General features: G+C 41.9%; 4 protein-coding genes, 1 long non-coding RNA gene and 1 pseudogene across 12 annotated transcripts; 4 read left to right on the forward strand and 2 right to left on the reverse strand.

Moving 5' to 3' along the window:
- Positions 1–22,319: 22,319 nt before the first annotated feature.
- On the forward strand, positions 22,320–30,807 carry LOC123846304 (cytochrome c oxidase assembly protein COX20, mitochondrial). 2 transcript variants are annotated; one of them, XM_045877586.2, is made up of 4 exons: positions 22,320–22,448; positions 29,605–29,719; positions 29,842–29,905; positions 30,545–30,807. In XM_045877586.2, exons 1-4 carry the CDS (start codon positions 22,407–22,409, stop codon positions 30,681–30,683), a joined length of 360 nt encoding a protein of 119 aa, XP_045733542.1. In that variant the 5' UTR covers positions 22,320–22,406; the 3' UTR covers positions 30,684–30,807. The 2 variants fall into 2 exon arrangements, with proteins under 2 accessions (XP_045733542.1, XP_045733543.1); XM_045877587.3 differs by lacking the exon at positions 30,545–30,807 and having other exon boundaries at positions 29,846–29,886.
- An 8,620-nt stretch (positions 30,808–39,427) lies between these two features.
- HNRNPU (heterogeneous nuclear ribonucleoprotein U) lies at positions 39,428–49,854 on the reverse strand. 4 transcript variants are annotated; one of them, XM_045877584.3, is made up of 14 exons: positions 48,920–49,853; positions 47,938–48,049; positions 47,780–47,853; positions 45,607–45,746; positions 44,940–45,039; positions 44,415–44,527; positions 43,612–43,875; positions 43,183–43,302; positions 42,638–42,766; positions 42,381–42,549; positions 41,858–42,112; positions 41,368–41,552; positions 40,962–41,033; positions 39,428–40,543 (listed from the first exon to the last, which is right to left on the reverse strand). In XM_045877584.3, exons 1-14 carry the CDS (start codon positions 49,608–49,610, stop codon positions 40,490–40,492), a joined length of 2,478 nt encoding a protein of 825 aa, XP_045733540.1. In that variant the 5' UTR covers positions 49,611–49,853; the 3' UTR covers positions 39,428–40,489. The 4 variants fall into 4 exon arrangements, with proteins under 4 accessions (XP_045733540.1, XP_045733541.1, XP_064450498.1 ...); XM_045877585.3 differs by having other exon boundaries at positions 48,977–49,852; XM_064594428.1 differs by lacking the exons at positions 39,428–40,543; positions 40,962–41,033 and adding an exon at positions 41,081–41,225.
- Positions 49,855–126,180: 76,326 nt separating this feature from the next.
- On the forward strand, positions 126,181–242,646 carry EFCAB2 (EF-hand calcium binding domain 2). 4 transcript variants are annotated; one of them, XM_045877590.3, is made up of 7 exons: positions 126,181–126,863; positions 183,781–183,860; positions 219,355–219,427; positions 236,696–236,775; positions 237,374–237,416; positions 237,524–237,590; positions 240,619–242,643. In XM_045877590.3, the coding sequence occupies exons 2-7, from the start codon at positions 183,838–183,840 to the stop codon at positions 240,732–240,734; spliced, it is 402 nt and encodes a 133-aa protein (XP_045733546.1). In that variant the 5' UTR covers positions 126,181–126,863; positions 183,781–183,837; the 3' UTR covers positions 240,735–242,643. The 4 variants fall into 4 exon arrangements, with proteins under 4 accessions (XP_045733546.1, XP_045733545.1, XP_064450501.1 ...); XM_045877589.3 differs by having other exon boundaries at positions 183,781–183,865; positions 240,619–242,635; XM_045877592.3 differs by lacking the exon at positions 126,181–126,863 and adding an exon at positions 177,380–177,535 and having other exon boundaries at positions 240,619–242,644.
- LOC135364745 (uncharacterized) lies at positions 126,898–136,575 on the forward strand. Its single transcript, XR_010412374.1, has 2 exons — positions 126,898–127,651; positions 130,708–136,575. It is a non-coding gene; the product is annotated as an uncharacterized LOC135364745 (long non-coding RNA).
- On the reverse strand, positions 199,821–199,985 carry LOC123847153 (U4 spliceosomal RNA; annotated as a pseudogene).
- On the forward strand, positions 222,655–230,837 carry LOC123846305 (large ribosomal subunit protein uL22-like). The gene has a single exon (XM_054508100.2). It carries the CDS (start codon positions 222,712–222,714, stop codon positions 223,213–223,215), a length of 504 nt encoding a protein of 167 aa, XP_054364075.2. The 5' UTR covers positions 222,655–222,711; the 3' UTR covers positions 223,216–230,837.
- Positions 242,647–245,927: the final 3,281 nt, after the last annotated feature.

The following is a 245,927-nucleotide window of genomic DNA, read 5'->3' on the forward strand; positions in this document are numbered from 1 at the left end:
TTTCATTTGGAAAGTTAGATCCACCATGTAAATACAGTGTAGATACTGAAAATACTGTAGCTGTCTCCTCCCTTAGAGTAAGTTTTAATTTCTTTAATAAATCATTATAATAAACCCTCATGAGCCATTATAACAAAACATTAGAACCTACCATATGGGGCAGGAAAGGTGAATGGTTTTCAGCGCCGTATTGAATAAGAGATGAAAGGACAATGGTGGCGGGGTCAGAAACTTTTTTTTTTTTAAGATTTTATTTATTTATTTGAGACAGAGAGAGACAGAGGGAGCATGAGCACGGGGAGGGGAGGAGCAGAGGGAGAGGGAGAAGCAGACTCCCCACTAAGCAGGGACCTGATGTGGGGCTCAATCCCAGGATAGTGGGATCATGACCTAAGTCAAAGGCAGACGCTTAACCCACTGAGCCACCCAGGCACCCCTGGATCAGAAACTCTTGAGGGAATACTCAGATGCTCCATCAAACATGTCACCCGGCTCTGGAAGGACAGTGAATAACACAGCAGCCTTTGAGGGCCAATGAGGAATGAGAGATGGTCTTTGAAGGGCCAAGGCTTTAGAGCAAAGATGGGGCCAGTGGGACCGCTAATCCAAGAACCGTCCTTCCTGTTGCACAGTGTGGGAAGGATAGCTGTTCGTTGAATTCTATTGCTCTGAGCTCAGGCTAGGTTTGACGGGCCTGCATCTGAGGTGAGAAAGAGTGGCTCCCTTGTAGTAGCCACTTATCTTTTCTCAAGCAGGGTGAATATAGCTTCTTTCTCTCAATAAATCGTGGGCCTCAGGTGCTTTGTATCGCTAAGGAAATAGAAAGCTTAGGAATTGTTCATAGGCCAAGAAAAAAAGATGCTTTGGATTTTACAGTTTTTCTACAAGGCTGCAATAGATAATACAACAGTGAATCTTGGCCTTTAAGAACCTAATTGTTACCCTGTCATTTTGCCATACGTCTCCAGCCATAGGTGTGATATAGGGTACATGGGCGTGTATGTGTATACACTTGTTAGAATGCATTAGAAAACTCATTCTGGTTAGTTTTTTATTTTTAAGATTTATTTACTCATTTGAGAAAGAGAGAGCACGTGCGGAAGGGGCAGAGGGAGAGGGAGAGAGAATCTCAAGCAGACTCTGCATTGAGCTTGGAGCCTGACATGGGGCTTGATCCCCCCACCCTGAGATCAGGACCTGAGCCAAAACCAAGAGTTGGCCGCTTAGCCGACTGCACCACCCAAGCGCCCTCATTCTGGTGAGTTTTTGAGATTTGACAGCTTAGTTCAACAGAGACACATCCTTCCCGCCGTGAGGACACTACCTTGAGGGTGGAGAGGTGGGATGCTGACTGATAGAGGGGAAAGGAAAGAGGAGGGGACGGGCTGCAAGACCATGTTTGGAGGATCACTGCTGAAGAATCCTTGCTCCGCGAACACCAAGGCTTGTCCCTACTCCCTGGTGCCGTTTAGGGACGCCATGCCTCAACCCAGAGCCAAAATCCAGCCTCTCTCACTTGAGGACATTCCCAGGAGCCTCAGGCATACACTGTGTTCTGGGCTTGCCCCTGCTTTGGGTACCCACGATGTCCCAACCCCTCAGCTTCCTCCTGGCCTTCCCGGCTCACGCCCCGGATGCCCCCTCCTGCACCCAGAATGCCTCCTCGGGAGCCCCTCCTTTGATGCACTTGCCGTGGTTAAGAAACGCAGAGAACCGAGTTAGAGTCCCAGCTGAGCCACTTCTATGTGACCCTGGGCAAATCATCTAACCTCTCCAAGGCTCGGTTTTCCTTTTCCATTAAATAAGGAAGGTAAGGACAATAATATTGATGTCACATTGATTTGTTTTTAGAAAGCAAACATTCTCCTGGAACCAACACCCAAATCAAGAAATAGAGCGGCCGACGCCCAGCACTGCCATCTCCTCCCATTCACCGACCTGGCGCCTGACCTGTAGACCATAGATTTATTTTGTCTGCTTTTGAACTTTACACAGACGGTCACCTACAGTGTATACGCTTCTATGTCTGGCTTTTTCCGCTCAACCTTCTATTTCTGAGATTCACCCACGTTGTATTCTTTCCTTCTCATTCTACTGCCGATGAGCACTTGGACTGGTTCCAGTTTGGGCCATTACCAAGAAAGCTGCTAGAACATGCCAGATGTAGTCTTAAGCCGTAGAAAATAAATACACTAACGTTCTCCTGAAGTGAGACAGAACAAATTCTAGACTGAAGTATCACACACGTTAATGGGGTTATTACTGACCAGGTAACATGGCAGAATAGAAAAAAAATACAGGGTTTTAGACAAGACACACTCGTGATTAAATTCTGGACTTTTCACTTCCTAACAGTGTGACTTTGGACAGTTGCTCGGCCTCTCTGAGAATCAGTTTCTTCATCTGAAAAGTAGTAATAAAAATATCTCCATCAGGGCGCCTGGGTGGCTCAGTTGGTTAAGCGTCTGCCTTCAGCTCAGGTCATGATCTCAGGGTCCTGGGATTGGCCCCCGCCTTGGGCTTCCTGCTCAGTGGGGAGTCTGCTTCTCCCTCTCCCTGCTGCTCCCCCTGCTTGTGCTTTCTCACTCTCTCTGATAAATAAATAAATAAAATCTTTAAAAAAAAAATACAGGATCCAACTTGATGAGGCCAAAAATGGGACAATTTGAATGCCAAAAAGACTAATGATTCAGTGGATTACAAACAACAAAATTATAAAAATCCAAGCATTCGTGACAGTGATCATCCTCCCCCCACCCGACTCCCACCACCACCAGAAAAAGCCTGCATTGCTTGCCTTTGAGGTTATTAAAGTACCAACACACTTTCCTGAAAGTTGGTAAATGAAGGAAGAGTCAAGCACTTATCCTGCCTTCCTATTCAGCTTGTATTTCAAGGTAACCAAACAGTTGATGAAAGGAAGGTCTTCTTTGAGAAGAAGTCCAGTTAATAAATCCAGAAGCAATGATAGCCACTAATTAAATAATGGGTCGAGGCCACAATCATCAGTAGTTACTAAAACCATCAGCTGAAGGGAACTTTAATTTTTTTTTTAAAGATTTTTATTTATTTGACAGAGAGAGACACAGCTAGAGAGGGAACACAAGCAGGGGGGGTGGGAGAGGGAGAAGCAGGCTTCCCATGGAGCAGGGAGCCCAATGCGGGGCTCGATCCCAGGACCCTGGGATCATGACCTGAGCCGAAGGCAGACGCTTAATGACTGAGCCACCCAGGCTGCCCTTATAGGTACATTTTAGACCTGAAATTTCTTGCTGACTTTTTTTTTTTTAAGATTTTTTTTATTTGACAGAGAGAGACACGGCGAGAGAGGGAACACAAGCAGAGGGAGAGGGAGGAGCAGGCTTCCTGCGGAGCAGAGAGCCCAATGCAGGGCTTGATCCCAGGACTCTGGGATTGTGACCCGAGCCAAAGGCAGAGGCTTAACGACTGAGCCACCTAGGTGCCCAATTTTTTTTTTTTTAAGAGAGAGCTGCGGGGAGAGGCAGAGGGAGAGAGAGACTCTTGAGCAGGCTCCACACGCAGTGCAGAGCCCAGTGCAGGGCTCCATCCCATGATGGTCAGTCTAACTCTTAATGGGACTTTAAATATTCAGGTGATAGATACAGAAATCAAAAAAGCTATGGGACATATTAATTTCATCCAAGAGAGAGGCAGAATGGGTCCACAGAGTAAGCTTAACAATTAAATTTTCTTTTAATTATTAAAATTACTAAATTAAATTTACTAAAAGTATTATTAAATATTATACTTACCTACTAAATCCAGCTTTTTCTTTTCTAAGAAAGAAAGAATCTTTCTTTTGAGAGAGAGAGCTTGCACGTGTGAGTGGTGGGGGGGTGGGGAGGGGCAGAGAGAGAGGGAGAGAGAGAATCTTAAGCAGGCTCCACACCCAGTGCAGAGCCCACCTCGGGGCTTGATCTTATGACCCTGAGATCATGACCTGAACCGAAATCAAGAGTTGGAAGCTTAACTGACTGGGCCACCCAGGTGCCCCCTAAATCCAGCTTTTTCAGTAAACCACAGAAAATACTTGCAAAACCTTGGCAATAACTAGAGAGCTGGGGATCCACACTGGCTGAGACTAGAGAGCCAGGAGCCAGGAGGTGAGGGACTCCTGAACCTTGTCAAGGATTTTGGTCTTTATCTTAAAAACAATAAGAATCACTGAAAGGCTGTAGATGGTGGATTACAAAGTAGGATTTTAAATGTCATGGCTGCACATGGGGTGGGGTGGGGCTGGGGCTAGCGTGGAAGCCGGAAAACCAGTTAGGAAACTACAGGAATCTGGGAATCCAGCCAGAATATGATAGTAACTCTGCTGGCCATCAGGAAGGTGGGGGAAGAAGCAAGTAGATATTAGATTTCTGGGATGATGGGCTACAGGGTATGGGTGGGAGGAAATGAGGGGGAGAGGGAAAAGAGGGTTCCTGGGTTTCTGGACTGAGCACCTGCATGGGTGTGGTGCCTCTTAATGAGGGAGATCACCACAGAGAGGAGGGAAAGATGATGAGCCTAGTTCCAAAAGCCGTGATGCTGAAGTCCAAGGGAGAGATCGGGGGGAGTTGTCAAGCAGGGAGCTGGAGACAGCCTGAAACTCAGAGGAAAGGAGGGTCTGCCCTGGGGAGCACATGCTGAGTGCAGCCTGGTGAGTGCCCAGCTTGCTGGGCAGTGTGTGACGTGGCATCAGCACCAGGGAGAAGCCCCAAGGAAAGCAAGGGGATGAGGCTGGGGGGAAGGCCAACAAAGAAAACCTCAAAGTGGAGGCCAGAGAGCAACCAAGAAGAGTAAGAAAGAGTAGTGCCATCAAGGTTTAGGGAGGACAAAACACCCAGCAATTGCACTACTGGGTATTTACCCCAAAGATACAAATGTAGGGATCCGAAGGGGTACGTGCACCCCGATGTTCATAGCAGCAATGTCCACAATAGCCAAACTGTGGAAAGAGCCAAGATGTCCATTGACAGATGAATGGATAAAGAAGATGTGGTATATATATATATACAATGGAGTATTATGCAGCCATCAAAAGGAATGAGATCTTGCCATTTGCAACGACGTGGATGGAACTAAGAGGGTATTATGTTAAGTGAAATAAGTCAGTCAGAGAAAGACAAATATCGTATGATTTCATTCATATGTGGAATTTAAGAAACAAAACAGATGAACACAAACTGCTGAATGGATAAAGAGATGTGGTATATATAGACAATGGAGTATTATGCAGCCATCAAAAGGAATGAGATCTTGCCATTTGCAACAACGTGGATGGAACTAAGAGAGTATTATGTTAAGTGAAATAAGTCAGTCAGAGAAAGACAAATATCGTACGATTTCATTCATATGTGGAATTTAAGAAACAAAACAGATGAACACAGAGGAAAGGAAAAAAAAGAGAGGAAAGCAAACCATAAGACCCTTAACTATAGAGAACAAATTGAGGTTGATGGAGGGAGGTGGGTGGGGGATGGGCTAGATGGGCGATGGGGATTAAGGAGGGCACTTGTGACAAGCTCTGGGTGTTATATGAGAGTGATGAATCACTAAATTCTACTCCTGAAACCAATATTACACTATATGTTAATGGACTAGAATTTAAATAAAAATTTGAAGAAAAAAAAAGTTAGGGAGGACACTCAATGGATTTTAATAGCAGCATCTGGGGACAGATGGCAGCTACACCCAAGGCGAGCACAGCACAATGTACAGACTTGCCGAATCACTATGTTGTACACCTGAAATTAATGTAATTGTGTGTCAACTATACCTCAGTAAAAAAAAAAAAAGTTTACGGAGCAATAAACCACAATGTTAGATGTCGTTAAATGGTCAAGGTGAAGACGTGAAAATGGTCTTTGAGAGTTCTTATATTCTTGAAATATATACTGAATATTTGGGGACAGATGATACACTATCTGGTATTTCCTTCAACATAATCCTGGGATGGGGTGGGAGGCAGTGGGGACCTGAGCATGAGCTGCTAATTGTGGGAGCTGGGTGCTGAGCACATGGAGATTCACTGCACTGTTCTCTCTACTTGGGCATGTGTTTGAAACTTCCCATCACAAAGTTTTTATTTTCCTATAATAAAAAGGAGCCTCTGAGGCACCTGGGTGTCACAATCAGTTAAGCATCCAGCTCTTGGTTTCAGCTCAGGTCATGATCTCAGAGTCATGAGATTGAGCCCCACATCAAGTGTGTTTGAGAGTCTCTCTCCCTCTGCCCCCTCCTGCTCGTGCTCTCTCTCTCAAATAAATAAATAAATAAATCTGTAAAATAAATAAATAAATACATCTTTAATTAATTTAATTAAAAAGAGCTTCTGGATTTATCATCATGGAGATCATGAATAAGCTCTGCATAAATAGTTTCCATGAGGGCAGAAGCCAGAGCTTGATGTGGGGCTCAATCTCCCCATCCAGCTGAAAGCCAGACTGAGTGGACGAAGCAGTAACTGAAGTTTCGGCCATAAAGCTGCTCAGTGTGAACAACAGACAACTTGAAGGAATCTTGTTGCCTGGCAGAGGAGACCAGGAGTAGGCAAGAGAAGGATGTGGGGCTGCAAGAGGATTTTTCTTTTCCAGAGGAGGTAGATTGGAGCTTGCTTAGATCCTGATAGGGCTGAGCCAGTGGATAAGGAGAAGTTGGATGAGGAAGGAGCCTGAGAAGGTAGGGGATGGAATGAAGCTTCCCGACAAAAAAACAGGGCTTAGATGAAGAGAGAACAGCTCTCCCCCGGTACAGAGGAAAAGGAGAGGTGGGTGAGGGTGCAGGAGGTGTGTGGCCCCCTTCAGCTGGCCAGGGAGGGCACCCACAGGGGGGACGAGTGAGGTGAAGGGGTCCAAGGCTTCACCACAGGGAAGAATGTTTGAAGAGGAGAGAACTTCCTAGGAGAACGTCGTAGAGTCGTGTGGATGGTCCAAAAGACACTGGGTAGCATGAAAATTTCTATGGGGTTTCTTAGCAGCACCAGGCTCCTGGTTCTGAGCTCACAAAGGAAGGATGCTCAGATTTGCCCAGTTGTTGGAGGTTGGCCAAGGACATGAGTAGAAGAATGATTGAACACCAGAGTTGGTTTTTTTTTTTTTAAAGATTTTATTTATTTATTTGAGAGAGAGAGAATGAGAGACAGAGAGCATGAGAGGGAGGAGGGTCAGAGGGAGAAGCAGACTCCCTGCCGAGCAGGGAGCCCGATGCAGGACTCGATCCCGGGACTCCAGGATCATGACCTGAGCCGAAGGCAGTCGCTTAACCAACTGAGCCACCCAGGTGCCCTGAACACCAGAGTTTTTATCTATTGTTGCAGAACAAATTACCCCCAAACTCAGCAGCTTCAAACCCCAAATATTTACCATCTCACATGGCCTGTGAGGGGCAGGAATCCAGGAGGGGCTCTGGCTGCAGGTCCCTCTCGAGGGTTATAGTCATCTTCAGGATTATATACATAAGTGTATGCCACCCAGCCCCTAGCATTGTTTGAGATGGCAGGTGGTGAGGGCCACCAAGGTGGGGGCTGTGGTGAAGGCTCACAGACCCAGCTCTGCTCTCTCTAGCTGTGTGATCCTGAGCCAGTCACTTGACCTCTCTGGGCTTCAATCTCCTCCCCCGTAAAATGAAGTATTAATGCCTCCCTCACGGGGCTGTGAAGGTTCAGTGAAAAGGCCTTGGAACACCTAAGTATTGTGAGCTAGCTGATATTGGCTATTTATTGTCTTTCTTCTTTCAGATTAGAAAACAGAGCCAGAAAAGGTCAGAGATTTGCTTAAGATCACACAGCCAGTAGGCTTCTGAGTTTTGACTCATCCCCAGAATTTCTGACTCCAAATTGAGTGCTTTGTCCACCGAACTACAACTATCTCCTATTTTAACAATGAGAAGGTATGGCTGCTCTCAGAAAAGGTCAGAAATAAGGTTAATAAAATTAGACCATGCAGTCAGAAACTGACAGCAAGAACACTGTTTTTACGGGCACCTGGGTGGCTCAGTGGGTTAAGTGTCTGATTCTTGATTCTGGCTCAGGTCATGATTTCAGGGTCATGAGATAGAGCCCCAAGTCCAGCTCCCCCACTGGGCCTGGAGCTTGCTTAGGATTCTCCCTCTGTTTCTCCCACCACCCACCCCTTCCCCAGCTCTCTCTAAAAAAAAAAAGAAAAAGAAAAAGAAAAAAGAATTCCCTGTGTTAAAAACAAAACAAAACAACACTGTTTCTACGTTCTCACAGTGTCCCCATTCTAGACAGATCAGTCACTAAAGCACAGAGATTTGACTAAGGTTTACCAGCAACAAAGTACTGTAAATACTTTTAAGTTACAGCTAAGTAATTCTCTTTGGGGTTGGGGTTTATTTGTTCCTTCGTTTTTAACACCACTCCCTCTTACCAGCCTCTGTGCCCAGATGCAACTCTACAGTGTGTTACAAAAATACAGTCGATTCTCATTATTCACCATAGTTATGTTCAGGAAAGTCACGGCCCAGAGTTGGCGAATTCCTAGGGGAAATACGGCTTTAGGTTCCTGTGAGCCTCTGGCGGTGACATTTTTGTCAACCAAGCAATACATAACCGTATTTTATGGGTGTTTCTGTTTAAAGACACCTTACTTAATGCACATCGTTGATTCATTAACATTGAACTCATGGGCAACAGTCCCGTAACTCACGCCTGAGCAAAGCGTATCTAACACGTTTTCCCTCCGCAAGGCACCTCCGGGCCTTCTTGCTCTCGGGGATGCCGGACCGCACCGCGCACTGCACTCGGGGGCCACTTTAAACAGCATAATCACTCACGGGAAGCAGAGCAATGCAAAAAAGCGTGGCATTCGAGAGACCACGAAAGGGTCGCTTACAGTATCCGAGCTAATGGAAGAAAGCAGAGCGCCACCTTGTTCCACCTTGGTTGGGAGCGTGCACGTTGGGCAACTCAGAATTTTCACCACTCTGGGTGTCTGTGAATAACACAGGACCTTATTTGAGGATTACAAATAAAAGTTAGCGAGGAGATGAATTCACAAATACGAAATCTGCGAAGAACTGTAGGAAGGACTGTACATACTTGGAACAGAGAGGCAGGTAGAAGAGGCCATGAGCCTTTAGATGGGTTCTCCTGGTAAGGAGGTGAGTGGACAAGTATCCAAGTCAATATCCTGGCTGCGCAGGGAAAAGTCTGGATTCAGTTTCCTCCCGGCACTAACATTCAGTGATGCATTTAATAACCCTCACATGATCATACAATAGACAGCTTTATGTAGGGGCGTCTGGGTGGTTCAGTCTAGTTAAGCATCAGACTCTTGATTTTGGCTTAGGTCATGGTTTCAGGGTTGTGCGATCGAGCCCCACATCAGCCTCCATGCTCAGTGGGGAGTCTGCTTGAGATTCTCTCTCTCTCCCTCTGCCCCGCCCCCTGCTCTTTCTGTCTCTCTTTAAAAAAAAATAGACAACTTTATGTAGAATGTAAGGCTACATGGATTGTGGAACCAACTTTGCGACTCTAGGCAAACAGCTCACCTCTCTGAACATCAGATTTCTTCTGTACAAAATGATGACATTTGTCTCGTAGAGTTGCTGGGGGGAAAAGATCACATGGAATAATAGATGAAATCATAATATATACGAAGTACCTAGAGCATGGTGAGCACTAAAATGTTAATTGTTTCCTGCGAATGTATAAATCCTGCTTATTAATACAAACTTGTTCAACTGTATGCTGGGAAAAGGGGCTATTTAATAACTTCATAAGGTCCAAGAACAATCAATGACCAATATGTTTTATCAAGTATCTATTGGTTTCTAAACTGGTGATAAAATATGTCAAGATTGTTCCTGAGTTTTGCCAATTAGTAGATTAAATGTGGCCAGCTCAGCCCAGCAGGTAATCAAAAATCCCTGGCTTACTCATTCACTGATTCATTCATCTGTTTATTCCACAAAGACTTATGGACTACCTACTACGTGCCAGGCGCCATCCCAAGCCCTGGAGATAAAGCACAGAATGAAATAGTTAAGTCCTGGACACCTGGGTGGCTCAGTCAGTTAAACAGCTGCCTTCATCATGATCCCAGAGTCCTGGGATCAAATCCCACATCAGGCTCCCTGCTCACCGGGGAGCCTGCTTCTCCCTCTCCCTCTGCCTTCCGCTCCCCCCTGCTTGTGCTCTCTATATCACTTTGTCAAATAAATAAATAAAATCTTAGAAAAAAAGAAATAGTTAAGTCCCTGCTCTCCAAGAGCTTATAGTCAAGCCTAAGCAGAGGCAGATGATAAACTGAGATCTAATGCAATGTCTGTGACAATCAGGGCTAGGAAGAACAATAAAGTAGCTCAAGGGAGGGAGATCAATGTTAGGAGGAGTGCCCCCTTTGTGGGATGGTCAGAGGAGGCCTCTTTCAGGAGGTGTATTTGAGTAGAGACCTGGATGGTGGGAAGGAAAGACCCAAGAGAAAATCCAGGCAGGGAAAGGGCACTCCGGGCTTGAAATAAGAATGAGTCTGTGCATTGGATAAACAATATGGAGGCCATCTGTGCATTGGATAAACAATATGGATAAACAATATGAGTGTGGGGTCAAGAGGGGAGAGCAGTACATGAGGTCAGAGCGGTAGGAGAGGCCAGCTCATGGAAGCCGAGGAGGTCATGCTAAGGACTGTGGACTTCATTCTAGATACTATGATGAGCCAGCTGATGATGGTTGGGAGTACATAAATGACTTTTCTGATTTGTCTTGAAAGAATAACCCTGGCCATCATGAGGGAAAGACCATCTGAGGGTCAAGAGTGGAAGCAGAAAGGCCAGCCAGGAGGTTGCCAGTAATCTACACAGGAGTTGGTGGTGCCTGAAGGAGGGTGGTCAGCTCTTGTGTAATAGGTGGGTGCTGGATTAACCATGCTCAGGAAAGGCAGGGTGCAGGAATTTTTTATTAACAGCTCTGTATCCGAGTTTGACCGTAACTGGCCATAAACAAATCTGGGTGGGGAGCCAAAATTCTCAAAACCACCCTCTTTCCTCTTTCAGATCTCTTTTCCCAATTTAAAGGAGCTCTTCTACTTCTCCGCCATGCCCTTACCCCACAAGACCTTTGAGAAGTATAGCATATATTCGAGATTTCCTTCATGAATGTTTTTAAGTTGGGTAAACTTACATTGGATGAATTTAAATTGCTTTTTAAATGTAATTATGAAATATTTAAAGCCATTCAAAGGTATAAAATACAACATTTACCTTATCACCCAGCTTAGGGAGTAAACTATAAAATAGAATAGAATCTTCTTGTTTGCCTGTCCTCAGTGACATACCCCTTACTCCCCACAAGTGGAAATACTTGCCTGAATTTGGTATTATCATTTCTAGGTGTATCTTTATGTTTTTACTACATATATATGCAACCCTACATATATGGTATTATTTTGCATAATTTTAAGTTTTATATAAATGCTTTCCATATTTTTGTGCGATTTGCATTTTGTTTAAAATTGTTTGTATAAATTATTCACATTGACCTTAATCTAGTTGGTTTTCACTGATGTATATGTTTTTGATGACTTCACCACAATTAATTTAACCATTCTCCCATTCAAGAACATTTAGATTGTTTTTGGTATTTGTGCTTTAACAGACATACTGCTATGAATATTCTCACTTTCATATGTGAGAATTCTCACTTTCATATGCGAGTCAAAGTTGACTCTACAGTCTTAGATTGTACTCAGAGTGTACTCAAAGTGAGGTCCCAAGACCAGCCACATTAGCATTGGCTGAGAGCTTTCTAGAAATGCAGAATCTCGAGTCCCACAATAGACCTACTGAATTAAATCTTCATTTTAATACGATACTTCCAGGAGATTTATGGGCACAAAACAAATATAAGAAAAATTGGGCTAGCAGAAGCAGTACTTCTCAAATTATTTATGATGAATCAGTTCTATTTTGGTTTTTACATTTTCAACCTGTTACACATGGATGTTTTGTATCAAAGAAGACTTTGCCTCATTCAATTATGTACTAACTATGCATGTATGGAGCAATCTGAAAGGCTGGAATAGAAAAAGTAATCGAGTTCAAGACCACCAAACTAAAACTGAACTACTTGGGAGCTCTGATCCACAAAAACCACGGATTATTGAAGACCCTGCCATGGGAACGACTCCGACTCTGAGACTGTGCATCTGGCAGTGTATTAGATGCTGCTGTCCCCACTCATGGCTGGAGACCAGCACTGGTTTGACGACCCCACAGTGAGGCTCAGCATTTCTCAGGCCCAAGGTGAATGTGAAATCACATTCCATAGCTCAAGGCCACAGGTTGTTTCTCCTGTTGACTTACTGTTTCTTACCTTAAAAAGATAGTTGTAGATAGAAATCAATTGCCGTGTTGGGCAGAAAAATAAATAAAAATCTTTGATGCAGACAGTTTCTGGAGTACATTATTAAGTATTCTCCGACCAGTTGAACCTCCCACTTTGCCCCAGTTACAAAAATAGTGGACCAAACAAAATAGTAGACCAGCACAATAGAACATAATGAAGTAAGTAAAAGCTTGTCAAGGCTCAGGTCAACCTCTGAGCTCATTGACACAATCTATGCTACCTCTTCAGGAAGTTTATGTAGATAATTTGATGAAGAACAAATGCCTTCTATTTACCTATATTACTTCTCATCTTTTTACATTAGGGCCTTTTATTGAATAAGAATAGATATGTGAATAGCCCCATCCCCGGGAGCTCACAATCTAGATTAGAAGTGTTTTAATTCATATACCCGTAACCCGTAGTACACACTTGTCTATTAAAAGGACAGAAAAGAGAGAAAGACTTAGTGGATTGATCATTAGCACCTTTAATACTTCTTAAATTTCGTATGCTTATTTTATTTCATAAGGAAATCGGCTTATTTGTTCCCACATGAACCACCGTACCTCTGAAATTTTAATATATCCAGAAAGAAGGACACCGCATGCTGGCTTATTTTACAATTAGTTTGAGGAATGGGTCTGTTTTCATATGCACACATACACCAAATGTAAATGCATGTTGGCTTAGGTGGGAAAAAAATCACTCTAAAGGTCGAAAAAGGAATTATATTATGTTGAAGTGCTTGAATATTAATATGTCAGTAAGTTAATAAGTATTCTTTCATCAGTGTTTAATAAATTTATAGGAAAATATGGGCAACTTCTGTGCCCTTTGAGATAACTAATCTCAAATGCATATAAATACACTTCAGAAAAGAGTGTTTCCAAATAAACTGGGGAGTTATAAGACTGAAATTTTTAAAAATGGGGTGGGGGTTACTTGGGGGAGATGATAATGCTGGGAGGCGCAGAGGCCTGGGAGAGCTGACGTTCCTTGTACACACTGATAAGAATGGGTGCAGGAGCCTGTTTTAGCCTCACTTCAAAGATGTGAAAGCTAAGGCTATCCAAGATTCAGTTTTACCATGCAGCGAGGCAAATAATGGTTTGCGATGTAACGCTTACATTCTGTGATCAGCTACATAGATGGAATAACGTGTGTGTACAAAGCATTAGGTAAGGATCTTGAATAAAATCCCATCGATGTTTTTCCTATGCTTAAAAAATATTCATCTCAAGTGGCTTTAAGAAGCAATGTAATTCCCACTAAAAGAACAAGAGTTCTTTGAAGAAACGGTTGATGACAGGTCTGGTTGATTACAGGTCTGGGGCAGGGAATGTACACAGAAGTGTACTGAGCGTAAAAAGAATGACTATAATTAATTGTAACACATTAGATACATACATGCATAAAGTCATATCAATAGAGATCTGTTAAAGGGGAGGACCAAAGCCAGCTAATAAACAGAGATGGACTGACAAAATAAGAAAACCACCATTTGACAACCTCCAATGTAATCATCAGTTCAAGGCAGGATCATCAAAAAAAAAAGCCAAAACCATTAGGTGAACAGATTTTGGGGATATTTGCATGGATTTTTAATTGCAAAAAGGGAAGTGAATCTTTACAATGTCACTGTCTTAACCGAGGGGCCAAAATTAGCATAACTAATAGTGGGACCATCTGACATAGGAGCCTCCTGAGGTGATGCAATTTGAAATACAAAATATCATCTAGAAATATTCTTATCAAAAATGTTTAACTTGAGGGGCGCCTGGGTGGCTCAGTTGTTGAGCGTCTGCCTTCAGCTCAGGTCGTGATCCCAGGGTCCTCGGATGGAGTCCTGCATCGGGCTCCCTGCTGGGCGGGAAGCCTGCTTCTCCCTCTCCCACTTCCCCTGCTTGTGTTCCCCTCTCGCTATGTATCTCTCTGTCAAATAAATAAATAAAATTGTTTAACTTGAATTTTATCAGGCTACTAGACCGTGCATGTCAATAGGAATATAATGTGAGCCACGTCTGTAATATTAAATTTTATACTAGCCACATGAAGTAAAAAACAAACCAAAAACCCACAGGTGAAATTTATTTAATATACTTAATTTAGCCCCAATATAAAAAATATTAGTATTTCAACATGTAATCAATATAAAAAATTAATATTTTACTTTTTTTTTTGTAGTGAGTCTTCAAAATCCAGTGCATGTTTTACACTTAAAGCACATTTCAATTCAGATGCTAAATTTTCATTGTAAATATTTGATCTGTATTGAGATTTCATAAAATTTACCACTGAAAAAGTAGATTTGCATACCTAAGTTTTTCTAAACACACTTAAAATTTTTCCAATAAGGAAATTGAGCATGAATTTTAAATTTTAATTCAAATTATTTCCAGTGAAATTAAATTAAAATTTAGCCTCTCAGTTGCATTGGCCACACATATTTCAAGTGTACAACAACCACCTGAAGCTGGTGGCCACCATACTGGATGGCGCAACCCTAGGCTTCACTTCCAGTTTATAGAAAATAAAGGGGATAGTAAACCCACAAGTTAAATGATACGAAGAGATAACCCAGAATGTGGGACATTCTGCAAAACAATTCTCTTATTAGAGTTTCCAAAAATTCAATGTCATAAGAAAAAATAAGATGGGGAGATTGTCCTAGACAAAGACTAAAGATACATAACAATCAAATGCAGTACTGGATGCTTGTTTGAAAACAAAAACAAAAGCATTGGAAATCAAGAAAACAATTGGGAAAAACTTCTCTAAACAACTGGGGAACTTTGAATACGTGCTACATTCTTTTTTTTTTTAAGTTTTTTTTTTTTTTTTTAATTTGACAGACATGACAGAGAGAGAGCACAAGCACAAGCGGGGCAGTGGCAAGCAGAAAGAGAAGCGGGCAGAAGGAGGCTCCCTGCAGAGAACCCAATGCGGGACTCGATCCCAGGACCCTGGGATCATGACCTGAGCCAAAGGCAGACGCTTAACCGACTGAGCCACCCAGGTGTCCCTATGTACTACATTCTACATGAATTAGGAATTATTGCTTATTTTCCCTGGGTGTGAAAATGGCATTATGATTATGTAGGAGATTATCTGTAGGAAAGATAATGATTCTAGTGGGAGAATAATTCTAGAAATGCAACTTTATCTAAACATCAAAGTTGACAGGAGAAAAAATATTTGGGGGCATGATGATCCCCAAATGTTTTATCTTCTAGGCAACCTTTTTCCAGGAAGCCATTAGAGGATAGAGTCCTCCAAAATGAGTAAGCCAACAAAGAGGAAGATGAGGAATTGAGGAGGCAGGTGATCACAGACAAGAGGTGATGAGAGTCTCCAGGATGATGGCTGGGCATCAGTCTGAGAAAGGAACCATTCTGAACTGGATCACGAAGAGGAAAGCTCCAGGAGAGATGTCTTCAAAACAAAACAAAACAAAACAAAACAAAAAAACCCTGACAGGCAGATTATACAATGTGTTTGACTACATGGTAGGAATTTTATCACTCTGTAGGATAATTCTGAGAGAAAAGTTAGTGATGGGTGCATTCAATGGTGTATTGGTAAACCATCTCTCTGAAGAGAAAGAAAGAAAAAAGCCATGATTTGTAGCATTTGTTGATTTTCATGGCATAAATACTTCCATTATAGCTTATTTTAAGCTACCAACACAAAGTCACTGAACAGAGTTGACAAGAGATGCCCACCATCAGCTCTCAAGAGCCATTACGAAAAAGAAATGAGCATATAATATTCATTTGTCCCAAGGACCAAATGAGTATTATATGCTTAAATTCAGGTCATTTCTTATGCAGAAAAGAGCCAGTAAGACCTAGCTCCAACAAAATTAAGCAAATAAACAAATTAAGCAATTATTAACTCCAAAAAAATAAAAATAAAAATTTTCACAAGAAATGGAATCCTAGTACTCTACACGGCTCAGCCGTAGCAATGCCTACACTGAATGCTGGTTTAACACTGTTAAAATGTGATGCACCCATGTTGAGAGGATGCGGGGAAAGGGGTGGAAAAGAGAGCCAAATTGTCATTTTTTTTTTTTTAAGATTTTATTTATTTATTTATTCATTAGAGACAGAGAGAGAGGCAGAGGGAGAAGCAGGCTCCCAAGGAGCAGGAAGCCCGATGCGGGACTCGATCCCAGGACCCTGAGATCATGACCTGAGCCGAAGGCAGACGCTTAACCATCTGAGCCACCCAGTCGCCCCCCAAATTGTCATTATTAATAGACAATGCCTAAAATTGAAAAATCAACGAATAAGAGAATGAGCATTTTATTTAAAAATATGAAAGTAAACTACCAGAATAAAGGGCCGAAAGAGATCCAAGTCGCCGTCTGTGGGGGGCAGAACTCCAAAGTAAAGTGAGGCAACTGCACTTCTGAGTCCATTCAGCTTAAACACGCTCGCGTGCACACATGCACACACGCATACACACATGCACACACGCATACACAAATAGGAAAGACGAGGAGGAAAATTCCGACTTCTGGTTATAGAGGTCTGACAACACAACTTTTTTTTTTTTAAGGTTTTATTTATTTATTCATGAGAGTCAGAGAGAGAGAGAGAGAGAGAGAGAGAGGCAGAGGCAGAGGGAGAAGCAGGCTCCCCGCTGAGCAGGGAGCCTGATGTGGGACTCGATCCCAGGACCCTGGGATCGTGACCTGAGCCGAAGGCAGACGCTTAACCATCTGAGCCACCCAGGCGCCCTGACAACACAACTTTTTACCACTCCTTTTTCCAAAACCTATTGAAATGAAAAAAGGAATATAAAAATAAACCAATACCTCTGCTGGAGAGATAGAATGCACTAGCAGCGAACCAGGACCATAGCAATTTCCTGATAATACAGAGGAGCTGGGATCAGATTATTAAACCCAGTACACTAGATTTAAAAACAACCCCACACAAGCCTAAGAGAGAACCTCAAAAGGTGAGTTTGGCCAGCACAGCCCTGCCAAACTCCTAAAATGATATTCCCAATTTCCTCCCACCAGCAGATGACTATCGCTCTCTAGGATGGGATTACTGATACTGGACACTCTCTCCCAGCTGAGAAAATGAAAGCACAGACTCTGGGCAGTGAGCCAGAGGATTTATAGCCACCACGAGGGAAGAACAGGTAGAGAAGAGTTTTTCCGGTTCCACTCCACCCACGATGCTAAAGTACCACCCCATTCAGGGCACTATCCACTGCCAAACAAACAGGGAGTCTTACAACAGACTGCCTGTTGACAGAGCAAAGCACCGTGGTGGGAAGAAGGCTGAACAGGTCCAGTATCATGGTTCCTTGTATCATGATTCCTTGCCATCACTGTTATCCTGAAGAGTCACTTTCCTCTTTACTTCTTGCTTCTGAAACCCCCAGAACTGTCCTGGATGCTGTCCTTTTCAAGACCTGGCTCTTCAACTTTTTATCATTTCAGTGAGTTTCTCCACATCTTCCCAGTACATTTCTTGTTTAAGCTAATTAGAGTCTGTTGCTGGCAATGAAAAAACCCTTACCATACAAAAAGATGGTTGAATGATAATAAGCTTAATTTTACACTATTAATAATTTCTATATGCATATATTTATACTATATCCATTATACTATTATAATTAATGACCTTAACTTAATACTAATATAGAGAACACACTGTTTTCAAATACCTATGGGACATGTACAAAACGATCTCTTAGGTAACACACACATACACAAATCAATAAATTACAAAAAGTAGAAATACATGTGCCACAGTGTAAAACCAAAAAACAAAATTCCAAAACCATATCCACACTTAGTTACTTGGAAAGAAAAGCTGAAACTATTAAAATTTTAAGAAAAAAGGGTAATAGGAACATTGCCTGTCAAAATCTAGGACATAACATGGGATAAAATGATTCTCAGAGGAAATTTTATAACCTTAAATACATTCATTTGAAACCAAGAAAGATGGAGAATAAGTGAACTAAGGAGCTAATTCAAAAAGCTAGAAAAAAGATAACAAAATAATTTTTTTAAAAGATTTTATTTATTTGTCAGAGAGAACACAAGCAGGGGGAAAAGCAGACTCCCCACTGAGCAGGGAGCCCAATGTGGGACTCAATTCCAGGACCCCGGGATCATGACCTGAGCCAAAGGCAGATGCTTAACCGACTGGGCCACCCAGGCGTCCCACAAAATAAAATTTTTAAAGAACAAGATACGAGGTAAATAGAAAAAATGTAAAATAAAAAATAAAATGGATAAAATAAATAATCTTGGTCAATAATGCCAAAAGTTGGTCTTTTAAGAAGTAAGACATAAATGATTAAAATTACTAATGAGGGGCGCCTGGGTGGCTCAGTCTTTAAGCGGCTGCCTTCTGCTCAGGTTATGATCCCGGGGTCCTGGGATTGAGCCCCATATCGGGCTCCCTGCTCTGCAGGAAGCCTGCTTCTCCCCCTCCCACTCCCCCTGCTTGTATTCCCTCTCTCACTGTGTCTCTCTGTCAAATAAATAAAATCTTTAAAAAAAGTAAATAAATAAAATTATTAATGAGAAAGGGAGCATATGAAGATAATTTCAAAATTATCAGAGCATTTTTAATTATGGGAGTCAAGATGATGCAGGAGAGCTAGTTTCTTGTCTCACGGAGTCGAAGAATGAATCTCGCAGACAATGGAGAGTGAGTAAAGCAATAGAAGTTTATTAAGTGAAGATACAGAAAAAGCTCTCAAGAGTGAGAGGGGTCCCCACAGGGTTGCCAACGAGGGCCTTTAGGATTGGTCTTTTATAGAAAGCTAACCAGGGAACTTAAATCCTTTTAACAATCTCTATTGATAACACCTTCAATGGTTTACTTCCTTTTTAGGGTCTGGTTATTCTTTGTTGGTCACAGGTGATTATCATAAAGACACCTACCCCACACACCTAGGCCAGGGTGGTCCGCCCTAGGGTAGGGTGGTCAGATTTGTCCCCATATCTCTGGTTTCCCCACACCTCCACGTTTTGGGATTTCTGTGAGCCTGATCACATAGCCCCCTATCTATCTCTCCCTACCTAGCCTGCCTGTCCCTTACTCAGAGGTTTACAAGCAAGACACAAAATGAAAAGTCATAAAAAAAAGTTGACAGATTAGACTCCATTTTTTAAAAAGTTAAAAAGAAAGTCTCTATAAACAAAATTAACAAATGAAATAGAAATAACTGTTATGAGTTAAAAGCCTAAACTGTAAAGAGCTGCTATAAACTAATAAGGAAATCACATACACAATCAATATCTTTAATGCACAAAACTGATACACAAATTCTTGGAAAAAGAATGACCAATCAACATTTGTAAGAACGTCACCCATACTAGTAATCAGTGAAGTTTAAAGCAGTTAAGATTGCACTTTTCACCCATCAGATCAGCAGAAATTTTATTTTTAAAGATTTTATTTATTTGACAGAGAAAGACACAGCAAGAGAGGGAACACAAGCAAGGAGTGGGAGAGGGAGAAGCAGGCCTCCCTTGGAGCAGGGAGCCTGATGTGGGGCTCGATCCCAGGACCCTGGGATCATGACCCGAGCAGAAGGCAGCTGCTTAACCACTGAGCCACCCAGGCACCCTCCGCAGAAATTTTAAAACATAACAAGCAGTGTTAAAAAGGTTAAAAGAGGAAACAGGCACTCTCATACCCTCTCACTGGGAATGTAAATTGGTAGTATTTTGGAGGACCATTTAGCAGTAGGTATTCAATTTTTTTTTTTTTTAAGATTTTATTTATTTATTTGACAGAGAGAGAGATAGCGAGAGCAGGAACACAAGCAGGGGGGGTGGAAGAGAAGCAGGCTTCCCGCCAAGCAGGGAGCCCGATGTGGGACTCGATCCCAGGACCCTGGGATCATGACCTGAGCCGAAGGCAGAGGCTTAATGACTGAGCCACCCAGACGCCCAGTATTCAATTTTTTAATGTGATCCCTTGGATCAGGCCACTTCCAGAAATCCATCCTACAGAAATATTCGAACATGTGCACAGAGATAGAAGCCTAAAGATGCTTCTAAAGATTTGGGGGAGGGGGGGGACGGGATTAGTGGAAAAAAAAAAAAAAACACGGAAATTTTCCGTATGTCAGTCAGAAGGAAGATGAGGTTTGATGAAGGCCTGATGATCGGCCTTTAAAATGAGTAAGAAAATCTACAGGTACTTGCATGAAAATATTGCCAACGGTGTTAAATGGTAAAAAGTACTGAATGCAAATCACATAGTGCATAATTAGACATGTGTATCATAGACAGACATATACGTACGCATGAAGAGGGGCAGATATGGCATGGAGAGACTTCCGCTTTTTAATCCTAAATACCAACATTGTTTCAGTGAAGAAAAAAGGAGAAAAAAGAACAGTCTGGAAAAAGACACATCAAAACTGGTGAGTGTACCTTAGGGGACAAGGGAGGGATCAGAGTGGAAAACATGTTTTACTTTCCATTCTCTGTAAACTGTGAAAAACAAACATGCAAGTATTACGCGATTTTGTGAAAATAAAACTTTTAATAGAAATAACATAAAAATACTTTCAATGACAATGAGTTTACAATTTTTACAAACACAGGTTTACAATCTTCAAAGGCACAATAAGAAACAAAACAGGATGATTTATGTGTGTCACCTGGTACTTTTCCAGTTCTCCTTCCTTTACAACGTGATTAGGAACTACTGCACAAGAACTCCTCCCTCCTTTATGGAATATCACCTTCCAGACCCAGAGCTCAAAGCACCGTAGCGCGGGAGTGCCGGGGAGAACGCCCCCTCCCCCGAGCGGGATCGCAGGGGTGGGTGCCTCTTCCTCCGGGCCCTAGGACGTGCAACAGCAGTCTGTGCGAACCGTCCGAGCTCCCCCGAGCAACTCACTCGGCAAACCCGATCGTCAGCCACGCTCGAGCCCTCCACCGTGCACCGCACCCGGACGGCAGAAAGGTGCCAGGTGAAGGCGAGGTCGCGAGCCGGAACCAGGCGACCGGGACTGCCACATGGCCGCCGCGCACGCCGCGTAGACGCAAGCCGAGGCGCGCACCGGGAAGGGCACAAAGGCTGGCCGTGCGACATAAGGTGCAGAGGACGGGAGGCGAGCGGCCACGGCGGGGCACTCACCAGAGGGTGGACAAAAGGCACGGGCAAGGGCCCCCGCCCGGCCTCTTCCGCCCCGGACCCCCTGTCCGCACCCTCCCTCCCACCCCGCTCGGGCCCGCACGCCCTGACGCACGTCCGCCCACGAGCGCTCCCTCCATTTTGTCCCCAGTCTCCTTCGGGCGAGCGGGGCGGCGCTATTTTTAAAACCGCTAAGTCATGGACCGAAAAGGGGAGGCGGCGAGGCGGGCGCGGGACCACGAAGTGCACGGGGCTGGCGCTCGGGGTTACTCGGCTGCCGGCGCCAGGTGGAGCTGCAGGAGGCACCCAGGGCTCGTCCTGGGGCCGGAAGGACAAAGGACACACAGGGGCCGCGGGCCGCGAGGGAGCGCAGGCCAACTTCCGGGGCGGTGGGCCAGGGCTCGCGGCGGGCTGAGCCGCCGACCCGGCCGCCGGGCCCGCGCGCAGGACAAAGCGGCGGCGGCGCGCCCGCTCCCCCCGCCACGGCCGCGGTCGCGGCCCCGCCCCGTGCGCGCGCCCGGGCGTTCAGGCACGCGGGCGCGAGCCCGCGGTCGACGGTTAGAAATGGCGGTTGGGGCGGAAGGAGGGGGCTGGGGCGGGAAACGGCGCAGGCTCGAGGCGCCAGGGCGCTGTCCCGCCCCCGCCCCGTCGAGGGTCCTGGTGCGGGGTGTTTCACGAGCCGTCTTCCTCTTTCTGCCCCGGTCCCCCGAGCTGCGGAGAGCCCGTTGTGGAGAAGGCGGCAAAGCCGTTAGTTTGAACAAAGGAGATGGCCCCGCAGTCCAGGCTACGGCCCAGCCCGGCCACTGCGGAGACGCAGACACGTTCCCTAAAATGGCGGCCGGCGCACGGGGGCGGGGCTGGCGGGGCTTCCGCTCGCCGCGCGGACGGGGCGGGGCCGCAGGCACCCATCAGAGCCCATGGCCGCTGCGCCGGAGCCCGGCGAGCCCGCCAAGGGGAAGGTAACGGGGCGGCGGGGCGCTCGGGCCGGGGGCGGGCGGCGGGCTGCAGACCTCGGGCCGAGGCCGCGTCCCTGGCTTCTCCGGCGTCGCGGGCTCCAGGCAGTTCCCGTCCCCCAGACCCGACACGCTTTAGGTCCCTCGCCGGGACTAGGGGGAGGAGGGGACTGAGCCCCGGGCAGGAGAGCTGTGCGCTGAAGGGCTGGTGCCGGTGAAGCGTGGTCTCCGAGCTCCCCGAGGACAGGCTGATGCGGTATCCTTGTCAGCACTTAACACCCGAGGGACGCAGAAGTGCTGCCGAGCGGTGAAAACGTGGTTCGGTTCGGGGAGTGCATATCCAGAGCGGGAGGAGCGGATGTAAAGGCCGAGGTTTTTCCCTTTCGTGTGCGCTAACCTGTAAACCGCACCATTTCACCTCTGCGTAAGATCCAGTCGTCACAGCCCGTTGCTCCCGGATAAAACCCGAATTCCTTGGCCTGGACGATAAAGCCTTTCACCTAGCCCCTGTCAGCCTGTGTCCGGCTCTTCTACTCTGTAGAGGCTCTGGAGACGGTGGGCAACGAAGGGAGGGCGGTTTCTCCTAGGGGCCCCCTGACTCCCCAGAGTAGACTGTTCCCTCTCCTCCCCGGCGCCTTCTACAGCTGCATCATTCCAGCAAGTTCCCGATTTCTGTCTTCTGCCCCTTGGGCTCCTTAAGGGAACCCAATTTATAACCTCAGTGCTGAACAAGTAACAGATGTTCAGAAAATAGAAGAAAACAGTTTTCAGTAGTAACCTTATAGAGATATTAACATTGATTGGATCAGTGATGAACATCCAACTATTTACTCAAGACCCACTGTGTGCCGGAATGCTCCTAATACACAGTTTTAGGATATGCTCTGTTCAGCTTGGAAATTTTCCTACTCATTCAGAGTTACTGCTTCTCAGAGGACTTTTCCACTTAAATTTGGCCAAGATCAAATGGTTAATATGAACAAATACTGGATAAGTTATCTCCAGATTTAATATCAAAACACATTGTGTCAGTTCCGACACTTACTGGTGCCTTTTGTTTTTAATGACTCATATACTACTTGGAATATGCTTAATGTAACCAAGTGTACCCTTATCTTAAAATTGTCTATTTCAAGAGGCACCATAACTATATAAACACGGGGAGGTTAAACGGGGCTTTTATCTCTCTTGTATCTGATTGTCAACTTTGATAGGAGATAACTGCCGTCATTTAAGGGTCAGAAGTATGGTTTAGCCGTTGGAAATTTTTTAAAAATCGAATGAAATAATAATATTGACTTATTTGGTCCATCATGAGTAAAACAAAATACTGTAGTTGGTGAAATGGATAGGTACAAGCCCTAAAACTGAGCGCTACCAGATTGGCGAGGTTAAAAAACAAAACAAAAAAAGCTTGTAAACATACTGCTCATGAAATACTAGTATTTATCAAACCTCACCAAGGGATTATAAAATTTATATAACATAAGCTATCACTGAATTAGTAGCCCAGGGTAATGTCAGAAAAGGAAGCCTGCAGTTTTTAAAGAATTTTTCAGTGATCATTCCGGTGCAAACCAGGGATTATTAGCATCAGCAAACCTAAGGTAAAAATGGAAGTTATCAAGCTGATAGAACTAACCCTTAAAAACTCTTTGCTCCCATTCTTTGCTCTCCAGGAAACTTTAAAATATGAAATTTGGTACATGCCTACCAGGAAAGTGCTGTAGGTAAATTTTACATTTATTAATAAATCCATTCAAAAAAGTAGAGTATCTAATGAGTATGAGGCACTAAACTAGGAGCTAAAGATACAGCCTTGATCAAAACAGGCAAAATATTCCTTGTGGAACTCACATTCTACTGCAGGAATCAAACAGGGAATGAGAATTTCATTTACTGAGCCAACCAGGCAGAGATCCTGGAGAAAGGCAGGATGTGCTAGGTAGTAACCATCAACCAACTTGCCAGAGGAGAAACCACTGTTCCTAGACTAGAGGACAAGAGAAAAAAAATACGAAACGAGGGTGGGTGCCAGGTTGTGCAGGGCCTTCCCAACAGCTGTAAGGCATGGAGGGTTTTCAAAGGACAATGATCTAGTTATCTGAGTGGGATCAAGAGCTTTTAAGATCTATGAGAGATGATGGTAGCCTGGAAGTAGTAGCAGCGGAAGTGAGAAGTGTTTTAGTTCAAGATGTATTTGGTTTAGGTGTATCCCAGACTTGCTGATGCACTGGACATGGGTTTGATGAAGAAAGCAAGGATGACTCCTAAGTTTTTGGTCTGCAAATTGGTTGAGTAGTGATGCCTGAAAAATAATTCTAATCAAGGCGCTTTTTTGACGTACAAAAGGTGTCGCTAGACTGATGAATTAGGAGACAAAAGCTTGGGAGAGGTTAGGTGTGATTTGCAAATTTGGGAGGCATCATCATGTAAATGGCATTTAATTGAAAGCCTACATTTCTGAGTGGGCAAGGGTAACTCTTCAACCTGAGAGGTCATCAGAGGAGGGAACAGCTGCAAAACTGCCAGGAATGGCCAGTGAGGTGGAAAACCAGGAAGCCTCGTCCTCTTTGAAGCCAAGAAAATGTTTCAAAAACATGATTATCTGTGCCATGTGTGCTAATGGAAAGTATGGTGGATTTTACACTGTCTCGACCAAGCTGCTGCAGTGGTGTAGGGATGAATGCTCTTTGAAGGGACTTCAACGAAGGAGAGGCTTGTAACACGTAGGTTAACTTTAGTTTTGCAGTTTAAGGGAGCAGAGAAGTGGGATAGTGGCTTAGGAGGTTTGTGGAGGGAAGGAGTGTTAAGCGAGTAGTTTTGTTTTTATTTATACTGGAGAGGAAAAATAATAGTGCAAATGAGGAAAGGAGTAACTAGAAACAAACTCCTCCAGGGGAATCAACTGCAGTTAGGACTAGGTTTAAATAGAAGAGCTGGGGGCGCCTGGGTGGCTCAGTCAGTCAGCATCTGCCTTCAGCTCAGATCATGAACCCAGGATTCTGGGATCGAGCCCCGTGTCGGGCTCCCTGCTGCTCCTCCCTCTGCCCACCGCGTGCTCGCTCGGTCAAATAAAATTTTAAAAAAATAAATAGGAAGAGGGCCAAGGGCACCTGGGTGGCTCAGTCGTGTAAGCGTCTGCCTTCAGCTTAGGTCATGATCTCGGGGTCCTGGGATCAAGCCCCGCACTGGGCTCCCCGCTTAGAGGAGTCTTCTCTCCCCCGCCTCCACTCATGCTCTCTCTCAAAATCTTAAAAAAAAGGGGGGGGCGCCAGTTGGCCCTGTGCACCAAGAGCAAAGACTATGAACACTAATGCAGAGACGTTTGGCAGTGGGAAATGGGGTGGCTCTAAATCAGTCTATTTTCTTAAATTATTAAACTGGTATTCCAGCTTAGAAATCTTTTGAGCATCTTAATCAGGGTGAGCTGGGACAGCTGCCTTTCTAAATCTAAGCTTAAAAATTTCATGGGTTGCCTGGCTGACTCAGTTGGCAGAGCGTGGGACTCTTGATCTTGGGGTTGTGAGTTTGAGCCCCATGTTGGGTGTAGTTTACATTTTTAAAAAATCTTAATTTTTAGTTAACAAGTCTAAAATTTCCTTAGTTTAAGCCTTAAGCTTGTTAACGGCAGAAGTTAAACATATAAGGTTGCAGATTACGTAGGGAATAAAAATGTGAAATGCTTGAACGTCATAAATGGAAGTACTTAAAAGGGATTTATGGCTTGAACTCTTAATTTCTGAGTCTTACAATTCAGTGTACTTTCTAATATTATATGTGCTTAAGACTGGTTCTTCGTTAGTTTTCCTGTACTTGCTTTTAAGTAATCTGTAAACTCCCAACTTTACCAGGAGGCTGAGAATTCTCTACTAGTGAAGGGAAGAGTATGCTCTTAGTCGGTGCATTCCTACTGGTTTTTTTTTTTTAAGATTTTGAGACAGAGACAGCATAAGAGGGTCAGGGGGAGAAGCAGGCTCCCCGCTGAGCAGAACCCGATGTGGGATTTGATCCCAGGACCCTGGGACCATGATCTGAGCCGAAGGCAGTTGCTTAACCAACTGAGCTACCCAGGCGCCTCCCACCCCCAGTCTTGATACGAATTGCAGATACACGGTCATGTACTTAGTCCTGCCCCCCCAACCCCAAATGTGTGACCTTTGGAAAATGTCTCCCCCGAGCCCTGGTTTTCTCATTTATGAACAAACCAAAGGGTTAAGTGACAGTGGAAAGAACAGGTTTTGGGGGTTCCGGCTAACCTGCACTTGCTCAGAGGTGTTCTCACATGAGAGGCTGAGAGTGGAGAACAAGGGATGTAATGGGTCTGGCACGAACAGCCTCCCCCTCCCCCCCCCGCCCCGCCACCTCTAAATCAGGAAATTGTTTAATTAGACCAGTGTTGGTTACTCAAGTTCAGCACTGCTGACACAAGACCAGTTTTGTTGGATGCGGTGCTGATAAATGTAATGGAGAATGTTTGGCAGCAGCATCCTTGCCTGTATCCACATGTTGGGTTTTAAAAGGTTCCGTTTTAAAAAGCGTATGTAACTTCTGTTAAGGCATTTTTTTCCTTAAAAAGCGATTTTTTTTTTTTTTTAAAGATTTTAGCGCGCACAGGGTTAAGGGGCAGAGGGAGGGAGGATCTCAAGCGGACTGCCTTCTCGGCCACAGAGCCGGACTTGGGGCTCCAGCACAGGACCCTGAGATCATGACAGAAGAGTCAGACGCTTAACCTACTATGCCCCCCCAGACACCCCACAATAAGCTGATTATTTTTTAACACCTTTAAAAAACTAAATTTAAAGATTCTGACTGGGGGGGAGGGACAGGCAGACTCCATGCTGAGCACATAGCTGGAGATCCTGAGATCACGACCTGAGCCAAAAAATAGAGGCTTAGCAGACTGAGCCACCCAGGCACCCCAAACATTTTAAGATTTTATTTGACAGAGACACAGCGAGAAAGGGAACACAAGCAGGGGGAGTGGGAAAGGGAGAAGCAGGCTTCCCACTGAGCAGGGCTCGATCCAGGACCCTGGGATCATGACCTGAGCCGAAGGCAGACACTCAACTAAGCCACCCAGGCGCCCCGAAACATTTTTCTGAACAGTATCTAAAACCTGTTTCCTCAATCTGATAGGTTCGTGGGGGGGGGGGGGGGAAGCCCTCAAATTTTCTAAATGTAGATCCCCATGGCCCGTCCCAGACCCGAGTCAGAATCTGAGGGGGTAGATTTGAAAACCTCCAAACTGAGAAAGATGGTCTCCTAGCTGACTTGAGCAGCACTGTTTCATTATTTGGCAAGTATATTTTCTACTTTGTAAAGAACTGAGGTTAATAGCATTTTGTCCAAGTGCCCCACAAATGTCTGCAGATTCGGGGATATCCTGGAGTCACACTAGGACTCCGTTATGGAAGGGAATCCACACAAAAAAGCCATGGTGTGAGGTGTGCGGTGGCCAGCCCAGTAGTTCCTTATTCTACTTAATGACCCCCTGCCCAATGACCCCCTGCCCAAATGTGAAAGCCATCAGGACTGCCTACCCTGCGGTGGAACTGCCTATCCTGCCGGTGGAAGGTGTTGCTCTCACTTGCTTTTAGACCTCAAATGGGCACTAGTCATCACCTCCAGCCTTCCCCTAGGAAAGTAGGCTGCTCTGAAGGTGGGTGCATTAGCCCTGGACTGGAATGTGGAGTCCAGCTGTCCACTGAGTGGCTCACAACCCTCCCGCCTGCCAGGACTATGTTCAGCTTGGCTTTTGAGCTGATTGTTTCTTGCCTAGAAGCATAATTAAATCCCCCTGTTACTAAGATTTGTGAAGAGCTTTTATAGCTATGTCCACCAAGTAATGTTAGGGATGGGGGGGGCGGGGAGGGGAACAAGGAAGAGACAAAAGTTAAAAAAAAAAGGGGGGAGGGATAGAATAATCAAGAGAATACAATCTTTGCTTTATTATGGACCAAATCACACTTTGTCTTTTCCGGCAGCAGTTTGAGCCAAAAATTACTAACACAAATACAATCAGGAACACCCTTCTTAAAACCCATCACCGGGCTAACCAGTCCCCCCTCCCATCTCCCCTTTTACTTTCTAAGTGTCCCCTCATCCTATACAATCCTCCCGTTTCAGCAAGGTTGCCTTCATGCTATATTACTATTCATTGAAACCTTTAAATGGACAAGTTGGCTTCCTTTTTTAAAAAAGCTACATTACTGAAAACTTGCATTTAATCAAGTTTTAAGAAAGTCTAAGTTTTCTAAGTCCTTTATTAATAGGAATGCCAGTGAAACAAGTGTGACTATAAAAAAATGTGTCCTGTCCTCCCAGACCCCTAAAACAGAGTTCCATTTGACATTCACATTAAAACATGTGAAGCTTAAGCTGGCAGTACCTTTTTTTAAATCAGGAAAATCAAGTCCATGAATCCCACGAAGACTGCAGTGAAAGAATGTAAGCATCATTCGTTTTAGCACTTGAAGGAACTTAAATTACCACCTAGCCCAATGCCTTTTCATTACAGATGGAGGGCTATGGAGATTAAAAAAATACATATCCTACAAGTGATCCCAGTTAGTGGCAGAGCAGACACAAAAACCCAACTCTGGATTTCCAGCTTTTCCCGTCACACCTACCCTACCCCCCCTAGGTGTAGCTGCCATGTATCAACAAAGAATCAAATCAAGTGCAATTTCTTATCACCGTTAAGGAAACAGACCAGAGAGATTGCACACATTTTTAATACCAATAAAATCTGAAGTCAAACTATACTATTACAAGCAAACATGGTTAGTATAGTTCTTTTCCCCTTCTATGCTTCCCAAATTGGAAGAACTGTGGTGCTTAATTTCAGTGATAGCCAGATTTCCAAGATCATTTCAATACAGATGTTTAAAGGGCTCATAAAATGGCATATGCTGTTACTCCCAGACCAATTAGTAAATTGCAGTATTAACACCATAATTTAATTGGTTTAGGTTTAAACTGCCCTGCTGTTATGGGGTTTTCTGGTCAGAGTCTCAAGGTTTCCCATTTAGATACAGATTGTAGGCCAAAGCCAGATGACCAAAGATGGTAAACAGATTTATGGCTACCACCTAGCATATACTCTTTGCCACACCACCCTGAAATTAAATATTTCCTTATTCTTTTCATTTTATCCTAGCCCTTTAAACTCCTAGGAATTTTAGATGTTGAAAACATTCCCTGTGCACGGGATTCGATATTGTATGGTTCATTAGGATCTGTTGTGGCTGGCCTTGGACATTTTTTGCTAACTAGTGAGTATCTGTTTTTCTCTATGTATGATGAACATTTTCTAAATGGACTGTATGATGAACATTTTCTAAATGGACTAATATGTAATGTAGAATTTAATTACAGTGGTTATGCTTTTTGACAGGTAGGATTAGAAGATCATGTGACGTTGGAGTAGGAGGATTTATCCTGGTGACTTTAGGATGCTGGTACGTGTACTAATTCAAGAAGTTCCAGGATCATGATAGATTGATGTATTTCAAACACATGCTCTTTTCACGCAATCGCTCTCCCACCGCCTGCCCCCCCACCAACAGTGAGGAAGAAACCTCTTTTAAGTATGTCTGTGTAGACACATTGTATACCATTTGTCAAATGAGCAGATGAATGCATGGAATTTCATCAATACCAAGTTATGACTTCTACTTTATTTAGGAAGGCCTCAACCCTGATGCTCTTTCTTGCTCGTTGACATCACATCTGAAAAGGCTTTTAAGAATGTGTTCACAACTAACAAAACACATGCATGAATCTCCTGTGTTTTCTTGAGCAAAATAAAGCCAGAGCCAGGAGTACACAGTGTATATATGGTTCCACTGGATGAGGTTCTACAAGTAAAACTAAGCTAGAGGTGATTCAAAGCCTCATTTTATGTAAAACCTACCAAATAATTAGGTATTTCTGATACCAAACCACCCCAAAATAGCACTCCAAATTAGAATGGTTGTATTTTCAAAAAATCTTGGGGTAGTCATCTATAAGCATCTTAAATTTTGTTACTACAAATTTCAAACTGGCTTCTAGAGGAAATTTGTATTAAAAATCACTCATTTGTGTTTTTTTATAAGGTTCCATTGTAGGTATAATTATGCGAAGCTAAGAATCCAGGAAAGAACTGCCAGAGATGGAATTAAAAATAAGATTTTGTATGAAAGTACCCACCTTGACCCTGAAAGAAAACAAAGCCCCAGCAAGAACAGCAGCTGAGCGGAATCAAGCTTGAGGATACAACTCTGTGGAGTCAGTGTGAATAAAATGGAGGGCAACTCTATTAAACCTCGTATGTACCATTAGACTTTCAATCAAGTAAATAAAAGATGTGTTGGTTGTAGTTTTGTTTTCTTTTTAAACACTTGTATGAATGTCCACAAGCTTATTCTGGCCCTTGACCTACTGCCAGCAAAGCATCTGGTGCCTTGTCAGACTCAGTGCTTCTGAGAAGAGAGTGTAAATAATGGCATTTCAAGAAACAATCTCTCAGCTGGATTTTCAAACTCACCTTAAAAACAAAAATCACAATTGTATTACTGCACCCTGTTAAAAATGAGGCAATACTTCCTGATTTCTAAAGTCAGTGCTATTTTAAGACATAACACTAATAGATTTTTTGACTTTGCAAATTGCTGTTTTTAAAAATGTCCTCACCACTTGACCCTATTCTTCCATTTCTTACAACAGGTAGGTGATCTACCCGAAAGTAAACCTTGTTTTTAAATGCTCTGAATTTCTTTGGATGTATGCAGTGTTTTAATTTTTTTTAATGGAATTTAAATAGACACATGGTATATATAAGTATTTTCAGAACTTGTTTGATGCAAAACCACCACAGGATCACACAAATACTACATTAATAATGTAAGTCTGTCATTTATAACTCAATCCGCTGCCGTTAAAAGAGGCAAACAAGGCACCCAACCAAACCTATAGCATTTATTCATTCAGGAAAAACACTCTCCCCTTTCCAAAGCAATGAATTTTTTTTTGTTTTAATGTCAACATTACTTCCTAAGAAAAAAATATACCACAAAACACAAGCTAGAGGTGTTCCTGGTTTTGAAATGATAATGAAAAAAGACCACCAGACAGGATTCCGGCATTATTAATGCTCCTATTACTTATCATGGTCAGCCAGAGAAGGTGAAGCTATCCTCAAGTTTTATTGTGTTCTCTTACGACTTTTCAAGGGGTAAGTGGGGAGTGCATGCTCAGTCCCGTTTTCCCTCCCAGGCCCGCCTTTCCTGTAGTTGTCCTTACGAGGGGCACGGCGCATGGGCTGTCGCTGTCAAGCACATGCCCCGAGACGTTTCTATGGATCCTCATCATCTAGTAGCCACCAAAGGTAGGACTTGGACAGTAATCAGGAAAGGTTGTTAGAAAAGAAAAGGCAGTTTCCAAGACCATTCCATCTGTATACTCTACTGACACAGTCAGAGTTGAGTCCAGTCTATGTTACTCAAATTGACCAGTACTTGTATTTTAAGAGGCAACGCCGTATCTGTAAGAGTACGGGGGAATCTGAGGAGTACTCCTCAAACCTGATCTTTAACAAGCTGTTTGTGCAGGCCACTTAGGTTCTCAGCTTCAGTTTACAAATGGATGCAAAGTATAAAATTGGGCAATTGGATTAAGTTAACTGAATTCCCGCCTAGCTCTCCCACACTGTGATTACATCTTACCCTGAGTAAGAGAAACCTCTCTCTCGGCTGGCAAAAATTTCCAAGGCCTTCACCAATAACAAGGTTAGTTCATTTTCACAGCAGAATGACTGCATAAATTGGAGACCTGGATAAAAACAAAGTGGTGACATACTTACTTGGATAAGTTTTAAAATATCATTTAGTAAGTTTATGTGGTTATTAATACCTATTTTCTTCCCCAACTATTAAGAGGTTACAAAATGCGCTAACAGATTACTGGGCTATGGAACACACTCCAGGTCCCTAGGCCAGTGTTGCTGGACACCTCCCAGAAAGCCCCCGAACAGATCTTCATACCTCCACTCGTAGCCTCCAACCTAATCTATTTCCACTCCGCCACCCAACTCCAAGCTCAAACTGTGTGAACTCTGTGCCCATCCCCTCTGCCATGCACCCCCAGCCTCTGCTCAAACTCTCCCATTCCACTTAACAGTGCCTTCCTCCTGCTGCTTCTCCCAGTCCCTTCTCCTGCTCACTAGCCTCTGGGAAGGAGGATCACTTTCTCATTTAGGTTCTCGTGCTACTAGCTGGCATCTTCACTGGTCGCGGACTTGTGCTCCAAGTGGAGCCTAAGTTTCTCATCAAGAACTCTCCGTTTTAAAGCTTTACATTCCCAGCCAAGTGTCTGGCATGAAACCGTCCATGCATGTTTGCTGAACTGTATTACTAAATGTTCACTAGCAAGGAGACAGAGTCCAGGTTCCCCTCATCCAAACATGCTTTCCACATCACAGACCGCAAGAGTAACCTACCTTCTGTGCCCACTTGGGAGCCTCCAGTTGCACTGCTTCTTTCATTGTTCCATTAATTCCAAAACTTCACACTAGGTGATATAGCAGTAGATACCAGCTAAATAGCTGATTAAAATAGAATTGTGGTCATTAGTAGTTTTAAAACTTGTTGTGGCTTTATCGATTATACTTTGTTAAATCTTTCTAGTGCTCTATGCATTTCCCCCTTCCCTCACCCCTCCCTTTTTTCCTTGACTACTTGGCTTTTCCATCACAGTAAAAGGACCTCAGGGAATTTAAAATTAACTAAAGCTTTTCTTTGGACTTGTGATTTATAATGACCGAGTTTGGCAACAAAAAATTTTAACTATTCCTAATACCATCATTTGATTCGCAAGCATCTTTTTAGTCTACGTACCTCTACTCCATCGCTGGTTTCCCTTTGCTTCGATTATATAATGCGAGGAGGTCTATATAATAAATTCAGGATTCCTGTTTATGCACTTTTCAGCAAAGAGCTAGGGATCAAATAGGGTTTGAATCCTTCTATTCCTAGATAAAAATCTGTAGTGGATGGGGGTCAAGGCACCCCTTTAAAATTCATGTTAATATATATATATATATATATGTACTTTACTTGGGTAAACAAAATCTTAAGTAGAAAAGTTAAAGCCATTGCTAGAATTCTGATTTTTAATGGTCCTCTAGAATATTTTTTGGAATCATCTTAAAAGGGTCCATTGGTCATTCAATTAGGACAACATACCAATATCCTCTACCACCCAAATACTGGCATCTTACACAGCTTATTTTATGCAATAAGCTCCATCTTTTTCTCTTAAAATAGTAAGCTTTAGGGACAAAAACTTACTACAAAGGTCTTAAAAAAAGTGTTACATTTTGAAGCTTGTAACATGAGCACTACAGATTGTGTTGCAAGTAGTTTTCAACAACTACATTTGCCTTTCTCTTCAGTTTTCTAGAATGCAGATGATTTCCCCAAGTATTTCTACCTTGACAAAACTACCAGAGACATTATAAGCAGGTAAGAATATGGAAAGGTTTTCTACTGTTCCCCCTTTTTAGAAGTTTAGATCAAGTTAACAAAATCTGTTAAACCACCTTAGATGGCCTGTCCTTAGGAAATCAAAGTAATCTGCAAACACTGGTTTCTTAATGGATCAGTTTCCCTAGAAATGTTTCTTCCCTTTAGACTGTGAGGACAAATCACAGGAAATGAAACCTATGCTTTGCCATCTGAATTCAAAGTTTACTTTTGAAACGATGTTCTTCTAGTTTTAACATTTTTTTTTCCCTCAAATGAACAAAATAGTTATGATTTTTACCTTTTGGTCTGAAACCGAGCGGTCTGCTCTTTCAGAAGCCACTGGATTTTTAGCTGACACAGAACTGTATTCAAATCCTGACAGCTACATTTCAAATCAGTATAGCACCCAGGTCCTCTCATTTCACCAAGATACATTATTCTGGAGTATGTGGTGGGAAGAATAGATTACCTCTAAGCTTCTTACCAAGTCTTTAAATGACTTCAGGGCAATGAGAAATTACATGCTCTGGAGGCACAATCAGAGGTCACACTGAGCCCTTCCTTCTGTCTTTACAATTTAAATTTACTTCCTATAGTTGATTTTTTGGTAATGGAGTCCTGTCTCCTCATTCTCCAAAAGGCTCTCAATCTAGTTTCCAAGTGTTTATAAGCTAGTAAGAAGTATTTGTGCATTTCGCATAGACACAGAAGGCTGGGAAAAACAAGGACATAGGTATCTAAGATTCATTTTTCTGCATTAAAGTATTTAAAGTATTTAAGCTCTGCAAGTGGGAAGTATTAAAATGAGGGTCTCACAAAAAGTTAAAACAAGGAATTTGAACCATTAGAACCTTACAAGGATTCGGCTCCATTTGCATAGTCTTAAACCTAGGCATAGAGGACCGCCAACTGCTTAACATTACACCAACTATTTCACATTTCAGGTATGCAAAGGAAAGTTAGAAAACCTTTTTTCCTGTTTATACAATCTACCCAATCTGGGTTACCACTTATTTCCTTTTCCCATCCTTTTAAAATAAGGGAGTTCTAATTAAGGTGATCCTGGAAGCCCAATATAACAAGTGTTAAATGTACAAGCAGCAATTAATTTGGAATACCTATTGGAATCACTGGAACACATTTAGTTGGGCCCTTTTACTCTTCCACACAGCACATTCACATGGACAGACTAAGGAAAAGGAGATGAAATTTAAATCAGCATTTTTTTTTTTGCTTTATTACTTTAAAAATATATATATTAAGTTGGAACCTTTTACTGTACTTGACCACCATGCTCCCACTCCCTTAACTACAGACAACAGAAAGGATACCTTCTATTAATAGCTACCTGTTACTTGCCATTCAATAAACCCCAACCATTCTTCAGAAGTATGGATTTTACCTCACCTTCTCTCTGCATGCCCTAATTCTTCAAAGCTTTTACGTCACAGGTTAGCGGACTATACTGGTCATCTCATTGTTCTTGGCTTTTGTTTCTTAATTTTTTCGCGGATGCGAATTTGTAGATCTGCTTCTCAAGTGCTTGACAAGTACAGAATATTTTACTGTACAAAACTGACTTTACTTCCTCTAAGATCACGAACTGTTACAGAAATGGCAGGAAAGCACATGCCATCAGCCACAGCTCCGTGTTTATTACACAGGTTGGCTCTCTAGCCTCTAATCCCTGCAAAACCGCCAGCAGCGCAGGCCAAGCTACACCACAGGTGCGCAACGCATTCGGTTACGGCGCAGCAAATAGTCCACTTCTCCGTGAAGACATTGCTCTATTTACCTAGACGGTATTATCTCAACACCTTTGACTATAGAATATTGTTTCTCATACCCAAAGATCCAGCTTTGTCTAAAAGGAAAACCCCTGTTCCTTGTCAAGATGCAAGTATATGTTGAATCCTGGCATGAGAAGGGAGAAAACAATTGTAATATTCCCAGGCAATAACTAAGTAAATACAAATTTAAGCACATAGTTAAGGTCCTTGTCTCAATAACTTACCTAACCAGTGATTACTGATGTGCTGGCCTAGCAGTTTATCCATTTGTTCCCTTACAAATACTGATCTACAATCACAACTAAAATTCCCCAGTTATCTACATCATGCCAAAAACCTGTCCTTCTTCAGCTTTCCACATGGACAGCACATCCCCAACGTAACCTCATGAGATACACAGGTGTCACATTTTAAAAGTAATTCTAGGTTAACATTATGAATGGTAATATTTTACAATCTACTAAGCCTTACAGACTAAATTAAGTTCCTTAGGCAACCTAATTAAATATATTCAATCACCTATATTTTTAGTCAACTGGTTAGGATGGGACAGTACATCCTTACTACCCACCTATCTAAAGCACTCTTATTTTGGGGGGCTCCAGCTGTCCACGTGTTGAAATCACCAAAGTGTGACCACCAAATAAAATAGCATGTTTTTAGCAAAACATAGTAAAAATATACTATTAAGGTAGGTTATTTCAACTATTCAACTTCACATATACAAAAACTTTGGAATGTTAGGATATTGGGGATCCTGGGTTTTTTTTGTCCTACCCCACACTCTCAAGAGATACATACTGTATCCATCAGCACACTTTTAGGTCACTTCCAAAATAATTCTGAAGGGTTTATTTTAAATATCAAGGTTAGTAAATTAGTAGAGAAGCAGCTGGACAACAGTAGGGCTAAAAAGAAGATTCAAATCTAAAAATTATCCCAACAAAAGGTTCCACATCAAAAGGGCACTGTAGTTTTAAATAAGTTTAGGCAATTAATGATTTGAAGAGACTGGTCTCCATTGACTAATAAATCCAAATTGCTATTTAGGGAGAGCCAATGCAGGTAACCCTAACTTAATATCCTTTAAAGCTTGTGCGTAACTACTGCAACCTATTGCCAAGGCCGGAACACTACGTATCCTTGCTTTTACCATTACTAAAAACATTTAAACTGAAACCAAGTTTCTCTCAGAGCCCCAGAAACATGAACAACAAAGTTTAGACTCAAACCATTTAAAAAAATTTAGGAGAAAATGGCTTTACAAAAAATACCGTATTCATCTTTCCACAATATTTCATGGAATATTCTGGGGGGTGGGAGCGGAGAATCATTCTCTGCTACAAGTTCCACCCACTTTTTAAAACACATTTTATAGTTACATGTAAAGAGGGAATTATGGAAACTGTTTTTAAGATGCACATGTATGTTTAATATCAGAAACTAAGACTTGGGCTATAAAACATAGATTTACACCTTCCTCAGTAGCAGCTTATTCTGGTTTCAGCTTTTTAAAAGTATCAGATAGACTCCCATAGACCTATCATCAGGTCTCTATGTGACAAGTCTGTACCACTGCTTTAAAAAGCTATGAAATACTTCATTTTTATTTGTGCAATGGGACTTAAATTATCCTAGGATAAAAAGCCAATTATATTAACCTATAGAAAAACAAGTCATTCAACTCGAACTGATGCAAACATTAAATACAGAACATAATCTGTCCATGAATGTAAACTCTCCAGAAGGTGAAAAACATACTTTCCTGGAAAAATTTTAAGTACTTTTGCAAAGAAAACGGTCTTTTAAGAAGCTTCAACACCTCATTAGTGCTCAGGACCTCTAGTTTCATTGTCCTTACCGTTGGACAGGATCTACCCTAGGCAAATGTGAGCTTGTTTTGTGCATTTAATATGGCTTCGTCATTTCAATGTCAGACTGACTTAACTCATGCTTCATTCTAAGATTTCATCTTACTGTGACAGACCTGGGTATCAGGGCCAGAGGTTAGTCCTGGCCTCCTCGGTCCAAGCCAGAGCCCTCTGTCAAAGGCCAGAGAGGAGTGACAAGATGTAACCTACCAGCAACAAAGAAAATGTTCTATGGGACAGCATGGGTTACTTCATTTCTATCTTGGAAGTGTTTTGCCTTCTTTCCTGGTTAACCTATTCATGCTGTTTTCACCGGACTGCAGCTGACCAATCTGACCCAACACCTGACTCAGGATGGTCGGTTCGACTCCCTGAAAAACTTTCTGGGGCAAGCACCACTCAAAGCAACCGCAGTCTCACAGGCGTAGCTGAGACATGCTCAGAACCACGTCTTTAGTTTATCTGGTGTCTGCTTACCACAGAAAGAGGCAGGCGAGAGGAGGGGCAAAGACTAAACCAAGTTTCTCATTGACAGATCTTACTCTGCCAAATGGCATTCCTTATTTTTCTCCCTTTCGCTTGCTTGCTATTTGCTACACTCCCTTCTTCTGAATTTCTTAAAACACTAAAATTATTTCTTTCCATACATATTAATTCTATCTGTAGACTGCTTCTGGAATTTTTAATGTTTTCCTGGACAGTATCTCCATCTATTCCCCTTTCTTCCCCAAATTTTCTGGGCTACACAAGGCATGACAATCTACCAAAGTGTTATTTGGCCATTACTCTCTCCCACTGCGATTATTAGAATATGAATTCCATTAAGTAAGCAATTTTAAACTAGTAGATAGATCCAAAATTCTTCAAAGATACCTAAAACACTGATTAGCAACAAAGGCTGAACTTTTCCCCCGGGTCAGTCTATGCAATCCTCGTAATTATAATGTACAACGAGAAATAGTTCACACCAGCAGCTGCTACCAGTTAGCTAACTGCTAAAACCCAAAGCCCTCGAGACACTGCCTTGTACCGTTAAGTGTTCTTACGGTAATTACAGGATTAGCCTTTGTTTCAAAAATTTATCAACTAAACCTACACCACCATCTAAAACTCAACTCCAGCTCAGCTTGTAGCAGAATTCCTAGGAGTATGAAGAAGTTAAAGATCGGATTTAAAATGGCTACAACAAAAATCTAAGCAAACAGAAATATAAACAAACCTAAACTTACCAGAAGCAACCTAAAACACCAACAAAACACTAGACTGAAGTCGAGTTTTAGTTCTACAGTTTGACTCCTGATTCCTCACTTCACATCAGTGAGGGTCCTTTAAGATTAAGTGTTCTGTGCAAACCCAATAGAATTACAATTAGGGGATCTAATGTTGTCACATAGCTACGGTTAAGTTAGCAGTGTTGTGTAGTAGTGAAATCAATGACTGGCTCGCATGATGGCTTCTAAAAGCATCTCTTCCCAGAGTTTCATGTATTAGATAGGTGCGTATAAGATATTCGGTTGAGGACAGCCATTAGCATTTGGTAAAGATGGTAAACGGAGTGTTAACTTCTCCCAGCCAGTACACCATTTCCCCTCATTAAAATGTTAAGTCATCTGGGGGGGAGGGGAAGGAAGAATTCAACTTTACTTCATAATTCATAAGTCAATTGTCAGTATACATTTAAGTTTTTAAAACCTAAATGTTCCAAGTACAGAGTAAAGAATAAGCTGTCCAGAAAGCACACACTTAAATTTTCTCCTCTTGGGAGTTTTATAAAGGGATTTTGAACCTTGATGGCGAGAATCCCAAAACAAGAGTAAAATGAATTCTTTTTATTGCAAACAAACGTCTAAATTAATTTCTCCACCCACTTTCTTTAGAAAGAAAAAGAAATCAGCAGGCTAAGGAGATACCCATTCAAGAACTGACATGATTAAAAATTAAGATATAAATGGGTGACTCACAATGTCATTAGCTTACAAAGATGGTGGAGTAAACTACTACAAGCACACTAGTTATACAGTATTTTGTGGGAGAAGGGCATACAGACATAGCTAACTTCATATAGATCCCATTAGACAACTGGATTTACAACAAGTTTTTTTAATAAGAAATGGGCAAAGCCAGCTTTCTTTTCAGAATCAAAATGCAGAACAAATGGAAAAAGTATGGTATTGAACCTTCACAAGTTTGAGCCTCCACAAATAATGCAACCAAGTTTTACATTTTTAACAGCCCTTCTACATACACTCCATCTTCTCTATCTTGGTTCCAAGTTTTATCTTCATTCCCAATTATGCCAATTCCATTGTTATTTAAAAAAAGAAAAAGCCTTCCCAGTTATTGTCGGAAACTACTCTTGAAGCCTTCCCCCTCCACTACTCAGCAAACTACAGAGAGGATGGAGTGTACTATGAGCAGTACAGAGTCTTATGCAATTCATGAGGACTACTTAGTCCTTACATGAATCTGGTTGCTAACATTTCTATTATATTGTGACAATGACTCCCGACTGTTATCTCTGTGAGAAATGGGGGGAGTAAATTCTTAATAAAAGACACCAGGTACAAAGCAACATTTTACTTTTGTTGTGATAAAAAAAAAAAGTCACATTTTACAGATAAAATGTAGAACCCTGAAATACTGACACATTCTCTTATCGTGCACAATGCTGAGGTTCTCTTACGATTCACTTTAAAACTGCAATTAAAAATGTACAAAAAAGAAAAGAAAAAAAATCAACCCACAAAGCTTCTAAAAAAGGAACCCGCAGGCACTTCCTCTTGTGGAATGTTTAAAAAGTTAGCCTACTAAAGAAAACAGTCGACTTCTTGTGAAGGTTTTGGAGAAATATGTATCAGTTCGTTTTATTTGGGTATTCAATAATATCCTTGGTGATAATGCTGACTCCATGGCTTCTGACCCCAGAATTGCTGTAAGAGAAAATTTTTTTTTTAAAGAAAAAACATCAATAAGCCACTCAAACTGCTTTTAGGAAATGACAATCTAATTCAGAGTAATTGCTGGAAACAAATTTATACCTGTCATACCTCTGATTTCTACCAAACCAGATTTAGTTAGTATTAATCCCATTATTATCAATAAAACACATTACAAAAAGAAAACACATCATGACTTGGTTAGTTTATACAATTAAGGCTAGCAATAAAAAGAACGTCTGTATTAAAAAATATTTTATTATATAACATTAAATTACAGCAAACTCCACCTATATTCACACCTTGCCCTGTAACACTTATCAACACTCCAATCCCTGGACAAGTTTTTCAAGACTGCTTCCTAGGAACTTCAAATACAATTAGTGTCCATAACACATAAGAAGTTACTTACACCCTGCTGCCACTGGTTGTAGCCCTGAGATTGATTTTTGTAGCCGCGATTGTTTCCTCGTCCTCTGAAGTTCTGGGGAGGGGGGTGAGAGAAAAAGCCATCTTTGAGAACTCAGCATGGCTTGTCAGAAGGTTTGTATGTGGGGGGCAGCAGCACAGAAATGGGTCAGTTGCTAGAAATTATGAAGCTCGGGGCACCCTCTGGTTTGTTCTCAGGCGTACGATTCATTCATCTAAGGCATCCCCTGACTCAATGCTATTTCACCTGAAAATCAAAGTTCAGCGGGCCTCATCCTCTCTTCCATCACCGCGCAGCTTCCGATTCTTACTGAGGCTGGGGGCGTGCCCCTGCCACCCCCCAAACTGAGTCCCGCAGTCAGCAGGCCTGGAGGGAATTCAATTCTCACCTGGTTGTAGTTCCCTCTGTTGGGCATCCCACCTCTGCTGTAGTTGCCTCTGTTGGAGTAGCCGCCTCGGCTGGGGAACACAGGGCCGCGAGGGTACGGGTAGCCAATGCCACCGCTGCCCCCACCACCGCCACCTCTCTGGGGCATGTTGCCCCTCCGGTTATAGCCGCCGCGGTTCCCAGGAGCTACAAAGAGAGCGTTAGTTTAACAGCGTGTTTACGGGACCACAAGTTCCTCCGGACCAGTCCTGTATCGGAGGAGAAAAATTACTTTCGAAGACAAGCACAATGTTTAATTTAACCACTCACATAACCTACATGTGTTTATCAAGTCACAACATTTTCAACCAGTTCCTAGGGCAGCAGGATCAACCCGAGTTCAATGTCCTAGGTCAAATTCCACTAAACCACACGCAGACCCCAAACGACGAGACTCTCATCACTCGTTTCCACCCCGGAGCAAACAATGCCCACACTCCAAGCCAACTTGCCTCCTCCTCGGAAGTTGCCACCGCGCATGTTGAAGCCGCCACGGCCTCTGTGGCCACCGCCTCTGTTGAACTGATTCTTGCCACTCTTATTTTTATTGCTCTTCTTCGAGCCAGTGTTCTGTTTCTTTTCTGGCGGAAGCGCCTTTTTGCTTTCTTCCTTATATTGCTCCAAAAGTTTTTGGGCTTCCTCCTTCTGCAGTTCAACGTAGGTTATTTCATCAAAGCACTCAGCTACCTCGGGCAGCGTGAAGTTTCCTACAAGGAATAAGGTCAGATTAGCTTAAAAGCCCAAGACTCCACAACCCTGAAGCCTAAACTCAAGTGGCTGTCATTCTTTCAAACCACACTATGCTGTCTACTCCTGGTTTACTAACATGTTTTCCTAGAAACAGAAATAAACACATTCATTTATGTAGAGCGAACCTGACTCTGTCGAACAGTATCACTGGCAGATGACGTTCATTCAAGTTCACAGACATAAATCACCTAAGATTTAACACAGTAATAGAATTAAATTCCATGCCTTTCATTTTGAGGACTGCATGTTCTGGTAGGTCTTTTCCCTCGACTTCTGCTTTCTTCTGTGTTCTTTGCTTGTAGTCTTCATCTTTCGGGCAAACTACAACAGCTTTTCGTTGGAAGCCTGCAAACAGGCACATTTTTCTCCTCTGTGCAGCAGCAGACACGTTTGTCTTAAAAACAAAGTTTATAAACCCAAATATTAGCTCAACACCAAACACAACAATCCATTCCTTTTTCAACCTCAAAGCTCCAGCTTACCTGATCCAGAATGAAATTTCGCTTCTTGCGGGCAGCAATCTCAATAAACTTTCCAAGACACTGGGGAGCTCTCTGCAACAGCGTGTTCAGTTTTCCAGTATCAGCCATCTGCTTCTTAAACCCTGCCACCTATTTTAAAAGTTAAAAAGTTCCTTTGAACTTGTAAGTGAAACCTATTTTTTCTACTATCAGCTTAGATCTATGTGGAAACCAGACATTTGCTAATTTAAACACTGCCTTTCCTCATTATCATTATGAAAAGGATCACTTTACCATGTAATAAGATCCTCTGCTGTTCACTTCTCTAGCTACTGAAAGTTGATAGTTCAAAAAATTTTATAGAAGAAATAAAACCTAGCCACTGGGAGGCACTTTACCTTACACATAAAAATAGTTTACCTTACGTCCTTCTACTTTAAGTACCCAATTTAACTTTGACAAACTCCTATCTCTAAAACACTAACAAAATGCGTAAAGACAACAGGCAAAAGAATACTTCTGGTCTTTTTAAAATGCTGAGATCACACCCTAAATCTTTTACTTACCATCATTTTATCCATTATGGTGTTTGTTCCAAGAATGTTGTATTTACCAGGATTCTCTGCTGCATGTTTAGTAACCCAGGTGGTTTTCCCAGCTCCTGGCAAACCAATCATCATAACAACCTACAACAGAAAGGAATGGTATTCCGCTATCACTAGAGCCATCCAAGACTTCCTTACACGTTTTTAAATGCACAAGAACCCAGTTTAGATTATATATATAAATTTCCATTGCCTTAAAAACAAAGGAATTTTTGGAAACTCAACACTCTAAAGAACACAGCTAACTAAAAGAAAACCACTGGCTGATAGCAATGGGCATGGGAGAATGAAACAGAGCAATCATCCAGATCTTCCAAATGTCATTATTGCCAAACAGAAGTAATCTTCAAATGCCTTTAAAAAAAAAAAAAAAAAAAAAAATCCACTTACCTCACAATCTTTCTTCTCTTCAGGCCCCTTTGGTCCTCTAACTCGATCCTCTAAGGGGACATTCTGGATAAAAGTATAATCTTCTGGTATCGGAAAATATGGCTTTTCCTTCTGACCAAAATTAAATTCAACCGCACAGTTGTGGCAGAGAACATGCGGAAAGAGTGGCCTTCCAGCAAGAATTTCCTTACTGATTTTGAAGGCAATGCCAAGATCTTGCCCATTCTTTGCATAGGAGAGTTCTACTTCATCACTTTCAAAGTTCTGTTGAATCAGAAAAAAATTAACCGTTTTAATCTGCGTCCTATAAACTTTTTCTAAAAAAAAAAAAAAAAAAACTACTTCTAAAAAAACCTTCAAAATTTAAATGAGAAACGAAGCATATCCTATAGAAAGCATATTTAGGTTAAATGTTAAGGAACTTTATTAACAGTTATAAAGAATGAAACACATGTATCTAGAAGCAGAAACAATGCTGCCTTAACAGACTAGATTTTCAGGTCAACTTCATGTTAAGTAGTTTTCAGTCAAAATGATTAATATTGAAGGCTAACACTGATATACCTTTAAAAAAATTCCTAGCTGGGGGCACCTGGGTAGCTCAGTCGGTTATGCGTCTGCCTTTGGCTCGGGTCACAATCCCAGTGTCCTGGGATCAAGTCCCACATCGGCCCCCTGCTCAGCAGGGAGCCTGCTTCTCCCTCTCCCTCTGCCCGCCTGTCTGCCTACTTGTGATCGTTCACTAAAAAAAATTCCTAGCTAATAATTTCTCACTTATATACATAGAAATTTAGCCGACTTACTGCAAAACATGTAATCACATCATTTTCATCAAATTTCTCTCCATAATCTTCAGTCTCACAGTTGCATGTTTTTATTCCTTTAAGAGAATACCCATAAGAAAATTCTTCTTCACCTAAGAAAATAATTAACTTTCATGAAATCGATTGTTTGAAACAGTCCAATGACCCACATATTTTAACATTCGAGATGGAGGGAATCAAGAGAAATGAGTATATAATCTAACATTCTTCCACTTACACTTTATCTAGATGAAATTTAATGAGCCAGGTGGGTTATGTAACTATTTAAGAAACTTCATTACCATGGGATAGTGACTTTTAACCCACTCATCAGAAAACAAGTAATCGTAAAGGAAAAAAACCTGAAAGTCAGCTGATACCTACTACAAGCTAGTATCATTCATGCCTAAAATACTAACAAAATGGATTAAAAACAGGCAGAAGGTTTAGAATGCCTTGGAGTGTAACTACTGAAATCAGACCCTAAACACGCATCAGCACATACTACTCAAATGGGAACTTTACCAAGCAACATTCCACTTGTGGTTAGTGACCAGCCAATCCGAACTTCATGTATGTCAATGTCTTTTGTATATAAATGCCTTACTGGGATCTTCTCTGTAACCTGAAAATCAAATCATAAATGATTACGAGGAACCTTTCATCTGGGTGGTGGGCTAATTCTTCTCTAGTTACTAATAGAAAGACACCCATTCTACCCCACCATCTTTCCCCTACATTTACAAGAACTTTAAAAATTGACAGAGAAGTTTGGAACTTGAAACTAAAAAGGTTCAAGTCAAGTCCTTGGTCGACTCACATTGAAAAGAACAGTTAATGTTTTAAAAATTACAGATTCTCGACTCAAATCCAATTAAAACATACATTTAACATGTTTTGCTCTGGAACAAAACTTGAAGCCTAACCAAATTATTTTTAAACCCTTCGTAGGCCTTTCAAGTGCCTAATAAAAAAAGGAGCACCCTAAATAAAAATAGGCTGACTCTACCAACACAAATTTGACGTTAGCAGATACGGTTGAACTGTTATAAAACAGGTTTTCCAAGCCCCTCTTCTAATCCACAGAAGCTTCAAAGATAAATTCCATTCACACCTTTGTCAGGCAAATGGAAACTCACAAAGGTTCTTAAAAAAATAAATAAAAAAAAAAAAATCACAAAACTGCATTTACCTTCATCTCAAAACAGACTTTGCCTTTTGACACACCATAAGATGCCCTTCCTCCAGCCCAAAGAAAAGCAAAACTCTCCATAGTGAGGGAAGAAGCACTGAGGCGGTCTCTTGATATTTTAAAATGTAGATCACAATTATCTGCAATTATATCAAACACCATATTATTTCTTTTGACATCCAATGTAAATACATCTGCTACATAGACAAAACCTGGTTATTACATTCTTGCATAGTTCTAAAACTGCATGGAACACACTGCTTCTACAGATCATGCTGCTGTTCTGATCTTCACTTTAAGCCCCACTCCCACCAAGTCACTCTCACCAAATTATGAACTGAAGTGTAAACTGCCTACAAAACCAAAAACACCAAGGTTTAATGTGTATTTTAAATATATAAAATAAGACAATGTGACAGGGATACATACCTGCTCTGCTCTTTACCTTGATTTAGAGGCAAGCAGTAGAGGATAGCAGGAAATCAAAGTGAAGCATGCCAGAACCAGGTAGAATTTACCAGTGCCACAAAAAAAAACTGAAGGGAGGCCATGACCACATACTTTAAAATACAGGAGTATGAGCTGTTGATCCTGCACTTTGTAATTTTACAGGGGCTCTAGATTCTAAATTCTTTCTCAAACTTGTGAGGAAGGCAGCCTCAACCTAGCAAAGTGCAAACCTGGTTGTCTAACACTGTTAATATTACAGTATTTTAAGTCCCTTTTCCCCAGGCTTGCCAGTTGGTCAGTAACAACGGGGGATTATCCACTCCCCGGATTACCCAAATCCAAAAGGTCTTTAACCTAGCTACCTTTGGGTCAGTGGCTCATTAGCATGCACCTTCTTGTTCTCACCTCAAATTAAAAAGCTGTTTTAAGTTTTTATTGATGAAAAATTAGATCTAGAGTTTGGAATTCTCCTTAAATGAGCTTTGATTTCAAAATTCCTATCACTGGTAGAATTTTCGATTCAACAACTGCGTTTGAACCCGATATAGATAGCAATACATGAGTTGACGTTCCTAGGTAATCAGCTAAAAGCCCATCTACTTTGAATAAGTGTTAACTTCTGGAATCATTACTTCACTACCTTGCCAATTCTGACTAAGTTTGTATTTCAGCAACCGAACTATTTAAAATAAAATTCTCAAGTTAACTATTTTTCCACGTGCAGTTTTTTTTTCTTTTAAATGACTCCTTTAGCTCAACTACCTGTAAAGGATATTTAATAAAAAATTAAGAGTTAACATTTACAGTCTCACAAACCTAGTTAAAAGTAATTTGTATCCAAAAACATAGGAATCTAAACTTTAACTCCCTAGATCTATGGGGCTGGTTCACACCTTACTACCTACATTTCAAGCAATTACTTCTACACTTTGTTCTATTTATCGAAGTGAAAAAATTGTGCATTCTGATCAAAAACTAAACCAACAAAATGTTTTTATACAAAACCACACATCTGACAGCCAAGGCCCATTTAGAGGTTTGCAATACTTCCTCATACTCAATTGCAACCCAACTGGGTAAAGTAGCAGTGTTTACAGCGCTGCCATTGATACCATTCGCTGCTGAAGAAAGCTAGTAGCCCAGTGATAGCCCACTGCTGCTGCCCCAGGTCTTTGGAAGAAATCAACTTATGTTAAAGCAGCAGCTACTGAACTGGAATTGAGAACAAAAGAGCAGTTATTGAAAAAGTAATATTACAATCTTTTAGAATAGGGAATAAACTTGTGTGCTAATGGGAAAAATCATTAATACATATTAACTAGCCCAAATAGCTCACTTAATTCTACCAAAAAAATGAAATTACTTTATTGTAGGAGCCTATAAGGACAGGTTACAGGTAATCTTACAAGTTTCCATTAGCTAACTAAACCCAAAATTGGCATTAATTTTACATTCCTACAAATGCGAACTTTCTAGTCATAAAAAATACCACCAAATTGCTGGAGCCTGTAAAATTATCAATACGACACAACTGATGCTGTACTAAATATTTAGCTACCAGAATCTGAATACAACCCATCATCTCCTTGCTTTAAAGAGAAACGGTTTACGTTGCTTTCTGCATTTAAGTTCAGCACACGGAGTTAAGTTCTCTAACGTTTTGGAACCAAAATCGCCACATTTAGTAACTGGGGGAGGAAAGGGAAGAAACAGCTTCACTTACAAGTATCAAGACAAACCACTGTGTCATCGAAGTGCTCATCTTCTTCTTCAACAGGTGGCTGAGGAGATTTGGCTCTGAAAGACAGAATTGTCTCCTGATTCAGCTTTTCCTACCCAGGAAAGAAGGGAGACGGGTAAAACTAGATCGGCATCCTCTACCTGCTATACTTGTTCTCTTCAATGTACTCAAAATATCCACGGCCATGATCTTCTCGAGGTCTTTTCACCCCTCTCTTTTTATCTCCGCCTTTCTGCTCTGTTTTGCCGTCTCCTATAACACACAACACCCCTAACATAAGGGGCCAAGCCGCGACACAACGGGGGGGGGGGGGGGGAGTCCCCCTCCTGTTTGTGGACGCAACAAGCCCGACTCTCCCGTTCTTTTTTGTAAGCGTTTTCAATCGACGAATCCAACGCGAATTCAAAGAACAATCAGCTTGGAACCGGCCTGGAGTTAGTGACGCACTCCAAAGACATTCCTAATTTTGCCAGCCTACTCGAAGGTTCGAGAAAGCTCCTGGAGACCAGCGCGGCCCAGGCCCCGAGCCCACGTGTATCCCGAAGAGAGTTCAGGAAGGGGGGAGGGGCCGGGCCAGCCCGCGCGCCCTCCCCGCCCCTCCCCCACCCGGGCCCGCGTTCCCCGCGGCCGCATTGTACTGATCTTCCGCCCCGCTCTCCCCGCCCGGCCCCTCCCGCCGGAAGTGACGTCACGCCGAGCCCCTGCGCTCCTTGCACAATACCGCGGCCCAGCGCCGCCAAAGCGCGCCCGCCCCGGGCCCTCGGGCCTCTCCCCTCCCCCCGAGACATGTGCCCGCACCGCGCGCACGCAGCGCGGCGGCGCCACCGCGAGCCGACGGGGCTCCCGCCCGCCACCCGCCCGCGACTCCTCCCCCTCCAGCGGCAGCTGCAGCTCCCCCCCGGCTCTCCAGCCACATAATGGAGGCGCCGCCGCCACCGTAGCACACGCCGAGCCCGAGGCCGCCCAGGCCTCAGAAGGCGGGCGGGATTCCCCGCGCCCCCTCCCCCCCGCGGCGGCCCCCGCCCGGGGCTCCCTCCCCCGGCGGGGCTCCGGCAGGCCTGGGGCACGGTCCCCACCCCGCGCGGGCCTCCCGCCGCGCGCAACGTACAACGCAGCACTCACCCGCCGCCGGAGCCCCGGGGCGACCGCCGCCTCCGCCGCCTTCCGCCTTCTTCTTACCTCCGGCCTGCTGCTGGCCCTGCCTCGCCCCGGGCGGCGCCACCGTCACCGCGAACAGCGAGGTGGGGCCGCTGCTCTTCCCCGCGGCCTCCTTGGCGGCCCCGCGCTGCTGTGGGGGCTGTTGCTGCGGCGTCGCCGGCGGTTGAGGCTGCTGCTCCCCGTGCCCGTTCTCGTCGCCCGCGCCTTCCTCCTCGTCACCGAGCTCATCCTCCCCTTCCTGGAAGCCCTGATCGTCGCCGTTCTCGTCTTCCGAGGCGGCCTCCTCCTCCTCCATCGGGCCCGCGTCGGCCGCCCCCGCGGCCCCGTTCTCCTCCCCTAGCTCCATCTGGTCGCCATCCAGGGCGGCGATCCCTTCCTCCTCCTCTTCCTCCTCTTCCTCTTCCTCGTCGCCGCCGGCCGCGGCCTCCTGCTCGAGGCCTGCTCCCGAGCGCCCGGCGGAATCCCCGCCCAGGTCTAGGCTGCCGTTCCCGGGCTCCATGGCGGGGCGGCCCCCGGCCTCCTCGTCGTCCAGTGCGGCCTGGAGTCGCTCCATGAGCTCGGCCTTGAGGCCCTTGTCGGAAAGGCGCCGCTTCTTGAGCTCCTCTTTCAGCTCCGAGACCTTCAGCTTTTTTACATTAACAGGCGAGGAACTCATGGTGAGGGCCCCGATTCACCGCTAGGCGCTGGCTCAAACTCGGCTCCGCTCACTCGGCCACTGGTGGCGGCTGCTGCGGCTGCTCCTCGGCCCGGGCGGCGGCTGCGGCTGCGGCTGCGGCTGGAGGTGGGTTCGTGCTGCAGAGCGGACCCGCCTGGTGTCGAACGGCGCCAATTCCTTTCACCGAGTTCGCGAGGGAGACGCGGAGACTCGCCTGGCGCGAGCGAGCACGCAACGTCCTCTCGCAGGGGCGGCGCCGCGCACGTAATATAGCCGCCCCGCCCCCTGCCCTGACGGGAGCGCTGCGCAGGAGGAAAGCCGGAGCGCGCCCGCGCCCCGCCCCGCCCATTACCGTACTTCCCTCCCCGCCCCCACGCCGAACCCGCCGAGAGCGCGGCATAGGCCGCGCAGTGCGCTTCCAATTGGGACCGAGCAAATGGAGGAGAAGGAAACCGCCTTTCAGTTAAACCGATCCACTGCAGCCTCTGTTGGTTTTCCTAGTTCTCTGGTGGCAGCAACTCGGCTTGCTCGTTGCCTCTCCAGCCCGGAGGCCGGATTCACCCAGAGGCGTGCAGGCCTCGATTTGGCATGATCCACTCGAGCCCTCCACCTTTTCTTCCATCTTAGATTTGCCTTCTTATCTCTCTCTCCAGCTATTTGTTTAAAACTCCTTGAAATCTTATTTCCGTGTTGATTTGTGCGGCACAAATTGGCAGTTACTGTACGCGGGGGGGTTTTTTCCGCTTCAAATATGGTTTAATTTTCCTAAGTCCTGCCTTGCGCACTGGGTTTTAAGTTCGGGAAGGGCGAGGGCAGAGCATCTCTTTTGTCTCTTCCCCGACCCCTGATGCAGGGCTGGCTTCGGGAGCGTGATCCTCTCTACTCCATGCTGCAAAGGCGTGCAGGGCCTCTGCTCTCATGCTGCTGAGAGCCAGAGAAGTTAAATTAAGCTTCAGAATGGCATTTCTGAGTTTACTATCCAGAGAGACAGACCTCTGCAAGATTAATGCCGTCCAACTTAGGACCTGGCCATCCAGTCATGTCGTCCCAGTAGCTAACAATGAGACCCAGCCAGATCATACACTCTGCTTCTGCTCCTAATCCCGTAGAAATACTCCTGAATAAATCATGCTGAAACTAATAAAAGCTCATGACAAAGGGCTGGGATTTTGTTTTTTTAAAAAAAGAGAGATGATCACTCTTGAAAAGAAATCTGTTATTTTGGCATATTTTAATAGAAGTTTAATTTTTCTCTTTACTAAATAAAAGGCGTGTTCTTGAGGTTTTGCACAGGGGTGCCAGAATTTAGATTTGTGATAGAGGGGAACATCTTAAACCCCAGAAAATCTGCACAGTGACTAGCCAGTGTTCCGGTATCTCTGACTAAGGAGGTCAGTTTTACCCACTGCTTGGTGCGTTATAGCTGGCCCAGTAACGCTGCCCCAATGTTAATTTGAAATTGGAACAATAGGAACACTGTCCCATAGGCTAGCATGATTTAACCAATTAATAAATTTCATTTTTTAAAGTTTCTCCTCCATAGCATTTTAAGAAGCATGTGTTTTACCATGCAGTCATTATAAGGATGAAATATTAACATTTGTGAAATGATTAGAGTTTAAATTAATGGACTCTGTACAGTACTGGTAATTCTCAGTTAAAGTTAGTGGAGGTAGAAGGCACCCAAAATAGGAACTTCCAAGTAGTGCTAAAAACTCATTTAGCCTTTGGTTATCATGTCCTTGGAGCTTATAAACTACTCACAAACCGGAGTTTTGAATTCTTTGGGAAGAATGGGAAGAGAGCTACAGGGGGCTTACATGTTCACAAACTGGATAATCAGTCCCTTCATGAACCAAATTTAAATGTAGTTAGTATAATGGCCCTTTAAGGTTTATAAGTGTCCTTAGATAGTTTCACATTTTTTAAATCTTAGTGATATTAAAAACATTTCCATTTAATTGGAAATAAACTGAAAGTTTATGTCTATCAATTTATGATAATTGTTCTTGGTATGTTAAGTCAGTTGTAACAAGCATGAAATATAAGAGTAGATGGACATGAACAGTTCCGTGGCTTTATCTCCAAGAGCTTCATAGACTTTTAGAGCTGGATAGAGCTGAGAGATCGTCTTCAGTCCGCCCATTTTACAGCCTAGGAGGCTGAGGGCCCCCTTCCCACCCCAGCACTCCTTCATTACACTGGGCCTTCTTAGACAACATTTGAAAGAAAAACAGCTTTTGCAAATGGTCAGAGCCCTCACGTTACTGTTTGTCCTTTTTACAAACAGGTGAAATCTGCAATTCAATATTTTACTACTTGCAAGTACAAATAGCTACTTACTTATTGTTTTACACTTCTAATGTCATGACTGTCCTGTTCTGCCGAGACCAATAAAAGTACAAATCACTTCCCCTAAATCACTGAGGGACTTAGAAGAATCTTGACATTCCCCCTTTTTGAAATCCTAGAGACTACTAAGAATACAGAGAGGAAGAGGGACAAATGAAGTCTCAATCGCAAGAAGTGATTAGTCGATGACGTTCGGGTCATAGATCGATGGCAAAGTTAGGATGCTCAGAATATACAGCTTACATTTTTAGGTTGATGCAAAGGCACATACCTATACACTGTAGTTTGTCACACAGTTCCCTCAGCAAATATTTTTGAGCACCTTCTCTAAAGCAGGCAGTGGTCTACTAGAAACACAACGGTGAACTGGGTAACTATGCCTTCACTCTCCCAGGGAGAGTTGGGCAATAAATAAAATCGAGGTGGTAACAAGTCCTACAGGGAGATGCAAATCAGGAGAACGGCATGTAATGCTGATGTGGGGGTGAGTTTTTCAGCTGTAAATGGGGGGGGGGTGTCAGGAAAGCCTAAGAAATAAGGTAACAGCAAGTATCTAGAAGAGGTGGAGGAAAAGAACAGCAAATACAGAAAACTGAGGGAAAGGATAGGAAGTGAGATAAGGGAGCCGAGAGAGTCAACGCCCAATTTATCCATTTATCTACTTCACAAATATTTATTGAACACCTGCTAGGTACCAGTACTCTATACCATGTGCAGGGAAAACAGACCTGACTGACACAGGCCCAGGCCTCTGGAAGCTTGCCGTTTGGAGATAACCCGGACACCAGCTCACTAGGGTGCACTCACGAGTACAGCTACATGGGGAGCAGCCATTCTGACCGTCCGCTGAGCCGCTGTCCGCAGGGTTCCCATGACCTAGGTCTGTATACACACTCGCCCACCCACCAACATTCACACATGCGAAAACAAAACCAAACCAAGCCTCACATATACACTTAAGAAGCCAGTTGTATGACATTTGCCAGTAAACAGTAATTAGCTAAGATTATCTTATATCATATTCATTATCCTATATACAGAGCTGCCTATCATTTGCAGGCTTCTGCCGGCTTATATTTAAGTCTTCCACTGAACGTTGTCAGGCGTTTAGAGGGGAAAAAATCAAACTTAAAGTGCCTCCAGCACTGTCCTAATTGCCTGGACGCTGTGTATATATACTCTTTCCTTCCTTCCCCTGCTTTGGCGTTGTTCCACCCAGGCACACTTTATATGGGTTGTTTCTTAAGTCTGCTGTGTTTCGGGACACCTGGGTGGGTCAGTCCATTAAGCATCTGCCTTCAGCTCAGGTCATGATCCTGAGGTTCTGGGATCATGATCCCGGGGTTCTGGGATAGAGCCCCATGTCAGGCTCCCTGCTCAGCAGGGAGTCTGCTTCTCCCTCTACCCTTCCCCCTGCTTGTGCTCCTGCTCGCTCACTCTCTCAAAAATAAATAAATAAATAAATCTTTAAAAAAATAATTAAAAAAAAGAGTCTGCTGTGTTTGTCCAGATTCATTTATTTGGGAGAGGACCTGCCAATGATGGAGTGGGTACCTGCTAGGCAGGTTCCATGCTCATGGATTGGAAGAACAAATATTGTGAAAATGTCTATGCTACCTAGAGCAATCTACACATTCAATGCAATCCCTATCAAAATACCATCAACTTTTTTCAAAGAAATGCAACGAATAATCGTAAAAGTTGTATGGAACCAGAAAAGACCTTGAATAGCCAGAGGAATGTTGAAAAAGAAAAGCAAAGCTGGTGGCCTCACAATTCTGGGCTTTAAGCTCTATTACAAAGCTGTCATCATCAAGACAGTATGGTACTGGCACAAAAAGAGACACATAGATCAATGGAACAGAATAGAGAGCCCAGAAATGGATCCTCAACTCTGTGGTCAACTAATCTTTGACAAAGCAGGAAAGAATGCCCAATGGAAAAAAAGACAGTCTCGTCAACAAATGCTGTTGGGAAAATTGGATAGCCACATGCGGAAGAATGAAACTGGACCATTTCCTTACACCAAACCACAGTATATAGAATAGTATATAGCAAAAATAGACTCAAAATGGATGAAAGAGCTAAATGTGAGACAGGAATCCATCAAAATCCTTGAGGAGAACACAGGCAGCAACCTCTCGACCTCAGCCACAGCAACTTCTTCCTAGACACATCGCCAAAGGCAAGGGAAGCAAGGGCAAAAATAAACTATTGGGACTTCATCAAGATAAAACCTTTTGCACAGCAAAGGAAACAGTACACAAAACCAAAAGACAACTGACAGAATGGGAGAAGATATTTGCAAATGACATATCAGACATATCAGGCTAGTGTCCAAAATCTATAAAGAACTTATCAAACTCAACACTCAAAGAACAAATAATCCAATCAAGAAATGGGCAGAAGACAAGAACAGACATTTCTGCAAAGACATCCAAATGACCAAAAGACACACGAAAAAGTGTTCAACATCACTTGGCATCAGGGAAATCCAAATCAAAACCTCAATGAGATACCACCTCACACCAGTCAGAATGGCTAAAATTAACAAGTCAGGAAACGACAGATGTTGGTGAGGATGAGGAGAAAGGGGAACCCTCCTACACTGTTGGTGCGAATGCAAGCTGGTGCAGCCACTCTGGAAAACAGTATGGAGGTTCCTCAAAAAGTTGAAAAGAGAGCTACCCTATGACCCAGCAATTGCACTACTGGGTATTTACCCCAAAGATACAAATGTAGTGATCTGAAGGGGTACGTGCACCCCAATGTTTAAGGCAGCAATGTCCACAATAGCCAAACTATGGAAAGAGCCTAGATGTCCATCAACAGAATGGATAAAGAAAATGTGGTATATATGTACAATGGAATATTATGCAGCCATCAAAAAAACCCCCGAAATCTTGCCATTTGTGACACGTGGATGGAACTAGAGGGTATTATGCTAAGCGAAATAAGTCAATCAGAGAAAGACAAATATCATATGATCTCACTGATATGAGGAATTTAAGAAACAAGACAGAGGATCATAGCGGAAGGGAGAAAAAAAACGAGACAAGACGAAACCAGAGAGGGAGACAAACCATAAGAGACTCTTAATCTCAGGAAACAAACTGAGGGTTGCTGGAGTGGTGGGGGATGGGAGGGATGGAGGGCTGGGTGATGGACACTGGGGAGGGTATGTGCTATGGTGAGCACTGTGAATTGTGTAAGACTATTGAATCACAGACCTGTACCTCTGAAACAAATAATACATTATATGTTAAAAAAAAAAAAAAGAAAAAAAAAGAAGATAGCAGTAGGGGAAGAATGAAGGGAGGGGAAATGGGAGGGGGAGACGAACCATGAGAGACTATGGATTCTGAGAAACAAACTGAGGGCTTTAGAGGGGATGGGGGTGAGAGGATGGATTAGCCTGGTGATGGGTATTAAGAAGGGCACATATCGCATGGAGCACTGGGTGTTATACGCAAACAATGAATCATGGAACCCTACATCAAAAACTAATGATGTAATGTATGGTGACTAACATAACATAATAAAATAGAATTAAAAAAAAAAAAGTGAGCCCTGTTACAGGACCACATGGGGTGAGGGACAGACAGAATGTATGCATGACGATCTGCAACTTCCCCGTCGTCTCCCCAAGTCATTGCCCAGCTGCACCATCTCTTAATTACTTCTCATATACTGTGTGCATAATCAGGATGTCATTATGTCATCCTCACAGTGATTCTGAGCTTGTGTGAGGCTAGGCCTTGCTTATTCTACTCTGTTTTAAGATTCAGTTCGGGTGTCGCCTCCTCCAAGAAGACCTTCCTGATTGCCCTCACCCCAGCCTCCCTTGCTCTTTACTGCACTATGTATGCCTCCTCCAAGCTTCCAGAACCTCCGATGCCATTCTTGCCTAATGGTTTTATAATGATCATTTTCTGTGTCTGGGTCTCCCACTGACTGACCTTCTCAAGGGGCCTCTGCCGTATGTCTACTTCATCTTCTGTTCTTAGTCCAGCCTGAGAGGTAAGCATTCAGGACAGGTGACATGGGAATAAGTGAGCCTTTGCAGATCCACATAGCTCAGCAAGTGGCTCTATCCCTTACCAGCCAGGTGACCTCAGGCAAGGTTTCTCCCTCTCTCAACTTCAGTCTCTTAACCTGTAAAATGATCAGGTCCTATTTTCCCCTTGGGGGTAAGAATCACATGTGTGAAAATGCTAAACTATAAAATGCTATACAAATGCATGGTATTTGTATAATGATTACTTATCAAACAGACTTTGGGGGAAAGTTTTTGTTCACCTATCTCAATCTGAAATTGAGTGGTAACATAGTGTTTATTGAAAGACTTTGCAATTTAGTTTGATAGCCCTGGGAGTAAGAAAGCTATGACTGTCTGGGTTGGTAAGCTCCGCCTCTTTTGATTGGGAGTCAAGACCAGGCAAGGTTGACCCTCCTTCTAGAGCCGCAAAGTCACATTTAAACAACCGGTCTGCAGGGATTCTTGACTCTTGAGTGCTTACCTGCGCACAGGGTCCACAACAACTCTTGCTAAAGAAAAAAGAGCAGCAGGTGCCTTAGTCACATTACTCCTACAGAATCATTATTATTATTGTGAATAATTCAAAAAATTAAAACTAATAAGGCACCAAAAAAAACCCAAAACAAAACAGTGCAGTGCTTTAAAATGTGAAGATAAAGTTACTGACTGCCTATCAAGTGGGACAGGTATGTTTTTGGGAATGCGGATGAACGTGCTGCACCATCCACTCTCACCTGGGATGGCTCAGTGATCCATGGTTGGGCGTAAGGAAGGAGAGCAGCACAACTGAGGGGAAAAAAGGGAGTTTTGCTGGCTGGTGCTTACATATCCGTGTCGTCCCCTCCAGAAACGGAGCTTCTGGAAACGGCCTTTAGTACAAGAATATTCAAGCCACCCTGCGATCCTCTAACAGATGAGCTTGAAGCACATTTCGCTCTGGAGTTGCGATTGCTAGTAGTGCCCAGGCACGCTAATTAAGCATTTTGGGAACAGAATCTTAATTTACGTTTGTCCAGGGAGAACTGAAGGAATTGACCTTCCTGGCCCCGGGGTGGGGGGTGGGGGGGAACAGGAATCAACAGATCAAAAGAGGACGGCCAGTTAGGATTTAGGCTCACACCTTGTATCTTTCTGAACGGTGCTCTGATTTCCTCCCGCTGTCGGAGAGAGGTCTGATGGGGGGCAAGCTGGGACACACTTCCAGTTTCTTCCTTCATCAGACCGTGAGTCGGGTCACATCACTTACTTAAAAGTGAATTCCCAGAACGGGAACTTCAAACAAAGATTTTACATTGTAAATAGTAGCGATTTTTCTACTAAGGGTGAATGGAAGTCAGCTGTACTTGCCATCAGCATGATAATAAAGAGCTTGTAGAAAAGTGAATCACTCATTAACAATTCGCCAGAGTGAGTGATCTTTTTACGGCCCTGCTTAAAGCTCTTGGTGGCTTCCCACTGCCCGGGGGGATAGAGCATGAGCCCCTGCCCCCACCGGCTCAGGTCCCCCCAGGGGTGGCTCCTGCCACCGCCCCAGTCTTTTCCCTGGTGTCTCTGAGCTTCCTCGGCCAGGGGGACCCTTCTGTTCCCAGGGCCTGCCTTGGTATCCTTCCGGGGCTGGAGATAACTCTCAGCCTGGCTAACCCCTGGGTCTCAACATAATTCTGATGCCCTGACCAAGTTCTGTCCTCCTGAGTGAGTTTACAGCCCCCCACAGCCCACACCTCCCTTTCTGAACACTTACTGTTGCTAATATAAACCTGCCTCAAAGGAGTGTTGTCAATGCAAATGCCTGCTGACGTTGGGAGCATCCACCAAATGTTAGCTTTCTACCCATTGGCACTGGCCTTGCTGTCTCCCTGCACCGTATCCTCCCTCGGGAGGCAGAACACAGCTGTCTCGTTGCTTCTGTAACCCAGACCTCCCACACAATGAGGACTGGGCTCAAGCTGAATCACAGGTGCTCAATAAACATGGGTGAAATGAAGGAATAGACCCAAATTTGTTGAATGGAGGATGCTGGGCGGGGGGGGGGGGGGGTACTGTTTAATGGATACAGGGTTTCTGTTTGGGATAATGAAACACTTCCGGAGATGGATGGGGGGATGGGTGTACAATGAAGTGGATGTACTAATGCCACTGAAATGCACATACAGATGGTTCAACTGTAAATTTTATGTTATGTATGTTTTACCATGATAAAAAATTGTGTTGAATGAATGCATAGTTGACTATTTTGAGCTTGGTCCTATTCAACTCTTATATTTTAATTCAATAAATATTCATAGAATGCCTACTATAGGTAACACAGAAAGGTGCACTCTCGGACTTACAGAATAGTCTATAAAATACACTCAAATTTCACACCCAATCACCCTTTTTATGTAAACACATTTAATCTAGACAGACAGGTCTTTTTTTTTTTTTTTTTTGAGATTTTATTTATTTATTTGACAGAGAGAGAGCAGCAGAGGGAGAGGGAGAAGCAGACCCCGATGAGCAGGGAGCCTGATGCGGGGCTCGATCCCAGGACCCCGGGATCACGACCCGAGCCAAAGGCAGACGCTTAACCGACTGAGCCACCCAGGTGCCCCCAGACAGGTCTTATTTATCTTTATATCCCAAGCTGCCAGCACATAATATGCGCTCAACTAATGTTTGCTAAATCGAAAGTAGGGCATTGACAATAATCTAGTGTTTAAGGAGGGCTTTCCCCATTACAAAATGCTCCACACAAAATCTCACATGGGGTCTCTTTCGCTCTTTCTTCTCCTTTCTCTTTCCTTCACGTTAATAGCCATCCCTGCCTGACTTTACAATTTCCTCAATTTTCATATCCTTGGCTGGCCAGCTATTTTTAGCTGTTCATCTCTTGCTCTCATTCCCACGTGTCTAAGCAAATTTTGCTATTTTATACCTTCCATGCCTTCGACAAAGTCCAAGTCCCGGAAAAGAGTTACACTTTTCTCTGAGGAGAAAGATGAGCAGGGATAAGGCGGGCTTAGCAGATGGGTTGTGCTACACTCCCTGGAATCCCCAGACACATCCCCCTCCTGTCCCCAAACCTTCTGGGCATCCTTGGGGGATGAGTAAGACCCATCACGTCTCAAAAAGCAACCACACACCGTTTGCCCACTGGCTGTCGTTTGAATGGTGGTCAGTTGCCTGGTAGTTTCTTTCACTTTCCACTGAATTAACTTCAGTCTTTTCATAATGTAAGGAAGTAGATAAGAAGATATGGTGTAATAAAATATTAGGCAGCATTGTAGAGAAGGGAACATCAAAGCATGAGCCCAGTTGGGGTGATAAAGAATATTCCGTTTGCAAGGCCTCTGTCAAACAGCCTGACCAGCAGGAGCTGACTTCTGCAGGGCTTGGCTTTCCAAGGTCAACACCACGGAACGAAGCCAAGAGGTGCAGAGATCGCATTTGACTTCCATGCGTCTGATGCCTTGGACACGCAGGTAGATTCCCATTCTAGCACCATCTTCCCGATAGGCGCAACATAGCGGAGTGCTCCCGAGCACAGCCTCAAGCCAGGCTGCAAGAGCAGAATCCATCCCCTGTACTTACTACCTTCTGTGAACTGAGGCAAGTTTCCTGACCTTTCTATGCCTCAGTTTTCTCATTTGTAAAATGAGAATAATGAGATACTCAAGGAGTTTTTGTGAGCATGAGATACACTAATATTAACTTGTAAAGCACTTAAAACAATGCCAGGCTTGTATTAAGTATTATATCAACGTTTGATACATAAATAAAATAAAAAATATAATTAATGCACATCTTAGCAGCCCCTGGTTTACAAAGCAGTTTCGTGTAGTTAGGATTACATCCCTTTTATGGATGGGAAAATAAGGTTTCCTAAGCGTTTTGCTAAGTGTTTTGAGACAAAGTTGATTAAAAAGAAAAATGAGCATTTAATATCTTTTATTTCTTATCCTTTCTCCAAGGAAAAGGATCAGCTCTCTTTTTTCCTATTTCCACAGCAAAGAGAATGGTGGTTAATCACTTAATTTTTATTTGATTACTATGATAATAAGTAGAATAGTTACCATTGAAATAAAATATAGTTTGTTTCTGTGTATATGTGATGTGTGGCATATTGCATGTGTCTATTCTAAGAATATTTACCTATTGATCTTTATTATTACTATTGGTCTATTTATCCTTATTGCTTGGGGGCCAATATTAATATTCATTTCATACATATTAGTCTTAATGGTGTATGTTACACTTATGCTCCAACACCTAGGTTGAAGTTCAGGCTATAGAGTTCAGCCTGTAGAGGGTAGCTCACTGTGGACTTCCTTCTCCCAATACACACCCATACCCAGAGTTACATGAGAAATTTGTTCTCTGCTCTACAGTCATTGGCCTTTTCTATTTTAAATAGGATGGTATGCATGGGCAAAGGTTCTCAGGGTAGCAGGATGAACCAGAGAAGCAAGACTGCCTTCCTCCCCAGGCCCTGCAGAGAGGTGTTAAGTATAGTCTTCGAAGCTGGGGGCTGGTATCAATGACACCACATATACTACATATAATACACACTATATTAGTATGTCTGGCATTAAATCCCAGCTCTACCATTTTCTACCTGTGTGACTTTAGGCAAGACACTCTGTCTCCGTCCATTTTCTCATTCACAATATAGAGATAACGGCAGTATCTGCCGTAAGTCCTGGGGAGTGGAAACATTACATAAGTTAATGAATGTTGAGAACAGCCACGGCTCATGGCAAACACTCGGTAAATGTTAGCTGTTAGCTTTATGCCCTGCTTTGCTCGACACTTTCACAGGCCTCTTGTCTAAGTCAATGGCTTTCAAACACTTTTGCCCATGACCTTTAATAAGAAATACATTTTAATTATGCAGCCATCAAAAGGAATGAGATCTTGCCATTTGCAATGACGTGGATGGAACTGGAGGGTATTATGTTGAGTGAAATAAGTCAAACAGAGAAAGACATGTATCATATGATCTCACTGATATGAGGAATTCTTAATTGTAGGAAACAAACTGAGGGTTGTTGGAGTGGGGGGTGGGGTGGGAGGGATGGGGTGACTGGGTGATAGACACTGGGGAGGGTATGTGCTCTGGTAAGCGCTGTGAATTGTGCAAGACTGTTGAATCTCAGATCTGTACCTCTGAAACAAATAATGCAATATATGTTAAGAAAAAAAAAAGAAGAAGAAGAAGGTAGCAGGAGGGGAAGAATGAAGCGGGGGAAATCGGAGGGGTAGACGAACCATGAGAGACAATGGACTCTGAAAAACAAACAGGGTTCTAGAGGGGAGGGGGGTGGGAGGATGGGTTAGCCTGGTGGTGGGTATTGAGGAGGGCACATTCTGCATGGAGCACTGGGTGTTATGCACAAACAATGAATCATGGAACACTTCATCTAAAACTAATGATGTAATGTATATGGATTAACATAAGAATAAAAAAATAAAAAAAAATAAGAAATACATTTTATATTACAATCCAGTACATTCACACTTAAAAAACGAAATGGAAATTTTGCAAAACATTAATACTCTTAGTACCTGCATTGCACTCCATTAATTTCTGTTCCCCTTTAAAGAAAAATACTGGTAGTTCCCTATTAAGTAGATGTCACAATCCACTAATGGGTCAGTTTGAAAAAGTCTTCTCTTTGATACCTGTGATAGGCAGAATAATGTCTCTCTAACATGTTCATGTCTGACTCCTAGACCCTGTGTATTGTTACCTTAGGCGGCAAAAGGAGCTTTGCAGATGTGATTGTTACAGACTTTGAGAGTATTCAACTTGATTGTCCAGGTGGGCTCAGTCTAATCATATGAGATTTTTAAAAAGATTTTTATTTTTTATTTAAGAGACAGAGAGAGAGTAGGGGGAGGGGCTGAGCAGGGAGCCCAACTCAAGGCTCGATCCCAGGACCCTGGGATCATGACCTGAGCCAAAGTCAGATGCTTAACCGACTGAGCCACCCAGGTGCCCCTCATGTGAGATCTTAAAAAGCAGAGAACCTTTCCTGGCTTCGGTCAGAGAGAGATGTGAGAATGAAGGGTCAGAGATGCAAAGCAAGAAGACTCGTCTGCCATTGCTGGTGGTGGCCGTGGTGGCCATGAGCCAAGCAAAGGGCTGCTGGCTTCCTCCAGAAGCTGGAAAAGGCAAAGAAACAGATTCTTCCTTAGAGCTTCCAGAAAGGAATGCAGTCTCCCATGAGACCCATGTCAGGCTTCTGACCTCCAGAACTGTAATAAATTTGTGCTGCTTAAGACACCAGGTGTGTGATAATCTGTTATAGCAGCAATAAGAAACTAACACACTACCTAAGTTGGAAAACTTGACTTCACCTTTGATGACTCCTTCTTCCTAGCCCCACACATTGCAATGAACCACCGATGCCTTCTGCTTCACCTTTGAGTGTCTCTGGAACAATCCATATGCTGGCGCAATTTTCATGGCCATTGCCCTCATTCTGGGCCCCTCGATCTCTCTTTGGGATGATGAAATCTCCTAGCTGCTTTCCCTACTTCTGCGTCCCCACCTGCCCCACACCCCCTCCTTCTGGCTTTCAGAGGCAACTTTTTCAACAACCAATGTGATTACCTTTCGGCACTTTTGATGCCTCGTCATGCCTGCAGGATAAAATCTGAGGTCTTTGGAAGATATTTAAAGTGCCTCAGATGACCTGGCTTCAAATCCCTGAGGATGTTTCCCTACTGCAATTTTCCCTATTCTGGCTCCTCAGAATATCGTATTTATAAAGGCATTTTACCATCTCACTTTATTATACTTAGTGGTTTAATTTTCTTTGTTGTTTTTGGTCTTAAAAAATTGCTTCTTGGGAACCAAAGAAGGCACAAAGAAGAATCCCTGCCTACCGATCTGCCCACAACTTTTGTATCCCAACCAAGACCTCTGAGTGTCTCATTTATGTTATGGCCCTCCAATCACAACATGTTTTATTATTTTTTTAAATTTTTTTAAAGATTTTATTTATTTATTTGCGAGAGAGAGAATGAGAGACAGAGAGTGTGAGAGGGAGGAGGGTCAGAGGGAGAAGCAGACTCCCTGCCGAGCAGGGAGCCCGATGCGGGACTCGATCCCGGGACTCCAGGATCATGACCTGAGCCAAAGGCAGTCGCTTAACCGACTGAGCCACCCAGGCGCCCCTATGTTTTATTTTTTAATTAGGGCATTGGTGGCATAGAGAATTCTCTTTTCATGCTTGGGAAAAGTAAACAAATTTGCCAGGCAGTATATTCTTCATTTGCATCTTGTATTACTTGGCTCGAGCTGCCGTGGCAAAATAGCACAGACTGAGTGACCTAAACAAAAGGAATTTATTTTCTCACAGTTCTGGAGGCTAAAAGTCCCAAATCAAGGTGCCTGAGGATTGGTTTCTTCTGAGGCCTCTCTCCTCGGCGTGCAGACAGCCACCTTCTTGCTATGTCCTCACGTGGTCTTTCTCTGCCCACACATCTTCCTGGGGTCTGTCTGTGTGTGCAAACTTTCTCTTCTTATGAGGACACCAGTCAAATTGAATGGGGCCCACACTAATGGAATTATTTTAACTTAATCACCTCTTTAAAGTCCCTATATCCAAATATAGTCATATTCTGAGTTACTGCGGGTTTGGATTTCTTTTTTTTTTAAAGATTTAGTTATTTATTAGAGAGAGAGAGCACGCATAAGCAGGGAGGAGGGGGAGAGGGAGAAGCAGACTCCCCGCTGAGCAGGGAGCCTGACGCTGGGCTTGATGCCAGGACCCCAAGATCATGACTTGATCCGAAGGCAGATGCCCAACCGACTGAGCCATCTAGGCGCCCTTCAGGGGTTTGGATTTCAACATGTATTTGGGAAGTGGGCTGGGACACAGTTCAGCCTGTAACAAAGAGTAAGGACATTACCTCTTGATACTCAACTTTGTGCACGTCCCGACTTCTAACAGATTCCTCTTTGGTGCTGCTCAAAGCCCCTGTTAGGGTCCTTCTGTTTGGGTGCTATAGTTCCATTCCCCAGCATTTTCCTATAGCCCTAATTGGGTCTCTAGAAGACTCATGTCTTTATGCCGGGGGGTGGAGGGCCTCATACACCTGCCCCATGTTCTTTGGTTGTAATTTTCACATGTCACAGCCGCCTCATCAGCAACTCAGCTCGCCCAGCCATGCCATAAGAACCCTGCTCTGTTTCCCTTCTTCCTGATGCTTTTAGCTGGAACTCTTTTGAAGACTATCCTAAGCCTTATATTTGCAATGGAGTTGCTGAGCTATAATGTTCCACTCCTGCTTGCTCCACCCCCCCCCGCCCCCCCGCCTCTATGCCCTGTTTTCTTTAAAAGCAGCTTTTGGTATTACTCTATTCTTTGCTGTATGCAGTCGCTTAAGTCCCACTCACCCCCGACAGAGCTTGAATCCAGATTTTCAGATACATTGTTTTTCCAATAGGAAATTCATAAAGTTCAGGGCACCTGGATGGCTCAGTCAGCTAAGCATTCAACTCTTGATTTTAGCTCAGGTCATGATCTCACCATGAGGTCAAGCCCCTGGTCGGGTTCTGTGCTGAGCATGGATTCTTAGGATTCTCCTTCTCCCTCTGCCCCTCCCCCCATTCCCTCTCTCTCTCAAATAAATAAATAAATAAATCTTTAAAAAGTCATAAAGATCATTTTCAACGAGACAAGCAGCACCGACTTCCTTTAAACATTTCAACTGTGTAATTTGGGGGCTCTTCCTCTTCTTCCTGCTTCAGATTACAGCTCTCTCTCTCATTTTTTTAATGTGACATTGTTGCTTCATAGACCAGGTTCAAACCTGACCACATGCTTAGCCACGCAGGAGTGACGCCCTGGTTCTTGGCTGTGGTCTGGGAGCAGCGGGGTAGCTCCTCGGGAATGAGTCAGGAGCCAAGTGATGCAACATGCCAGCAATCGCGGTGGATTTGGGGACTGATAGCTCACGCCTTGAGCAATCACAGGTCCAAGGTCAGTGTCCTCTCCTGGGAAATCTAGTGGTTTGTGCAGGTAGGTATTTAGAAAATGGACAAGGGTAGCATTATTCATCTACGTGGAGACTTATTTAAAAGGCTTCTGTTCTGTTTTGTGTTTTAGTCAGGCAATTGTGTGTGTGTGTTAAGTGGGTATTAAAGAGTCCCAGCCTGGGCACCTGGGTGACTCAGTTGGTTAAGTGACTGCCTTCGGCTCAGGTCATGATCCCAGGGTCCCGGGATCGAGTCCCACATCGGGCTCCCCCTGCTTTGCGGGGAGCCTGCTTCTCCCTCTGCCTCTGCCTGCCACTCCCCCTGCTTGTGCTCTCTCTCTCTGTCAAATAAATAAATAAAATCTTAAAAAAAAAAAAATAAAGAGTCCCAGCCTAAGGCAGTGTCACCCTGAGGGACAGTAAGAGAAACTCCGGTCCCAGGGTCTACTATCTGAAAAACCAAATTTGATTCTCAGGTGCCTGAAGCATCATGTTAGCATCCGTGTCTTCACTTTGATCTTGCTTAGCTGAGATCTGATTATTTGCATTCAGAGTTTGCATTAATATTCAGGCTAACGAACCAGCAAGGCTGAAAATGCTGAGGTTGGCTGGCCAGCCCACTTGTTAACTACTATAATTGAGGTAGGGTTGTGGTTATTAATATAAATGACAGTGACTCTCCTTGGTCATCTGGTCAGCAGGAAAAAGCATCGAACTAAGAGCGAAAGATGTTTCAAATCCCAGCCCCCTCTCGAGCATTATTCTCACCTCTCTGAGACATTTCCCTCACTTGCTAAAAAATGAGAGGAATATCCTTAACACTTAATTTGCATTTTTATAAAAATAACACACACTTTGTTAAATGGTCAAATAATACAAGGCTTATCATAAAAAACACCGATTCTTGCGAAGACAGCCACACTGATATCTCCCATTCCACGATGCTCTTCTTCCGAGACTTGACACCCCTCCCTGGAAATGGAGGGGTCTGTGTTTCCACCCCCCCAACCAGGGAGGACCTTCGTAACTCTTTGACTGACAGAGTAGTATGTATTGGTCAGGGTTCTCCAGAGAAACAGATCAGGAGGATATATATATAGAGAGAGAGAGAGACAGACAGACAGACAGACAGAGACATTGATTTATGATCAGGTATTGGCTCCTGCAATTATGGAGGCCGAGCAGCCCCACATCTGTCCTCCGCAAACTGGAGAAGGCCTGTGCAGTGTAGTTGTAGTCCAAAGACCCGAGAGCCAGGAGCTCCGAGGGCAGAAGAGAGATGTTTCAGCTCAAGCAGTCAGTCAGAGAGTGAGTCCATCCTTCCTCAGTCTTCTTGTCTTACTCAGGCCCTCAAAGAATTAGATGATGCCCACCCACATGGGGAAGGGCAATCCTCTTTACTCAGTCTACTGTCTCCAATGCTAATCTCTTCCAGAAAACCCCTAATGGACACGGGTACAAATACTGTTTAACCAGATAGCTGAACATTCCAAGATCTAGTCAAATTGACACAGAAAATTAACTATCATAGATGATATGAGATATCCTGTTCTCTTGGGACACTCACCTCTGGGACCTTGAGCAGCCATATGAGAAAAAGCTCAAATTAGCCTCCCTGGAGAGATCCCATAGAGAAGCCCTGAGCTAGGGCATCTCTCAGGCATGGCTAGGCCCCAGCTGCTCCGGCCCCACTCCATTTCCTGCATTCAAAACAACCCAGCAGAGCCCTTCCTGAAATCCTGAGCCCCAGAGTCGTTGAGAGCCAATGCATACTGTGGTTGTTACTGTTTAAAGCCACCAAGTTCTGGCCAATTTGTTACGTGCTGGTAGTAACCATAACGCTTTCCAACCCAGCTCATGGTTCAGTGTCATTCTGCCGAGAGCAGCCTCTTTCCTTTTCTTTTCTTTTCTTTTCTTTTCTTTTTTTGAGAAAGAGAGGGGTAGGGGAGGAGGAACAGAGGGAGAGGGAGAGAAATCCTCAAGCAGGCTCCAGACCCAGCACGGAGCCTGACTCAGGGTTCGATCCCACCACCCTGAGATCAAATCAAGAGTCGGATGCTTAACCAACTGAGCCACCCAGGCACCTCTCTCTTTCCTTTCTTCTACAGTTTCTTCTCACTATTCATAACTCCAGAAGAATTAATATGCTTATATGGGTATCCATCTCAGACATACTACAATTTGACTTTCTCTTCCATCTTCTATTATCCCTCCTTCCCATTTCTACTTCCTCAATCACCTAAACATAATTATATCAAAATCTTGGTTAAGCCAGTATTTATTTTTTGCCTTATCGTTACTATCGTGTAAGTACTGTTCACTGTTGAGCCAACTGACTCTTGACCACTACATTCCCTTTCTTATTTCTCACTTGCTCACTTGGTTGGCTTCTCCTATCATTACCACTCCTTCCTGCCACACTTCTCAGCTAGGTTGCAAAGCGCTCAGAGAGATCGTCTACGTGGTTAAATCCATCACGCAGTCTACCCATCCGTTTCCAATGCCCCTGGCCACCATCGTCTAGGAGCCTCTGGTCCCCTGTGTCTTGGTGGACTGGTGCGCTCTCTAAGTGCCGCTTCTGTCCAGAGGCTTCCTGTTGCCTCTCCCCTGTGGCAGGCCCCCTTTCTTCCTGACTCCTTCTTGGGTTACTGCCTCATTTTGGTGGAATGCAACCTCTAGAGGCTTCCTGAGGAGGAGGCGCAGGAAGGGGAAGTACTGAGAGCTTGTATGGCTAAAAATGTCTTCATTCTCTTCTGTCACATGATTAATACGTGGGTGAGGTAGAGGATTCTGGGTTGAAAATCTTTTCTCCTCAAAAGTTTGAAGGTATTGCTCTCTGGTCTTTCCAGTATGCAATGCTGTTCTTGAGAATTTCCCTGCCATTCTTTTTGAGACTTAATTTTGTTGTTATTCTAGGGATACGTTTGGCATTTTCTCTTGACCTCTGGTGTTTTGAAACAGTATGAAGATAGGGCTGAATGTAGATTTTGTTCTCCTTCATTTTTCTGGATGGGCCCTTTGAATCCAGAGGCCTGCTCTCCTATTCTGAGAAATCTATGACTTCTTTTCTCCTTTCTCTGTTTTATTTCTTAAATTCCTATTAGTTGGCTATTGGGTTACCTGAATTAATCCTTTCAGTTTTAAAATCTCTTCTTCCAAAAAATGAAAGTAAAAATAAAATAAAATCTTTTCCTCCTTATTGCCCATCTTTCTACATTATGGGAAATTTCCTCATTCTTAAAAATTTGCTCTCATTTTGTCTTTTCTCTCTGAGAATTCCAATTAATTTCTGAAAGTGTTTTTGGCCCCATTTCTGGCATTGCCTTTGCTTTCTCCAATTTGTTTTCATACTTGTTTATTTTAGGTGCTGCCTTTCATAGCGGAGTCTTCACTCCAACATCCAGCAGTCAAATTACACAGTGATGTGCTAAGAAGCTGAAAGGAAACATGGCTGACACTTGGTAATGCTGTTTCATGGCAGGGCAACCAGGCCACCTCTCTTGGCTGGCAATTCAGTGTTCTGGCTGAACAGTTTCTCCAAGGAGAGCCATTCCTCTGCCCGATGATGGACTGTACACCTGGGTGACAGGGTTGCCTACTCAGTGGGGAGTCTGCTTCTCCCTCTCCTTCTGCCCTCCCCCTCCCCTGCTCGTGCTCTCTTTCTTTCTCAATTAAATAAATAAATAAAATCTTTTTAAAAAATCGTTCTATTTATTCATTTTAAATTTTCATCATGTAAATGTATTCTTTAATCCCCATCTCTTATTCCCTTATTTCTCCATCTGCCCCCACCCCACCCCCATAACCAGCAGTGTGTTCTCTATAGTTAAGAGTTTGGTTTTGGTTTGTCTCTTTTTTTTCCTTTGCTTGTTTGTTTTGTTTCTTAAATTTCACATATGAGTGAGATTGTATGGTATTTGTCTTTCTCTGACTGACTTTATTTCACTTAGCATAGTACTCTCTAGCTCTATCCATATCATTGCAAATGACAAGATTTCATTCTTTTTTATGGCTGAGTAATATTCCACAATGTATATATACCACATTTTCTTTTTCCTTTTTTTTCCACATTTTTTTTATCCATTCATCTGCCAATAGACACTTGGGCTGTTTCCATAGCTTGGCTATTGTCGATGATGCTGCTGTAAACACAGGGTGCATGTATCCCTTTCAATTAGTGTTTTTGTATTTTGGGGGTAAATACCCAGTAGTGCAACTGCTGGGTCATAGGGTAGCTCTATTTTTAATTTTTGCAGAACATCCATACTGTTTTCCACAGTGGCTGCGCCAGTTTGCATTCCCACCAACAATGCATGAGGGTTCCTTTTTCTCCACATCCTCACTAACACTTGTTTCTTGTGTTGTTGATTTTAGCCATTCTGACCGCTGTGAGGTGGTATTTCATTGTGGTTGTGATTTGTATTTCCCTGATGTCTAGTGATGTTGAACATCTTTTCATGTGTCTGTTGGCCATCTGGATGTCTTCTTTGGAAAAATGTTTGTTCATGTCCATTTTTTTTAAAGATTTTATTTTTAAGCAATCTCTAGACCCAACATGGGGCTCGAACTCATAACCCCGAGATCAAGAGTCAAACAGTCTACCAACTGAGTCAGCCAGGTGCCCCATCTGATGTCCATTTTTTAACTGAATTGTTTTTTGGTTATTCAATTGTATCAGTTCTTTTTTTTTTTTTTTATAGAGAGAAAGTGAGCGTTGTGGGGGAGGGGCAGAGGGAGACAGAGAATCTTAAGCAGGCTCCACACTCAGCACAGCGCCCAACACAGGGCTCGATCTCATGATCCCTAAGATCATGACCTGAGCTAAGTCAGACGCTTAACCAACTGAACCACCCAGGCACCCCTGTATCAGTTCTTTATATATTTTGGATACTAACCCTTTATCAGATATGTCATTTGCAAATATCTTCTCCCATTCAATAGATTGCCTTTTATTTTTGTTGATTATTTCTTTCACTGTGCAGAAATTTTTTATTTTGAGGTAGTCCGAATAGTTTATTTTTGCTTTTATTTCCCTTGCCTCAGGAGACATATCTAGAAAAATGTTGCTACAGCCCATGTCAGAGACATTACTGACTGTGCTCTCTTCGAGGATTTTTATGGTTTCTGGTCTTTAGGTCTTTAATCCATTTTGAGTTTATTTTTGTGTATGGTGGAGGAGAGTGGTCCAGTTTTATTCTTCTGCATGTGGCTGTCCAGTTTTCCCAACACCATTTGTTGAAGAGACTGTCTTTTTCCCATTGTATATTCATCCTCCTTTGTCGAAGATTAATTGACCATATAATTGTGGGTTTATTTCTGGGTTTTCTGTTGCTTCTCCCTTTTCACGTGAGCCACCATGCCTCATCTGATTTCCCTATTCACAGAATGCATTATTACCTCCCATCCACTGTTACGTTCTCTTCTGCTCTCTCTGAGCCTATGGCTTTATTTCTCCGTCATTTAGTAGAGCTTCAGAGGCAGCCGAGCTGTTGTCTGCACCACATTCGGACAGCAATCTCCCCAACACTTTGTAAGATCGTTGTCGGTACCAAACAGAGCAATACGTGCCAAAGTGCCTTGCAAACAAACTCTCAGATGTCAAACAAATGGGATTTATTATCATGTGGTTCCTAAGACACCTTGATAGAGTTCTTCCTCTCACAGCTTTTGCCAAAATGAGCATTTTGGCAACGGCAGCCATCCATCCAGCCGTAGTCCTTAAAATCTTTGTTCGTTTTTTGTTTGTTTGTTTGTTTGTTTTCGTTAAGAAGATTTGCTACCTTTATTGGTATATTGTTTTCAGGTCATATAACCCAAAATATAATTTTAAAATAGTTAAGAATTCAGAGCGATTAAACTATCAATAGCTATAAAGTGACAAAAATGAAATTCTTAAACAAAGTTTAAGTGCATGAACTTGGAGTGTAATCAAATAACCGACAACCGCCAATTTAAGGGGCGCCTGGGGGGCTCAGTCAGTTAAGGGTCTGCCTTGGGTTCGGGTCATGATCCCCGGCTCCTGGGAACGGCCCCTGCAGCAGCTCTCAAATGAATACATAAAATCTTAAAACAATGCCCATTTAAAAGTTTAAAAAAGAACAACTTTAAGTATCTGAAGTGATCTTTGTAAATTGTTTAAGGTCTTACGATGAAAATAAAGAAAAGGCTGCCAACTGCACGTGCTACTCAAAACAAGTTGCAAGTAGCAATAGTAATTAGTAACCTGAAGGAAATGCATCCCGCTGGGAGCTCTGGCCAAAGTCCTGGAGACTCCGCTCAGGGCCTCTGCTGCTGGGGGCCCACCCAAGGCTGCCAGGTGGGAGGCTCCTCCCTGGAGCCCCCGGCCCCTGTGCACAGACCCCTCTCGGCACCTTCTCCCTCTCCTGAAGTTGCTCTTTTCTGTCTTGCTTTAGCTTCCAGGTGCAGACTGTTTCTCACTGATCCCCTACCCCCCCCCCCCCCCCCCCCCCCGGCACCCAGCGCAGGGCCTGAACTACAGCCTAAGCGTCTGATGGAGGGAAACACTGCAGACGGGCCACGTTCAAATATTACCTAGTCTTTGGGGGAAATACTTCCAAGGGAGGTGACCTGCTATTCCGCTGGAAATACTAAGAAAACAAAGACCCGAAATCTCCCTCGTCCCCTCCCAAGACAAAGAGGAAGTTGTGGATCTGACAGGTTGCTTCATCTTTTCACGCAACGGGAGAATCAGGATAGAGAAGCAAAATTCCGGTCCCGGCAACAGCAGACAGCCGAGACCCAAGTGCTGAGCACCAAGGGGGAGGCAGCGTGGACCCTGGCAGCCCTCGTGTACCACGGAACCACCTGCTCTGCAGGCCCCCGGGGAGAAAGACTGGGAGAGCATAGGCACACCCACCCACAAAGACCCGGGAGCTCCCCTGTCCTGTAGGCGGGGGCGGGGGTGTCAGGAGGAGGCCCAGGGAAGCTGACTTGGAACATGGACCCAACACCATGAAAAGGACTTGAATTTTCCGTATCATGGGAAGAGAATAAAACTCCATGCCTGTCGTTCTCAGAGGCCGCCGGGACGTGCTCAGACCTCACGAGGTGGGGCTGGCAAGCTTGCGGCTCGGTCGAGGCGCCGGGGGAGGGAGGCTCTTGTGGCCACACGGTTGAAAACGGGGCGTCCCTCAGCTGGGGACACCCTCAAGTGAGCACAGTGCGCTGCAGGGGAATGGAGATGATGGTATTGGAGGTGGTGAGAGCGTGACCCAGACAAGCAGGCAAGGGGCCCACAAACATGGCAGCAGGGGACAGGGTGAAGCCTGAGCCACCGAGACCATGGTCTTAACCAACTTGAACGCCCCTCGCCCCTCCGGGATCTTATTCATTAGTGTCCAAAATAGTCCCTTGAGATTGTTCCTTAAGAAGAGGGTTCTAGGGTCATAGAAGTTTGGGAAATGCAGCATACAATAAACACCCCACCCCCCCCCAGGGATTCACTATGAACATTAGCATCTGGAAGGCCCCAAGGGGTTCTTCATGAAAGGAAAAAAACAAAACAAAACAAACCCCAAAGATGCTTTACTCTCTTTAACCCAGTGTTTCCCAGACACTTTTCTTCAAGTAAGGCCTATCAAAGTCCTGCAGAAAGTGTTCCATCAGCCGCACCATGGGGACTGCCGTCCTACCCAGACCTTGACCCTGGAATCTTGCCTTTCATAAGGACACACCTTTCAGAACTTACAGTGAAAGATAGATTTAATTATAATATTAGCTGTGAATTTAAAAAACCTCCTTTTCTCTTGGGGCACCTGGGTCGTTCCATTGGTTAAGCATCTGACTTTGGACAAAAGATAAGGCCATGATCTCAGGGTCCTGGGATCGAGCCTTGCATCTGGCTCCGCGCTCTGCATGGAGGAGTCTGCTTGTCCTCCCTCTGCTCTTTCTCCCGCTCGTGCTCTCTCTCTCCCTCTCAAGTAAATAAATAAAATCTTAAAAAAAAAATCTTTTCTTAAATAACATGTCAGAGTAGAAAATTCACCAAGTTTCTTTTTTTTATACAGATTTTATTTATTTATTCATGAGAGACAGAGAGAGAGAGAGAGAGGCAGAGGGAGAAGCAGGCTCCCAAAGAGCAGGGAGCCCAATGTGGGACTCGATCCCAGGACGCTGGGATCATGACCTGAGCCGAAGGCAGATGCTTAACCATCTGAGCCACCCAGGTGCCCCTCACCAAGTCTCTTAAATATTGTTTTGTTTTTCCAATTAGCTTTTTAAAGATGAACTTTATTTTTTAAAATATTTTATTTATTTATTTATTTATTTATTTATTTATTTATTTATTTATTTGAGAGAGAATGCGCACACGGGAGTGGTGGGGAGGAGCAGACGGAGAGGGAGAGGGAGGGGACAGAATCCCCAAGCAGACTCCCCGCTGAGTGTGGACACTGACAAGATCCCAGGATCCGGGAGATCACGACCAGAGCCAAAATCAAGAGTTGAAAGCTTAACCTACTGAGCCACCCAGGCGCCCCAAAGATGAACTTTATTTTACAGAGCTGTTTTGGGTTCACAAACAACTCAGCAGCAAGTACAGGGAGTTCCTATGTGCCCCCTGCCTCTGCTCAGGGACAACCTCCCCCACCATCAGCATTCCCCACCGGGTGGTACATTTGTTACCACTGAAGAACCGACACTGACACATCATTATCACCCAAAGTCCACAGTGAACATTAGGGTTCACGTTTGGAGCTTGAATAAATGTATCATGACATGTATCCACTACCATAGTATCATGCAGAGTATTTTCACTGCCCTAAACGTCCTCTGTGCTCTGCCTATTCACTCCTCCCTGCGCCTAAGCCACGGCCACCACTGATCTTACTACTCTCAACGGTTTTGCCTTTTCCAGAATGTGATGTAGGTGGACTCCTTATCATACCTTATCGTATTTCTATGTAAAAGGATATTTTTAATTTTTAATTTCTTTTAATTGAAGTCAAGTTGACATGCAGTGTTACAGTAGTTTCAGGTGTACAACATAGTGATTTGACATTTACACACATTACCAAATGCTACCAGCATAAGGCTAGTGTCTGTTACCAGACAGTTAGTACACTATTATGGCTATACTCCCTGTGCTGTACTTTATATCCCCTTGACCTATTTATTTTATAGCTGGAAGTCTGTATGTCTTAACCCCCCTCACCTAGTTCACCCATCCCCGGGCCCCCTCCCTTCTAGCAAACACCTGTTTGCTCTCTGTATTTATAAGTCTGTTTCTGATTTGTTTTGTTTGTTCACTTGTGGGTTTTTTTTTTTTTTTGATTCCACAAACAAGTGAAATCATATGGTATTTGTCATTCTCTGACTTACTTCACTTAGCATAATGCCCTCTAGGTCTGTTAAAAGGATACTTTTAGAAGGGGAGGTGGAGAAAATGCGCCCTCTCCACGGCGGGCAGATCACTGGTTCCTACTTACAACAGTGTTCCCAACCTCAACTGACATTTGGACAAGACAAGGGGGCTCTCCTGTGTATTGTGGGATGTTTACTAGCATCTCTGGTCTTTACCCCCTGGATGCCAGTAGGACCCCTCTCCTTAAGTTGTAACAACCAAACACGACTCAGACCGTTGCCTAATGTCCCCTGATGGGAAAAAAAAAAGAAAAAATCACCCTGATTAAAAACCACTAGTCTAAAGGGAAACTCAAACTTCACCAGAAAATCTCAAAAGCATTTTCCATCTGGTCATTTACCCCTGGTAAGCGTTTGGTCACCTGAAATATTTGGTAGGATGAAGACAGACTAGGTACGAAGACCCGGGAGTTGCGGAAGAAACAGGCTAAGAACGTAGGCTTTTCATCTCACAAAACAAACTGCGTTGGCCTTTGGCTGGGACAGGACATTGGTCAGGTCACAAAGTCAAAGGAGAAAAGAAGAGGTTGTGTTCACCTGAAGTCTGTTAAAGAATGTCTGAACCTTCGTTTCGGGGTTATCTATCTACATGTCTTCTCTGGATCTGAAAAGCCATTTGGTTCCGTGCAAGTGTTCTTTTAAATGTTCCTGGAGGGGAAATACTTGCCCTCTTTGAGAATTAAAAGCTAATACTTGCCGTAACCATCTTAGACTGTAAAATCAATCTGATAAAAAAGGACCTATAGAAATTTAGAGTGAGATATGTCTGATTTAATAAACTGCTTGAGGGAGTGAGACCATGTAACAAAAGCTGGATGAACTTCCCAAAAGTACTTGGGGAAAAGAAAGCCCCTCACCATGTCACTCATCAAAAAGACACACCAAAATTTTTTTTTCTTTTCTTTTTTTTTTTTTAGTGTCATGGCCTTGTTCTTAAGATAAAGTCCCAAGTCCTTAATCATGGACATGGTCCACCAGCCCTGTATGACTTGACGCCTTCTGGTCTTGCCAGCCCCCTTCTACATCCCTCCTCACCCTACCCCCACTGTTCAGTCAGATTGGACTTCTCCCACCTCACAACTTTGCACATGCTGTTCCCACCACCTGGAACACACTTTCCTCCTCTCCTTATCCCTTTCCTATTGTCTTGAAAATGCCTGCAGCTTCTCAAGATTTCAGTTTAAATGTTGTTTCCCTATCCCCTCTGTCTAGGCAGATCTGTTATAGTCTGATAACACCTTGCTGTCCCTCGTCACAACACTTTGAGTACTTGTAATTAACCAATCATTATCGATAACTTAATTTTTGTCTCCCTCACTCAACTTCAGCGTCTGTGGCTTTGTATACTCGTGGTACTGTGTTCCCAGCACCTAACGGCAGCTGGTACAAGGTAGGTGCTCATGAGGCATCCACCTGAATGATGAGTGAGGTCATTCCTGTTTGGATTCCAGTTTCAATTTGGGCTAAATATGTTACAAAAATAGATTATTTCCTCATTAACTTGTATCTGTCTAGCTTCTGACTCAAGAATCATAATTTTTCTTAATTTCAGGGCACCTGGGGGACTCAGTTGGTTAAGCATCCAACTCTTGGTTTCACAAGATGATGAGATCGAGCCCCACATTGGGCTCTGCACTCAGTGCAGAGTCTGTTTGTCCCTCTCTCTCTGTTCTTCCCCCTGCTCATGCTCTCTCTCTCTCAAATAAATAAAATCTTTTATTCTTTTTAAAGATTTTATTTATTTATTTATTTGACAGAGAGAGAGGCAGGGAGAGAGGGAACACAAGCAGGGGGAGGAGCAGAGGGAGAAGCAGGCCTCCCGCAGAGCAGGGAGCCCAATGCAGGGCTCAATCCCAGGACCCTGGGATCATGACCTGAGCTGAAGGCAGACGCTTAACGACTGAGCCACCCAGGCGCCACCTAAATAAAATCTTTTAAAAAATCATTTTTCTTAATTTCCTTTTTTTTTTCACCTTTTCCCAGGAACCTTCCTTCAGACCAAGGGCTGTATCCCTGGCCCAGCCCTTTAAAATATTTTTTCAGTCAGTGCTTCATATCCTGGTTTTTGTTTTCTCATCAACAATGGCAGCATAGTATTTCACCAGGCGGAGGGCTTATGTAACCATTTCCTATCGAGGGGCATTTATGGCGTTTCTAACTTTCTGATATTGTGAAAAAAAATACCACAGGGGCGCCTGGCTGGCTCAGTCGGGGAGCACGCAACTCTTGATCTCAGGGTTGTGAGTTCAAGCCCCACGTTGGGTGTAGAGATTACTTAAAAATAAAATCTTTTTTAAAAATGCCACAATAAAGATTCTCAAACATAAGTGCTCCTACATATCTGATTGTTTTCTCAGGATAAATTTCTAAAAATAGAGCTAGTAAGTTAAAGGGTCTGAGCATTTTTTAAGACTATAGACATATTCTGCCCAGTTTTGTTCCGTTAGGTTAAGCTTGCTTCTCATACTTAACTCAGTGTGTGAGTTCTCCCGCTAACTCTATTCCCACCTTTACTTTTTCTGCATCAGCTCCTTCATCTGCCCAATTTCCTGTATTTCTCACCGCTTCCCAATTGGCAACCACATGGCTTGATTTCCATTTGTCATTACTCTCCTGATTGATCTGTTCATTGAATAAATATTTATTGAGCCCCTACCATGTGCCAAAAACTATGCTTGGCAAACAGCAATCCAAATAATAATGGAATATGGTAAGTGTCCTGAAGGCCACCAACAGAATGCTAGCACATAGTAAGAGGGAGAACGAATTTTCTCTTCTCTGATAGGTTTTTAGGAAAGTCCTTTCTGAGAAGGTGAGCCTGAGGATAAGCAGGAACTGACTGGCTGATAAGTACCTGAAAAGATGCTTGACACCACTGGTGATAAGGGCAATGTCAATCAAAACCATGACGAGGTACCACTTCACAGCCACTAGGATGGTGGTGATGAAAATAAATGTGGCCTTGCTCTTAAGATAAAGTCACAAGTCCTTAATGGGGTTGGCAAGGATTTGGAGAAATCAGAAACCTCACATACTGCTTGTGGGAATGCAGAATGGAACAGCTGCTGTGGAAAATGGCCTGGCATTCCCTCAAACATTTGAACCTGGAGTTGCCACATGACCCAGTAATTTGACTCATAGGTATGGACTAAAGAGAACTGAAAACATATATTCACACAGAACCAGTACATGAATGTTCATAACAGCATGATTCATGATAGCCAGAGAGTGGAAGCAACTCTGGTGTCCATCAACAGATGAATGGATAAACAAAATGCGGTAAATCCATACAGTGGAATATTATTCAGCCATGAAAAGGAAGGATGGACTTTGCTCTCCTACAGTCCAGTTCCCAAATGGCAAATCATGTCGTGAAGTCTCTTCTAGTGCTTTCTCCTCACATTTAGGATGAAATCCAAACTCCTCATTCAAGTTTACCAAGCACTAGATGATCCGGCTCCTACCTGCCTCTCAGACTTCTTCTACTGTGTGTTCCCTTGCCCACTAGATGCTAAGGCACACTTGTCTTTTTTTCTGTGCTTAAAACATTCCAAATTAATTTGTACCGTAGGGTTTCTTCTGCTTGAAATACCTTCTCTTCTGGTCTTGGCTTGACTGGCTCCATTGAATCATTTGGGGCTCATCTTAAACGTCATCTCCTCAGAGTTCCCTTTCTCGATCACTTAGTGTAAACAAGCCGTGTAGTCACTTTCTCTCGGGACATTCGGGTTCAGCTATCTACGGAGGCTCAGTGCCCACTGACTTTGGTCCTTGTCTGTCTTTCCCCACTAAAATCTAAGGTCGATGAAACGTAGGGACCTCATCACTCAGAACAGTGCCTGAATGAATGAATACTGAATGAATGAATAAAAGCCCTTTCATGGAAAAATTAAAAAAGAAAGGAGCACTAACATATACTACAACATGGATGAACCTCGCAAACATGATGCAAAGTGAAAAAAGCCAGATGAAAAAGGCCACGTATTATGATTCCGTTTATATGAAATGTTCACAAGAGGCAAATCCACAGAGACAAAGCATAGATCAGTGGTTGTCATGGGCTGGGGGAGGGGGAATGGGGAGTCACTGCTTTTAACAGATATGAGAGTTTTTTTGCGGGGGAGTGAAGAAATTGTTCTGAAATTATATTGTGGTGATGATTGCACAACATTGCAAATGTGCTGTAAGATGATTAAAATGGTGAGTTTTATGCAAGGTGAATTATTTTCTTCTGAGGTGATACTCATCTCACATAAAATAACCATTTTAAAGTATACAATTCAGTGGCATTTAATACATTCACAAGGAAAGTGAAGGAAGACAACACTCATACGTCATGTGTGGAAAGGATGTCCATCTTCCCATTGCCATTTTACGATGCACATTTTATTTTATTTTGTTTTATTTTAAAGATTTATTTATTTATTTGAAAGAGAGAGAACGAGCACATGTACAGGGACAGGGGCAGAGAGAGAGAGAGAATCCTCAAGCAGACTCCCCGCTGATCACAGAGCCCAACGTGGGGCTCGACCTCAGGACCCTGAGATCATGACCTGAGCCAAAAGCAAGAGTCAGACACTTAACCAGCTGAGCCACCCAGGCACCCCATGATGCACTTTTTAGAAGAAACTTCTAAGGAAAGATATTATGAACGATTCCTGTCAGGATCTTCATTTTGCTTACACATGGTAAAAGTTGTGAAGCTGTAATATCACTCCATTAAGAATTATTTTACACTGCTATGAATTAAATGAACTTTTTGATACTAAAAGTGCAGGGATCAATCAGAAACAATCAATCAGGAACAGCACAGTAAATCCAGAAGGACAAGAACTTTGCCATAGCTGAGCTGAGCATGGGGGAAGCAGGGGAGAGAGGCAAATGCAAGGAACAAGAGTCAACCAAACACCCAAATTTGTGGAGATTGATACTGCCTCGTCCTTTCTCTTTCTTCATATGATCACCATTTCCGACGCTACACTTTCCATTATGGTCACTGAATTAAGTCAGCTTCTTTGCACTCAGAGACCAGTCCTCTTGTATAGCTTGATGATGGACCCTTTGCCCAAATCAGGAGGGACACCCTGAAGAATGAGGTTGTCCATTTGTCCTTCCACCCGTCCAGACAGGAAGGTATTATTGATCAGCAACCACATACAAGGCACATAGCACTTAATAAATGGAAAACGGAAAAATGGCTGGGCTGATCACTCGGCTGAAGAGTCACCGCAGCTGTTTGTGTGTGGAAATTCAACCCATGGCGAGGCAGAAAGACTTCCCAAAGCAACAGAGGCCTCCACTGTGAATTATGTGCTACAATCATTCCCTAGGAGAGAAAAAGAAGCCTGGCTAACTTTTTATATTTGTCTTCAAATACCTGCAAGGTAATTTGGGGGAATTTTCATACTCCTGGGTGGGTGACCTTTGTCCCACATAATACACAGATGTATTTTTCTTAATTTCCAGTGATGGGTTTTTACGATGCAAAATTAACACAGTACTTTGAGTGAATAACAGGCCTGAAGATGCTATGCAATCTGCAACTTCCTGCCTTTACATGTGCGTTGTGGTTGGTATTAACTGCTCCGGTTATAACCTGCGTCAGAGAAAAATATTCGCCTGCTCTGTCTTTTGGCAATTGTTTTGCTATGGTTGTTCTCGTTTGTTTGCTTTTTACTCTAAGCAAGTCATTTATACCTCTCCGTTCCGTGATCTCTATCCTGGGGCGATGCTAGATGAGTAATGGGGTTGCTGGGATTTCATGAGTTAATGTATGTAAAAAACTTGGAGGGCAATGCCGGTACACAGTGAGTGCTTTATTATTATTATTATTATTATTATTATTATTATTATTATTATTATACATACAAGCTGACACACTTCAAATCCACCAAGAATATTTAGTGCTTTCGGTAACACAGTGTTATTTAAAACTTTGTCGTGTGAAGATATGCCATTTTTCTTGGTGATTATCAAGGTCTTTGGGGATAAAAGAAATTTGGATATTACAGTGACTTAGGGTTTCACGCTGACAAGTGAAACAGGTGAGGGAACGGAAGTGACCAAATACAGGTAAAGCACACAGAATTCTTGCACCAATAACTTCTGATGGGAAAGCTGTGCTTTCCTCTGGATCGAGGACAACACGACAGATGGGAACAGCAGTGAGTTTGCAGGGGACGATAAGAGCAGGATACAGTATGAGGGACCCGGAAACGACAGTGACGGGTACATAAGTAACTACCATCAAAGAAATGGGGATCAGAGGGATACAAGCTGTGGTGCTTGGGTGGGGCTTTATTATTTCCAGGGGATATTTTCCCAATCAAAAATTGGGTGAAATGAAAAGAAAAAAAGTGAAAAGGGCTGGGGAAAGAATTCTAATATCGGAGACAGCACTGGTCAAGTGAAGCAAGCATGGTGATCACACGAGGGGTACTCAGGGGAGGTGGCCTTTTACAAGTCAGCCTTTCTATGCCTCAGTTTCCCAACTACAGAATGGAAACTAAATGGAGACCATCTTACTCAACTTTACAAAGTTAGAGAAAAGGAGTAAATATCAAGGTTCCTTAAAAGAGACAATTGGTAAATGTGATTATTGCATTTGGATATTGTCATGTATTTACTCTTGAAGATTAATTTTGGAAACACCTAGCTGATTCCTAATGAAATTCTTTTGATTTTTTTGTTGAAACTGAGTTAAATGTATACATTAATTTGGGAAGAAGTGACAGAGTTTTAATATTACATCTTTCCTTCTGGGGACAGGACATGCCTCTCCATTTATACAAGTCTCCCTTCATGTGCTCCAGGAGAGACTTCCAGGTTTTTTGGTAAAGGTTCCTTAACATTTCTTATTTTGTTTATAACTAGACATTTTACACTCTTTGGTTGCTATTTTTATTTTTATTTATTTATTTTTTTAAAGATTTTATTTGACAGAGACAGCGAGAGTGGGAATACAAGCAGGGGGAGTGGGAGAGGGAGAAGCAGGCTTCCCACTGAGCAGGGAGCCTGATGTGGGACTCGATCTCAGGACCCTGGGATCACAACCCAAGCTGAAGGCAGATGCTTAACCGACTGAGCCACCCAGGTGCCCCAGGAAAGCTATCTTTTAATATTGATTTTATAACCAGTCACTTTACTGAATTTCTCTTATTCTCTCTAACAGCATTTCTGTTCATTCTCTTGGAGTTTCTAACTACACAGACATCGGAACTGAAAGAGAGAGAGAGAGAGAGGATAATTTAATCTGCTCTTTTCCAATAATTAAACTAATTTTTTCATTATCTTTTTAGTTAGGACTATCAGAACAGGGGTCCTGGGTGGTGTAGTTGGTTGGGCATCTGACTCTTTTTTTTTTTTTAATGTTTTCTACTTTTTTTTTAAAGATTTTATTTATTTGACAGAGAGAGACACAGCGAGAGAGGGAACACAAGCAGGGGGAGTGGGAGAGGGAGAAGCAGGCTTCCCGTGGAGCAGGGGAGCCCGATGCGGGGCTCAATCCCAGAACCCTGGGATCATGACCTGAGCCAAAGGCAGACACTTAATGACTGAGCCACTCAGGCGCCCCGGGTGTCTGACTCTTGACTTGGGCTCAGGTTATGCTCTCAGGGTCGTGGGATGGAACCCCCAATCGGGCTCCACTCTTGGTGTAGAGTCTGCTTGAGATTCTCTTTCCCTCTCTCTCTGCCCCTGCCGCTCTTGCTCTCTCTCACACACTCTCTCTAAAAGATATAGGTAAATCTTTAAAAAAAAGCCCAAAACCCCAAAATACCTACCAGAACAACATTGAATAATATGGCGAGAGGGTACACACTGTCCACAGTTGTTTTAGATTTTTAAATGAATGTCTATAGGGTTTACCACTAGGTATGATGTTGTTGATTACAGACAGAAAAATTGTATCACAAGAAAGAAGATCCCTTATATTTTTTTCTTTACTAGTGGTTTTCCAACATGTTAATTATTCGAGCTCCTGCTTACAAAAGTACTTTCCATAAGGCCCCATTTATCTCATTGTGGTCAAAAAGCCTTTAGATCCATCCCAACTTAATACACATTATTGGATTTACTACTTAAATGTGTGATAATTTGCATAATCATTAGGACCTGAATCCGTGCAGCCCCTTTTAAACTGACATGGTGAAAATTAAGTTAGATTCAGGAAAATAGGTATCACATGTAAGTGCCACACGTAAGGCATCTCGTTAGATGCTTCCAAGCAGAGTTTCTCAGGAGGGGTGCGCAGTCCGCTTGACGTGCTTGTTAGAAGCACGGACTGATGAGCTGTCCCCCAGAGCCACCCCCGTGGACGTGGGGATGGAAGCTGGCAGGCTGCGTTTCCAACGAGCTCCCCAAGTGACGCTTCCACACCTGCCACGAAGAATGAGAGCAAGCAAAACATACAGAACTTGGGAAAAAAAGGGAAGATGAGTGTATTTATACTTATCCTCACAGAGTGGCGTCAGCTCACCTGTCGTGCTGCAGTGACTCAACCAGTCGTGAAACCTCGTGGCCACCACAGACTCTGCCACCGCCTTCTGGGCTGAATTCTCACCGGTGCTTCTAGAAATTTCCTTTTAATCGCTGATGTTTCCAACAGCGCCGCCGCAGAAGCTCCAGTATGGGAAGTTAGAGGCGGAGCTGCTGGAACTCTCCTTTTTAACTTCAGGCCCCGGCAGCTCCACTTTTAACTGTTACCCGTCGTAGGGTTCAGGGCAAGATTCTAACAATAAAAGTTTGAAAATGACTGTTCCACGCCCTTGAGCAACATCTTGATTTGACCATAGAGTTGGGTCGTTTTATGTTGGTGCTCATGACTACAATAAAAAGGCTTCATTTGAGCAAGTTTGACAGTGCCTTTTATGTTTTTCTTCCTTTATGGATTTGTCTCTAAAAGTGAAATCTCTTCGGTATCAGGGACCGTGATTTCGCATCTAGTGTCTAAAATGCTTCTATGAATCTGAGGACATTCTGTAGCCATCTATTATTGTTATTACTCAGAAATTCTCTGAAATTTGTATTTTAAAGGTTTTGAACAGGGAGAAAAAAAAACCCATTGAGGGAAATAAGGGATAATTAACGTAGATTCTGGGCCCAGGACCAGTACAGGAGCCCGAGTTCTTGGCTAGAGCCCTCTGATCACCTTCTGTTTGTTTAGGTGAATGTCCTCGTTCCCCTCTGGGTCTCAGTTCCTTCTCTGATAAACTGAAGATGCTGGAGCATGAGATTTACAAGACTCCTTCCAGCTCTAAAAGTTGATGACTTATTTGCATGTCAAAGAATTCAACCTAGCCTGCGTGTTACAGTACTTCAAGCTCTCTGCTCTCTGTCATAAACAAGAAAAATTTTCTGGTTAATCATCAAGCATAGAATAATGTCCTGCACTGGTATATATTAAGACTAATTTATCACAAAATTAATTAATTCAGCACGATAAGTGTTTACTTACATGTAATTAAAAGCAAATCATTTTAAGGGACTCTAAGTTAATCACTATTATTTTTTTTAACTTACACATGATCAATTAATGTCCTATGTTCCAGTAAGATCACCAGTTCACTGTGGACAAGGATGCCACATTAAATCAAGCACAGAATCTCATTTCTCCACTTTAGGTTTTAGTTCTTTTTCTATTTATTTTTCAGAACAAGTTTTATTTTTTTCAGGTAGGACCCTCCTCTCCTCCCACAGCCTTTGCAGACCTGAAATTTTAAAGGCGTTCTTTTTAGTTGTGCTCCCTAATTTCTCACCAGGGCCCACTGCTTATAACAAAACTGAATTACGTTGAGGCATGAACCTTTCATCTGTTTGGCGAACACCCTCAGAGCACATCCTGTAGTGGACTAGGACATCGGAAGGGAAGAAGGAGAGGGGATGGCCATGACCTTGAGCAGCTACCAGCCTTCCTGATCTACTGAGGGAGGGGCAACCGCATACAGCATACTGATGTCATGACAAGGATGATCCGTGACCAACAATCACTTCTACCTTTTAAACAGAACTCCTTAGCAACAGTTGCTTGTGAAATGTACATTTGACATTTTAACAATATGGTATTGGTTGGACCCAGAGCCCCAGGACTATCTCCCTGTGGTTGTCAAAACAAAATCAACGACACGATAATGAGTGGGTTCAAGTAATTAATAATATTTTGGTGCAAGCGCTGCTAACGAAGTGGTAAAAGACAAGAGCTGGAAATGACAGGGGCTATACATAATGATCATGTCCCCTCTCCTCCCCCAAATCCTATTACACTATTTTATAAAAGAGAGATAAGGGGTAAGGTATCTTAGCAGGGAAAAAATATGCAGATATAACATATGGAAGGATTTCTCTTACCTTTCCCTCCATCCCAGTTTATTCTTTGCCTAGAGATTGTGGCATAGAAATGATTCCCATGAGGTTGGGTCCCACAGGGTTGGGTAAAATAATTTACCCTGAACAACTCTTCACAGCTGACTTTCACTTTGCCTTTGGAGGTGCCATGCACCATGTGAGCCCCTACTTACATAGATGATTCTCTTTGCTTTGCTGTTTTTCTGCTTGTGTCAAAGGGACACTATCAAGTGTGTTTACTTTCACCTCACAGCTCCCTCACTTTTGTGAGTGGAAGTGAGACATTGCTGTAAGGTTTTTTGGTTCCTGCTTTGTTGGAAAAGCTTTCGGTGGCAATATCTGTGATCACTGGTGTATTAAATGTCAGGCCTCGAATAATTACTCTGCCCTGAGCTGATGGTAAACCAGGGGACTAATCCTTTACTTTTATCCCAAGCAAGAGAACTGCCCTTAGGATTCAACCCATCCAAGTCAAATATGCTCAGACTCAGCCCCAGTGTGTATCCCACTCTACCTAAAAAGAAAGAAGAAGAAAGGAAAAAAATATGAATTCACAGAACCTAGGCTAAATATCGCCATTAAGAGGAAATTACATTTACCATATTTCCATGAGAATGGCAAAGAGAACCAAAATAAATAAATGCCAGGATCCCTCTTGGATCTTACTGATTTGCCAGATTATGCCAAAATTTAAGAGAGCAGGAAAAGATGTGACTTCTACTCTTTGGGATCAAATAAATTTTTTTCAAAATTATTTGTAAAATATTATTTGGCTCTATATTGTATGCATTTGAAAATGAAAGTAAACGAAAGCATCAGTGGACTTTGACATCTTCCTGTACTTGAACTAGTTTGAGAACCCAGGGATCATTTTTGTATCGTAATTTAGTATCTTGTAATTCATGTGTTTTCATGTGATCTTTAACATAAATAAAAAAGATAAGTATCAGTGTTAAGTGGAAAGTGGAGTACTAAATACCTCCAATTAAATGTGCAAAATGTTAGGAACTGCCGGCCCCTGGTAACGTTTGAGAATCGTGGTTTTCAAAATACATGTAATTAAGTTATCTGTGTTTTTTTTTTGTTGTTTTTTCATTAAGTTGCCTGTTAAAATGATATTTGAATCTGCATGCCCTTGCTGAGGAATACAGATTTTGATACTGGAGAACGGGAGGAAGCTTATGGCGCCCAGGATTTTGGGTCTAGGCTTATCCACACGAACAGCATTCAAGAAATAACGAGGCAAGCTTCGCGTGCATGGCCCAGCCCTCCCCGGGAAGCGCACAGCCTCACCCCGCCGAGGGGCACGAGCCCACCGGACAAGCACTCCGCCTGCAGGCCGTTCCAGCAGCTGCCACTGCACACCTGTGCACATCCGCACCCACACCTGCACCCGCACACGCCCGCGTCCACGCCTGCACGTGCCCATGCCCCACCCGCGCAAACCCGTGTCCGCACTGGCCCACACCGCACGCACCCGCCTGCAACCGAACAAACCCACGCCTCCGGGGTCTGCCACCAACGAGGATTCTTGACGGATGATTCGGCTGTCAGATGCCAGCTCGCCTAGGTAACATCGTTTTCTTGAACACAGCAACAATATATTTTAAAGGCATGGCTGTGTGACTGGAAGTTCATCTTACAGATTAGGGCAAAAACAGATACTCCATGCGCATCCAGAAGGCTAAAGCCCTGTCAGCTCTGCAATTTTCACTTGTCCTGTGCAGAGCCGTTCTAAGTAACTGTTTTATCATTTTAGGGGCGTGCATTCACCACTTTTTTACCGTACCTCCCGTTAGGAGGTTTCACATATACCTAATGATTTTGGGCGGCCTTTCCTTTAGCATTTACTCCTTTTGGAAGAAAAGAATAAATATGAAGAGTACAAACCACCTTTCAATTGGTGGTTATGTATAAAGGCTTGATCACATTCAGTTTTTGATTTTTTTTGGCATAAATACTTCAGAGGCTGCACATTTCCAACTGTGTCACATCAAGGACACAGAATACTTGGTGGCTTCTCTTTTTGTGATGACAGCATCCGTTGACAGATACTGTCAACCTGATGGGTTCATTATGAAGCTCCCCCCCAGCTCTTCACCTATGGTTTTAGCAGCCTGGGATAATCATTTTTTAAAATCCTTTGTTCATTGGTGGTTGCAAAATGGTAATATTTTAATTCTATCACTCCTCCTTCATTTATTAGCAGGATCTCTTCTCATCGATTATTTGATGACCCTGAGACGCAATACATACAGGAAAGGTAGAAAAAATGCTTGACTCTTTATTTTTATTTACTCAGAAACAATTGCTTCCTTAACATCCTTCAAAGGTGAGCAATGAATCTATTTTTGGAGCATTGCTAGGAACCTGTGGATATTATCCTACTTATGTATCTCAATATACTGCAGTTCTTTATATATTTATTTGATTCTTAAAATATCCCACCTTTGGCCGGTGCTCCTGTGTCCTTCTAACACAACCCCAGAAGTCTTTTTCTTTTTTTTAAAGATTTTATTTATTTATCAGAGAGAGCACACAAGCAGGGGGAGGGGCAGGCAGAGGGAGAAGCAGGTTCCCCGCTGAGCAAGGAACTGGATATGGGGCTCGCTCCCAGGACCCTGGGATCATGACCGGAGCCAAAGGCAGACACTTAACCGACCTACTGAGCCACCCAAGCGTCCCACCCCAGAAGTCTTTGACAGCTTCCTTGCTTCTGGTACGACAAGATGTTCCAGGGGTCAAAGGAGCATATTAAATGACATCATGGGGAAGCAATCAGCAACATTTAGAATGTGAGACACTCTGCAGGACAAATTACTCTGTTTCTTCAATAATCAGTTTATTTGAGGGGAAAAGAAGGAAATGGGAAACCTATAGATTTGAAGAGACTGGAGAAGCAACAGATAAAGGCAATGTCTGCACCTTGTTTGGGTCCTGACTTTAAAAATAAAAAGCTGTAGGGGCGCCTGGGTGGCTCAGTTGGTTAAGCGACTGCCTTCGGCTCAGGTCATGATCCTGGAGTCCCTGGATCGAGTCCCACATCGGGCTCCCTGCTCGTCAGGGAGTCTGCTTCTCCCTCTGGCCCTCCCCCCTCTCATGTGCTCTCTCTCTCATTCTCTCTCTCTCAAATAAAGAAATAAAATCGTTAAAAAAAATAAAAATAAAAATAAATAAAAAATAAAAAAATAATAAAATTAAAAGCTGTAAAAAAATAATGTGTGAGAAAATCAAAGACATTTATATGCTGGTTGGCTTTTGGATAATATTAAGGAATCATCGCTAACAATTTTAGAGGTGGTAATATGACTAGATATGGTTATGTTAGAACTCTATTATTTTAGGGATATGGTACTAAAGTGTCTCTGGATGAAATTATATGACACCTGAAATGTGTTTCCAAATGATCTCGTTGAGCTGGCCAGAGAAAGTAAGTGTGATACAGATGGGGTGAGATCCGTCTCTGGCTGGTGATTATTGAGGTTGGGTGATGGGCCCCTGGGGGGTTCCCTGTGTTAGTCTCTCCAGTTTTATATCTGTTTGAAAATTGCATAACAAAAGCTTGGAAATTTATTTTAAAATAAAAGTCACCCTAGAAGGAAGGAGCCGAAGAGAACTGATTATGGTAGAGCTACGCCAACTCCGTAAATGAAGTCTTGCCTAATTCAAAAATGCGCTCGCCACCTGCCAGAGGCTGGTAGCAGAGTGAGAGGGAGGACCTGGTGGGCTAAGCAAGAAGAATGATTCCACCTTAGTAGTACTAGTATCGTGTTGTTTGTATCCGATTATGACTTAGGCACACTGCGGGCCTGTGCTAGGTGCTTTGCGTTCATTTACATCATGTGATCCTCACAATAACTTGATGAGAGCCGGACTTGAGGGGAGGCGACTCTCGCCCCTCTCACGCTGTTAGCCCTGAGGACCCTCTGACAGCTGTCTGGAGCAGGGTCCTTCCTCCTTGGGTTGGTAAACATCTATTGAGCACGCGCAAGAGGCCCTCTCTCTCAGAGGTGCTGGGGTGTGGTGAGGAGCAAGACATGTTTTTGTTTTTGTTTTTGTTTTTTTACCTTCTGGTAGCTTATAGTCTCCTGGTGCCTGATACTCTGCGGGGGGGGGGGGGGGCGCTACTTGGGAGATAATGGGCTCAAACTTAGAGCTCATGGAACCTTGGTGACACTTCCTTGTTTGACGTTGAATTGGAAAGAGCATGGAAGCAGCAACCCCAAGAGGGGCCCTCCTGAACCCTAGAGTTTCTGAGGTGAGCCTCTGAAGGAAGTTGCCTGTGGATCCTGTGGCTTCACACGATGACCCTCCACGGTGGGGCCAGTTGGTTCCCGTCCCCCAGGACGCCATTGCTTATTCCTGTGCTAGAACCTTCTCTCTCTCCTGCTGGGTTCTGTTCACCATTCACCTCATCTCTTTCTAGGCAATCAGTGAGCTCCCCTTCTCTGAATTCTCTTATGGGTTGCACTCATCACTTGAGGACTTAATTCTATACAAACCTTGATTGCTGCTTACTAGTTGTCTGTGTATATCATACCTCTCCATTTAAATTGTAAATATTTGGAAGACAGAGACTAGGTCCTGTACTTCATTGATATTCCCCCAGCAAGCCCCAAACTATGGAGTGGGTGCTCACTAAATATTATTTAAATGAATAAATTCTGTTTGCCACAGTACAGTGTATGTTAGATGGTAATATGTGGAATGATTAAGAGCAAGCTCTCTCTCAGCTGTGTGCTTCCAAGCCAATTTACATTCTTTATGCCTTAGTTTTTTCTCTATAAAATAGAGATGACAGTATCTTCTTTGTGCATGTAAGTGCTTAGCACAGTGCCTGGCCTACAACAAATATTCAATATATGTCAGACCTAATATATTTGTTATAAGTAAGGGTTTATTACCTAACTAGAGCATTTTTTTTTTCCTACATGTGAAGTCAAATTAAATCCGAAGTTTGCTTAGTATGCATGGTTTAGTTGGCCAGGGAGGTTGGGGGGTGTAGTGGAACCAGAAGGGGTGCTAAAGCTGGACTAGAATTCACATCTCACCTTTGACACTGGCTGTGAGACCTTAATATTTATAAAGCTCAGTTTGTTCCTTTGAAAATTGGAAATAATAAAAGGAATCTTATCAGGCTGTTGTATGGTTCAGAAAACAAGTATAAAGCACCTAGTCCAGAGCTTAACACAAAGATCTTAGATAAACAATTCTGTTAATATCATCAAGCCTGTAGTGTCCCCTCTCTACAGAAACTATGTCTGTTTAGTAGATGAGACATTTGTGGTTGTTCATTGACCCCTCTTTTCTAGAAAGTTCTAGTCCTCTAGACTAACTGTAATACCTCTGTCCCCCTGAATTCTTGGTATTTAACTATACCACTTACTGTTTATACACTGCCAGGACACTTGATACATGTAGGCACCTAATGAATTTACATTGAATGACTTGGAAATTTCCTTTTTACAGATGCACATAGACCATCCCCCCTCAGCTTCTCAGACCCTCAATCTATCAATGACTAAATTCATCCATTATGTTTTTGTGCTTCTTAATGTTGTTCTCAGGGGATAACCTTCATACCTGTGCTCCTTTGTTCCAACCACTGGTAAAATTTTAGATCATATGGGAGAGAGAGCATGCCAGGCTTGGTGAATGATGTTTTGAAGACCAAGTGAATAGTACCTGGCTGGAACCAAGAGTGCAAAATGGAAAGAAATTTAAAGAGAGGTAAGATATGGAGGGTGGAGAGAGATTATGGAGAGACTTCGTGGTCAGGCTGAAAAATGTGACTTGACACATTAGGCTATTAGAAAAGCCAGGCAATTTGTTTACATAAGTTATGATGATTTTTAGATTTAATTTTTCTACATTAATTTAAAGAGTCAAAAGTGCTATTAGACTTATAATAAAAACAGCAGTCTCCTGCCCCACCTCTCCCAACTCCCTGCTCCCTCTCCCCAGAGGTTAAACCACCTCAAACCATGTTTGAGTCCTATACCTGTCTCTTGGTTATTTGAATTTATTTGTTTTCTTGTATGAGGGATGATTCCCAACTCTTGCTCCATCACCTTCCCTCCATCTTCCCAATATATTCATGTCATAATTTATGCTGAATCAGTATTTACCATTTACATCACTCTGACTGTATTAATATTGTTTACAACTAATTAATTTTTTTCCTGTACAGTTTTTTGTTTTTCCTAGTGTTAATTATTGCCTCACTGTTTCATTTACTTAGTTTTCTGTGTACTTACCTCTAATTCATCCCCAAATGTTCCAATAACAATATAAACTGACCAAATACATTAAATAATCTATTGGGGGGCGCCTGAGTGGCTCAGTCGGTTAAGCGTCTGCCTTCAGCTCAGGTCATGATCCCAGGGCCCCGGGATCGAGCCCTGCATTGGGCTCCCTGCTCAGCGAGAACCTGCTTCTCCCTCTGCCTGCCATTCTGACTATCTGTGTTCTCTATCTCTCTGTCAAATAAATAAATAAAATCTTAAAAAAATAATAATATATTGGGCTTTTTTCAACCTGCCATGTGGAACTAAGATCACAGAAATTCATATTTTGTCATTTTTCTCATAGTATTTTGCTAAGGTTATCTTCTTCCAACACTGAAAAAAATAAAAAGGTGAAATGATTTTTTAAATTAACATATAATGTATTATTTGTTTCAAGGGTACAGGTCTGTGATTCATCAGTATTTTTTTTTAAGATTTTATTTATTCAGGGGCGCTTGGGTGGCTCAGTCATTAAGCGTCTGCCTTCGGCTCAGGTCATGATCCCAGGGTCCTGGGATCGAGTCCCACATCAGGCTCCCTGTTCAGTGGGGAGTCTGCTTCTACCTCTCCCTCTGCTTCTCCCCCTGCTTGTGTTCCCTCTGTTCCTTCTTTCTCTCTCTCAAATAAATTAATAAAATCTCAAAAATAAATAAATTAATTAATTAAAAAAAGATTTTATTTATTTATTTGACAGAGAGATAGAGTGCACAAGTAGGCAGAGCAGCGGGAAGAGGGAGAGGGAGAACCAGGCTCCCCACTGAGTAGAGAGCCTGGATGCAGGGCTCGATCCCAGGACCCTGGGATCATGACCTGAGCTGAAGGCAGACACTTAACCAGCTGAACCACCCAGGTGCCCCTGTGATTCATTAGTCTTACACAATTCACAGTGCTCACCATAGCACATACCCTCCCCAACATCCATCACCCAGCCACCCCATCCCTCCCATCCCCTTCCACTCCAGCAACCCTCAGTTTGTTTCCTGAGATTAAGAGTCTCTTATGGTTTGTCTCCCTCTCTGGTTTTGTCTTGTCTCATTTTTCCCTCCCTTCTCCTATGATCCTTTGTCTTGTTTCTCAAATTCCTCATATCAGTGAGATCATATGATAATTGTCTTTCTCTGATTGACTTATTTCGCTTAGCATAATACCCTCTAGTTCCATCCATGTCATTGAAAATGGCAAGATTTCATTTTTTTGATGGCTGCATAATATTCCATTGTATATATACACCACTTCTTCTTTATCCATTCATCTGTTGATGGACATCTAGGCTCTTTCCACAGTTTGGCTATTGTGGACATTGCTGCTATAAACATTGAGGTGCACGTACCCCTTTGGATCCCTACATTTGTATCTTTGGGGTAAATACCCAGTAGTGCAATTGCTGGATCGTATGATAGCTCTCTTTTCAACTTTTTGAGGAACCTCCATACTGTTTTCCAGAGTGGCTGCACCAAAAAAGGAGAAATGATTTAATGAACCAGTCACTAAAGGATATTGATTAGGGCAAATACTTTGCCCACTTTGCAAATACTTTGCCCAGTTAGGTTGGTAAACAAGCAAGGATGGTGAGTGCAGGAGCATATGGAAAGACATCAGGATGTTGCTGGCTGCTGAGGCAGTTTGGGGCTAACATTAAATTACACTCCCCAAACACAGTGGATTAATTTCTACATATGTTGGCTACTGTTATTGAGGTAAAGCATTATAACCTATTTGCTGATGAGACAAACCAGAACCAAGAAGCTGAGGGACTTGTACTGTTTGCACAGTGCATTAGTAGTAGCAGCCCTGGGCCCCAAGACTAGCACTAACTGAATCACAGTGCAGTTGTCAGAGAAGAACTGATTTACCCTCTTGGTCACTGCTGCGTCCCAGTGCCTGAAATAGTATCTGGTAAATAATAGTCACTCATATATATGATGAATACATTAATGTGAACACAAAATTTTAGGCCTGGAAATGGTCTCAGAGATCATTTATTTAAATGAACTGATTTAAAATAAAGACTGAGTGGCTCAGTCTTGGTTTTAGCTCAGGTCATGATCTCAGGGTTATAAGATTGAGCCCTGGGATGGAGCCTGCTTAAGATTCTCTTTCTCCCTCTGCCCCTCCCCCTTCTTAAAAATAAATAAATAAATAAACTGATTTTTCAAGTAGGGAAACTAAGGCCCAGATATTTTAAGTGAGCCATGGGCATGTTTTGTGTTTTTGTTTTGTTTCTTTGTGTCTGCACAATGTTTTTAAGAAAAATTGAAGCAGTTGCCAAATTAAGTTTGGCATGTATGAATAGAAAACCCAAATTAGTGGCTTAAATAGAATAAAGGTTTCTCTTTCATGAAAAAGAAAAACTAAAGACAGGAAATTCAAGATGGTAGCTCCAGAAACTAGACACCTATCTTTCTGTTCCACTCTTCTTAACACCAGGCTTCCATCCTCATTATATTGTTAAGATACAAAGTGGCTGCTGGGGCTCCAGCCATTTGGAAGGGAGAGCCAGAGGAAATGGAAGAGGCCCACAAAGCCTGGACTGAGGAGAAAGGAGGGAGTCGATGTCCCCAGACGTGAGGAGTGATGTGGAGTTTGGCATTCTGGTCTCATAAAATTAGTGTTTTCCAATCTGGTAATAGTGTGGAGGATGGGTTAAACAGGAGGAATGCAGAAAGAACAGGTAGGAAGCTATAGCAGAGATGCAGGCACGATATGATGAGGATCCAGAGCAGCAATAGCCATAGAAATGTAATGTACGTGCCACACATAATTTTTAATTCCCTAGTAGCCACATTAGAAAGGGAAACAGAAACGGGTGAAATTGACTTTCATAGTAGATTTCACTTTTCCTTTTTTTTTAATTAAAAAAAGATTTTTTTTTAAAAATTAATCTCTATATCCAACGTGGGGCTTGAACTTACAACTCTGAGATCAGGAGTTGTATGTTCTTCTGACTGAGCCAGACAGGCGCCCCTGGATTTCACTTTTCTGAAATATCTAAAATATTATTATCTGAACATGTAAATAATACAAAAATTATCAATAAGACATTTCACATTCTTTTTCTCTAACTCTTTGAACTCCAGGGTATATTTTGCCCTGACAGCATATCTCAATTCAGATGCCAAATTTGCATCAGAAACACTCGGGGCCCAAAATTAGAGTGCACAAAACTTACAGTTGAAAAAATACATTCACATACCCGAATTATCCCAGATACATTTAATAATTTTTCTGACAACTGAATTGAGTGTTTTTAAATTTATGTTAATTAAAATTAAATAAAGTTAAGAATTCAGTTCCTTGATCACACTCAACTTGTTCCAAGTCTCAATGGCCACCTGCAGGCAATAGCTCCATATTGGAGAGAGAGAAAGGACCCAGTTTGAGATATCTGGCTCATAAAAGGTGCTCATCAACAGGAACACTTCTGAACAGACCCATAATATCATTGTCTTACAAAGCATTAAGCAAAGCATCACCCTTTTGCACATTCCCTAGACTTGCTAGCTTCTTTTACATCTCCTGTCCCTTCACTTAGACTGCTTTTCCCTTTCTTTTTTCATTTGGAAAATATCTACGTATCTCTTAAGTCTCCATTCAGAGATCATCTCTGTGAAATCTACCCCAAGTCCCTCAGGCCCTGTTAGTTGTCCCATCCTGTTTCATTCTTTCATAGATCTGTAATGTTCTTGTGGTAAGGAACCATCTCTTAATTGTCTTTGAATCCCTACTACATAGCAAGGACCTTCTAGATTCTCAGTAAAGGTTCCTGAATGGGGGTGCCTAGGTGGCTCAGTTGGTTAAGTGTCCCACTCTTGGTTTCAGCTCAAGTCATGATCTCACGGGTCATGGGATTGAGCCCCAGGTTGGGCTCCCTGCTCAGGTTGGAGTCTGCTTGAGATTCTCTCCCTCTGCCCCTGCCCCCACTCTCTCTCTCTCAAATAAATAAATAAATCTTAAAAAAAAAAAACAGGTAGGGTGCCTGGGTGGCTCAGTCAGTTAAGTGTCTGCCTTCACTCAGGTCATGATCTCAGGGTCCTGGGATCAAGCCCCACATCAGGCTCCCTGCTCAGTGGGGAGTCTGCTTCTCCCTCTTACTCTGCCCCTCCCCCCGCTGTGCACATGCATGCGCACGTTCTCTCTCAAATAAATAAAGTCTTTAAAAAAAAAGTTACTGAATGAAGAAGACCTTCCATTTAGCCTGCACCTTGGTTCTCTATTGGCACTTTGGTCTGCTACATTTTTTAAAAAGTAATCTCTATGCCCAACATGGGGCTGGAACTCAATGACCCTGAGATAAAGAGTTGGATGATGCCACTGACTGAGCCAGCCAGGCACCCCTTTGGTCTGATCATTTTGAAAGGATATGCTCAGACTTCTTAATTCAATTTTTGCTTTGTCTATTTGAATATCACTGGACATGTCCCTTCCAAATAGCACAAGGATGACTTCTAATTTTATGCATTCATACATAAAATCTGCATGGTGCAGGTTTGTATAAAACTTTCATTTTTTAAGCCTTAACATCAGTGCATACTGCTGTACTAAATAATACATTTGAACTTAATGCATGTGTCTTTGTGACTCTTGCCTTTTATGCAGACAGACTGCAGCAAATAGCAGTTCTAGATGACAACCACAGGGACTTCTCCAAATGTACAAGGGATTCATTCCAGTGGAAGCTGCTTGAGCAAGGGCTCCCTAAAACAGACCAAGGGGCAGCATGACAAGACACACCTTCACTCCCCAGCTGATGAAGAATAGATTCTATTAGATATTACTAACTTGGGCACAGTCAGCTTCACAGTGATGTGATGGACCTTCGGTGCAGCCGAATCCACGTTCCCATGCTTTAGATGACAAAAAAAAGAGTGAGCCCTAGATGATCTCAACTAGTAAGGAAGCAACTTGGCCACATCTACTAAAATTTTAAGTGCATATTTCCTTGGACCCTCCAAATTGTACTTTTAGGAACTTATTGTATAGGAATCTTTGCATAAATACATTATCATGTGTGAGAAAAAGGTGACTTTTGTATTGTTCATTGTTATTTTGAAAATTTGAAACAGCCCCCACATCCATTGGTATTAGATGGTTCAATAAAATGTAGTATATCCAAACAATGGAATACTATGCAGCTGTTGCAGAGAATAAAATCTCTCTCTACAAATATACAGATATATCCTTTCTATATATTTTAAGCATTTATTCATTTATTTGGGGGGGAGGGGCAGAGGGAGAGGGAAGGAATCCTCAAGGAGACTGACTACCAGCTGAGCACGGAGCCTGATGTGGGGCTCGATCCCAGGACCCTGAGGTCATGACCTGAGCTGAAATCAAGAGTCGGATGCTCAACTGAGTGAGCCACCCAGGCGCCCCTCCCTCTATATATTTAAAAAAAAATTTTAAAGTAAACTCCACATGACATACAGGGCTCGAACTCATGAGCCCAAGATCAATAGTCGCATGCTCTACCAACTGAGACAGCCAGGCAGCTCCCCTCAGTTTTTTTTTAACATGGAGAAATATCCATGATTTATTGCTGAATAAAGAGAGTTAGAGAATATACTATAATAAAATAAGTATGCAAGAATATTACACCAAAATTTTAACTACGGTTATATTTGGGGTATTAAAATGGGGGAAAGCACGGGTTTTCATTTATACCAACATATATTTTTTTATTGTCTGAGGTTTGTTTAATGCACATATATCATATCTACAATATTAAAATGTACTTTTAAATATACCAGGATACCAGGAAAGTAAAGAAACAAGAAAATGTCCCACAGCAGAAAATCCAGGCTTCGTAACAATAATTCCAAGCAAGGCCTGCCAGGAAACCATGACTGCTCTAAGGGCCTGGTCATCTCATTCCCTCCTCAGGAGCGAAAGCCTTTCGCACCCTGCTTTAGTGACATGCTCATTCTACTAACCCATTTTCTTAAATTCATTTTATTTCCTTTTTTTTTTTTTAAGATTTTATTTATTTATTTGAGAGAGAGAGCAGGGGGAGGGGCAGAGGGATAAGCAGGATCCTTGCTGAGCAGGGAGCCCAACGTGGGGCTTGATCCCAGGACCCAGAGATCATGACCTGAGCCAAAGGCAGATGCCTAACCGACTGAGCCACCCAGGCATCCCTTAGATTCATTTTCTAATGCCTTCTCTCCAGTTTACATAAACAATTCCCCAAGATGAAAGACCTGATTAGGTTGGCTAATCGCTGTTAGTCTGGATTCCCCCCTGTTGGGTGGGATTCTTAGACTAGGCCTATTCTCCCTTCATAGCTCACTGGCTTTCGCTAGAGCTGTTTCACAATTGGTCATGGCTATGTGACACAAAGCAAGGTGACAAGAGCAAAGAACACCTACATTTTAGAAGAAGAATATGGGCAAGACATACACGTAGCATTACATGGACCACCCACTGTACACTTCCCTTGGTTTTATACAACCAAAGACAGAGAGGTTAAACAGAATCAATAGTCATCTATGTTGTTAAGAAAGCCAGCCAAGAACCCCTTTTAAAGATGTCCTTGTCGGGACACCTGGGTGGCTCAGTTGGTTAAGCATCTGCCTTTGGCTCAGGTCTTGATCCTAGGGTCCTGGGATCGAGTCCCACATCGGGTTTCCTGCTCAGCGAGGAGCCTGCTTCTCCCTCTGCCCCTACCCCTGCTCATGCTCTCTCTCTCTGACAAATAAATAAAATCTTAAAAAAAAAAAAAAAAAGATGTCCTTGTCAGTGGAGAGGAAGCTCATCTTCTTCGGATTTTCCTGGTGGGTCAATTTGTGTTCCTGCTTATGATCAACAGAGCAGACTCCAGAAGCAAGCTTTCTGCACTACTTGGGGTTCTCTTTGCACTCAAGGATTAATTGATTGATGAAAGGTAAGCAAAGAAAAAAAAAAAGAAAGAAAAAGAAAAAAGAGAAAGAGAAGAAAAAGAAAAACCAAAAATCAGTGTTACTGCTTCCGAAGGGATGACAAAAGTCAGTGTTTGTAGGAATGAACATGCAGATAGAATTTTTATAGAATCTGGGATTCCTGTAATGCTGTATTCTTGAAATATTTCAAAGCTGGTCTGAGCATCTATTTTTAAACTTTAAAAGGCAGGTCATTCAAACCTTCCAGAATAAGGGAAAGAAAGCAAAAGAATGGGCATGTCCCAGAAGTCTGTAGGGGTGAACACTTTCTTCATGATATTTAATCTAAAAGTAGACATCTTCAGGCCACTAGGAATATTGTTAGTCTTTTCTTGCTGGCAAAAGGGCCATCTGTTTTTGAAAACATATATAAGATATGTATGTATTTATAATACTTACAGGCAAGTAAGTTTTCCTATTTCCTATGGAACATAGTGACATTATGGAAGGCAACCTATGACATCATTCATTTTTCTATGCCTTGAAGCAGGAAGACCAATTCGCCAAGGTATACCTGGTCAAACTGTTGGCTCCATGAAGTTTTATTATTATACAAAGTCTGTCACACATTTTTCATTCCTAGTGGACCCCCCCAGTGTCTAATATGATCTTGCATGAGGATTTCAATTTATATTAAGCAACTGATATTGAACATCTATCTTGGGCCAAACACTGTGTTGGGTGCTGGGATGCCAGAGGAAGAAAGATTATTTCCTACCCTAAAGTTACTCATCTCTAGCAGGGAAACCAGCCCTGTTAACAATCAACTAGAATGCAATGCAATGTGTGTTTCCTGCAGGGATGCACAGCCTGCTACCTAAAGCCAGGTAAGGGAGCAGGTACCTCATTCCACAAATTCGAAGGTGCGCATTGACATCCCTACAACCAAGATGCCTCTTATGACTCTTGGTGTCTCCCAGTTATTATTGGCAGGTGTGTTTCTTTGTTTTTTCCTTAATGACACACAAAACGACAGTGCATCTTACAATCCATGGCATCCTCAATACTTTGGTGTGTCCTAGGGTCATGCAGAAGTGAGAGATTCTGGAGCTGGGTCTCTGAAGAATGAGTAGGATTCTTGCTAGGTGGAAAAGCAATGCATGAGGGCAAAATCCACTGACTATAACTTTTGATCGGAAGACCTAAGTCCTAATTTCCAAGGCTTTGGGCCGTTTCTTGCTTAACAGCGGGAGTGTTATGAGGACAATAAATAACAGCTGACCCTCATTAAGTGTGTGCTGTGTGTCTGGCAACATTCTAAGGGTTTTAAATAAATTAATTTATTTAGTCCTCAAAACAAGCCTGGGAGATAAGATACTACTATTATCTCATTTTTAAAAATGAGGAATCAGGGTCACCTGGGTGGCTCAGTCGTTGAGCATTGACTCTTGGTTTTGGCTCAGGTCATGATCTCAGGGTCTTGAGATCGAGTCCTATGTTGGGCTCCATGCTCATTGCAGATTCTGCTTGTCCCTCTCCTTCTGCTCCCTGCTGACCCCACTCTTGCGTGAGCTCTTTCTCAAATAAATAAATAAAATATTTTAAAAAAGTAAAAATGAGGAAGCTGTAGTTAAATAAATGGCCAGGATTACACAGCAAAGAAGTGGTGAATTAAAACCCAGGAGTCTGGCTACAGCTCTCCATCACTGACACGAAGCTCTCAAAGGAGTGTTTGCCAGAATGTTACACAAATGTTAGTCATTATTTAATGCAAGAAAGAGGGCTTTTCAGGTTAAGGGGACAATAGGAGCAAAAGCCACAAGATTTTAAAACATTTAGGAATTCCTTTTGGCTGAAGGTTTTGTGGGGAGGAAGAGTTGAGGCAGGCAGGCTGGGGGCTGGACTATCACTAGACAGGAAGCTAGAAAGTTCTACTGGTGTCAGATTATAGCATGCTTCACGGGGCACTTTGGCTTTGGGACTTAATCTATAGACTACAGAGCACTGTTACATATATTTTTTAAAGATTTTCTTTTTTAAAGATTTTATTTATTTGAGAAACAGAGATGAGAGAGAGAGAGCATAAGCAGGGGGAGCATCAGAAGGAGAGGGAGAAGCAGGCTCCCCGCTGAGCAGGGAGCCCAATGTGGGGCTTGATCCCAGGACCCCGAGATCATGACCTGAGCCGAAGGCAGACGTTTAACCAACTGAGCCACCCAGAGACCCCATCACTGTTAAATATTTTTGAGCTGGGGAGTGACTCAATCATATCTGTGATTTAGAAAACACAGGCAGCCCTGGGGAAGATGGGCTCACACAGAACAGGACGAAGGGCAGCGCCATGTTAGGAGGCTGAGAGTTGGGTGCAGGCCAGTCAACAGACAATGGCATGCAGGCTGCAGTCGTGGGCAGGCCGAGCAGGGGCTGGCTGAGACACAGTTCACATGGAGGTCTGAGCCAACTCTGACAAAGATGCAAGTAGCTATCCGCAACCAGCTCATGGGAGGCAGGTGCGTATCATGGGAGGCAGGCCAACCAGCCAACACAGGGGCGCAGGGGAAGGGTTTGGAATCCGAGTCCTGGTGGGTAAACCTGGCTCCTTCATCATGATGTCCCACAGAGATTGTTTAAAGTTTGGCTTTGCTTTGATTTGGTTCTTAATCTGAGACACAGAGCAATGCTTTCATCATGACCATTCGTTGCCTCGTGTCTTTCTCAAGCCAGCTGGTGTGCTCATGGGGAGTTCATGGCTATCGGGGACCTGGAAGTGATGGAGAGGACTGGCCTGTGTTGGTGGCAAAGACCTCAATTTCCAGAGGAGTCTGATGAGAAGAGATCCCGCTGATAGTCAATGGTAATTGAGCATCCGCTGTGCCCAGGACACTAGGGAATAGACTGAAGTCCTGAGGAATAAGGTAAGCTTCTTGATCAGCAGGGAGGTCAGAAAGGGAACATGTGGAAAAGCACTTTAAGTAGCGGATCAAATAATAGGAGGAAAAAATGATCAGTGTAGTGCAAGCCGAGTGTGTCGTGCAAGACCACAGAATGTACTCTGGCCAGGTTAAGCAGTGTGGAGGCTGTTACCACAGGAGTGGGTTGGGGCCAAAGCCCATTCCTGACAGCTGCCTCAAGGTTTGGCTCAATTCTCATACTCCAAAAAGAAAGAAAAAGGCAATGTCACTCGAAAGCTCTGAATTTGGGAGTGTCTATCTCCAGCCCTGTGATTCTATTCATTAAGTTCTATTCCACCTGCCAGGAGCCACAGCTCTTCTCCCATAGAGAGCACTTCCTCCACCCTATGACCTCATGGGGCAGTGAGGTGATGTGATTCTGTGTCAACATGAACATGCTCATGCCCTGGGATTGCCCCCATAAGCCTAACAGAAGCTCTAGAGATGCCCCATCAGTGATGAGTCATGAGCCACCAGGGGAAGGGTACCAGTCAGTCAGAGCGGGATTGGGACTCCAGGTAGTGCTGGGCAACCTCCCAGGAAGGGGACTGACCTGCCAGTGCCTCAGGGAGCTGGGGCAGGCAGGTTCCCTCCCCCTACCCCACACCTCAATTTTCCAAGTAGTTCTTTTTAAAAAAAAATTTTTTTTAAGATTTTTATTTACTTTAGAGGAGAACATGAGCGGGGAGAGGGGCAGAGGGGGAGAGAGAGAAAGAGGGTGAGAGAATCTGAAGCAGACTCCCTGCTGAGCGTGGAGCCTGATGCGGGGCTCAATCCCAGGACCCTGAGATCATGACCTGAGCTGAAATCAAGAGTCTGACACTCAACCGACTGAACCACCCAGGTGCCCCAATTTTCCAAGTAGTTCTAGGAGCTTCCTGAAGCTATCAGAGCAGAGGGCAGGGAGGGCATGGCATTTTCCGGGGATGTTGGTTTGCCTCAACCAGAGCGATCTCATGGAAATATCATATCAGACGCAGAGGTCATTAAACAAAAGTTAGCAGCCACATTATAAAAAGTTAGAAGAAACAGGTCAAAGTATTATCATTTCAACATGTAATCACTGCAAAATCTTATTAATGAAGTATTTTACTGAGTTCTTTTGTACGAGTCCTCCAATTCCAGCGTGTATTTCACTCTTCTATCTCAGCTTGGAATAGCTACGTTTGAAATGTTCGACAGCCACGTGTGGACGCGCACAGGTCTACACACCTCCACTCCGGGCACCCGAACTAAAGCACTAGAACATTTTGTCTGGTTCCAGGGCAGGGGCTGGAATCTTTCTTCCCCGTGTCTCCCTCAGCTTAGGGGGGGCTCCTGTACTGAGGATGGCACCGCACCCCCCTCCTGGGGTTTCCCTCTGCTCGACGTTTACCAAATTCTGAAAACATTCTTGGAAGACTGAGTGGGATTTTATTTTATATTATTATTAGTATTATTTTCATTTTCCCAGCTTTGGGATAGCCAGGCCCTTCACTGCAGGGTTCAGGGCAGGGGCCCCTCTGGCTCTGGTCTAAGGCCGGCACTGGAGCTTGGTAACATTATTTCAACTCCTGGATCAAGCCAAGCCAAAATCCAGTTCTACCTATAGACACTTGTTATGTGTGTCCTCTCTTCTCGTTGAGGCAGTTTAAGAAGTGTTCTCTGTCAAGTACGACGGAAAGAGTCCTAACTGATACAAGGTCCAGTGTTTCCCTTCAAAGGCCTGGGGTGAGATAATCATAAAGGGCCGTCAAAACCCCTCTGCCGTTGGGGCTGTGCAAACAAGTTACTTTCCAAATGTCAATGAGCCTATGGGTTTCTCTAATTGTAGGTAAATAGACAAATCGGACCACATCCAATTGGAACTCCCAAGTTTGCTCAGCTTTTTAGGCAAATGCATATGTTACTAACATTCTGATTTTCACAGCATTCTTCACTTATTCCAGATGCATGTCAAGCCCATAAAACAATTCTTCTGAAGCATTGGTAAAAAACCAAAATCTCAGGAATATGAAATCCTGAACAGAAAGAGTACATTATTGTTTTTTTTTTTAAATGGAATGTTTCTATACACTAACAGTGAACAATTAAAAAAGGAAATTAAGGGGCGCCTGGGTGGCTCAGTCAGTTAAGCGTATGCCTTCGGCTCAGGTCATGGTCCCGGGGTCCTGGGATCGAGCCCCACGTTGGGCTCCCTGCTCATCGGAGAGCCTGCTTTTCCCTCTCCCTCTGCCTGCCACTCTGCCTACTTGTGCTCTATCTTTTGGTCAAATAAATAAATAAAATCTAAAAAATAAAAAAATTAAATAAAATTAAAAAGGAAATTCAAAAATTTCTGTTTACAGCAGCATCAAAAAGATTAAAATATTTAGGAGTAAACCTAACCAAGGAGGTGAAAGACTTATACAATGGAAACTATAAAACATTGCTGAAAGAATTTAAAGAAAACACAAATAAGTGGAAAGAAACCCTGTGTTCATGGATTAAAGACTTAATCATGTTAAGATGTCCATATTACCCAAAGCAATCTAGAGATTCAATGAAATGCCAATCAAAATCTCAATGACATTTTTTCCAGAAATAGGAAAAATCCTAAAATTCATATGGAATTGCAAGGGATTCTGAATAGCCAAAACAATTTTGAAAAAGAATAAAGTTGGAGGATTCGACTTCCTTATATCAAAACATATTACAGAGCTATATATTACACATCAAAACAGTGTGGTACTGGCATAAGGACAAATATAGACCAATGGAATGGAACAGAGAGCCCAGAAATAAATGCTCACATATATGGTCAAATGATCTGCAACAGGGTGTCAAGTCCACTCAATGGGAAAAGAACAGTCTTCAACACCTGGTGTTGGAAAAACTGGCCATCCATCCAGGAAAGAATGAACTTGGAATCTTATCTCATCCCACATGCAATAATTAAATCAAAATGGATTAAAGACTTCAAGCTAAACTCCTCAAAGAAAACATTTGGGGAAACTTGATGACATTAGATTTTGCAATGATCTCTTGGATGACAAACACATAGGTGACAATAGTGCAAATTGACAAGTTGGATGACAGCAGACTTAAAAATTTCTGTGCATCAAAAGACACAATCAGTGGAGTGAAAAGGCAACCTACGGAATGGGAGAAAAAATTTGCAAGTCAGATAAGAGGTTAATATTCAGCATATATATGGGTGCCTGGGTGATGTAGTCAGTTAAGCATCTGACTCTTGGTTTTGGCTCAGGTCATGATTTCAGGGTTGTGAGATCGAGCCCTGCATTGGACTCTGCACTCAGCATGGAGTCTGCTTGAGACTCTCTCTCCCTCTGCCCCGCCCCACCCCACGCTCTCTCTCTCCCCGTCTCTCTCCAAAATAAATAAATAAATAAATCCTTAAAAAATATTCAGAATATACAAAGAACTCCTACAACTCAACAACGAAAAATCAAATAACTCAGTTTAAAAATGGGCAACGGGCTTGAATAGACATTTCTCCAAAGATGATATACAATTTGCCAATAAGTGCATGAGAAGATGGTCAACATCAATAATCATTAGAGAAATGCAAATCAAAACCACAGTGAGATACCACCTACACCCACTATGATGGCTACTATCAAGAAATCAGAAAATTATAAGTGTTGGGTGATGTGGGGAAATTGGATTCCTGTACAGTGTCGGTGAGATTGTAAACCAGTGTAGCCACATGAAAAACAGTACAACAGTTCTTCGAAAAATCACAAATAATACTACCGTATCTAGCCATCCCACTTCTGGGTACATACGCAAAAGATTTGAAAGCAGAGTCTGGAAGAAATGCTTCCACACTCCTGTTCATAGCCGCATTATTCGCAATAGCCAAAAGGTGGAAGCAACCCAAATGCCCATTAATAGATAGATGAATAAACAAAATGGAGCATATATATACAATGGGATATTATTTAGCCTTAAAAAGGAGGGAAATCCTGAACTTTGAGAATATTCTGCTAAGTGAAATAAGCCAGGCACAGAATGACACATGCTATATGACTCCACTTGTTTGAGATATCTACGGTAGTCAAATTCGTAGAAACAGAAAGTAGAACAGTGGTTACCAGGGGCTGGAGGGAGATGGGGTGAGGGGAGGGAGACGATCAGTTGTTGTTTAATGGATACAGAGTTTCACTTCTACAAGATGCAAAGTTCTGGAGATCTATTGCACAACAATGGGAACATATTTAATACTACTGAAGTATACACTTAAAAATGGTTAAGATGGTAAATTTTTTTTTAAAAAGAGATGTACTTCTGGCCCTCTTTCTTTCTTGATGCACCTATGGTTCATTCAGATACATATTCTTCCATGAACGTTACCTTCTATTCCAGCAGCAGAGATATACAGAATCATCAATTCATGGTCATGATCTGAGATTGTTTTTAGGTAAAATCTGTCCCTAAGTAGGAAGACAGGCTGATGCCCCCCTCCCCCTTCATTATGCATTTGTTGTCTTTTTTAATAACCGAAATCTCTGAAGGGACATCACACTGAAAGGGAGGGGGATTACCAGGATGTGACTAAGGTGGAGGAGATCATTGAGGACCATCTCAGAGGCTGTGTAAGGCACCCCTGGACCATTCCTCTAACGTCGCAGCTCCATAGCACTCATGATCATCATGCTCTTTACCAGAGCTTTTATGAGGGACTTCAAATAGCCATTTCATAAGGTTCTTCCCATTTACAGCTCAGTGGTATTATGTAATTTGTTCAGGGTCACAGAACAATAACCATAATTAGATCTCACAAGCCTTAACCTCTAATGTGTTCTATCCCACTGGGTATTTTTTTATGATTACATGCAAATCATCTTCTTATTTCACATTTATGGAAAATCAACAATGTGCTTTATGGCACCACGTAGATAATGGGCTTGGGAGCAACTGTTTTCTTTTCATATTTTTACTGTAAGTGTACTCTTCTTCATATGTCACAATTGGTTTGTTGGAATCAAAATCCAAAGAAGATGTACATATTACATTTGGTAGTTGCATCTCTTTGGTTTCTTTGGGTATAAGGTGATCTTCTTCCCTCCTCCATACCTCTTTTCTCAATGCCATTGACTTAAGGAAGACACTGGTCTAGTTGTCTGGTACAATATCCCACAGTTTGGATTTTCCTTCTAGTGCCATTTAACTCACTGTTCCATTGTCTCTCCTGCTCCTTACTCCCATTTCCTGTAAATGAAAGCTAGCTCTAGAAGCTTGATTAGAGTCAAGTTCAATTTCTTTGGTGAGAATATTTCATATCTGGGTGGTATAGCCACTGGTAATTTAATAAAATTTCCTATAAAATCAAGCAATGTTGGATTATTCCAGGAAACACTGGAGATCTCTACTGAAGACACAGTGTCATGGGGCATAAGAACCCCAAATTCTAGCCACTGGCTTCAACCATTTTTTTCTGCTCCTTGCTAACATTGGCCAGCAGTGATTACCTAGTTTTGTCATTGTCTAAAGCAGAGAAAACAGTCCAAGGGCCTCATGGAATACAGAATGGGCAGGGAATGAGCAGGTATATATCCTTCTTGTTCTTGTTTGGAAGCCACAGAAATGAACTCTGCCTAACGCATTAAAAGTACTGTATTCAAAGGATATAAGATGCACTATGGAATCCATACTAGAGAACCAGGTTCAGAAAAAGGACAGAAATCTCAGGAAGTGAGGCAAAAGCACTCGCAACAAAGGTCATCCCATAGGAACCTCTTGGATGGGCATCAAGCATTCCTGCTGCCTACTGTCCCTAGACCTTGCTCAATGAAAGTTCATAAGAGTCTCTTTACCTTTGTGTCACATGCTCAAGATCCAGAGTTCTGGGCAGGGGGGCAATTAATTTGTTGTCCTGGCTCACACGTCCACTCCCTACTTCCAGAGGGTTGGAAGAGGGAGCATCTGGACACTTTGGCATACATAGTGGAATACTTGGTCTCCCCCTACTACTCATAAAATGGGAGATCAGTCCTCATTGGAAACTGTGTAGCCAAAAAACTGACAAATATCTATTACACAGAATGGATTGGATGAATGGCTGGATCTGTTCAAAGGATAGATGAATAGGAATCACTGAGGAGAAGGAAGGTTTTCAAACCTAACAGCATTCTAGATTTTAGGCCAAACATCTGATGATCTGTAATGGCCATCATGTTTGAGCACGCATCAGAATCACCTGGATGACTTATTGTACCACGGAATGCTGGGCCACACCTCCATAGTTTCTGATTCTGTAGATCTGGGAAGGGGTCCAAAGGCTTTATATTTCTGACAGGATCCCAGGTAATGTTGGTGCCACTGGTCTTGAGTCCGCACCCTGAAAACCATGAGTTTGCGTTCCAGATCAATAACTCTGTGTTTTGTTCTCGTTCAGATATGTGTATAAGAGATCATATGCGATTCAAGCTGCAGAAAGACGGGTGGAGGTGGATTCTTCCAACTGTGACTCTCTGGTCCACGAATAGGCTGCAAATATGATTTATTTCCCATACACCATTCAAATTCTTGAAGCTAGCCATCATGCTTCCCCAAATTATTGGTCTCTGGACTAAAATCCCTGGTTCCATCACTATTCTTCATGTGTCACAGACTTAATTCTGCTCAGCACCCTTGTCGCTTTCCTATGGATTCTTTTTAGGTCCCTATTCTTCCTGTTAACATGAGGGACCCAGAGTTTGAAACATATTCCTGATGGAGTCTATTTTAGAGCAAACCCAAGAGATACCCTCCCTTATGTTGTTCCCTAATTGTCCATTAATTTCATTTAGTAGCTGAATCATATTATTAGCCTCATTTTGAGGGTTTTTAAAAAAGATTTTATTTGTTTATTTTACTTTAGAGAGAGAGCACACGAGCAGACAGGGGGAGGGGCAGAGGGAGAGGGAGAGAAAATCTCAAGCAGACTCCACGTGAGCCCGATGTGGGGCTCAATCTCACGACCCTGAGATCCTGACCTGAGTTGGATGCTTAACCGACTGAGCCACCAGGTGCCCTCATTTTGAGGTTTTTATCCATGAAAGTACAAACCAATCTTCCTTCCTTCCTTCCTTCCTTCCCTCCACATTTCAAGGCTCAATGCCCATGTCTTCTCATGCAAAATTCTTCTCATTGTGAAACTGATTATGGAAGTTTAAATTTAAGATTTAACATTTATCCCTATTAAATGTTATTGTTTCAGCCTTGACCTATCACATTTGCCTATTACGATATTTTAATCTTAAATTACCTGTTTGATACGATTCTTGTGACTTGAAACTTCCTGACAGCTAAAGAGATGTTTAGCACAGTACAAATATTCATTCATTCGTTTATTCAATAGGTTTACGTATCCTACCATATTACAATCCCTGCTCTGGTCCCAACTGTTAATGAAATGTTGATCAGAACAAGGCCAAGGATAGAACCCCATTGTACCTACTCCCAGGAATAATACGTTGGCTGCTAATCCACTCTTTGAAGGTTTCGGCCATTTTATCCATTCGCACTTTACCTAAATCTATTTTCACCGAGTCTCCCTGACCATAATTTGTTTACAAATGTGTCTCAGGTTTCTGGCACATACCTTGATGAAATGAGATCCACACTGCCAAGCAATGCGCCCTTTTCCAGACTAGGAGATTCTGTGTTTCAGATGACATTGTGGGCGGTGACTTGGGTCATAGAACAAGGTGCATGCCCCAGCTCCGCACTCAATACCATGAACTGGTGGCAAGTCTTAGAACCTTGGCTTCCCCGTCTCCACAAAGGGCAACAAAGCCAGCCTCACAAAGTTGTTATGAGGATTAGACATAACATATTTATTTATTTATTTATTTTAAAAAGATTTTATTTATTTGAGAGAGAGAGCACATTAGTGGGGGGAGGGGCAAAGGGAGAGAAAGAAGCAGACTCCCCGCTGAGCAGGGAGCCTGATGCAGGGCTCCATCACAGGATTCCAGGACCCCAGGATCACGACCTGAGCCGAAGGCAGATGCTTAGCTGACTGAGCCAGCCAGCTGCCCCAGACATAATGTATTTAAACATAATGAATTTTTTTTTAATGTGGCATCTAAAAAAAAAATCATAGGAAGAGAAGGATTTCCAGTGAGGGGAAATTGGATTTTTTTCAAATCCTATATAAATTCATGGAAAGCTTTGGTTCAGGGATTTGTAAATCAGAGAATGAAGCAGTATATACAAAACTTAAATTATCAAATAATTTAAAAATATTTTATTGTGATCTTTAGCTTGAATGAACTCATTTTCTACTTAGTTAAAATATACAATATAGTCATTTGGTTCTTTCTCTCATCGTCTGTGGCAGGGTTTACTTCACTATCATTATATTCCTCTGCAATAGAAGACTTTCCCCAGGCTCAGAGAAAATAAGCAAATTTTATTTTCTCTGGGCTTCACATGTAAAATAAAGACTTTGTGTAGAATTTTGGAAGGATTATATGCTATGACATTTTCCTGGTTTCCTGGTTATTCTAAAAGGAAGGTAACAAGACATTAATTAAATAATATAAATATTTGTGTGTAGTTTTTAAAAAGTAGACAAACACAAAAAACCTGGTAGCTATACCTAGAGAGAGATTTTAGGCGGGTGGAAGACAGGGAGGGAGACTTTCTTTTCACTATACATCTTTTGTACCTTTTGAATTTTGTGCCCCATGCATATATTACTGATTCAAAAAATAGTTAATCCTTTCTAAGGAGTGGAAAAAGAATTTTAAATAACACTATCCTTTTCACTGAAAGCTTCTTTTTATAAAATCTCAAAGCTTCGATAACAAAGAAACCAAAGTCTCTGAAAAGTCCCATTAAAGTCTGATAATATATATGAGTTAAACCAGTTACATGAACCACATTAAAATAGATTTACTTTATAACAACTTCTAAACACTGCCTCCCAGCCATTCCAATTAACAATAAATTGTTTCTAAAAAGATGCCTGGCCCATTGCAAAAACTTTACTGAGAACATCGAATTTTAAAACACGGACACCTAAAAAATATAATGAACAGGATAGTAAACTCAATTTAGATGTTGAGGTATCAAAATCTAGTTTTTCAAGATATTTTGGGCAACCGTATAACTTTTATATAGAAGACATTTTTGTGGTTTTATATTTGATTTTTGTTGACAAGATTGTATTCTATGAACAATCAACAATTTACATGAATCCTGACTGCCTGTTTCAGGCAAATAAAACAAGAGTGTTCCAAAGAAAATTGTGCACAAGAAGGAGACGTTAAAAATATCAACCATCCCCAGGGCACTGGGCCGGCTCAGTTGGTGGAGGGAGCAACTCTCCATCTCAGGGTTGTGAGTTTGGGCCCCACGCTGGGTGTAGAGATTACTTAAAAATACAATCCTAAAAAAACCCCAAAATCCACCATCTCCAAGGATGACTCACAAAGTTTTATAACACAAAATGAAAGCCCTTCAGTCTGTGAAATTTTATGCAAAAATACTTGCTTAGAAAATGTTTCTGTCTTGGGACGCCTGGGTGGCTCAGTTGGTTAAGCGTCTGCCTTCGGCTCAGGTCATGATCTCTGGGTCCTGAGATCGAGCCCCGCATTGGGCTCCCTGCTCAGCGGGGAGCCTGCTTCTCCCTCTGCCTGTGCCCCTCCCCCTGCTCGTGCTCTCACTCGCACTCTTTCTCTCTCTCTCTGAAAAATAAATAAAATCTTAAAAAAGAAAGAAAGAAAATGTTTCTGTCTTTAGGTATGAGCCAGCATCATGGAAATGTCCCTTGTCACAGCAACTGTTGTGAAGCAGACATTATGACAGAGCCCTGTATTAGGTGATTTGGCAAATGCCAGAAAAATGAAAACTGAAATCCTTGCGCTGGAGGAGTGGATAAGCACCTGAGGATAGAACTGCTTGAGAAAGTCCGTTAAGACCTGCAAAGCTAGGTCTGAACCAGACAATCAAATTTACATTCCAGAAATATTTCTTTTAAGTATATTGCACAGTAGAAGACTTTGATCATCAGTGGATATTTAGTGCGAGAGGACTCATAATTCTTTCCAGTTGGTTCAGATAGCCCAAAGAAAATGAGTTGTCTCTTGAAATAGTCATATAAAAGAGTTTGTTTTTCCTTTTCTTTTCTTTTTTTAAGACTTCATTTTTAAGTAATCCCTACGCCCAGCATGGGGCTTGAACTCACCACCCCGAGATCAAGAGTCACACAATCCACCGACTGAGCCTGCCGGGCGTCCCCGAAGAGTCTGCTTTCGAACCACAAGAGATTTCATGCTCAGCAAACACGGGGGCGGGGGGATCTTCCCCTTAATTTACCTGGTGCAACGGTACTATCACCCTGGAGAAATTCCTGGCAGAACGGTAGGGCCTACAAGCGCCTCCTTCCTCACCAAACTCAGCAGCCCGCGACTCCTAATGCCTACCCCAGACTGGGGGAGCTGTATCAGGGCCTCCCAACAGGACAGTCCACTCGCAGACAGTAGAGGAGGCTCTCATAAGGAGTTCCTGGAGCAGGACTAGGCAAAACAAGGCTGTTTCAAAGTCACGGGGTGTGACCTCAGACCACTTCGCAAAACTCCACTGGCCCTTGACCCCGAAAGCATCCAGTCGGTCTCCCAGAGGCCATGACGGGGAGTCTGAAAACCGAGTGGTGTTAACCCAGACCCAGGGGCTTGTAGACACAGGAGGCCAGGATCTCCCCTGTCGGTGTACGTGTATGGTGCTGCTTCTTTCTGAGCTGTATTGAGACCAAGCAGGCCGAGACACACCCGCTCAAAGCTAATATTCTGTTAAACAATTACCAGTACCCACTTGCGAGGTTCCAGCAGCCGTGTGAGGACTCCCAGGGGCAAAAGGCCCCAGCCGAAAGGTCTGGCGGTTGTTCCAAAGCTGAATGGGGTGATCGTAGCACCTTCCAGCCCCTCAGATCGAGACTGCCTAGCCGAAGGGCTCCAGAGGCCGCGTAGTGAGCATTTAACTGATGTGTCTCCCCAGCTCTTTGACCTTTTCTCTTCTAGGACAAGAAGGAACTCAGAATAATAAAAAGTAACAATGCCCACCTTTCATGGGGTTGCTGTTTGGTGCCAGACGCTGTCGAAGTGGCTGATGTACTACACCAGCCCAGGGTTTCTTCACAACCACTGGGCTATTTTCTCGTTTGGCAAATGAAAAGGCTGAGACTCAGGCTGGGGAATTTGCTCAGGTTCACAGAGCTAACAAGCGACAAAGACAGGATTTGAACTCAGGACCGCCTAGCATCAATGCCCGTGCTCATTCCACTCAGTGCACCGCTTTACAATTACATGTCGAGTTACAAGGTGCTTGGGAAGGCAAGAAGTCTTTAGCAACACAGGATTTTTTTTTTTTTTTTTTTTTTTTGAGCATCAAATAAGAAAACATTTGAAAGCAGGCAGACTGTTGCCTCTCATTCGGCAGGAACTCAGTAAAAAAAATTTTTTTTTAATCATTATCTTACATCCTAGAACATGTATGGTGCAGTGGGGTAGGCATACAATGGTCTTCTCTGGGGCTTTAAATGGGTTGCAGGGACAACTATTATATATTTAAAAATAGCAACACTCACATGGCTCCATAGTAAATCAGTTGGCCAAGTTAAAAATAGATTCTAAACATAGCAGGAGTAGAAATTCAATCTACTACCAAGTCACCGAAAGCAGTGACACTGGTTGCAACAGAAAAAGAATAGCAGGCAAAAACCGATTATGCATTTGTATGCAATTATCCACCTCCATTTCAAATTCGGTCTAGCCCTTCTCTGCAGCAGAAAATATGTACATGCGCACACATTCATGTATATATCTACATATGCAAATAAATAAATGAAGAGGACCTATCCCTCCTTATTTATCTGCAATGGCATCATTTGCAAACCCGTTCATTTTGAGGCTTTGGTACTGATTAACACATCCCAGATACACTACAACCATATGCCTTTCCTTAAGATCTTCAAGTGGAAGAGAGAGGATATTTCCTGGCTTGCATGGCGAGGCTGGTAGGTAACTAGAAAGGATGGGGCACAGAAGCCACGTTCAGAACTATTCCCTCTGCGTCCAGCAAATTCACAGTGGCAGACTTAGAAAGTTGGGTTACTGCTCTGTCGCTATCATTTGAAACCCTGGGAGCTGGTAAGTCAGATAAAAACTCCAATTTCTGTGCCAAGGACTCCTTCCCCAGAAGCACAATGGCTTTCAGAAGGCCGGAGCTATGGTTCTGCTTCGGTCCCCTACTTTAAAGATGTTTCGAGCACACCATTTGCTTTCTTGCGGTTGCCAGGGTGTCCCAGTTGTGTGCATGATTCTTTAGGGAGGAAGCCATGAAACGCGTGTCCCTAATTCACAAAACTCCATGAACAGCAAGAAGAGAATGACAGATGGGTGTGTATTATAACTTGAAATAGAACATCACATCAAGCAAACCTTCCCATAAAAATACAGGTATAAAGATACATTTGAGAACTGAAATCTTGGGGTACCATATAAAGGATTAAAAAAAACTTACAGAAGGACTCACCATTATATTGCTTTATCAATTAAGGAACAATAACCCTTTGCCTTAAAAAAAAGTTTGAGAGAGGTTTATTTGTAAAACATGAAACAAAATAGGATTACAAAGGAACAAAAATAGGAGAGTGGTGAATAGTGCGGGTTTTGGACTCAGACTAGCTAGGTTCATAACTCACTTTGGTCAATACAAACTCTCACTTTGGGTCTTTGGATAAGAAATCTCACTTCTCCAGGCCACTGTTTCTTAGAATGTCAAGAGGGAATAATCATAGCGTATACCTTGTAGGGTTGGTGTGAGGGTTAAAAGTTCTATATGTAGTTTTGGACCTAGCACATAGGATCCTAAATATTAGTTATTATTTTATAAAAGTAACAGAGGAGCTAGATATCATTAAGTACCTGGGATAAGCTGATTACTACAATCAAGGACTGATTTTTCCCAAGAGCTAAAGGAAAAAAAAGATTTTGCTTTTTTGGCAAAGAAACAATAGACATTCATCAAGGAATGGGTTTGCAACCCAAACTTAAAGAGATTATTGTTATTTTTAAAAATTCTTTATTTGAGAGAGAGAGAGAGAGAACAGGGGGAGGGGAAGAGGAAGAGGGAGAATCTCAAGGAGGCTCCACAATGAACAGGGAGCCCGAGAGATCAGGACCTGAGCTGAAATCGAGAGGCGGATTCTCAATGGACTGAGCCACTCAGGTGCCCCTTCTCTGCAGTTAATGATCCTTAAAAAGCAGATCATTAACTGAAACTTGGAATACAGGACATTGCGTGGAGTGGCAGATATCTTCAATGGCAAGTTTGCACATGACAGAAACAGTTGTTCGAGGGAAGTGCCTCCTGTCACCTCTCTGAAAGAGCTGAGGTCTACAGCACTAGCCTGGGACTCCTAGCAGAGAAAGCAGACATGCTCTAAATTCTTCGCCTTATGACACATAGGCACAGGACAGGGAAAATCTAAAAAAAAGGGAAACATGACAACATTTCAAATGACTGGTACCTTAAGTGTGCCTTTAGCAGAAGTGGATCACAGTTCATTCATAACTTACCTACATTTTTGGTCCAGCAAGTATTTGTTTCAGGCATTGGGCAAAAAGGTATTCGGGTCATGAAGACGAATAAGATGCATTACTCTTTTTGGACTTAGATGTTCAGCATGTGGATTAAAGAAAGAGCCACGGGCTTTGGATACTTGAAAACTTCATGTAAAAATCAGTCAAATGTCTTCTCTCCTCCCAAAGAAAAGTCCAGTGGGGTTGGTGCCATGGGGATGGGGCTGCCTCCAGATAGAGCCATGACAGCATTTGATTTGGGAAAGTTATGAATGAACTAAAACCCTAGGATAGCTTCACAGTGAGTACATCAAGTTACATGCCCTATAAGACGAGGAAATGATTATGGCCTGAAAAACTTTAGGATAGGTTTAATCAGTCCTTCTCTCTATTCACAAGTTGGCCCTATAGACTTTGTCTAATTTCCAGAAATATTGAAGGTGTTTTGGATTTAGATTTAATTGCTCTGCTCTGTTCTCCCTCACCCTTGGGCATTTCTCTATTCTAGTACCTTTCTTATTGTACTGTTTTCCCCCCTGTCAGTTCTGAGGTACCTGTTCATTAATTGAGCCAGATTATATAGATAATGCAGATTAAAAAGAAGAGCTCAGGGACAAGGCCGAGTTCGACACAGTTTCTTAAATGGATGAGTTCATTGATTAATCCAGTGTTCCCAAACTTTATTCAGTTATTCTTCACTTCTGGTTTTTGTCATATCCATGTTACTTGTACAATTAGGTAATATTTTCTCTAATTTGACATCAGTTGAATAATTTTTATTGAAATCATGGGTTTGAGGTACTAGATTTTTAAGTACATTATTTAAAAAAACCAGCTATGTAAATTTAAGAAAATTATGAGCCACCTGACATAGTCTGCCACTCATTTGGGCAACAGGGGATTAATAAACTAATGAAATTTTGAACTTGAGAGGCCTCTTTTGGCTTTTCTAATCCAACCCAGAGTTCCGTGGAGGTTAGGAGATTTGGCCAAAGCCACCGGTCAAGGGGACAGTTAAGAGCAGAACCTTGGTCTATAGTTTAATATTGCAAGTTTAGTGCTTTCTTTGTCATGTTTGGTTGCAAATTGTGCCCCCAGCTAGCTGATTAGCGATTTAAATATGGGAATTTCCACCCAATAAAATAATCTTAGTCTGGGTATAAATGGTGAGAAAGTACTTCTTCTGATAGCTGATATGTCCAACTGCTTACGATCACAAATACTTTTTGCCAAAGCAATAACTGTCTCCAATTTTTAAAATATAATAAAATAAAAAGAATAGGATTACATTAATAGAAAATTTTAATGATGGGGAAATGGTGGGGGAACCAAAAAGAGGTCAATGGGAACTTTGCTTAATTTTTTTGCTTTTAAAAATAAAGTCTATTAATAAAAACAAACAAACAAAGAATGCTATTGAGGCTTAATCCTCTTTTTTTAAAAACTTTTTTTATTGTTATGTTAATCCCCATACATTAAATCATTAGTTTTAGACGTAGTGTTCCATGATTCATTGTTTGTGCATAACACCCAGTGCTCCATGCAGAACATGCCCTCTTTAATACCCATCGCCAGGCTAACCCATCCTCCCCCTCCCCCAGAACCCTCAGTTTGTTTTTCAGAGCCCATCGTCTCTCATGGTTCGTCTACCCCTCCGATTTCCCCCGCTTCATTCTTCCCCTCCTGCTATCTTCTTTTTTTTTTCTCCTTAACATATATTGCATTATTTGTTTCATAGGTACAGATCTGAGATTCAACAGTCTTGCACAATTCACAGCGCTTACCAGAGCACATACCCTCCCCAGTGTCTATCACCCAGTCACCCCATCCCTCCCACCCCACCCCCCACTCCAGCAACCCTTAGTTTGTTTCCTGAGATTAAGAATTCCTCCTATCAGTGAGGTCATGTGATACATGTCTTTCTCTGTTTGACTTATTTTGCTCAGCATAATACCCTCCAGTTCCATCCACGTCATTGCAAATGGCAAGATCTCATTCCTTTTGATGGCTGCATAATATTCCATTGTATATATATACCACCTTCTTTATCCATTCATCTGTCGATGGACATCTTGGCTCTTTCCACAGTTTGGCTATTGTGGACATTGCTGCTATAAATATCGGGGCACACGTACCCTTTCTGATCCCTACTTTTGTATCTTTGGGGTAAATACCCAGTAGTGCAATTGCTGGATCATAGGGTAGCTCTATTTTCAACTTTTTGAGGAACCTCCATACTGTTTTCCAGAGTGGCTGCACCAGCTTGCATTCCCACCAACAGTGTAGGAGGGTTCCCCTTTCTCCGCATCCCCACCAACATCTGTCGTTTCCTGACTTGTTAATTTTAGCCATTCTGACTGGTGTGAGGTGGTATCTCATTGAGGTTTCGATTTGGATTTCCCTGATGCCAAGCAATGTTAAGCACTTTTTCATGTGTCTGTTGGCCGTTTGGATGTCTTCTTTGGAAAAATGTCTGTTCATGTCTTCTGCCCATTTCTTGATTGTTAATCCTCTTTTTTAAAAAAAGATTTTATTTAGGGGCAACTGGGTGGCTCAGTCAGTTAAGCGTCTGCCTTCGGGTCAGGTCATGATCTCAGGCTCCTGGGGTCGAGCCCCACATTGGACTCCTTGCTCAGCGGGGAGTCTGCTTCTCCCTCTGCCTGCCATTCCCCCTGCTTGTGCTTACTCTCTCTCTCTGACAAATAAACTCTTTAAAAAAATAAAAAATAAAAAAGATTTTATTTATTTATTTGAGAGACAGAGAGAGCACAAGCAGGGGGAGGAGCAGAGGGAGAAGGACAAGCAGATTCTCTGCTGAGTGGGGAGCCCATCACGACTTGGGGCTCCATCCCAGGACCCTGGGATCATGACCTGAGCCGAAGGCAGATACTTAACTGACTGAGCCACCCAGGTGTCCCAAGGCTTAGTCCTATTTAAAACTGGGATTATGGGATGCCTGGGTGGCTCAGTTGTTAAGTGTCTGCCTTCGGCTCAGGTCATGATCCCAGGGTCCTGGGATTGAGTCCCATATCGGGCTCCTTGCTCAGTGAGGAGTCTGCTTCTCCCTCTCCCTCTGCTGCTCCCCCTGCTTGTGCTCTCTCTCTCTCTCTCTGACAAATAAATAAATAAAAATCTTTAAAAATAAAATAAAATAAAATTGGCATCATATGGGACACCTGGGTGGCTCAGTCGGTTGTGACCGACTCTTGATTTCAGCTCATGTCATGATCTCAGGGTCGTGAGATCAAGCCCCACGTTGGGCTCACACTGGGTGTGGAGCCTGCTCAATATTCTCTTTCTCCCTCTTCCTCTGCCCCTCCCACCCCCTTACTCTCTCTCTCTAAAAAAAAAAAATAAAAATAAATAATAATATAAATATAAAGATTCATTAAAAAAATAAAACTGGAATTATATTTAACTGATATTATTCTTGTCCACTTCACTTTAATGTTGGGTATTGTTATGGACCATGAAGAAGCATTAATTGCCAGGATAGCTCAAGGCCGGACAGACAAGAGTGTAGCAGTGTGTAGACCCTGGATTGGATATGAAATTTGCTTTTAACATTATCAGTATCCTGATCCCATTTAACATGTTTGATCCTCAAACTCTATTTGTGTTGTTAGTACGTAAGTGATACTTCATGGAAAAGATAATAATTACCATCCTAAGATTTCAAAGCATACATGTAATCAAGTGGTAAAGATGTAATACCCATTTTAAAGACACAGAGGCCCAGAAGTCTGATAAATATTCCATAGCAATTCCAGCAGTAGATATTCCTGAATAACATCAGAGAAAAAGAGAATGAAAATTCAGAGCCCTCTCATTATGCTGTTCATTGTTAAAGTGATCATTTTTAAAAATAATTAACATAAAGAAAGGGTCACAGTTTTTGAGCACTCACGAGAAGGGCATTAAAAAGAGATATAGATAAGCCTTCATCCTGTGCAGACATAGTTATTTAAGATTCAGGGAAGGTTTTATGTTTGTGGGCATTAATTTTAAAAGTATTTATTATATTCTTGGTTTTGTTTTTTTTTGCACATTGTTGTATGATTAGAACAAATATAATACATAGCCCTCTCCTCTATGAGATAGCTATAATTAGTATTAAGTTTCTAGTTAATATTCTATTCAGCTAAAGGTCAATGAATTCAAAGTCCTTACGACCCATTCGAGGCACTGAAATAAAACAATCTAGTGAATAGATTCTGTCAAATTAAATTCACAATCTCCTGTTCTTCACATGGAGGTTTAACTCACCTCTTACCTCCTGGAGAAGGACTCCATTAGTCCAATCCAAAAAAATCCAAATTTTCCCCCTCCCCCACAATGACATACTTCTTTGGTGTTCTGGGTAACTGAGAATTGATCACACATTATAGATATAAACCACTATGGCCACGGCAAGGGTATAGTATGCACTATACATCATTTGAAGGAGAAAGTAGCTGTGGTGGGTGAATATTTAAGTTTTGGGGGTCAATAACTTAATAAATTTGGGACCAAAAAAAAAAAACCCACCCCAAACCATGGGGCACCTGGGTGGCTCAGTCGGTTAAGTGTCTGACTTTGGCTCAGGTCATGATCTCAGGGTCCTGGGATGGAGTCCTGTGTCGGGCTCCCCACTCAGTGGGGAGTCTGCTTTCCCTCTCCCTCTGCCCCTTCCCCCTGCTCATGTCTCTCAAATAAATAAATCTTAAAAAAAAAACCCAAACTCAAACAAAAAACCGCTAGCTTAAAACTACCAGCTCAAAAGGTATCTCAGCAAATAGAGAGCAGGTATCAGCTATCACGTTAGTGAAATCCATGTTGTACCTAACAAACTGTTCTGCACACACAGTAGGCACTTCATGTTTTCTCTAGTGAGTGAATCTTCCTCCTGAAGAATGGAGAGGGAAGGTAACTTGAACAGGATGGTGCCCTCTGGCTGTATCTCCCCACCCCCCCAGGCATTTGGGCTAACTTCCTTTTATGGCTTGGTGGAGAAGGATTAGGAGTATGTGAGAAGAAGTAAGTGGGACTAGAGAAGTAGTCAACCCTTTCCCAGGTAGCCAGCCCTCCCCTGGTGCAGGCTGCACCTGCTCCCCTCTCTCGTGTGAGATAGGCCTTCCCTTCCCACCCAAGCCTTCCTAAAAATAACTCCCTTTCTAACCTCTTTCCAGCTGCCACCATTCACTCTCAATCTCACACCTTCCCTTCCCTTCTTGAAAATATAGCTGACCTGAAAAAAGAAAAGAGTATGAAGAAAAACCCAGCAAAACCCAAGAAGAGGGGTGCCTGGGTAGCTCAGTCATCAAGTGTCTGCCTTTGGCTCAGGTCATGATCCCAGGATCCTGGGATGGAGCCCCACATTGGGCTCCCTGGTCAGCGGGGAGTCTGCTTCTCCCTCTGCCGCTTCCGAGGCTTGTGTTCCCTCTTCCGCTGTGTCTCTGTCAAATAAATACATAAAATCTTAAAAAAAAAAAAATGCGAGAAGCTTTTTTTTTTTTTTTTTAATTTATTTGAGAGAGAGAGAGAATGAGAGACAGAGAGCACGAGAAGGAAGAGGCAGAGGGAGAAGCAGACCCCCTGCTGAACAGGGAGCCCAATGCGGGACTCCATCCCGGGACTCCAGGATCATGACCTGAGCCGAAGGCAGTCGCTTAACCACCTGAGCCACCCAGGCGCCCATGCGAGAAGCTTTTTAATCTTTGTAGGTTTGTATTGTTTGCTTAGTGATAATTTCTGTTGGGGGTGGGGTTGCAGATCCCTGTTCTCAGGGAGTTACTAGAGATGGTGGAAACGTAGAAGCAGTTAGCTTCCAATTCACAAGAATGTTGAGTCTCAACTGAGTGTTATTTGCAGGCACTTTAATAAGTGGTCCTAATCATAGGCCCAGGCCTATGCAGGCAAGGTGAGGCATAGCATGGAGCCAATTTCTTCTCAATTCTAAGGCTACAAATGGCATTGGAATTGTCTATAATACAAAATAATACTACTATATACAGCAATTAAAAAATCCATATAGGGGTGCCTGGGGGGCTAGTGGGACTTGAGAAGTAGTCAACCCTTTCCCAGGTAGCCAGCCCTCCCCTGGTTGATTAAGCGGCTGCCTTCGGCTCAGGTCATGATCCCAGGGTCCTGGGATCGAGCCCCGCATCGGGCTCCTTGCTCCGTGGGAAGCCTGCTTCTCCCTCTCCCACTCCCCCTGCTTGTGTTCCCTCTCTCACTGTGTCTATCTCTGTCAAATAAATAAAATCTTTTTTTAAAAAAAGAAATCCATATATACCTACATCTAGAACTATTTATTTATCCCTTAGGCTATTTTTCTTTTGTCCTGTAAGAGCCACGTGGACTGGCGTTAATCTGCATAAACTCTGGGAAGGAAAATTAATCATGGTAGTGGTAGCATTGAAACGGTAGGGTGAAGGAAAAGAGCCACATGGGCCAGGCACACCCTTTTACCATCTTAGAGACTCAGAGTAGAGAGCTTTACGAATCAGGAACCATGTCTTTAAAAAATTGCTAGGATGGGCGCCTGGGTGGCTCAGTTGTTTAAGCGACTGCCTTCGGCTCAGGTCGTGATCCTGGAGTCCCGGGATCGAGTCCCGCACTGGGCTCCTGCTCAGCGGGGAGTCTGCTTCTCCCTTTGACTCTCCCCCTCTCATGCTCTCTATCACTATCTCTCTCAATAAATAAATAAAAATCTTTAAAAAAAATAAAAAAATTGCTAGGATTCCAGGATGCATATAATATCCCTCTCTTTCCTCATAGGTCAGCAGTGAAACCCTTAAAATTAAAAAAAAAAAAAAGTTTACACGATTGTATTTAAGGGTAGCAAAGATGGCAGTGCCAGAGAGATAGGAATGCTTCAGCCCCCTTCCCCTCGCCCCATTGGCAGACAACGCCTCCTTCAAGAGGGGGGAGAGCAGGCCAGTCCCTGGGACCTGACAGAGGGAGGAAATGAAAAATCCAGGAAAATCAGGAGACACTTTGGGGCACTACAGTAGAAAAGTGACTTTTCCTCTTAGAGAAGCAATTGGGGATCTGCACTCTGGGTTTCCTCATCTTTAATATGGGAATCATACTAGTCGCCTTCTTACAGGGGTATTGTGATGAGTAAGCAGGATAGTCCGTGTAAACTGCGCAGCGAAGTTTCTAGAACACTGTAAGTGCACCAAATAGTATCTCTACTGGCCCGGGAGCCATTGAAGACTCAGCCGGCCATAGTCCAAAGAAATAAAATCAGGCCAGAAGTCAAGGGAGCTGTAGAAGTGGCTTCATGTCCCAACTGGTCAATCATCTCCATATGTCCCTCTAACCTCCACATAACCGCAGGTGGGGAAACAGTTTCCAGAGGAGAAATAACATGTCCAAAGTCAAATAGCTAATGGGTAGTGAGATTCAATCCTGGGTCTGTCTAATCTCCTATTAGCTTGATTCTTCTACACCGCATTATCTCCTTATGTAAATGTTGACATCAGTGAAACTTAATTTTCAAAGATTTATTTTTTGGAGCTGGAACTAAAAAATCATTCCCAAGTCAATTACCAACATCACTCTACACTATTTCTCTATGTTTCACACTTTTGGGGGAGGGAAGAGGTTACGTGAGCAGTCATAAACATTTACTGACTCTCTGGGTCAGCTCCACCACCCTCACCTCTCCAGTCTTATTTTTCAATGAAGAAAAAAACAGAGACTCACCAAAATTTGCTTAGCGCTGAGGGTCCCTGAAAAGCGCCGCTTAGGACAGGAAATGTTTAAGTAATGAATTAAACAGTGACTTGCCGTGTCAATGTGTGTTTTGAAGTGAAACAGAAAGAAACATGTGCTTTTGAGAAACATAGGGCCAGGAGTGTGATTTTTCTAAATGCTTTAAGAGCTGTGGTTTCACATAACATTTATTTTCAAGATGCCCGCAAGTGCTGCAGTCCCGGCTTCCTGCTCTGGGTCTCCCTGAAAAGCCCAGAGGAACTGTGGCTCTGTAAATGCTCTTGTCCGGGGCCAAGAATGTAACACAATTCTCCCTCCTTCTCCAGAGGCCTTAAATCTCAGTGTGCAGGGAGGTGGGGAGGGACGAGAAGATGAACAGACCACTGGGTCATGGGGGTCACTCTCAGAAAGAGTGAGTTTTGCCTTCTCTTCTGCCATCAGAAAGCTAGGACCTCAAGTCTTTGTCCAGATGGGGACAATGTGTATGGCATTATCTGGTTCCCTCAAGTGTCCCTAAGAGTCTGTCCGTTGCTTTGGTTGATGTTTTGCAGTGCTAAAAAAAAAAAATGGGGGAGGAAGGTGACTAATTCTGCCCAGGGCTGTTGCCCTTCTCTAAACATTCGGGTTACTAAACAGGATATAACACTGATATATTAAGAAGCGGTATAGCACAGGGGCTCTGGAGTCAGAACTAGATTCCTAGGCAGCTCTCTTGTTGACTGAGACCTTTCAGCAGGCCATTAATGGGAAGATGTAGCTTTTTCATCTGTAACACAGGGATACCAGTATCAGGCTCATAAGGATTAAGAGATAATGTATACAAAGTAATTAGAAGAGTTATTTTTATTGCTATCACTGTAATGAAACCAAACCATTATTCTGTTGTGTTCTGATGAGGTTTTCATTTTGAGATCCCAGGGTAAGGCTACTCACCTATAGGTAGGGATAGTATCTTGAAGGGCTAGTCTTTTTTTTTTTTCATGATTCTATTAAGTAATCTCTACAACCAATGCGGGGCTCAAACTCACCACCCCAAGATCAAGAGTCGCGTGCTCTACCAACTGAGCCAGCCAGGTGCCCCAGGGCTGGACCTTCTTGATGTTAATCATCTAGGGAAGTGTTGTAACTTTCTTTAGGAAACAGGAATTAGACAAACCAGGGAAGCAACTGCCTATCATTTCCTGGGTCTAGAGCTCAAGGAGTCGAGATATGCTTAAAGCCACTTCTGCTTGAGGTTTAAAAATGGGAAGGTGGAAACCAGGAAGGGGCAGCACACTGAAGATGCCAAGCTCTATCACATAAACTACGTATGTCACGCAGGGAGCAGATTCTCGTAGTGAAGGGTGTGAGGCCTGCAATCAGACCACCTCCTGTCGCGGCACTGGAAAAGCAAACTCTCCGAGGAGAAGCTGAATCTCAGGAAAGAAGTTGGGAGTTTGACTTCTGAGGGCTCCTTCCTACATGGAAGTGGGGGTTTATCTCAAAGAATGTGGATTTCCTTACAAGTGCTTAAGCTTTGAAAGGCTTTCAGTTACATCTATTGTGTCTCATGGAAACTCCAAGACAGTGAGTTTGGACATTGCCATTTCTATTTTTCTGAGTTAACAGAGTTTTTGTTTTGTTTTGTTTTAAAGATTTTACTTACTTGACAGAAAGAGAGAGACCAGGACTGAGGAGGGCGTGCAGAGGGTAAGGGAGACGCAGACTCCCTGCTAAGCAGGGCACCCAGGACCCTGAGATCCTGACCTGGGCCAAAGGCAGACCACTTAACTGACTGAGCCACCCAGGCGCCCCATGAGTTAACAGAATTTTATTTATTTATTTTACTTTTTATTTATTTGAGAGAGAGAGAGAGATCAGAGAGAGGGACAAGCAGACTTGCGCTGAGCACAGAGCCCCACTGGGGGCTCGATCCCAGGACGCTAAGCTCATGACCTGAGCCAAAAGTAAGAGTCAGCTGCTTAACTGACTGAGCCACCCAGGAGCCACAAGTTAATGGGGTTTTAAAGAGATGAAATAAATGACTTGCCTAGGATCATGTCAGTCCATGGCAATGCCCAAGGAAAATCCAGTTTTTGTTTTTTTAATTATTCCTAATCCAAGGAGGTTTCAATTATCCCCAGAATAGGAAAGTAGACATGGTATAAAGATTTTTTTGACTTATTTTGCCTTACACCACTTATCCTTTCCATTTCAGCCACATCTTAGGTAACTGAGTCAATTGTATTCAGAAGAAACATCTGTGTCCCCTCACCGGCAAGGAACTGGCGCCTGTGTGAAAAGATTTAACTCACTATAAATTCAAACACGCAAAAGGACATAACTTGTACATATCCATCTGGCCGCACTGAATAATTAATCAAGCATGTCATTGTCTAAAACTATGCCTTTTTTTTTTTTTTTTTTTTTAATAGGCTAGTAGTTTGATTTAGCCCTAAGACTGTATAATGTCTGAGCGGGACCAAAAATAATTTTCCAGTTTGGAATTTCAGAAAAACTCATGAAAAATCATTCTGAGAATCATAAGTGAAAGACCGCTTGAGTGGCATACAGTATTACATAGTTACTCAAAGCCATAGTTAAAAAACAAAATATATCCTAAAGGGAAAAAATGGTTGTGGTTAGTCTGTTGTCCAAAACTAAAGCTAATATTTTAAAAGAATTAAAATTTTAACATAATTAGAAGTCAGTTTTCCACAACCAAAGAAAAGTGGAAAGTTAAGTCAGGTAGCATAATGCAGACTCATTGGCATTGTGGGCCTCTATTTTGTCATTTGGATACCCACTTTTTTTTCACTTTGTGGAGTTTTCCAGAATAATGATACACTTTTATGTGTAATCAGCTAATTAGTTAATTGAAGAATATGTATTAATCTCCTAATACGTGTCCCAAATTAGGCAAGGTACTGTGGGTACACATAAAAGATTTATATGATCAGGCTTCTGTCTTCAAACCTAACTGGAGGGGAGGGGTTAATTAATATACACCGCTTTTTTACTCATCCCAATTTAGAGCAACAGTATTGTCTTAAATCTGCTGTAGGAGAAGTAGAGATTAATATGGTTTGGAATAATTTAAATAATCAAGTCACTGAAAAGACTAAATCCAGTTTAATTTTTAAAACATGTATTATTTCAGACACAAGAACTTAAAAATTGTTGTAGGCACTGGGGATATGGGGACAAAGTGTTTCCTGTCCTCAAGAGCTTACAGTACAAATATACAAAGTAATTGCAAATCAATGGAAGAGGCTCTAGAATAGGAGTTCTGGACCACAGAGGAGGAGGTTGATCCGGAAAGCTTAAAGCTTCAAGGAGTAGGTGACCTTCAAGGAGGTCACTGACAACTGGGAGGGAGCAGACGTGTGTCCGTGGGAGGGTGAATGTTGGGGCCGGGAGAGGGGTGGGAGAAGGCATTCCAGAAAAAGGAAACTGCAAACAGCCTCAAGGCACAGTGGGCGAGAAGTCAACCTGAGCCCACAGCTGAGGTTTTCCTACGTTTATTTCGAAGTCCTTCATTATCTGTATGCAAAGAGGGCGTCTTTAAAAACAAACTACTAGACTATAATGACTACGAAAAACTACGAAATTTAAATATTATGTGAATGCTAATGATTACTTTCCCGTATCCTGGGCAGTCCAAAATTTACTGTAAACAACCGTATTCATTTTATGTAAGTACCTATCTTCCAACAGAAGCCATTTTACGATGATTCAATAATTTCTCATCAATTTCAAAGAGAATGCGGGTTATAGCACCAAATGAGTATCTTCTATAGAAAAAAATAGTTATTTTAATTAAGAACAGTTTGCTTTCGGGTTTACTGAGCGATTACAGGAACAGAATAAAAGAAGCATAACAAGTATGTTAAGAAAATCATCACATACTAGTACCTTGTACTCTGAAGGCTTCAACATTTACAGTTAACAGTTCATACATTTTCACATAACGTCCTTTAAGCTAGTACACGAATGCACTTAAAAATCATCCAAGATTAGCTTTAAAATCTCATATTCGTTTGAACCACATAATTCAAAAAATCATTTCAGAAAGAAAACGTTCTAGTAGAACGAGCTTATCCTTAAGCCGAGACAAAAATCTAACATCCTGCGACAGCTGCCAAGTTGCAGAAACGCGGGGGGTACAACTTCTCCGTAGTCACCTTAGCTGGAGGTCACGTCAAACCTCACGAGCTAGGACATTTAACGTCGGTGTCGAGGCGGCCGGGCGGGCACGTCTCCGTTGCCATGAGAACCTTCCAGTTTGTGTCAGCAACTGCCGCCTTGACGACGCCGTGTTTGCTCGGCGGCCCCAGGCGCGCGCCGCCACCGCCCGCCCCGGGGGTGCCGGCTGGGGTGCCCCCCGCGCCCGCCCGGCGTCCCGGCCTCCGGGGCAGCCGCGAGGTCCGACCCCGGCTCTCCGGCCGCGTTTTCAAGTCCGTAGTGAAAAACCTGCGCGGCGCCACGTCGTACCCACGGGCGGGGAGGGCGCCGGGCCTGCGAGTCCCCACGCGGGTCAGGAGGGAAGGCAGGGCCCGGGGCTCTCCCACTCCCTCGTCCCCCAAGGCCGGAGTGGGCCGGGAGGGAGAGGGGGAGGGGACGGGGACGCGTGCGGGGAGAGGGGCGGGCGCGCGCTCGGAGCCTCCCCCTCCCCAGCCCCCGCCGCGGGCGCTCCCGCCGTCGGGGTTCGGAGCCGCCGGTGCCCCAGGCCGGACTCGCGCGGGGCCTGGAGGGGGCAAGGACGCCGCGTCCTAGGGTGACGCCAGGCATCTCCCGGGCGACGGCTCCGCAACAAGATGGCGGACGATAAAGAAAGGGGAGGCACAGGTAAGAGCCGCCCGCCGCGAACCGGGCCCGCACTGGGACGCTTCGGGCGGGGTGGGCCGCCCTCCAGCGGAGTCCGCCCCGCGGGGAGAGGGCCCACAGGGCAGGGGGCCACGGACGCGTCCTGCAGCGGAGGCCGCCCTCCCCGGCGCCCGCGGCCTCCCAGCCGACGCCTGAGCCCCGCCCCATCCTCCTCCCTTCTCTTGTCCCCCCCTCCCCCCCCCGCCCCCCTCCCCGAGGCTCCGCCGGGCGAGGCCGATAATGGCGTCCTTGTTCGCGGCCGCCGGCACCCCACCTCCACGGCTTCGCCCCGGCCTCTGTGCCGCAGGCGCCACGCCGGCAGCTGCCGGGCTGCTGGCACCCGGGGCGGCCCGGGGGAGGGACCGGCTCTGCCCGCCCGTGTCCGGCGGACCTTCGGGCCGCGCCGAAGCCCCGCCCGGCGGGAACGCGCCCGCCGCCTCCATTTTGCCTGCTTGGTGCGGACGTGGGGGACGGCCCCCGGATCGCGGGCGCTCCTTCCGCGCCAGCAGCCTCAGAAACGCGCGTCCGTGGGGAGCTGGTTGGAGCACCCGCGCTCGGCAGCGTGAGGAGGTCCGGTGAGCAGCCCGGAGGCGGCGGCTGGGTTGCGGGCGCGCCGGCGGAGCCCTGGCCGTCCACGTTGAGCGGCGACCCTGGACGTTGTGCCAGTGCCAACCCGAGCCTCGGGCCCTTTCCTCGGTCGCTCAAAAGTAACAGCCTGTGTATGTGTGCGCACTGGCACACTCGTGGCAAAAACCGGTCAAACCGTCGAGGTAAACATCTTAGAAATGAAAGTATATTCCGCCCCTGTTTCCTTTCTGGGGTGCTGCAACTCCGTCACGTGTCACTTTTCTCAGCCTGCAGCCAAGTGTACTCGACTTACCATTTACGAGTGCAGAAACCAGCCCCGAGGTAGTCAATCACTCGTTTGGCTAAAATCACAGAAAATCGGCGGAGAAACAGTGGAAACTGCGCCAAAGATCTACCTATGGATAAGAGTAATACTATTTATTTATAGGACTGTTAGTCTGTAGGGTCGGAAGTGTATTCTAGATGTTACCTTTACTAAGATGGCCTAATTTTTTTATTGTGCTGCCTTAAAAGTACACCCAAGGAAGTGATTACTTTTTTTAAAGACTAATTTTAAAGGGTTTTATTTTTAGTTTTTTGAGTTTATTTTTGTTTCTTTAGTAGTCTCTACACCCATTGTGGGGCTGAACTCTCGGACGGGAGATCAAGAGTCACATGCTCTTCGGACTGAGCCAGCCAGGCGCTGCTTTAAGACAAATTTTAAAACTTCTCCAGAAAACCAGATGATCTAGTTATTATTTACAAAAAAAAAAAAAAGTAAAAATCATTAGCAGATAAGTTAACATGTTAATTATGGATATATATATATTTAAAAACATTTTATTTATTTGACAGAGAGAGGGAGAACAAGTAGGCAGAGAGGCAGGCAGAGGGAGAGGGAGAAGCAGGCTCCCCAGCGAGCAGGGAGCCCGATATGGAGCTCGATCCCAGGACCCTGGGATCATGACCTGAGCCGAAGGCAGACGCTTAACCGACTGATCCACCCAGGCGCCTGGATATATATTTTTTTAAGATTGATTAGGTCAGCATGAGAATGCACTGGATCATGTTGCAAATACAATTTTTCTTTACTTAAAAAATAGCTTTTCTGATTTTTCAGTTTTCAAAAATACATTTCTACTTAGAATAAATTCAGAGGAAGAAACAGTTCTGTTCATAAGTATAGAAGTAATGACAAAAGCTGGATGTCATTCATTCCGTTGGCATATATTTAATGCCTATGGAAGGTGTTCTGATTAGGTGAGAATTTTGAAGGATGCAAAGGTGAAAAGAACTATCTTCTTTCAAGAAAGGTGAGATCAGTAAAGGAGATAAGACATCCATGGAGGGGAGAGAACAGTTAGCTGGGCTGGGCAGCCTGTTTGCCAGACCTCTTTCCAGGTGTGTTATATCCCCTCCTGGTCTGTGGACAGCAGCCTGAGCATCCCTGGGAGCTTATCAGAAATGAAGAATCTCAGTCCCTGCCCCTGACCTGCTGAATCAGTCTGCATTTTAGCAGATCTGTAGGTGATCCAGATGCATATTAAAGTTTGAGAAGCAGTGTTATATGGTATATTTTATTTATTAACAGTTTTTTTTTTTTTAAGATTTTATAAATCTATTTGACAGAGACATAGTGAGAGAGGGAACACAAGCAGGGGGAGTGGGAGAGAGAGAAGAAGGCTTCCCACTGAGCAGGGAGCTGGATGCGGGGCTCAATCCCAGGACCCTGGGATCATGACCTGAGCTGAAGGCAGATGCTTACCGACTGAGCCACCCAGGCGCCCCTATTCTTAACAGTTTTATGAGTTGATTATATTGCAGTTGGTAGGACATGATGAAATGACGCCATGTTGCCTGAGGGTAAACTAGCAACTCCTTTGGCAGTTATCATCTTCGTATGGACATAATTGCACTCCTGTATTTGATTCTCAGCTCTGAAGTTTGAGAAATTACACCTAACCAGTTAATCAGAATTGATCAAGGCTTTGGGGTTTCACGCAAGCTAACTAATTAATTATGAATTCCATAGGGGTTTGTTGATACTTTAACCAGAAAGCTGATCTCAGCAATGTAGTATTTTGTTTCATGAGTATTAAGCTTTTGGGGAGGGTGAATTTATATTTCAAAAAGGTCCTTAATGAGCCTGGAATCACACAAAAGAAAGGATAGTTTTGGAGGATATATCCAGTACCCTGTTAGCTTTAAGAGGAAAGGGACCATTTTCTTTTTTCTTTTTTTAAATTTTTTATTTACATTTAATTTGGTTAACATACAGTGTATTATTAGTTTCAGGGATAGAGTTTAGTAATTCATCAGTTTCATATAACACCCAGTACTCATTAGATTTAATGAGCCCTCCTTAATGCCCATCATGCAGTTACCCCATCCTCCCACCCACCTCCCCTCCAGCAACCCTTAGTTTGTTCCCAACAGTTAAGAGTCTCTTATGGCTTGCCTCTCTCTGTTTTTTATTTTTTCTCCCCTTCCCCTATGTTCCTCTGTTTTATTTCTTAAATTCCACATGAGAGAAATCATAGGATATTTGTCTTTCTCTGACTTATTTTGCTTAGCATGATACCCTCTAGTTCCATCCATATCGTTGCAGATGGCAAGATTTCATTCTTTTTGATGGCTGAGTAATAATCGATTGTGTGTGTGTGTGTATACCACATCTTTATCCATTCATCTGTCTATGGACATCTGGGCTCTTCCCATATTTTGGCTATTGTGGACATTGCTGCTATAAGGAAAGGGACCATTTTCTGATCTGTTACACTCAATGTCTTGAGGAGGTGCTCGGTACATGGTAGGAACTCAATATTTATTGAATTCAGAATGTTTGAATTAATTAAAGATGTTTATGTTTTAGCTAAAACATTACTTGCTATTTCCTAAAAATCTATTCTATACCCAAAAGTACATACACTATTTTTTTTTTTTTTAAGATTTTATTTATTTGAGAGAAAGAGAATGAGAGAGAACACATGAGAGGGTGGAGGGTCAGAGGGAGAAGCAGACTCCCCGCCGAGCAGGGAGCCCGATGCGGGACTCGATGCGGGACTCGATGCGGGACTCGATCCAGGGACTCCAGGATCATGACCTGAGCCGAAGGCAGTCGCTTAACCAACTGAGCCACCCAGGCGCCCCAATACATTCACTATTTTTAGTGTTGTTTTTTTTTCCTCACAGGTAAGCAATACGCTTCTATTACTTCTGGCTCAACAAACATCTTTTTAAAAAGATTTGTTTATTTCAGAGAGAGAGAAAGAAAGAGAGAGGGGAGGGGCAGAGAGAATCTCAAGCAGACTACCCATGCTGGGCTCGATCCCACAACCCAGACCCATGCGATCATGACCTGAGCTGATACCAGGAGTCGATCACTCAACTGACTGAGCCATCCAGGTACCCCTCACCAAGCATTTTTTGAGAGCCAAAGTATTCACTGGCCTGTCTTTAAAAAACAACAATTACAAAAATACCCTTTATAGAAATGTACATATATTTTATTTTATTTTTAAAGATTTTATTTATTTGAGACAGCACAAGTGGGCAGGAGAGTCAGAGGGAGAGGAAGAAGCAGACTCCCTGCTGAACAGGGAGCCCAGTGTGGGACTGATTCCAGGACACTGAGATCATAACCTGAGTTGAAGGTAGATGCTTAAAGGACTGAGCCACCCAGGTGCCTCACCCCCCCCCCCCCGCCTTTTTAAAAAAAAGATTTTCATATATTTTGAATAGTTCATCTTTAATCTTGAGATTTTTTAAAGTTATAAAGGAAGATTAAGCTTCTGGATTTATATCTAGCTCTTCAACATTTAGGGATTAATCTTGGTAAAAGTACTGAGAACATTAGTAACAAAAATTAACTATGACAGGCTATTATGTTCTATTTATAATAGTTTCTTATAAGATTATATACACTGAAGTTGTTCTCTTCCTTTGTAGCATTTTTGTGCTTTAACATAATTTATTTTTTCTTAGGGATGTGTGGGTGTCTCAGTCCATTAAGCATCTTCCTTTGGCTCAGGATCCCAGGGTCCTGGGATTGAGTCTGCTTCAGGCTCCTTGCTCATCAGGCTCCTTGCTCAGCGGGGAGCCTGCTTTTCCCTTTGCCTCTGCCTGCCACTCCCCCTGTTTGTGCTTGCTCTGTGTCTCTGACAAATAAATAAATAAAATCTTTAAAAAAAATTTTTTTTCCTAGATTAAAAAATGCATATAGTTATGTTAGCTAACAAAGAAAGGAATTTAAATTTTATTTTTTATTTTTATTTTTAAAGATTTTATTTATTTATTTGACAGAGAGAGACACAGAGAGAGAGAGGGAACACAAGCAGGGAGAGTGGGAGAGGGAGAAGCGGGCTTCCCGTGGAGCAGGGAGCCAGATGTGGGGCTTGATCCCAGGACCCTGGGACCATGACCTGAGCCGAAGGCAGACGCTTAACGACTGAGCCACCCAGGCGCCCCAGGAATTTAAATTTTAGAATCAAGTTAATTTTAAAGAGTTAATTTTGTTTTACTGAAAGAATGTTTGAAATGGGATAGCAAAAATTGTTTTTGAAGTTATATTATTTCTCTCAAGTTTGCTCAGCCAGAACATTTTTTTCCTTTTCCTTCTGTTTAGTTTTGTTTAGAGAATCAACGCAGTTGTTGATTCTTTGAATCTTTTAATCTTATTGTTTCTATCTCCTCGAGAATTTTACATAGGACTGCAAGGAACTTCTGTTTGTAATTAGAATCATGTCTAGCAAACAAACTGCTTAGGAATAAAATCCTCTAACTTTTGGCAGGCCAAAGGAACTTTGTCAGTTTTTTTTAGTAAGCCTCAGATACTTAAAGCTTGCTTAGGATTTACTATTTTTGTATAAAAATATTGTTCGTTTCTTTGCATTGCTTGGTAAAGTGCCTCCAATTCAACTATCAACTCCTAAATGGTAGAGGTTTTACAAGTTTTTGTTTGTTTATTTCTTTGTATTGTGCTGCCATTCCTCTGAAAACCCAACATTTGAAAATCTAAGGTAAAAAACAAACTACAGGTGGATATTACTTTTTAAAAAGGGAACTGTTGATAGTACAGGGTATACTATGGAGTAGTAGAAAAGTGGAGTAAGACCTCAATTTCCCCAAGCTCTGTCTGATCTTAGCCAAGATGCTAGACCGTAGGAGCCTCCAGTTCCTCAGATGTAAAGTGGGAAAGATTTTACCTACTTCATAATGTTGTTATAATGGAGATGGTGTCGTCTTACTCATCTTTATATCCCCCAGCACCCACCATGATGCCTGGCAGTAAAGAAATGCTGAATAAATAGAAAGGAAAGTGCTTGGCACATTCTAGGAAATAAGTAGCTCTTAGTATATGTGTGGCATGGAATCCAGGAGTTAAGAAAAACTTTGTCTTACCAATTGTTGATCACACATAATGCATTCATGCCTATTTTGGGGGCCATTTAATAGTTTTCTCCCTGTTTTAGATGGATAACAATCTAGGTAGAGACTAACTGAAGAAGAAAACTAACTTACCAACAATTTATTTCCTCGAATTCAGAATAAAACTTGGAGAAAAATTGGACTGAAATTTATCTTTGTACTTACCTATAAAAATTGGTCAAGAAAATTCATACTTTAAAAAGTCAAATGGACAATGAGATAGCACTTCACACCCATTAGGATGGCTACAATAAAAAAATTAGTGTTGGCGAGGTGTGGAGAAATTGGAGCCCTTGTGTGCTGTTGATGGGCATGTAAAATGGTACAGCTGCTGTGGAAAATAGTATGGCAGTTCCTCAAAAATTCAGATATTGAATTACCATATGATCAAGCAAATCTACATCTGGCTTTATACCCAAAATAATTGAAAGCAGGAACTTGAATAACTATTTGTACACCCATGTTCATAGCAGTATTAGCCACAGTAGTCAAAAGGTAGAAGCAACTCAAGTGTCCATCAATGGATGTTAAACAAAATGCAGTATAATCATACACTGCAATATCATTCGTCTTTAAAAAGGAAAGAAATTCTGACTTAATGCTACCACAAGGCTGAATCTCAAAGATACTATTCTAAGTGAATTTAGCCAGTCACAGAAAGACAAGTACTGTATAATTCTACTTACATGAGATACCTAGAGTAGCCAAATTCATAGAACAGAGAGTAGAATCATGGCTGCCAGGGGGAAGGGGGGAAGGGAAGTTGTTATTTAAAGGGAATAGAGTCAGTTTTTGCAAGAAGAATTCTAGAGATGGGTTGCACAACAATGTGAATGTACCTAACACTATTGAACTGTACAGTGGTTAGGACGGTTAATTTTTTAGTCTGTTTTACCACAATTTAAAACAGATCAAATGGAAATGTTGAGTACATCCAAAATGAAAAGAAAAAAAAATTGGTACCTTTTTTTGGAAGGCAATTTGGAAATTCATGTTAAAGGAAAGATGATATCCACATGCTTTGATTTATTTATTTATTTATTTTTAAAGATTTTATTTATTTATTTGACAGAGAAAGACACAGCGAGAGAGGGAACACAAACGGGGAGTGGGAGAGGGAGAAGCAGACTCCCTGCCGAGCAGGGAGCCTGATGCAGGACTCGATCCCAGGACTCCAGGATCATGACCTGAGCCGAAGGCAGTCACTTAACCAACTGAGCCACCCAGGCGCCCCACATGCTTTGATTTTAATATACTCCTGGGTATTTATCCTTAGAAATATATTCTGAAAAAAAAGTGAGAAGTAAAAAATAATTATTATAAGGTTATTTATAAATTTGAAAATATGGATAAAATCTACTTGTCCAACAAATGGAGGATGCAAAATAAGTTGTTATGTATTGACTTATTGAACTGTAGCCTTTTAAAACAATATGTAAAAATTACACATGTAAATGGGTAAAGATTATAGGAGAACACAGGAGATGATATCAGGGTGGTTAGATTTTCAGGGGCATTCATTTTTTTTTTTTTTTAAGATTTTATTTATTTATTTGAGAGAGAGAATGAGATAGAGAGAGAGAGAGCATGAGACGGGGGAGGGTCAGAGGGAGAAGCAGACTCCCTGCCAAGCAGGGAGCCCGATGCGGGACTCGATACTGGGACTCCAGGATCATGACCTGAGCCGAAGGCAGTTGCTTAACCAACTGATCCACCCAGGCACCCAGGGGGCATTCATTTTTAAGTCTCACTATTTTATTTATTTATATGTTTAAAAAGATTTTATTAATTTAATTTACTTATTTGAGAGAGAGCGAGAGAGCACGAGCAGGGGGGAGAGGGAGAAGCAGGCTCTCCACTGAGCAGGGTGCCCAATGTGGGGCTAGATCCCAGGACCCTGCGATCATGACCTGAGCCAAAGGCAGATGCTGAACCTACTGACCACCCAGGCACCCCGATTTATTTATTTTAGATAGAGCAAGAGTGAGTTAGGCTTGGAAGGGGAAAGGGAAGGGACAGAGGGGGAGGAAGAGGGATAAGCAGACTCCGCAATGAGTGCAGAGCCGAGGCAGGGCTGGATTGGACTACCAGATAACAACGTGGGTCGAAATCAAGAGTCCAACACTCAACCGAAAAGTCTCACAATTTTAATGTCATTTCTCCAAAAGCTTTAAAATCCTAAATATCCTAAATATAAAAACTATTTTTATGTTTTAAAATCCGTACGCTAACTATAAATTATTCTTACCCATTTGTGAACACGTGTTTACTACATCCTGTACCTGACAGTGCTTTATAAACCTCTAGTATGGGTTTTATAGATATTAAGAGTGTAATAAAATGATTTATTTTTAAAATGTGGCAATAAATTTGGACTCTAAAACCTGGGCTTGAATTTGCATACTGCTTTTTTTTCAGATTTTACTTGGGTGTGTCACTTAATTTCTCTGAACTTCAGTTCAAAGAGTTCCCAGTCTAATAAGCACTAAATTCTGAAGTGGGCACTGGACAAAATGTTTTTACATGAATTAGGTCATTTAATCCTTCCAACAAACCTATGTGATAGATGCCTCTGTTAATATCCTTTCTACAAATGAAGAAACGGGCTCAGTTTCAGCCACAACAGGTTAAGAGTTTGGGAAGTCATCACTTCTATCACTATAAACTGGAAGAAACACTTGGTAATTTTGGCAAATTGCTGGAGGCTATGTGAAATACCAAGTGTGAGAAACTCCCTGGGAGCCTGTAGTCCTAGGAGATGCCTCACATATTCTTGGGTTTTGCTTCCAGGAAACCTACCAGGTCACCTGGTAAAGACCCAAGAAAGACCCCATGTTGCTCTAGCAGGGGGAGGGGGAAGGTAAACATTTTGAAATCTCCTCAGAGCATTCCACATAACGAAGACCTACTCTCCAGGTGGAAAAGACTTTACCAGAGCTTTGTCCTCCCTGCCTGCATTTAACCAACTCCAGTCCCCTGTAGCATTCCTATCTCATCTGAGGGGGCTGGGAGAAGCTAAAAAACACTTCTGAAGGTCACAGCCCAGAGACAAGTCCAGTAAAAGACTAAAGTTTAAATATGAGGTAGAATGCTTCCCTTTACTTACGCTTTACCACCACATCACAGAGTTGTAGTACAATAATAGTGGATTACAGATGAAATGTGTGTGGTACACACTATTTAAGGAGGAGTCCTTAGAGGAGTCTGGCACCTACAGCTATAGCAAACATTAAACACAGCCCTATTCTTAGCCAAATTGTTATGAAGTCTCTTAACTGACTGTCTTAGTTTCTATTACTTGAGCGTTACGTCTGGCTTTCAACAAAAAATTAGAAGGCATGCAAAAAGCAAAAACACCATCTGAGATCAAGTAAGCATAAGAGCTAAACTCAGATCTGTGATACATATCTTGGAATTATCAGATTGAGATTTAAAAGAACTATGATTAATATGTTTAGGGCTTTAATGGGAAAAGACAACATTCAAGAAAAAATGGGTGGTATAAGCAGAGACATGGAAACTCTGAAGGAATCAAAGGGAAATGTTAGAAATCCAATGCAGTGGAACAGAAGAACCTTTGATGGGTCCATCAGTAGACTCAACATTTCTGAGGAAAGAATGATAGAACTTGAAGATTTCAATAGAAACTTCGAAGCTGAAATGCAAAGAGAAAAAAGAATGAAAAAAAACAAAAACAAAACAGCATCCGAGAGCTCTGGGACAATTTCAAAAGGTGTAAAACACATACAATTGGAATACCAGAAGGAAAAGAATAAAAGAATGGAGCAGAAGAAATGTTTGTAGTGGTAATGGACAATTTTTTTCCCCAAATGTCCCGAGACACACCAAAGCAGATCCAGGAAGTTAAGAGAACACCAAACAGGGTAAATACCAAAATATCTATGCCTGGGTGTATCCTAGTCAAACTGCAGAAAACCAAAGACGACAAGAAAATCTGGAAAGAAGCCAGAGGAAAACAGTCACCGTACCTGGACTTTGTCAGAAACCATGGAAGCCAGGTGAGAGTGGAGTGAAACAGTTGAAGTGTTGAAAGATGAGACCAAGTTATTTTTTAAATAATCAATATTGAGTAAGATACCGTCCAAGGTCACTAGCTACGTGGTGAAGCAAGGGCTCCATTCAAGTCTTGACTCCAAAGCCAATGTCCTTAGCCTCTGTGCCTCACATAGAGAAGTCAAGTGGAAATTTATATAAGGTAGAAAAAAATAAAAAATAAAAAATAAAATTCACCCATCATCTCATTATCTAGAGCAGTACTCAAACTTAAGTGAGCATCAGAATCACCCAGAGGTTTGTTAAAACATAGATTGCTAAGCCCCCAGGCCAGAATTTCTAAACCAGAGATCTGGGATGGGAGTGTGAGAATTTGTGTTTCTAACAAGTTACCATAGGATGGGGATGCTGTTAAAAACCATTGATCCACAATCTAGAATAAAGTTTACCGTTTTAACATTTCTTTCCAGATTATTTTTCTTGGCAGATTTGTTTTTCATTTGTTTCATATAGTTGATATTGTATATAGTTTTATATCTAAGTTTTTCACTTACTATTATAAGTACTTTCCCATGTCATAAGTGTCTCTCAAACACATCATTTATAATAGCTGCATTCATCATTATTTATGGAACATATTTAGTTAAGCTTTCCCTGACTGTTGGCTGTTGAGATTGTTTCCAAATTTTCTGTGCTATAAATAATGCTGCAGTTAGTGTTGGTCTACAAAGATCTTTTGATCTTTGATCAGCTTTGATCCCCATCCTCGACCCCCTTTGGGAAAATAATTTCACTTAATCTCACCTCTGTTGGTTCTAACTAGGTACTAACAGAGGGTAATCTAATTTCTAAATTCTATGAGTACCTTGTGATCCTTTTATACTAATTAATTCTTTTTCAACTTTTTGTAATCAAAGGCACATAATTGCCAGAGTTTATGATCAGTGTAAGATACATATTTGTTTGTCTATCCTATTGTAGTAGAAACTCCATGAAGTCAAGAGACTGTTTCATTTACTGCTGAATCCCTGGAATTTAGGACAGTGTGGAGGATGTAGTAGTCACTTTAAATATTGGTTGAATGAATGAATGAACCAGGAGTAACACATTGAGTAAAGAAATTTAATGTCACCCTTCATGGTCTCACTATGGGTAAATGTATTTTTCAGTTAACCTTTAAAAAATATTGAAAATAGCTCAGAGCTACCCCATTACATTTGGAGAGTCACTCAGACTGAAACATATTTAATCTAACCTCATAAAAAGCTAGAATGACACTTCCACTTCACCATGGTGATTGAGCACACATGTTTATTTTTACCCTTCTTGAAACCCCACTAGAATGACAGTAAAGGAATTAAAAAAGGCATAGACCTACAAGGGTAGGGAGAGTGGGAGAGGAGATAATAGCAGTTTGTAAAGACATTAGGAGAAGAGAATAAAAAGAGATTAGGAGAGGGCATAATAATTTTTTTTTTAAAGATTTTGTTTATTTATTCATAAGAGACAGGGAGAGAGAGAGAGGGGCAGAGGGAGAAGCAGGCTCCCCGCTGAGCAGGGAGCCTGATGCGGGACTCGATCCCAGGACCCTGGGATCATGACCTGACCAAAGGCAGACGCTTAACCATCTGAGTCACCCAGGCGCCCCAGGCATAATAAATTATTAAATGGACGAGTGGCCACTAGCCTAGCAGAATCAAAGGAAAGAAAAGTAAGTCTGTAGAGGAAGGAGCCAAAAAGGAACAAACCAAGTGGATCTTTAGGACCCTGGGGAGGCTCAGGATTGGCAGCAGCAACCATCACTGAAGGCATGTGTGAGGCTAATTATGGGAGGTTTGGATTGAAGCCCTAGGCAAGTGGTTGGATTTCCCATCCCTTGGAATAACCAGGTGATCACTTCCCTTCCACCCATGCAGGAGACACTCTGATTATTTTTTTTAGAGAGGTGGGGGTGGGGCAAAGGGAGAAGGAGAGAGAAAATCTTAAACAGGCTCTCTGCTCAGCATGGAGCTGGGCACGGGGCCCAGTCTCATGACCCTGAGATCATGACCTGAGCAGAAATCAAGATCAGATACTCAACCAACTGAGCCAGCCAGGTGCCCCTCTCTGATGACTTAAAATCAGACAGGATTTAGGGATGCCAGCACTGTGGATGGTAGGGGGTGATGTGCCATCATTATTATTATTACCATGTTTGATATAGTAGCTGAAATATTATTAAAGTTTGTATGAAACTCAATATCATCACATAGATTAAATCTGAATAGGACCCAAGATAATAAACCTGAAAAGTGGTAGTATGTCGAATAGGTTGTCAAAGAGATGGGGATTTGAAATTCTCAGATTTGCACTGATGATTACATTATAAAGTAGTTCAGGTACTAAAAACTTCAAAAGAAAAGTGAAAGGGAATCCAGAGATTAAAAAACTTCAAGAGAAATCAGTAAATAAGATGAAATTTCATATGAAACTGGGATATAATCAAATGAGAGGGAAGGTGTCTCAAATATGGCCTCAGTTTCAGTGACTTTGATCTGTTATACTTTGGCTGCACACCCTCCATAGCTAAACCGGAGACTGCCATAATCTAGAACTGTGACACCTCTGACATCTTAAATTCAGATATTTCATTCTTGGATGGTATCTTATTCAATATTGATTATTTAAAAAATAACTTTGTAATTTTTTGAAATAATTCAAACTTTGTGAAAAATTGCAAAAATAGCACAGAGATTACCCACATTCCCTTTACCCAAATTCACAAATTTCAACATTTTGCCACATTTTTATCAGTCTCTCTCTCATATATACTATAATAATGTATTTTGTAATATACATTGTAGTATTATCTATATGATAATGTTATATATATGTGTATTTTTTACTTGAAACTTTTGAGAATATGTTACATACCATTGTGAAACTTTATCCCTTAATACTTTGGTGTGTATTTTCTAGGAATAAAGGTAGTCTGCTCTGTAAAATCTCTACAAAGTTTAACATAGACACCATATTTTCATCGAATTCTACAGTCCACATCCCGATTTTGTCCGTTGCCCCAGCACTCAAGAGTGCCTGCACTAACATCGTCCCTCCACTAGAGGTTTCGGTCCAGATCACATGCTGCACTGACTCCCAGGCCTCTAGTCTCTCATCTAGAGCAGTCCATCAGTCTCTTTGTCTATCCTGGCCCTGATTGCTTCAGAAAGGGTTTGGGCCATCTGCATGACTTCATGATCTCATCTCTCTAATCCCCTCAGCTCCCTATTCACTCTGCAAACCTTTTCACTTCATATATGGCAGAGAAGATAAAAGCCATAGGATAGAAATTCTCTCAATTTCCTGACACATACACATTTATCTGTATCTACCGGATTGTGAAAGCCTCCGAAATGGTTTACTTGTTTTCATTTCCCATACTGAAACCTGGTTATCTGGTTATGAATCCTCTACCTAAAACCCTGTAATGTTTTCCCATTGCCTAAGACAGACTAAACTCTAACAGAGCAGACTAGGATATTTTGTTTCTCCAGGTCCTTTTCTGATCACATGTCTGGCACCACCCTCCACGTGTTCTACACTTCTTCATAATGAACAGTTTGTTGTTCCCATCATGGCAGTGGTAGGCCTGTGCACATAATGTTTCCTCATTGTGGGCTTCATTTAATAAATTATGTTGCTTTGTGGTTAAGAATATGAAGTCTAGGAGCATCTGGGTGGCTCAGTTGCTTGATTTTGGGTCATGGGATTGAGCCTCGAGTCGGGCTCTGTGGGGAGTCTGCTTGAGATTCTCTCTCTCTCCTCCTCTCCCTGCCCAGCTTGCTCTCTCTCTCTCTCTCAAAATGAATGGATAAATCTTTGAAAACAAACAAACGAAACCATGAAGTCTATAGTAAATCTGATTCAAATCCTAACTCTGTCACTTAAGAGCCAGGTAACTTCTGGGTAGGTACTGATGTATTCTAATTTCTTCACAAGTCAACTGAGTAAAGTGGAACCTACCTCATATGGTGGCAAAGCATGTACAGAGAGCTTCATGTGTAATAAGAGCTCTATACATGTTTTATCAATCATTACTTTCCATGTCAGGCTCTGTGCTCTACATTGGGAGAAGAATTAGATGTGGGCCTTGCCCTCTTAGAGACGATGTTATAATAACATAATTATTTAACTGCATTTGGGATAGGTACTTTGAAAAAGTTCAGGGTTCCAGAAGAGGGACACTTAATTTTTTCTTCAGGGGCTTTGAGTATGGCTGTCCCTCTTACTAGTTTTCAGCAAGAGGAATGCAAATGCAAGAGATCGAAGCAATAAAGGAGCCTGGCTTATTTGAGACATTGAATGAGGGCCAGGGTAGCTGGAATGGAGTCACGTGGTGAGGAGTGATGGGAACTGTTTGCAGAGTAGGCAGAGGCCAGGCCTGTTTGATGATCAGGTTGGAGGGGAGTGGGTGCTAACCTCTATTAAAGAGGAAAAGGAAGCCATCAAAGCATTTTAAACAGGGAGATTATACATTTGGTTTATGTTTTTAAAAGGCCACTTGCCAGGGCGCCTGGGTGGCTCAGCCCATTCAACGTCTGCCTTCGGCTCAGGTCATGATTTCAGAGTCCTGGGATCATACCCTGTATCAGGCTCCCTGCTCAGCGGGGAGTCTGCTCTCCCTCCCCCTCTGCCCTCCCCCCGCTCGTGCTCGCTCTCTCTCTCAAATAAATAAATAAAACCGTAATAAATAAATAAATAAATAAATAAATAAATAAATAAATAAAAGGTCCCTTGCCTGTACTCTGGTAGATGGGAGCAGAGGACAGTGGTGGTGCCTTGGACTAGGTGACATCAGAGGCAATGACGAAGGTTTTAGAGTCTAGAGATTTTTAATTTCTTTGTATTGGTTGTTGAGATTTGGAGGACAGAGTTATGGGTGAATTAGTGCCTCCTCATTTCAACTTCTGACTCCTCCTGGTCTCTACCTTAGACTGGATGCCCCCTTGTGCTTACCTAGTACTGTGCTGAGCACTTGCCCCCAGTGTTAGCACATCTACTGCTACAGTTTGCTGTAGCTGGTTTGTTTTCCTTTTAAATTGGAACATATTTGTAGTAGACAGTCAATAAACATTGCCTAAGGGCTCCTGGGTGGCTCAGTCGGTTAAGCGTCTGCCTTCAGCTCAGGTCATGATCCCAGGGTCCTGGGATCAAGTCCCGCATGGGGCTCCCTGCTCAGCAGGGAGTCTGCTTCTCCCTCTGCCCCTCACCCCGCTCATGCTCTCTCTCTCTCAAATCCATAAATAAAATCTCAAAAAAAAATAAGGTAAAAAAACATTTGCTAAGTGAAAGCTAGATGAGTAAATACAGTATGACAGTTTTAAGCCAGGTGTTTTAGTGGTATAGTGTCTTTGGATCAAGTTGATTATAAAATAAGAATTCAGTAAGAACTACTCCCTCCCCTCCTCAAAAAAAAAAAGACAAATTGGGTTCTTGGCTTTTTAAAAACAGAGTATCTCTGGAATAGGTATGGCAGTACCTGAGACAAACAGAACAATAATGTTATTTGTGCTTCTCGTTAATTAACCTTAGGGGCATTTCTTTACCTACTTTGCTGTATGTTTTATACAGTTCTCATGGTAAGGATTCCTCTTGGGACCTATTATTTCATGTTAATTTCTGTAGGTGGGGCTTTGAGCACCTGGTTAAATATTTAAATATGTATAAGACATCTTAGGTTTAGGAAAGAACTGAGCTGTACTATTTGTTTATAACTCCACTTTATAGAGACACCTGGCTGGCTCAGTCATTAGAGTGTGTGACTCTTGATCTTGGGGTCATGAGTTTAAGTCCCACTTAACAAACAAAATACTCTGCTCTATAACCTTAAGTGATACGACTTTTATTTTGGTTATGACAGCTCCTTCTGTATTTATTATCATTAGTTTCTTTTTTTGAAATTAAATGTAACTTTTTTTGTTTTTTTTCTTTCTATGGTTTAAGTATGATAGCTAATTTTTAGCCTTTGCATTCCCATTGCTGAAAAACAAATACAGTGTCAAATCGTTGGCTTTGGTAGTGTCTAATATGGAATTTTTAAAATTAATTTTTTAAATTTTAATTCCAGTATAGTTAATATACAGTGTTATCTTAGCTTCAGGTGTACAATATAGTGATTCAGCACTTCCATACATCACCCTGTGCTCATCACAAGTGCACTCCTTAATCCCCAAGACCTATTTCCCCCATCCTTCCACCCACCTCCTCTCTGGTAACCATCAGTGTGTTCTCTATAGTTAAAGTCTGTTTCTTGATTTCTCTCTCTCTCTGTCTCATTTTTCCTTTGCTCATTTGTTTTGTTTCTTATATTCCACATATGAGTGAAATCATATGGTATTTGTCTTTCTCTGACTTACTTCGCTTAGCATCATACTCTCTATCTCCATCTATGTTGTTGCAAATAGCAAGATTTCATGCTTTTTAATGGCTGAATAATATTCCATTGTATATATTCCACATATATACACATATATACATATACATACATCTTTATTCATTTATTGATGGACACTTGAGCTACTTCCATAGTTTGGCTATTATAAATAATGCTGCAGTAAACATAGCGGTGCATGTCTCCCTTTGAATTAGTGTTTCTGTATTTTTTTTTTTTTAAAGATTTTATTTATTTATTTGAGAGAGAGAATGAGAGACAGAGAGCACGAAAGGGGAGAGGGTCAGAGGGAGAAGCAGACCCCCCGCTGAGCAGGGAGCCCGATGTGGGACTCGATCCCGGGACTCCAGGATCATGACCTGAGCCGAAGGCAGTCACTTAACCAACTGAGCCACCCAGGCACCCAGTGTTTCTGTATTTTTTGGGTAAATACCCAGTAGCTTAATTACTGTGTTGTAGGGTAGTTCTATTTACTAACTTTTTTAAAGAACCTCCATACTGTTTTCCAGAGTGGCTGCACCAGTTTGCATTCCCATGAACTGAGTATGAGAGTTCCTTTTGCTCCACATCCTTGGCAACACCTGTTGTTTCTTGTGTTGTTGATTTTATTTTATTTATTTATTTTTAAAAGATTTTCTTTATTCATTTGACACAGAGAGAGAGCACAAGCAGGGGGAGCAGTGGAGGGAGAGGGAGAAGCAGACTCCCCTCCAAGCAGGGAGCCCAATGCAGGACTCGATCCCAGGACCCTGAGATCAGGACCTGAGCCGAAGGCAGTCACTTAACCGACTGAGCCACCCAGGCGTCCCTGTGTTGTTGATTTTAGGCATTCTGACAGATGTGAGGTGATACCTCATTGTAGTTTTGATTTGCTTTTCTCTGATGGTGTGTGATGTAGAGCATCTTTTCATGTGTCTGTTGTCCATCTGGATGTCTTCTTTGGAGAGATGTTTGTTCATGTCTTCTGCCCATATTTAATTGGATTCTATTTTTTGGGTGTTGAGTGGTATCAGTTCTTTATATATTTTGGATACTAACCCTTTATCAGATATGTCATTTGCAAATATCTTCTCCCATTTACTAGGTTGTCTTTTAGTTTTGTTGATTGCTTGCTTCACAGTGTAGAAGCTTTTTATTTTGATGAAGTCCCAATAGTTTATTTTTGCCTTTATTTTCCTTGCCTCAGGAGGCATATCTAGAAAAATGTTGCTACAGCCAATGCCGGAGAGATTATTGCCTATGTTCTCTTCTAGGATTTTTATGGTTTCTAGGTTTTATGGTTTACATTTAGGTCCTTAATCCATTCTGAGTTTATTTTTGTGTACAGTGTAAGAAGGTGGTCCAGTTTCATTCTTTTGCAAGTTGCTGTCCAGTTTTCCCAACACCATTTATTGAAGAGACTGTCTTTTTCCCATTGAATATTCTTTCCTCCTTTGTTGAAGATTAATTGACCATATAATTGTGGGTTTATTTCTGGGCTCTCTATTCTGTCCATTGATCTATGTATCTGTTTTTGTGCCAGTTCCATACTATTTTGATAACTACAGCTTTGTAATATAACTTCAAACTTCAGATTGTGATACCTCCAGTTTTGTTTTTCTTTTTCAAGATTGCTTTTGCTATTTGGGGTCTTCTGTGGTTCCATACAAATTTTAGGACTGTTTGTTCTAGTTCTGTGAAAAATGCTGTTGGTATTTTGATAGGGATTGCATTAAATATGTAGATTGTTTTGGGTAGTATAGACATTTTAACAATATTTGTTCTTCCAATCCATGGGCATGGAATGTCTTTCCATTTTTTGTGTCCTCTTCAATTTCTTTCACCATTTTTTAAAAAATTTTATTTATGGGGTGCCTGGGTGGCTCAGTCATTAAGCGTCTGCCTTCGGCTCAGGTCATGATCTCAGGGTCCTGGGATCGAGCCCCACGTTGGGCTCCCTGCTCAGCAGGAAGCCTGCTTTCCCCACTCCCAGCTATTCCCCCTGCTTGTGTTTCCTCTCTCGCTGTGTCTCTCAAATTTATTTATTTGTCAGAGAGAGACAGAGCACACAAGCAGGGGGAATAGCAGGCAGAGAGAGAAGCAGCCTCCCCACTGAGCAAGGAGCCCAACACGGGACTCAATCCCAGGATGCTGGTATCATGACCTGAGCTGAAGGCAAATGCTTAACTGACTGAGCCACCCAAGTGTCCTTCTTTCGTCAATGTTTTATAGTTTTCTGAGTACAGGTCTTTCACCTCTTTGGTTAGGTTTATTCCTAGGTATCTTACTGGTTTGGGTGCATTGTAAATGGGATTGTTTTCTTAATTTCTCTTTCTACTGCTTCTTTGGTAGTGTATAGAAATGCAGCAGATTTCTGCACATTGATTTTGTAGCCCACAACTTAACTGAATTCATTTATCAGTTCTAGTAGTTTTTTGGTGGAATCTTTAGGGTTTTCTTTATATATATAGTATCATGTCATCTGCAAATAGTGAAAGTTTTACTTCTTCCTTACCAATTTGGATGCCTTTTATTTCTTTTTGTTGGTAACACCTAATATGGGATTAAATAGAAAAAGGAATTACTATCTAATGATGTAACTTGCCTCTAACTGAAATTTCACCAAATAAAATGCATTTTATATTATATTGATAATTTAGTTATATATTTTTTATAATAAACAAGTCTTTTGTATGTTTACGTAACCTAATGGAGTAGAGACAACTAAAAAATATAAAGAGTATATTTTTAAAGGAGTATAAAACATACACTTTTATTTCATATTTTAAGAAAGAGGATTTATTTAACCCAATACAAGAATTATAGTATTAAAATATATATAGTATTGTATAGTAATCACTATAATATATAGTATTATAGTGAAATATCAACAGATTCCAATATGGTTTATGACTTCATGGAAACTAATGCTAATAATTCTGTGTGAAATTACATTTTTGCCAATTTTCTTTCTATATATGTTTCATGTGAATGAGTAATAGAAAACTTAGTTTCTCTCAGTTAAGGAATCAATCCCACTTAAATTACACCAAAAACCATAAGATACCTAGGAATAAACCTAACCAAAGAGGTAAAGGATCTGTACTCTAAAAACTACAGAACACTTACGAAAGAAACTGAGGAAGATGCAAGGAGATGGAAGAACATTCCATGCTCATGGATCAAAAGAGTAAACGTTTTTTTTAAAAGATTTTATTTATTTGAGATAGAGAGTGAGAGTGAGCGAGCACGAGTGGGGTGGGGGCAAAGGGAGGGAGAAGCAGACTCTCCAATGATCAGGGAGCTCAATGTGGGGCTCCATTCCAGGACCCTAGGATCATGACCTGAGCTGAAGGCAGACGCTTAACCGACTAAGCCACCCAGACACCCCAAGAATAAACATTGTTAAAATGTGTATGCTACCCAGAGCAATCTGCACATTCAATGCACTCCCTATCAAAATACCATTGACATTTTTCACAGAGCTGGAACAAACAATCCTAAAATTTGTGTGGAAACAGAAAAGACCCTGAATAGCGAGGGGAATGTTGAAAAAGAAAACCAAAGCTGGGGACACCACAATGCCTGACTTCAAGCTGTATTACAAAACTGTAATCATCAAGACAGCATGGTACTGGCACAAAAACAGACACATAGATCAGTGGAACAGAATAGAGAGCCCAGAAATGGACCCTCAACTCTATGGCCAACTAATCTTCAACAAAGCAGGAAAGAATATTCAATGGAAAAAAGACAGTCCCTTCAATAAATGGTGCTGGGAAAATTGGACAGCCAAATGCAGAAGAATGAAACTGGTCCATTCTCTTACACCATACACAAAGATAAACTAAAAATGGATTAAAGACCTAAATGTGAGACAGTAATCCATCAAAATCCTAGAGGAGAACACAGGCAGTAACCTTTTCGACCTTGGCAGCAGCAGCTTCTTTCAAGACACGTCTCCAAAGACAAGGGAAACAAAAGAAAAAACAAACTAGTGGGACTTCATCAAGATAAAAAGCTTCTGCACAGCAAAGGAAATAGTCAACAAAACTAAAAGGCAACCTACGGAATGGGAGAAGATATTTGCAAATGACAGATAAAGGGCTGTTATCCAAGATCTATAAGGACCTTAACAAACTCAACACCCAAAAAACAAATAATCCAGTCAAGAAATGGGCAGAAGACACTAACAGACATTTCTCCAAAGAAGACATACAAATGGCCAACAGACACATGAAAAAGTGCTCCACATCCCTTGGCATCAGGGAAATCCAAATCAAAACCACAATGAGATACCACTTTACACCAGTCAGAATGGCTAAAATTAACAAGACAGGAAACAACAAATGTTGGCAAGGATGTAGAGAAAGGGGAACCCTCTTACACTGTTTGTAGGAATGCAAGCTGGTGTAGCCACTCTGGAAAACAGTATGGAGGTTCCTCAAAAAGTTAAAAATAGAGCTACCCTATGACCCAACAATTGCACTACTGGGTATTTACTCCAAAGATACAGATGTATGAAAAGAAGGGGCACCTGCACTCCAATGTTCATAGCAGCAGTGTCCACAATAGCCAAACTGTGGAAGGAGCTGAGATGTCCTTCAACAGATGGATAGATAAAGAAGATGTAGTTCATATATACAATGGAATATTACTTAGCCATCAGAAAGGATGAATACCTACCATTTACATCGACATGGATGGAACTGGAGGGTATTATGCTAAGTGAAATAAGTCAGTCAGAGAAAGACAATTATATAGTTTCACTCATATGTGGAATATAAGAAATAGCACAGAGGATTATAGGGGAAGGGAGGGAAAACTGATTGGGACGAAATCAGGGAGATAAACCACAAGAGACTCTTGACTCTGGGAAACAAAATGAGGGTTGCAGAAGGGGAGGTGGTGAGGGGATGGGATAACTGGGTGATGGGCATTAAGGAGGGCACGTGATGTGATGACCACTGGATGTTATATGCAACTGATGAATTATTGAACACTACATCTGAACCTAATGATGTACTATATGTGGGCTAATTGAATTTAAATTAAAAAAACTTAGTTTCTCTCAATCAAATCTATAAACCTTACTTTCCTGAGATACTAAGCAACTTCCTCAAATTAGAAAAACTTAGAAATGATAATGGGTAACTTTGATTGAATATTACTAGAGTTCCGATAGTACATTTCAAAATAACCTTGTGAGATAAATATCTTGATATTCTCCTTTTTACAGGTGAGAAAAATGGAATATCTGAGCAGTTAGATAACTTTCAAAAGGTTACAGTGCTAATAAGTGGTGGATTTGTTCTTTAGACCCAGTCTGGCTCTAGAGTGTATGATCTTAACCACACTGTGCTGCAATTTAGAAGTGGTGGCAAAATTTGTTCAAAAGTAAGGCGTTAACAAGTTTTTTTTTTTTTTTTTTTTTTAACTAAAGCCTATACTATAGGGCCCCTGGGTGGCTCAGTCAGTTAAGCGTCTGCCTTTGGCTCAGGTCATGATCCCAGGGTCCTGGGGTCAAGTCCCACATCGGGCTCCTTGCTCAATGAGGAGCCTGCTTCTCCCTCTGTTTGCCACTCCCCCTGCTTGTGCTTGCTCTCCTCTCTCTCTCTGACAAATAAATAAAATCTTAAAAAAAAAGCCTATACTTTATTCAAATTTCCTTAATTTTTACCTAATGTCCTTTTTCTGTTCCAGGATACCGTTTGGGATACTACATTACATTTAGTTGTCTCCTTAGGCTCCATTTGGCTATGGCAGTTTCTCAGACTCTTCTTGTTTTTGACAGTTTTGAGGATTAGTGGTCCACTGTTTTGTAGAATGCCCCTCTATTGGAATTTGTATAATGTTTTTCTCATGATTAAATCAGGGTTATGGGATTTGGGGAGGAAGACCACAGAGGTAAAGTGCCATTTCCCTAACATTACATCAAGGGTACAGACTCTCAGTTTGTGTCACTGTTGATATTTACCTGGATCATTTGGCTGAGGTAAGTGTTTGTCAGGTTTTTCCACTGTAAAGATAATCTTTTTTCCTCCTTCCCATACTGTAGTCTTTGGAAGGAAGTCACTATGCAAAGCTCATACTTAAGGAGTGGGGAGTTATGCTCTGCCTCCTTGAGGGTAGAGAATTTACATAAATTATTTGGAATCATTCTGCACAAGAGATTTTTCTCTTTTATGTATTTGTTTACTCAATCATTTATATATGTCAGTATAAACTCATGGATATTTACTTTATACTCTGGGTTATAATCCAGTACTACTTTATTTTGTTGCTCAAATTGTCCCAGTTTTGGCTATTGGGAGCTCTTTCAGTTGGCTTCTGTATCCCTTTGATATAGTACCATCAGTGTAATTTTTTTTTAAGATTTATTTATTTGAGAGAGAGAACCAGCAGAAGAAGGGGCAGAGGGAGATGAAGAGAGAGTATCTCAAGTAGACTCCCCACTGAGCACAGAGCCCAATGTGGGGCTTGATCCCAGGACCCTGAGATCATGATCTGAGCTGAAATTAAGAGTCAGACGCTGAACCGACTGAGCCACCCAAGCACCCCTGTAATTTGTTTTTTTAAAGTATTTCCTTATTTTCTGGCAATAAGATACTTTGGGCTCATCCTTTATATTTCTTGCCCTAGTCCTAGGACCAGCCATTTCTCAAAGAGCACTAGTTCCTTTTTTTGGAGAATGGTACTAGAAACCAAGATCTGGGTGCTAGGCTTGCTCATTGCTACTGGAATGTTATTGCTTCTAGGTGCTCCCTGCTGACAGATCAATAAAATATGTGTTTCTACTAACCTGTGTATATACACATATCTATAAAGATTTATCTTTGTAGCCATCAGTATCAACATTTAGCTGAACATGAATTCATAACAATATCTCCAGCTCCAATCCATGATTACATGGATCATTCCAGCCTACCATTGCTTATCAGTAAATTTTCACTCTGGCAGTGAGAAACCTGGCTCCCACCACACACCTAACATTTACTTTATTGTTCAGTTCCAGTATACATGTATAGCAGGGTCAGAATTGTTAACGCATTCCCCTGTGGGAAGCAGCATTATCAACTAGAGCACAGTGCTTATGTGCAGTTCCTTTTGCCTTTAGTCTTACATACCCCACTCATTTCCAAAGTTACTTAGGTCAGCATTTTCCTCCCCCCTTTCCTTCAGTGAGATTGTCTCATACATTTGTCATACAGGTAGTTTCTTGGGACTTGGGACTGCCTTGACCTCCTAAATGATTTTCGTTTTAATTGGCATACCTTAAGGTTCACTCTTTGTTCTATGGGTTTTGACAAATGCAATGTCATGTATCTATTGAGGTAGTATTATACAGAATAGTTTCATCACCCTAAAAAATTCCATCTCATATTCCGTCTTCTTCTGCTTCACACCCTTGACAGCTACTCATCTTTTTCCTGCCTCTATAGTGTTGATTTTCCAGAATGTCATATTACTGGAATTATACAGTACATAGCCTTTTCAGACTGGTTGTTAGAAATATATAGTGTTTCAACATGTCTTTTCCAGGCTTGATAGCTCTTTTTTATCCCTGAATAATATTATAATGCATGGATGGGTCACAGTTTATCCATTCACCTATTGAAGGACATCTTAGTTGCTTCCAGTTTTTGGCAATTACAAGTAAAGCTTCTATAAACATCCGAGTGCAGGTTTTTGTGAGGACAAAAGGTTTCAACTCATGTGGGTAAATATCAAGGAGTATGACTGATGGGTCATGTATGTTCAGACTGTGTTAACCATTGTAAGAAACTGCCAAACTGTCTTCCAAAGTGGCTACACCATTTTGCATTCTCACAGGCAATGATGAGATAGGATGTTGCTTCACACCTTTGTCAGCATTTGGTTTTACCAGTTTTGTGGATTTTAGCTATTCTAGTAGGTGAGTAGTGGTATTGCATTGTTGTTTCAATTTTCAGTTCCTTAATGACATATGATGTTGAGCCTCTTTTCATATGTTTATTTACCATCTGTATATCTTCTTCAGTGAGGTATCTGTTCAGAACTTTTGCCCATTCCCCACCCTAGCTTTAGTGAGGTATAGTTGACAAATAAAATGATAAGATATTTAAACTATGCATTGAGATGATTTGATATATATATATACATTGTGAAAGGATATCTCTCATCTAGTCAGTGAACACCATCACCCCCTTACATAAGTGTGTGTGCATCTGTCTGTCTGTGTGTACGTGTAGTGAGAATGCCTATGTTTTTCCCCCAAAGATTTATTTATTCATTAGAGAGAGAGCAAGAGAGAGAGAGAGCAGGCTGAGGGACAGAGGGAGAGGGAGAGAAATCAAGTGGACCCCCAGCTGTACGTGGAGCTCCACGCGGGGCTCATCCCCAGGACTCCAAGAGCCAAAATTAAGCCACCTGAGCCAAAATCAAGAGTCAGATGCCTAGCTGACTGAGCCACCCAGGCACTCCGAGAATGCCTATTTTTAACCTTGGGTTGTTAGTTTTCTTCTTGTGGAGTTAATATAATAATTTTTAATGAGCAATTTCTTTTTAGTATTAGTCTTCCTGATTATCATTCTAGTTGCATCTATTGAGAGCTTAATTCCTATGAACCAACTTTATGAGTGGTTCCTTTTTTAAATGGTAATCCTTTTATATACATTATTACATTTATCTTCATAACAACTCTATGAGGTATTATTCTCACTTTACAGATGAAAAAATAGATTAGTAGGAGGCAGGGCCTGTTTGGTCAACATTATTCTATTACCTGCTATTTAAACTTAATGTTCCAAATTTCTGCAAAATTATGTAAACGTTTTAACATTTATTTAAAATCCGTAAACAAGAATCCATAAGGAAACTGTTTTTTTCTTCACATTCGGTGCTTTTCAAATCATTTTCATGTAGTTTATAGAAAAAAAGGGAGTTTTTTTTATGGTTTTCATGATGCAGAACGTAAAGAAAGTTATGAAAATCGACTTTCTGGGCTGATTAATTCAAGAAGAAAACCGGTTGGTTTTCATAGAAGGCCTTTCACATTTTGTGACTGTGTGTTTCAAACCACAGAAAAAACAGAGATAGGAAAAGCTGGTGGGGAGCTGAAAACTGCAATAAGCTTTCTTCTAAACCATAAAATGTAGTTGACAGACATCTTTTTATAGACATGTCTGTGATTGCACACTTTTTTTAGGCTTGAAAATTTTTTCATCGAGGAAAACCTTTCTGTAAAATTTATAAAAGCTGTTTACAGTAAAATAGCAAACTATAACAAGACAGAAACCTACCCAGCTCACTTTGGAGCTCTATTGGACCACATTTCCATAAAAGTGTAGACAACAGCCACAGTAGAACACAATGAAGCCTTTGTTTAGTGAGGAGAAGTTTTTAAATACTACTTCCAAAATAATTTTTCAAACCTTGAATTCTTTATAAAATTGAGAAAGTGGCAAATGCAGATGAGAGAGGGAAGGAAAAGGAAAACTAACCTGATTTAGCAAAATTTGTTAAACAACTACGAATAGAGAAATCAAGGAATGAGTTTGACACAGTCCTTGTATTAGTTAAAGGTTGCCATGCAACCAATTACCCCCAAACCTAGAAGCTTAAGCCACCAAACACTTACCATTTCACACAGTTTCCAGATGTAGCTTTAGTGGGTGATTCTGGTTCAGATTTTCTTATAAGTCTGGGGCTCACTGACATGGCTGTTGGCAGGAGGCCTCAGTTCCTTAATGGTTGTTGGCCAGAGGCTTCAATTTCTTGATACATGGGACTCTCCATAGGCCATTTGAGTGTCCTTACAACCTGGCATCTGGCAGAGAGAATCATCTGAGAGACAGGGAGACAGAGGTCAAGACAGAAGCCACAATATCTTGTATAACCTAATTTCAGAAGTGACATATTATTTTTGCCATATTTTATTGGTGACATAAACTAACACTGAGGTAATATTGGAGGTGACTGCACAATAGTGTGAATACCAAGAGGTTGGAGTCATTGGGAACCGTCTCAGAGGCTAGCTAGCACAGACTTCCCTCAGACTCCCAATGATCCACATTCCTCCCACATGTAGAGTACACGCATGCACTTCCAAGGCCCACCAAAGTCTCATCCCATTATAGCATGAGATGCAAGTCCAGAATGTCCTATCGAAATCTAGTCTTGAGTGTGGATGAGGTTCCTTGGCTGCGGCTACTTAAGTGTAGCCTCTTGAGTGGATTCTCTCAAGCTGTAGACCTGTGAACTAGAGAGACAAGTTATTTGCCACTTACCACCCAGCGTGCAGTGGCAGCCTAGGTAAGGATAACCTCCTTAGACACGTCTACAAAAAAAGGGGGGAAATGGGAGGCACACAGGAGTTACTGGTGGATAAAGCCAGTTGGGCAAATGTTGGAAGGTTCTTGACCAGGACTTGTTTACTACTGTTCACAAATTATTCTTAGGTGGCTTTTAGCTCTACTGTCTGGGCTCTGTCTACCCTCTCTCTCTTTTATGAGAAATAGTACATGTTTTCAGTTGAGTAGTTTTCTAAACCTGTTTCCTGCTGATAGAATTTTTGGGAGTCCAAAGGGTTTTTGCATTTTGTACCGTTTATCCTCTGTCAGTCCAAGCTGAAGGTGTTTCTGGAAATATAATAATCTTAGAATCTTCATGGGTCTCCTATGAATCTTGTTTTCCTTTAGACAAAAGCCCATACCCAACTTTATTTGAGACAAGCCATTCTCTCCCTTGGGCCTTTGCTGAGACAGCCAGGAAACATGAAACCCTACTGTTTGATTGAAACCATCTGTGGGACACGCCCTCGAACTCTTGAAATGTTTTTTTGCCATTTTGAATGGCGCCCCAAGACACTATGTTTGATCTTTCTGAGGTCTTAACAAAGGATTTTATAGCCACATACTCTGTTTCATGTTTAGACTGTGTTTTCCTGGCAGTGCCCCAAATTTGATTTTTGCCCAGAAGCCATTTCTTATCTTAGCATCTATTGCCATCTGGAGAGGCAGGGAATTTTCACAACTAGCAATTCCTGGCTCCTTTTTATTTAACAGGCTTTCCTTGGGTTATCTTCCTCCTCTTGCATTTTATTACATGCAGCCAGAAAGAACCGGGGAGCACCTTCAATACTTTTCCTCGAGATCCTTTTATCTAGACCACTAGGTTCATTAGGCATGTTTTCTACTTTCCATATTAATAGGAATTTTTCTGCAGTTCATAAAAAGGGTCCTCCTTTGTAGTTGCCAATGTGATTTTCCTCACTTTCCTTTAAGCTCTAACAGCCTACTCAAAGGCCAGCACTACCTGACTCCAAAACCTCTCCTGAATTTTTAGGATTTGTTTTGGTAGCATCTCACTTGCAGGTACCAAAATTCTGTATTATCTATTACTGTTATCTATTAATTATTAGAGATAGAGATAGAAGGGAACAGAGAGAGAGAGACAGTAAGACAAAAGCCTAACATTAAAAGTGATGTATCATTACTTCTGCCATATTCTATTGTCACATGATGAGCCCCAGTATAATGGGAAAGGTTGTTTGCCCTGTTCCTCCTGCCTTTAGGAATTCCGTAGTCCAGTGAGTATTTATCAGTGCCTACAGGTTCCAAGCATCATGTGAGACTATCACATGCTGTTCATCTTGTTATATTAACCCCTGAAAGGAGCTGCTACCTCCAATCAAAGCTTAAAGAGATCAAATAGCTTGTTCCAGAACTCACCAGAGAACATAGATTTGAACCTAAGTTTGGAAAAAAGAAAGACTTGGGAGCCTGGGCCTCGGGTAAGAGAGTGGATAACTATTCCATAGGATTATTGTTTTTGTTTTAAGCATGAATTTTCTTCAGTGTACTACATTTAGCTATGTGACCACTGTTTCATATGTGGACATCTTTGGCCAATTATCTTTTCTTCTTCTTTTTTTTAAAAAGATTTTATTTATTTATTTGAGAGAGAGAATGAGATAGAGAGCATGAGGTGGGGGAGGGTCAGAGGGAGAAGCAGACTTCCTGCTCAGCAGGGAGCCCGATGCGGGCCTCGATCCCAGGACTCCAGGATCATGACCTGAGCCAAAGGCAGTCGCTTAACCAACTGAGCCACCCAGGCGCCCGCCAATTATCTTTTCTTGTAGTTCCTTCTCCACATAGCTCTGACCTTTACCTGTCCTTTCTCATCCTCCTACTGATTTTCTTGTCACTTTCCATGGAGTCCTTTGGAACTTCAGACTTAGTCTAATGTGAACAAACTTCTTTACATATCTTCTCTTCTAGAACATTCCCCTCATCTCTTTTTCTTAATTAACCCTGGCTTTCCTTCTGGGACACCACTACTTTTGGTGCCGTCTTGAGTAAGGGCTATTCATTCTCTCATGTCTTTTTGTCTTCATGTAATGAGTTGAATCAGCCCACTTTTACTTCCAAATTACTACTCTTTCATACTTTTATTTTTATGTATTTATTTAATTAATTTATTTGAGAGAGAGAGAGAGAGCACAAGTGGAGAGAGGGGCAGAAGAAGAGGGAGAGAGAAAATCTCAAGCAGGCTCCACGCCCAGTGTGGAGCCCAATGCAGAGTGTGAGATCATGACCTGAGCAGAAACCAAGAGTCTGATGCTTAACCAGCTGAGTCACCCAGGCGCCCCTGTTCTTTCATTCTTATATAAAAATTCTTTTCATTTGAAATTTATCCCATCTTACTCACCTCTCTTTGTCACTGTCATTTATCATCTCCCTCTAACTTGCTCTTTGTTGATCAAAGCCTTTGGTACTGAACAGTTTTCTCTTTATCCCAAATTTCCACCATCATTCTGGGTGAGTTTAGTGACCAGCTAGACCACTCATCCAACACACTAGTTTCATAATTCCTTGTTCTTTTCAACCTCAATGACCTTAATTCCCACTCCTTTTCAACATCTTGTTCTCCTGGGTAAATCTTACGAGCCATTTTGAAATCTTTGCTCTTTCTTTCCATTGACTGACTACAATCTCCTAGATTTCCAGTGGTGCTCTGCTTCCTTACATATAAAATACTTGCTATTGGGGCACCTGGTTATGTATTTGACTCTTGATTTCGGCTCAAGTCATGATCTCAGGCTGATGAGATTGAACCCCATGTTGGGCTCTGTGCTGGGCATGGAGCCTGCTGAAGATTCTCTCTCTCCCTCTCCCTTTGCCCTTCCCCCCTCTAAAAAAATAAATAAAATACGTGCTATTGAATCTTACCAAGAGCTCTAGTTTCCTTGATCCCTCTCCTCTCTTTACCACTCCCAGTTTATCAAGCAAAACTGATTCTAGCTATGTAAGAAGAAAAGGAATTTATTAGACAATAGCAGGGAGCTCACAAAACAGGCAAGAACCAAGAAGGTTCAGCATCCTGTACTAGAGCTAAAGTGTAAATGATATAAGGACAGTTTAGTTACTATACCACTGCTGGTACCACTGCCCCTGGACCACTGCTACTAAATTCTTGCTGTTATCGCTTCCATCAGCCCCACAGGTAATTTAAAAATTGTCCCTCATTTTTGTATTACCTTCTTAAGATTCAAAATCCTGCACAAGAACATCTGATTGGCTGAGCCTGGTTCACATGCCTGTTGCACCAGAAGACTGAGAGAGGGAAGATCTAGCCTCTTCAGCTTACTTAGTGAGAGGACATTGTATTCTACTAACATACCCAACATAGATTCCATCCAAATAGGAAGAGTATTTGGATCCTGAATACCAAAAAAGTGTAGAAGGAAAAGGAGAGGAAGGAAAAGAAGAGGAGAGAAAAAAAGGGGGGGGGGGGAAGAGGAGGTGGAAGAGGAGGAGGAAAAAGAGGAAGGAGAGGCATCCATGGATGTCTCCTTTAGCCCCCTCATGGCTTGGAGATGGGGGGCTGTCTGCTTAAAGCTGTCTGTTCCAGCGTCAGTCCCCTTAATCTCAGTAGATGATCTTGCTTTGTATTTCAAACATGGTAGCCATAAGGCCCAAACCCCTCAACTTGTTGCTTCTATCTTTAGACATATCTTCAACACTCTCCTTTCGTGCTGTTCTTTTTATTTTAGTAAAAGAGCTAGCTGTTCTTGCTCTTGTTCAAGGCTGATTTTCTCATTTGTATTCATGGTCTCATCCACTCTTGTCTTCTCCAGGACTTTTCTTCATTAATTAAGCCTTCCTTCTCTCTCTCTCTTTTTTTAAAACTTTCTTGAAAATAATCTCTGTGCCCCAAATGGGGCTCAAACCCATGACCCCAAGATCAAGAGTCACACGCTCCACTGACTGAACCATCCAGATGCTCCTCTTCTCTTTGTTAAGATTACTTATTAATATCTCTTTTATGCCAGACCTTGTTGAATGCTAGAGATATAAAGATGAATTTGATACAGTTTTGAAGGAGTTAGTATTTAATAGGGAAAAATAGACACAAAGAATTGGTTGCAGTGCAACTATTTAATCATAATCAGAATTATTTATGTAATTTGTTTACTTTCTGGTTATCCATTAGAATGTCAACATACCTTTGTTCTCTGCTGGGTCTTCAGCATCTGGTACATAGTTGGTGCTCAATAAATATTATGGCATGAATGACGAGAAGTAAGCACAGGGTGCTAGGAATCACAGAGGATGAGTGGTTGGCCCAGCCTAGAGAATGAAAGAAGGAAGATTGGGGCTGGGAGGGGGAGGACTGAAGCTTGGTGTGGAGGAAACTGCAGGAGCAGCATCTTCAAGGTTTAAGGTCAGCAGGGAGGAAATGAGGTGAAAGTACCAGGCAGAGATGGGAGCAGGAACAAAGGAGGAAATGAGGAGGAGGTGGGTGGCTTGAGCAGTTATGTGTTAAATAGTTATTAACAATTAATATTTATGGCGCGTTTACATACGTGTTCTAAGTATTCTGTAAGGTATTATTCCCATTGTAGAGAAGAAAAATAACTTCGATTCTTAGGGGAACTATATCACTTGCACAAGGCCACTTAGCCTATAAAGGTTAGAGCAGGGATTTATTTTGGGTTCTTTCTGGCTGCAAAGCCTGGTGTTCCTTAAAACTACCCTGTCATACTAATGTGATGGTTCTCAACCTTAGCCACTCATTAAATCCCCCGAGGAGCTTTGTAAAAATACAGATTCCTGGCTCTACCCAGGATACTGAATCCGAATTTCCAGGGGCAAAGCTTATAGATACGTATTATTATCAAGCTCTTGGATGCTTGCCATACAACTGGCCTGGTCCTGGTTCTCTCATCCTTGAGGATCACGGCATCTGGTGTCAAGAGCCAGGTCATTGTTTAGACCATGGAGATCTAGTATTCCTAAGGGTCTTTGACTTTATCCTGCAGGTAATGGGGGAGTTTCTGAAGGATTTTAGCTGGAAAGTGATGTGATCAGATACACATTTTTGCATGCCACTTTGGCAACAATGTGAAAGATGAAGTTGAAGGTACAAGATTGCAAGCAATAAGAACATTTATTTTTAGATTTCTGCCTTAACTGATTCCTTCCTTTTTGCCCACAAACATTCTCAAATCTCTATACATTTTTTTCTCCTAGTCTTGCCAGTCTTTCAGTTATGTGAGTTTCCTCCTTTTCTTTGCTAAATTCTTAAAAGAAACAGCTGTACTCAATGCCAGGTTTCAGTCAAGTCAAGAAATACTACTTCGTGTGTTCTTCATTGCTGCCTCAACCTTAACAATCCAGCTTCTACTCCATTGTCCTATGCTTTCTCCAAGGTCATCTTTCATTCAACAAATACTTACTGAATGTTTTTTTCAAGCATGGCCCTTTCTCAGATTTTGGGTCAAAATGATAATACCTGTGATCTAAGAAAGGGATCTAAAGGAGTAGAGAGAGTGGGCCAGCGGCAGAGTAATCAGTCAACAGAGGGTCATGTGCCAGCCTGTTCCAGAGCCAGTGGCACAAGCGGATGGCCCACATGCAACTATAAGTCAGAGGAACCTCCATCTGAAGACGCATGAAGGGTCTGATGGAAAATTACTTTGGTTCTGGATAGGCTGAGTTTGAGAAGGTGAGATTTGTAGTAGAAATATAGGATTGTCACTTGGGTGAGAAAGGGCTTAAAGCTAGACAAATGGATGTGGTAGGTCACAACATGAAGTGATAAGACTCAGTGTGTTCTGCATTAAATTCATGAAATGTTTTTATAATAATTTGTATCTTTGTAGTTATTTATGTCTTGAGACAAATTCTTCTGCTAAAGGATGGCAAATATATCATGCCCTCATGATATTAGTTTATCTTGATGTACTAGAGTTTAAAATGACACAAGGATTCAATTTGACTTTTAGATTTGGATCATAATCGTATGAGAACCTCCCAAATGGTTGCATTTTAGTAGAATAAAAAAGTACTGATGAACCATGAGAGACTATGGACTCTGAGAAACAAACAGGGTTTTTGTGGGGGGGGGATTTGTTAGCCCGGTGATGGGTATTAAGGAGGGCACGCACTGCATGGAGCACTGGGTGTTATATGAAAACAATGGATCGTGGATCACCACATCAAAACCAATGATGTATTGTATGATGACTAACATAACATAATAAAATTTAAAAAAAATACTATTTTTTTGGTATATTTTATGTACTCCCGTCTCCTCATTTTCTGTTTTCGATTCAAGCTGTATGTCCCTCATTTTATTCTTTCTGTTCACGCTCTTTTTCTTTTTATTGCTTTATTCCCCACTAAGTTGTTTCAATAAAGAATGAAAATCAACCTATTTTGTTTGTTAAAGTTTTGCATCAAATTTTTACTGCTTTTGGTTTGTTTGTTATTATTATTGTTATGAAATGTTTCCTGAAGCTGGGTAAGTGTAAATATAATCAGACTTATTTGCAAACCTTCATGTCTGGGTAGAACTCTTCAGTATCATTGCATGACCTGTAATTTTTAAGACTCTATGAGGGGAACATATTGAAAATAGGCCATAAAACTGGCCATAGTTGGGGCAATTATCTTCAGTAGAAAACAAAAATTTAGGATACCCAAGTCCAATTTTATTATGTGCCGTTATTTAATGTAAAGTTAAACAATTCTTTGTGCCTTTTTTTTTTTACAACTATATACAAGTATTAGGAAACTTATAAACATTTCAAAGATTCAAAGCTTTTTATGAAGAATTACATATATATCAATCTTAAATGTCAACTCTATTATATGATATTTATAATCCAAGCAATTTTTTCAAAGCATTGAGAAGCAGCATAATGTAGTTAAAAGAATAGAATCTTTGAAGCCATACAGACTTGTGCTTGAATCTTCAATTTCCCCCTTACTAGGTATTTGTCAAGTCACTTATCTGACTTTCTAAGCCTCAGTAACCTCATCTGTGAGGTAAGGATATTAAAGGGTAGTCTAGATGATTTCTATGAGAAATAATAACAGCAGCTCCCATCTAATGAGCATTTCTATGTGCCAGGGTCCCTGCATACATTGTTTCTCTTAATCCTCACAGCAGCCTTGCAAGGTAGCTGCTAGTATTACTATCATTGTTATTATTATCCCAACATTATAGATGAGGCAACTAAGACTTAGGGAGATTTGGTAATTTGCTAAAACTAGTAAGAGTTTGAGTATTCAAGGTGCCTGGGTGGCCCAGTCAGTTATGCATCTGACTCTTGATCTCAGCTCAGGTCTTGATCTCAGGGTCGTGAGTTCAAGCCCAGAGCTGGGTTCCATGCTGGGTGTGGAGCCTACTTAAAAAAAAAAAAAAAAAAAAAAGAGTTCGAGGATTCAATCAGTTTTGGGTTTTTTTGGTTTTTTGTTTTGGTGGAGGGGGGATTCAGTCAGTTTTGTCTGACTTCAGATCTTTAGCTTTTAAATGAAATCCTCCCAGATGTCACACTTAACCTTGTGTCTGGCATACAGTGCAAGTATTGAATTGGTTTGTTTAGACGTGTTCCCCACACCCATCCTGGAAACGAAACCGATATGCCCATCTTTCACATCCTAGGATACAAAGTAAAGGCGTTCTTCAAGTTACAAATTCCCAAATTAACATAATAAAAATAGCTTATGTTTTTAAGTTATTGCCAAGCACTATGCGCCAAGCACTTTACATACAATATTTAATGCTTGCAACAAGGGCCCTATAGTATAGGTAACTATCATTAGCGTAATTTGACAGATTGGAGACTGAGGCACAGAGAGATTGAGTAATTTACACAGATCACACAGCACCTGGGAAAGCTGGGATCTGAGCAGTGAGTCCAGAGCATATGGGCCACATATTTTCTATATGTTTTGTAGAGCACAGTGCCTAGTGACTACTCAACAAATATTTGTTAACTGAGTAAAGGAACGAATGAACTAATGAATGAAGCAAGCATGACCTCTCCTTTAGCCTTCTCACACCAGGCCTTCCGTTAGTAACTAACTTACTGGTACCACCATCTGAAATGCTCCGAGCTATTGTTTCTTCCCCATGATCCTCTTCCTTCTTTCCACTCAAGAATTATGTAATTGCTGTATCCAAGTTCTCACATATGGCTAAATACAGTGGTGTGGGTCTGTTGTTGTGGGGCTTGGGAGAACGAGGCTGGAAACTTGCCCTGGGCTGTTGTGGGCAGTGCTTCGTGGGTATTCACACTGTTGAGCGTCCCTGTGGGTTTTCCATTTATTTTCTTATCATTTGATCATACAACAAATTTTATTGAGCACTAAGTACTCGCTTTGTGTCTGCTTTGATGCTTAGGAAGCTATGTATCCTAGTGACCTAAGAATGTTGAGAACAGATGAGGCCTCTGACTTTATTGAATTTACTGTCTAATAAGGGGGTGGGGAAGGAAACAGTCAAGCAATTAAGACGCTTTGGGAAGCAGAAGGTGCAGTGGGGAGGCATTCATCCTCTCCTCAGGATCACTACAGGAATCCCCTAATGATCTCTGCCTCCAGCTGAGTTACCTTCATAGCAGCAAGAATGATCTTCCTTGATTATAAATCTGGCTAGATACTCCCTGCTTTATAAATCTTCAGTTGATACCTATTGCCCTTAGGATAAAATCCAAATTCCTTTAATGTGTCTCACACAAAAAAAGACCCTGTCCCTACCTTGCATTCTGTCTTATAGCTATCTCAATATAAGGATGTTTAGGAGCTCAAACTTGAACTTTTCCTCATGTTTTTTAGTTTCTTTTTTGAACCTGCATTGTAGTACAATTTTGCTTTTTATAATTTTGAATTATTTTTTAAGGAAGAGAAAAAATGATCAAGTTAATGTAAAGGACATAATTTTTTAAAAGATTTATTTGAGAGAGAGAGCACGTAAGCGGGGTGGGAGGCAGAGGGAGAGGAAGAGGAATCCTCAAGTAGATTCCCCACTGAGCACGGAGCCCCATGTGGGGCTCAATCCCAGGACCTTGAGATCATGGCCTGAGCCAGAATCAAGAGCTGGCTGCTTAACCGACTGAGCCACCCAGGCTCCTGTGAAAGATATAATTTTTAAAAGCACACTTAAGAAGAAGTAGTACCTTGAAAGCACCCCGCCCCAAGAATGCAGAGGGGAGGGGGGTAAACTATAATCAAAAAGTGTTCCTGTTTATTAACACTCTCAAAAAATACTTTTAAGATTCTTATTTTATCAAAATAGAGAAACCTTCAATCAGGGCACCTGGGTGGCTCAGTTGGTTAAGCGACTGCTTTCGGCTCGGGTCATGATCCTGGAGTCCCTGGATCAAGTCCCGCATCGGGCTCCCTGCTCGGCAGGGAGCCTGCTTCTCCCTCTGACCCTCCCCCCTCTCATGTGCTCTCTCTCTCTCATTCTCTCTGTCTCAAATAAATAAATAAAATCTTTAAAAAAAAAAAAAAAGAAACCTTCAATCAGTATGCATTATACTTAAAAATTTATAATATAGTCTGAAATGAGGCTTATATCGTGGTGGTTCTTTCATAAACATGTGCTTGTTAACTGGTATTTCTGGTATAATTTCACCATCTGACCATCTTGTAAAAGTGCTTATTTCCACATATGGTCATTCCATTTTTTGCTAAATGGGCATTCTATAAAAGGTAACATTTTCTAGAACACCTGCTGAACATGACATTTCTGTGAAATTTAATATGTTATTGCTAATATTTTCCCCCAACCTGGGCAAAATTGCATATACCTTATTGAAAACTTACATATTCATTTCAGCTGTATTTAATTTTTGAGATAACACTTACGATACTGAATTAGATGTAACCATGAATTAAATAGAATTACTTCGGTTATCAACCAGTCATTTTCTCATATATGTGAAGGTTGTAGTTTAAACATGTTCTGTGGCAAGAAATTTATTATTTCCAGAACACATTTATTAATTATGGCTTTATTTCTATTAACATGTTATAACTTAACAAGAGTTAAGTATAAATAAGACTGTGCTTTGTGAAGAGGGACTGAGTGTGGATTTTTAAAAATTTATTAAGACTTCAGTAAACACATTTTTCATTAATGGTGGTTATGTCAATACAGTGCTTCCTAAGAACAAAAACAAGTGATCAGTCTTTAAAGTAGAGAATAATAAACCAAACCCCAATCCATGACCACATAAGCATGTTTCAGAGGGGATCCCTTCATTGGCTTGAAAGGGCTAACTGACTCTAAATTCTCTTTCAACTTAGATTCTATTGTTTTTAATCTTTTCTCTACTCACCTATGTCATCAGCCAAACACTTCATGGTAATTTCTCAAAATGTGTATAAAATCTTAATCTGTTGTGTGTTAATTAATAACTAATGAAGATATAATGGACCACAGTTAGTACCAATTTATATTAATTTACATATATACAAATAGAAAAAAGCACTTTGATTACCAAAATATTTTTAAAAATTAGTGGTAACACATTTGATCACTCTAATAAACTTATAGATAAAAAATATATTTCTTAGAATTATTTCAAGTACCTCATTTGTTATATTCCAATAATCCTCAAGATTTTTTCTAGATAAAAGCTATTTTTTCATGAAATATTTAAAAATCAGATGCATTTTTGATTGTTATTTTGAAATGTTGCTTTGAGCAGTATAAGTTGCCAAATATATTTTGCAAACATTCACATCCATTATTGGAAAGACATATTGTTATACTTTATTTGAATAGTTTATATTTTTAATGACAACAATGGAATTTTCTAAAGCTTTCATAAGGTTAACATGAAAATATTAATAGGTTAATATAGCTTTCTGACATGTTATCATGGTATTTTAGCCAAATATGAGGAGATAGGTCTTATATTTTGGCAAGAATGTACACAATCAGGGTGCCTGGGTGGCTCAGTCATTTAAGTGTCTGTCTTCAGCTCAGGTCATGATCCATGGTCCTGGGATGGAGTCCTGCATCATGCTCCCTGCTCAGTGGGGAGTCTGCTTCTCCCTCTCCCTCTGCCCCTCCCCCTGCTTGTGCTCTCTCTCTCTCTCTGTCAAATAAAGAAATAAAATCTTAAAAAAAAAAAGAATATAGACAATCAGGCTTTTTTCTTTTTATGATGAAAAATGTAGTTAAAGAAGTCAGGGATACTGAAAAAACAAAAACAAACACTAGCCAGAAAAGGGCAAAAAGGGGAAAGCAATGCTTTAGTTTGCTTTTGGCTTGCTGGTTGGCTTAACTACCTGGAACTTTCTCAGGTATTGAACCGATCTTGCATTCCTGGGGTTAATCCCATTTGGTCATAGTGTACAATCCCTTTTATATGTGGCTAGATTTAGTACACCAGTATTGTGTTGAAGATTTTTGTGTTTATACTTATAAGGGATATTCGTTTGTAGTTTTCTTCTGATGTCTGTGTTTGCTTGGATCAGGGTGATATTGACCTCATAATAAATGATTTGGAAGTGTTTCCTCATCTTCATTTTTGGAAGAGTTTGTAAAGGATTCAGGTTAATTCTTCCTTAATCTATATACTTTAGATGTGGCACCATATATACATTTGCAGCTTAAACTTATGATTTGCAGCATATGGCACAAAAATGTATTCTACATGATAAGTAGCACGATAGAGACAGGGCCTACAATATGGTATGTAACTTTCTCTTTCAGTGTTGGAAAGGTAGAGTAGAATGCATATAAAGAATTCTGATGAGATATTTCTCTCAATTTACTGGTTCATGGCAGGGTAGCTAAGAACCTCTTGTTAAGCTGTCGTACAGCAATTTTTATTCAGAGCTAATATCTTTTGGCTGCACGTATATTAACAGATGATGGAAGGGTGTGAAATAACAGCACCATATTTATCAGATAGTATTTTAGAAAATTCTTCTCTATCTCTCCTATACTAAGGCTTTTGAGAATATTTCTACCACTGAATTACTGCAATTCACACAGGTTTTCTGGTCAATAGTTAAGCAATCTGGTTTGGGAAAGTTAAGATTGGGAAAGGGAATTATCATAGACAAGGGTGAGAAACTCTGGGCTATTAACGCTTTAAAACAAGCTATCACTACAATTTTTTTAAATATCACTACAAAATTTTAAGCAAACATTTTCATGTTGGAATTACTTGCCAGGGAAGTAAATGCCTGGAAATCTACCATTGAGCAGCTAAGATGCTGCCAAATAAAATGTTTATTTTACAGGGATGTGTTCGATTTAATGCCAGTGTATATATTGCCATAATAAAATGGATTGCTTGGCCACTCTGCCCTAACAATAGGCAAAAAGCTGAACACATTGAAAGATTAACAAGTCTTCTTGCATCCATGAGAAAGGAGAAGACACTTGGCAAACTGCTGCCACCAAGATTGGAAGGACAGACAGATGAATACAGAGAGTCATGGCTTAAGACTCCAGGGCAGAGACTCCTAAGTAGAAACTGCTGTGGGAACAAGTCCCGGGGTAGGACAACCTGAACTGTAACTGATGAATTACTGGAGGTGCAATGTGGACAAGTCATAGGGAGACCTCACACTTTATGAGTTTTACCTCCAGGAGCTTGACAGTTTCCTATAGTAAATATCAGGGAAAAATCCCCTGTGCTTTCAGTAAGAGGAGGGAAAAAGGAACCATTTTGAAATACTCCAGAGGACTCTGTTCTTAACAAGAAGAAGCCAGTTAACTTAGAACCTAACCTGCTGGGATGTTAACAGAGCTTAAACTGACCTGAGGGAAGGGAAATACCCAACTCCAGCTCACTCAAGCCATCTCGTCCCACTGTCCCACCCAATGGGAGAAGAAACAACAGGGAAGCACTTGTGAAGCTCATAGTCCAAAGGCATAGGCTCACTAAAAGACTGAGCTCTAATCTCAGGACTTCTAGAACACTCCCCCTACTCCCCCACCTTACCACTACATCACTAAAGGCCTACTTATTGTAGTTCCTTTTACATGGTACATCATGTCCTGCTATAAAGAAAAAACTGCAAAGCATCTTCTAAAAGGCAAAAAACACCACTGGAAGAGGCAGAGCAAACATCAGAATCAGACGTGGGCAGGGATGTTGGAATTATCATACAGGGAATTTTTTGAAAAACCGATTAATATATTAAGGGCTCTAATGGATGAACTAGACAGCATGCAAGAACAGACAGGCCACATAAGCAGAGAGAAGGAAATCCTAAGAAAGAATAAAAAAGAAGTGCTAGAGATCAAAAATACTATGGCAGAAATGAATGACTTCAGTGGGCTTATTAGTAGACACGAGGAAGGAAGAATCTCTAAGCTTGAGACTGTATCAAAAAAATTTTAAAAAGTAAAAAGAGAAAAGAGAACAGTGACTAAAAAAACCAGAACAGAATATCTAAGGACAGTGGGGCAACTACAAAAGGTGTAACATACACATAATGGGAATATCAGAAGGAGAAAAAAGGAAGGAACAGAAAAAATATTTGAAACAATAATGACTGAGAATTTCCCCTAAATAATGTCAGACACCAAACCACAGATCCAGGAAAGTTAGGGAATACCAAGTGGGATAAGTGCCAAAAAGACTACACCTACGCATGTAATTTTCAAACTACAGAAAATCAAAAATAAGGAAAAAATCCTGGAAGAGACCAGAGGTTAAAAAAAAAAACAACAAAAAACAACCACCTCACCCATAGAGGAACAAAGATAAGAATTACATACAACTTCTCAGAAACCATGCAAGTAAGAAGAGAGTTGAGTGAAATATTTTGAGTGTTCAGAGAAAACCCCCACCAACCTAGAATTGATTATCCTAAGAAATTATGCTTCAAATAAATGAAAGAGAAATAAAGACTTTCTCAGACAAAAATTGAAGGGATTTGTTTTTAGTAGATCTGCATTACAGGAAATGTTAAAACAAGCTCTTTAAAGAGAAGGAAAATGATATACGTCAGAAACTGGGAACTATATAAAAGGAAGAGCATTGAAGAAGAAATAGTGAAGGTAAAGTAAAACTTTTATTTTTCTTATTCTTAATTAACAGATACAATTTGTTCAAAATTATCATAGCAACAATATATTTGATTATGTATGTTTATGTATATGTCTTATGTATATGTGTATGCTCATGTTTGCTTATATAAAGGTAAAATGAATGACAGCAATGATATAAGTAAGGAATAGGAGGGAGGAATTAGGATTATTTTGTTATAAGGTACATTACCTGTGAAATGGTAGTATTATTTGAAAGTGGACTTGGATTAGTTGTAAATGCATGTTGCATGCTGTGGGGCAACTACTAAGAAGAATTTTTAAAAAGTATAATATGCTATCAAAGGACAGACTATGGAATCGTATAAAATGCTCACTAAAAACCACAAAAGGCAGAAAAAGAGTGGAAGACAAAAATAGGAACAAAGAATAAAAACAACAAATAGAAAATAGCAAATATGGTAGCTATTAACACAACTATATCAATAATCACTTTGAATGTCAGTGGTCTAAATGTACCAATTAAAAGACAGAGATCATCAAAGTGGATCAAAAAACAAGAACCAACTATATGTTGTCCTCAAAAAACCCACTTTAAGTATAAAGACATATAGATTAAAAGTAAATAGATGGAAAAAATATATCATGCTAACATGAATCAAAAGAAATTGGGAGTGGCTATGTTAATTTCAGACAGAGGAGACTTGAAAGCAAATTGTCTGGGATAAAGAAGCACATTACATTAATGATAAAGGGGTCAATTCTCCAAGAAAACATAATAATCCTTAACATGTATGTGCCTAAAAACAGAGTTTTTAATAGGAAAAATAGATGAATAATAGGAAAAATTTAATAGGAAAAATAGATGAATTGGGGCACCTGGGTGGCTCAGTCAGTTAAGCGTCTGCCTTCATCTCAGGTCATGATCTCAGGGTCCTAGGATCAATCCATGAGTTGGACTTCCTGCTTAGCGGGGACTTTGCTTCTCCCTCTCCTTCTGCCTCTCCCTCCCACTCATGCTCTCTCACTCTCTTTCTCTCACTCTCAAATAAATAAAGAAAATCTTAAAAAAAAAAAAAGAAATAGGTGAATCTACTATTCATCACCCCTCAGCACCCTTCTGTCAGAAATGGACAGATCCAGCAGGCAGAAAATCAGTAAGGAGGTTAGTTGAACTCAAAAACATCATCCATCAACTGGATATAATTGACATCCATAGACTACTTCATCCAACAACAGCAGAATACACTTTCTTCATGAGTTCCCATTGAACATACATCAAGATAGACCACTGGGGCACCTGGGTGGCACCTGGGTAGCTCAGTTGGTTGACCAGCCAACTCTTGGCTTCAATTCAAATCATGATCTCAGGGTCCTGGGATGGAGCCCTGCTCTGTGCTCAGCGGGTGTCTGTTTGGGGATTTTCTTTCTCTCTGGAATGAATGAAAAAAGAAAAACAGACCACATTCTGGGCCATAAAACATACCTTAACAAATTTAAAAGAATAGAAATCATACTATGTCTGCTCTCATACAACAATGGAGTTAAGCTGGAAATTAATAACAGAATGATAACTGGAAGATCTCCCAAATATGTGGAGATTAAACATAACTTCTAAATAATGCATGGTTCAAAGAAGAAATATGAAGAGAAATTTTAAAGTATTTTGAACTACATGAAAATAAATCCACAGTTTATCAGAATACACACTTACCAGAGATGCAGTGAAAGGGCTGAGAGAGAAATATGTAGCATTGAATGTATATATTAGAAAAGAAGAAAGATCTAAAGTCAATCATCTAAGTTTCTGAGGAAACTAGAAAAAGAACAGCATATTAAATCCAAAGTAAGAAGAAGAAAAGAAATAATAATTAAAGCAGAAATCAATGAAATAAAAAACAGGATATTGGTAGAGAAAATCAACAAAACCAAAACCTTGTTCTTTGAAAAGATCAATAAAATCAGTAAATCTTCAGCAGGGCTAATTAAAAAGGAGAGAAAAATACAAATTACTAAGATCAGAGGTGAAAGGGGGGACATTACAACAGATCCCATGGAAGTTAAAAAGATAATAAAAGGATAATATAAACAGTTCCATGCCCACAAATTTAATAATTTAGATGAGATGGATCAGTTCCCTGAAAGACACAAGGTGCCAAAACTCACCCAAGAAGAAATAGATAATCTAAAAGGGCCTATATCTGAATCAATAACAACTTTCCAAAACAAAAAGTACCAGGCCTAGATTGTGTTCACTCATTTGTTCTACCAAACATTTAAGGAAGAATTTATATCAATTCTTACAATCTCTTTCAGAGACTAGAAGCAGAGGAAATACTTCCTCTTTCTATGAGGCCAGCATTACCCTAATATCAAAACCAGGCCAAGACATTATAAGAGAAAAAACTACAGACCTCTGATGAACATATATGCAAAAACCTCAACAAAATATTAGCAAATTAAATTCAACAGTGTGCAAAGAGAATTATACACCATTACCCAGGTATGCAAGGCCAGTTTAGTATTCGAAAATCAATTAATGTAATTCATCACATCAACAGGCCAAAAAAGAAAAATCACATGATCATGTTAATAGGTGTAGAAACTGTTTGAAAAAATCTGACACCTATTCATGATAAAAAAAAAACTCTCGGGGCGCCTGGGTGACTCAGTTGGTTAAGCGTTCCACTCTTGGTTTTGGCTCAGGTCATGATCTCATGGGTCGTGGGATCAAGCCCCAAGTCGGACTCTGTGCTCAGCGGGGAGTCTGCTTGAAGAGCCTCTCCCTCTGCCCCTCCCCCCATTCGCTCTCTCTTGCGCTCTCTAAAATAAACAAATAAATCTTTAAAAAAAACCTCTCAGTATACTAGGAATAGAGGGAAATTTCTTCCACTTGATAAAGAATATCTACAAAAACATACAACTAACATACTTAATGGTGAGAAACTCAAGGCTTTCCACGAAGATCAGGAACAGGGCGAGTGTCCCCTCTCACCACTTCTTTTCAACATGGCACTGTATGTGCTAGTGCTATGCTCTGAATGTTTGCCCCCCCCATTCATATGTTGAAATCCCACCCCCCAAAGGTGATGGTATTAGTAGGTGGGGGCCTTTGGGAATGACTAGGTCATGAGGGTGGAGCCCTCATGAATGGGATTAGTGTTCTTATACAAGATACCCTAGGAGCCCTCTAGCCCCTTCCACCACATGAGGATACAATGAGAAGTGTGTAACCTGGAGGAGAGCATTCGTCACCAGACGGTGTGGGCCACCTGATCTTAGACTTCCTGCTCCTAGAACTGTGAGAAATACATTTCTGTTGTTTATAAGCCACCCTGTCTGTGGTATTTTGTTCTGCAGCCCAGATTAAGACAACTAGAAAAGAAAAATAAAAGGTATACAGATTGGGAAGGAAAAAATAAAACGGATTGCCTTCATACATAAAATGTATTATTGGGATTCTTCTGAAGCAATTGGCATATTTTTATTTTTCATTTTTCAATAACTTTTTGTTGTTTTTTTAAAGACATACACACTACTCATTAGAATAAGGGATATGTTTCCTTCCATAATTATCTTCTCTAAGAATTATAATATCCCTCTCTTCTTTTTTATAACAGCTTTATTGATATACAATTCACATGCATACAGTTCATTTTTTTTGAAGTGTGCAACCAGTGGTTTTTAGTCTATTCATAGGTGTATGTAGCTATCCCCACTATTTTATTTTTTTTATTTATTTTTTTTTGAGAGAGAGAGAAAGCACACATGTGCGCGAGCACACACACACACACACAGACACACGCACAAGCAGGGGGAGGGGCAGAAGGAGAGGGAGAGAAAATCTTAAGCAGCCTCCACATCCAGTGTGGAGCCGACTTGGGGCTCAATCTCGACCCTGAGATCATGACCTGAGCTGAAACCAAGAGTTGGATGCTTAACTGACTGAGCCACCCAGGTGCCCCACCACTGTCAATTTTAGAACAATTTCATTAGAGAGGTTAATAACTTTCATTCTTATAACTTTTTTTAAGCCGTTTTAACCATTTTCAAGTGCATAGTTCAGTGGCATTAAGTGCATACACAGTGCTTTGCAACCATCATCACCATCTATTCCCAGAACTTTTCATCGTCCCAAACAGAAACTCCCCATTAGATAATAACTTCCAATTCTTCCCAGCTCCTGGTAACCACCACTCTACTTTATGTCTCTATGAGTTTGACCATTCTGAGTACTTCATGGAAGTGGAATCATATTTATCCTTCTGGATCTGGCTTATTTCACTTGGTTTAATGCCTTTTAAGATTCATCCATGTCATAGCATGTCAGAATTTCCTTCCTTTTTAAGGCTGAGTAATATTCCACTGTGTGTGTGTGTGTGTGTGTGTGTATGTAAACACATTTTGTTTATACATCCGTCAGTGGACATTCATGTTGTTTCCACCTTTGAGCTATTGTAAATAATGCCACTATGAATATTGGGATACAAGGTTCTGCTCGAGTCACTGCTTTCAATTCTTTTGGGTGTATACCCGGAAGTAGAATTGCTGGATCATATGGTAATTTGATTTTCAATTTTTTGAGGAACTTCCATACTGTTTTCCACAGTGGCGGTACCATTTTACATTCCCAGCAGTAATACACAAGGGTTCCAATTTTTCCACATCCTCACCAATAATTGTTATTTTTCATTTTTATGATAATAGCCTTTCTCATGGGTATAAAATGGTATCTCATTGTGGTTTTGATTTGCATTTATCTAATGACTGGTGATATTGAGCATCCTTTCATGCACTTATGAGCTATTTGTATAACTTCTTTTGAGAAATATCTATTCAACTTTTTTGCATATTTTTAAATTGGGTTGTTTGTTTTAGTTGTTTATAAGGGTACTTTATACAGTCTGAATGTTAATCCCTTATCAGATATATGCTTTCCAAACATTTTCTCCCGTTCTGTGGGTTGTCTTTTTCACTCTCTTGATAGCAACTTTGATTCACAAAAGTTTTAACTTTGATGATATCCAGTTTATGAATTTTTTTTGGTTGTTGCCTATGACTTTGGGATCATATCTATTGCCAAATCTGATACGATGAAGATTTTCTCCTGTTTTCTTCTAAAGGTTTCATAGTTTGAGCTCTTACATTCAGGTCTTTGATTCCTTTTGAGTTAATTTTTGTGTATGGTGCAAGATAAGGATCGAACTTCACTCTCTTGTATATGGATAGCCAGGTTTCCCAGTACTATTTATTGAAAAGACTGTCCTTCTGCATTCAGTTTTCTTGGCACCCTTGTCAAAAATCAGTTTACCATACGTGAGGGTTTATTTCTGTGCTTTCCATTTTATTCCATTGGTCTATATGTCTGTCTTTATGCCAGTACCACAGTGTTTTGATTACTATAACTTTGTAGTAAGTTTTGAAATCAGGAAGTGTGAGTCCTTTAACTTTGTTCTTCTTTTTCAAGATTGTTGGGTCCTTTGAGATTCCATATGAATTTTAGGATGGGTTTTGTTTCTGCAAAAAAACACCACTGGACTATATATATATATTTTAAGATTTTATTATTTGATGGAGAGAGACACAGCAAGAGAGGGAACACAAGCAGGGGGAGTGGGAGAGGGAGAAGCGATCTTCCCACCGAGCAGGGAGCCCAATGTGGGGCTCAATCCCAGGACCCTGGGACCATGACCTGAGCAGAAGGCAGACGCTTAATGACTGAGCCACCCAGGTGCCCCTAGAATCTTGATAAAGATTAGATTGAATGTGTACATCACTTTGGTAGTATATTAATTTGCTAGAGTTGTTGTAACAAAATGCCATAAACAGCATGGCTTAAACAACAGAAATTTATTGTCTAACAGTTCTGGAGGCTAGAAGTCTGACATCAAGATGTTGGCAGGATTGGTTCCCTCCTGAAGGTTGTGATGAAGAGTCTTTTCCATGCTTCTCTCTTATCTTATGGTGGGTTGCTGGCCAGGTGTTCCTAGGCTTTTGCTGCATCACTCTGATACCTGTTCATACAGAGAATCAGAGGGTGTTGATGATAAAATAGGACTGTAAGGATGGGTTGTTGGAAAATTAATTAGTTGGGGTGTGAAATTTGAAGGACAGTGATCAGAGAATCAGTAGAAGACAGCAATGAGAAGGAGTTAGTAGTAGGTAACATGTCCTGAAGGAATGAAACTTAATGAAATAGTAGTTTTTAACAGGATAAAGCAAGGAAGCTCTTACATAAGTCCAGGATGTAGGGCATTTTGTAAGACATTGCATTGCCTGGTCTCTTTACCAAGCTAATTTCATGGTGGGAAGGAGAGGAGGTTAGGGAAGAATGGGGGACTGTTTCACTTTAGAAGAGACCAAAAAAAAAAAACCCCCAAACCAAAACAAAAACCAAATGCAGTACACTTTGATTAGGGTTTAGGTTGAAAAAACTCTAAGTGACAATTATGGTACAGTGGAGAAATTTGAAAATGGAATAGTTATTTGATGATCTTAGTGAATTTTTGTTAATTTTAAAGAATGTCACAGTTATATTGGGGTTATGTAGGAGAATGTCCTTATTTTTAGGAGATGCATGCTGAAGCATGTAGAGACGAAGTACTGTAATGTTTACTATTTATTTAGGGACAGAGACAGAAAGAGGACAAACAAATGGCAAAATATTAGCAATAGTTCAATGCAGGTGGTAGATATAGAGTTGTTTACAGTACTAAGCTTTCAACTTTTGTGTTTTTTTTTAAGTTTTTATTTTAATTCCAGTTAGTTAACATATAGTGTTATATTAGTTTCAGGTGTACAATATAGTGATTCTCCATTTCCATACATCACCTGGTGCTCATCATGTCAGGTACATTCCTGAATCCCCATCACCTATTTCACCCATCCCCCTACCTCAAGTCTTCAATTTTTCTGAATGTTTGAAATTTTTCTTAATTAAAGGACCTGGAAAAAATATGACGGCCTAGGAGTAAGGGACTGTGAACAGCAATGGGGAGCAAAATATTGCTAATATTCCTTAAATCCCTGAGATAGTTGATGGGGAGAATGAGCAGTGCATTCTCAAAGGACTTAGAAAGGTGATTACCTTAGGGTAGCGATTCTCAACCTTTGTCACTTCCAAATAATATTTGTATGGCATACTGGGGTAACAACTGGAAAAGAGTTGAGGCATCCACATGGGGCTTAATGAAAAAAATCATTGCATTTCCTGTATGATTTTAAAAGAAAATAAAACAGTATTAGGAAATTTGTAAGTGATGAATTTATATATAGAAAAGTTCCAAATATATTTAAAAATTTTTATTTTTTTTTAAGATTTTATTTATTTATTCATGAGAGACAGAGAGAGAGAGAGAGGCAGAGGGAGAAGCAGGCTCCCAAGGAGCAGGGAGCCCGATGCGGGACTCGATCCCAGGACCCTGAGATCATGACCTGAGCCGAAGGCAGATGCTTAACCATCTGAGCCACCCAGGCGCCCTATTTAAAATTTTTTAATGAAGAACTTTATCCTGCTTCCCAGAATACTTTTTATTTCTTTATTTTTATTTTTTTAAAGTAAGCTCTACTCCCAAAGTGGGACTTGAACTCAGGACCCTGAGATCAAGAGTTGCCTGCTCTACCAACTGAACCAGCCAGATGTCTTGCCCCAGAATACTTTTTAATATCAGATTTTATGCTTCAGTTTTTGGTAGTTTACCCCCAATGAGAAGCTTTGTTCATACAAAAGTGTAAAAGCACTTTTCTCAACCATTAAAAAATAATAGTTGAAATTATATTTATGTAATCTAAAAATGTATCCTTTATTGACAAATATAATGTAGAAAAATTTGTAATAATGCAAATTGTTTTTTAATTCATTTGAACTTTCTCATATCAATTTATTTGAAAATAATGAAGATTTAATTTATATAACACACATGCATTGTTAGAGCCATGTAGCAAGCTACTAAAAGGGCACATCAGCTGCAGAGGGCCAGAAGTAGACTATTTATGTGAAGATAAAGATTTGGGGCTGCTACCTAGAGCCATGAGTCCTTTCAATCCCTGATCACACTTTGGGTTACACACTATGCTTCTTGGACATCTGGAACATGAACTTCTCCAGCAGCATCCTGGTCCTTTGTCCTTGGTGGACAGCGGTGCGTTTGGTATATGGCTCCAATGGGAGCCCATGTGGTAGATCACCTTCTTGGCAATGTGGGGCAGTGGGTGTCTGGTGGCATTTGTGGTGCTTGCCACCTATGCAGACCAAGGGGTATGCCATCAGATCCTGTACTCCTCTAAGCCTCCTTCTGGGAAGCCCCGGAATAAATACTTTCAGCTGCATGATCTCATCCAGCCACAGTGAAAGATGAGAGGATCAGTATTTTTGGTGCCCCTGTCATCCATTCACATCTTGCTAATGTCCAGTAGCTGAGGATTCCTGAGTTAGAAGTTCCAGATTTCAATTAAGGCATTAATTATTCCTGACAGATGGTAATTGGAAAAAGGTGATTCCATGATTGAGTACATTTGGGAAATGCTCTGTTAAAGTGAACAGGTGTCTTTACTGTAGAGCATCCTGAAGACTTTAATGTAGGAGCACACATTGCAAGTCTCCAAGAGGAGACTTACAATGTTCAAAGTTGTCTAGAAATGTTAATCATTGGAGTCTTTTATTGAGAAACTTCTTGAGGAATGGGTGTGAAACAGAGCACACTGTAGAAAATGTAGAAAATATCGAAAAGAGGGATTTAAAAGTTAGTGCCCGGTCTTAATATGCAAAGTTAGATGGAGAAATAGAAGGATGCTGCCTTCAGTTGTAAGTGATACCTGTTTTGGGACACAAGTCAGCACAAGGTTTGCTGGTCAAAGACTGGCTCTTGAATCTATTAAAAGTAATAATGTTTTTAAAAACCAAAAATTATCATTACCATTTTATGCATTCAAGTCGCTTTGGTAGTTGGTCAGTGCCGTAAGTCATGAAGAGGAAATAAAAAGTATAAATTTTGGAAGGAAGAGACAAAATGTATTATCAGAAAATATAAATTAATCACCTGAAAAAGGATTATAATAAAAAGTATCAGGAAATAGGTACATATGACATAAATAGCAGCAACAAAACACTCAACATTGACCTTAAATGCCAGAAATTACAGAGTTAAAAAAGATTCCCTCACCATATCTTCAAAACCCATAAAATACTCAGGCATAGTCTTCTCGGAGAATTGTATATGACTTATATGAGGAAAACCTTAACGTGCAATATTTAATTTTTTATTTAATTTATAAAAAGGGGTATATATCTAATATATATCTCCTAGATGGAAGATGACATATATAAAAATGTAAATTCCTTTTTAACATACAGCTTTGTTGCAATAGTAATACAACTCCCAATGATATTTATTTGGAATTTCTAAATTTTATTTGAATTTCTAAATTTCTTTCGGAAGAATAAACCGGTGAGAATATTAATGAACATTCCTAAAAAGAAGACGAATGCAGTGGCAACAAATAAAATAGTATGGTAATTGCATAAGACTAGAAATGCAGATCAGAATGGAATCAGAATAGTCAATAGAAATAGTCTCCATCAAATAGGACACCAGATCACATTATAAAGTAGGAGGAAATAAATCAAGTGCTTAGTAAATTAGCAGTTACTAAACTACGATTAGAAGTTAGTCTGTCACTTTGAATCAAGTCAAAATAAATTTCATATGTATGAAAGAGTAAGATGTATTTTTATTTTTTTTAATTTTTTTTTTAAAGATTTTGTTTATTTTTATTTATTTTACAGAGAGAGAGAGAAACAGCATGAGAGGGGATAGGGTCAGAGGGAGAAGCAGGCTCCCCGCTGAGCCGGGAGCCAGATGTGGGACTCAATCCCGGGACTCCGGGATCATGACCTGAGCCGAAGGCAGTCGCTTAACCAACTGAGCCACCCAGGCACCCAGTAAGATGTATTTTTAAATTGTAGAAAAAAATAGAATTGAGTATTCACCAAATCTCCAGAAAAAGGATGATTTTCTTCTTCCTTCTTGGTCCTTTCAAAGTATAAACTCCTTTCCTTTCTTTTCCTTTCTTTCTAAATGTAATTGTAATGTTTTCTTCACACCTGTAGAGTTGTCTTGCATACACACTGGGGTGCATGTATCCTTTATTTAGACACAGATTAAATGTTAGAATAATTCCCCTCCGAAGAATTTTAGATAGTATGAAAATCACTTGCACTTGACTTAGGGATGTGACACCAGTATAATATAGAGCAGATTTTACACTAGAACTGTTTGTCTGGCTTTGAGGTTGGCTGCCCCTGGTGGGGCTCTCTGTCTTGCAGAACTCATCAGGCGAGAGCTAGAGAACCACACATTGCACATGTTGTAGGAAATATTTAACTCCAGTCAAGAGTTAGACTGACCTCCAGTATTCCTCTTGAGTTTCTAACCCAGGAACAGCCAGATGGAAGAGATACATAGGGCGAGGTATGAGGGCAAGGGTGTGCAACTTCTGTACCCTGTCTGGGTGGGCCACTGTCCCAGGACCTCCACATGGAAGGTCCTCAAAGAGTAAGTTTCAAAAATTTAAAAGATAAGAAGAAAACTCATCTGATGTGACTACCTAAAAATAAAAGATAATATACTTTTTAAATGACCTTAAAATTAAACATCATGATAAAAACCCTCAACAAAGTAGGTTTAGAAGGAACATACCTCTATATAATAAAGGCCATCTATGAAAAACCCACAGCTAATAGCCCAAATGGGGAAAAACTGAGTGCTTTTCTTCTATGGTCAGGAACAAGACACGGATGTCCACTCTCACAACTATTATTTAACATAATACTGGAAGTCCTAGCCATCAGACAACATAGTCCTAGCAATCAGACAACAAAAAGAAATAAAGAGCATCCCAATTGGCAAGGAAGAAGCAAAACTTTACTGTTTGCAGATGACATAATACTCTATATAGAAAACCTGAAAAACTCCACCAGAAAACTGCTAGAACCGATACACGAATTCAGTAAAGTCACAGAATACAAAATCAATGTATAGAAATCTGTTGCATTTCTATACACTAGTAATGAAGAAGCAGAAAGAGAAATTAAGGAATCAATCCCATTTACAATTGCACCAAAACCAGTAAGATACCTGGGACTAAACCTAACCAAAGAAGTGAAAGACCTGTACTCTGAAAACTATAAAACACTGATGAAACAAATTGAAGAGGACACAAAGAATGGAAAGACATTCTATACTCATGGATTGGAAGAACAAATATTGTGAAAATGTCTACACTACTCAAAGCAATCTACACATTTAATGCAATCCCTATAAAAATAGCAGCAGTATTTTTTTTCACAGAGCTAGAACAAACCTAAAATTTGTATGGAACCACAAAAGACCCTGAATAGCCAAAGCAATCTTGAAAAGGAAAAGCAAAGCTGGAGGCATCACAATTCTGGACTTCAAGTTATATTACAAAGCTGTAGTGATCAAAACAGTATGGTACTGGCACAAAAACAGACACATAGATCAATGGAACAGAATAGAAAACCCAGAAATGAACCCATAATTATACGGTCAATTAATCTTTGGTAAAGAAGGAAAGAATATCCAATGGGAAAAAGACAAATGGTGTTGGGAAAACTGGACAGCAACATGTAGAGGAATGAAACTGGACCACTTTCTTACACCAGAAAAAAAAGAAATTTGAAATGTATGAAAGACCTAAATGTGAGACCTGAAACCATAAAGATCCTAGAGGAAAACACAGGTAAGTTACCTCTTTGACATTGGCTGTAGCAACTTCGTTCTAGATATGTCTCCAGAGGCAAGGAAAACAAAAGTAAAAATAAACTATTGGGACTTCGTCAAAATAAAAAGCTTCTGCACATCGAGGGAAACAATCAACAAAACTAAAAGGCAACCTTTGGAGTGGGAGAAGATATTTGCAAATGACATATCTGATAAAAGGTTAGTATCCAAAATATATGAAGAACTTATAAAAGTCAACACTCAGAAGACATAATCCAATTTAAAAATGGGCAGAAGACATGAATAGGCATTTTTCCAAAGAAGACATGCAAATGGCCAACAGACACATGAAAAGATGCTCAACATCACTGATCAGAGAAATACAAATCAAAACCACAATGAGTTACCACCTCACATCTGTCAAAATGGCTAAACTCAACAACACAAGAAACAACACAACAAACAAGGTGTTTGCAAGGATGTGGAGAAAGGGAAACCCTTTTGCACTGTTGGTGGGAATACTAACTGGTACAGCCACTCTGGAAAACAGTATGGAGATTCCTGAAAAGGTTAAAAATAGAACTACCCTACAATCCAGCTGTTGCACTACTAGGTATTTACCTAAAGAATACAAAAATACTAATTTAAAGGGATACATGCACCCCGATGTTTATAGCAGCATAATTTACAAGAGCCAAATCTTGGAAACAACCTAAGTGTCCATTGACTGATGAATGGATAAAAAAGATGTGGTATATATATACAATGTAATACTACTCAGCCATCAAAAAATGATTAACATAATAATAAAAAAAATTTTTTTAATGAAATCTTAACATTTGCAATGACAGAACTAGAGGGTGTTATGCTAAGTGAAATAAGTCAGAGAAAGACAAATACCATATGATTTCAGCCTTATGCGGACTTTAAGAAACAAACAAGCAAAGGGAAAATTAAAAAAAGAAAGAGACAAACCAAGAAACAGACTATAGAGAACAAACTGATGGTTACCAGAGGGGAGTGCGGGGTGGGGGGAGGGGCGCAGGGCAGTAGGATGGGTGAAATAAGTGATGGGCATTAAGGAGAGCACTTGTGGTAAGCACTGGGTGTTGTATGGAAGTGTTGAATCACTATATTGTATTCCTGAAACTAATATTACACTGCATGTTAACTAACTGGAATTTGAATAAAAACTTAAAAAAATAAATGAAATGACCTTAAATTTAAAAAGCAGACATCAGCTTTGTGCATTGGCAGTGTTATAACCAGTGAGACTTTCCCAAGACAATATTTTTTTTTTTAAGATTTTATTTATTTATTTGACAGAGACACACAGTGAGAGAGGGAACACAAGCAGGGGGAGTGTGGGAGAGGGAGAAGCAGGCTTCCCGCGGAGCAGGGAGCCCGATGCGGGGCTCGATCCCAGGACCCTGGGATCATGACCTGAGCCAAAGGCAGACGCTTAATGACTGAGCCACCCAGGCACCCCTCCCAAGACAATATGATGACTAATTAGAACCTTCCCAATACCCCACACAAGTCCAACTGTATTCAACTCATTGTATTTCAGTGAGATAATAAGACAAACTCACAAAGATGAATTGGGCAAGATTGTTCACTAAAGAATAATTATAACAATGGAAAATTGGAGGCAATTGAAATGTCTATAATTAGAGGGTTGGCTAAATTATGATAAAGCTCTATAATGGAATACCAAACAGTCACTAAAAATGATAATGTAATCAATATTCTTTTGAGAGTACAAGATGCTCCCAATTTATTGTTGAGTGAAAATTAGATTAGGAGAAAACAATAAAAGTAGCTCACCCTGCATGGTAGGATTTGAAGTGATTTTTACTTAATCTAAACTCTTTCTTACACATCCTTTTTTTTTCCTCCAGTAATCATGTATGGTATTGATGATCAGCTAGGATATGAAACTGGTTTTATTTTAGAAAAACAAATGCAAACAACTGACCTGAAAGATTGTTTGCAGTAATTATGACACGGGGTTAAGTCTTCATTATTTAAAGAGCACATACAAATTGCTAAGAAAAAATGGAAGATCCTAGTAGGAGTGAGCAGAGAACAAGAACAGATAGCTCACAGCATAGAAAGCAGAAGTCCCATACAAGCATATGGATCATCATTCAGTCACTTGTAATCAAGGAAGTATAAATTTAAATAATGAGATAACAGTTATTTTTTTGCTTATTAAATTAGCAAACATGGTTCATTGTCATGTTTTTTATGATAAAGAAAAACTAATATCAATAAATTGTGGTACATTCCTTTGGTACTGTTAAAAATGGAAGGTTATATAGGTTATGTTGAGCCTGGAAAGGTATAGTATTTGAATGAAGTGATTAGGAGTTACAGTTTTTAAACTAATGAGTACTAGCAGTTAGTGAAGTGGGGGTAGAGTGTGGGAGAGAGCAGGATCTCTCAAGTGAGATAGATCCAGTTCAGTCCAGCTCTGCCACTTGGCAACTCTGTGATCTTGCACCAGTTGCTTAACCTCTCTGAGCTTTATTTTATTTTATTTGTTTTTTTGTGTGTGTGTTATTTTTTTTAGAGAGAGAGAGCCCAAGTGAGGGGAGGGGCAGAGGGAGAGGGAAAGAAAGAATCCTAAGCAGGCTCCATGCCCAGCGCGAGGAGCTCGAGGCAGGGCTTAATCCCACGACCCCCAAATCATGACCCAAGCCAAGATCAAGAGTCTGATGCTCAACTGACTGAGCCACCCAGGCACCCCAGACCTCTCTGAGCTTTGATCGATGCTTACCTCTGGTTATAAATGTAGGTACAGCACCTGGCACAGAATCTGGTACATAGTGTTTCATTCAGTAAGTTTTTGTTGAGTGAATGAATGGTAGTTCTTAAATGATACATATAAAAAGTTGTGTATGAAGAAAGACTGGAGGAAAATATAACAAAGTGATGAGTGGTTATGTTAGGGTAATGTTACTCATAGGGAATATGAATAAATTTTCTCCCATTTTCTGCAATTTGGTGGTATTATGTTTATAATTTAAATGAGTATATGAACTCAATCTCTCCCTTTCTGGGTGTCCTATGTTACTATTTGAAAAATAAATTTTGAAACTTGATTGCATTGTTTTTCCCTTTATTCTTCCACTCAGCCAAACACCTTGGAGTCAGCCTCAACCCCTTTCTTTTCCTCTGCATCTAACATCAAACCTATCAGCAAGTCTTGTCGACTCTGCCCTTTAGAATATATCCAGAATCCTATCATTTCTCACCATCTCCAACTGTTTCCATCCTTGTCCTGTCACCATTAGACTCTCTGTAGAATACTGCAATAACCTCCTAACTGGTCTCTCCTTCCACCCTTGTCCCTTTCTGGTATATTCTTAACATTATAACTGTAGTGAATATAAGCCAGGCCATGTCATGTCACTGTTTAGAACCTTCCAGTGGTTCACCATCTCATTTAAAGTAAAAGACAAAACCTTTAAAGCAGTATACAGAGACCATATAGAACTTGTCCTCCCCCCCTAAAATCACACCTTTCTGACCTTATCTCTACCATTCTGCCTCTGCGGTTCTATTTGCCTAAAAACTCCTCCTGTAGATATTCATAAAGCTGGCTTTTCCCCCTGTGCAGAAGACACCTTATCACTAAGGAGGCCTTCTGAAACCACCACCCCACTCCTTTCTCAAGACCCAGCCCCCCCAGCACTCTGTGTCCCTTACCTGCTTTATTTTTTCCAGCACCATTTGACTTAACAGTGTATTTTTACCAAATATGTGTAAGCTTATATATCTCCCTCAATAAAAACAGCTCTGTGGAGGTAGGCATTTTTGTCTGTTTTGTTCCTTGTTATAACGTTAGCACTTAGAATAGTGTCTAGCACCTAGCAGAGACTCAATAAATGTTTATTGAATAAATGACTTTTTAATCGTTTCTTGTAAGTCTTAGTCTCAAAACTAGTTTGAAAGCCCTTTGAGAGAGTGTCTTGTGTTGCTTTTGCATGCCTCCCACTCCCCAACTTTAGCCCTCCTCAAGTGCACAGGCAGGCATACCAGTGAGCCACACTCTATCTGTAGAGCTGGACTCCTTCTGCCTCTTGGGCTGGGACTCTGCCCAGACTGCTTGGGACAAAAGATAGGCTGTGTTGGAAGCATTCTATACCTTGATCTGCGTGGTGGCCTCATGACTACAAACACATGAAACCCATGGCACTGTGTACTCAAGAGTAGTGCACCTCTGGTACTGTGTTGTGTGTGTCTCATGCCTCAGGAAACGAGAGTCTGTCCATTCCTTGCTATCTCTAGACAAAGATGAACATGCTACATGACGCTAAGATTAGGAAAGAGTTCTGCACGCTCTTCCTCATTGAGAATTTCTAGCTTAGTGGTTGAAATTTTTGTTTTGAATTCAAAGGTAAAGTAAAACACTTTTTATTTACTTTGTCTTTTGCAGAGATAGCCGTAGCAGAATATCACAAAAAAATCAAGGAGGCTTTTGAAGTGTTTGACCATGAGGCGAATAATACAGTGGATGTGAGGTTTGGCAATGTTTTCTTTGTTCTAATTCTAAATTACTGATACAACTCTTACAATAGAAGAGGGCTCTTGTCTTTTTTTCAGTCCTTGGATTTATTATGCTATATATCTATTTATTTGAGAGAGAGAGTGTGTGGGGGCATGTGAGTGGGGGGAGGGGCAGAGGGAGAGAATCTTCAAGCAGACTCCCTGCTGAATGTGGTGCCCAACGTGGGGCTTGATCCCTCAACCCATGAGATCATGACCTGAGCTGAAACCAAGAGTTGGACTCTTAACCGACTGAGCCACCCAGGCGCCCCTTATTATGCTATTTAAATTTTTTATTTTCCTATGATTGCTTCAGATCAATACTGTTTCTTACTCTTTATAGTCTGGTGAAAAGAATATCCACATTGCCCATTTCAACCTGTAGACTGTAAGTTCTGTGGGGAAGGTGAACTCTGGTGGAGCATTAGTGCTAGAGACTTAATTGGTGCTCAGTAAAAGCACCAATTAAAAAAAAAACTGTTGAGTGAATGAACAGAATTTCTTTTTCAAATAAGTATAGGGCACCTGGATGGTGCAGTTGGTTAAGCCTCAGACTCTTGGTTTTGGCTCAGGCTGTGATCTCACGGTTGTGAGATTGAGCTCCGTGCTGGGCTCTGCGCTTAGTGTGGAGTCTGCTTGAGATTCTCTCCTTCTCCCTCTGCCTCTCCCACTTGTGCTCTCTTTCTCTCAAATAAATAAATAAATCTTTAAAATTTAAGATAAAATAAATATGTATTATCAAGCCATGAATTAGAAAGATTAATTATGCTTAAATGATGATGCACTCCCCAAGTAAAATAACAGAAAGAACCCAAACAAAAGAACATAAAGGATGAGAGACATGAATACTGGTAGATCAGGAATGGAGTAAAGGGGATGGAATAGTTCGAGACCAGAAAGAAAAAAAAAGGCAGAGGGAAACTATCCAGGAGAAGAACAGAAGTTGTAGGATCCATGCCACATACATCACGGAGCGGTCATGAAACCGTTCTTCCAGAAGAGCGGCGAGCTGAATGAGGAACATTTGGTGGGATCACAGTCTCAAAACTCAGAGCCTAGTACACAGAGGCCAGCAGGGCTGTGGGAAGAACAGAAGTAGAACTGGAGAGGAACAGTTTGAGGCTTATACGTGGCTGCCATCACTTCCAGGACTGGTCAGGAGCCTCAGTGCTTTCAACTGGAGGAACAGTGTACAGTTTTCTTTTATTTGCGACATATTGTTACTATACGTATTGTTTAGGTTCTTACACCTGGAGGCACAAGGTATGATTGCAGGAGAGGAGACCGAGAGGTGCAGTCCAGTTGATTACTTTATAGTAGCACCTTATAAATCTCAGTTTTATACCTCATCTGTGTTTATGCGCCTTACAGCAGGGGATGAGGTTGAGAATTACATTCCAGAACCATCACTGTAGTTGGCCCTTTGTGAGCCCTGGCTCAGCTATTGCCAAGGAAGTGTGCGGGTTACGTGCCGGGCTCCAGGTGCTCAGGCACTGGTGCGGGCTGCCTGAGCGACCATGGAGTGCAAGTATCCTAGGAGGAAAATGACCGGGTGGGGCGGTGGTGACCGTGATAGGGTTTGGGATGGGGTGGGGAGCATTTGACATGCGTGACCAAATCCCTGGATGGCCTTTGCCTCAGACCCCTCACTGAAGCTGCAGGGCTCTCCTGGGGGCAGGGGAGAGAGGGACTGTGAGAGAGGCCAGGGAAAGCGGGAGGAGGGCCAGGAGAGCTTTATGAGAGAGAAGGGCAGCAGAGAAGAGAAGCCAGCATTTACTCAAGGCTTGCTGGCCGACAAAAGACCTGTAATTGGGTGCAGGGCGCTCATGTGTATGACCTCATCTTAGTCTTTTAATTGTGTGGTAAGAGTTGGCATCTCCAGTTTCTGGAAACAAAGAAAAGGTAAATAGCTTGCTCAAGGTCATTTCAGGGTTTTAAAATTCTAAATCTTCTGCCGTGCCCCGCTACCCCCTTCCCCCTCCCCTCCTCACCCTTCGTGGACCTCCTGGACCTGTCTCCTGCCTTTGGGCCGCATGAAAGAAGCAGTGAAAAGAAAACCTCCCAGCTCTCTTAGAGCACTGATGCCAGGTCTTTTTTGGGTAAAAGTGCTAATTCAGGAAAAATAGACATGCTTATGGGATGCATCTTTTTCCCATTCAAAATTTAAAAATTTTCGTGAGGCCCCAAGGGAAAGTGTATATTTTTACAACCTAAATTGTCTACTTTATTAAGTAGATTACAAAGAAAATTGGCATTATTTTTCTCACTAAAATATTAATGTTACGCATATTCGAATCATAGCAACAGGGATGGATGTAGCTTCCTAGTCTTCATTCCTTTTGTTAATTTGTATAGTACTCTGAAGCTCATAATGGGTGTTCTTGTGCAGCTGGGGTCATTACTGTGCCCACTTTATGGGACGGAGAAGCAAAGTGACTTGCCCAAGAGGGCACAAGGGGCTAGCAGCAGAGTCGGAGCTCAAGGTAGTTCCCTGTGTTTGGGCAGCTGCCCAGCAGCCCCGGACGAGCCCCTGGGAGCACAGTGATGAATGAGATCTGGTCCTGCCTTTCCCAGCCTCTGCCCACTCTTTATTGTAAAAACAGTTAATCTAGCTAGAATTTATTTTGGCATGTGATTAAAAGTGAAGGTCTAAATATAGACTTTTTTCCCCTCCAAATTGCTAAACAGTTTATTTTATTTACATCATGAATTATTACACCTACTTTATAATATATTGCCTTTTCTATAGTTGAATCTAATTTGGGCTATGTATTCTGATCTATTGCTTTACCTTTCAGTCTTCTGCTAGGTCAACCCAATACTAATTGCTGTAAATTTATTTTTTTAAAGATTTTATTTATTTCTTTGAGAGAGAGAGAGAGCACAAGCAGGGGGAGCAGCAGGGAGAGGGAGAGGGAGAGGGAGAAGCAGATGCCCTCCCTGAGCAGGGAGCCCGATGTGGGGTTCGATCCCAGGACCTTGAGATCATGACCTGAGCTGAAGGCAGACACTCAACCGACTGAGCTACCCAGGTGCCCCTAATTGCTGTAAATTTTTTTTTTAAGATTTTATTTATTTATTTGTAAGAGACAGAGAGAGAGAGAGGCAGAGGGAGAAGCAGGCTCCCCGCTGAGCAGGGAGCCCGACGCGGGACTTGATCCCAGGATCCTGGGATCATGACCTGAGCCAAAGGCAGACGCTTAACCATCTGAGCCACCCAGGCACCCCTAATTGCTGTAAATTTAAAATGTGCTTTAATATCTGATAGAGCTAGGCTCTTTATTACTCTTCTTTTTAAACATTTTAATTAATTGAAAAACATTTAATTGAAAAAAAAAAGACATAGAAACAACCCAATTGTTCATTGACAGATGAATGGATAAGGAAGTTGTGTATACACACATACACATATATATATATTATTCAGCCATAAAAATGAGGAAATCCTGCCGTTTGTGACAACATGGTTGAATCCTGGGGGATATGCTAAGTGAAGTAAGTCAGAGAAAGACAAACACCCTATGATTTCACATATATGTGGAATCTAAATACGAACAATCTAAAAAACTCAGAAGAGATCAGACTTGTGGTTACTGGCCATGGAGGATGGGGAGGGGGAATTGGAGGGAGCTGGTTAAAAGGTGCAAACGTCTAGTTACAAGGTGAGTACTAGGGATGTAATGTACAACAGGGTGAGTACACCTAACGCTGCTGTATGGTTTATAGGGAAACTGCAAGGAAAGTAAATCGTAAGAGTTCTCATCACAAGGAGACCCTTTTTTTTTCTTATTTATTTTTTAATTGTGTCTGTATAAGAAGATGAATGTTAGTTGAACCTCTTGTGGTCATCATGTCCCAACCTACATAAATCAGACCATCATGCTGTATGCCTTAAACTTACACAGCAAACGGGGCGCCTGGGTGGCTCAGTTGGTTGGGCGACTGCCTTCGGCTCAGGTCATGATCCTGGAGTCCCGGGATCGAGTCCCACGTCGGGCTCCCTGCTCAGCAGGGAGTCTGTTTCTCTCTCTGACCCTCCCCCCTCTCATGCTCTCTATCTCATTCTCTCTCTCAAATAAATAAAATCTTTAAAAAAAAAAAAAAACTTACACAGCAATCGATATATGTTGATTTTTTTCTCAAGAAAACTGAAAAAAAAAAAAAGAATTGAAGGCAGAATTCAAGTGGTGTAGAGAAGCATTGGATGGAGTGAGACATAGATAATGGCTTGGTTTGGGCAGGAGAGAGCTGTTCCTAGAGGGGCTTCCAGCACATTTGGCTGTGTCTCCCCTACCCTGTAGGTAAGATGCCATTTTCCTTGTAGGACAGACCTGGGCCCCTTTACAGATGAATTTTGTGGCTGTTACTCTCCCTTCTCCCAACCTCTGCTTTGCACGAATTGAAAGATTGAATTTGAAACTGTACCACTACATAAAACATCATGAAAGGGTTCCCTGCTGCTCTCCTCCTGGCTCCGAGGGGCAACCCTGGGGTCCAGAATCAGACCCCCCTGGGCTCCACTCCTGGCTCTCTGACTAAGTAACTTAATTTTCACCTTCACCTCATAGGAAGGACCCTTTCAGGGGTCTGGGAAGTCAAAACTATTTTTATAATAAATCTAAGGCAGTATTTGCTATTTTCATTCTCATTTTTTCACAAGTATATATTGGAGTTTTTGAAAAGCTACATGATGTGTGATATTGCAACAGATTGGATGCCAAACCAGATAGGAGAATCCAGCTGTCTTCTGTTAAGCCAGACATTACAGAGATTTGCAAACATGTAAAATGGTGCCATTCTTCTAATTAAATTTGTTCTTGTGGAAAATATAGTTATTTTTCATAAAATTATGTTATTGACCTACACTTGTAATGGATTTGTTATTTCTGAATGAAAAATTTGAAGTATTTTAAAAAGATTTCTAAGTGAATATTTAAAAATTTTTAAAAAATATTTAAAAAATATTTTTAAAAATACAACTCACATAAGGAAAGGCTTTCTGAGGATTTCTTATCATTTTTAAGAACGCAAAAGGAGTTCTAAAACCCAAAAATATGAGAACCACTGTTGTCAGTGGACATTTTTAAAGCTCTTAGAACAATATTAGCTCAGAACAAATTAGCTTGGGATTTAAAACTTGGAACAAATTAGGGATTATTAGTAGTAGTACACTTTATATTCTTAAAGTAAACGATTTAGAGTTGTTTTTCTTCTATTTACTCTGGATTAGTAGTTATACATAACAAACCTCTCATAAGAATTTTTTACGTATTTCTGTGCATTCTGTTTTGATCTTTTAAGTTTTGAAGTAGTTCATTTTCCTTGTTAAATAGTTTTTGAAAGTTGGCACCTTGAAAAACATCGAGGCAGGTTTTTAAAAAATAACACTAATTGGGGGCATTTTAATTTGCCTCATATAAAACCTAGAACATAATACCTTTTGACTTACATACATTTTCCTGCTCTGTGTTGAGATTTCAATCAAAAGACTGATTGAAAATGAAGTTTTGGAATAGATAATATATAGACATGGGGTAAGATTCTAAAGGTACAAAAAGTAGTGACGGATACATCTTTTCACCTCTAACTCCTGGCTATCCAGTCCTCTTTTTTTTAAGATTTTATTTATTTATTTGAGAAAGTGTAAAGAGAAAGAGAGCATGAGCACAAGCAGGGGGAAGGGCAGAAGGATAGGGACAAACAGACTCCATGCTGAGCGTGGAGCCTGACGTGGGGCTCCATTTCAGGACCTTGAGATCATGACCTGAACTGAAACCAAGAGCCGGACACTTAACTGACTCGGCACCCAAGTGCCCTATCCAGTTCCTATTTTTAAAGGCAAGAGTTGTTACAGGTTTTTTTCCAGAGAAAGTCCATGCAAATACAAGTGTGTGTGTGTGTGTGTGTTTTATTGTGTTAAGTATATATAACATAAAATTTAACATTTTAACCATTTTTAAGTGTATAGTTTAGTGACTTTAGTACATTTACATTACTGCTATCCATCTCAGTTGTTAGGCGTCTGCCTTTGGCTCAGGCCATGGTCCTAGAAATTTTTCATCTTCCCATACCAAAACTCTGTACCTTTTAACTTTTTTTTCTGAAGATTTTATTTATTTATTTGAGAGAGAGTGTGAGTGGTGGGGAGAAACAGAGGGAGAGGGACAAGCAGGCTCTGTGCTGAGCATGGAGCCCTATGCAGGGCTTGATCCCACGACCCCAAGACCATGACCTGAGCTGAAACCAAGAGCCAGGCACCCAACCAACTGAGCCACCCAGGTGCCCCAACTCTGTACCTTTTAAACAATAACTCCTCATTCCTCCTCTCCCTCAATCCTGGTAACCACTATTTTACTTCCTGTTTCTATGAGTTTAACTATTCTAGGTACCTCATATAAGTGAAGTCATACATTTGCCCTTTTGTGTCTGGCTTATTTCTTTTAGCGTAATGTCTTTAAGGTTCATCCATGTTGTGGCATGTGTCAGAATTTCACTCCTTCTTAAGGTTGCATAGTACTCTACTGTACATATATACCATATTGTTTATCCATCCCTCTGTTCATGGACATTTGGGTTGTTACCGCCTTTTGGCTTTTTGAACAATATTGCTATATGAACATTGGTGAACAAATATTTGTTCAGGTTTCTGCTTTCAGTTCTTTTGGATGTCTACCCAGCAGCAGAATTGGTAGATCATATAGTCATTCTATGTTTAATTTTTGAAGAGACCACCATACTGTTTTCCCCAGGAACTGTATCACTTTACATTTCTACCAGCAAAGCGCAAAGATTCCAATTTCTCCATGTCCTTAACCAACACTTGTTATTTTCTGCTTGTCATCTTTATCGTAATGGGTGTAAAGTGGTATCCTGTTGTGGTTTTGATTTGTATTTGCCTAATGAGTAATGATGTTGAGCATTTTGCATGTGTACATCTTCTGTGGAGAAATGTCTGTTTAAGCCCTTTGCCCATTTTTAAATTGTATTTTTTTTTTGATGTTGAGTTATAGGATGTGTGTGTATGTTTTTACATAAGTGGTGAGAAACTATTCTGTACTTTGCTTTTTTTACTTACCATAACTTTGTGATTATTCTTTATTAGTACATAAGAGTTTCCTCATTTCATTGTATGGATGAAACATAATATACTTAATTAATCTCCTCTCAATGGGTATTTAGGTTGTTTCCAGGCTCTTGTTATGCTAGTCCATGTTGCTGAGAATATCTTACTGTGCATGTTATTTTGCAAAAGTGAGAATTTTTCTTTAGGATAAATTCTTGGACGTATATCAAAGTGCATGAATATTTTTGCTAGAGGTCGCTATATTGACAATGTATTCTCTCACTTCATTTTATGAGTGTGCCTATTTCCCTACTCTCTCTCAAACAAAGTTAATTATCAAACTTTAGAATTTTTGCTAATGTGATACCTGAAAAATAGAAACTCAGTGTTAATTTCATTTCTCTAATATGGACATCTTTCTGTATGTCTAAAAATGATTTATAAGGATGCCTGGGTGGCTCAGTCATTAAGTGTCTGCCTTCTGCTCAGGTCATGATCCCAGGGTCCTGGGATGGAGCCCCGCATCGGGCTCCCTGCTTGGCGGGAAGCCTGCTTCTCCCTCTCCCACTCCCCCTGCTTGTGTTCCCTCTTTCACTGTGTCTCTCTCTGTCAAATAAATAAAATCTTAAAAAAAATAAAAATAAAAAAATAAAAGTGATTTATATTTCCTTTTGTTTGAACTGGCAGTTCATGGCCTTTCCCATTTTTTATTGAATTATTTATCTTTTTATATATTAAAGATCTCAGCCATAGTGTGTGAAATGTATGCCATCTGTCTTTTGACTACTTTTACTTTCTGGTGTTCAGAAACTTTAAAAAAATGGTTAAATTACACACCATTTGAATATGGATTTGACTTTTGAGGGCGCCTGGGTGACTCAGTTGTTAGGCGTCTGCCTTTGGCTCAGGCCGTGGTCCTAGGGTCCTGGGATCGGGTCCCACACTGGGCTCCTTGCTCGTCAGGAAGCCTACTTCTCCCTCTATCACTCCTCCCTGCTTGTGTTCCCTCTCTCGCTGTGTGTCTCTCTGTCAAATAAATAAATAAAATCTTAAAAAAAATGAATATGGATTTGACTTTTGGAAACAAACAAAAGTCATCAGAGTAGTTTTAATAGAATAAATTTAAGTTGGCCTGAATAAAGCTAGTATGGTAAAAAAGAAAAAAACAACATTCCACAAGGAATGTCTCTAAAGTAAAAAAGTGAATTAATTTTTCCATGTAGCTGATAAATTTAATTTGAACATCACTCAAATCTGAATCACAAACCAGTCTAGTTTTTTGTAATGTATGTTCTTTCATCTTTGACTCTAACAGAATAAAAGTATACTAGAAGTTGGTGGAGTCAGTTGCTGGCTCTATCGTCGATTTTTTTTACTTTATTACAATATTATTGACTAATTCCCTATACTGTTCTTTTCATTTGTTATTTATTTTATAACTGGAAGTTTGTACCCCTTAATCTCCTTCACCTGTTGTATCCACCCTCCCCCCCACCTCCTTTTTGGCAACCACCAATTTGTTCTCTGTATTTAAGAGTCTGTTTCGTTTTTGTTTGTTTGTTCATTTGCTTTGCTTTTTAGATTCCACATATAAGTGAAATCATATGGTATTTGTCTTTCTCTTGTCTGACTCATCTCACTTAGATAATACCTTCTAGGTCTATTCATGTTGTTGCAAATGGCAAGATTTCATTTTTTTTTTTAAAGATTTTATTTATTCATTCATGAGAGACAGAAAGAGAGAGAGGCAGAGGGAGAAGCAGGCTCCCGAGGAGCAGGGAGCCCGATGCGGGACTCGATCCCAGGACCCTGGGATCATGACCTGAGCCGAAGGCAGACGCTTAACCATCTGAGCCACCCAGGCGCCCAAGATTTCATTTTTTGTATGGCTAAGAAATGTTCCTGTGTGTGTGTGTATCCCATCTTCTCTATCCATTCATCTATTGATGGACACTTGGGTTGCTTCCATATCTTGGCTCTTGTAAAAAAATGCTGCAGTAAACATGGGGGTGCAGATATCTTTTTGACTTAGTGTTTTGATTTCTTTGGATAAATACCCAGTAGTAAAACTGCTGGAACATATGGTATTTCTATTTTTAATTTTTTGAGGGTCTCTTACTGTTTTCTATAGTAGTTGCACCAATTTACATTCCTACCAACACTGCATGAGGGTTCCCTTTTCTCTCCTTTTTTGCCAACACTTGTCCTTTTTTGTCTTTTTGAGATTAGCCATTCTGATTGGTGTGAGGTGGTATTTCATTGTGGTTTTGATTTGCATTTCCCTGAGCAACTTTTCATGTGCCTGTTGGCCATCTGTATGTCTTCAGGAAAAAATATCTAGTTAGGTCCTCTGCCCATTTTAATCAGATTATCTGGGGGTTTTTTGGTGTTCCATTGTATAAATTCTTTATATATTTTGGATATTAACCCCTTATTAGATCTGTCAGTTGCAAATATCTTCTGTCATTCGCTAGGCTGCCCTTCTGTTTTTGTTGATGGTTTTCTTCACAGTGAAAAAGATTTTTATTTTGGCACAGTTCCAATAGTTTATTTTTGCTTTTGTTTCCCTTGCCAGAGGAGATATATCTATAAAAATGTTGCTAAGGGCAATGTCCAAGAGATTACTGCCTCTGTTTTCTTCTGGGAGTTTTATGGTTTCAGATTTTACATTTAGGTTTAATCCATTTTTAGGGGGTTTTCTTAAATGTGGTGTAAGAAAGTGGTCCAGTTTCATCTTTTTTGCATGTAGGTGTCTAGTTTTCCCAATGCAATTTATTGAAAAGACTGTCTTTTCTCCATCACATATTCTTGCCTCTCTATCCTGTTCTACTGATGTATGTGTTTGTTTTTATGCCAGTACCATACTGTTTTGATTACTATGATTGGATTTTTATGTGTCACTCTCTTTTTATTCATTTTCCTTATACCTGCATCACTTAAACCACAGGAGTGTTAAGAGTAGCAAATGGAAAAATATGAAAGAGTTTTTGAAAAGTATATAAGGTCAGATCAAGTTATATATGTTTTTAACACTCCATTCTAATCAATTCCAGAATGGATTGATCCTCAAGAATATGGTGTGCCAAGATGATGTAGGGTCCAATCCTGGAATAAAAGTGCTGGTCATCCCCCTTTCCCCAACTACGCCTCTCTGTGCCCTTGCTATGTTTCAGTGCCTTTGCATGGTATTCTAGACTATTCTGTGTTTACTTTATTCTTGCCTCCACTATGGGAGATTTTTCCTAATATTTTCTTGTTGTTTTCCTCGTCTTTGAGCAAACTTTTTGTAGCCCAGCAGCCCCAGGTGTCCTCCTGCTAATGCAGTGAGTCTCTTTTTCAGTGCTTCCATCTCAACTCAGCATGAGTGTCTGAGGCACACAACACCCACTGTTCATCTTTTACACTGATAAGGAGACTTGAGTTTCTTAAGCAGTTGGCAGGAACTTTGAGTGTATTAGGTCTTGTCTAAAATTCAATAAGAAGTAGGTAATAAGAACCGCTTTATGATGGATTAGGGATCACTCTTCCAAAGAAGACTGGACATACCATAAATATTATTTCTACCTCTTCAGATTTAATACTATGTTTGAAGATAAGTTAATAACAACATTTCACAATACATTTAATCAGGTAGTAAAAAGGGTGAGCAATATGGAGAGATTGCATGGGCAGTTTCCCTAAACAATTATTACCTGAGAAAGCTTGAGACTCAAAAGAGCTTTTGAAAAACTGTGCAGGTTAATGGGTCTGTATTTATGCGATGGAAAAACAGTGTAAAAGAGGAATGGAATTGTTGGACCTATAGACCCCTTGATAGGGAATTAATTGTAAAAACTGGGGTCCATTTATACATAGTTCACACATATGAGTGAAAGGTATGATGAACTAGACTAGAGTATAACTTGGATAAATTTTAAGAACAATGTCGAGTTAAAAAAATTATAGAAGGAAGCAAACATTCTGATACAATATATGTAAATTTTAAACCTATAAAATAGTAGTGTCTCTTGTTTATGAATACAATGACATGCATGGGAATGATAAATATTATCCTCAGAATAGTGGTGGCATCTGAAGACACAGGGGGAAGGGATGGAGAGCGGGACTTTAGCTGTTTTCTGCCATGTTTTATTCTTATGGAAAAAGTCTGAAGCAAATGTGGCAAAAGGTTAGCACTGGTTAAATCTCAGTATTGGATATATGGCTGTTATATTTTTTCTGTACTTTTTCTGTAATATTTCACAATTACTCATAATAACAAATATTTTTTCAAGAGTGATTTATACCTTGTCTTTTCGCCATCTCACTTTCCAGTTGCTTTGTGAAAAATTGGTTTGCTTATGGGGACGTGGGTGGCTCAGTTGGTTAAGTGTGTTGAGTGTCCAACTCTTGATATTGGCTCGGGTTGTTATCTCAGGGTCCTGGGATTAAGCCCTGAGTGTGTGTGTGTTTGGAGGGGTGTCCCTGCTCAGCGGGGTGTCTGCTTGTCTCCCTCTCCCTCTGCCCCTCCCCCAGCTCACTAGCACATGTGGTCTCTCTCTCTCTCTTATTCAATCTTTAAAAAAATTGGTTTACTTATAATGGCCCTTTTGATGAACTGTGATTAAATAATCACTTAAAGTTTAAAAAATCATCCTAAATCCTACCTCCTGAAAGAACAGTTGTTAATGTTATACAAGTGTAGTTCTAGATGTCTTTTTTACCCATGTGTAATAAGATACATGGTTAGAAGGGTGGGGAGTTGATAAGAAAGGAAGGAGAAGGAATGGGAAGAAAGGAAAAAGAAAACATATGGAAGAAAAAAATCTAGAATATAATCTCCTTGAGGGCAGGACCTTCTGTCTGTTTTGCTCACTGCTGTATTTCAGCACCTAAGACTGTGTTTGGTGCATAGTAGGTGCCCAGTATACATACATTTATTAAATGCACAAAGGAAGAGACTAGCCTATAAAAGTAAGATCATACTTTAAAAAAAAGTATTAATTTAATTTTCCTTGAATTAACAAAAGAAAAAAATAAATTTAAATTAAAGAAATTACGGAATCTCAAGTGTTTCCTGGTCATGAGAGATATTATTTTAAATTCAGAGAAGATAATGAGGAAAACGTTAAGAGGTTGTAGTCACTGTGTGTGTTCTTTCTTTAAATTTATTTTTTATTTTTTAATTTAGAGAGAGAGAGAGGGGGGTAGGAGCAGAGGGAGAGGGACAAGCAGACTCCTCGCTGATGGCGGAGCCCGACTCCAGGCTGGACCTCATGACCCTGAGATCATGACCTGAGCCAAAATCAAGAGGCAGACGTTCACCTGACTGTGCCACCCAGGCATCCCATACTGTGTGTAAAAAGTGTCAGTTGACGTTAGCACTTTTAAATTTCCTTCCATTTTTTCCCTCTCTCAGTCCCCTGATGTATCTGAGTTATATTATTATTTTTACACTGACAAGGTAGAATACTCATACTTTGTTTAGTATTAACAAAATTTTAAAGTATATTTTGTCTATATTTGAATGAAATTACCTGCTGACCACCATTTCCCCTCCATTCTGGTACTTTGATTTGTATCTGCCATCTGGATTCTCATCTTGTCAGTTTTTGTTGTTGTTTTTTTTTTTTTTTTCAGAGAGGGCTCTTGGGTATTTTTGCAAGTTCTTTAGTGTTTAAGATGTTTGCTTTAGGGTGCCTGGGTGGCTCAGCTGGTTAAGCGACTGCCTTCGGCTCAGGTCATGATCCTGGAGTCCCGGGATCGAGTCCCGCATTGGGCTCCCTGCTCAATGGGGAGTCTGCTTCACCCTCTGACCGTCTCCCCTCTCATGCTCTTTCTCACTCTTTCTCTAAAATAAATAAATAAAATCTTTTTTTAAAAAAAGAATGTCCTGGCTTAAAAAAAAAAAGATGTTTGCTTTATATTCAGATATTTTGTACTTGAATGATATAAGTTTATGTATTCATTGTTAATGGCTGCAAGGTGAACACCTTGCGATGTACCACTATACCATAATTTAACATATCTCCTACTTTTGGCCATTTGGGTTGCTTATAATATGATGCTACTGTTATGTCAGGGCTAAAGTTATTAATGTGGAATTGGACAAAGACTGTAGCCCTTTCTCAGAATGCCAGCAAATAAATCCTGTAAGCCCAAATTCTTTTCTCTTGCCTTTTCCTGAAGAAGAAGATTTTTTTTCTTATTGGGAGATAGGGTGTCTCAATCTACATAATTAGGTTCTGATAGAATGGTGGGGTGTGGTGGGATGAATAAGAAACTGCTATGGTCTGAATCCTTGTATCCACCCCCCCCACACACACAATTTCATGTGTTGAAATCCTAACTCCCACTGTGATAGTATTAGGAGGTGGAGCCTTTGAGAGATGCTTAGGTCATAAAAGCAGAGCCTTCGTGGGTGGGATCAACGCCCTAACAAAAGAGGCCTGGGAGCTACCTGTTCCTCTGCCAAGTGAGGTTCCGGCAAAAAGACACTATCTAGGGAGCACATTCTCACCACACTGAATCTGCCTGCACCAGGACCTTGGACTTCCCAGCCTCCAGAACTAAAAGAAATAAATGTTAGTCATTTATAAGCATTCAATTTATGGTATTTTTTTAGAGCAGCCTGAACAGACTCAGAAACCCACTCTCACTGTCACAGGAAGGGGAGCTGGTCAAAGATGGTAAGGGGGAAGAAAGATGCAAGGGAGAATAGTGGATCTTGGTGACAGGATATGAAGGGAGTAATCAGTAAAGGGGATTAAAATTAAAAGTACATTTTTTAGGGGTGTTTGGGTGACTCAGTCGATTGAGTGGCTGACTCTTAATTTTGGCTCAGGTCACGATCTCAGGGTCTTGGGATCGAGCCCAGCCTGGGGCTCTGCGCTCAGCAGGAAGTTCTCCCTCTGCTCCTGCCCCCAGCCCCCCTTGCTCATTCTCTCTCTCTCTCTCAAAATAAATAAATCTTTAAAAAAAACATTTTTTACATAGATAATATATTTATATGGTTAAAAATTCGAAGAGAACAAAGTGCAGATAAAAGTTTGTCTAACTCCCTTCCACCAGCCATCCAGGACCCCTCCGAAGTATTAGCAACTAAAGTACTAATTTCTAGGAATCACTCCAGAAATATTCTATGCATACATATATATTATTTTCTTACCCCCCCTTTTATACTCAAATGGTTGCATACTTTCATTGTATGGTACTGTTCCCTTGGGTTGGGATCAAGGGAACAAGGATCAAGGCCGTGATGAAGTTCATTTTAATGACTTCTCAGTAGCATTCAGGAGTCCAGAATGGATGTAGCTTTCCAGTTTATTCTTAGTCTAAGTGCATAAATGCACTAAGCTTTAGTGTATTGGAGGGCATCAGAAAGCTCAGTAAACCATACCCCAGGCTTTATAAATGGGAGTTGATTAATAGGATAGCACGTGACAGACAAATAACTCTTGGATTCGGACTACCCTGTTAAGGCACTTCATTTGCTGTGTGATAAAGAGGACCTTTTCTGCATTTAATAGCTTTGGAGGCCGACTTGCTTGACTCTGGATTATAGATATCTGTCTGTTGTGTTTGTCGTATTGTCTAGATCAAGTACGAATTTTGGTGTATGGCCATAAACATCAGGAGCCAGAGGCTGAGGATTGGTGGTCTCAGGGGGTGTACTTTCTGGGGCCTCTGGGTGTGTACCCTCTGTGGCTTCCAGGTTCACATTCCTGCAGCTTCAACTGTTCTTGTTAACATAGGAAATAAAATATGGTAAAATAAAATAATGATGGAGCAGAGTGCTAATGATAGTGTCATAGGGCTTTCTGTTGTAGGCCTGTGGAGAGAGATCATATTTGGTTAAGTCACCATCTCTGGTTAAAACAGCTATGCCTAGGGAAGCAGGTCAAATGGTACAAAGCACCACAACCTGCATGTTAAGGAACTCTCACAAGGACTGCGGATTGCTCCCTATCTGGTACAGTTACCCCTAAATCCTGATGAGGTTGTGTAAGCCTCATATTAGGCCATTTCAACCCAATATCTAGGCCAGTAGTGCTACTAATTCTCCTCGTCCCTGGTAGTGCTAGTGATTCATGCCATGGTGGTTGACTGTGGTAGAGATTGGGTAGGCTAATTTTATTACCTCTCTTCCTGAGCACATAGCGAAACTATAATTCCCACACTCCCTTGAAGATAGAGCGAGGCTGGGAAGTATGGTTGAGGTAGAGTTTTGGCCAGTGGAATGGAGGTGGCAGTGATGTGTGCCACTTTTAGACCTGATCCTTAAAAACCTCCCATGTGGTCCTCCATGTTTTCTCCCCTTCTGGTTGGACACATACAAGCCGAGTGATGTTGGAAACCATGTGTTGAAATTGATGGAACCACAAGATGGAAGGAGCTGTGTCCCTGAATGATTCTTTGGAACAAAGCCATTCTTCGATCAGGAAAACCCATTTTGGATCTAACAGAAGCCACCTCCGTAGGTGTAGTAAGCCATGGGATGCTGGTGTTTGTTGTAGTGGTGGCCGTTATTCTCGCAGAGTAGCATTATTGAGTTTTCTCCACAGGAACCCAAGGAAGGGTTTGGGGCCCCTAGATATCTTAGCAAGCTATGTCCTAGGTTGTAGCTGGCTGAAGAGGGCTGATGGTGACTACAGGAAGAGCCATCATTGTTTGCTACTCCTGTCAAGCATGACGTGAAAAATGTCTCCCTTTATGGCTGACCCCATGAATCACAAGCTGTGGAGATCAGATATATTTGTGGTTGCATAAAAAAGTCTGGGAGGTGTTTGAAATTGCCCCAGATCTCCTTGGGGGAAGTGAGGAGGGCAGTAGGGGTTAGTAACCAGTGGTTCTGTGTCATACACAGCGCAAGTGACTCCGTCCGGACCACTGTCCATTGTGGCCATGGAATTCAGTGTTCTACAAATTCTACACAGGGAGCGGCAGAAACGTCATCCGTTTCATCTGTAGAGATAGTACGGCCAGATGTCTATTAGCAATAGTCGCGCCTCGGATAAACCTCATTGGCTACGATACTGCCACTGCGCAAAGCTCGGCCAGATGTCTAAATCTGTTCTTTCCCTGGGGGAGGTGAGAAAGACGGGACTGTTCTGGATGCTATTAGAGTGGCTGTGAAAGGGAGATTTGGTTACGTTAGCAGGGTCCCAAGGAGCATGGGAATTCGTTATTTGTGTCTTTGAGGGACTCCGAAACAAGTGTTTGGAAGTGTCACTGCATAATGCAGTGATGAAACCAGGCCAGAAGCCAGGCTGCAAGTGCTGTAATTCAAGTCGGCTTCTGGTTAATTTAAAGGCATGGTAGCTACACCAGCTCCTAACCCGTAGCCTTCTTCTGTTTCATTTTCTGAATTACTGAGAAGTGATACTCAAATGTCTATTTTTTTTTCTGAAAACTACCGGTGCATTTTGTAATAGTTTCCAGCCTTTCACTGAGAGCTTATTTTGGCCATCTTTCCTTTGCTCACCCAACTCTAAAATTATTTTTGTTTTTCACGAAGAGCTTATTTTTCTTGCCTCTCCTAAGTTAAAAACATGTTGAAGACAAAATGTAATGTTTGGACTCTTTAATGTGCACAGCATTGTCTTTTGTCTATAGTCAGTGCCAATAATGTTAGCAGAGTGTATGTTACTCATTTGTGGAGTTATTAGAAATGAAGGTGTAAAGGTGGGTTGGGGCCATTCAGTGAATGGTCTTGTGTGTGCCCTACAGAGCCTGGATTTTGTTATGTGAGTGGTAGAAATCCTTAAGTGCAGAAAAGTAACAGATTTGGGCTTTTAGAAAGAAAACTGTAGCTATAGGATGGTAGATAGATTGGCACATAGACTAGAGCAGTAGTTTCCAGTTCTGAGGGCACACTAGAATCACCTGGGACCTTCTAAAAAAAACCCCACACAGAGAGAAATGAGCAAAGACTTGAACAGGGACTTCCAACAAGCTTCGTTGACACAAATTCTTTTTTTTTTTTTTTTAAGATTTTATTTATTTATTTGAGAGAGAGAGACACAGCGAGAGAGGGAACACAAGCAGGGGGAGTGGGAGAGGGAGAAGCAGGCTTCCCGCTGAGCAGGGAGCCCGATGCAGGACTCGATCCCAGGGCCCTGGGATCATGACCTGAGCCGAAGGCAGACGCTTAACGACTGAGCCACCCAAGCACCACTTGGTGACACAAATTCTTTCAGCAGCAGGTACAAACAAGGATATGGGGCAAGAGGAATTCCCATGCTCTGCTCAAAGGAATCTTAATTAGAGGTTGGGGAAAAGTTGGCTGACAGTGTGTGTGTGTGTGGTGGCCTCACAGAGCTGCCTCATCACCCAGATAGTCCCAGACGGCATGCAGAAGAGCGGCAGGACCGTGGCTCTTAGAGCACCGAAAGCTCTCCAACCTAAGGAGACCCAGTGGCTCTCCTGAACCCACGGCCTAACGCAAAGCAGAAACACGGAAGTCTGCAGAGGGGCAGGCATGGATAGTATGAGTGCCGAGCCACGCACTCACGAGTAAGTCAGCTTTCCTTGGCATTCACCCTGATCTCTGTATTGTGCTGAGTTCTCCTCTCCCTGAGGCAGTGAACATGGAATGCGCTAGCCACCTTGGTTGGGGGGAAAGGGTACCATGAATTGGATGGAAAGGCTTTCATTGTCATTGCAAAATATCCCACTACATACATGTCTTTCATATAAAACAAAAAAACTTCTACCCACTAAACCCCCCAGCTAATGCCCTATCATTGTCTTTCTCTTCATAGTTAAGAATCTTGATAAGAAAGAGAGTTTGCGGGGTACCTGGGTGGCTCAGCTGTTAAGTGTCTGCCTTTGGCTCAGGTCATGATCCCGGGATCCTGGGATCGAGCCCCGCATTGGGCTCCCTGCTCCACGGGAAGCCTGCTTCTCCCTCTCCCACTCCCCCACTTGTGTTCCCTCTCTTGCTGTGTCTCTCTCTGTCAAATAAATAAATAAAATCTTAAAAAAAAAAAAAAAAGAAAAAGAGTTTGCTTTTATTGAGAACCTTCACTCTGTTCATTCTTCATGTGCAATTTGTAATTTGACTTCTACCTCCATCCCCATTCCCATTCACACTGTCTCCTGAGGTCACCAGTTGTCTCTTCCCTTGTCTTCCCTGAGTTCACCTTCTGTTTTCATCCAACATCTCCAGTTCTTCCTTCTCAGCTCCTTTTGGGGACAACTATGCCTCTGGATGACTTATTAATGTCCCAGGAGGTTCATCCCCATCTCTCTTTTCACTTTATACCCTTTCCTGGGAAATCTCATGCACATCCAAATCTGTAGCTCAATCTGGAAAAAAAATTTTAAAGTCTATAACAACTCTTAGGTCAAAGGGGAAGTTTTAGGACAATGAAATTGAAAACTTCTGGAAAGTAACTATAATGGAAATGAGATATGAAAATGGAAATGGCATTAGAATCCATGAGATACAACCAAATCAAAACTCATGAATGCCTATATCAAGCAAAATAGCAGCATAAGAAAATGAATAGAATATTCAATTCAAAAAGCTAGAGAAAAAGAGTAAGGTGAGAGAGAGCAGAAGGGAGGGATTGGTGAAGATAAAAGCATAATGGCACCGGGAAACAGGGAAACAGTAGGAACTAATAAATAAAATGAAAGGCTTGTTCTTTGTGAAAGGTTAAAAAAAAAAAGTCACTGGCATTTTTTTTTTTTTTTGAGAAAACACAAAAAGGCACCAATGACTGGGGTGAAATGACAATCAAAACAGAGGAAATCTAAACATATTATGAGAGTAGTTTGTACAAGTCTATACAAGCACATTTGAAAATCTAGCTGTAAAGGGCAATTTTCTAGTAGAATATAATTTGTCAAAACTTGTACACCTGGATTGGAACACTTACTATCGTTAAGCTGGCAATACTTCCCAAATCAACCAACTGATTCAACATAATCCCTATCAAAATCCCAGCTGCCTTTTAATTTTTTTTTCAATAATCGACAAGCTGATCCTAAAATTTATATGGAATTGCAAGGCACCTAGAACAGCCACAAACAATCTCAAAAAGGAAGAACAAAGTCGAATTCACACTTCCCAATTTCAATATTTAAACAAAGCTATAGCTGGGGCACCTGGGTGTCTCAGTCGGTTAAGTGTCTGCTTTTGGCTCAGGTCATGATCTTGGGGTCCTGGGATCAAGCCCCACGTCGGGCTCCCTGCTCAGCGGGGAGCCTGCTTCTCCCTCTCCAGCTCCCCCCTGCTTGTGTTCCCTCTCTCGCTATCTCTCTCTGTCAAATAAATAAAATCTTTTTTAAAAAAACTTAAAAAAAATAAACAAAACTTTAGTAGTCAAGACTCTATGATATGAGGTTTACCCATGTACTGCAATGGAACAAAGTTGAGAGTTTGGAAATAAACCTTTACATTTATGGTCAATTGATCTTCAACAAAGTTGGCAAGTCAATTCAATGGAGAAAGAATATTTTCACCAAATGGTGCTAGGACAGCAGGATATTCCCATGCAAATAAATGAAATTGGTCACCTGCCACATACCATATACAAAAACTATCTCAAAGTAAATAAGAGACCTACACTGGGACCTGAAACTATAAAACTCTAGAAGAAAACATAAGTGTAAGTCTTTGTGACCAAAGATTAGTCAGTGATTTCTTAGATATGACACCTAAAGCATAAGTAACCGAAGGAAAAAAAAACAGATACATTGGACTAAATCAAAATTAAAAACTTGTTTTTTACCATAAAGAAAATAGAAAGTCAGTCACAGGAGGGGGAGAAAATATTTGCAAATCATATGTCAGCATCCAGAATATACAAAGAGCTCTTACAACTCAATAATAAAAATACAAATAATTAAAAAGTGGATAAAGGATTTGAATAGACCTTTCTCCAAAGAACATACTTAATGGCCAATATGCACATGAAAATATGCCAAACATCATTAGTTGTTAGAGGAATACAAATCAAAACCATAAAGAAGTGCTAGGGTGGCTATAATTTTTTTTTATGTAAAATAATGAATGTTAGTGAAGATGTGGAGAAATTAGAGCCCTCATATGCTGCTGGTGGGAATGTGAAATGGTGCAGCCACTTTCAGAAATAGTTTTGTAGTTCCTCAAGAAAGTTAAAACACAGAGTTACCATATGACCCAGAAATTTCATTCCTAGGCATATACCCAAGAGAAATGAAAAATTATATTCACACAAAAACTTGCACATGAATGTTCATAGCAGCATTATTCCTAATAGCCAAAAAGGGGAAACTCAAGTGTCCATCCACTGATGAATGGATAAACAAAATGTGGTGTATCCATACACTGGAATACTCTTCAGTCACAAAGGGGAATGAAGAACTGACACGTGCTACAAGGTGGGTGAGTCTGGGAGATACTATGCCAAGTGGAAGATGCCAGACACAGGAGGCCATGTGTGGTATGACACTTCTAGGAACTGTCCATAGTAGGCAAATCCATAGAGAGGGGCAGTAGTTAGTGATTCCGAGGAGGTGAGGGGAAGGGAACGAGAAGGGACTAACAGGTCTGGGATCCTTTCTGGGGTGATGGAACTCTTCTAGGATTAGGTAGGGGTAGTGGCTGCTTACTATTGTGAATTTACTAAAAACCACCGAGTTATACACTTTAAAAATTGACAAAAAATAAAGCAAAACAAATCAACAAAAACTGGATCCCAGTAAAGATAGAAAATTGATAACATTACATAAAAAACTAATGATGTACTGTATAGTGACATAACATAATAAAATAAAATAAAATTTTAAAAAAGATAGAAAATCGAAACATACTAAATTCCACAGAATGGATAGGGAAGTTTTCAAAGAGCTCTCTCACCGAAAGGCTTCCATCCAGATGCTCTCATAGGAGAATTCTATCAAACCTGGAAAAAACTTTTGTACCAAGTTCTTCTAGAAAATAAGAAAAGAATGAAAACTTCCAAATTCTTTTTCAGAGATAAGTATAATACAGATAACAACAACTTAACTAAAAATATCCTCCAGAACAATCTTACTTATGAATATCTACATAAAGATTATAAGTGAAATGCCAGCAACAAAATGCAAGATCAGATTAAAACAAAATGGGATTTATTCCAGGAGTGGAAGAATAGTACTATGCTGGGAAGTGTATTAATATATTTAATTATGTTAATAAATCCGAGAGGAAATATCATAGGATCATCTTTATAGACACTTAAGAGGCATTCGACAGAATTCAACACACATTCATAATTTTTTTTAAAGATTTTATTTATTTAATCAACAGAGAGAGACACAGCGAGAGCAGGAACACAAGCAGGGGGAGTGGGAGAGGGAGAAGCAGGCTTCCTGCTGAGCAGGGAGCCTGATGTGGGACTCGATCCCAGGATCCCGGGATCATGACCTGAGCCGAAGGCAGACACTCAACGACTGAGCCCCCAGGCGCCCCCACATTCATAATTTTAAAGACTCAATATGTTGGAGTTCTGCAGAGAAACAGAAGCAATTGGTTATGTCTGTATCATCTATACCTACATCTGTATCTATATATTTATATATATAGAGAGAGGGGGAAAGGTGATTTATTACAGGGATTGGCTCACATAATTATGGAGACCAAGAAGTCCCATGACTACTGTGTGTAAGCTGGAGAACCAGGAGGGCCAATGATGTAATTCAGTCTGAGTCAAAGCCTGAGAACCAGGGGAGCTGATGGGGTAAGTCTGAGTCCAAAAGCCCGAGAAGCAGGAGTACCGATGTCCAAGGGCAGGAGAAGATGGAGATTGTTCAAGCAAAGACAGCAAATCTGCCCTTCTTCTGCCTTTTTTTTCCTACTCAGGCCCCCTCAGATTAGATGATGCCCACCTGCATTGGTGAGGGCAATCTTCTTTACTCAGTCTACCATTCAAATGCTAATCTCTTCTGGAGATAGCCTCACAGACACACCCTGAAATGTTATTTTACCAGCTATATGGGCATCCCTGAAGCCCAATCAAACTGACACATAAAATTAACCATCACACTCAGTAAAGTAGATCTGGAAATATGTATATCTTCACATGAAATATGTGTATCTCAGCCTAAAATCCAGTTTCTTTCTTAATGAGGAAGGAGAATCAACATTTCTGTTAAAGTCAGGAACAAAATGAGAATATCCATATTTGCCATTATTATTTAGTTTTTGTTTTTGTTTTTAAAGTAGACTCCATGCCCAGCATGGAGCCCAACGTGAGGTTTGAACTCAAAACCCTGAGGTCAAGACCTGAGCTGAGATCAAGAGTGGGACGTTTGACCGACTGAGCCACCCAGGAACCCCCAATTTAGTATTAGAGGTTTTAGCTAACACAATTAGACAAGTCTTAATGGAGGCATAAATATTGGACATGACGTGGTAGAAGGCAGAAAAGATAGACAGACGAGGGGCGCCTGGGTTTTTCAGTAGTTAAGCATCTGCCTTCGGCTCAGGTCATGATCCCAGAGTCCTGGGATCGAGCCCTGCATCAGGCTCCCTGCTCAGCGGGAAGGCTGCTTCTCCCTCTCCCACTCCCCCTGCTTGTGTTCCCTCTCTCGCTGTGTCTCTCTCTCTCAAATAAATAAATAAAATCTTTAAAAAAATAAAAAAAGACGAGAGAAGGAAAACTATCCCTATTTGCAGATATGAAATCATGAAATCTCTAGAAAACCCAAGAGACCCAAATTATCTCAGGAAAAAAAAAGTCCGATAAAGTAGTAGGAAATAAAACTAATAGACAGAAATCAAGAGCCTACAATTATACAATAACCAGTCAGGTGATATATAATGGAAGATAAGACCCTAGATCTACAAGCTAAAATTTATAGACATAAATATAACAAAAAAATTACAAATGCTAGCTTAGGAAAACCTGAAAGATATAGAAATAGACTTGAACAAATGGAAAGACATACCACGTTTTTTGGACAGGAAGACTTGAACTCAAAGATGTCAAATAATCCTAAATCAACTTAAAAATTCAACACAGCCACAGTTAAAATACCAGATCTTTTCTGGAGCTACACAAGTGAATGTCATGCTCATATGAAAAATAAATAAGCAAGAATAGCCAGGAAATTGCTGATAAAGGAGAGAAAGGAGATGAGTTTAGCTTTATTTGATAGTAAAACATTACAGATCCTTTACACTGAAAAGAATGTGGCATAAAAGACAATGAAATAGAACAGAAAACCCAGAAATATTCCCAAGTGCATATGGAGAGTTCACTTATGAAACAGGGAAGAAGTCAGTTAGGCATGAGACTCTTGGTTTCATCTCAGGTCGTGATCTCAGGGTCATGAGATCGAGCCTGACATTGGGTTTTGCGCTCAGTGCTCACCGCAGAGTCTGCTTGAGATTCTATTTTCCTCTGCTCCTCCCGCTTGTGCTCTCTCTCTCTTAAATAAACAAACAAATCTTTAAAAATATATATAGGTGAATTTCTTTATGAACTTGGAATGGGGAAAATGACTCACAACAAAATCCTAAAGTTAAAAGACTGACATACTCAGCCACATCACAAAAATTTCAAGCAAAAATACCTTTAAAAAAAAAATCAAGTGATGAACGACTATCTGAGAAAACATTATATTGCAAATGGCTAATATCTCTGAGGTGTAAAACTGGTAAGTCTTTAAAAATATCTGATTAACCAGAACTCTCCATTCTTTGACCATAGAGAAAAAGTTATAAATTATTATTTTAAAATAAACTTTTTATTTCAAAAATTTTAAATCAAAGTTATTTTAAAACTTCTCAGTGTTTCTAAAAACATTTTGTTTTGAAATTAATTTTTAGAGTTACAGAAACAAAAAATAGTGCCGAGCGTTCCTGTGTATCCTTTGCCCACCTTCTCCTAATGTTCACGTCCTAACTAGACGTCCCACAATTACCAAAGCGAAGATCTGGGACTTTCACTGGCTTTCCCGCGACTCTCCGTTCTCTCTCCAGGAGCCAGCCCAGAATCCTGGTTGCATTTAGTTGTCAAGGGTCTTCAGGCCTCCAACCTGTGCCAGTTCCCCAGTGTTTCTCTTTTGTGACCTTGATACTTTTGAAAAGTGCTGCTCAGTGATTTTGTAGAACGCCCTTGAGGTTGGGCTTGTCTGATGTGTTCTCATGCACACATTGAGGTAAGGCATTTTGGGCAGGAATACCAGAGGAGTGTTCTCAGAGCATCGTGTCGGGGTAGTTGATGTGCTTAGGTTTCATTACCACCACTGGTGATGTTACCTTGTTCACTTGTTTAAGTTTTCCCACTACCAAGGGTTCCCCACTATAAAGTTATTATTTTTCCCTTCGTAGATAGTAAATATCTTGGGGGAGATACTGCAAGACGATGCAAAATACCCTTTCTCCTCAAACTTTGCCCACTGATTTTAGCATTCATTGATTGATCTTACTCATAACAAGGATTACTGTCGTATTTGCCAAATGGTGTTTCAGTGTTATTTTTTTAAAAAGAAAACTCCAGGACAGTGAGCTTTTTGTTGGTTTTGTTTGGACAGTGAGCAGCCATTTGGCAATGTAGAATTTGGAGTTATTTAGACCTTTCACAACAATGGAAAATGTTTTAGTTAATGAATCTAGTAAACATTTATTAAACCCTTGTTATAGCCAAAACATCCATGAGAAATATGCAAAAACCATGTTTGTTCTGTTCCGCATCCAGGTCTTTTTCTCTGTCACTATTTTTCACCTCAAATCACATTAACCACCATGATTTGTCCTAAGAAGATGTTATTGCAAAGAGTCCTGAGTGACAGAATCTCAGGAGTCAGAGAGTGGAACCAGCTTCCAGTTTTGCTCCATATACTAGTTATGTTCCCGGAGGGTGAGTCCAATGCCTTCTCCAAGTCCTAGTTTCCTTATTTTTAAAATAGAGACTATAAAATGGATTGATGTGAGAATTAAATGAGTGAATACATATGAAAGTTCTTTTTAATTGAAAGGCGTTTCTCAAACTGTAAAGTGTTCTACAGATTCATGTATTATTCAACAGATGTGTACTGAGCCCCTATTATGTGTGAGTTCCTTTAAGTGTTGGAATGTAGCAGGGAAGGGCCTTGATCCGCATGGAGCTTACATTGTATTTTATTTTATTTTTTTAGAGAGAGAGTGGGGGAGGGGGAAGGGAGCTCAATCCCACAACCCAGAGATCATGACCTGAACCGAAATCAAGAGTTGGCCTCTTCACTGAATGAGCCCCCTGGGGCTTACATTTTAGAGGGAAGAAACAGACAATATACAAGTAAACAGATTTCAGATAGTAATAAGTGCTATCAAGTAAATAAAACAGGACAATGTTATAAAATGCTATTAGGAAGATAGAAGAGGATGATGTATTAGCAAATGAGGGCGTGGGGAGGTGGGATAAAACTGTGTAGACCTCTGGTCGGGGAAAGTTTCTCTGGAGGTCATTTTTGAGTTAAGATCTTTAAGATTCAAAGGAGCCAACCATGTGAAGAACTGGGGAGTAATATAAAGGTCCTCTGAAGGGGCAAGGGTTTAGTGTGTGGGAGAGCAGCGCAGGAGGGTGGGGCGGCAAGGTGGGTGGCTGGAGACCAGGGTGTGAGACCAAGTCAGAGAGGTTGGCAGGTCCAGATCAGGTAGAACCTCACAGACATTATAAGTGCAGTGGGAAGCTTCTAGGCAGGGAAATTATGTACTGTGATTTTCATTTTTTAAAAGATTGTTCTGGGGGCACCTGGGTGGCTCAGCCGTTAAGTGTCTGCCTTCAGGTCAGGTTATGATCTCAGCGTACTGGGATCGAGTCCCACATAGGGCTCCCTGCTCAGTGGGGAGCTTGCTTCTCCCCTCTGCCTGCCACTCCCCCTGCTTGGGTTCCTGCTCTCCCTCTCTCTCTCTCTGTCAAAATAAATAAATAAAATTAAAAAAAATTTTTTTTTAAAGATTGTTCTGGCTGTTGTGAGAGTGGATGCAGGTGGCTGGTGAGAGCCAAAGCAGAGACTACATGAGGGTGACTTCTGTGGTCCAGGTGAGAAGTGGTGGCCAGGAAAGGTGGTGGTGGTAGGTGTATAGTAGTCATTACGGTTATTGTGATGGGCGCAGATGTGTCCCCCGGAAGTCATGTCCCTGATGCCTGGCACCTCCCCATATAGCCTGATTTGCTGATAAGGTCTTTAGAGAGGGGATTAAGGTAAAATGAGTGCATTGGGGCGGGCCCAAACCCAGTCCGACTGGAGTCTTGTAAGAAGGAATTTGGACACACTGAGACACCAGGGACGCACGCACACAGAGGACAGTGTGAGGACACTGGGAGAAGGTGGCCGTCTGCGAGCCGAGGGGAGAGGCCACAGAAGAAACCTGCCCTGCTGCCATCTCCATCCTGGACTTCCTGCCTCCAGAGCCGTGAGCAGATAAATCCCTGTTGTTTCAGCCGCCCCCCCGTGCCCCCGGCTGTGGCGGTTTGTTGCGGCTTCCCCAGCAGACCAGTGCAGTTATGGTAATAATGACAGTGGGCGTGATTTCTTTGTAGAGTTTACCACTGCCTGAAGCCCGTGCACAGACGTGTGTGTGCACGCTTTCTCCCCTACTTGGTTGCCTAGGGTGAAAGTAGTGTCTGATATTTTATGGAGCTTTTTTCTGAGGTACACAGGAGACCGAGTTCTTCACTTGGGCTGCAAACTCTAGCACATAGGACAGTATGAGAAATAATGCCGTAACAAGTTAGAACCCAAAGCTTTTTGGAAAGCATCTTTTAGCAGTGGAAAAATGGTCCTCACTTGATTAAAGGGACCTTCAGAAAAATAAGCCTTTTTTTTTTTTTTTGAGTAGAGCCCTTGTCTGAATAAGGAGGTTTAGCCATTATTTCGGTTTCATTTCATGGCTTTGCAAAAGGAGATCAATCTGTGAAAACGCCCTCTGCGAGAACAAGGTCTTCTTTTTGTTGTCTGCCGTGCTGTAAATGGTACCTGGTGCACGGTAGTGTTTGGCAAATATTTATGAAATAAATGAAAGTCATTTTCAAATCCTGCTTTTGTTCCTTCTCAGACATTTTTGACTTATTTTCAACATTCTCTTATACTTAGATGAATATCAGCTAATATCATAGGGGAGGTAAAGTATTTTGCTTGCTCTTTTCTCCCTTAGAATTGCGTCCATTGTCCTGAGTCAGGTCTTCACTTGGAATGGTTTTGACCTTAGACCGCCCTTAAACGGAGGACTCACCACCTAGCTCCGTGGCACTGGCGCCACCTCGTGTCAGGAACGTGATACTGCACCCGCCGAAGGCCTGGGGGGAGCCAGCCTGGGCCCGACACACAAGCTGTGCACGAATTAAAGCAAGATGCCTCTATTAGGCAACCGTATCGTGACTCATGTGTTCTGAAGCGATGTCGTCCCCATGTTTACTACGTTATATATACTGCAAATGCAGAAACAGATTCTTAATATTGAACCATAAAGATTTCTGGAGTTCGTTTGTAGTTCTTTGTTTAAGATTTTATTTATTTGACAGAGAGCGACAGTGAGAGAGGGAACACTAACAGGGGGAGAGGCAGAGGGAGAAGCAGGCTTCCCGCGGAGCAGGGAGCCTGATGTAGGGCTCCATCCCAGGACCCTGAGATCATGACCTGAGCTGAAGGCAGACGCTCAACTAACTGGGCCACCCAGGCGCTCCTCGTTTGTAGTTCTTATCGATATAAGACCACATCCACTCCGACAGAGGGAACGGCTCTGCAGATGTTAAAGACTTTATAAGAAGTAGCTGATTTAATTGAGGTGTCATCAATTAAACAAAAGAAAATCCCATGAAATTGATTTAAAAGAAAAAAATTTTTCCCAAGGAAAAATGTGGGTTTTTTTGTTTTGTTTTGTTTTGTTTTTTACAAGGAATGTATTTAATTTCCGTTCTGTAGGCACAGCAGAACACCGAGCGGGTTGTTCAGAAGATGAACCTGTCTAGGGACCGCAGGGCCGGGAGCTGTCTGAACAAAGTGGTTGGGACTTGGAGAATCAGGGTTGGAGCCAAATCATGCTGACTGGCACGAGAGCAGACTGTTACGTTTTCAGGAATTCTGCAAGCCACTGTTACCAACTAATTTCTATAAAAAGTAAATTGCATAAACTTACAAGCAAATTATACTAAAAAGCCAAGGCGCTCACTTGGGCAGCACTTACAGTGACACTGGACCGGCGCACAGATTCGCCTGACCCCTGAGCCAGGGCGACCGGCAAGCTCATGCACTGATCTATACTTTTTCAGGCTGTTCTGTGTAAAATGAAACATGAATGTGTTTATGAATGATGCAAAATACTGACTACTCAAAGTTGACCTCCGCCTGATTGCAGTACCATGGTTTACTCTGACTTATGCTTGGGAGGCAGTTAGTACACGTGGGGGCCTCCCTGCGGTGGTGAGCTGGGGACCCCCGGGGCATCTCTTCCCACCTGCTTCCCCAGCAACTTGGGCAGCTTGAAGTTGGCGCCAGGTGGTTGTGGTTGTGTTGCCTCAGTGGAAATGCAAATGCTGCTAATCAGGGCTCTTCTCTCCTGAGGAGCCCGTTGGTAACAGCACACCCACCACTGTACACAGATGAGTTTGTTTCTGCCTTTTCTCTGCGCTCTCTTCCAAAAGCCTGACAAAAAGACTTCGGAAGGAATTATTAAAATTCAGAAACTACTTTAGTTTTATTTCACTACATTGACTTCGGGAGGTTTCTAACTGGTTGCTTTAAAAGGTTACTTTAATCATTGTAAATACTTTAATGATTTAAAAATGTTGGGCGCCTGGGTGGCTCAGTTGGTTAAGCGACTGCCTTCGGCTCAGGTCATGATCCTGGAGTCCCGGGATCGAGTCCCGCATCGGGCTCCCTGCTCGGCGGGGAGCCTGCTTCTCCCTCTGACCCTCCCAACCCTCCCCCCTCTCATGTGCTCTCATTCTCTCTCTCAAATAAATAAATAAAATATTTTTTAAAAAAAGTTACAATCATTGTAAAAGTTACTTTATTATTTTTTTAAGATTTTATTTATTTGAGAGAGAGAGAGAGAGAGCATGAGCAGGGGGAGGGGCAGAAGGAGAGAGAGTCTCAAGCCAACTCCGCGCTGAGTGCGGAGCCTGATGTGGGGCTCAGTCCCATGACCCTGAGATCATGACCTGAGCTGAAATCCAGTCAGATGCTTAATTGACTGAGACACCCAGGCGCCCCTTAAAAGTTACTTTAAAATAACTTTCAATCATTTCACTTGATTCAAAATCCCGTTTAGTAGAATGAAATAGGTTAATCAGCCCTAATGTTGTGTGTAATTGTGTCGCTTTATTTCATAGTTTTGTTTAATGTTCCAGTTGTCTAGTATCTTTGTTATTACTTATTTCTGAACTTCTTTTATTTTCATCGTGAAGTTTTGGAATTTCTATTCCTTGTCTCTGAAAGCTACAGTTTTGCCTCCTTGTTCCCATTTCCTTTTCAGTTCTCCTCCTTTCTAGACCCCTGTCCCTTTCTCAGGAACTCATGGCCTCACGGTTTTCTGGCCTCTGTTCTTCCTTGCCCTCTCTTCCTCTCTGTTTTTCTTAGCTCACCTTTAGGAGCCTCACTACTCCTGAGGCTGACAGGTAAGCTACGTGGTTTCCTCCTTTACGGCCAGGACCCCAGCCCCATCCTGGCACCATCTGGGGTTCTGGAGGCCCACGTGCCCACCCCCCCACCCCCCCCGCCACTTGCATTGCTGTGTGCTTGGCATCAGAATCCTAACGCCACAGGAACTCTTGGGATCGTCCGTCTTCTATGCCTCCGGCCTTGTATCTTGGAATGAGTAAGAGTAAGAGGAGCTCAGAGGCGTCTTTGCTTCTCCTATAATTTCCCTCCCCTCCCTCCCTCTTGTCCTGTGCCTGCCTGGAGCAGTTCACCATACAGGGCTTCATCTTCTTCAGATACTTTTACCTGTTCTGAAGCCAAAATGATAGGTGGTATATGCTTAATTGTTTTAAATAGTTTATATGAGGCAGGATTTCTGTTATTCTTACTACTTTGGTTTTCATTCCAAATGTGCTTATCTTTTTTTTTTAAGTTCATTTATTTTTTAGTAATCTCTACACCCAGTGTGGGGCTCGAACTCATGACCCCAAGATCAAGAGTCGTGCGGTCTTCTGACTAAGCCAGCCAGGTGCCCACTTCTTGTTTGTTTTGTTTTGTTTTGTTTTTAATGAAAACTTTTTATTTAAAAAATTATACACTTATAGACAAATAGTAAGAGTGGCCCACGGAACTGTTGTGTGTGGTCACAGGGATGTACCAATTATGAACATTTTGCCACATTTGCTTTTGCCTGTGTTCTCTCTTTTATAATATATATACACACATATTTACACTGTATACACATTTACACATTTTATTATTATTTTAATTTTGCTGGGCTATTTGAAAGTAAGCTTTGGACATTATGACTTTTCCCCAAAATACTCCAGTGTATATTTTCTAAGAACTAGAACATTCACTTACATAAACCACGGGTGTGTGTGTGTGTTTAAATATAATAGAATCAGAGCAGCTGGGGAGAACTTGAAGAGGTCATTTGGCTCCTTCCCAGGCTTCTTGCAGGTAAATTCCTACAGTAAATAGCCGTTTTCCAGGAATGATAAACCCAGATTCCCCCAGGGGCCAGGGCTGTGACATGAATGTGAGAGGCACACAGGCTTGGACAGTTCTGAGGACGCGTACGAGTGGCCCCACCTAAATGAAGAGACCGATGCTATGCTGAACGTAACCTTATATGCTGGCCACATCTGTCCCTTGGGTCATCAGTTTTGAGCCCTGGATCTGTCTTCAAGGCTCCCATAGGGTGGAGCCTCCGGTTTTCTTTGGAAGCGTCTTGTTACAGTCAAGTTCGCCTGTAAGTCTCATGAAATCCTTGGCCAGGTTTCTGAGGGGCAGCGGCACTCAGGGGTGAAGAGGGTGGGGTCCAGCCTGTGTGTGGGAATCCCATGGCCATGTCTTACTAGGATAACGGGGAAGTTACCTACCCTTTCTGTGCTCCCATTTTCTTCATCGGTAGAATAATAGAAGGCGCCGTCCTCCCAGGGCTGTTGTCAAGAGTAAGTGGGTGAGAATATTTGAAGCGTTGAGAGCAGAGCCAAACCCTTGCGTGGCTGTGTGCGGCCATCGCTCCCCTGCAGCCTGCAGGTGGTAGCAGGGTGTGAGTGAGCTGCGGGGATGACTCCTTCTCCAAGTCCCAGAGGAGCTGTTGGTTCCGCCGTCCTGCTGTCCTGCCCCCTGGTCGGACCTGCAGCCTCAGCCCTCGGCCCCCCGGGGGGTCACTACTGGGATTGGCTGTATGTGGCCCCGGGCAAGTTATTGAATATCCCGGGGTTGTCTCCTTATCTGTGGAATGGAGAGAACGAGGCACCCCGCCTGCAAGGGGCCATTGCGGGGAGTAAAGGCGTCCATGGGGGCAGAGTTTGAGTGCAGAGAGTGCTGGCCAGGAGTTGTGGGTGCCCCTCTAGAGCTGCCACCTTCCCCTGCTGTGTTCTCTGTGCCTGCTACTCAAGTCCCCCCGCCCCCCGCCGCTGGCACCCTGCAGGCTTTCTGTCCCTCCCTCCCTACAGGTGCTGTTGCTGAGATCACCAGTGGCTTCTCTGTCCGGACCTGAGCTGCTGCTTCTTCTCTTAGGCTCTGGGAATGGTTTTAACAGTGAGGTCATCCTGTAAGCAGGGTCCGGGCCGGGGGCAGTTGAGGGGCAGAGAGGAGTGGAGAGGCTCACAGGCAGGACAGACTGAGTGGCAGAGAGCTAGGCGTGGCAGGTCTGCGGAGCATCTGGGCCTGGAGTGGACAGCAGGCAATGAGTAAGTTAGAACAAGGAGTAGTGAAGGAAGCGGAGGGAGCATGCTCGAAGGTGCTAAGGCACCTATCAGAATGTCTTCAACGTAAGGAAGGAAGATATCTGAATATTTTAGGGCAAGAGAGGAAGCAATTAGTAGAGGAGAGGATGAAGGTGCTGAGTGGGATGCAAGTGTGTCCAGAACAAGAACCAAGACCAAGGGGCTTAAGAGTACACTTATCGAGGAAGAAGAGGGAGACCCAGAGCGGGCTCGCTGTCTGCTATGTGAGGACACAGAGAAAGGTGGCCATCGCAAGCCAGGAAGAGGGTACCCACTAGACACTGAACCTGATGACGTCCTGGTCGTGGACTTGGCAGCCTCTGGAACTGTGTGCAGTCATGCCATGTTTTCATCCGCCCAGGCTGTGGTGTGTAGCTCTGCAGCCCGAGCTGCCCCAGCAGGTGGTAGGGGTGTCAGCTGTGGTGCCCAAACAGTCGGCGTCTGTTCTGGGAAGTAGGGGACAGGTCTGGGGGCTCTTCTGCTGAGATTAGGTGTGTCCACGGTGTGGAGCTTGAGGCAAGAGATGATAGATGGGTAGAGCGAGCAGGATAGAAAGTTAAGGGGCCCAGAATCTAGGATGGGGCAAATGGCCATTTTGAAGCGTTAACTAAGAATATTGAGCAGCTGCGTGTAGATGAATTAACTGCTAAACACAGCTCGAGGGCTAGTTTGTAGGGGTACAGGTGCGTTCTTGAGTTATTGTATTGTTCTTTAGGCCACTGTGGACTCGTCAGCCGAAGAAGCTTTGCCTTTTCCTCTTACATCAGTCAGGCCTTCATGTTTTAGGACTAGAGAGAAGGAAGTAGCTTGGTGCGTGAGGGGCATCAAGCGAGCTTTGTTTTCTGTGGTCTCCCTCAGCAAAGTGAGACAGTCTAGCTGGCGTCACTCAGGAGAGGCGAGGAGGGTGATAGGTCCTTCAAAGGGGAGCCGAAGGGGAGAGAGGAGAACTTTCTGGCTGAAAGGAAGGACCTGCCACCCTCTGATGCAGAGCAGCCTGCCGGCGGTGGCAGGACCTGGGGCGTGGGGGGTGCGTGGGTGGCTGTGTGCATACTGAGTGCTGAGCACCAGCCCTCCCATCTCCCCAGGAAGCCACCCCTCCTGAGCCACGCCCATCTGCATCCAAGCGCGCTCACCTCTCTCTGGTCCTACACAATCTTCCTTGACCCCATGTCCCCTCCAGACATCCCTTCCTCCCCTTCACTTCACACATCCATCCTCCTAAACCCAGTGCAATCAGATTTCTCCACCATCTTCGACGGCAGCTTCCCTCGTCAAAAAATCACCACCGATCTCCTTTCCTAAATCCAGTGGGCGTCTCTCAGAACTTACTCGATCTCTCAGCAGTCTGTGACACCAAGATGACGCCCACTCTTCCCCCTTGTCTTTCCTTAGCTCCCTTGACACGGCGCTCTGCGGATCTGTGGAGTTCTCGCCTAGCCCTCTGGCCCCTCTCCCTCGTGTCTAATGCAGGCCCTATTCCTTGGACCGCTGGGTCAGGGCCGGTCTCTGTAGAGTTCTTGCTGGACCCCTGGCTGTTCTCTTCCCGTCAGCACACTCTTCTCAGACCTTCTTCCCGCCCACGCCGTCTGGGGGTGGATCGTGCCCCACCCCCAGCTAGTGCCTTAGCCCTTCCCATGTCCTGGGTGTTGGCAGCGACAAAGGGCTCATTTCAATCTGGTTTACCGTTTCTTGGAGAGGCAAAGGGGATCGATTACCTTGCTGACACAGCACAAAGTCATTCTTCTTTTCTCTCTACGTACCTCTCTTCTCACAGGCTGACTCATGATGGCAGCTATTCCTAGCCATTTCCAGAAATAGGGGGTATTGGATTTATAATTTAAAATGTTCTAGTAACCATGTTTAAAAAAAGGTAAAAGAGAAACAAGTAAAATTAATTTTAACACTATGTTTTATGCAACCCCGTATGTCTAAAATATTTCATTTCAACATGTGTCAATTGAAAAATTATCCACGAGATATTTGACTTTTTTTTTTTTCTGTACTTGGTTTATTGAAATCCGTGTGTATTTTACACTTATAGCCTGTTTTCACTTGGGCTGGTCCCTTGCCCAGTGCTCAGTAGGACCATTGTCCCACATGCATGCCTGCAAGGGCTTCTGGTCCCCCCACCTCGCCCTGTGCCCCCCCAGCCCCATGCTCCCCCTCCCCACCCTCCCCATCGTGCAGGGTGACAGCCTTTCCTCGGGTCCCTCTGATTCTGGACTTCCTGTGGTTCTCTGATGCACATAGAGAGGCCTGGAAGGTTACGGAGGGGCTAAATCTGTGAATACTGACCAAATCATGTTTTGGTTCCTGCCTCATTAACTATCAGTTGTAACATATACAGCAGGAGTCTGATGTTACAATGATATATTTATTACAGTGGTGTTAGCCAGATTCATGGGACATCTTTAGGGACTTCTTGAAAGTATAGTCTTATAGAATGCTTCAGTGTCTAGCCCCACCATCATGTCCACGTCCTGCCTTCATGAGGGATGTGGGCTTTTAAAACAGTGCACAAGTATTAGGACTGAGGTGCTCGGGCAGGTAGGAAACAGGAAGACGTTACGTGTTAAGTTGGTCCTCATTTATTGTGAAGGAAAACCAATAAATGAAAGTTAATCCCATCCTCCACAGTTACTGACTTTCGGTTTTACTCTTGATATTCATCCTGCAACCTCTTTAAGTGAAGAACCTAGACATTCTTATTTAAAATGTTTTCTCAGTAAAATAGTGAGTAAATATAACACCACCGATATTATCCAGAATGGTAAAGAAATGAAATATTCTAGTGAAGTGAATATTTGTGAAATTAAGTACACATCCAAATACTACAACTTTAATTTTAATAATTTTGAGTGGAAATACTTAATAATCTATTACAAATCCTGTCTTAGCATCTAGAGAATACTGAATGTAATTCAGACTTTTCTTAGGTTATTTGCTGAATTAAATTACATTATTATGGGGGGGCAGGAGAGTAACTAATATCTATGGAGTGGCTACTCCGCCAAGAGCTATGCTTTTATTACGATAGTTCTTATATTTTACACTGAGGGTGTTCCCAGCCCCATTCTAAGTATTTGAAGGAAGACGCTATATTTTGCCCACCAGGTAGGCTTATGCAGTCGGAGATTAGCCCGCCCCGCCTCGCGCGGTGCAGAGCTGGGATCTGAACTCAAGCGAGCGGGCACTAGAGGCCACGTGAACTTCAGCACAAACCTCTGTCCCCCTTTTACAGATGCAGAAACTGAGGTGCAAAACAGTTAACTAACTTAAACTCGGCTAGTAAGTGGCTGACATTTCTTTTTCTTACTCCTCCGTCCTTTCCGTTTTCTAGAACTTTCTGGGTTTTGGCTCAGGCAGGGCTTGCGTTTGCTAATCAATGCAAACACTTCTTTCTCCCTTTGGTTCGCTTGTCTGCCTTTTCCTTTTCCTGGGAAGTATCTTCTATCCTCACAAGGCAGTACTTACTGAGTGACTTTGTTTGCTGGGCTACAACCACCCTGAAGTCCTTTAGAGAGACACCGCGCTTGCTTTTCAAAGTTTAAATTCTGAAACTATTGACCATTTTTTCCTGCAGAGAGATCGGAACAATTATCAGGTCGCTAGGGTGCTGCCCAAGTGAAGGAGAGCTCCATGACCTGATCGCAGAGGTAAGCGGGCTGGCAGCAGGGCTGTGTGCAGTGGGCTCTCTGCTCCCCCTGATCCTTGGATCTAAAAACCCTTAACTGCAACTGGGCATGTCCTAAACTAATGAATGTGCTTGATGAAGACACTGGGGCAGCTTTGCGGATTGGCCAGGCAACAGTTTGGAAACAATATCAGATCTGGAGGAAATGACTTTGACCAAGTAATGCAATGGCTCAAGTAAAGAGCCCACCTTAGATCTTATTTACACTCTTTGAAATTAATTGAAGAGGGCCCCTGGGTGGCTCAGTCCAGTTAAGCATCAGACTCTTGGTTTCAGCTCAGGTCATGATCTCAGGGTCGTGGGATCGAGCCCCACATTGGGCTCTGCTCTCAGTGGGGAGTCTGCTTGTCCCTCTCCCTCTGTTCCTCCCCTGCTCGAGCTTTCTCTCTCTCTCTCAAATAAATAAATAAATGAAACCTTTAAAAAAATAAAATTAGTTGGAGAAAGGCCATCAGATGCAGGGGACTGACTGTCTGCAGAGAGAACACTGACAGATGAAAGGAACGTAGTGAAGAATGTCAGTTCAGAGGGGATGGAAGGGGAAGTAGAGACTGTAAGAGATTTATATTTATTGAGGGGAAATAAAACTAACTTTCAGAAGAAATAGTACACATAATGAAATAATAAGAACTAACTTGATATTGACTGAATGGTCCAAGAATTTTAAAAATGGTTATTTGTAATATTGTAGAGGAGTCTCTGGAGAGAATTACCCCATAAAGCAGTGCTGAGTGGCCCGAGACCAGAGAGCTCCATGCCCTGTTTGGTTTTCCACAAAAGCATCTGGTCTAATGTCAAGTGCAGCTTTCAGTTCAACAAAGCAGAGGCCTGAAGGGAGCAAAGCTACCTGGGCCCCTACCAGGAGAAGAATCTGTTCAGAACTGCTGATCTAGGTGTGTGGGTTTTGGTGGAGGCCAGGCTTCGAGCAGGAGGAGACAGGAGGCAGGCAAGGAAGTAGGGGTTTAGTTGATTTTTGTGCCCAGCATGGCATTGGGGTGAGTCACCTAACCTCTGCACCAGTTTCTCCATGAGAATACCTACTTCAAAGGTAAATGAAGTAATGTATTAGAAGACATGTTTTGAATCCTAAAGCACTATATACAGTTAAGAAGTGGAAGATTGAAAAGACGACTCTGTTGCCCGCGTATTAGCATCTTGTAACTAAAAAGCAGGACTGGTTTTTCATTAGCATTCAAAAATATTCAGTAAAGCACAAAATCTTTACATTGTTTTTCTGTTTTGGGATCCAATAAAACTATTTTTACTCAGAGGAGAAAAATCTTATTTTTCCTGAGTTGGTCCTCACATTTTTTAAAAAAGGTGTTGATCACTACTTGACAGTGTTTATCGACAAAGCTAGAATTTGTGCTCGTGAAAGAGGAGAGTTGGCACCATGGAGCAGATAGGAACTGGAAGATGAACTTACAGTGAAATCATAATTACCACATATACTTCAGTAGAGTAGGTGGAAGAGAAAGGAAAAATGCCTCCAGAGGATAAAAAAGCAGAACCTTTAGAGCCTAATTCCTTTTGTCTGTTTTAATTAGCAAACCACAACCCATGGGCCAAACCCCGTCCACCACCTGTTTTTATAAATAAAGTTTTATTGGAACACAGCTAAACTCATTTATTTACATATTATCTCTGGCTGTGTTCTCACTGCAAGAGTGGATTGAGAGTCCTTGCAACAGAGAGCATATGGTTTGCAAAGCTTAAAATATTTACTGTCTGGTCCTTTGCAGAAAAAGTTTGCCAACTCTTCATCTGTAAGTTTCTGTGGCAAAGTAGAATAAATACCGCATCTTGGGTCAGGAGGTCTACATTCGAGGCCTGTAGCTACCACTTACAGTTATGTGGCCTTTCAAAGCCTGGTTCCACAGCCACAAAAGGAATGCAACAATAGTAAAGTGTACCTTTATGAGGATTAAATCTGATAACTCTGAGGATTCATGTGTTACTTGGGCACTCAACACATATTTGGGTTTGCTTGCTCTGTAGGTGGCTGTCTGCTGAAGCGACCCCACAGGTTTGCGCAGTTAATCACAGTAGATGCTTGGGTGCCAACGTTTTAATTTGTCTTTGCCCCTTTCTTAGATATACTGACACAACCTTTGAAAATTGTACATGTTTAGAGCAGTTGTACCAGTAGGGATCGCTGTGCTATCTAAGCCCTATACACATTTTTCTGTCCTTGTGCACAATTTATTCAAATTAAATTATAGCGATATGCATAAGAAGTTTTGGGTGTGACTCTCCTTTTTGTGGTTTCCCAAATAAGTGAGGGGAACAAAGCACATAGATAGTTGTAGGTATGGAATACATTTAGAAAATCAGAGCTCCAGTAGTAAAGCTCTAGGGGTGAATGTCCTATTGCTAAGTGCTCTGTAGTAGTTTCAGAAATGAAACGATTTCTGCCTTTTTTTTGCTTTAAAATGCAATAATGTGATAATGCTCTAAAATTCTTTGATAGGGGCGCCTGGGTGGCTCAGTTGTTAGGCGTCTGCCTTTGGCTTGGGTCGTGATCCCAGCATCCTGGGATTGAGCCCTGCATTGGGCTCCCTGCTCAGCCAGGAGCCTGCTTCTCCCTCTCCCTCTCCCACTCCTCCTGCTTGTGTTCCCTCTCTCGCCATCTCTCTGTCAAATAAATAAATAAATAAATAATAAAATAAAATTCTTCAATAAAACATCAAAACCTGTGTGCAGGTCTCTAGTTGCCATTTACTTGAGTTTTAGTCGAAGTACATACTGACTCTCAGCCCCTTGCTTCTGAAGAGAGATATGAGATCTGATGTTGCTCTTGAAATAGATCATTTAAAAATCGCTCGGCATTGATCCCTCTACTTCATATTCTACAATTACCAACTTGCCCCAAATAATCTCTGCACATTTGGAATATCACAAAACTCAACAATTGTGACAAAGGTTAATACCCAAATTTTATTGACATACAGGTTACCAAACAATTCTTCCTTTACTAAGAAGTTATATCCTTCCAGGATCTTCCATGTGGGAGCTGGGAGGACATGACAGCGTCTCAGTACCAGTTGGAAGGGCGTGGAGAGGTCGACAGCCTTTGAAGTTCAAACCTAAATGGAATTGTGGAGAACTTAAAATAATTAGTAAGGAGAGCTAAAAAAGCGTTTGGAAAATAAGACCTATGTTGGTGAGATTTTGACATTGTACAGTGATTTTTTTAAAAAGGTCAATTTATCTCTTCCCCTAAGTGGCCTGAGGTGACCTCTGAAAATGGTTCGCTATTCGCTTGACCCAGAAAACCCTACGAAATCATGTAAATCAAGAGGTTCAAATCTTCGTGTTCACTTTAAGAACGCACGTGAAACTGCCCAGGCCATCAAGGGTATGCATATCCAAAAACCCACCAAGCATCTGAAAGACATCACTTTACAGAAGCATTGTGTGCCATTCTGTCGCTATAGTGGTGGAGTTGGTAGGTGTGCCCAGGCCGAACAGTGGGGCTGGGCACAGGGTCGGTGGCCCAAGAAGAGTGCTGAATTTTTACTGCACATGCTTAAAAATGCAGAGAGTAATGCTGAACTTAAGGGTTTAGATGTTGATTCTCTGGTCATTGAGCACATCCAGGTGAACAAAATCCCCAAGATGTGGCATAGAACGTATAGGGCTCATGGTTGGATTAACCCACACATGAGCTCTCCCTGCCACATTGAGATGATCCTTACTGAAAAAGAGCAGATTGTTCCTAAATCAGAAGAGGAGGTTGCACAGAAGTAAAAGATATCCCAGAAGAAACTGAAGAAACAAAAACTTATGGTCCAGGAGTAAATTCTGCACAGAATAAATGCAAATAAAAATAAAAAGAGGGGAAAAAAAAGGTCAATTTATCAGAAAGGTATAAAAATTTTAAATGTCTGTGTACCTAATAACAGAGCTGCAATAGACATGAAACAAAAATGGACAGATGAGAGGCAGAAACAGACAATTCCATCATCATAGAAGGAACTTATAACAACCCTCTCTAAATAATTGATAGAACAACTACATAAAATATCAGCAAAGACATAGATGATCAACCATTAGTCACTCTGATCTAATTGATATTTATAGGACATACACCCACAAATGCAAAATACATGTTCTTTCCAAGTGTACAGGGAATATTCAATAGGATAGATTAAGTGCTGGGCCATAAAACAAGTCTCAGTAAATTTTTAAAAATTAAAATCATATAGGATATGTTCTTTGATTTTAAAAATGGAATTAAGGGGCGCCTGGGTGACTCAGTTAAGTGTCTGACTCTTGATCTCGGCTCAGGTCATGATCTCAAGTTCGTGAGATTAAGCTCCATGTCGGGCTCTGTGCTCAGTGTGAAGCCTGCTTAAGATTCTCTCTCCCTCTCCCTCTGTCTCTCCCCACTGCTCCTGCTCTCTCTCTTTCTCTAAAAAAAAGTAAATTAAAAAAATTAAAAAAGGAATTAAGTTAGCGATCAATTGAGAATAAGATAATTAGGAAATCCTCAAATACTTGAAATTAAGCAACCTCCTTCTAAATAATTCATGAATCAAAGAAGAAATCACAAGGGGAATTACAAAATATTTTGCCCTGAATGTTAATGAAAATACAGTATGTCAAACTTTGTGGGATACAGGTAAGCAGTGGTTAGACGCCAATTTACAACTTTAAATGTTTACACTGGAAAATAAAAAAAGACCTAAAATTAATTATCTAAATTCTCATCTTAACAAGCTGGAAAAAGAAGAGCAACAAAAACCCAGTATAAATGGAAGAACAAAATTATGAAGAGCAAAAATCAGTGAAATAGAAAATAGAGAAAATCACTAAAAGCAAAAAACTAGTCTTTTCAAATAAAATTGGATTAACCTCTAGCTAAGGTGATCAAGACAAATTACCAACATCAAGATTAAAGGAGGGTTTATCATTATCCTTCAGACATTTTAAAAGGATAATAAAGAACCTTATGCTAATAAACCTGGCAACTTAGATGAAATGGACAAATTCCCTGAGACACACAAATTACCAAAACTGACCCAAGAAAATCTGGAGAATTTGAATAGCCCTGTATCAATTATGAAAATTAAATTTATAATTAAAAACTTTCCCATAAAGAAAACTAGAAGTTCAGATGGCTTTGCTAGAGAATTCTCTCAAACATTATGGAAGAAATAATACCAATTCTACACAAAACTCTTTTTGGAAACGTCACAGGAGATAACACTTTCTAGGCCAGCATTACTCTGATATTCAAGCCAGACAATCCTATTACGAAAAAGAACAGAGCTTACTGACATAGATGTAAAAGTCCTTAATAAGATTTTACCAAATCAATTTCAACAACATGTTTAAAGGATAATACATCATGAGCAAGTGGAGTTTATCTCAGGAATTTAAGGTTGGCTCAACATCAATCAATGTACTTTATTATTTATTACATCAACAGAACAAAGTAGATGGACCATATGATCATTTCAGTAAATATAGGAAGAACATTTGAAAATATTCCATACCCATTGAAGAGAAAAATACTCAGCAAACGAAGAATAAAAGGAAACTTGTCAAGCCGGCCAAGGGCAGCTACTAAAATTCAAGGCTAAAATCATACTCATACTCAAATCATGAACGAGGCACAGATGCCTGCGTTCATCACTCCTATTCACCATTTACTTGAAGCCCCAGCTAGTACAATAAAGTAAGAAAAAATAATAAAAGATACGCAGTTTGGAAAAGAAAAAGTGAAACTCTTTCTGTTTCAGACAACATGATTTTTCATGTAGAAAATTCTAAGAGACTTACCAAAAAGCCACAAGAACTAATATGTGAATTTAGCCAGATCACAGGCTATATGGTCAACATGAAAAATTAATTTTATTTCTATAATTAGAAATCAACAATAAGAAAAATGAAATTAAGTAAACAACCCCACTAAAAAAGCTTAAAAATAGAATAATGAATAAATTTAACAAAATAAAGTCAAGACCTATACACCAAAAACAGCAAACACTATGAAGAGAAATTAAGAGTTAAATGGATAGATATACATGTTCATGGATTGCAAAATAACATTGTTAAGGGGGTAGTTCTTTGATTAATAGATTCAGTACATTTTCAATCAAAATTATAGCAGGATTTTTTGAAGAAATTTATGAGCTGATTCTGAAATTTGAATGGAAAAGCAAAGGAGCTAAAATAACCAAAATAATTTTGGAAAGGAAGGGCAAGGGTGGTCTTTTACTACCTGATTGCAAGATTTACCATGAAACCACAATAATCCTGACAAGTGTGATATTTGTGTACTGAGAGATCTATAGACCAATGGAACAAACTGGAGGATCCAGACATAGAACCATACATATATCTTTGACAGAGGTGCCAAAGTAATTCAATGAAGAAAGGATCATCATTTCAATAAATCGTGTGGGAGCAAATGGGTATCTGAATAGAAAGAAAACAAACTTCAGCACTCTTTTCCTCCACACAAAAAGGTTAACTTGAAGTGGACCGTAGACCTGAATAGATGAGCTAAAACTATAAACTTCTGGAAGAAGACAGAGAGAAAACCATGTGATGTTGGGTCAGCCAAACATTTCTTAGATAAGACAGAAAAAGCATGAACCATAAAAAAAAAAAAAGCACAACAAATAACGATTACCTTCATCAATATTAAAAAATTTTGCCCAAATGACACAGTTAAAAACAAACCAAGCAAATGCAGATCAGACTGAGGGAAAATATTTGCAAATAATTTATTTGACATTATATCCAGAATATATTAACATCTGTTTTAACTAATATTAGGAAGGCCATCAACCCAATTTTTAAACTGGCCAAAGATTTGAATAGACATTTCATAAAGGAAAATGTATTAATGGCCAACAAGCACATAAAAAATGATGAACATCTGTACCCGATGGGGAGCACGAAGTGTCACTACACATCCACGAGAATGGCTAAAATTTGAAATTCTGAAAATATTAAACACTGGCAAGGATTTAGAACAGCTATAATTCACACATTGCTGGTAGGAATATCACTTTGGAAAACTGTGCCAGTGTCTTATAAAGATAAACATACACTCATTATATGACCTGGCAATCCTATTGGTAACTATTTATCCAAGAAAAATGAAAGTCCATGTCCACACGAGATTTGTAACCAAATGTTCTTGATAGCACTAATCATAACAGCCCAAAATTGAAAATAACCTAAATGTCCATTGACTGGGGAATGGATAAATACTATGGACCACTACTCTACTCAGTGATAAAAAGGAACAAAATATGATACACACATGACATGGATGAATTTCAACAAGAACATGTTAAGCAAAAGAAGTCAAACATGGGACTTCCGAGGAAGATGGCAGAGTAGGAGGACCTTAAGCTCACCTCGTCTCACAGATACAACTAGATAACACACATATCCATGTAAAAAGCCCAGAAAATGACCCAAAGACTGGTAGAACAGACTCTCCCTAGCTAACCAGAGAGAAGAGGCAACATCCAAGAGGGTAGGAAGGAGGGAGACATGATCGAGAGCCAAGTGGAGCTGTGGGACTGACCCGGGGAAGGGAGGGATGTTTTGGGTGCAGAGAGGGAAGGGAGCAGACTCCCACCCTCGGGATCCTAGGCACAGAGGACCAGCACAGGGTCCAACATAACCACATAACATGTGGTTTTGGAAACCAGAGATTGTAAAATTGGACTTTAAAAAGATCCATTATATGTGTACTGACACTGAATCTTGCCTTCAGATGATAAACTGACCCCTTCTCACCACTTCCACACCCATCACCTTGGTCTAAGCCGCTGTCCCATCTCCCTGAACTACCATGGTGGCCTTTGAACTCTCTGCTCCTACGCTTGGTCCTCTGCAGTCTACTTGTCACATGACAGGCAAAAAGGATGCTTTTAAAAAAGGTTAAGTCAGAGCCCGCCACTCCACTGCTCAGAACCCTACTTCTGAGGTGCCCAACTCACTCAGGAAAAGAGCCCAAAGTACTGTTACCACAGCTGACAAGGCTCTAGGTGGTCAGGCCTGTCACTTCCTGCCATTGTCTCTGCTCACATATTGGCTTCCCTGCTGGTTCTGAGTATGTCCTGCATACTTCTACACAAAGTCTTTGTTCTTGCCCTTACCCGTGCTCTGGGCTGCTCTTCTTCCAAGTACCCACAGCACTTAGAGACCTGACGTTTAAATCTGGGCCAGAGTGAGTCCTGATGTGGCAAGAAAGCATCTCGGAGATGATGTTGCCATCCCGAACTGCCCCATGCCTCCCCGGTGTCTTAGGACTCTGTATCTTTGGAGGTTTGATACTAGGTGAGATCTCTCATTCTGGCGAATCTGATTTGACAATACAACCCTTTGTGTTTCGTCTGTGGTGTTCAACATAATCTGAAATTACTGATTTACTTCTGTCTTAAAACTCCCTTCTGTCATAAAAACACCTTGAAGGCAAGGTTTTATGCTTTGTACATCAGTGCATCCTTAGCACCGAGAACAAAGCCTGACATATTCTGGTTCGAGGAGCTGCTCTACTGTTTCCTGTGGGCTGAGCAATATTCTGGTTATAATTACGGTTCTTACACTGTCTCTTCTTGCTCTTGCAAAACCTAGTATCAGAATAGTGGAAAATTCAGGCTTGCAAAGCACTGCAGACATACTTGAGAGAAGAGTTTTACAATAGATCTGATTCATGGGCTCAAAAATTCCAAGTTTCCAGTAGTAAAAGTAATTAAAAACTATTGCAAGCTGGTAATCATTCATCTATCAAAAAATTATCAAGCATTTACCACATGCCAGGTACCAGGCATTCAGAGACACAAGAACACTGAAAAAACTCCATCCTAATTTGGCTCAAGATAGTTTCAAACACTTTAAAATTGTGAACATCAAAAATTTAAATACATAGGCATTTAAATATTTGAGATTGTGTTCAGTCCCATTCATTTAACTAAATGAAGAAACTCACCCACAAATGAATGTTCAGTTGCATTTTCTGTGGTCAATGATTTAATGTTAAATTAATAGTGGTGAGAAGCCTTTATGATTTCAACGTGTTCAATATTCCCTAGTAACCAGCTAAAACAATGTAATGATTCTACTGAGTCATTTCCTGCATTTTTCATCTTGGATGAAAAATATCATACCACACCAGACATACCACAAGCCCCAGAGGTCCCAAATCACAGTTTCTCATTATTTTTAATTGGTTAAGTATTCTCAGAAATTTTTATCTTTGAAACTTCAGAAATGGCTGTCTAGTTAGTAGGGTAAAATCTATATAATCCACACACTTGTAAAGTGGCCGTGTCCATCTGTCTGAACCATAACTGCATCATCCTGGTTCCAGATAAGCCCTGAGATGTCACAGCATTCAGAATCCAACTGTGCCAAGCTTCTCAGAGATTGGGAAAGGGTGAGGTAATTATGTTCTGGTTTTGAAGTAGCAGGTGATGTGAAACATTGTTGTCCGCTATTTTTCCTGAGCACCCTGGCATTGGAGAAGGTGGGAGAAGGTAGTAGATCTGTTCTAATTTGTGCTGATGTTAGATGCTGGAGTTAAAGAATTGTAGACTGATTGGGGCACCTGGGTGGCTCAGTCGGTTAGGCAGTGGACTCTTGATTTTGGCTCAAGTCATGATCTCAGGGTCCTGGGATCAAGCCCCGCCTCGGGCTCTGCGCATTCAGTAGGGAGTCTGCTTGTCCCTCTCCCTCTGCTCCTCCTCCTGCTCTCTCTCTCAAATAAATAAAATCTTTAAATATAAAAAAATAAAAAAGAGCCGTAGACAAAGAGGTACTTTGGAGATTACCTGGTGATGGCTACCAGCCATGACTTCCGAATGGAAATAGGTAAATGGGGGGAGGGGTGTTGAGGGGATTGTGTTGTACAAGGAAAATATCTGTAGTTAGAAGAAAAACACTAAATGGTGCTAAAGCAGCGATCAGCAGCAGGAAACAAAACCCAGGGAAATCTATAAAAGTGGTTTTCCCTCTCACATAAATACATAGTATTTATGAATAAATGCATTTCATAATTTTATATAAAACAGCCATAACAGGAGATTAATACAAGTTTTTATTTCAAATTTTTATTGTATATAAGAAATATAGGAAATTTTTAAAGAGATAGAGAAAAATCCTTTCCAATAATACATCACCTTAATATGACCATTGTAATATTTTAGTGCACTTCCTTCCATATTATTTTCCTGTGCATGTTTTCAACATGACTATAATCTTATAGTTAGTTTAGCTGGAACCCCTTGACTTCTTCCCCCCACAAGAGGATAAAATAGGGAAATTAATGGCTTGACAGCCACCAATTCCCTCATAGCTCCAAGGTGTAGAAACTCACAGTTGGAAGGGACATTATCAATTATCTGGTTTAGCCACCTGTTGGTTCTTAGCATCTCTGATGGTCTAGCTGAGAGATGATTCAAACTTTTTTTTTGATACTTATATTAATAAGGGACTTCTAACCTGAAAGAATCACATATCCTAATTTTTGTACAACAGCCTCTGCAATGTTTGTAGTAAATAAATTTTCTAAAGTAGGTGACTTTTTAAATTTTCCATTTGGGGGCGCCTGGGCGGCTCAGTTGGTTAAGCGTTGTACTCTTGATTTAGGCTCAGGTTATGAGCTCAGGGTCCTGGGATTGAGCCCCTCGTCGAGCTCCGCACTGAGTGTGGAACCTGCTTAAGATTCTCTTTCCCTCTCCCTCTGCCCCTCCTTGCTCATGCTTGCTCTCTCTCAAAAAAAAAAAAAAAAAAAGATTTTTCATTTGTAAAGGTAATTTTTTTTGGCAAATGCCAATGAATTTTTGTTATTATTTTATTCCATCCAAGGTAGAGAAGTATTTTCTAAATTGTCCTGTTTTCATTTTGAAACATGATTTATGTCAAAATTTGAATATGTTATTTAGAGTCTAACTTGAAATATCTCATAGCTTTTTTTTTTTTTTTTTTTTTTTACTACAAATAGTTAAAAAATGGTATGTATATCTTATTTGGTGACCTGGAACTAGTTGAAATGTAGGTGCTTTATAAACCATCTTAACTACTGATACTATCTTGCGTTTGTGAAGCATGAAATGGTTCAATTTATTGACTGAGGGTTGTGTCAGTGGGGAGAAATGAATTTTCACTGCGTGTTTTATTGCACCTACTCAGTGAGTTTGGCATTAAAATAAATAATGCTTTAATGAGAAAACGGTTGGCCTGATGATTTCACTGTGGGAATGGGGGTAAAGAACTCTGGGCCGTGGTCCTCTCAAAACACCTGACCCAATGACAGACAAGGTGGGCACTTCACCTCCAGTGCCCGATTCTGCAGAAGCAAAACAGATTGAGAAAATGGACTTTTGCCAAGGTGGAGTGAGAATCAGGCTTTGATTTTTAAAAATATTTTTAAAAAATCCCACACCGTATATATTTACTGAGCCTTCTTCATGCCGGGAAGAGGGGGCAGAGAGACTGGGGTGTCTGCGGGTGCTGCGGTGGCCTCCAGGACGGGCCCTTGGTGGGGCCGGGAAGCGGTGTGTTCCCTTCAGGCCGCCTGCTCCGCCCGGGTTCTCGGGAGGGAGCAGCCCGGCGGATCAGGACCCTGGTAGCCAGGCGAACAGCTGCCGGGAAGATGAATTCACTGTAAGTCGGGTACCTGAAGGCGGAGCTGGGGGGTCTTCCTGCAAAGTGGCTTATTATTTCTGCATTCCTAAATGCTGCCGAGGCTACTTGCCAATTGTTACCTCCTTTTCAGCACCTCATCCGTCCTCGTGGCTGAAGCAAACCAGAGTATAATGTACTTGCCTCATTCCTGTTGGCGGTAACAAGATCTATTGGTTGGCTTGGTTTTGTCTTTTGAACAGGAGGGGTGTGTTTGGTGGCCGGCTGGTACTCCCCGCTGTCGGATCAGTCAGTCCAAAGGGGCACGGAGGGAGGTGGCAGAGGGAGAGGTAGGGGGAGGCGGCGGAGGGAGAGGCGGAAAGAGGCGGAGGGGGAGGCGGCGGAGGGAGAGGCGGAAAGAGGCGGAGGGGGAGGCGGCGGAGGGAGAGGCGGAAAGAGACGGAGGAGGAGGCGGCGGAGGGAGAGGTAGGGGGAGGCGGCGGAGGGAGAGGTAGGGGGAGGCGGCGGAGGGAGAGGTAGGGGGAGGCGGCGGAGGGAGAGGCGGAAAGAGGCGGAGGGGGAGGCGGCGGAGGGAGAGGTAGGGGGAGGCGGCGGAGGGAGAGGCGGAAAGAGGCGGAGGGGGAGGCGGCGGAGGGAGAGGTAGGGGGAGGCGGCGGAGGGAGAGGCGGAAAGAGGCGGAGGGGGAGGCGGCGGAGGGAGAGGTAGGGGGAGGCGGCGGAGGGAGAGGTAGGGGGAGGCGGCGGAGGGAGAGGCGGAAAGAGGCGGAGGGGGAGGCGGCGGAGGGAGGCGGCGGAAGGGGAGGCAGAGGGAGGCGGCGGTGGAGGGGGAGGCGCACGCCCTGTCCTCCAGGCCAGGGGCGGGGCCAGGCACAGGGTTGTAGGGCGGCCCAGCAGTGGAGCACGTTCTCGCCACAAGCCGTGTGGCATTTACAGACACAAGTTAGGTCCATTTGGTGGGTCCGGGAGGCTGTGTTGGAGATTTCAGCACCAGAGATTGATTCTTTTGGGAGGAGGTGTCATTGCACGATAGAGAACCAGGTGTGTGTGCACTGTTGATAGAAATCATCATAATCATAAGAAGAGACTCACAGTTCACAGAACCTCATGTCATGTCTCATGTGAACCTCACAGCAGCTGTGTCGGGTAGACCTGCTACAGAGGAGGACGCCAGGGGGGCAGATTAGTCAGAATCTTTTATAAACTGTTCTTGGTCTAACATGCTGAATATATTGTGATATTTTTCCATGAGAAAGGCAACATCCATTTTTTGTAAAAAAAACCTCCCCAATACAGGGGAGAAGTGGGTTTTCCCACTATGGCTTTGCTCAGAGTGAAGAAATGGCCTTGAATTCCTAGTGTTTTCCAACATGTCCGCTGTTACCTGGGGGTCTTTCTTGAGTTCATTTGTTATAAGTTGGTTAATGGAATTTTTTCTTGGAGAAAGTAGATCTGGGCTGCATTATTTTCTCTGTATCAATTCTGTAAAATCAGTTCTGAATTTCGAATATCTGCTTTGTTAATCTCCAATTGGTAATTATAGGGACTTAAGCTTGATAGTGATTCAAAGTCTTTGGGTTACAATGGGTCGTGCATGCTTAGAATGTGTGTGTGTATAAATATATGTGTGTGTGTGTGTGTGTGTGTGTGTGTTTGGTAGGGCTGATGTAACAGAGTATCACAAATAACTTAAACAGCAGGAATTTATTAACTGACAGTTTTGGAGGTTAGAAGTACAAAGTCAAGGCACAGCAGGGTTGGTTCCTTCTGGTGTCTGTGAGGATCTGTTCCAGGCCTTTTGCTGTGGCTTGTAGATGGCTGTCTTCATGCTCACATGGCATTCTCCCTGTGTGCATGTCACTGTGTTCAAATTTCCCCTTTTTATGAAGACACCAGTCATATTGGATTAGGGCCCACCCTAATTACCTCATTTTAACTTGATTACCTCTGTAAATTACCTCTCTTCAAATAAATCACATTCTGAGGTACTGGGTGTTAGGACACCAATATACGAATTTGGGGAGGACACACTCAACCCCTAACTCATTCTCTCTATATATATCTATGTATATATCCCCCTTCGACACACACGAATATAGTTTGATATGTGATATATTTCTATGAAATCTTAAAGGCATTTTATTTTATTTTATTTTTAAGATTTTATTTATTTATTTGACAGAGCAAGAGAGCACAAGCAGGGGAGCAGGAGAAGGAGAGGGAGAAGCAGAATCCCTGCTGAGCAGGGAGCCCGATGTGGGGCTTGATACCAGGACCCTATGATCATGACCTGAGCCAAAGGCAGATGCTTAACCATCTGAGCCACCCAGGCGCCCCTTAAAGGCATTTTAATATGTGAGTCTAAATAACCATTGAGCCATTATTGCATAACATTTCTGGAAAGTAGTGTTTTTGTCCTGTCTTACTATGGCCTCATAAGGTTAACTAGCTTGTCTGCACCAGAAATAATAGAATCACATCTTATCCTTCCCTGTCCCCACTCTTGTTTCCAGATTCCCAGAATCTTGTTTCCTCATTATGATAGAGGAATTATCATATTTTAAAAAGGACTTTTTAAAAAAAGATTTTATTTATTTATTTGTCAGAGAGCGAGCACAAGCAGGGGGGAGCTGCACATAGAGGGAGAAGCAGGCTCCATGCTGAGCAAGGAGCCTGACACAGGACTCAATCCCAGGACTCTGAGATCATGACCTGAGCCAAAGGTAGATGCTTAGCCGACTGAGCCACCCAGGCGTCCCTAAAAATGACTTTTAGAAAAACAAATGGAATCCAAATAGAGCATGGAGTTTAGTAAATACTAATGTATTAATAGCACTTCGTTAATTGTGACAACAAACCAAATAAAGTTGTACCATAGTAAACTAAGGGTTAACAACAGGGAAAACTGGGTAGGTGGTATAATGGGAACTCTTTACTATCTTTGCAACTTTTCTAAATCTAAATCTAGAACTATTCTAAAATAAAAAGGTTATTTTTTTTAAAGATTTTATTTAATTGAGAGAGAGAGAGCGCTCGAGCACAAGCTGGGGGGAGGGGCAGAGGCAGAGGGAGAAGCAGGCTCCCTACTGAGCAGGGAGCCCCAATCCTGCGGATCCCAGGACCCTGGGATCATGACCTGAGCTGAAGGCAGATGCTTAACAGACTGAACCACCCAGGCACCCCAAAAGTTTAATACTAAAAAACCTTTTATAATATAAAATATTTTCTGGTATATATTAAACAGGTTATTAACACTGTATTAAGAATGGTCATATAGTTGTATTGTTTTTATGCCATTGCATGTCTTTCTGTACAGAGGAAGGGATTAGATGTGGCCTCTAGAGGACAGTGTTGGGTCATAGAAAGATTTTCACAATCTGCCCAAGATGAAGATGGATTTACTTATTTTTCTTCTTCCTTTGTAACCACAAGCCCTCTGTTTATTCATTATTCCTCTTTGACTTTAAAAAAAAGTCAAAGAAAATGTATGCCTTCTCTGCTATCCCGATTAGCTGGAGATCTACTTTAATTTGCTGTTTTTGTGCAGTTTTGGCTCTTCACAGATAGATGGGGCAAGAATGATTGTCATTTTCACCCTGGTGTTCAGAGCCCTGGGGGCTCGTGGAAGTCCTGTGGGAGCCTGGGGAGCATCACGGGGCACATACTATGTGTTGTGAATTCTCGCGTGGTAGAGAGAGTGCTAGAGAGGTGGATTCCCTTTGGAAACACTACAAACCATTTGTAGATTGATGAGGATGCTCATAAAATACAGAGGGGTTTTGATCTCTCAAGGTCGAGACTGTTTGCTCCACGGTGATTTGTTGGGGGCGGGGTGGGGGGAGAGGGAAACAGACCAGTGCTCTAGCTTCTGGTGCACATTTCTGGAATAATCAGCATAGAAACTCACCATTTTAATTTAAAAATTATCCCTCCGAAGGTCGTCTCATGGGATTGACATTTTATTTTTAAGAGGCTGCCGGGGTAGGTAGTTATAGAGTGCGACTCAAGCACATCGGAGCCAGGTGAACATGAATTTGCAAAATCTTGCCTGCCTCGAGGCAGCTGAAACAATTGTTCATGTATTGATGGGCTCAGAGATTCTGGAGTATCATTCTGTCATTAGATGGATGACAATTTCTGTTGATAGTGGAATCCGAGGGCTCCACTCATTCTGGGTGAGAGCATCCAGTATAAATACTGGAAAACAGTCATTTGGACAACAGGGTATTCCACTTAGCAGCACCTTACAGATTTCTTATTTTTTGCTCAAAGAATAAATCTGTTAAACGGTTCTCTGTTGAATTGGGATAGATGAGCCTTTTAATGGGATTTTTGAAAGGGAGTGGAAAATTTACAGCTCCTTGTAAATAGCCTGACATGAAAGTTCAGATCAATAGTGTTTTATTCAACCACAACATCAAAGTGAACCTATGGGCAGGAGTCTCTCCTTCTCATCTAACAGTGCTAGATACCAAAATTTCTGTTTCTCAGGTGTAGTGTTCTCTTATTTAGTGGTGGTATAACAAAGTTCCATTAACTATATAGGCATTTAGTAATTATTACAGTGATTTGATATGTACTTTTTCCTTGAGATATGATTGGTCCCCTAACCTGGTCCCTTATCCCATGTTCCTTATCACAGGGAAAAGCATTACTCCATCCCATTTGTGCAAGTCAGAATCCTTGACTCCTCTCTTCTTTCTCATCCTTGTCCATAATAGATGCAGCACCAGGTTCTATTGCCCCCTCCTTTTTTTTTTTAAGATTTATTTATTTTGAGAGAGAGAGAGAGCATGTGCACATGACTGGGTCAAGGGGCAGAGGGAGAAGGAGAGAAAACCTCCGACAGACTCCCTGTTGAGCGTGGAACACCACACGGGGCTCGATCTCACGACCCTGAGATCATGACCTGAGCCGAAACCAAGAGTCGGACACTTAACAGACTGAGCCATCCAGGTGCCCCTGGGTCCTATGGCTTTTACTACTTAAATATTTTTTGAAACCATTCACTTTTCCCCCATGGCCACCACTCTAATCCAAGCTCTATCACAGCTGCTGAGCCCACCACAGAAGCCGCCTTGCCCACAACCAGTGTGATCTTTCACACGCACATCTACCAGACCTTCAGGGATCTCCCGTTGGTCTTAGGATAACAACCAAAGCCACTTTCATGGACCATAAGGCGCTGCAAGGCTGGTGTCTCTCTCTCCCTCTAGCCTCATCTGGAAACATTCTCCTCCTTGCTCCCTATGCCCCCTAGCCTCCTGGCCTCCAAGGCCTCCTCTGCCTGGAGTCTCGTCCCTGATGGCTTCTACTCACACTTTATACATCAGCTCTGGTGTGAGTCCCCATGAATGCCTTTCCTGATCTAGTCTAGAACTTTCCTTTGCTCTACACTCTAATAGACCCAAGCTCCTTCACTTCACTGTGTTTATAATTAGACACTCAGCTCTGTTGTTTTTTGGTTAATCTATGTCTCCACTACCAAATAGAAACTCTATGAGCAGAGACCATGCCCAAGAATGCTCATTATCAAATTCCTAGCCCTTGGCATAGTGAAAAGGAGTTGCTCAATACACTTGTTGAAGTAATATGTGGCTATTTTTTACTGAGTTTAGGTAGAGGAAGAAGAACCCACTGGATACATTCGATTTGAAAAATTTCTTCCAGTGATGACCGAAGTACTACTGGAGAGAAGGTAAGAAGGTACATGCAATTGTTAAGGTAAAGTAATGATTAGAATTACATTAATTTCAAAACGCTTGGCTTTTTTACTTTGTATATTATACTCAACCAAATATTTATCCTGGGATAGCTCCCTCTGACTTTTCACTATACCTCTGAACTGCCAGGTGAAATGTGCTTAGAAATATCAACCACTTTTGTATTAATCTTATAAGCAAAGTGCCACAAAAGTCGTAAATCAACAACATGTTTATTATCTTCTATTGTGAGCTATCAGTGAGAATTCACCCTACCTCTTTTTCTAAGGAACATGTAATGTTACCTTACCACAGTTGGTTTATAGTAGAAATTTTGTTTCCAAATAAGTTGATTTTCACAATGATGAAAAAGGCTAATAGATATCATCACATAGGCCAGTGATTTTGAACTAAGTATCTTCTGTGGGTGTGGAGTGCTTTCAACTTTCAGATCTAGAAATCCAAACATGTTTCAGTGAGGGAAGTATTATTATCCTTGTACCTTAGCAGCTTTTATTTCATTTTATGTGATCATTTATTGTGTAGAGACTGAGCTAAATACTGTGGTATGTGCCCCTTTTACTGCATAATTAGATACAGACCAAGTCCAGAAGATACCCTTCTTCGAGCGTTTGAGGTACGTGAGCTCCAGATTTTATATATATGTATGTGTATGAAAAATTCATCCTGTAGAATTTATTCACCAAACAAAAACTATAATATCTACCCTTTCTTTTCTCTTAGGTGTTAGATCCATCTAAACGTGGATTTCTGACTAAGGAAGAACTGATCAAGTATATGACTGAAGAAGGTAAGAGTGATTTATTGCTTATTTTATAACTGTGACTTATTTAAGTGATAAATAATTTAACAACAATTATGGAAAAATTCTAGGAGACACTTTTAAATCAATCATTCTGGTTGAAAGAGTTATTTACTATTCCTATTATTTTGGTATTGGTGTGGTTTCTGTTTTGTGGGGTTAAGTGGACAAAGGGTAGGTTAAGGGAAGATTGATTGTTGCCTTATAGGATTTTGTAACGAATAAAGATACTTCTGTAAATTGAAGTCACTCCATTCACTTAGAGTATTTTTCAGAATAAAAGCTATGCCACTTGAAAAACGTGAACTGTCAATCATTATAAATCAATGCCTGTTACTAGATTGAAGATTTGAATTGGATTATATAAAAATTCTTTTTTAAACAGCTTTTCAGTTGATGAACTTACAGATAATACAGCCTCCATTGAATGGAATCCACACAAACTTACAGCTTTTTATGCTGGTGGAACTCTATATTTGCTTTGAGCTTGACCTATACACACACACACACACTCGGCCATCGTATCGGCACACCTATCTGTGCCGCCATGTTTCCTTGAGGCACTCTCTCTGCTTCGGCTGATGTGTAAGTTTGTTTTCCCTGAATGTCAGTGGCCTAATGGGCGTTCTCTTGAAACCGTGCTTCCCTTGGTCACCTCCCCAATCTCCCATCCTTTGTTCAGTTCACTGGTTTGCAGATCGAGTCCAGTGTGATTCAGAGTTGTAATCACTTGAGACGGAATCAGAAGTGCAACTAATTGCGAGGAGGGGAGACCAACGCTGCGTCCACCTGCGCAGCTGACTGGACCGCGTCTGCCTGACGCACCACAATGTGGGGCCACAGGCAGCGAGGGCAAGAATGACATGGCTGTCACAGCTGCCACCAACCTCTTGTGACACTGTAACAGATGTCTTAGGAGTTCACATTTTAAGGGGAGTGAATCCTGGATTATACTAGGCAATATGAATTGGCCAGAAAGAGTTCATTGTCATTAATATGGTGACCTGCTATGTGGAGGTGAGGGACACTAAGGGCAGTGAGAGGTACTAAAATCTCCATTTCTCCACGATATTTTACTGGGGGAAAGAAAAGTGACATAAGACAATTCACAATATAAGACAGTGGATTCTCAGGATGGTAGACTTTGTATGGGTGAGTTACTGAGAGCAGGGGTAAAGTCTTATGCGTTCCAGCCCCCACCCAGTCAGTCTCAACAAATGTGTGTTGAATGAATAAATGAAAGAATGAATGAGCAGATGAACGAAGAATGTGTGAAGGGGCCGATGGAGAGAGATGCATCTTGATCACACAGTGTGAACAATAGCGGGGAGGCAGGGGTGAGTGTGATATCACGATATCGCAGAGTCTATGAGGGGAGAGGGCCCAGAGGGTCTTGCTGGCAGACAGCAGGAGACGAATCTGGGGAGATCTGTGGGTTGGCCTGTTGAGGTCTGGGCTCGGGGGTTGGAAGTCACCGTGTGGGCACCGCAGAAGCCTTGGAGGGTGCTGAGCACATGGGCCTCGTGGTGCAGGAGAGATTGTTGGAAGGTCCATCTGGTGCTGGCGGCTCATCAGAGGAGTGGTGAGACCCGTCAGGAGGCTACTGGGGCTTTTGAGAGAGAGCAGGGGGAGGGGCAGAGGGAGAGGGAGAAGCAGACTCCCCACTGAGTAGGGAGCCTGATGCGGGGCTTGTGCGGGGCTTGATCCCATGACCCTGAGATCATGACCTGAGCTGAAATCAAGAGTCAGACACTTAACTGACTGAGCCTCCCAGGTGCCCCTGGTGTCTTCTGTAAGTGGGGTAGCAGTTCTTACCTCTAATGAGGTACCTGGGAGGTTAACTTAGTTAATGTATCCGAAGCACATAGGTCAGTGTCTGGAACACAGTAGCTCTCAATAAATAGTTGTTATTAGTATTCTTTTAAGGACTTCCATGGTGCCCATCAGAATTCATTGGCAGTGGATTTAGCCCAGTATAAGAAAGATTCAGAATCTGTCTCCATAGGCTCTGTAGGCATTCTTGTCTTAGGATGTAGGTATGGTTTCAAGAACTTGACACACTCCCCTTGTTTGATAATCTGTCATCATTGTCATCATGATCACCACTTGAATAATTTCTGTAGTACGAGCTGAATTCCTGAATTTCACCTGTTCATGGTGGCAGGTGGCAAGGTCAGAAGGTAAGTGATCCTCCGGCCTTGGTAACTCATCTGCTCAGAGAAGACTCTTTAGGGGGGAAAGTGGCAATTTTGATGTTTCTGTATTTTTGCTTAATATCAGGACAAAGTTCTTTCTTAAGTACTTGGCAATATTTCCAACATTCATCCTGAGTTTGCTTCTCATCTTGATGAAACCAATGTCCAAGATGATCCTCAGCTACTGTCTGAATCCAGCGAAAGCCACAGATTTTCTTTGCCACTTTTGGTTTCGTTTGACAGCAACACTGGGCCAAACTATAACAAAGAGGGCCATTTAGACACAGTGGATGAATGGCATCTGTCCCTGGGCTCAGCTGGCATCATGAAGTTGGCCGGACCTGGTTAGGGAATATTCAGAGACCTAGTTGTTGCAGTTCGAGCCTCTGCTCTTCAGCAATTTGCATCGAGACCATGTGGTCCCATCCTCACACCCTTGCAAACGTAATGACTAGACTCCCTAGAAAACTGGGACTTCGGGTGAATCCTTAGGCAATCCCAATAGCCTTAATTTAAAGAAACAACCTTGTTCAGGATGTCTTAATGTTCTCCTGCTGTGTTGGCTCAAGTGATCAATTTTATACGTTGCTTGAGCTATGACGTCTGCAAGGTAAAGTAAGCCCCAAATCTGCCTGGGGCACAACAGCACGCTCTTGGAATCTCTGGACTGGCATGATGTGCTGACCCCAGGGCCCCGGGAGGGGAGCTGGCGACCCAGCGGGGGCCTGTGCAGCTGCAGGGCAATGAAACTGGCTGGTGGAAAGAGAAAGAAGACGATCAGAAGATTGTCAGTGATGAATCTCCCTTCTTATCTTTCCCAGGTGAGCCTTTTTCTCAGGAAGAAATGGAAGAAATGCTGTCTGCTGCCATTGACCCAGAATCGAATTCCATTCATTACAAGGACTACATAGCCATGATGGTGGTGGATGACAGCTAGGTTCTGGAGACGTAATTTCTCACCGAAAGGATGACCGTAGAGATGGCCTGTCCCTATTAATTTCACATCTTATAATTTCTACACATGCTAATTAATGCCCAGTGACAACTATTTCACAATACTTTGTTTTTTAAAGATGAACACAAATTTATTTGGTATGTCTGCCTTATGGAATGACCAATGGCTAATTATTTTAAAGCTTATTCTTAAAAACATTTTAACATTATCCGTGGATTGTTGTGGATTTTCTACAATAAAACCCCGGTGACCTTCAAATTCATTACGCTGACAAAATGAAGAATGACCAGAAATGATCCAAGGTTTGGCATAGAAAGATCTTGGGTGACCACAAAGTGAGAACCAGTATCAACGTGGTGAAAGCAACAAACAACAAACCTTCAGCATCTGGATGGGGAGGGGGAGTTGTTGAAAGGAATGTTAATAATTAATCCCTTATGAGTGTCGATTACAAATCTCATTTGAAATGTTAGTAACTTAGTGTAAAAATGTAAGTGTGCTGATCCAGCGTGTTACCACTGTGCGGAGTAGCGAATGGAGTTGAGGTCACTGAATCTAGAGACAAGAAGACTGAATGGAAATTGACAACATAAGGAGTGACCGTTCTCTTCCGGTCTTTAGAATTCTTAGCTATTCTTTTTTTTTTTTTTTAAGATTTTATTTATTTATTTGACAGAGAGATAGAGAGAGAGAACAAGTAGGCAGAGAGGCAGGCAGAGGGAGAGGGAGTAGCAGGCTCCCCGCCGAGCAGGGAGCCCGATGCGGGGCTCGATCCAGGACCCTGGGATCATGACCTGAGCTGAAGGCAGCTGCTTAACCAACTGAGCCACCCAGGCGCCCCTAGAATTCTTAGCTATTCTAATCGAATTTAAATTAAAAAATAAACAAAAAAAGAATTCTTAGCTATTCAGAATAGCTGCTGTGAGAATATTGCTCTGAATACTGAGTAAGAATATTGAGAAATTGTGTGGTATGGAGGAGCTACAGCTGTGGGAAAAGCAGAATAAAGTCTGAACACAAGGAATCATGATGGAGAAAGACCCAGGGACTTACAAGCAAAGGGCAAAATAAGGTGAAGGAAAATGAATAATCTTCCATAACCTATGTTGTTCTGTCATGCATACACAGTGATTTCTATTTGAAGATGCTTCCTCCTCTATTTGAAGATGCTTCTCCCCAACATTTGATGTTGCTTACGATTCTTCCTCCTAGGTATGCAAGACAGGGGGCTGCTACTGGAGAGATGATTTATCACTGTTTGTTCATTGGTTCATGAAACATTTATTGAGTATTATTAGGTACTCTGTTAAGAACTGGAGTCGCGAGGTGGCTCCATCCCTAACCCATGAAGGTCACGGTTTAGTGAGGGAGATCGGCAAGTCAGTCAGCAACCACATTTCAGCCTGGGGCACATTCAGGGTGCTGTTGAAGTGCAAAAGAGGGCAGCTCACTCGGCCTGGTGGGTGAGTTTCTGGGTGAGGAAAGGGTCTAGTGAGCAGAAAGGGCCTCCCAGATCAGGTGACACCTAAGGTAGAGGCGAGTAGTTTACTAAGCTGGTGGCGGGACACAGGGGGTTTCCATAGGGGAGCAGTGAGTACAGACACCCTGGGGGTGTCCTAAAACATGGAGCACTCTGGGAATTGAAGGTAGTGTAGGAGACTTGGGGAACATGATGAGAGATGAAGTTGGGGTGGTAGAGAGGAGCTGTATCATTAAGGATATCGGGTTGGTCATACAGTTAGGTTTTTCGTGTTAGAATTTGGACTTTTTCTGAAGATCACAGAGAAAGATCATTTGTAAATTGTATGGAAAATGATCTTGAAGAGTCGAGACTAGAAGCAGGGAGACTAGGTGGTAAGGGACTTGGTTGGTGGAAGGGGATAGGTTGGGAAAAGCCAAGTGGGTGGACAGCGGGTGGATTATAGAGAGCCATTTATTTAGTGAGAAAGTCAAGAAGCAAGTCAGGGTTGGTGGGCAAAATGGGGAGTTTGGCGGTGGACATCCTGGGATTGGGGACCTAGTGAGACACCCAGGGGAGACATCCAATCAGTTGGGTCAGTAGGAGGAAGATCTAGCAAGAGAGATGGATTGTGGAGGTCTCAGCAATAGTTAAGGAAAAAAGTAGTAGAAGAGTAGTGGAAAGGAAAAGGAAGAGCGTCGACAGCGCAGGGGGGACATCAGCATTTAAGGGCGAGCAGAGGGGGAGGAGCCCACGAGAGGCAAGGGGGAGAGGAACACAAGGAGAAGCCAAGTGCCGCAGAGAGGGCAGGTAAATTGAAGACAGAAAATGTCCACCAGTTGTGGCAGAGTTCACTGGTGGCCTCTGAGGAGCAGATTTGGTGAGTGACAGGGTGCAGGGTTCAGTGGCTGGAGGGCCAGAACACTGTGGGCAAGTGGAGCATGAGGACAGGGCTGGAGAGAGACCGCAAGGCGGAGGGACTGATTTTCAGCAGAGTGGAAGCATGTGGGTTTGTCAGCACAGAAGCTGAAGACCCTAAGGAAGCAGGAGGGGCTGGATCCCAGCGCAAGAAAAGGGTTGCTCTGGGGTGGTTTGGAGCAGCGAACCAGCGTGTACAGCTTCTACCCAATGGCCTCGGTTTCATTGTCGAACGAGGAAGAAGAGAGCGGGTTACGGAGCAGGAGATGAGCAAGAGCCCATGTACGGATTTTGGGGGAATCCTGGAGGATTGTGTTCAGTAACCCAGGCTCAGGAACAAGCACGGAGGGTTGCTGTGTTGACTCAGGGTTCAGGTTTTGGCATCTGGGATGGAAGGAACCGAAGGTCCAGGCAGTTGGGGAGTCACGAGCACGCAGGTGTAGTGATGGTCCGTGGAGCCCTCGTATGAGGGACAGATGCGGGGAGGGGCAGCTACCAGACTGAAAGGGGGCAGGGCCTCAGGACAAGCCTCTACAGGCAGCGACTAGTGTGGCTGGGGGGTGGGGGGTGGGGCGGGGGGCTGGCTCCCCTGCCATTCCCAAGTAATAACCCAGGCTGCTGGAATAGCAAATACAAATGAGGGTGGGGAAGCATCACTTATGGAAGGTGCAGCGATGGGAGGCATTTGTGCCTCCCGTTTCCCAGAATTCTGCCAGGGTTGAAACCCAAGTGGAAGGTGGGCGTGCGGCTCACTTAGCCATGTGTGTGAGATTCACCACCCAACGGGGGTCTGAGCCACATGCCTTTGGGCCAGGGTGGAGCTGCATGGGGAAGGGGGTGTGGTGGCCCCTCAGACCCCTTGCCATCCGGGACACACTGCAGCCGCTGAGGAGGGCGGCAGGGACGTGGAAGGCCCTTTAAGGCAGCGCACCCGGGGACACGTGGTCCAGCAGCAGTGGCCAGCACCAACATGCTGCGGCGAAGCGTGTGCCGGAGCCCGGGGCGGAGAGCCGGGCGTGGACTTGTTTGGAGCATGCTGGCTGCTCGGGGTTCTCTTCTAGAAGCCTGTTGCCCTGCATGACCTCGGTGCCTGAGAAGCACAGCTTGGTGAGTTAGCCCCGATGTCTTCATAATCTTTCTGAGTAGCGGCGCCCTCCCTGAAGGATGCTTCAGGATCAGGTGCTCCCGTCTAGAATTCTCTCGAAAGTTCCGACTGATGTCCTACTTCACAGCCTGTCTCAAGGAAATTCTCTCTTTACTAGTCATAAGAGTTAGCTCTTTGGAATCTGATTCATTTATCTTTAGCACAAATTTGGGTTTTTTTTAAGGCCTCCAAAAAAGAGCAACACAGACTTCCCACAGAAATCTCGTTTTATCTCCTAGTTGCAGAATAAACATGGCATAGTCACGAAGGGAACACGTGTCTTTCTATTCAGACCATTTCGGTTCATATTTTACCTCTCTCTCCCACTTAGCCGCCAGCCTCTGATTTCAACCACAAGGGTATTTTCCTGGCAAGAGGAGTGCTTGGTCTCCTGTGCAGGGTTTGCTTTGCAGGGTTTGCTTGTCCTTATGACCCTTGCCTTCTGCAGAGCCTGCCACTCCCCCCAGCTCCACGGGGCCAGGTGGGGAGATAGCTTCATCCTCGCACCTCCGGGTTGGGGATGCTGCCTGGTTCAGGGCCCCGAGCACGGGCCTGGGAGTCAGGAGGTACCCCCACTCCGATCCCTGTGTTGTCCGTGACTCACTCTGGTCAGGTGCTCCCCTGCCGTGCACCTCACGTGGAAAATAGAGCTCAGCTCTGCTTCTCCCGTTTCCCAAGCATCCAAGTGCCAAGTGCTGAGAGATAAAGAGAATGTCCAAGACTGGTTGGGATTTCCACTGGCAGGATTATTTTCCGTGGCATGGGGTGCATCTACATCTTTCTTCCTTCCTGCTTTCCCTCCTTTGCCTTTTCTAGCTGCTTCCAGGTGGGAGAGTGCCTTGTTCATACAGCCACTTCCTTGTAGAAGGTCAGTGTCCTACGTTGCCTCTTCTGGGCACGTTAAAAAAGCAGAGAGCCCCCTGGTCACATACGCCCCACCTCGTGCTGGGCGGGGCAGCTGCATGTTTCTTCAAGTTGGGTCATTAATCTCGTGCGTCAGGACACCTGGGAGGGGTGTCTGTTAGAAATCTGGACTCCTGGCTCCCATCCAGGCCCTTAGGACAGAATCTCGGGGGCAGTACTATATTGTGAAGTCAAGTGTGGGGTGTGGAGCTAGGCTCTGCCACTGACTGACAAGGCAGAGGGTGCAGTCATTTAATATTGCTGGGTCTCTGCATCTTAATTTGCAAAGTGGAAAGAACACTGACCTTACAGGGCTGGTGGGAAAATCAAATGACGTAATAAAAGTGAAAATTCTTTAAATGGGTATAAGGTACGACACAAATTTTACTTACAGGAAACCAGCCTGGGTATGGAGGAAGTGAAGGAGGAAAAGGAGAAAGGGGGGGGTGGAGAGGGGAGAAGGGAAAGGGGACAGGGGGAGGGTGGGAGAGGGAGAGGCCTGCTGCCTGGGTAGGCAGGTAGGTAATGTATTTAATCTATGGGTTGAGGGTGGAGAGCCACCTAAGGTACAGTAGTAGAGATACCAGGAGATTTGCTATCCTGGTGCTGTTAATTTTAAGCTCTTAAGTTTACTTCTAGATTATAAAATTAGGAGGTTTTAGGCAGTGCTTCATCTTTCTTAAAACTGTAGTAAAAAAAAACAGTGTAAAATGAACCATCTTAATTATTTGTTAAGTGTACAGTTCAGTAG

The sequence above is a fragment of the Mirounga angustirostris genome, unplaced genomic scaffold (genome assembly GCF_029215605.1).
Source record: "Mirounga angustirostris isolate CCGP_5_RB_7025 unplaced genomic scaffold, mMirAng1.0.hap1 SCAF_6, whole genome shotgun sequence".
NCBI lineage: Eukaryota > Metazoa > Chordata > Mammalia > Carnivora > Phocidae > Mirounga > Mirounga angustirostris.

What these genes read in the sequence shown, in the direction of transcription:
- LOC123846304 (XM_045877586.2), top strand. Translation starts at nt 22,407, where the DNA reads ATGGCCGCTGCGCCGGAGCCCGGCGAGCCCGCCAAGGGGAAG. An exon ending in GCGAGCCCGCCAAGGGGAAG is followed by an intron (nt 22,449 to 29,604) that starts GTAACGGGGCGG and finishes ATTTTATCCTAG; the next exon opens with CCCTTTAAACTCCTAGGAAT. An exon ending in CTGGTGACTTTAGGATGCTG is followed by an intron (nt 29,906 to 30,544) that starts GTACGTGTACTA and finishes TTTTTTTATAAG; the next exon opens with GTTCCATTGTAGGTATAATT.
- EFCAB2 (XM_045877589.3), top strand. Translation starts at nt 126,833, where the DNA reads ATGGCGGACGATAAAGAAAGGGGAGGCACAG. An exon ending in TAAAGAAAGGGGAGGCACAG is followed by an intron (nt 126,864 to 183,780) that starts GTAAGAGCCGCC and finishes TGTCTTTTGCAG; the next exon opens with AGATAGCCGTAGCAGAATAT. An exon ending in AATAATACAGTGGATGTGAG is followed by an intron (nt 183,866 to 219,354) that starts GTTTGGCAATGT and finishes TTTTTCCTGCAG; the next exon opens with AGAGATCGGAACAATTATCA.
- LOC123846305 (XM_054508100.2), top strand. Translation starts at nt 222,712, where the DNA reads ATGGTTCGCTATTCGCTTGACCCAGAAAACCCTACGAAATCATGTAAA.
- HNRNPU (XM_045877584.3), bottom strand. Translation starts at nt 49,610, where the DNA reads ATGAGTTCCTCGCCTGTTAATGTAAAAAAGCTGAAGGTCTCGGAGCTG. An exon ending in ATGTGATTACATGTTTTGCA is followed by an intron (nt 43,876 to 44,414) that starts GTAAGTCGGCTA and finishes CTGATTCAACAG; the next exon opens with AACTTTGAAAGTGATGAAGT. An exon ending in ACAGAGGGAACTACAACCAG is followed by an intron (nt 41,034 to 41,367) that starts GTGAGAATTGAA and finishes CCCCCTCCCCAG; the next exon opens with AACTTCAGAGGACGAGGAAA.